The sequence below is a fragment of the Gossypium raimondii genome, chromosome 5, assembly GCF_025698545.1.
Source record: "Gossypium raimondii isolate GPD5lz chromosome 5, ASM2569854v1, whole genome shotgun sequence".
Lineage (NCBI taxonomy): Eukaryota > Viridiplantae > Streptophyta > Magnoliopsida > Malvales > Malvaceae > Gossypium > Gossypium raimondii.
In genome coordinates this window covers 14568973-14795905 of record NC_068569.1, presented here as the reverse complement: position 1 = coordinate 14795905, position 226933 = coordinate 14568973, and the positions used below count along the sequence as shown (strand labels likewise).

General features: G+C 33.9%; 19 protein-coding genes, 3 long non-coding RNA genes and 1 other non-coding gene across 42 annotated transcripts; 8 read left to right on the top strand and 15 right to left on the bottom strand.

Annotated features, from left to right (window-relative positions):
• The first annotated feature begins 11184 nt into the window (after positions 1 to 11184).
• LOC128041077 (uncharacterized) lies at positions 11185 to 13613 on the top strand. The gene is made up of 3 exons (XR_008195806.1): positions 11185 to 11320; positions 11758 to 11832; positions 13404 to 13613. It is a non-coding gene; the product is annotated as an uncharacterized LOC128041077 (long non-coding RNA).
• A 7376-nt stretch (positions 13614 to 20989) lies between these two features.
• LOC128041385 (uncharacterized) lies at positions 20990 to 23880 on the bottom strand. Its single transcript, XR_008196393.1, has 3 exons — positions 23428 to 23880; positions 21994 to 22202; positions 20990 to 21884 (listed from the first exon to the last, which is right to left on the bottom strand). It is a non-coding gene; the product is annotated as an uncharacterized LOC128041385 (long non-coding RNA).
• A 7372-nt stretch (positions 23881 to 31252) lies between these two features.
• On the top strand, positions 31253 to 38187 carry LOC105770224 (serine/threonine-protein kinase STY46). Of its 7 annotated transcripts, none has more exons than XR_001126178.2 (16): positions 31254 to 31813; positions 32232 to 32346; positions 32541 to 32638; positions 32775 to 32888; positions 33417 to 33471; positions 33592 to 33702; positions 33992 to 34042; positions 34707 to 34882; positions 34956 to 35063; positions 35240 to 35313; positions 35428 to 35603; positions 36359 to 36454; positions 36660 to 36758; positions 37226 to 37352; positions 37505 to 37558; positions 37800 to 37815. XR_001126178.2 is itself a non-coding variant. In XM_052631070.1 (16 exons), exons 3-16 carry the CDS (start codon positions 32275 to 32277, stop codon positions 37935 to 37937), a joined length of 1404 nt encoding a protein of 467 aa, XP_052487030.1. In that variant the 5' UTR covers positions 31665 to 31813; positions 31921 to 31982; positions 32232 to 32274; the 3' UTR covers positions 37938 to 38187. The 7 variants fall into 7 exon arrangements, 2 of the variants coding, with proteins under 2 accessions (XP_012446775.1, XP_052487030.1); XR_001126177.2 differs by having other exon boundaries at positions 36660 to 36768; XR_008196070.1 differs by having other exon boundaries at positions 36660 to 36768; positions 37272 to 37352; positions 37800 to 37814.
• A 2334-nt stretch (positions 38188 to 40521) lies between these two features.
• On the top strand, positions 40522 to 43613 carry LOC105770645 (mechanosensitive ion channel protein 8). The gene is made up of 5 exons (XM_012591930.2): positions 40522 to 42093; positions 42190 to 42313; positions 42398 to 42691; positions 42776 to 42978; positions 43059 to 43613. Exons 1-5 carry the CDS (start codon positions 40658 to 40660, stop codon positions 43345 to 43347), a joined length of 2346 nt encoding a protein of 781 aa, XP_012447384.1. The 5' UTR covers positions 40522 to 40657; the 3' UTR covers positions 43348 to 43613.
• Positions 43614 to 44973: 1360 nt separating this feature from the next.
• On the bottom strand, positions 44974 to 48539 carry LOC105771244 (high mobility group B protein 9). 3 transcript variants are annotated; one of them, XM_012592660.2, is made up of 7 exons: positions 48178 to 48539; positions 47173 to 48072; positions 46891 to 46969; positions 46620 to 46782; positions 46362 to 46460; positions 45374 to 45732; positions 44974 to 45292 (listed from the first exon to the last, which is right to left on the bottom strand). In XM_012592660.2, exons 2-7 carry the CDS (start codon positions 47346 to 47348, stop codon positions 45179 to 45181), a joined length of 990 nt encoding a protein of 329 aa, XP_012448114.1. In that variant the 5' UTR covers positions 47349 to 48072; positions 48178 to 48539; the 3' UTR covers positions 44974 to 45178. The 3 variants fall into 3 exon arrangements, with proteins under 3 accessions (XP_012448114.1, XP_012448113.1, XP_052486787.1); XM_012592659.2 differs by having other exon boundaries at positions 44974 to 45279; XM_052630827.1 differs by having other exon boundaries at positions 44974 to 45270.
• Positions 48395 to 48545, bottom strand: LOC128041516 (U4 spliceosomal RNA). Its single transcript, XR_008196526.1, has one exon. It is a non-coding gene; the product is annotated as a U4 spliceosomal RNA (small nuclear RNA).
• Positions 48546 to 79303: 30758 nt separating this feature from the next.
• On the top strand, positions 79304 to 82396 carry LOC105771228 (uncharacterized). Its single transcript, XR_001126435.2, has 2 exons — positions 79304 to 80314; positions 80453 to 82396. It is a non-coding gene; the product is annotated as an uncharacterized LOC105771228 (long non-coding RNA).
• Positions 82397 to 82574: 178 nt separating this feature from the next.
• Positions 82575 to 85947, bottom strand: LOC105770165 (rop guanine nucleotide exchange factor 1). Its single transcript, XM_012591243.2, has 6 exons — positions 85751 to 85947; positions 85316 to 85602; positions 84784 to 84900; positions 84136 to 84674; positions 83494 to 83847; positions 82575 to 83305 (listed from the first exon to the last, which is right to left on the bottom strand). Exons 2-6 carry the CDS (start codon positions 85599 to 85601, stop codon positions 82940 to 82942), a joined length of 1662 nt encoding a protein of 553 aa, XP_012446697.1. The 5' UTR covers position 85602; positions 85751 to 85947; the 3' UTR covers positions 82575 to 82939.
• Positions 85948 to 87352: 1405 nt separating this feature from the next.
• On the bottom strand, positions 87353 to 91220 carry LOC105770739 (uncharacterized). 2 transcript variants are annotated; one of them, XM_012592067.2, is made up of 15 exons: positions 90970 to 91220; positions 90517 to 90842; positions 90299 to 90419; positions 90038 to 90146; positions 89824 to 89951; positions 89620 to 89691; positions 89368 to 89436; positions 89187 to 89267; positions 88962 to 89081; positions 88802 to 88876; positions 88600 to 88680; positions 88421 to 88494; positions 88260 to 88320; positions 87803 to 87858; positions 87353 to 87606 (listed from the first exon to the last, which is right to left on the bottom strand). In XM_012592067.2, exons 1-15 carry the CDS (start codon positions 91147 to 91149, stop codon positions 87531 to 87533), a joined length of 1629 nt encoding a protein of 542 aa, XP_012447521.1. In that variant the 5' UTR covers positions 91150 to 91220; the 3' UTR covers positions 87353 to 87530. The 2 variants fall into 2 exon arrangements, with proteins under 2 accessions (XP_012447521.1, XP_052487056.1); XM_052631096.1 differs by having other exon boundaries at positions 90517 to 90831; positions 90970 to 91172.
• A 1805-nt stretch (positions 91221 to 93025) lies between these two features.
• Positions 93026 to 97396, bottom strand: LOC105768841 (T-complex protein 1 subunit beta). The gene is made up of 12 exons (XM_012589057.2): positions 97254 to 97396; positions 96894 to 96952; positions 96725 to 96781; positions 96489 to 96554; positions 96274 to 96385; positions 95995 to 96123; positions 95495 to 95566; positions 95173 to 95288; positions 94927 to 95003; positions 94169 to 94654; positions 93776 to 94091; positions 93026 to 93374 (listed from the first exon to the last, which is right to left on the bottom strand). The coding sequence occupies exons 2-12, from the start codon at positions 96897 to 96899 to the stop codon at positions 93228 to 93230; spliced, it is 1584 nt and encodes a 527-aa protein (XP_012444511.1). The 5' UTR covers positions 96900 to 96952; positions 97254 to 97396; the 3' UTR covers positions 93026 to 93227.
• A 1582-nt stretch (positions 97397 to 98978) lies between these two features.
• On the bottom strand, positions 98979 to 103528 carry LOC105768840 (L-ascorbate oxidase homolog). Its single transcript, XM_012589056.2, has 8 exons — positions 103197 to 103528; positions 102984 to 103093; positions 101660 to 101930; positions 100611 to 100713; positions 100173 to 100518; positions 99722 to 100087; positions 99552 to 99630; positions 98979 to 99467 (listed from the first exon to the last, which is right to left on the bottom strand). The coding sequence occupies exons 1-8, from the start codon at positions 103332 to 103334 to the stop codon at positions 99255 to 99257; spliced, it is 1626 nt and encodes a 541-aa protein (XP_012444510.1). The 5' UTR covers positions 103335 to 103528; the 3' UTR covers positions 98979 to 99254.
• Positions 103529 to 106243: 2715 nt separating this feature from the next.
• On the bottom strand, positions 106244 to 109096 carry LOC105768842 (cytoplasmic tRNA 2-thiolation protein 1). Its single transcript, XM_012589058.2, has 10 exons — positions 108808 to 109096; positions 108501 to 108615; positions 108245 to 108387; positions 107955 to 108074; positions 107572 to 107684; positions 107400 to 107492; positions 107251 to 107291; positions 107040 to 107106; positions 106833 to 106944; positions 106244 to 106664 (listed from the first exon to the last, which is right to left on the bottom strand). The coding sequence occupies exons 1-10, from the start codon at positions 108904 to 108906 to the stop codon at positions 106500 to 106502; spliced, it is 1068 nt and encodes a 355-aa protein (XP_012444512.1). The 5' UTR covers positions 108907 to 109096; the 3' UTR covers positions 106244 to 106499.
• Positions 109097 to 109721: 625 nt separating this feature from the next.
• LOC105768839 (ubiquitin-like domain-containing protein CIP73) lies at positions 109722 to 117034 on the bottom strand. The gene is made up of 18 exons (XM_012589055.2): positions 116688 to 117034; positions 115780 to 115931; positions 115536 to 115653; positions 114714 to 114821; positions 114496 to 114614; positions 114300 to 114380; positions 113802 to 113963; positions 113655 to 113721; positions 113421 to 113575; positions 112679 to 112843; positions 112534 to 112605; positions 112242 to 112362; positions 111870 to 112151; positions 111534 to 111634; positions 111231 to 111443; positions 110526 to 111149; positions 110254 to 110415; positions 109722 to 110049 (listed from the first exon to the last, which is right to left on the bottom strand). Exons 2-18 carry the CDS (start codon positions 115906 to 115908, stop codon positions 109978 to 109980), a joined length of 2751 nt encoding a protein of 916 aa, XP_012444509.1. The 5' UTR covers positions 115909 to 115931; positions 116688 to 117034; the 3' UTR covers positions 109722 to 109977.
• Positions 117035 to 117711: 677 nt separating this feature from the next.
• On the bottom strand, positions 117712 to 120776 carry LOC105766051 (neutral ceramidase 2). Its single transcript, XM_052630238.1, has 9 exons — positions 120466 to 120776; positions 120177 to 120385; positions 119777 to 120082; positions 119393 to 119648; positions 119053 to 119311; positions 118830 to 118955; positions 118678 to 118741; positions 118382 to 118551; positions 117712 to 118272 (listed from the first exon to the last, which is right to left on the bottom strand). Exons 1-9 carry the CDS (start codon positions 120774 to 120776, stop codon positions 117712 to 117714), a joined length of 2262 nt encoding a protein of 753 aa, XP_052486198.1.
• A 1542-nt stretch (positions 120777 to 122318) lies between these two features.
• LOC105769638 (phosphoprotein ECPP44) lies at positions 122319 to 123447 on the bottom strand. Its single transcript, XM_012590408.2, has 2 exons — positions 123054 to 123447; positions 122319 to 122963 (listed from the first exon to the last, which is right to left on the bottom strand). The coding sequence occupies exons 1-2, from the start codon at positions 123309 to 123311 to the stop codon at positions 122568 to 122570; spliced, it is 654 nt and encodes a 217-aa protein (XP_012445862.1). The 5' UTR covers positions 123312 to 123447; the 3' UTR covers positions 122319 to 122567.
• Positions 123448 to 130112: 6665 nt separating this feature from the next.
• LOC105770600 (uncharacterized) lies at positions 130113 to 132243 on the top strand. Its single transcript, XM_012591877.2, has 2 exons — positions 130113 to 130434; positions 131553 to 132243. The coding sequence occupies exons 1-2, from the start codon at positions 130190 to 130192 to the stop codon at positions 131758 to 131760; spliced, it is 453 nt and encodes a 150-aa protein (XP_012447331.1). The 5' UTR covers positions 130113 to 130189; the 3' UTR covers positions 131761 to 132243.
• Positions 132244 to 136649: 4406 nt separating this feature from the next.
• LOC105769997 (NADH dehydrogenase [ubiquinone] 1 beta subcomplex subunit 2) lies at positions 136650 to 153854 on the top strand. 6 transcript variants are annotated; one of them, XM_052631592.1, is made up of 4 exons: positions 136650 to 136913; positions 137547 to 137592; positions 137688 to 137750; positions 153718 to 153854. In XM_052631592.1, the coding sequence occupies exons 1-3, from the start codon at positions 136810 to 136812 to the stop codon at positions 137748 to 137750; spliced, it is 213 nt and encodes a 70-aa protein (XP_052487552.1). In that variant the 5' UTR covers positions 136650 to 136809; the 3' UTR covers positions 153718 to 153854. The 6 variants fall into 6 exon arrangements, with proteins under 6 accessions (XP_052487552.1, XP_052487550.1, XP_052487549.1 ...); XM_052631590.1 differs by having other exon boundaries at positions 153724 to 153853; XM_052631589.1 differs by lacking the exon at positions 153718 to 153854 and adding an exon at positions 152066 to 152318.
• An 8023-nt stretch (positions 153855 to 161877) lies between these two features.
• Positions 161878 to 165924, top strand: LOC105771037 (cytokinin riboside 5'-monophosphate phosphoribohydrolase LOG5). Of its 6 annotated transcripts, none has more exons than XM_052631512.1 (7): positions 161878 to 162222; positions 164454 to 164551; positions 164662 to 164692; positions 164787 to 164886; positions 165013 to 165083; positions 165195 to 165338; positions 165486 to 165924. In XM_052631512.1, exons 1-7 carry the CDS (start codon positions 162103 to 162105, stop codon positions 165495 to 165497), a joined length of 576 nt encoding a protein of 191 aa, XP_052487472.1. In that variant the 5' UTR covers positions 161878 to 162102; the 3' UTR covers positions 165498 to 165924. The 6 variants fall into 6 exon arrangements, with proteins under 6 accessions (XP_052487472.1, XP_052487469.1, XP_052487471.1 ...); XM_052631509.1 differs by lacking the exons at positions 164454 to 164551; positions 164662 to 164692; positions 164787 to 164886 and adding exons at positions 162316 to 162413; positions 162524 to 162554; positions 162649 to 162748 and having other exon boundaries at positions 161913 to 162222; positions 165508 to 165924; XM_052631511.1 differs by having other exon boundaries at positions 161917 to 162222; positions 165508 to 165924.
• A 13386-nt stretch (positions 165925 to 179310) lies between these two features.
• On the bottom strand, positions 179311 to 182053 carry LOC105768824 (lysine-specific histone demethylase 1 homolog 1). Its single transcript, XM_012589028.2, has one exon. The coding sequence runs from the start codon at positions 181872 to 181874 to the stop codon at positions 179538 to 179540; it is 2337 nt and encodes a 778-aa protein (XP_012444482.1). The 5' UTR covers positions 181875 to 182053; the 3' UTR covers positions 179311 to 179537.
• An 833-nt stretch (positions 182054 to 182886) lies between these two features.
• LOC105768825 (ATP-dependent zinc metalloprotease FTSH, chloroplastic-like) lies at positions 182887 to 186025 on the top strand. Its single transcript, XM_052631068.1, is given in 7 exon segments — positions 182887 to 184240; positions 184541 to 184754; positions 184757 to 184786; positions 184869 to 185052; positions 185250 to 185421; positions 185536 to 185634; positions 185636 to 186025. Coding segments are annotated over 7 exon segments (2154 nt in total). The 5' UTR covers positions 182887 to 182908; the 3' UTR covers positions 185759 to 186025.
• Positions 186026 to 186089: 64 nt separating this feature from the next.
• On the bottom strand, positions 186090 to 190409 carry LOC105768827 (serine/threonine-protein kinase BSK1). The gene is made up of 9 exons (XM_012589032.2): positions 189747 to 190409; positions 189510 to 189645; positions 189034 to 189167; positions 188825 to 188930; positions 188146 to 188231; positions 187493 to 187681; positions 187162 to 187326; positions 186966 to 187079; positions 186090 to 186612 (listed from the first exon to the last, which is right to left on the bottom strand). The coding sequence occupies exons 1-9, from the start codon at positions 190113 to 190115 to the stop codon at positions 186358 to 186360; spliced, it is 1554 nt and encodes a 517-aa protein (XP_012444486.1). The 5' UTR covers positions 190116 to 190409; the 3' UTR covers positions 186090 to 186357.
• An 892-nt stretch (positions 190410 to 191301) lies between these two features.
• On the bottom strand, positions 191302 to 195583 carry LOC105768826 (protein ALTERED PHOSPHATE STARVATION RESPONSE 1). Its single transcript, XM_012589031.2, has 5 exons — positions 194408 to 195583; positions 194153 to 194325; positions 193244 to 193467; positions 191833 to 192612; positions 191302 to 191657 (listed from the first exon to the last, which is right to left on the bottom strand). Exons 1-4 carry the CDS (start codon positions 195339 to 195341, stop codon positions 191862 to 191864), a joined length of 2082 nt encoding a protein of 693 aa, XP_012444485.1. The 5' UTR covers positions 195342 to 195583; the 3' UTR covers positions 191302 to 191657; positions 191833 to 191861.
• A 4610-nt stretch (positions 195584 to 200193) lies between these two features.
• LOC105766822 (uncharacterized) lies at positions 200194 to 201093 on the bottom strand. The gene has a single exon (XM_012586386.1). It carries the CDS (start codon positions 201091 to 201093, stop codon positions 200194 to 200196), a length of 900 nt encoding a protein of 299 aa, XP_012441840.1.
• Positions 201094 to 226933: the final 25840 nt, after the last annotated feature.

Here is a 226933-nt window from a genome sequence, read left to right as displayed (position 1 = left end):
GGACTAAATCGAAAACTCAGAGAATTTTTCTCAAAATTTCAAAAATTTTCCTAGGAGCAGGAGACACACGTCCGTGTGGCTCACATGGCCAGAAGACACGCTCGTGTCTTAGGCAGTGTGGGCATTCGATGTGAGGCACACTATACCCCCTACCCGTTTTCGTCGCCGAAATGGGGTATGAGGCATTACCAGATTTTACCGAATAAATTTTTCGCAAAATCCCAAAAATTTTTTTGAACTCAATATAACCCCTTTATAAGTATCTAATCTTCCCTGCAATTTTAAACCGAGACCAATCCAACACAACCAATCCATTTCAACATATTTTCAAGATAGATTTAACGTATTCATAAGATAACCTCATCACATACCAAAACCAAAATTTGTTAGCCATACCAATGGCTAACCATACATTCATTTCACATTAACATTTACTTTACTAGCTTATACATGCCATTGATTTTCAAGATAAAGTTTCTTTATATACCGAGATCTTGAGGTTGATAGTGTGATGCGTCTCCGACCAAATCCGACTTCCGAGCTCTTAACACTACAAAACAGAGGAAAAGGAAACAGGGTAAGAACTTTTTGCTTAGTAAGCTCATGTAACAAGAATTATACTTACCTAATATTTTCAATACAATACAATAAACATTCATACATCCATTCAATGCATTATTCCCTTAACATGCACAAACTCAACCTTTAAGTTAGTTCAATAATTTCTATGTATCAATAATATATATACCATGATAGATGAGCTCATCAATACCATGATTTCTATTTCCTTGTTATTTTTCCATATTTATCCCGTTGAATTTCTCAGAATTTCGATGGATTTTCAGGGGTACACTTTAGTGTACAAATCCGGATCCGTCAATTCATATTCATGTGCGCACATTTCCATTTCAGATAGCACACTCCCACGAACCTCATCTTTACAGCGGGATTACCTGTCCAGGCTAAATCCCCTGTAATGACAATTACTCTAATGAGCTTGGATCTGAATTACCAGCCCAGGCTAAATTCATACCCTAATTTGGATTACCCGTCCGGGCTAAATCCATTTTCCACATATTCTTTTGGAGGGCTATATCAAGATAGGATCACCCATCTGGGCTAGATCTTTTTTACCGTCAATTCCTTTTCAGAGATCCATCGAATTTTCCTTCCATTCAACCGGGATTTCTTCCCCTTTTTTATCAAATATATCAATGTTTCATCAATTTTCATACAATAAACATTCAAATCATATTCACATCAATAACAAACATTTCAGGCATTTAAGAATATAATTCAAGTTACACGAACTTACCTCGATACTTGTTCGTAAACAAAAATCTACTAATCCCGAAATTTTTCTTTTCCTCGATCTAGCTTCGTATTTGAATTTTCTGGATTTGGTGCAAAAATTATGAAAGACCAGCTTGAATAAACCCTTAGGACATTTTTGGCTAATGAGAATGCAGAAAAATAAAGAGAATTCTAGATATTCCAATTTGGTCCTATTTTTATGTTAGTAAATTTTGTTATTTTCCCATTTTACCCTTATTTCACCAATTCTCCTGATTTTTCTCAGTTTATGCCGCCCAAAATATCTCATTTTGGGCTTATTTGCAATTTATGTCCCTCCTCATTTAACAATTGAGCTATTTAATCCTTCTAGTAACTTTTACACCATTTTCAATTTAGTCATTTTCACTAAATTGACTACCCAAACATTAAAATTTTCTAACGAAATTTTAATATCATATTACTAATACTTCATAAATATTTATAAAAATATTTTTGACTCGGTTTTATGAGATCGAGGTCTCGATACCTTATTTTTATCCAATTTCTTCAATAATTTTTTCTAACTAACCACTAAATCGGTAAAATTCTTCTATCTATATTTTCATACGATTTTCCTATCATATCAATATTCATGCAAAAATATTAAAATAAATTTATCTTTAAATCAGATTTGTGGCTACAAAATCGTTGTTCCGATAACCTTGAATTTAGGCCATTACACACACAGCTGTGTCCCAACCCGTGTCTATACCCGTATAACTCTCTGACTTGGATCACACAGCCAACCATACGCTTGTGTGCTAAGCCGTGTAAAAGGTACAATGGTCACACAACCAAGCCACACGTCCGTGTGCAAAAATATGGGCATTCTATTTAAAAATTTTAAGATGCAGGGGACACACGGCCAGACCTGTGTCACTCACGGCTGAGATACACGCCAGTGTCTTTGCCATTGTGGACGAAAATAGGCCACTTTATGGCCTCTTTTCTCACCCATTCTTGTCTTCAACCTACACACTTCAAATTTCATACATATAGACCATAACAAGGTCACCAAAACAACCAATTCCTAACTTTAATATGGTCATATTATCACATATATTCTAACATTGTAATTCAAACATAAATCAATTCACACATGTAGCTATCTATATCAACATGTTTTACAAATTTATTCATTACTATGCCTAGGAACTATCCATCCATTAACCATACTAGTACTTATACCAAACATGATAAAACCATACATATATAAGTTAACTTGAAACATAAACAAAATGTAACTCTTGACATTTACACAACTATTTCAATCCCTATACATGCCATATAAACCATAATATGTATTTCAAAATCTACCAGAATAAGTTAGATAGTGTGGGTCGATGTGTTGATCTGGTCTCCCGACTTCTCAAAAATCTACAAAGAACATTAAACAACACAAGTAAGCTTAATGAAACTTAGTAAGTTCGTTGGCTTTAAACATAAATCTTACCGAACATACTATAACAAGTCATTTAAATAAATTATTCAATACACAATTCCTACCAAACACAACTTCCATCAATGAATTCACATATTTTAGATCAATATCAATTCCTGCGAAACACAAATTCAAACATTAATTCCATATTTCACTTACCAACCATTGTCAAATCGAAAAACGTCTTACGGATATGAGTACATCATATACAGAAGCCCAAAGGCTGCACGAAAGCTCATAAAAGCTTAATGGAAACCCATAAGGGTTAAACTGAAGCTCAAAAGAGCTGAATGGAAACCCAATATGTAATGGCCCAAATTCAAATTTATCAGAATAGTAGTTTCGTAACCACAAATCCAATTTAAAGAGAAATTTATTTTAATATTTTTGCATGAATATTGATATGATAGGAAAAATCGTATGAAAATATCGATAGAAAAATTTTCTTGATTAAGCGGTTAGTTAGAAAAAGAAATTATTGAAGAAATTAGGTAAAATAAGATATCGAGACTTGATCTCAGAAACCGAGTCAAAATATTTTTATAAATATTTATGAAGTGTTAGTAATATGGTATTAAAATTTCGTTAGAAAATTTTAATGTTTGGGTAGTCAATTAAGTAAAAGGACTAAATTGAAAAAGGTGTAAAAGTTCTTGAGGATTAAATAGCTCAATTGTGAAATGAGGAGGGACATAAATTGAAAATAACCCCAAAAGGAGATATTTTGGGCGGCATACGCTGAGAAAAATCGGAGAATTGAAGAAATAAGGGTAAAATTGAATATTACAAAATTTGCTTTAAAAGTTAGGACTAAAGTGGAATTATCTAGATTTCTCTTTATTTTCTGCACTCTCATCAGAAAAAACGTCCTAAGGGTTTCTTCAAGCTGGTTTTCATAATTTTGCACCAAGTGAGTTAATTCTTGCCTTTTTCTTGTAATTTTGTGTTTGTAAGACTTTTACAACTAGGTCCTATTACTAAATTCATTAGTTTTTGATTTTATGAATGAATTTGAAAGTTTCTATGAATATGTGCTGGAATTTTATGATGAAATATGATGAAATTGAAGCTTTAATTTGTTTTTGAGATGATTTTATTAGGTAATTCCAATAGAAATTGATTTGTAAGACCTAATTGTGAAAAAGTTTGGAATTAAAGTTTAGTGCTGAAATTCTGATTTCCAAAGGTTATAAGGTAGTTTAAAGTGATATAATAAAGTGTTGATTGAGAAAAATCAGCTCAATTGAGAGGTTAATTGAGCGGGGACGAAATTATCATTGTTGAAAGTTTAAGGGAAAAATGGTAATTAACACCATGCACTAAAACAGTTTTGGACAGCAGCAGTACTCTGACTTTGAAAAATCACCAAAAATTGTAGAGATCGAATTAGAGGGTGAATAAAATATGAAATTAAATCTTATTGAGTCTAGTTTCTTATAAAAGAAAAGGTGTAAGAAATGAAATTGTAAATCATGAGATATAATAGATTTTGTGAGATAAGGTCAGAATGAATTCGGGTTCCCCTGTTCTGACTTTGGAAAATCATTAAAAATTGTACAAAAATGATTATGAGTTATAATTTATATTATTAGAATCCTTAATGAGTATATTTTCTTAATAAATAAAGTTAAGCATCATCCTAATTCTGTACAGTGAGATAATTAATTTTTAGTGAAGAGGGGTCAGAACTGTCATACAGTGAAACAGGGGAAACTTTAAAGAATAAACTGTACTTATTGGCTAAACCAAAAATTCTGAAATTTTTATGGTAAAAATATATGTGAGTCTAGTTTCAGGTAAAATTAACGGATCTTAATTTGGAGTTCTGTAGCTCAAGATAAAAATAATTTAGTGACTGTGACTCAGTGAGGCAGCTTTGAATGCACTATAAATAATAATGGAATTGTAGAGAAAGTTACATATGAACATGAAATGTATTAGATTAATGATTAAATTTATTTATTTAGATCCGGAAAATTCAAATACGAAGCAAGATCAAGGAAAAGAAAAAGTTCGGGATTAGTAGATTTTTGGTTACGAACAAGTGTCGAGCTAAGTTCGTGTAACTTGAATTATATTCATAAATGCTTGAAATGTTTGTTATTGATGTGAAAATGAGTTGGATGTTTATTGTATGATAATTGATGAAGTATTGATATTCTTGATGAAAAGAGGAAATAAATCCCGGTTGAATGAAAGGAAAAATTCGATGGATCTCTGAAAAAGGAATTGACGGTAAAAAGGATCTAGCCCGGATGGGTGATCCTATCCTGATATAGCCCTCCCGAAGAATATGTGGAAAATGGATTTAGCCCGGACGGGTAATCCGAATTAGGGTCTGAATTTAGCCTGGACTAGTAATTCAGATCCAAGCTCATTAGAGTAATTGTCGCTAGGGATTTAGCCTGGTGGTAATCCCGACAATACTGTGAGTTTATATTACTGAGGATTTAGCTCGACGGTAATCCCATTGTAAGGATGAGGTTCATGGAGTGTGCTCTCTGAAATGGAAATGTGCACATGAATATGAATTGACGGACCGGATTTGTACACTTAGGTGTACCCTGAATATCCATCGAAATTCCAAGTAGTTCAACGGATAAATATGGAAAAATAACAAGGAAATGGAAATCATGGAATTGATGAGCTCATCAATCATTTATCTTTGTAATGAATTTGTATGAGGTTGAGTTTGTATGTGATAGGTATATGTTTATGTGAATTGGATGTGTGCTTGTGTTATTAAATGATGGATGTATAAGTATGGTAAGTATAATTCTGTTGCATGAACTTACTAAGCACAAAGTGCTTACCCTTTCTTTTCCCTGTTTGTAGAGTTAAGAGCTCGGAGGTCGGATTTGGTGGAGACACATCACACTATCAATCTCGAGATCTCGGTACATAAAGGAACTTTATTTTGGAAATCAATGGCATGTATAAGCTAGTAAATTAGATGTTAATGTGAAATGAATGTATGGTTAGCCATTGGTATGGCTAAAAAATTTTGGTTTTGGTATGTGATGAAATTATCTTATGAATATGATAAATCTATCTTGAAAAAAAAAATTCGGTAAAATCTGGTAATGCCTCATACTCTATTTCGGCGACGAATACGGTAGGGGGTATTACACAATAGACACATGAAAAACATTGTGAATCTTTTCTAATTCCGACGGTAAAGCTAATCGGTACGCAACAGGTCTGATTCTCTCTATAATCTCATACGGTCTGATAAATCATGGACCTAACTTTTCTTTACGACCGAACCGGAGAACTTTCTTCCAAGGTGAAACTTTCAGAAATACTTTGTCGCCAACTTGAAACTCTATTTCTATACGTTAAAGACCTGCATAAGATTTCTGACGATAAGAAGCTACTTTCAAGCTATTTTGGATAACTTTCACTTTTTCTTCAGTCTCACGGATCAAATCAACTCCATGTATCTTTTTCTTGCTAAGCTTAGTCCAATACAACGAAGTTCGACATTTACGAACATACAAAGCCTCATACGGTGCCATTTTTATGCTTGACTGAAAACTATTATTATATGCGAATTTGACTAACAGCAAATATTTCTCCCAATTGCTTTCAAATTCTAAAACACAGCATCGAAGCATATATTCAAGAATCTGAATCACACGCTCGGAATGACCATCAGTCTGAGGGTGAAAAGTGGTACTAAAATGTAATTGCATACCCAGATCTTATTGTAACTTTTTCCATAATCACGATGTAAACTGCAGATTTCTATCCGAAATAATAGAGACTGGTACTCTATGCAACTTGATAATCTCGGAAACATATAAATCTGCTAATTTTTCCAATGAGAAATCAACACGTACCAGAATAAAATGTGCAGACTTCGTCAAACGATCAACGATTACCCAAATGGCATCTTTCTTTTTCGGAGATAGGGGTAACCCCGATACAAAATCCATAGTAATTCTATCCCATTTCCATTCCGATACAAAATCCATAGTAATTCTTTCTTTTTCGGAGATAGGTACCTGATGTTCAGCTTTAACTTGCTGATATATCAAACATCTAGATACAAATTCAAAAATATCACATTTCATTCCCTGCCACTGGTATATCTATTTCAAATCATTGTACATTTTATTACTTCCAGGATGAACAGATATGGTACCATTATGAGCTTCGTGCAAAATTTTCTGTATAAGCTCTGGATTTTTCGGTACACAAACTCTACCCCTGATTAATAGGCAATCATCGGGTCCTATCTGAAATTCTGAATCAAAATTCGACTCACATTGTACTAGTTTAGCTTGCAACTCATTATCACTTTTTTGAGCTTCGCAGATCTGCTGTAGAAACGTCGATTTAGCTTTTAACTCAGTTAAGATTGAACCATCATCAGACAATATCAATCGGGTATTCATTGCTCGTAAAGCAAATAAAGACTTTCTACTCAGAGCATCTGCAACCACGTTTTCTTTTCCTGGATGATAATCAATAACCAAATCATAATCTTTCAACAGTTCAAGCCATCTACGTTGTCTCAGTGTAACACCTTTTAATCCCAAACCGCCGTCAGAACAAGGTTACGAGGCATTACCGGACCTATCAGGCAACTTACGAATAATTCATAATTAAAATACCATTCATAGTATAATTTAAAGCAAAAATAGGCTCAAAATGCAATAAGAATATACCTGTCACAACATCGTGGGCATCACCTTCTTCCCGAGTCCGAACTACATAGGCCCTGGCTGGTGCTCTTGCCTCTGGTTGTTGTGTAACTATGTCACTACTCCTACAAATACCTCCACCTCTAGATACCGAACTACCTCTACCTGACCCTCTGCCTCTAGTAGTAGGCAATGATCTCTGAGATAATATAGGTGTAGCACCTTCACTTTTTGGACAATCTCGGATGAAATGATTTGTGGACCCTCATAAAAAACACCGTTGAGTTATCTTTCAACATTCACCAAAGTGTTTCTTTCCACAGTGTTCACAGTCGGGGATATCAATATTTTGTGAAAGTCCCTTTACACTACCGGTAGAAATAGTAGTCTGTTTACCCCGATTTTTATCACCTCAATTCGATCTGAAACTTAACCTCCAACTGCCTCTAAATTCTCTGGATCTCTTTGGTAAAGAATTAGAACTAGCAGTTCCAGCTCGTTTCCCAGTCAATTTAATCATTTCAGGCTTTTTGTCTATCCCCAAAACTTATTCTACCATTTTCGCTCTTTCAACCAAATCTACAAATTCTGTAATTCGCTGTGACACCAGTTGTACTCTGATTTCATCTCTCAATCCTCGTAGAAATCTTTTACAGCTATCAGCTTCTGTTGGAATGAACTCAGTAGCATATCGGCTCAATCGAGAAAATTCTCTTTCATAATCCACTACTGATAGGTTACCTTGCTTCAACATTAGAAATTCCTGCTTTTTATCTTCAATATATAGCTCTCCAACATACTTCTTCAGAAATGCCTTCTGAAATAATTCTCATGTTACCTGTTCTGCTGGCAAATGTCGGATTACAAATTCCTACCACAAATAAGCCTCACCCTGAAGTAATGAAATGGCACAAATTAAGCATTCCCGGGGCTACATTTTAATTGCGGCAGAACTCGTTTAGTTGATTCCATCCAATTCTCTGCTATAGATGGATCAATTCCAGTCAGACCCATAAATTCTGTAGCGCCATATTTTCTTAACTCTTTTATCGGGGCCCGTCTTTGAGTTGATACAGAAGTTATAGCAGGAACAGTCCCCGCTACTCTTTGTAGGGCATCAGCAATAATTCTTAACAAGTGTGAGTTATCTCTATCTCTTTCTTCATTTAAAGGTTGATTTCTTCTAGGATTTACACTAGGTGTTATCGACTCTATTTCATCTAATTCTCTATCTCCGATATACATTTCTTCATCAGTATTATTTATTCTTTCATCAGACATATTTAATCTATAAAACAAAAAACAAACAAATAAATAGATCAACATCCAAAATTCCCGACTCACTTTTAACTCAACAATGACATGTACTACTAAACTCATTTTTAGCTCGACTTAGCCAGAGAATTGACTAAACCTGCTAGCTCTGATACCAATAATTGTAACACTCCCTAATCCCAAACTGTCATCGAAATAGGGTTATGAGGCATTACCGGACCTATCAAACAACTTAAGAATAATTTACAATTAAAATAACCTTCATAGTATAATTTAATAAAAAAATTCATATAATGGACTCTCAAAGCCGAAAACATATATTTAAAAAAATAGAACGGAACTTGTTTGAGTATTCCAATTTTTTTAAAAATTTTTGAAAAATTTTGACAGTATTTCTGCTTATTTTTACATAAAACCCCCTGCAAACTTAAAACCAAAAACAACCAATACCAATGTTTAAATCAAAGATTTTATTCCTTAGAACGCTACTAAATCGTGCAAAATAAATTGATTTACTACTTTAATTATAAATGTTTAAGTTAACATGTAAAAAAAAACTAATTCATATATTTCATTCCATTTCAAGATTTAATACGAAGTTTACTAATTTATAACTTTAAACTATATTTATCATCAAAAAGATCATAACCATTTACTTACAACCAAGATCATTTAACATATATATTTACATATATATATATATATACGACTCGTGTACAAGCACCTAGTACATGCCACTTAAACAAAAGGAAGAAATACATCACCAACATTTTCTTGTTAGAGCCGAGATCTTTCTGGATGCTGAACTGGACCTTGAACTCTAATGACCTGTGCACGGAAACAACCGTACGCTGAGTATTTCATACTCAGTGGTATTACTATAAATTAAACTATTTAATATTAATAAATTACAAACATCAACCTAAGCTTTATAAATCATTTAAACTAATTAAACATAATTTATATATCACTTCATAAATCTTAAATTCATATTTATTTATTTATTTATTTCACATACTAATTCAATTCATAATTTAACTCATACATTCTTTCTTGTACCTTTCAATAGTGCCAAATCAATCAATCAATCTCATTTTCAAATTTTCATTTCAATTATTTACCCTATTAACAAGGCTCGGACTCTGACAGATACGTGGATTCCACCCAAACACACCAGAATATCCAACCTAAACACACCCGGGATAATATAAATCCTCCTTAACACACCAATATATCATATCCTCCCAAACACACCAATAAAGCATTAGATACCTCTTCGGATAAACCGAAGCATATAATAACAGAATCATCTTCTCGGCCGAACTACAAATCTCCTCATCACATCACAAATCCTATGGCATGCCATTTGTATCCAATCTAGTCCAATAATTTAATATGGTATTATTTTACTTTTCCAATTTCGAATTCATTTCCACAACAATTTCAAATATTCAAACAATTCAAAACATCTATTATTTCAATTCACATTGTAAACACTAAATTTTGTCCGGGCTTAATTTTCAAAAAAAAAAACAAAAATAAAAATTACATTTTAACCCCTCAACTTTTTTAAAAATTATATTTTCACCCCTAAACTTTCCTAAAATTACATTTTGGCCCATCAACTTCTTGAAATTATATTTTGACCCCTAAATTTTCTCAAAATTATGCTTGGCCCCAAAAGTTTTGCTACATTTGTGATCTGGTCCCTCTGGCAGACATGCGCGATTTGCGCACCTGCCCTCCGTGATTTTCGGCTGTTGGCCCAGTGCATGGCCTCCCCTCTCCGCTGCCACCTGAAAACAAAGAAGAAAGAGACAAAGTTGAAAGATTTAAAAGAAGAAAGTGAGAGGAAAGATGTAACAACCCAATTTTCAGTAGTGTCAGAATAGTAATTTGAGATCACTAAATCCGATGAAAACGTTAGAAAAATTTATTAATTAATAATTATAAGTTCACTTGATTTTAGAAATATTTTAAATGAGTGAATTTTGTGATTTAAAAGAAATTATTAGGTAAATTGGGTAAAAACGAGGTATCGAGACCTCGATACCATAATCTGAGCCGTAAATATTTTTATAAATATTTACGGAGTGTTAATAGGGTAGTATTAAAGTTTCGTTAAGAAATTTTAACGCTTCGATGGTTAATTGATTAAAAGGATTGAATTTAAAAAAAAAAAAAAAGAATGTATTCTCGGGACTTCATCCTCAGAATTAGAATTGTAAATATTTATTATAAATATTTACGAAGCTAGTTGTGTAGTTAATCAGGTTTTGATTAAGTGAATTTGTCTAAATTGTGGTTAATTATGAAAAAGGATTAAATTGCAATAGAGATAAAAGTTTAATTATAGATTAAAGAAAAGTTAAAAGGACCAAATAGGCAATTATGCCAATTGTCAAAGTTGAGGCGGCATAAGTATAAAAATCTGAGATTTTTATGTGTTAAAAAAATATTATTATATTATTATATGTATATAACAAAGAAAGGATAGAAAAAGAGAATAGAAACAGAGAAAGAAACAGAATAGGCAAACGAAACAGAGAAGAAGCAGGGGAGAAAGAAAGAAAAAAAAGAAAAAGAGAAATTTGGGGTTTTAAGGTTCAGAGTTAATTTGGTAAGTCAATTTAATCCCTTTTCTCTTAGTTTTGAAGTTTTTGGAATCCTAGAGATAAATACTACTTGATCTATGTTGATATTTTGAAAGTTAGTAGATTATTAGATGATGTTCATGTTGAATAAATTGAAGTGTTAGGGGGTTAAATTGATTGAATTTCAAGTTAGAAGTTAGTAAAGGATTTAATTGTAAAATAAAGTGTAAGTTTTGAAAAGTAGGGATTAAATTGAAAGAATCCCGAAATTAGGGATTTATGGTGAAATTGAAGAGCTAAATTGAGTTTGTAGTAAGAATTAAGAGAGAATATGGAGTTAGAATGGGAAAATAAAATTAATATTGATAAGGGATTAAATTAGAATTTGGGTAAAGTTTAGGTACAAAAGGAAATATTTTAATAAAATTGTGTATTAATGATTTTTAATTGTTTAATTACGTAGCTAATGTCGTGCAAGAGTTATTGTCCGAGAAAGGAAAGGAGAAGGTGAACAATGAGTGACTCGAGAGAAATTTCGGTTAGTATTATCATAATTCAAATCTAATTAATATTAATTATTGTGTTTTAATTAGAATGTATGGTAAATAAATAAAGTAAGAAATTTGGTATGATAATATTTCTTTGAATGGAGTAGATTTCTAGTGAATATAATTATTGAGATTAAGTAACGATATTGAACCGAATGAAATTAGATTGAATTGTGATTATATGTGAGTAATTGAAATGAATATTGAATTAAGAAAGTGAAATTGAAATGTGATTATTGAATAGAAATTGAAATGGTTTGAATTGAATCATTGAATTGAACTGGAATATTGAAATTGGTGATTGATATGGATTTTATTGGAATTGAATTGAGAAAGTGGAGATTGATATGTGAGACTGATACTGAACTGAATTAGGGAATATTGGATATTGTTTTGAGTACTGAGTGAATTATGAAAATACTGAATATTGTTATGTATAATGCATTGAATTATAAAATTACTGAAATAATAAATTACTATAATACTGTGAAAATGATTGAAATAAGGAATTTATAATTGATACTGAACTAAGACGAAAATTGTACTGAAAAGTGAATTAAATACCCTATTAACTAGTCGGGCTAGTCGGATATAGTTGGCATGCCATAGGATATGGAAAAGTACGGGGTATTTGCCGACTATCGATCGAAGTAACGTATGTGCCGACTCATCGTTATCGTTATCATATCACATACAGATTCAAGACTTTGTGTGTTGAATATCATTATCATTATCGATTCGATACTTTGTGTGTCGAATCATCTTTATCATATCGTTATCGTTACCGATTCGGCACTTTGTGTGTCGAACATCTTTATCAATTCTCGATTAATGTTCTTGGTGTGTTTGGTTGGAATCTGTATCCGCCAAAGTCCGAGTCAAGTTAATAGGGTAAATGGATAATTTTGATAATATAAATTTTATTGAATGATCTTGAATATGAATCAAAATGAGATATTAAATTGACATATGGAAATAAAATGTATGAACTAGCGGTTCAAGAAATAGATAATGATATAGTTCATGAAATGGTTTTGATAGTATGAGATGATGTAAAATTATAAGTAAAGAAAAGCAAATTGAAATAGCTATTGTTGAGAAATGAGAAGTGAAAATAAAATGACTTGAAATAGTGAAATAATATGAAATTTTAATACAAGTTATTAAAACTTATTTATGGATTTAATGTACAAATTGAGTGTTAAAAGATCATAAGTGTAAATTGATTATAAATGAACGAATCGAATTGAAAGATAGCTATTATTATCATTGTTATTGTTGAAACAAGTTGATTTAATGTATTAAATGTTTATTGAAAGATTAATGGTATAAATTGTGTTAAGAAATAGTGTATGAGTTAATTTGAATACAATTTTATACAAGATTTGAATTATTGCTTATTGTTATTAATGATCTACTTGATTTAAAGTATGAGATAATTAATGAATAATTGTAGATACAAATTGAATGTATATAAATTATCGATTAATGTTATAAATTTGAATTATGGTAATACCACTGAGTATTCCCATGCTTAGCGTACGGTTGTTTCCGGGCGCAGGTTAGTAGAAAGCCAGTGTCGCTCCAGCATCCAAAGTAATCCCGACTTCAGAGAAACTTTAGTGATGTACCTTTCTTTTGATAACGTGGCATGTACCTAAGTAATATATATACCTAGGTAATGTATATACCTAAGTGATGTATAGGGATTAGTCATTTTGAATGTTGTATCTATGATATTGCTAAAGAAAGATGTGTGAGTATGTGATAATGTTTGGCTTTTAAAATGGTTAAGTATGAAAATCAAGAAAGGGTAGATTTTGCAAAGAAACAGAATTTAGGCAGCAACAGTGACGTAACTTTGAAAAATCACCTAGGATAGTATAAAATGAATTAGAGGGTGAATGATATATGAAATCAAAGTTTGTTGATTCTATTTTTATAGAAAAATAACGGTTTAGCAAAATGAATTTTATATTTTGAGATATGTGTATTTCAGTGAGACAGGGTCAGATCTATTTCTGGAGTCCCCTGTTCCGAGTTTAGAAAATCACTAAAAATGGTAAAAAAATAGTTATGAGTTGTAGTTTATATGTATAGAATCATTATTGAGTCTATTTTCTGTAGAAACAAGTGGTAATATCATATGAAAATCCTATAATGAGAAAATTTATTTTTAGTACCAAGGGGTCAGGACAGTCGAGTGAAGAAACATGGGAGACTTTAACTAATAAACTGTACTAATTGGCCAAACCAAAAATTCTGAAAATTTTATGGTAGAAATATATATGAGTTTAGTTTTAGGGAAAATTTACGGAATTAAATTTCAAGTCCCGTAGCTCGAGTTATAATCAATTTAGTAACTGCTGCGCAATTGGGCAAATTACTGTAAACAGTGAAATTAATTTTCAAAACAAATTTTTATGCCCCGAATTAGTAAGATAAGCTAAGTAATGCCTCGTGCTCGATTCCGGCAACGGTCTCGGGTAAGGGGTGTTACAAAAGAAGAGGGGTTCAAAAAAATTTTTGGGAACGAAAGCCAAAAAAAAACAGCAAAATTTCAAGCAAAAAAAAAAAACACTCCCATCCGCCGATCCCATACTCACCGCCATCGTTGCGCCACCACTACTGCGGCACAACCACCTCCGTCCCATCTAGGAGACAATCAAGAAACGCCCAACAAGAATTAAAAAAAAAAAAAGATCAAAATCAACAAAAAGTAGCAGCCAAGAATCAAGTTTTGAGGAGGGAAAAGCATTTACCTTTGAATCGTCGGCCACCGAGTGCAAAGAGGAGTCGATGGCGGCAGTGGACGACGGTGGAGAAGCGGTGGCTGGGATTTGAAAGACAGAAAAAAGAAAAGGGAAGAAGAAGAAGGGAAAAAGAAAAAAAAAAGAGAAAAAGAAAGAAAAAGAAAACAAAAAAGGGAATAATAAAAAATAAAAGTGGCAGCCCAATACCTTTAGCAGCCCAAGCCCAATAAATCTGTCAAAAAAAGAGAAAAATCTGTAGCAGGCCGAAGCAGTAGGCCCAATCGGAGCCCAAATCCCAGCGCCCAGCGGACCGGTGCCAGCAGCCCAGCAGATCCGACCCGGTTTCAGGCGGCCCATTAAGGCCCAATCCGCAGCAAAAAAGGGAAAAGGGCCTGTCTTTCAAACCCATAACTTTGGGCTTTTGGGTATTTTTTAATCTATTTTTTTTATTTAATATATTTAAATGGTGTTTTATTTAACTTAAATTAGTATGTTTAAAAATAGTTTTCATAAATATTATTATGTCATTTCAATTGCATTTTTTAAATAATAATAATAATAATAATAATAATAATAATAATATTTTAATGCATAAGGCAACGAATCGATTTAGCATCGAGTCATCGAATTCATCGCTATGTTGGGTGGATATCGATAGCTCGTGTTAAATTCGGGACGCCCTTTTAAAAATAAAAATATTCAACAATCCTCGTATTTTAATAAAAATTCTCGTGTTTTATTAGAGTCCCAATTAAATATTAAATTGAATTGAGTTAACACTAATTCGGTGGTTTCATTGCCATATCGGGATGAATATCATCGATTCGTGTTAAATACGATTTTCTTTTACAGAAAAATCGTATTTCAAAAATTTTTATGTCTTCAAAATTTCTCGTGTTTCAAAATAATAATAATAAAACTTCTCGTATTTCAAAAAAATATATTCGTGTTCTTTTAAAAATAATAAATTTCTCGTATTTCAAAAATAGTGAGTTTTTAAAATATATTCGTGTTTTAAAATAATAATAATAATAATTTCCGTATTTCAAATTTTCGTGTTTTCAAAAATTTCTCGTGTAAAAAATATTCGACCTTTCACTTTGTTCAAAAATTTTGTGTTTTCAAAATTTTATCGTGTTTACAAATTTCTCGACTTTTCGCGTTTTTCAAATAATTTTCGTGTTAAAAAAAACATTATTTTAGTGTTTCTAATATTCTCGTATTTCAAAAAATTCCGTAGTTTAAAAAAAAAATTTCTCGTATTCCAAAAATTGTCGTGTTTAAAAAAAATTTCGTGTTTCAAAAATTCCCGTGTTTTAAAAATTTCCGTGTTTTCAAAAAAAAAATCTTCCTATTCTCAAAAAAATTTCGTATTTCAAAAATCCTCATGTTTTCAAAAATTTCAGTGTTTCAAGGATTTTCGTGTTTTCAAAAATTCCGGTGATTTAAAAAAAAAAAGAAAAAATTCGTGTTTTCTAAAAATTTCCGTGTTTCAAATTTTGTTTTTTTTTCAAAAAAAAATTCTGTGTTTCACAAATGTTCGTGTTTTAAAATTCTTATGTTTTGAAAAAAATTCTCGTGTTTCAAAAACTGTCGTGTTAAAAACAAACCGTGTTTATAAAATTTTCGTGTTTCAAAAATTTCTTCTTTTTTTTTTAAATTCTGCTTGAAAATTCTTCGTGTTAAAAAAAATTTCTCATGTTTCAATCGGATCATGAGCCAATGTTAAATTGAACTCGTATTTTTGAAAATTAAGACAACGCGCGTTTAACGAGATACCAATTTTGGGCGTCGTGAGGGTGCTAATACCTTCCTCGCGCGTAACCGACTCCCGAACCCTAATTTTCTCTGGATTTTCACGCAGACCTAAAATTACCTCTTTTTAGAAAAGTTTAAAAATAAAGTTTTCTAAAAAAGGAGAATTTTGTAGGTGTCCGATCACACCTAGAAAAAAGATCGGTGGCGACTCCTTTTTCAAATAAAATCGAGATTCAGTTTTCAAATTTTCAATAATCGCTTCGATTAGCGCCCATACCCAATATCTTTAGGTCGCTACACACATATAATTCAATATTCACACATATTCTTACTTAATTTCAAATGTTATTACTTACCTTACTTTAATTGTCTCATGATTACAATTTCAATATAACATTTAGTAAATAGTTTAAGTTATAGTAATACAAACCCAGAATATGCGTTTACTCCTCAACGATCTTTTCTTTTCCTTTGGATGCCGATGCCTCGTTTTCCTTGTTAGCTACGAAAATAATAATTATTTTCACTATTAATTACAGCATTAAATTATAAAATAATAATAATAGTTAAATTTTATTCAATTCCTACTTATTCCCAATTTAATTCTAACTAAGCTTACTTACTTTTCTAGCTTAATTCATACTTCTTTTCTACTTAATTTCTTGCCATATTTAACTCAACTATTCAATATTCATAATTAAACCCTAATTTAAGGCTCCTTCTAACTTAATCCTAACTATGTAAAACTTATAACTTAGTTTACAATTTAATATTTTTATCTATTCTAACTAAAAATTCTATCAACTAAACCCCTAATTTAACGACTTGTTCAACATGAATCATGTTCAAAAACCCATGAACTTCCATAACCTCCACTTAATTTCAACAAAACTTTGTTTTAAAGCTTCTAAAACATCAAAATTAAGAGAAAAGGGCTAAATTTAGCTTACCAATTAAACTTGAAGCTTTAAAATCCTAATTTTCCCTTTTCTTTTCTTTCCCTTTTTCTTCCCCTATTTTCGTTTCGTTCTCTGTTTCTTTTCTGTTCTTCTTTTGTTTCTTTTTCTTTTATTTTACTTGCTTTACTTTATTTCTTTTATTTTAACTAATAATAATAATAATAATAATAATAATAATAATATATTTTATAAAAAATCTTTTACTTATTATTTAAGCATATATTTATTTTTATTACAAGTGTACCTATATAATTATTATTATTACACTTGTCTTTAATCTTTACCATACATTTGTCATCTATTTAGTTTATTTAATATATAATAATATAATATAATTAATATAATATATTATATTATATAATAAAATAATATATTTAAAACATAAAAATCTAAGATTTTTATCACTTATGCCGCCTCATTTCTTGTTAATGGCTTAATTGCCATTTTAATCCTTTTATTTTTATTAATCTATTATTCAACTTTTACCCTAATTCAATTTAGTCTTTTTCCTAATTTCCGTTAATTAAACTAAATTCACCCAATTAATACCTAATTAAGCACTCAACTAAACTCATAATTACTTCAAATAAATTTTTATGACTCAATTTACTAATACGGAGGCCCGATAATATACTTTTTCGATACTTGTAAATTTTGGGTCATTACACTCAAATTCAAATCTTTTTATGACATTAGATATTTTAAGCTCTTATCATAAGTAAATATATGACACTTTTCACCAAAAAATAGTGTCACCAAATTTTCAGTGCAAAGACAATAGCTGTCAATTCTAAATTATGTATCAGGTAATTCTTTTCATGTGATTTTAGCTGTCTGGAAGCATAGGCTATTACTTTACCTTCCTGCATCATAACATAGCCTAAACTATTCAATGACGCATCACTGAAAATCACAAATTCTTTACCCAATTCAGGCTAAACCAGAACTGGTGCTTTAGTCAACAAGGCTTTCAACTGATCAAAACTTTACTAACATTTATTAGACTTGTAATGCCCCGAAAATTACCACCGTAAGAAAGTAAGATAGTATCCTTGATATAGTAAAATAAGGAAATAAAGTGACAAAAAAAGGGAAATTTTGAGTTTTGTCAACATTGGAAAGTATATATTAATTCAAGAAAGGACTAAATTGTAAAAGTGAGAAAAGTTTTGTTGCCCAAGAGTAAATACTCAAAATTTGAAGGGTTAAAGTGCAAATATAAAAAATTTGAAGCACCAATAGTGCAAATATTTTAAGGGTGGAATGATCTAGAAACTAAGGAAAATGAATGAATTAGGACCAAATTGAATAGGTGAATAATTATGAGGGACTAAATCGTAATTTTACCAAATTAAGTGATGACTCAATGATGGAATTTTAAAAGAACATGAAGGGCAAAATGGTCAATTAGAAGGAGGGAGAAATCTAGAAGGCAATGATATGTTGATGGTATTTTAGATTAAATAAATAAATAAATATTAGTTTATAGATATTTTGATTTGACTTTTAAATGATATTTTATCATTTTATTATTATTATATTTAGTATATATATATGGAAGAAAAGATGAAAATTATCATCTTCTTCCCATGCATCCAACGTATGACAAGGTAAGAACATCAAGATTTCAATATATTTTAAGTTTGATATTATTGAAAAGCATGGAAATGATGTTATAGTAGAGTTTTCTTATATAAGGTCTTATGTTCTTGATATATTAGTGAAGGGAAATAAGTGAAAGTGATGGGAAATATTATAGAGAAATGGAATAAGGAAGTTATAAACTTAGTAATCAACATCTTGCACTAAAACAGTTTTGGATAGCAGCAGTAGATTAAATTTGAAAAATCACCATAAATCGTGGAAATCGAATTAGAGGATGAAAAAAATATGGAATTAAATCTTATTGAGTCTAGTTCTCATATAAGAAAAGGTGTAAGTAATAGAATTGTAAATCATGAGATATAATAAATTTTGTGAGACAAGGTCAGAATGAATTTGGGATCCCCTGTTCTGACTTTGGAAAATCATAAAAAATTGGAGAAAAATAATTAGGGGTTAAATTTTACAATTTTAAATTTTTAATGAGCCTACTTTCAATAGAAACAAATGGAAACATCATCCAAATTTTGTACTAAGAGATAATTAATTTTTATTGAAGAAGGGTCAAAACTGTCAGACAGCAGTACAAAGATGAATTTAAAGAATAAAATTTACTTATTGGCTAAACCAAAAATTCTGAAAATTTTATGGTAAGAAGATATGTGAGTCTAGTTTCAGGGAAAATTAACGGATCTTAATTTTGAGTTCCGTTGCTCAAGATATAAATAATTTAGTGATTGTGACTCAGTGAGACAGCTTTGAATGCACTATAAATAATAATGGAATTATAGAGAATGTTACATATGAACATGAAATGTATTAGATTAATGATTAAATTTATTTATTTAGATCCAAAAAATTCAAATACGAAGCTAGATCGAGGAAAAGAAAAAGTTCGGGATTAGTAGATTTTTGTTTACGAACAAGTGTCGAGGTAAGTTCGTGTAACTTGAATTATATTCTTAAATGCCTGAAATGTTTGTTATTGATGTGAATATCATTTGAATGTTCATTATATGAAAATTGATGAAACATTGATATATTTGATAAAAAGGGGAAGAAATCCCGGTTGAATGGAAGGAAAATTCGATGGATCTCTGAAAAGGAATTGACGGTAAAAAGGATCTAGCCCGGACGGGTGATCCTATCCTGATATAGCCCTCCCAAAGAATATGTGGAAAATGGATTTAGCCCGGACGGGTAATCCGAATTAGGGTCTGAATGTAGCCCGGACTGGTAATTCAGATCCAAGCTCATTAGAGTAATTGTCGTTGCAGGGGATTTAGCCTGGACTGGTAATCCCAACAATACTCTATGAGTTTATATTCTGTGATTTAGCTTTGGACTGGTAATCCCATGTAAGGATGAGGTTCATGCAGAGTGTGCTCTCTGAAATGGAAATGTGCGCACATGAATATGAATTGACGGACCCGGATTTGTACACTAAAGTGTACCTCTAAAAATCCATTGAAATTCCGAGAAATTCAACGAGATAAATATGGAAAAATAACAAGGAAATGGAAACCATGGAATTGATGAGCTCATCAATCATGATATATATTATTGATACATGGAAATTATTGGGCTAATTTGAATGTTGAGTTTGTGCATGATAGGGGAATAATGTATTGAACGGATGTATGAATGTTTATTGCATTGTATTGAAAATATTAGTTAAGTATAATTCTTGTTACATGAGCTTACTAAGCACAAAGTGCTTACCCCGTTTTCTTTTCCCCTGTTTTGTAGTGTTAAGAGCTCAGAGGTCGGATTTGGTCGGAGACGCATCACACTATCAACCTCAAGATCTCGGTATATAAAGAAACTTTATTTTGGAAATTAATGGCATGTATAAGCTAGTAAAACAGATGTTAATGTGAAATGAATGTATAGTTAGCCATTGGTATGGCTAACTATCTTATGAATACAATAAATCTATCTTGAAAATATATTAAAATGGATTGGTTGTGTCGGATTGGTCTCGGTTTAAAATTTGCAGGGAAGATTAGATATTTATAAAGGGGTTATATTAAATTTAAAAATATATATATATTTATTCGGTAAAATCTGGTAATGCCTCATACTCTATTTCGGCGACGAATACGGGTAGGGGGTATTACAGCTGCCTCATTATCAGTCACTATTTGGACAATGTAATTTTCTCCAATTTCTTCTACAACTGAATCTAACAAACAGTAGTAGAATTCAGCATCTCTACTACGGACACTTAAGGCATCTACCGATTTCCAAAAAATGGTTCCTTTATTGCAATAAACAAGGAAATTAATGATGTGCATTTGATTCAAACTGTTGGTCCAACCATCACACATAAAGTTACACCCAATTCTTTCCAATGAGTCTTTAGTCCATTTACCCAATCACGAACTCGTTGATACTCTGAATCCAAATACACATCTGAAACCTCATAAGATGTTGGAAGCTTTACACCTTATCCAACTTCTGGTGACACTTGAATTAAGTTATACAACCATGGAGAGATTGCTAATTGAAAAGGAAGTCTTTCATATATTAAAATTTAGATACCGCTTCACCTATCTTCCTTCGAAAAGTCTTTAAAAAAGAGTCATTGACCTTTGATTGTTTTGAACTTTTGCTTCTAACCAATTCAGGTATAGCTCTCCTTAATGTAAACTCAGACTCACTTGGGATGGATTTACTTGTTCTTTCTCTATTATGTTCTTTAGCTAATCCATGAAAAGATCTCCCTTCACAAATGTTATCCCAACCACCTGTACTTCGTCTGAATTCTTCCCTTCTATGCCACTCGTGTTGTGATTGGATACTTTCTCGAGTTGCTTACCTTATAGCATAAACCTCATCAATGAATCCCTCGTGTTCATCCTCCTCTTCTATTAATTGAGATAAGAATTCATCTTTTCTCCTTTTTTTTGTCTATTTTCTTTGTGTTGCTTTCTTTTAGTACATTCATCATACTTTCTCTAATGACACCTGTTAATAAAATAAAAATAATTCACACTTTATATTATTATCAATTATATATAATCTTTATTGAAAAATTTACAATAACATTTAAAAATAATAATAAAGTATCACATACCAGTAACATTAGGGCATGGTGTAACATTGTCGGTTTTATGAGCAATGTGCTCTTTAACTCGTGTTATTCCTCCTTTCACAACTTTACCACAAAGTTTACATACGATATTTCCTCTCGCATTTGGCATTGGAGTTCCAAAGTGCCAACCTATATCATTACTTGGTGCACCCTCCAATCCTTCAGTCGGGAACTCTTCACGTGGTGGCATGCTTTATTTTTATTTATATATAAGAAACATAAAATTATATTTAGAAATACAAGCAACTCATTACTTATATTATCAACAATATAATACCAAAAAAAGTAAACAAAATTTAAAGCTAAAGTAAAGACCTAATATTATAGAAATAAATAAATAAATATTGTGTAAAACAATTTAATAATAATAATAATAATGGTAATAATAATAATAATAATAATAATAATGATGATGATGGTATTAATAATAATAATAATAACAATAATAAAAATCTTAAAATTAAAAATTATATAAAAGGATATAGATAAATAAAATGATATAATAAAATAAATGTATTTAAAATATTTAGGTAAATAAATATGAAAAGAAATATAATTGAAATAATAATGCAAAACTAATTAAATTTTAATAATATGGTAATAATAACAAGTAAATAAATAATAAAATAAAAAAGGAAAAATAATAATAGTAATAGTACTATTAAATTAATTAATTTAATAATAAAATAGCAAAAATAACGAAAAAGGGACCAAATCGAACTAAAAAACATAAATTTGCGGCAAATCAGAAATAAATAAAAAGAAAAAGGACCAAGCTGAATGTGCAAATAACAAAAAGGGATCAAATGGGAAATAATCCCCACGCTTCAAAACGCACAGCTTCAAGGTGGACCAAATTGAAATACGAAATAAATTATAGGACAAAATTAAAAAAAGAAAGAAGCTTGATTGTAACTAATAAAAAATCGGAAGGGTTAAAATCACAATTAACCCTTCTGTTCAAAAACACGTGGATCCTAAGAAACGGGTCGGGTAAGTGCGCGGGTCAGGCCAAAACGACGTCGTTTTGGTGCCTGAGAGGCCTGCCAAAACGGCGTCGTTTTGGAGGCCTATTTAAATAAAAAAAAAATTCAAAAACTTCATTTCAGCCCTTATTTAAATTTTTTTTCCTTTTCTCTCCATTCTCCATTTTCTCTCAGGCCATTGCCCAGAATCCGGCCATCGGCCACTGTGGCAGCCGCCGGTCACCGGCGACGGTGCCGCCATGCACGGTGGTCGGAAAATTGAACCAAAATATTTTAAACCCCTTTTTTTGTGTAGAACACAGATCTAGGGATAAAAATCTCAAAAAAGCACTCCGTGCTGCTGATTCAAGACATGCAAGCAAGAAATCCAAGAATATGCCTCGGTTACTTTACTACTTTACTTACTAGTTAGCAGTAGTGTAGTACTTACTTGAAATTAGGAATAGAATTTCTATTGCTGCTGTCTGTGACTCTGTTGTTTGCCGAAATATGGAGAAAGAGAATTTCGTATTTTCGTTTGCTTGTGAGTTGTGTTGTGAGTTTTGAACTTTGTTTGGAGTTTTTTTTTTTTTTTGTTTATTTGGAGTTCTGTATAGTGTATATATGTTTTTAGTTTTTTTTGATTGAGAGCCCTCTAGTTTTGCAGGTAGGGGAATATATTCCCTTTTGTTTTATTGTAAAGTACATCACTATTCAGTATCTACATCTCTTGATTTTTTTTTAATTTACGGTAACGGAAAATAACGGGAATAGCGGCCCGTTATTGCCGCAATTGACCGTTATCCGTTAAGTTGCGGCCACTATCCACCGTTATCGGTGTGACTCCGCTTCACTCCGTTATTTTCAGCAATAGCAGTTTCGGACGGTGGTGCTACCGCTATATAACGGCCGCTATTCCGAAATCGATCCGCTATTTAAATCCTTGAACATCACAGACAATTAACCCTAACCACTTTATTTTATTTTAAATCCATCAAATAAAAAATTGGTTAACTCAACTTTGACCAGAACAGGCACCCATCAAGATTCAAGCACGTATGACGGATCGAATGAAAGAGAGCAACTCATCTTCGGATAAGGAGACAACCATCCCTGCTCCATCTGTGAGCGACTAGAGGTCCCTGAGGCCGGTTGACTTAATGGTGTGAGACAAAAGTTATTGATATGTGGATTCTTCATAAATACAGTGACAAAGTGATGCAGTGATGTGAACACCAGAGATACATGTGAATCATGATATCTGCTTTTCAGATTTTCACTTCTCCTAATCATCCTTTAAAAAAATCCTTAGTTTTTAGACACCAGTACAATAAAACCATGTTATCCATATTTAAAGATAAAATATTAATCTCCATTCTAATTCAATTTAATTTTAATTAAATTTAAGAAAAAAAACTAATAATTAAAAATTTGAAGATAAGCTTGGTTTTTGGGTTTCTTTAATCAAAAGACTATAAATTGCAAGTTACAAACTCACAAATGAATTTGATCAGTAATGCTCATCACTTGTAAATAAGTTTGGCATAATTTGGATATTTTTGGGTTCAGCGCATTTTTGTTTTGATATTCAAATTTTTAGTGGTCATCGCTAAAAAGTGAAACGCAGCATCGGAAAATCTAAGACGCTTTTAGAAAACCATGCCATAATGGTGATTTTTTGATTTATCTCCATCGTGATTAATTGTAATTTTTTGCCTTATATCTTACTCATAACTTTTGCATTTACACGTTTTAATTAGTTGTTAATCCTAGGGATTGAAATTTTTAGAATTTACTGCATTCCTTTTAGTTTAATTTTTACATCACAGATATATAACATTATCACAAGTGTGCAACGCGTATTATGCTTTGATTCAAAATTCGATACCATATCAACAAGAAACAAAATCAAATGAAGCAATAATTGAGCTTCAGAACAAACACTGATATCTGTTGCCATTTCGGCAAATGACCTACTAGAGCAGCTGAAGCACATAGGAATTGATTAGAAAAAGAAAAATCATTAAGAGATTGATGCCAAATAGAGATAAGATCACAGCATTTTTGGATCAGCAAATTTAGAATGACAATAAGGCTGCACCCTTGTGGCTTCCAGTTCCAACCGTACCCATAATCATATATGACAATGAAGATTATCATCTATCAGACTTCTTATAGTAACTTTTTTCTAAATATGAGTCCAAACAACCGCAAGACATTAGCAATGGAATTGAGTAACTGTACCTATTTTCTCTTCTTAACTTGGGATATGATCGAATCAGGTGGTTCTTAAATAACGCATTGCATATATAAAAAATTCTAGCCATCGTGCTTTACATCTTATTGAAGTGCCAGAAAAGAAGGTAAATAATAAAAAGGTATAGCCAATTTACTTAATTCCATGCACACTTTGCTTTCTGTTATGCATGAGAAAAAGTCGTAAGAGTCAGAAGCATGCATGGTCTGATCTCCAAAGCAAAGTTAAAAACGCTAGCTTGTCTTTAATTCTCCCAACCCTACAACAAGCTTTAGCTTAAAACACGAAAAATGGTTGAATATTAGATAAAACTATCAGGCTATACCCTATAGCCGATCAGATACCAAAAAAGAATCTGGTGGTTTGACACAAAAGAAACAGTGGGATCAGTGTGAGAATAACACAAAAGGGGAACACACAGAAACAAATTAGTAGCATTAATATTGTGGCATCCATGCATGCAACGCAATGAATGCATTTATAATATATATATATATACACATGAAGATTAAACTTTTGAAAGGGACGACACGGAGGAATAGTGTTGCATATACCAAGAAGAAAAAAAGAAAATTAATCCTGTTCATTCATTCATCCTTTCAAGAGGGAATATAGTGGACCAAGCACCGGGGAAAGCATGGAATTATTGTATGAATTGAGAAGAGGTAATAACAGTGTACATGGGAGTAAAACTGGTGATCCACCCATTGATCTGCACTAATAAATGGGAGAATCTTTGTCTGACTACCAAGTAAAGGTACAGCTAGGGTAGGGATACTATAACTCGGATCCATTATGTTGATGATTTATTTAAAAACCAGTATATTTTATTCATCAGTATAATGTATTGGCGAAAATGAAAGAAAAGTATATGACAAATAAATTATATAATTGGGCAGGTTTTGTGGCTGTAAATAAATATGTGTGCAGTGCAGATTCCTTCCACTTCTCGGCCCCATTTATGTAATGTTATTAAAGAGTGGCCAACGCTCCCCATTTTTCGCATTAACTATCTTCAACTACTAACTGCTTTTCTTTCTTTCGAACCCTGCTACTCTTTTGTCTTTCCCTTGATTTTTAGGAAATTAGACGGGAATAAAAACTAAAAGCCATGCTTTTATTTCATGTGTTGAATGACCCATATTTAATGCAAGGTACAGGTTCAAATTATATCCAACAAAACATAATTTGTTAATTACCCATTAATGCATTTTACGTGCTGATTTTAAAAAACTGAAAAAGCAATACGTACGGGCATTAAATGTAAAACAGATCCTGTTCACCAGTAGCAGCCCAACAAAATTAATAAATCTATTTGGACGTCATCTGCAACAATGGAATCCACAATGACAACCGAGACTTTGGTTTCATGATTTTGGATGCTAATTTCAATTTGATGAAACGAGGAAAATGGAGTCCATGACCTTTTATCAGTCTACTTTACCTACAAATGGTAAAAAGATGCTCTCATATTTTAATAAACGTTTATTAATAGGGAATGAGTCGGCTCTCTTTCTTTCTCTGGTGGGACCTTAATTAGGTGGGTCCTAGTGTTGGTCCTCCACTTATCGTATAAATTCTAATTTTGTCTCTTTTTGAAAATGAGATCATACAAAAAATATTAAAAGGTTCAGTTTAGTTTAATTTTTGCGTTTTTTTATATATTATGCAATGATTCAACTTCATTTATTTGTTGGTTTTTTATATTAATTTTCTACTTATTTTGATAAAATGTACATTATTTAATATAATTAAAAGTAATTTTCATAAATATTTTTTAAAATAATAAATCTTCAATTACATAGAAAAACTTTTATATAGTAACTTTTCAAATATAAAATATTAAATTAAAATTCAATTAAGTTAAAGTAATTGCAAAATGTGGATTTTGGATTTGTGGAATTTTTTGGTCAACCCCTAGTAAAAAATGAAAAACATGGGGTGTAAACAGGGAAAGAGTCAGGTTGACTGATGACCAAATTCTTTAACGGTCAAAAGGGGTAAAACTTTTGTTCTTTCTTCAAACAAAAGGGTAGACATATTTCCTATTTTACCTAGGGTTTGTGTATGAACTGGGATAGGGCATGAAGAAAGAGTCGTACTTAGAGGACGAATTCCGTTTATCAGCATATAGATATAATTAAGGGTATCTATAGTCTATACTATATATGAGAAAAAGAAATTTAAGAGTGACATGTTGGCTTTATGCTAAAACGGTTAGCCGATGCCGCATTCAAAAATGAAAAGAAATAAATGAATGACCTCTCTCTCATAGCTTTATGCTAAAACAGTAGCACTTTTAATGTTATAACGTTTGAAACATGAGGAGGAGGTTAATATATGCTGTGATCAGTATTAAGGAACTGGGGTGTGAGATTAATGATATTTTCTGGTTTTATAGATGAAAGAACGTAATGCAGGCCGTAGGGTGGAGGCTATTATACCTGATGATGGCGTTGCTGGCCTGGTTTGGGAGGCAACTGTACTGATGGAGACAGTGGCACTTGAATATCAGAAGAAGAGAATGAAACGGCACTAGGATATTGGCACGGCTCAATCAAAGCACAGTAAGCTACGCAGAGTTATATCTAAAGCGTAGAGCTTGATTATTGTCTGAGTGAACCGAGCCAACATCGCAGTGACTATTTCAACCATGTTAGAGAATAACATGCTAGCAGTGACTCAGAAGAAGAAGAAGGAGATGGGAAGAAGAGAAGGTGGTGAGGAGAAATGGGAATTTGTTGGATCTAATTTAAGGACATAAAACAAGGGAGTGTTGCAGTGGGTGCATTAAAAACCCTCGACTACCAAAAGCCACATCGAGGACCAGAGCATTTAATAACAACCTTCACCTTCACGACCCATCCCCCTAATATTCCCTCCCTCCCTCTCTCTTTTGAATACTAAAGTTGTCCAAAATAATGGAAAATTGAATCCTCTCTCGCTTTTCTCATGTTTTGCACTAACAAGCCAGGGGTATCAGAGGCGCAGACTGCAGACACTGAAGCGTAATTAATGATGGGGGAATCCACCCCTGCCCCATCTTCATAACTACATCTCCCTCCCAACTGCTCTGCTCCTTAATTACTATTTGTAGAATCTCATCAGATTAACGACACAAATTTTGTCCGTTGGGTGCCTACCATTTAGTTCACTGCCGTATAGTTGGTGGAACTTCAGTGAGAGATTTCTCACACCCTCCACTCCCTCCTCCTTCCTCGTTAGAATTTTATGTTCTCAAGGAATCGCTGAAAAGGACGTTCACGCTTTGGGCTCCTTTCCCGCTCATTCCACTCATAATTACTTTTTTTTTTTCTTTTTATGTACAAATTTGATATGCACCCATATTATAGTAGCAGTAGTTTATGATTTGTTGAACTTGATATTACCGCTTGATTTTTATTTTTTTACAGAAACAATCATAAAGGATTGCACCCGAATTTCGAACGCCCGACATGATGCCAATGGCCTTCAAACTTACACAAGTCATTAGCACTAATGGATAGTCTAGTTAGTTGGCTACTATGTCAATTTTCTGCTGTACCATTATTGCTTTACTTAAATCCTAGCTGCAGTAATTAGAGACCTGATTATAGTTTATTAGAGAAGTGGAACTGGCCTACTAGGCCTGGGGAATCCTGAGGGAATGGATTTTTGGACTTAAAGATCTTTGGACCAAGAGGTCGCAAGATATTGCGATGTTATATTAGGGTAAATCTCAGAGCAGATGTATGGACATACGATGGGCTGCTTTCAGAGACTGTCTGGGCCTGGACATTATGCAATTGGAGTGTTCTATAGTGGGGAAAAAGGAAATGTAGTACGACGTACATAAGTACAGAAGAGGGGTTGGTAGTTGCCAAGTGTTGCGTGTATCCTATCCTATTGTCCTCTACTGTAAGTCTGTAAGATAACACAATAACTCACGCTACATACGCATGCACCATACTCAGCCAATGCCACCACATTTCGCTGCTACTAGTTCCATACACCATATATATAGCCCCTACCCACCTACATAAGTCAGCCACCTCCAAGCTACCTTTAGAATATCGCTTTCATACTCGAATATTTCTCTTTCTCATAACTCAACTTAAGCCATTTAAAAAAAAATCTATTTAAATTTAATTCAAGCCAATCAACCTATTTAAAAACAAAAATTTAAGGTGTAAATAACAACGATTAATATTTTCATAAGTAAACGACTAATCATAAAATATGATTCATTTTCATAAACGAAAATCAAATCTTGATTACATGATTAAAGAATAAAATAAACAACTTCACATCACACATTATGATTCTTATGATTGTACTAATCATATAAATATTAATATTGTTGCATTTGTTAATATAATATTTTTATCTTTAGTTTTATTGATGACGTAACTTTTAAAATTTTTGTTTTATTCCTTAAAAGTTTTAGTGGAGTATAGTATCCACGGATTTAAAACTAGTGAATATTTAACTTGTTGGAGTAGATATGAAGATTACTAAAGTCTTGTATCTTTTTTTGTTATTTGCCTTATTCTCCTTACGCTAACATTCTTTGATAAAATATCAAAATATACGGCCAAATGGTTTATGGGCAGCATAAAAAAAAACCAAATTGTATGACATACTGCTTTAGAAAAGCCCAGCCCAGGCTCCGAGCCTTTTGCACCCTACCCTTGATTCCTATAGGTTAATGATAGGTCCAGATGTCACATTCTGCCCTCAGACTTTATTTAGATGATACCCAACAGTATTTAATATATCTATCAACGCCATTCATTGGTTATCTGGTCACCAAACTCAACTTTTTACAAATCAGTTAAGATCTTTTAACATCTTACAATAAACAAAACAACCAATAAATTTAAATAGATTCTTTATTTCAAAATACAGAATTAGGTATAGGATTTTTCTTTGTTACCCCGTCTAAGGTAATCTAGCCGACCATTTCGGTGAAATTTTTCATGTAAACTTAAATGATATTCTGATAGAAAATAGAAATGGTGAAATTAGGGTTTTAAATATTACAATGTCTTTAAATTTAAATTTTATCATGTGTGTATTTGTTATATTTAAAAAATAAAAATATTCTCATGCTTTGAAATAATAATAAATTTTAATTATTTTCATGACTTAAACTTAATAAAAGAATTAATATAAATTAGGAAATGAGCCACACATGTATATAATTATATATTATAACACACGTGTGTGAAAATTAACATACAGTAAACATTAAAAATAAATACACTTTATTGGATCTTAAATATGTGACATCTATATTATATATTAAGTGTCATCCGTTAATCGTGTTTCAACTTAGTTTAGATAATTTTATAAAATAAAAAAATATATTATGCAGGTTTTTTGTCTTTTATATATTTTATATAAAATCTAAATTTTATTCGATTTAAAATTTTATCATTTCAATTAATGTCTTATTTTTAAGTAATATTTATAAATATATGTGAATGTGTGTGATAATATAATCTTAACTATTTGAACATGAATTTAAACGCAATGCAATATAATATGAGAACATAAGAAGCAGTGAGGATATATTAATTTTTGGGATGGATAATGCATTAGATGATAGAAATTGAATAAAAAAAAAAACATGTTGATTTGACCGCCACCCCCTATAGCACGTTGCTTTCAAAAGCAAGCACAACCCTGTATTTGTTATAAAATACAAGGGTATTTTTATAATGAAATGACGTTACGATATAGTAACTCCAATGAGAATATTCATCAGAGACTTGAAAACTAGGAAAGAGATTAGAGAAAGATTCCATGGAGATGGAGCAGATTAGGTAGTGGAATGAGACTGGAAAGAAACAAGTCCCATTGGTTTAGGTCCACATCCAAGCACATTGGATTGGATTTTATTAATCCAACTATAACCAGGACCTGCACAAAATAACAAAATCAAATGACGTATAGTCGTTATTATTAGCAATTTTAATATATGTGGGGACTGGGGAGTGGTGATATAAGCAAAGCAGGGCAGCAATGGCATCGTTAGAATCCGAGTAGATTTGTGCTGGTGCGTTGCGCATTATGCCCCACTGCTTTAACCTTATTTTCTTTATTTTTTTGTTTTTCCCCCAAACACATTCCAAATTTATTTCATCAGCTTCTTGTATATTTTTATAAAAGGACGGGCGGAGGAGAAACACAGGGAGAGAGAAGGGGATGGCCGAAAAGAGAAGCCTATGGGCGCACGCTGCGCTATGCTGTTTCATCATTCGCTAAATTTAAAAATAATCGCTGTCGTTTGTTGCTAATCCAACTCTGATCCTAGAGCAAAAAATATTTTAACCACCGTTTTAGATTCTTAATCAATCTTTTTTTCTTAAAAAAAATCATTAGGACTTCTTTTTGGATTTTTTATGGTAATGGCGGATACGGAGAGTTGCAGTAGTAGAGCGGTGGATTTCGCGCCGAGTCAGAGACGAAAACAGAGAGAAAAGATTGAAGTGTATAATGAAGTTCTTTGTCGACTTAGGGACTTGAATATTGAGGAGTCAACGTTCCCTGCCTTTGAAGATGAACTTTGGGCTCATTTCTCTAGACTTCCTACTAGGTAAACAACACCGGATCCCGTCTTGTCCATATATTCGTTTCATTTCCCCTCGCTTGTTACTCGATGAATTTTGGTTTGTGAGTGAATTTCAAGTTTTGGTAGTATAGTTGTGCGTTCGCTCAAAGAAAAGGAGAAGCTGAATTCAGCAAATTAACCATATCGACTCGAGGTTAGTCGTTGCTGAGGTTTCGTTTAGAGAAGAGGCTGCAAGTTTAAACAGAGTTCGTTAACTCTTTTTTTTTTTTTTTCTCCTGGTTTTATCGTGGTTATTGGTTTCTTAGCTACCAACCTGAGCGTCAACAATACCATGCTTTTCCCTTATTTTGTCATGAAATGATAGTTAACTGGAATTACCATTCACTGGCTCTTTTGGCGTAGATTTAATTAGTTAAAGGTGTACTTCATTTGTTTGTTTTAGGTATGCACTTGATGTAAATGTGGAGAGGGCAGAAGATGTTCTTATGCACAAAAGATTACTTTCTAAGGCACGTGATCCTGCTGGCAGACCTGCGATCCAAGTTCGGCTTGTGCAAGTATTTTTGCTGGATCTTCTCATTCATCTTTCGGATTAAGCTTTGCCCCTTTGTTATTATGTACTGATATTTGATGCTTGTTGATGAAAGGGTTGTGCAATTCTTTTATGTTGGTTGTTTTATCATAACCCTTCGAACGAATTAAAGTGATTTGCTCTGCCAGCTTCATCTTTACAAATTTTTCTCTTATACAGCTTCGTTCTGCCATGGATGGAAGCCAGGTTGAGTCGGTGCAGATGAAGTTTGCAGGAAAAGCTGATGCCCAGTGTTCAGATTATCCCAATAAAAAGAGGCATGGTTATGTAAACATCTGTTTGGTCTTCTTTCTTTAAAGGAGTCAAAATAGTCAATTTAAATATCTTAAATTTCTTGTAATGTCTAATTTCCTCGATGCTTTGTTGCTCCTTTTACTTTTTCCTCTACTTTAGGGTGCATCCGCCACCTGCCTTTGGCACATCATCAGATCTTGAGTTTGTGCATAATGCTAAAAGAGTGGTCAAAGACATGGAAGTTATGTTTAGTGCTAAACCAATTCACTATCGGTAAATACTTCTAAAACATCTCTCCTCTGCATGTTGCTATTTTTGATTAATACATGTGTATGATAGAAATTCAATTTATGAACTTTGTGCGTATACAACTGCCTTGATTCTTCATTTATTACAATAAAACAATTTCTACCACAATGATAAAGGTTTTGCAGTTCCTCTTTGAAGCAAAGTAGAAGAGTTAAAAGATACAATCAGAGGAGAAATAAGGTCTTCCTAGTTAATAAATTATCCTTCTAGTGCTCATTGTATTCTGTGGCAAACTATTTTCAACATCTGGGCAAAACTGTGTTTGTACCCTGATTCTCCATTGCTTTGTATATTCAGAGTTAGATGCCTTATTGTCAAAGATATCGTTTATGTTTCCTATCTAATTTTGTTTTTCCTTAACATTTCCATTTATTTCGGATTCTTACTGGGGAATGAAAGGAATAAGACTTTGGAAGTTAGTCTTTTCTATTTATTTGTGGAAGTCTGTATTGAGTGTTTGTGAGATAATCCGTTTAATTCATAATTTGATAGGCTGATGCATGAGATCACTATTTCAACAAATGACAAACCAAAACTTCTGGCACAGGTAGTCAATGTCTCTCATTTATTCTAGTTGTATACTTATATTGATATTTTTGGATATTATATCTGGTCTGTAGTTATTTTTCATTTCATTGTTTAAAGATATTTTATGTTGAAATTTCAGTTGACTTCTTTATTGTCTGAACTTGGGTTGAACATTCGGGAAGCACATGCTTTTTCCACGACAGATGGCTATTCCTTGGATGTGTTTGTTGTTGATGGTTGGGCCCTTGAGGTACTGGACTCTTTCTTCTCTTCTGATATTATATCACACCAAGTCATTATTGCATGGGAAGAACGTCACAGAGTTTCTAATGGTAATGATAGAATGTGCGTCAGTCTTTTAAGCAGCATATTTCTAGCACAATGTTTTCTGTCTTTCTGATTTATTATAGTCTTGAAGTAGGTTTTTTTTTTATTTTTATCTTACATCTCGTCTGATTAGACATTTACTTTTCTAACTTGTGTGCTTCTCCTTCAATTTCTCATTGTGATTGACATACTTTTATGTTTGTTGTTTGTAGGATACCGAGCAGCTCAGAAATGTATTGGTAAAGGAGATATCCAAAGTTGAGGTAGGCTGAGCCGTCATCTCTCTTATAACTATATAATAATTCATTATTTTGATGTCACTTTCTTGCTAATGGTAGAATAGGACGATTTGTTAGTCACCTTTTACTTTTATATAATGGTTTATGTTGAACCCAAGACATTCAGTTGATCGGATTTTAAATCATCTAATTTTTTGTATTTTAACTGAAGTGAGTATTCTCTCCACTCCCCACTCCCCACTCCCCCACCCTCCCCGACCAAACAAAGAAAAGCACCTGAAGTGAGTATGGGAAATATATTCTTTTGTACTAACATTTATCTTACGACATTGATGATTATTTTTATGGTAAAGAGAAATTAACTGTGCTTCAGTTCCATGAAATTTGGTATACATATAGGTGCGGTACATGTTATTGGGTGCAATGAATGTTTGGCGATTTAATGTTATATTTCTGATTCAGAGGATATGACCTAATATTCTAGGAAGTTTTAACAAATTGAAATTTTTTAATTTTCTTTTATTTTTGCTCCTGCCTGTGCCCCTTTTCTTTTATCATTCCAACATATGTTGTGTATTATTTTGTTAAAAGAAAGAGGTTAATCATATCGAGGAAAATACTGAAATATCTTGTTTCTTGTGGTCTTCTATCAGTGCATTGATATCTTATAGTTTCAATTGCTTTGCAGAAGCTTTCCTCTGTAAGATCTCATGCAATAAATCATGTTAGGGAGCTAGAGAAAACTGGAAACAAACTTAACTCCAGTCATGTAAACATGCCTGGTAGTGGAAATGATGTTTGGGAAATTGATACTAGCCTGTTGAAGTATGAAAGCAAATTGGCTTCCTGCTCCTATGGTGATTTGTGAGTTCTTTATCCTTAAATGTGATGCTCTGTTTGTGCATAGTACTTGTGAACCATATTTTGACGAATGCAGGTATAAAGGTACTTTTTATGGTCAAGATGTAGCTATCAAAGTTCTTAGGATGGAGCATCTAAATGAGAACCTCCGAAGGGAATTTACTCAAGAAGTTAATATCATGAGGTCTGTTCAATCACAGTTTGTAATTACTGTAGGCTCTGCATCATCTGCTTTTCCATTTCCATAATATTACCTGTTCTTGATGAGCTAATTCAATTGCCTGTGGATTCTTTAAGAAAAGAAAAACTAACATCTATGCCATACTATCATGAAATCATCTTTTCTTCTTGAATTTACAGGAAAATTCAGCACAAGAATGTTGTTCAATTCTTCGGTGCATGTGCAACCCCTCCTAACCTGTGCATTGTGACAGGTTCATTTCATGCGACTTTCTATTTATTCCTAGTTGCCTGACTACACTTGCAATTTTCATTTTCTTTTCAAAGTTCATTTCCAATTTCAGTTTATATTCTTGGTCCTTTCTCAGAGTTTATGTCTGGTGGAAGCATTTACGACCTTCTGCATAAACAAAAATCTGGTTTTAAGCTTCCATTATTACTCAAACTAGCAATTGATGTTTCTGAGGGAATGAGCTACTTGCATCAAAATGGTATAATGCATAGAGATTTGAAAGCTGCCAATCTTTTGATGGATGAAAATGGAGTAAGAGATGCACGTGTATTTGTTATTTATTTACAAATTTGTTGCCTTTAATGCGCAAAATAACTAAAAGTTTGACGGGTATGGAGGTAACTCAAGGCTTTTAAGTCACTAGTTTAAACTACAAGTAATTCACATGTACATGATATAATAGGTCAATATTAATTATTTTAATGTATAAAATTTATGATTAGATACTTTTCATTTCAGAAAAGTTTATTTCAATAAAGGCTATGTATAAAAGAAAAAAAATTAAAATGACTGAATTTTTTAATTTAATAGAAAATCAATAATTAAAGTTAAAACTGTTAATTAATAAATTATAAGAGTAAAGAATGTCATTCACTATTTGCACCTTTGAAGTTGTTACTTTTATATATAGTATTGATAAAAATTTTGGTTTAAAAAGAGTACTACCTTGAGGATTATGATTTGAGAAGAATTTGCACTGGTTAGTAGTATGTTGGGGGAAGAGGGGGGGGGGGGAGTATGGCTGTGGTTAGATCTGAGGGTGTAGAATCTTGATCATCTTTCTCTCAATGAACAAAGCTCTGCGTATTAAACTAGGAAAAGTTTTCTAATAGAGAAATTTAATATTTTTGGAGTGAGGAAGAATTAGTTGCTTATAACATGAAGTATTGACCTGTTTTGGTTCATTTTTTTCCTTTAGTTTATGTTTATGCTTTATATATGCACATTTATTTAGCTGGGTGGTCCCTGATTTCAATCTTTCTTCTTCTGTTTTTTTTTTGTTGCAGGTGGTCAAGATAGCTGATTTTGGTGTTGCCAGGGTGCAAGCTCAGCCAGGTGTGATGACTGCTGAAACAGGAACATATCGTTGGATGGCTCCAGAGGTTGGTATTCTTGTAAAGTTCATTCATTCCTGGATATTTAACATTTTGGTTACTTTGTCAAAATTGAATGTCCGCAATATCAGTCCATAACAAATCGAGTTTTTTTAAAGCCAGTTCTAGCATGCAATACACAGGATGCTTGCCCTAAACGGGCCTTTGTAAAATCATTTAATGGCCACTAAGGGCTGTTTAAATTGCTTTTCAGTGAATGCTTGAATAGGTGAAGGATTTAAGGGATTGTTTGCTGTGGTGAAAATTGAAGGTCAGCAAGGGTTATGCTGCATTTACCGGAGCTTGAGTTGAGGTTGTAAGAGGTGACGGTCTCATTAACAAAAAATGAACACAAGTAGAGTAGAACTAGGAGAAAGGTTTTATCGAGTTAGTTTTTTGTTGGTGCATAGCTTTAATGACTTAAACCAAGTTGAGAATTGTTTTTGTTGATGACCTTCCAGATTTTCTGTTCCTTTTTCGGTTTTAAGACAATCTTATGTTTCTGTCTTCAATTTTTTTCTGGGTTAAAGTTGTGGATCTTATGTTTCTTGTTTCAGTTTCCAGCCCTTAATCCATTTGTTTGCAACTGTACTATAAGGAGATCTTGAAATTTAAATCTGATTATTGTTAATGCAGCACTACAAATACGTGTCGCAGAACCTATTCAGCTTTGTTTTAACTATTTCATTGAGCGCACACTATAATTTATGAGAGATGACTCTTTTGATGACATTCTAGACCCATGACTGTATTGATGATTAATATTATTTGCTTTAGCAGTTTCATCCAGCTCTCTGACATATTATCTGCTCTTGGTCCATGGAAGGTGATTGAACACAAACCGTATGATCACAAGGCTGATGTTTTTAGTTTTGGAGTCGTGCTATGGGAAATGCTTACTGGAAAGGTAATTCTTTGGCAATATTTTTGCTGAAAGAAAGCACCACTGAAAGTTACTTTATCTTCATGTTAAGGTTCATTTTTTGTTATTTGTTCTTCTAGTAGTTTTTGGTTGTACAGGCCAAAAAACCAACCTTTACTTTTTGTTATTGATGCCAGCTACCATACGAGAATTTAACACCCTTACAAGCAGCGGTGGGCGTAGTCCAGAAGGTATTCTTTTAAAGTATAGAACTAGCAGAACTATTCTGTTTTAGTGACATGCATATCCATTATCCTTGCATAGATATATTTATTTATTCCTTCTTTCGCATGCATGAAGTATTAGTGATATTCAGGGTGGTTATTGTCTTTTAGGATAGTTGGTAATTGTCTCACTACTAGATTTCAAGTTCATGATTACCCAGCATAAGAGGCTTGAACCAACGAAGAGCCTTCCTTGTGTGAATTTCAGGGTCTAAGGCCTGTTATTCCTCAGCATACTCGCCCAAAATTTGTAGAGCTGCTGGAGAGATGCTGGCAACAGGATCCATCTCTACGACCTGAATTTTCTGAAATTACAAATCTTTTGGAAGACTTAGCCAGTAGATAGAGGAAAGTTGCAAATAACATCATTTGCCTACCCATTTTGTTAATAAATACTAGATAACCTTGAAAAGAGTTGCAGACAAGAAAAAAGCGGATTGGCAGAATTTGAATCTCGAAGAACATATGAAACAGCTTTTAGTCCAGGAATCACGAAAGATGGAATTTGTAGCCTGTAATATACATTCTTTTTTTTTTCTTTCCACGTGGATTTAAACGATTTTTCTTAAGTGATGGACATCAAAGCTACATGACAACTTATTATTGCCATCTATGAATATATACTCTCTAGTTTTTGCACTTAAAAAGAAAAAAGTGGAGATGCAATTGCTTGATGGTCTACTCTAGTTCCATGGGCCGGGCGGCCCGGCCCGGTCCGATGGCCTGCTCGAAATATGGGAGGGTTTGGGTAAAAATATAGGCCCGAAATATGGGCTTGGGCAAAAAAACGAGGTTCGTTTAAAAAACAGGCCGGGCCTCGGGCACCACTTTTTTGGCCCGGCCCAGCTTGGTCCGAATATAATAAATATATTTTTTTATTTTTATTTTTTAATTTTTAATTTTTAATTTTTAATTTTAAAATATTTTAAAATAATTTTTTTATTTTTTTATTTTTAAAATAATTTTTTAATGTTTATTTTAAAAATGGGCCGAGCCGAGCCGGGCTTATGATATTTTTCTCTGGGCAAAATTTTAGACCTATATTTTGGGCCGGGCTCGGGCCTAGGAGGCGGGCCGAAAATTTTTTTTCTCGGCCTGGCCCATGGACAGGTCTAGACTCTACTCTAGTTTATGAATGAGATTGGTTTAAACTCAATATTTAGCAGTTTGCCCGCTTTGCCAAAGAAATTGTCCTTGTTAGGTTTAGTAAAACTTGATTCAACTCAAAAAATAAAATAAAAATTTCAAATTTCAAATTAAACAAATCAAGTTATTTGAGTCAATTTGAATTTTTTTTCGAATTTCGAGTTCGAATCGAGTTTGATTTTCGAATTTGAATAACTCAAATAATTCGAATAAACTGAATATCAAACTATAATAATTTATATTATTACCCTAAATTCTTAAACTTTTTTATTTTCTTCCCAAAACTTTTACTCCCTCTCATTTTTTTCCCATAACTTTTGTTCTCCTCTCACCCCACCCTCTTCTATCCCAAACCCATTCCCCCCTCCCCTTTTTTTTTTTTTTTTGAATATTTCCCTCCCAAAATTTTAATCCTCCCATTTATTTTCCCCCAACATTTTACTCCCTCAACCTCCAAAATTTTTTAGTTTCTCTCTAAACTTTTACTTCTCACCCTTTACCCACAAATAGAAAATTAAAATCATCCAAAAAATTTTCCTAAATCTAAATAATAATAATTTTATTTATATCTACTATTTATATTGTTAAATTAAATTTCACATTTTGTATTATTTATATTATTGAATTGTTTTATCATGTTGAATCTTAATAAATTTTCGCTAAAATTAAATTATTGATGATGCCATAAAATATTCGTGTTAAAATTTATTGGTATTAATTTCACATTTTATCTTTAAAATATTTTTATTAAAAGATCACATTTTTACATTTAGTATATTTTTAATTTCAAAATACATAGTTACAAGAATAAAAGATAATTGAAGCAACTAAGCAAACAAAAAGTTAACTCGTATATAAAAGATTAATAAATAAATTATGAGGGGATTAAAGTTAATAACAATTTGATTACGTTGAGTGACAGTGATTATAAGGACCTAAAATAATTTTTTTAATTTAACTCGAAAAAATATATTCAATTCGATTCTATTCGAATTCCATCTCACTCGACTCGGTTCGAGAAATTTTCAAATCGAGTTAAGATGATAAAATATAATTCATCACTTCGATTAACTCAAAATTTTATCATTCGATTCGATCAAGCACTCACCCCTGGCTATACATTGATATGCTGTTTCACATTATATTCTACTGCTGGACAGTGGATTCCCCAATGTGGTGGAAGTTAAATCATTTTAATTATTCTTTCGATGGTTCTTGATGGTTAACGAATAATCACTGATTAGAGAAAGGCCATAAACACGTACGTGACAGCTTATCGCTCAATACTCGAATGCATATTTGAAGAAGGCTTTTTCAAGTAGAGAGAATATATGCAATGGATATGGTACCGTCGATATAAAGATCATTCAAGATATCGGATTCGATTATGTAGGCTTTTTTATCCCTTTTTTATTTTGTCAGTCTTTATCAACACTACTCTAAGCAGGGTTCAGAAACTTGAATTTTTTTCTTGTTCATTTTTCAATTTATTTTCTACTCTCTTGGCTTGGTTTTGTTCTTATATAACTCAATGATACAATGTAACTCAAGCGTTCGACTCTTCAGTCTGGAACCAAACTAGAAGAGCACCATTTATCGTGGAATCGTAAATACTAGAGCTCCAAGAGAAAAGCATCTGCGTGAGAATTTCTCGGTCGATATGGGGATTTATGCTAGGCACAAGGGCAGAAAAAAAAGAAGAAAAAGACTCCATTACCAAAAAATATGCTCTTGGAATCTTTCTAATCACATGACTCATGACACAAGCGTGTTTTCACGAATACAATTTTGGCTTTGGCTCCATCGTCTTTCAACGGCTAACAATTCTCCATTTTTTTCCCTCGGAAAAACTCCCTATTCTCCTACCATTTATAAGGTGCATTCAATGGTCAGTAGTTCTTCTTACAAAGAAGTTGAGAAATGGAACCCTTGAGAAAGTCTTTGAAATCATACTGTTCTAGTGCAAAACAGCAACAAAACCCTGAACAGCAACCTCTCCTGCTTCACTCCGACGACAGTCATACGGCAGAGTCGTTTGATGCTCGCAAGCAGAGAGAAGAAGTGATCGTCAACATAGACAACAGTAGCGATGCTGCTGTCAAGGAAAATGGGGACAACACATCAAGGGTTCAACAACCTTCAGGTTCATCCAGGAAATCCAAAGTTTCATTTCATGAAGTGTTGACTGAAGCTGTGCGGCAAAAGAGCAAGGACGTCTCAGGCCAAGCACCCCAATGGTCTTCTGGTTTGGGTGGAGGACAGTTTTTGAGGTGTGATTCAACTGATTACCTTCGTCAAAACTCATGGAGGCAATTGGTGAATAAAACCAAGTCCAGGTTGCTTGACCCACTTGAGGACCGATATGGAAGGAGCAACAGTATGTACTCTGAAGACGAGTTCAAGGAAAATAACAATGACGAGGGAGACAATCCAGATGAATACAAGGCACTGAAGTTCAATTTACTGACGATACTTCAGTGGTTAAGTCTGGTTCTAATTATAGCAGCCTTAGTTTGTAGTGTCTCCATCCCTGGTATCAAAAGTCTAAGGCTTTGCGACCTTCAGTTATGGAAATGGGAGATAATGGTTTTGGCATTAATCTGTGGACGACTTGTTTCGGGTTGGGTAATCCGATTAGTTGTGATCCTCATCGAGCGCAATTTTCTTCTGCGAAAACGAGTTCTCTATTTCGTGTATGGATTGAGAAAGCCTGTTCAGAACAGCCTCTGGTTAGGTCTCGTATTGCTGGTGTGGCGTTTGGTAATAAATGACAAAGTCCAGGAGGAGACCAACAGCAAGGTGTTACCATACGTAACCAAGATTCTCATATGTTTCTTGGTGGCTACCTTGATATGGCTCGTCAAAACCCTCCTTGTTAAAGTCCTTGCTTCATCATTCCATGTAAAAACCTTCTTTGACAGAATCCAGGAAGCTCTTTTCAATCAATACGTCCTTGAGATACTCTATGGTCCTCCCTTGTTTGACAAAGAAGAAGAAGAGGATAATGAACCCGAGATTGAGGACTCACAAAATACCAGCACCCTTCCTCCAAGGACTGAGGCAGCACAAAAAACCAGTAAGGTGAAGAATAGTCCCAGGATTTCAAAGCTAATATCTAAGAGGAAAGCTGAGAATATCAAACTCGACCACCTTCAGAAGCTGAATCAGAAGAATATATCAGCTTGGAATATGAGGAGGATGATTAATATGGTTAGCCGCAGGAACTTGACTACCCTGGATGAGCAGATACTCAACTGTGAGGGAGATGATGAATCTTCAGTGCAGATTAGGAGTGAACACCAAGCAAACGAAGCAGCTAACAAGATTTTCCAGAATGTTACTAAGCCAGAGTCTCAGTAAAGTTCCTCTTTTCCTTGCCTCAAAACTTGTAACTGTTTAATGTCCAATGATGCTGTAATGCTGATAACTTAATGGCATAAATCTCCTATCAGATGCATTTACATTACAGACCTTATGCGCTTTATGGGTCGAGATGAAGCTATAAAGGCATTGCAAGTCTTCGGAGCAGGAAGTGAAGACGAAGAAATCAACAAGGCATCTCTCACCAATTGGCTGGTAATGGGAGTGGAATTCCCTTCTTTTTTCTTTTGTCTTAATTTGTTGAGAAACACACTAAAAGACCTTTTTTTCATCTTCAAGGTCAATGCCTTCAGAGACCGAAAAGCACTTGCATTGTCCCTAAATGACACAAAAACTGCCGTGGATGAACTCCACAACATGTTGAACATCGTAGTAGCCATTATCATTATCATAATTTGGCTCATCATACTCGGAATCCCTGTCACCCACTTCCTTGTATTCATAAGCTCACAACTTCTGTTGGTGGTGTTTATCTTCGGGAATACATGCAAGACTGTGTTTGAAGCAATAATCTTTTTATTCATAATGCATCCATTCGATGTCGGTGATCGCTGCGAGGTGGATGGAGTGCAGGTAATAAAAAAACCACTTGCCTCCTTTTCCTTTGTCTCCAGGGTCAGTGTGTTGATTACTTACGTTTGCTGATTTGGGCCTCAGATGGTAGTAGAAGAAATGAATATATTAACCACGGTGTTCTTAAGGTGTGATGGCCAAAAGCTTGTATATCCGAACAGCGTATTGTCTACCAAGCCCATTGGAAACTTCTACCGAAGTCCAGACATGGTTGAAACAATTCAATTTTGCATCCATGTTTCAACTCCACCAGAGAAGATTGCCACCATGAAAGAAAGAATTATTGGGTAAATAAAGCGTCTTGATTTAGCTAAACAAATGTGTAAGCATTTGAGGTTTACTAATACGGAAAGAGTGCAATTTCCAGGTACATAGAGAGCAGGGAGCACCACTGGCATCGTAACCCACTGCTGGTTGTGACGGATGTAGAAGAGATGAACAAGCTGAAGTTTTCGGTATCGTCGAAGCACAAAATGAACTACCAAAACATGGCGGAGAGATGGATTAGGAGAGGCCATTTACTTGAAGAAACGATTAAAATACTTAAAGAGCTTGACATTGAATATCGGTTGCTGCCTATGGATGTGAATGTGAGGAACATGCCTAATTTGGTTTCACACAGGCTGCCTTCAAATTGGAGTACTTGTCTTAGCTAAGCTAATTACTGGTGTAGAAGATTTAATAATCTTGGTGGGAGTTTGAGAGCAGTGTTGCCTCAATATCCATCTTTCTGTCTACTAGATAGTAAGTTCAAGACAAAACAAAGCACTGTCCCATCCCATGACTTGGGGGATAGCTTCTAAATATAGATGGGTACAAAGAGTTGAATAACATTTTGTGAAAACAAATGATTATGTTAGATAATATCGATGTGGCATGTATATATATAACAAGAATAATCACAGTTTTTTTTTGAAGAAAAGGATTGTGCTTTAATTATTATGCTAGACGAAAAAACCAACAGACCCAAACCGAAACAGGCCCAAAGAAAACAAAAGTCTGTTAAAACCAAAGCAGAAAATAAAATGAAACATCTCTATATAAATAAAGTATAAGTTAAATATCTCTAGATATTCTGAAATTAATGTTAAATTTCCAAATTATGCATAATTAACTTTTCTAACATGTTGCACCTTTCTTTTTTTTTTAATAATTTGACATGAAAGATCCAAATTAAATTTTATATTAGAGATAAAAAAAACACTAAACTTTAATATATTATCCAAATTAACCTTCAATAAATAGTTGAAGACAATATTTTTATAATCAATGTATCTATCACCAAAAACAATTAATGTTCTCTGAAAATATAAACAATTAACCATGTACTTTATTCTTATAAGTGGAAATTAAATGTTTAATCACATAATTAAGAAATAGGGTAAACATTACTCGCATCACTAAATTTCAAATTCAGCCTTAAACTTTCAAATATAGGTACAAGCAGGTATAATCATCTCTTTCTACCTGCTATGTAAAATAGTGTGTATAAATCTGTAATACTTTGTCCAAGACTGAATGACAAGTGCATTACTCTGATGCAAACACTTTAAAAATGCTAACATTTCACCGTAGATTTGGTAAAACCTAATATTCTCAAGATCATATCCAAGAACCCAAACATAGCCGTGGAAAAGCCCACAACATTTTCGGTGCAACTTATGAAAGATGTCCAACTCGTAAGAGTCCTGATTTTCCCCCAACATCCAATTGGTTCAAGCCTGTTTAGTAATGCCTTAAAAAAGAACAAGAAAAAGTACTTTTGGCTTTAAAAAATATATTTAGGAAAAAAATTACACTAAACAAATTATTTTTTAACTAAAATTTTTTGTTTTTCTTTCCTAAAAACACGTCCTTAATTATTTTTTTAATACTCTAATAACATAATTCTTTCTCTTTTCTTTTTATACTTAATTACAAATGTATTAAAATCATTAATTAAAAATAAAAAATATTTTTAAAATACTAATTATAAATATTTAATAATTATACTTAAATATTTAAAATATAATTTATATATTCTATTTATATTTTATAAATAATTAATATTTATTACTTAAAAATATTTAAAATTTATATTTCATATACTAAAATATAATAATATTAACTAATTTAAATATTATTTAAATATATATTTATTACTTGATAATAACATGTCTAAAATAAACATTCTCAAGTTTTAAACCATACTTATGCAGATCTTGACCATTCGGGGGTAAACAGTCCAAACATTCACAACTTATTCTACAAAAATTTAGTAGACACGTTGCCAGATGATGATGTAGCATAAATAAAATAAACCAAATCCTTAATCCCACATCGCTTCTGAACGCAGCAAATCAGAAGCGTAGAGATTAGAATGCAAGTCTTCCATATATATAAAAAAGATTATTTATAAAGCTAAAACATCTATAGGAGGCAAGCCATCCAATATATAGCAAGCAGTTGTTATAATTATTTACATAGCCCTTTTAGTAATGAGGTTTGTCAACTTCCCCACCCTCCTGCCTCAGCTTCAGTCTCTCTTTGTACTCTTTCAATTCTCTCCTGTATCTTTCCTTGTCTTTCAATCCAATGTTCTGGTACACCTACACAAAATAACTTCATATCATAGCACATTGGGGAAAAAATGTATGGATTAAGAGACTCTAAATAAGATCTCTTTCATCGTTTTGCAATTACCATCCTTTCTTCTGGGCTGAGACTGTTCCAAGACTCTCCTATCATTTTAGTGAACTCCCTCTCTCTGTTGGGGTACAGTGATTTGAGTTTATAATGCTTTTCAGCAAAGAAAAAGTTATAACCACTCCGATTCGGTTTTGGATAGCTGGGGTCCCCGGCCCTTCTGCTTCTCCTCCTCCTTGAATGGCGAGCGCTGCGAACTTGCTTGTATGGGACAATGGCATTGCTATATTCAGAAACTGGCTGTTGTGGATGGTAAAGCACTCCACTAAGAACCTCGGAACCCAACCTCACAGATATCAGATAACCACAATCGAACTTCCCTTCGATCGTTCCCGTAACTGAGAAACAGGAAGTTCCTACAAAGAGAACCATATCAGATAAGGTTATCTAATCAATTGCAAGCCTGGAGATGTTCAAAGCAGCATTCTACCATTATTGATTAAGAGCTTCAACAAAATGTAGTTAGAAATAATCCATTTAAACTAGGTTAAATGTCAATGTTACACATTGCTTCCAGAAGCAGTTGGGTGCAGATTTGAACATGAAATGCCTTGCGAAACTAAATGTTTGCTAGGTTATTATGTAACACCATGCCATTGAAAACATCGGAATGAACCATAGATAGAGACAGCAAAATATACAAATATCATAAATACCATAGCCACATATTACCATAAACTTATGGATAAACATGGCTGGACCCCATATGAAAAAATAAGATTGAGAAATCACTAAGCTATCGACATACAGATTAAATATCAAAGACCCTACCAATAAAATGGCTAGATTTCTACGGTATCATAATGACCCTTGCCTATTTGACACTCACAAATCAAACCGAATTTTGGGGCATAAAGAAATTATATTTGAACATATTTGTGTTGTGTGGATTGGGAATGAAACTAACTCTATCCTCTCGTACCTTTCCCTATTGAAAACAATAAAATGGAGAAATTAGAGGATTAATATAGGAAAAAGGAAGCACCTTCAATAAGTGGATCTGGGGATTCTCTTATCGGTTGAGGGGAATATTCCACGAGAGCCAGTTCAGGCCTGCATGAAGGGTCGTTGACAGGAGATGCAACTGCACAGACGTAGAGCATTAGAGTCGTACATGAATTACATAAAACAAGGGAACAAAGAGGGTAAGATCAAATAACAGTTTTCTGCCATAAATAAAAGAAAAAAAGGAAAAATCCATGCAATAAAAACAAACATATGCATTGAAAAAAAAAACACATACCTGTAGGAGTGTTGAGAGGACCCTTCATCTTAAAAAAATGAACCTGTTCGTAATGGTAAAGAAGGCTGAAGTAGTGTTTTCTAAGCACGAAAGATGCACTCGTCGTCGTTGGAGAGAACTTGAAAACACTGCCCACTTCCCTCCATTTCTTCTCTGAAACTACCTACTCAGCCATAGCAATCAAAGCAAAAGATTGGTGAGATGTTTTACACTTTACAAGATAGTGGCATTTAGATGAAAATCGCAAGAAAAAAATATGAAAAAGGTTAACCTTCTCATAACCACCCCTTTTGGTGGCTTCTACATACAGAACATGTAAATCTAGCTCCTTTCCTCCAATCACAGGAATCCTTTAAAATACAGAAGCCGTCAAAACAAAGATAAATGCAAAGGAGCATGAAAAGACATTACCTTTATTTAAAGGAGTAACAGTGTAAATTTGATAAGTTCAAGAAAACGCATTACATTTTCATATATCTAATACATAATCAGCACCAAAGTTACTCTCGAAAGAAAAAAAAAAAAAGAGAACCGAGAGAAGGATGAGAATTACATGAACTTGGTGCCCATGATGAAATGAAAGCGCCTGAGAGTATCCCAGAAAACGATCGGGTCCTTAACAACTTCCTCATGAGAGGTTAGAGAATCCGGGTACTCTTTCTTCTCAACAACCCCATTTCGACCCTTGGCTTTCACGGAAGACGGAGTTGTTTTGCTGCCACTGTCCATTAATGGTGGTCACCGGAGAAACCAGTCGAAAGAAACAGAAAGTGCGAGAGGGAATACTAGTTCTACTTTATGGAGGATAATGACAAAGAGAAGAATGATAAGATTACAATTAAGGAAGGGGCAGAAAAAAAAAGGTGAAATTAAAGAAACGGGGTCTTTGGACGCTTGAGCAAGTAAGGATTACACAAAATCGGCTTTTTCTGGGGATTTGGAGTGGCCAACCAATCAAGAATAAGGTCCTAATGGGGTTATTAAATTACACCGGCTATGTTCATTATTTATTTATACACTGGTTTTTCTTTTCACCCTCTATCTTTTTCTCTCGTGTCATTCGAAGCCTGACATCTCTGCAGCTGAAAGGGGGTTTTGATTTGCTCTTTCTGGTTTTGCTTTCTCCAAACGATGACATGCACTTGCGCTTCTTGTTCTGATGATTTTCTGAACATATCTTAGCGTACATCTGTTGAAAGATATCTGGCATATAGTCTTTTTTTGGGTTCCAGTTCTGTAGTGCAGCAGCGTACGCTTTTGATGGGTTGAAAAAGGCATCTCCATCGTAGATTTATAACAAATCAAATATTTTAAAAAGCTCCAAACCTTTCTCTTACTTGTCTGTTGATCTTTGGTCAAATTGCTTTCTACTTGGCTGGTAGTACTGGGTCATCTTTATATCCGTTGTATGCCGAGTTGAAATAACGTATTCAGTAAGCTTGACTTTGAAAAGCTAGAAAAAAGAATAATAAATTTTTTAAGGGTTAAGTATAATTTTCTCATTTTATCATTTTGCGATTTTTTTTCAAATTTTGAAGAGATTATATTATAAATTTACCATTTTGGGGCCTGTCTTCGCCGCCCCTGGTGACTAGAATAGCTGTCTAGTAAAATCAGAAGTATTCAACTGAGACTTCATTTATATGGGAAACAGACCATTTGGACATCCAGTGGATCATTCAATGCAGAACATTATTTGGCCCAGGAAAGTCGCGAATAATTGGAACCATTTTATTACCACTAGCGTTAGCTCAGGCTTATACTAGATATTGTAGGGCTTTACCCCGAAGGGAGCCCTTCCAGAAATTCTCCAAGGCCAGGGACAAGCCCAGGCCTAAGAGGGGGTTTGGAAATAGTTTTCAACCAGCAATAGACGCGCCTCGGTTAGAACCTCATGAGCTGCGTCATTGCCCCAAGCGCAAAGATGGTTAAGCCCAGCTCGCCGTTGTCCTTTTATAGGACTTAGGAACCATCAGCAGCATATTCTCAAGTGATGTGGGATTTGGAGCATCACTTCCCTGATCTTATTAGCCTCTCTCCCTGTGGCATTCAACCTTACTTGATTCTAGTTTTGAAGTCGCAAAATGGGAGATGAGAAAGCTTTTGCATGGGTATTCTTCAATTCAACTTCACTCTTTCATATAAATCAGACTCACTAGTATCTGTACCAATTATCATTTACACTGGGCGTCGCACTTGATTTCTACAGCTGGAACTTCCGAAGAGATTTGCTCCAAAGGAGAACCAGTTAAAGACGTGTCCTTATCAATTTACTAATAATGTAAAAAATTATATTTAAATAAGCCTTTTTAATGTCTTTTACCATTAGTCACTGATATATTAGTTGGTATTTTATGATCACATGAAATTTAAAGAGGCAAAATTATACAGATATTTTTTTGTTGATATAGGCAAGTACCTTTTTTGTTATTTTGAAACATGTCATGCAGCGGTTTGCTGTAAGAGATATATAAATTTTCAAAGAAACAACTAAATATATCTTATCAAAACTATTTTAACTTAACAAAATTCTAAGTTATTGATAAGAAAATCAAAAAATAACAAAAATAAAATATTTCTTTAAAAATGTCAGGCATAATGATTTTTCCACCCTCTAACTTTACAAAAAAATTATTTTAGCCTCCATTTAACTCCTTGTCTCTTTTAATTATTCAACTTTTTCTATTATCAAATCACTTCAAAATTATGGAAAAATTAGCATTTGTCAATTTTTCTGATGTGGCATGCACGTGAATTGCCACATAGATGATATGACATCATTTAATTAATTTTTAAATTTTTGAAACATTAAAAAATAAATTACAACTTTTATAATTTAGTTATAATTTTTAAATAATTTTAATGATTTTTTAAATAATTTTTTATTTTTAAATAATTTTAATGATTTTTAAAATATTTTTTTCTTTTTTTTTAATTTTTAAAATTTAAAAAATAATTAAATGCTGATGTGTCATCCATGTGGCCATTCACATGTATGCCGCCACGTCCACGAAGTTAAAAAATGTTAACTTTTCCATTTATTTTGGGGTGATTTGACAAAAGAACTACAAGTTTATGAGCTAAAAAAGCGAAAAATTAAATAAAATGCTAATATGACTTTTTTTTTGTAAAGTTTGAGGGCCAAATAAGTTATTATGCCAAAATATTATGACTTTAAATAATTTTTTAAAATTTTTTTGGAGAAAACGAATTCATTAATGGAAAAACCGATCAAGGTAGACAAGTGTAACACCCCCAACCTGTATCCCTCGCCAGAACCAGGTTACGGAGCATTACTGAAGTTTGCAGATTAAACAAACAGAAATTTCAAACATTTCATATCATCAAAACAAGTCATCAAAGCATCATTTTAATCCAAATTATAAACATATCAAATCCAAAACAATTTTGCCTAGTTCACGAGCACTTAAACATAGAATTAAAATTCACATGCACCTATCTAGATTTAGTTCAATTTACCATGCCATAATATAGCTTCAAAAACAAACACATATTTATATGTATAAAACCAACCAAAATTAAACTTATAACCTCATTTACAATCAAACCACAAAATAACTATTATTTAGACACCTTAGGTACATGCCGACACAAAGGATAAACATCACCACATTTGAGTTTGGGATCGTTGTTGGATGTTTAATCAGCGATCAAAAGTTAAGTACCTAACCTGCGCACGGGAAACAAAACCGTACGCTGAGTAAAACTCAGTGGTATTTCTATAATCTGAATATTTAAAGACAAAATAATATAATAGACACAATTAAATATTAAACACAATTGAATATTTAAAATTCACATTTATTTATACAATAGCATTAACCACTCAATACTCAATTCATAAATACATAATTTTATACCATACTCAATTCTCATTATTTGCCATAAAATAGCTTCTCACAATATAATACACATTTCACTTAAACAACAATAATGTTCATTCTATGTTCAATTCATGAATACACAATTCATGTGTCTCAATCCATATTTCAATTCACAGTCCCATTTTCATTTCACATATAATATTATCCAACATCGATCATGGTATCATTTCATTTAATTACCCCTATTAACATAACTCGGACTTGGACGGATACACAGATCCAACCAAAACATACCAGTTTGGCACCCAGTGCCTAATCGGATAATTCGAAGTAATAACTTGACACCCAGTTTCTCATCAGCTAAACCGAAGTAAATTGGCACTCAGTGCCTCATTGAATTAATTCGAAGTAATAATTTGACACCCAGTGTCTCATCGACTCGAAGTCGAAAAAATCCCTAAACTATTCCAATCCTATGACATGCCATCTATATCCGATCCAGCCTGATACAATTAATAGGGTTTAAATTTCACATTTCAAATACAACCAATAACCAATATCAATTTTTCATATAATCACATAAATTCAATTCAAATAAAACAATTAATACAATCATATATATATATATATATATATATATATATATATATATCAATTCAATCAATTTCCATTAACTTTAATTCAATTCAATATCAAATTATCAAATACTCACCTTAGCCACTTACCATAAGCATTAAATCAAAATACAATAATTAATAATTAGATTCGGATTATAGAAATACAAACCAGGAATTCCAAGCTATTCCACGTCGACTTTATCTTTCCCCTTTTTAATCGAGGATTTCGGTACGACGTTAGGTACAAAATTAAAACATTAAAATTCATCGATACAACACAATTCAATTTCATATTGCATATTTCAATTTTTGCTCAATATTTGCCTAATTTTCTATTTAGTCCCTAAACCGAGACTAACTTTATTTCTTTACATTTAATCTTATATTTTCATTCAATTTCCACTTTAAACTAGATTTAACTCTTTAATTTCACTTAAATCCCTAAATTTCAAAATTTTCACAATTTAGTCCTTATTACTCAAAATTTACAATTTGTTCTACAATTTAACCTTTTTTTCATTTCTAATGTAAAAATCTATCAATTTAGCCTATAATATTAAAATTATTTAACATAGGCAACACTTAAAAACTCAATAATTTCTAAAATTTTGACATGGGTCGGGTAGTATTTAACACCGGAATTCTAAAAACATAAATATTACAAGAAAAATGAACTAAATTGACTAACCAATTGAACTTTGAACAATTGAAGCCCTAACGCCGTGGCTTTCTCCTTCCTTTCTTTCCTTTTTATTTTCTTTCTTTCTTTTTCTTTCTGTTTCGTTTTTTTTTCTTTCTTTTTATTTATTCTTTATTTTATAATTATAATATAATATAATATATATACTTAATAATTAAGATATAATATTATATATTTTAAATTTAAATTTTATAAATATCTTCATCCTTATGTTGCCTCATTTAATGCCAATGGCATAATTGCTTATTTAGTCCTTTAAATTTTTAATCTATAATTCAACTTTCACCCTATATGCAATTTAGTCCTTATAACTAATTATCTTTAATTCAAGCAAATTCACTTAATCGAAACCTAATTAACTACACAAATAGCTTAGTAAATATTTATTAAAAATATTTACGAGTCCGATTTACGGGAGCAGAGTCTCGGGAATGCACTTTTTTTAATTTCACCCTTTTCTCTTAATTAACTACCGGAACGTTAAAATTTCTTAATGAAACTTTAATACCACCTTAATGACACTCCGTAAATATTTATAAAAATATTTACGGCTTAGTTTATAAAAACAAGGTCTCGATACCTCATTTTCTAAAATCACTTGAACTTAATAAATCACTTATATAACACAAATTATCAAATCAAAAACCTTTTTAAAAATCACATTTGACTCATAAATATTAAATAATAATATTTATGAACTTACTCGTCGAATTTAGTGGCCCTGAAATCACTGTTTCCAACACCGCTAAAAAACGAATTGTTACAACAAGGATATAACAAAGAGAGCACCTAACCCTAAGCCATAAAGCTTACCCAATACACCCAAATTTAGCTCCCCTTGTTGACATGCAAGCTAGACAATTTCTCAATGTTTGCAATACGGACAATAGAAGAATGACAAATAGTGCAATCCATGTAGTTTGATTTCAATTAAGCTCCTCTTGCCAAAACATAAGCAACCTTATTAGCATCCCTACGAAACCAACACAATTGAAAGGATTGAAAAGCAGAGGCAATAGTAACACAATCTTTATGAACAAAACCTATGTCCGAGACATCCTCGTAATCATGATGAAAGGCTTGCCAAAGATGCTAACTATTGATCTCAATTATAACATTGTTTGCATGCAAGGACATGAGCTAGGAGAGAGCCTCACGAAACAAAAAAGAATCAAGAGTTCTCTTCATAAAACTCAAAATGCATCGAATAAAATCACTTTTGTCATTTCGCAAAACTGCTGCCAATCCCATGCACCCATTATTCACGAAAGTGGCTTCATCAACATTACATTTTAACTTCCACAACCCTAACTTACGCCAACAAATATCCCCACCCTTAACCATGTCATGCATAACCAATTGAGAAGAATGAACAACCCGAGCCCTTTTCCAACACTGTAAAAATTCATCAACATACTGTACAAGTTTGTTTGTCATCATAACCTTTTGTTTCCACACCACCTCATTCCTACTATACCAAATACCCCCAAATCATCCCCCCACACGCCACCTTTTTTCTCTTGTTGTTTGCCAAAACTCGAATGATAATATCCTCTATTGAAATAGAAACTGGTTTAAGTCCTAGTTCATGCTACATAACAATTGTGAAAGGGCAATGAAAAATAATATGCTCTAAATCCTCATTTACTTGACAACATCTCGGGCAGAGAAGATCAATATCAGCCCCTCGAGCCAAAAAGCTTGGTATTATAAGGCACAAACCTTCGTAACAATCACCACAAGAATTATTTTATTTTTGACAGCAAAGCCTCATTCCACAAAGTTTGACAAGGGCCATTGACATGAAAATCAATAATGTTGAAAAATAAGCTAAGAGTCACTTGATAGTCAGACTTGACAGAATAGGAAATATCCTCCATAGAATATCAACTTAATGGCATACGCAAAACCCGCTCAGCATCATACGGTACAAGCAATCCTTCCACCATATCCCTATCCCATGAGCCTCTATTAGGATGAATTAAATCACATACTCACATATGGGCACACCCATCCATAGGAATAATGTCAACAAAAAAATTTACCATCATCATTAACCATGGTTGATTAAAAACACTAATCATGTTTCTTTTTCCTATTCACTATCTAGTACCTTCAAGGAACACTACTTTAGCCATATGAATACTTTTCCAAATAAAAGAGGGAGAAGCACTCTTCATTGAACTAAGAAAATCGCTAATAGAGAAGTATTTATCCTTGAAATTCTTGCACGGAGGAGATTTAGGTTGGTTGAGGAACCTCCACCCTTGTTTAACTAATAGTGTCAAATTGAAACAGTACATATTGAGAAAACCCAATCCGCCAAGCTTATTTGGAGCACACAATCTATTCCAAGTTGCCCAATGAATTCTTTTCCTATCATCCTCCAAGCTCCATCAGAATGAGTTCATTTTCTATAGATCATTATAAGTATTATGAGGGAGAAAAAAGACACTCACGCTGTTTTAATAACCACCTCCTTTCCGGCCCTTGAAAGAAATCTATTATTCTAATTAAGGATATGTTTTGTCAAATGTTCATTTATAAATGCAAAGACTTGATTTTTTTATTACGGCCAATCAAAGATAGAAGACTCAAATAATTAAGAGTTGTGGTGGTGCCAAGAATTGCAAAAATAATTTTGAATTAATAAATAGGCATTTGACTATAATTTTATTAAAATGTTCAAATTAGATATTTATGTAAAGTAAAAATAAGGTAATAATTTTTAGAGAGATGATATTTCTTTTGGAGGTTAGAGAAGACATATCTATAAAAGGAAAAAAAACTAACCAGGTGAATTATTTTCCTAATTATAAAAAAAAAAAGAGAGTGTAATTGAAAGTTGAACAGCGTGAAATAATGACATGCCGCGACATAAGGAAATTTGCAAAATTGTCCAAGTTATTTTATTTATTTAAATTCCATATCATTAAAAATATTAACTAATTAAAATTAAAATGAAAGCTAGTGTGTAATGTAGTTTACTTTACTATATAGAGCTTTGCTCTCTTCTTTAAACCCCCAAAAAATGAAAATGAAATTAAGAGTTCCTACATTAAAGGATAGAATTTATTAAAGTAAAAACCCATACATGCTTTTCTAAAACTAAAGCATACTCGTTGAAGAATAGTCTGGTTTTACAAGGACAAAAAGTTGGAACCCAAGTTTTTAAATGTTTCCAAGAAACCAAAAGGCCCAATTATTGTTAATAAAAGGCTAAAAAATGCTTTAAACATGAATTGGGTTGGGCCGCGAAAATAACACCGAAAGATGGTTCTTCGTCTCCTTATTACAGTTGGATTGTTCTCCAAGGTTTTAGAATTCCTTATTCTGCTCGGACAGGCCTTTTTATAAAATATCATAAAGCCTATTACTCCACCGTCGAATCTATTAGAAATTAATCGAGTTTGATCTTCATTCTTTAGGCAATTCACCTAGGGTTTCCTTTTCTTGGTCAAGAATCAAGTATTTGCTAAGGCAATGGAGGATTCGAAACACGCAGAAGACAAGCCGTGGCTGGCCCTTCCCCGCCATAACCGAGAGAAGGGATGTTCCATGAGATTTCAAAGCGTTACGAGCAACAATGTTTACCACTATGAACTTGCTGCATGCGCTAGTGGAAAAACCTTATGCGGATCCTCATCTGGTTTTCTCATCATGGTCGATGAAACTTCTCAGATTTCCATGATCGACCCTCTCACCAAAGCTCGTCGATTTACACTACCCACAATCCTACCTTCATTGCCGCCTAAACCTTCCACCGACATTGAACCTAGCGAGAGACGCTTGACCCACAAATACCCCGTTCATAAAGCTGTACTCTCTTCCCCTCCTGATCGCAATCCATACGATTACATCCTCATGGTTATACATGGAGAGGAACGGGAACTGGCTTACTACAGTGCATTGACCCAAACTTGGATCGAAATTCAAGAAGCTGGACGTTATTACGATGATATTATCTTTCGCTTGGGAAAGTTTTACGCTGTGGACGAGTACGGAAAGGTTATATCCTTTGTGAGCCTGGTTTGCCATGCCATGGCTTCTTCGAGGAAGCAAGGTCTATCTTGTGGTCATGGGGGATGCATTATGTGTAGCTATTAGATTTTTGATGGAAAACCCTAACGTGGGATATGAAACTTATAAGTTCGAAGTACACTTGTTGGAGTCATACGGGAAAAGGATGCGCGTGTCGGAGACATGGGGAATTGGGCAATATTCTTAGGTCAAAACGAGTCAATGGCTCTATCAATTAGAGTTGTCAAGGGAGCAAAGGGTAACTGCATCTACTTCACAGACGATAATTTCGATGCATATAAGTATGGAGTCGTTGGTGGCCACGATATAGGTATATATGACACGGGAGAAGAGAGGTCCAAGCCACTGCAATGCTGTCAGAGTGATATACAGTGTGCTTGGCACCATATAATAATGGATCGTTTTCATGAATATTTGGGACATAACAAATTTCATTTTCTTAGCAATTTATTAATGTCAGCACAATCAACAGCTACTGTTAGTTATAAATTAGATAAAGAAATCACTAATGGGGCAAGACTGCGAGCCCCATAAACTTGATTCTATATTAAACAAACAAGCTAATCTGTTTGCAATAATTGGTATATGACATCCTGGGAAAAGAACCCATTCGTAGGCAAGGCTGCGAGCCCCATAAAATCAAGTTCCTATTAACTATTTAATTTCTTTACTTCAAAAATTAACTCATAATTTAAATATAATTGTATTATTTTCAAAATCTTATACGACAATTATATTATCATATATGTAATGTCATATCAAATTATCATTTCTACATAATATTCATTAAAAAAAACTACAACAATTTAGTTAATAAATTTAATAGTTGTTGTATGTTTTGTTTAGGATTGAAATTTTAAAATTCAAAAAATGTAGAAATTAAAAATATCAAATTGAAAAACAGTGATTAAATCTATTATTTTTGCATAATACAATATTGATAATAGAATTTGACTTAACAGATTTATTTGTTATGGTTTAGAGTGGGACTAAAAATTTAAAATATATAAACTAAATCTGTGCAAAGATTAAGAGTTGTAATGTGATGTATGAACAAAAAATAAGAAATAAAGTTTCAGTTGGGTATTTAAGGCTGTGGTCTGTTTCTAATCTATCCCCAAGCCCTCTGTATTCGCTCTGAAAAAGAAAATGGAAGTACACAGTAGTCATCGATTTGCTTGTTTGAACGGCCTTAAGCTTTGGATGAAAACCATTAATTGCAAATGTAAAAGTTGGTTACTGGTCAACAGATTTCTATCTTTTCTCCTCTACAAGGAATTAGCTTTATGAACAAAAAATTGTAAACAAATTTCTTGTCTTTGACATAAAAACGGAGAATCTGGCGCTCTCTCTTTTGTTTATGTTTAAGCGGAATCGAAGTCTAATTTTCTTTTTTCAGATGCAGGGCACCGTTTTCTAGTGTCTATCCAGCGTCAAATTTGGGCCGCAACCACTTGTATTGACATGGGTAACTTGAAAAATATGCCCAATTTGCATTAAACTTGTTTGGAACAAATTCGGGTTAATTTCAAATTATGCATTTACAATGTAGTACAAGTTGTGACAGGGTATCATGTTTAGAAGTATACGTTGTTGATGCTAACCCTTGTTTAATTTAGTTATGGCCAGCTCCATTTGTTTCCTACACGTATCCACAAATACCCACAGCTTTTTTATGATTCACGAAAAACTGGTATTCTACATGACCATTTTGTAAGCCAAGAAAATATTTTATATTGAATTAATGGTTCTAAATTAGTATGCAGATTAACATGCGAAAGCGTACCTGTCAGAATTCTGGAGACAACCTCTATTCCGCAACTACTGGGGGAAGATCGGGGGCTGGTTCATGGAATCCAGCTGGCAGGGAGTGGACACTAGCCACGAGCAGACAAAGATATGCTGTATTCATATATGTATATATGGCTAAATTAATAATGCAATGATTCTTGTACCTTCTTTTTTATCTATTCTTTAATCCCATCCGACTGGGGAATGGGTGCTACCCATTGAAATCTGGCATGATGGTTAGTTCTCCAGTGTTAATAAAGCATAAATCCCATCTGTTTACATTCTGATGCTTTACCTGTTTAGAAATTATCTGCATTTACCATTGAAGGATTTATAGAGCATATCTCTACTCTTAACATTTCGTTCCTGGTGTTTACAAACATCTATGCGGTATGCCATTTAGAAGTCTCTTTCTTTGTTCCCTTTTAAATCAGGTAAAGGACCTTGTTAATTTTAAACACGTTAGCTAACCATTTCCTGAAATTATTACATGTACAATATATGCTTATGTTTTGTGGGAACTGTAACGGATTATGTTATTCAAATTTTCGACAGTCCAAAAGTAATGGAATTTAATTATAACAAGCAAGGACAAAGACGAATATTAACTGCAGACAAAAGTAACACTTAGTAATGATTATGCAGCTAACTTTGTATAGCTTTGCAGTTGAGTTGTAACTTGCAAGTGCTTTTATTAATTTTCTGAATAAGAGCTGACCCCAAGTTAAGCTGAAACTCCGAAATGAGCCTGGGACAAAGTTTTCTACTGCACAACACTGTCAAAGAATTGCTAACAAAAGAGATCACATCCAAGTAATCCATAAAGTCAAGTGAATAGTATACAAGTTTCGTCCCATCAAATGTGAGAAAGTCAGAAGTTGATGCACAAAAGCAGCAGCATATCATCAATGTACATTTTTGACTAATTGAACCAACTAAACCAAATTATCATCCATATAAATTATTAAATACAACTTCAAACTTCAGAAAAAAAGAAAGGAACCTTTGAAAATGTGGGGGGGGGGGGGGATTCCACATGGGCTGATCTGTTAAAACTTGAAAATGGGCCTCCAGCAAGTAGGGAACCTTTGAAAAATAATGGATAGAAAGGTTTGTATGGAGTGCAGTGCAGAATGACAGATTATTTGGAGTCATTTGAACATTATTAACCTAGCAGGCAGGCATAGGCAGCTTAGTAGATAGTAGTAGTAGCAAGTGAATAGTGAGAGATGTGGGGGAAGAGAGAGAGAGAGGGAGAGTCACATGGATGGAAGTAGAGCTGGAAAGAGATTGAGGTGTATGACAATGATAAGCATGGTCATCGGCACCATCATTTCATGCTTTGAAACTAAATAAAAACTCCCTTCCCCACCACACCGCATCTCCTATTCCTTATCTATCATCAGTAAACACAACCAAAACTACTTTTGCAAGTTTTTATGGGGTTTCGCCCTATACCTAACACCCAATACTACAAATCACTATGTTCTATATGGCCTCCTCTCTCTCTCTCACATGACATGCACTGCTTCAAAATCTGTCGGTTCATTCTTTTTAAAGAAGAAATAGAAAAGAATTCAATCACCTTCCACGATATTCCAATCTCAATCATCACCTTCTTTAGAATTTATCCAATGTTTTCCTTCAAACATGCGCTCTCTTATCTTTTATTTTTTCAGGACAAAGAAACGTTCTACTATTATATATAATGTCAGAAGAAGTCAGTATGAGAGTGAGATTATGTATCAGGATTCAGGAGTTGTACTAACTTTACCTGCACACTATATATAGAGATTATATACGTCAAGATCCTCGCGACTTACCATTATAAAGAATACAAGTACAGCAACATGCTAATGATTTAAGTTTCACAGACAAATTTTGTTTTCCTAAACCCATACTTGATCCACGGAACCTGTATGTATATAGAGTAATTCTGCAACTGGGTTCCACATGGTTTGCTATTAACTTTTATTTAATTTCTTAAGTTGACAAAGCTGGAGATCACTAGAGTCATTGCGTGACGCTGGCTAATTCGGGTCCAGACATTTTAATTTTTTTTATCTCATTTTTATTGACCAACTTAATTTTCTAAGAAATAAATAATAACATTTACTTAAAATAATTTATTTACATTTGTTTATAAAGTTTTGATGCAATATAAACCCTTTCAAATAGAGTATTAAAAAATGAAGTAATATGGTAATTTAATGATGAGAATGTATGACCATTGCATATGGTGGTCCGCACGCATCAAAAGTGAAGGGGAGCGAGCGTCTTTAGTTTTGTACACCCAAATATTAATATTCGTAGGTGCATGGCATGGCATTGGCCACGTAAATTCAACTCTTTCCAATTGTGTTAATTTTTTCATTATGCACATCTAATTTTTATATTTATGAAAATTTAAAATTTCAATTCATAACAATTAAATAAATTCTTTTGCATTTTTTTTGGTAGAAAAGATCACATACTAAAATAAAAATATACATTATAGATGTAAATTTGAATATTAAAATTTATATTATTAAAAAGTCGTTCCGATAAAATATACAAATTTCTACTTCAAGCATAAACATAAATAAAATTTGTTTAAATACAGGATATTACTAGAACCTTGAGAAGAAGAAAAGGTTTATTCTTTTCATGATACAATTAGGAGGCGACGAGGAAATCAAGATTTCAACTTTGACGTTACAATGTCAACTATTACTCTAAAGGAGTTTTATCATGTAATTTGGATAATTAAAATTACTTTTCAATAATGCTTCTATATTCTTTTGAAAAATATAATTTATTTTATCATGATAATTACAGAAAACATTGAGAAAAATGATTCATTTTATAATTATTTTAGTGGGAAATTAAGAAAATAAAATCCTTATTCAAAAATAGCAATAAAAAGATTGAATCCATAGAAAATTTTAAATAATTGCAAATGGATTGAGAACTCAAAAGACGAAAATGTAGTCAAAAATGAATTTATTAGTTTTGATGTAATTAGTTGTGGTGCTGGATGTCACGCTTAACCATTAATATCTGTTTACCTTTTGGATAACTATCCTATTAACAATATTTAGAATTAGATAGTCAACAAGTACACACAAGTGAGGCTTAGACTAATTACGTTTAATCATGGATTTAAAATTTCTAATTTGCAAGAGAAATATTCTAAACCTACAATATCTGAATATTTACAATTAAAATAAAACATAAGTAAATATAAATAATAGACAACTTAACTTTGAACACAATAAAATAAAATACTAAATGCGGCTACGTCTAATTCTGATTCTAAAATCCTGCATTTATGCTGTACACTTCAAGGCAATTTTTGTGTATCTTTCCAATGTTTTTATGCCTCTCCCTTGGCACGGTTAAAACTGTCAAATCAGGTCCAGTTAAGATTATTTTTGTAAAAAATAATACTCAAATTTCTTTTTCTCTAATTCTTTTGATTAATCCATACAAATAAGTTATAAATCAATATAAATTAATTATGCACTTAAATAATAAAAGCTCAAACGAAAATTTTAGAAATTAATTCAAAATTATACATCATACAGATTAGAAGTTTATAATGTTTATATTATCTAAAACAATCAATGTTTTTTAATTTGAATTAGTGGTTGAATTGGTCGAGTCATCGAGTTGTGGTTCAATCGGTCTAACTGGTATAATTAAAAAATATTAAAATATTATTAAAAGATAAAAAAGTTCAAAAGTCCCGGGTTAACCGATTTTTTTGCCGATTCAATTGATTCCTAACTTAATTGATTCAAAGCTACTTTTTGGATCAATCCCCCAAACAGTTTTTGATCTAACCAATCCAATAGATAGATTACAGTAAAAATTGAGCCAATTTTTTCAATGTAAAAATAGAATAGTTACAACCTTAAAAAGAGACATCATTTTATTAAATATTTTCAAGGTAAAAAAAGAAGAAGATGATTTGTGATTTAAAAAAAATTAGGATACATAATTATGACGTCAATACTATCGTGGTCAAAAGACTAATTGATAATTTAGTCAATTAAAAGGTTGAATTGAATCTAAAAATTTAGAAAGGATTTAATTAAATTTAAAAAAAATACTTGAAGAGCTTTTGGTACTTTTTAAGAATGAAAATAAGCACTGGAGACGGTGAGTTATTGAGAGCAGTTGCACTTGAACTCCAACACATTGCTCGCAATCAGTAAAAATGGTGGATTTCCATGCATCGAGCTGTGCGATCATAAAACAAAGTCTCTCCTCTCAACGGTGCCCAGTACACTTGCTGGTCCCTTCATTTCTTTAGTCAACCAAATCAAATCACCATTTCAACAGTAGTCAGTAGGCCCGGTCATCATCTCTTGTTCAAACCTTACCTATTAGCAATATATATATATGCCACCCTAATCTTCTCTTCCAACCTCAGCCTGAAATGGAAATTCAATGAAAATGAAACAGAAAACCACTAGCTTTGGCACCCACTAGTTCGCACAATAAGAACCAATTGTCCCCACAATCGCACCATTGCTTAAAAGCTTTCCGATTTCCATAAAGGAAAAACTAAAGTACACGAGAATAAAAGTCGATACTTGAAAGTTTTCACAGTCGCAGGGAACAAAACGCATGAACTTTTTTTTCTCTCTTTAACAAAGCTAAAACTGAGACATGGTTTTTAATTTGTAGTGGCCTTTGGGTGACAGTTCCTTGATATTACTCCTTTTTTATCTTTCACCGAAGCATCTATTGTTCTACCATAGGAAAAAAGTAGCAGAAAGATAACCCTGAACTTTTAACTTTGTAGTACTAATTGTATATTCAAAGAGTAAACGGTCAAGAATTCCAGATCTCGTCATTAAAAAGTCAAGGCCCTTCTTTAATTTCTTTCAACTTTTTGATATGACAAGGTTCCCCCTCTTCAACTACCTATATATGTCTCATATCTACTGTTCATCCTTTTTTTTACCCCATATATTGAACTGGAATATGGAGCATTTACTATAAATGTTGCTGTATCAGTTTATCTATTTACAGAACAGTTTCCTTCCAGCCACTTTTAATCATAAATAATTCAATGGGGTTAAGTACATTTTTCTTAAGATTAATTAACCTCCATTATTAACATTTGTCTCTTGAAATCTGCTAGAAGAATCAAATATATATACATATAAACAGGAAACTAATTCAGGTGAAGGACATTGATTCAATTGGAGTAATATTAATATCAGTGATTAAGACGTAATTAATCCTAAACGTATTGAATGCTCCAATGATTCAATCATGGCTGGCTCTGACAGTCGCTCAGTGTGACAACTGGTATTGTACCTGGAGAGGCTAATGGGACGTTGAAGGAACAAAGTCAAAACCAATCTGCAACTTCTCCGAGGTGATATACAGATACTGATGTCTGTTTTTGAAATTTCGAACTGTAAAAACAATTAATTGAATATGGTTGGGAAGTAGGTTTTAAAGCAATAAATGGTGGAGTGTGTGTCATTAATAATCTTTTTACATATACATGTAACAAAAAATATTTGTGGGAGTTTGTTCTCTCATTTAAATATTAACCGCTGGCTCTGGAAATTAGTAAACAAACATTGCTACTATCAGAAAAAAAGCGCGCGCACACACACACACAAAAACTAGCACATGAAAGAACAAAAAAAAAAACAAACAAGAAAAGGCAGTGATAAGACAAGGTTTAAGGAGGTAGCGGAGGACGTGCGAGTGATGAGTGCGACGTATCAGTCGACAAAAGGGAAGATTTTGATTTTGGGGGCTTTTCTTCACTTCTTTATCTGTCTAAGCCAAGCCACAAGCACCATTTCTGATTTTCTTTTCCTTTTCTTTTTCTTTTTCTTATAAGGTTCATAAGAGAGAGAACAGAAAAAAAAAAAAGAAGATTGACCTATGTAGTTTACCTTTTTAACACGTTTGATAGATAGGTCAAAAAGGAGTTTGGGGTTTTAAATTTGAAGCTTCTTCTATGGGTGGCACCTAGGATTCCACATTAGTGCTGTAATTCGTAGGACCCATGAAATTGGCTCCTTTCCACCCGAATATATTAATTAACATCGCACTGCTTTTCCAGATAAATTTTCTCCCATTGATAATGTCTTAAAATTACATTGAAATTACTAATTAAGTTGAGATTGATTGAAGTGAGAGTGATCTCATCATGTTAAGTAAAGATAATTTTGAGAAATATATTTATCAATTTTGAGGCAAAGGGTACAGTCCAAAGCAAGAAATTGAGTGAACGACGTTATGCACGTTGTGGAATTATTGGCAAAAGATATAACCAATTTTCCCTACAAGCGAATTAATAATGAGATAAGATGAAGGAGGAGGAAACAAAGTCCGTTAATAGTTGATAAAAGAAGAAAACTTGTGAGTGGAGTGATGTAACAAAGAATTAAAAGCAACTGCGCAATTTTAGCACCTATGGCTCACTCATTGGATTTCATAGGGTGTCATTTTCTCATAAACGAAAAAGGATGGATATGATGTAATTCACTTAATTCAATTTACCATTGTTGGTGGTAGATTTGCCGTTACTTTTAGGGCTGGCTATATATTTTTTAGCTGTAATTTTTAAGCTTTACTTGTATCACTTTCAATTTCATTTTCCTACCATATTGCTTCTTCAATATTTCTTTGGTCAATATTGTTTCTTTGACTAATTTATTCGCGAATGATCGAAATTAGACTCATGCAGATGTGGACTTTAACAATATTGAGTTGAGAGAAAAGGCTAATGTGAAGTTGAGCTTTGGAAAGGGTTGAAGGAGCCTTCCATCTCATTAATTAATGTTGATTTGAGGCATATTATAATGCTGAGGTTATACAAGATTTTTGGTGTTATAATGAAGACGGTTCACACTGCATAGAATATGAAGAGTCACTTGATGGAGGGTAATTTACATTGTGAATGGTTTGGAAAGCCACTTGATTGGATAGTGAAGGCATATGGGGCAATATTAGGGTAGGGATTTATTATTTTGCACTTATTTAACATTCTTCCTGGAGGAGGTATCTAATAGAAGAAAATAGATTTGGATCTCATGAAAACTTCTTTGTAACGTTCAACTCTTAACTTGACTTAGGTGTGGGTCAGATGTGACAGCTAGTTTGACAATTTCTAGTGGGATATACCCTAAGTCTCTCATATGCTTTGCCGATGTGGGATTTGCCTTGGATGTTACAGCTAGTTTGACAATTTCTAGATGTTTTGTCATACTAACAAATTCTTATTTTTACCTTGCGCATTTTACTTTCTTTCTCTTTTTCCACACATTTATGGTCATGAACAACCATTCACCTTTATCCTGAATCGTAAACCCATAATTTCAAAACTTGGCGAGTTGCTGCCCACATTGTCATCATTGAATGTAAGTCTGATTCTACGCTTTATTCTTAATAGAACTTCCATTACATCGTAACCTTTAGCTGATTCTCTTATCTCATGATAGTTTTGGCATATTAACCGACATTCAACTCCCAAGGCCACTGGTAAAAACCCACGCCACACTGGAAGAATTAACTTTATTTCATCTTTTTTACTTTTACCCTACAATCGGGTTAAAATGTTGTTTGGATTTCACCCTTGTAATTCACCCTATTTGCGATACTATGTTTTTAAAGTGTAACCCATTTTAGCCTACAGTATCCAACAGACTATTATCTGAATGACCGTTCGAGTTTACGATCTCTCTTATATAATGGTTCTCTATGGAACTAACTCTATGGTGGGTATACTCACAATAGATCCTCATCAAAGAGGAATAGTCTTAACAGACGTAACTATCACTTGGATAATTCTTATTAGTACCTCTTTCTATCAAGAGATTCCAACTAGCCCCTCTTTACAACTTAGACTATCCATAGTACATACGATTAAACATCATCGTATAAACTACGATTTGAACGAAGCCTTATACTAGGAGTGAATCTTTTGTTACTATTTCAAGACCTCCCTCTAGCATACAAAGTTTCTTTGAGCACTTTCTAGCAGTTCTTATTGGTGGATCCTTATCTACGATTCTTAAATAAATCCTCTATCGTTTGCCTATATACAATGCATTACTGTCACGTCATTCCCATATTTGATTCTTGTTGGGTTACCACCATATACCTTATCGACTTTCATGTTTACCATTTTGGCAGACTTTTTCCATTTCTATTACTTTTTTCCTTTTTCGGCGGATTCCTTAAACCCATTGGCTAGCTATCGCTTGTTAACATTTGCATTTTTTTCTAAACCTTTTTCTTCATTTGCGTTATTTTCCATTATTATCTTGTCGGACTACCCCATTTTTATTGTCCCAGTGGACTATCCCACATTTATTGTCCCAACGGACTTCATATTTTGCCATAGTCGAGCTATAGTCTTACAAATCATACCCAATGTTTAATGTTCTGGTAGACTCTCAATGTTGCCTTAGTTGAGCTGTGGTCTTACACATCATAGCCCATGTTTAATGTCTTGACAGGCTCTCTATGTTGCCATAATCGAGCTAAGGTCTTACACATTATACTCTATATTTAATGTCCTAGCGGACTCTCTATGTTGCCATAATCGAGCTCCGGACTTACATATTATACCCCAAGTTTAATGTCCTAATGGACTCTTTATGTTACCATAGTCGAGCTATGGTCTTGCACATTATACCCCATTACAGCCCATCCATTCTGCCTCACTTCTAACCTTAATGCCCGAACACCATAGTGTCCTCTCGGCAAGACATAGAGCCTCGAATATCATAGTTTGCACCCAATAATTTTGAATTGCGGTAAATGGAAACTACATCTCCTAAACTATCCGGTCAATCTTCCACATCACCAAATTCTAACATCATCTAACCCGTCAATAATTTTCCCTCTGTACCCCATCGTTATAAGCATGCAATTCATGTATTTCATAAACATATTATCATAGAGTACAATGCCTTTTAGGCATGGAATCAAAACCATTCTATGCATAACATAATACATTTGTGGATCCTCATATACCTACATAATCTTGTACATGAAAAATATTCTCAATCAGCAGAAATTATACATCATCATAGAACTTTCTCTCTGAACTTAACACAGATTCATGATAGCCATACAACATTCTAGGCATGAAGTATAGAAACTCACCTGATGCTTATTTGCCTACTCAACTTAGTTTTTTCGAACATCAAAGCTTCCATTCTCCTGGAAACTAAGCACTACAACCAAAGTCATAAGTTAAGCCCAACATTCCAGTTGAAAAACTCAGTTTCCAGAAATATGCAGAACCCTCTCAAAGGTTCTAAAAATTTTTAACTCCATTTCTCAAATTTACCGGCACCGAAATACTTCAATTTAGATATTTTACAATTTAGTCTTTAGCATTATGAAAACACCATATTTACTATAATTTCACTTTAACATCATTTTGTGTTTAATTCACTACCATATTACACTTCAATTAAGCCTCCTATCATAATACTTTATTTCACATATCAAAATTATTTTACATTTTATTTTACGAGTTTACCACAAATTGTATAAAGTTTACTCATTAGGTAACAAGAGAATTCAAGGGTACTTACCTATCTTCCACTAAAAAACACTTGTTCTTTCATCTCCATATCACTTGAATCAACTTCTCGATTTCTTTCCTCAATAACATGTCAGAAACATAAAACTTCTCACGAGAAATCTCTACTATAACATCACTTCCTTACTTTTCCAAAAAGATTAAACTTGAAAACATGATAAAACCTTAATATTTATGCTTTGTTCTCTTGATTTCAAACCCTAACTTGATTTTCTTATCCTCCAACATGAACATATATTATCTCCACATGAAACTAAGCTATTTATGTTGTTGCTCTATTGGTTTCACTAAAATCTTTAAAAAATCTTGAAGGGTTGAAGCTTGATTTGGTTAAAAATGTGGAATAGACTAAAATGAAAGAAAGTGAAAGTTTCGTTCATATATTGATGAAAGTAGTGTGAGAATGGAAGAAAATGATGGATAATTATACATTTTTCCATCATAAAATTTATTAATTAAATAATTAAAATATTAGAATATAATAAAATAATTCCAACATCATCATTTCACCCAATGGCTTAAATTTTACCACCAAATCATAAGAATTTTCTCATAAATATCTAATTATAAAATGACTATTTTTCCCTTAAACTTTCTTTACAATTTCATGTTGGAAAAATCTCGGTTTAAAAACGGTATTCTTGCATAGTGAAAAACTAAAATTTTGAAAATCGATCTAGTTTGTGATGTTTATAGCAATAAACCTTAACCAAATTCATACCTATGGTTTTAGCTTAGCGAACGTTCGCTATTCCCGACTTGAACCAATTGAATCAAAAAACAAAACTAGAAAAAGTTCTCTCATTTTGGGGTGAAAACAAATATTCTTTAATCTTAATAGAAATCGATAGACTTGTTATTCTGGAAAAACATATGTAATAGTTGAGAATAGGTTCTCTCTATTTTTCGGCAGGATAACAATATTTTAAAGTTATTCTAGTAGCTCTACCGATGCCATCTCTTTATAGGAAGATAAGGTAGAACCCTTGTTAAGTTGTAGTAGTTTATTTCAAATAGAAAAAACAACATTTTACTTAGAATAGAACTAGGGTGGACGACACGCCTTAGTATTCCTACTAGGTTTTTTGCCCCCTCATGTCCTTAAGGGGTTTTTAGACGTCTCCTTTTTGACCCAATACTCTATAATGTGATTCAACCCCATTCAGTTTTTCTATTTCTCAAAATAAACTTTAATATTTATATATAAAAAAAATTATTATCCTTATTTTACCCCTAACAAATTTTGAGGATTTTACTTCTTCTAAAATTTTGACGATTTTACCCCTAGTAAAATTTCGAGAAAATATGTTTAATATTTCACAAATCAACAACTTCACTATGATAAAATGATTTATTTTCATTTTTGGGCTTCAAAACCATCCAAAAAAATAAGCTCATTCTTTCGATCATTTTGTAAGTAATCCATATAGGACTGCAAATGGATTGTTTCCAGTTTCATTTCTATTTCCTTTTTTGGAAACCTTAATTAATTTTCAAATGATGTCATTTCTCTATGTCGAAGAAAACCATAATCATTCCTAACTGTTTCTCATTTCTCTTTTTCTATTTATTTCGTTCATTTTTATTTAAAAACATGATTCATTTCTAGTTTCAACGAGTGAGTGGAGGGATTGATTAGACATACAAAGTTGAAGCAAAAATGATTTATAATTAAATTTTGACTTTTCGTATATTAATTATTAACTTATTTAGTTACAAAGTCATTCTACTATAGTATCGTGACTGAGTTCTCCTTAACCACATACTATTACGAAAGTAACTACTTAGTGCTCATCCAATGATCTTATCATTAGTGTGTTACCCTCATAGGATATCCTTGACTCTTTGGGATAATATCCGTTCTCCAATATGATCTTATTCTATCTCATAATAACTATTACATCTTCCTTTATGAAAAGTCAATCACTATTAAATAATGATCAAGTCATCCCTCACAAAGACGAATAACCCGTGGCCACGTTTACTTTTCATCAACCATGTAATGCCAATGAGAGGATGTAACACCCCTAACCCTTGGGTTTCGGAGTATCACCAGACTTTACGAATTAAATACGATTATTTCATAACATTTAATATACATATTAGAAACCAATTATAAAACACTCATATTGCCCATTGTATGAGCCTTAGAGACTCAAAATACGCAATAAAAGTAAATCAGAACTAAACTGGAAACTCAAAAAATTTTCCTAAAATTTCAAAATTTTCCTTAGGTGTAGGGGACACACGCCCGTGTGGCCAGACCGTGTGTCTTAGGCCATGTGGGAATTCGATGTGAGGTACATGACTGTGCACTAGCCCTTGCCCATACCCGTGTAACTCTTTAAATTAGGTCACATGGCCAAGCCACACGCCCGTGTGTTAGGCCGTGTGTTATGAAAATAAGGTGCAGGGGTCACACGGTCAAGCCACATGCCCGTGTGCTAGGCCATGTACAAAAACCTGGGCATTCTGTTTCTCAATTTTAAAGATGCAGGAGATACACGACCATACCACATGCCCATGTGTTAGGCTGTGTGTCACACACGGCTGAGACACACACCCGTGTGGACAAAAATAGGCCATTTTAAGGTCACTTTTCTCACCCATTTTGATATTAACCTATACACAATATTTTAATACATCAATACACCCCAAATGAGCAATCAACACAAGCCAAAATCATGTTTTAAGCATGACATAACATCACAAATACTCAATTACTTAAACTTACCTATTTAATCTATATTATTGATTTGTCAAAATCTATACTAATTACATACATACAAACATATATCATTCACAACCTATTTTCAAATTATTTCATTTCCAAACTAACCCTATACATTGCATATAAAGCAAAACATACGTTGTAAAAGCTATCAGATTAAGTTGGATAGTGTGGCTTGATGTGTTGATCCGATCTCCCGACCTCAAGTTAATCTACAAGAACATTAAACAACATAAGTAAGCTTAATGAAGCTTAGTAAGTTCGATAGGTTAGACATAAATATTGCCGAACTTAATATAATAAATTAAATAGTAAATTAATCATGCACTCTCCCTATCAAATACAACATAAATTGATGAACTTATTTCTTTCAAATCAATATCAATAATAAACGATAATTCTTTCAATCTCAATCACATAAGTCATTTACCAAATCTTACCGGATTGGAGAACAACTTACGGATATTAGTGCATCATTTTCAGAAGCCTGAAGGCTAAACAGAAGCACGTAAGTGCTAAACAGAAACCCGTAAAGGTTGAACGGAAACTCATAAGAGCTAAATGGAAACCCATAAGGGTTAAACAGAAGCTCAAAAGAGCTGAACGGAAACTCATATGAGTTAAACAGAAGCTCGTGAGAACTAAATGGAAAATAAACACGAAAGTTAGCAACAAATGCTAAACTTCGGTTTACTTGGGTGATTTACAGTCAATTCTTCCTTTGCAGTCCTTTGCCACAGAACAATTATACTCAATCCCGCGTTCCATTCGTTTTGAGTATTGAATTCAAAATTCATAATTTTAACATTATTTTACTTTTATTAATAGATATAAATAAATATATAATATCATTCATCAATTTAATATACACATATTAAAGTTTAACCATACAAACTTACCTGGGTTAAATTGTAAAATTTGTAGTAGTTTAGGGACTATTTTACTAATTTCCATTTTTCACGATTGTCTATGGCCTCTTGATCTAAAATATAAAATTATTCATTCATTAGCATATATTTCAGTTCCAATTCACTTCACAATTAATACCCTCAATTTTAAAATTACACAATTACCCCAACTTTTACAACTTTTGCAATTTAGCCTTACTAATTGGTCTATCAAATGAGCTAATTTTTCTCAATTGATAATTTATCTAAATATTCTAGACTATTATACAGCTCTTGATATTCAAAATTTCAATACCAAACCCTAATACTTAACTTTTTCATAATTTGGTCCTAAAATCAATATTTAACAAAATCACTTTATAAAATAATCATATAACAAAATTAAAGCTCTAAATCCATGTTTATTCATCTAATTTATCCTTTATTCTTCAATGGTAACTTCCAAAATCTTCAATCAAATAAAAACTAAGGTAATATCTAGTTGGACCTAATTGTAAAAGTCTAAAAATATAAAATTACAAGAAATAAGCAAGAATTGAACTCACTTGAAATAAAAATATGAAAAACCAACTGTAGGAGCTCTCATATGGCAGTTTTTGCTGAAGATTGATGAAGAAATGTCTAGAAAATCCTTTAATTGCTATTTTATTTGTTTAATTTTACAAAATTATAATTTTGCCCTTAGTTCACATTGTTTCATTATTTATTTTCTACACTCATGCCGCCCAGCCATTTCATTAAGGCTTAATTATTCTTTAAGTCCTTCCTTATTTTCCATTTAAACCATTTAATCACTATTTCATTAATTAGCAATTTTGCATCTTTTTAATTTAGTCATTTTTATTAATTGACTATCAAAACATTAAAATTTTATAACGGAACTTTAATACTACCTTAATAATACTCGTAAATATTTATAAAAATTTACAGCTCGGTTTATAGAATCGATGTCTCGATACCTCATTTTCTAAACCACTTAACCTAATAAATCCTTATAAAACACAAATTACTAATTCAAAAATCTTCCTAAAATCTCATTTAACTCGTAAATACTAAATAATAAAATTTACGAGCTTAATCATCAGATTTGGTGATCTCGAACCACTATTTTCGACACCACTAAAAATTGGATTGTTATAGAGGATATCATTTACCCATGTTTTGGTTTATGAATTCCACTATTGTGAATGACACTACATACTACAGAAGTTGTACACTCAACGCACCAGTTTTTGGTTCCTTATCTATTTGAATTTAGGCTTTTACTTACATCACAGTGTACAAGTCACACATACATAATCCGTCATCCACTTATGATTTAGGTATGTCACACTATGGACGTTAGAAGTGAATAAATCTATAAACAGATTTAAGATCTATTCTGCTTGGGTCTTGTCCAATGTACTGTCAATCTAGTCAATCACATTTATATCTCTATCTTTTGGGAGTCATCCACGCCGATGCATAAGACAAGACATCTCCTCAATTGGACTTCATAGACGACATATTAGTATTTCAATTGATTTGCTCATTTTTTATTAGACTAATAACATGTTTAGGTTAACCTACTAATAACAACTATTTTTCGTATTACGATTTGATCAGGTAATACCGCTTAGTATTAGTTAAACATTTATACAACCAATCAGCAACATTTGCTTCCATTTTGCTTTGTGTGCAAAAATCATTTGAGGACAATAATACAAATTATATTAATTTAATTCATGAATAGTTTTATTAATCAATCTGTTCGAAAAAATTACAAGTGTATATTGACAAAAATACTACACTCAAAGCACTAGATCCAACATTCCATTCTTGTTTCATTGGTTACTTATGGTAAAATCATAGCTCTAATCCATTGTTTTTCTTATTCAGCTTCAATTTAATCATTCTTATTTTTAATTTCAAAATTTTCCTAACATTTTTCACTCTCTTAAAATTTAGTTTATACCCCAGAGTTAGTTTTCTTAACACCCGAGTTATCTTCTTTACCAACACTAATAATTCCTATTTTATTCCCTTCAAAAATTCTAACCTATGCCATCTCATATTAGTACTATTTCCATCTCAAAAGGTTTTTTAGAATGTTACATAAGGTGCATGCTAACCAGGGTAATAAAAGAGCTCGAAACTCCTAAAAGGAAGACTTCCAAAAGGCAAAATGAAAATACAAGTGCCTTCACATAACTACCTAAATAAAAGGCATCAAAGCTTATTGCCTTAAGAGTGCCTAATAAGAAAATGATGGTGAGTGTGACTCCTTCGGTGGTCACCATTGTCGATGAGGCTTGCCAAACTAAACCCACCCTTTTGGAGAGCTTTTTACTACTAATGGAGAGGATGTTATCTATTGGTTGATACGATTGGTGATGATACATGGCATAGGTGGATGAGAAATGGCTTGATCCTTGAAAAGGAAAAGGGTTAGTGATACTACTGATTATGTTTTACCCTTTCATGTTATGCCTACTAGCTCTTCTCCTCTTTTATCATCATTGCCAAAGATAATGTTGACTACAGATGTTGCGGCCTAAAAAAGCCATGGACACCACTATTGTACGAAGGGTGTCATAGAGATTATGGTGTAATTATAAAGCAAGTTGCACATATTTCTCATTTAGTATGCACCTACAAACTCTTCTCATTATTTTTAAGTGTCATTATGAAGCCAATTGCACGTGTTGTTCATGTTATGTCCTTACCTGTCGTGAATACCTTTAAGCTAGGTCATGTTGAATGTGTGGCAGAGATCATAGTTGTGTCATTATGAACCCTTTTCACGGTGGAGGTATTTACCTACTAATGGTTTTCCTCTGGATATATTGTAACACCCCTATCCCGTATCCGTCGCCAGAATAGGGTTTAGAAGCATTACCGGAGTTTTCAGATCAAACTAAGATATTTTTTATTACTTAACATTCATATCAAAAATTAATTATAAATTAATTATATTGTCCCTTATATGAGCCCTCGAGGCCCAAAACATACATTTGAAACAAGTTGGGACTAAATCGGTAAATAAGAGAATTTTTCGTGAAACCTTAAAAATTTTTCCTAAATGCAGGGGACAAACGCCCGTGTGGCTCACATGGCCAAGTGACACACCCGTGTCTTAGGCCGTATGGTATTTGAAGTAGGGCACACGGCTGTGTCCCCAGCACGAGTAACTCTCTGACTTGTAATACATTTAAGTGCAAGGGTCACACGGCCAAGCCACATGCCCGTGTGCCAGACAGTGTGAAAATTCCTATGCATTCTGTTTTGAATTTTTAAGATGCAGGGGACACACGGCCAGAACACACGCCCATGTGCTAGGGCGTGTGTCACATACAGCTGAGACATACGCCCGTGTCTCTGCTCGTGTAGACAAAATAAGGCCATTTTTGAGCCTTATTCCTTACTCAATTTCACCTTCCACCTTCATAAACACTTAAACACATTCACCAACCAATTCAAGACATTTAAACCAAGCCAAAACCAAGTCTTATGCTTGATACTTCATTACATGTATTCCTATACTCAATCTTACTTAATTGATCAAATTTACATATATGCATACTTTATCAATTATGCTATCTCCATCCACTCATCCATATGCTTACCATCATTAAACCATTTGAATTTCACACATCAAACATGGTAAGGCCATATATATAAACACTTTTCAAAATATACCAAACACAAGCCATACCAATGGCTAGTTACAACCAAAATATTTAAAATGCCAACAATGACCAAGTTAACCTATACATGCCATTATAACCAAAATTAGTTTCATAATTGTACCGAAATGGGCTGGTGGATAGTTTGAGTGATATCCGCCAAGCTTCCAAACGAACGAGCTTCCGAGTACTATAAAGCATAGGAAATACAATTGAGTAAGCATTTAATGCTTAGTAAGTTCGTATAACGAGAAATTAACTTACCATTCATTTACTTATATAATAAACATGCATAATAAATCCAAATCATTTTGGCAATTAGCCTAACACATATAACCTTAACAAACATTTTAGTCATGTATTTCATATAAATAACAAGAACAATGATAAACTCATCAGGTATAAAGTTTCCAAGTATTTCATGCATATATAGATAACAGTTTCATTTTGATTTCACATGTTCTCATGTCAAAATTTCACCAGTTGAATCGTTTGAAATCTCGATGGATACTTGGTTAGTACATCTGAAGTGTACAATACTATAAATCTGTCAATTCATATCAAGGAGTGCTTTTATGAGCACTTAAACAGAAAGCCCTCTCTCAAGCACTATAATAGGAAACTCATTGAGCCTTGTAACGGAAAGCTTATCCAGGCAATACAACGAGAAGCTCACAAAGAGCCTATAATGGGTAGCTCCGAAGAGCAATTAATGGGTAGCATCGGATAGCTATATAACGGGAAGTTCAAGTGAGCTCTAACAGGAATCTCACAAAGAGCCTTTAATCGGGAAGCTCATGAAGAGCCATATAACGGGACGCTCATAAGAGCTGTTGTGTGCCCACAACACATGTAGGGTAACAACCGATCGGGATGCTCCGAAGAGCATTTAACGGGAAGCTCGCAAGAACACTATAACGAAAAGGTTGAGAGAGCTTGTAACGGGACGCTCTTTAGAGCTAGGGTATGTCCGCAATAAATGCAAGACCACTACCTTTTCGACAAACAGAACCCTATATCCAATCGAATTTCATTCATTCAAATGGGATTTAACATTTATCGGGTATTTTCTGGATATATGATCAGATTTCATATACATGACCAATACACAATTCACATACAAATCATTCAAACCAGTTCAAAGATATAATTACACAATTAAGTTACACGAACTTACCTCGACAAAGTTCGTGAGTTGTAATCTACTAATCCGTTACTTTTTCTTTACCTCGATCTAACTCCGTATTTTGTCTTTCCGGATCTATACGAGTAAATTAACTCAATTTAATATAATTTCATACTAATTTCAATCCAATTTACATCTTAGGCAAAAGTACGATTTTGCCCCTATACTTTTAATTAATGACAATTTCGTCTCTTGGCTTGGAAAATGAAATTCATGCAATTTAATCTTTATTCCAAGCCCAAATGAATTTTACATGTATTAATAGCAGCCCATGTATTTCACAATAATTAGAATTTTCCATGAATTTTTACATTTTTACAATTTAGTCCCTAAATCATATTTTGATCAAAATTCCTTTAACAAAAGTTGTTTATCTATCAACCTTTCATTTTCTACCATAAAAATTCATAATTCAACTATATTCATCCATGGAAAAATCCTAGAACTTTGATAATTTTGCAAATTAATCCCCAAAATAGCTTAATTATGCTATTACAATCTCGGAAACATAAAAATTAGTAAAAACGGGACTAGAATTCATACCTAATTAAGCTAAGAAAGCTTGTTTGAGCTCTTTTCTCTTAGCTAGGGTTTCCATAAAAAATTTGGGAAAGATGATGATAAATGATGATATTTTCTTTATTTAATCATTTATCATCTTTTAATATATTTTATTTCCAATTTCATCATTTTCTTTAATTAAATTTCCATGGATGAATCATCATCCTTATCTACTAACTTCTCTTAATGGTCTATTTATCATATAAGGACCTAAAACTTTGAATTCCATAGCTATTTGATACTTATAGCTACTAGAACCCAACTTTTACATTTCATGCAATTTGGTCTTTTTATCAATTAGACATGTAATCGGTAAAATTTTCTTAACAAAATTTTCATACGGTTTCCCTATTATAATTTAGAGCATAAAATAATATTAAAATAATTTTCTTTACAGATTCAAATTTGTGGTCCCGAAACCACTGTTCCAATTTTACTAAAAACGGGTTGTTACATACTTCGAGCACATTACACATTTAAGAAGATCAATATGAAAGGTAATAACGCAACACCTTAATCTCTAATCAATCAAAACCTTGACTTGGGAAGGAGTCTCATTGATATTTAAGGTAGTCCTAACAAAACTGGCAGTAAACGCGAAATGCCTCAAAAGGAAGTTAAAATCAAGCTTCCAGAAGAATTGGTTGCGTCAAAGGAAGAAGATGAGCGTTTGAAAAAAAGTGTTGGCCACTGAGAAAAGGTTTGTGGTAAAACTGAAGAAAAAGGTGGCCACTTTTGAGAAAGAGGTTGAAGCTTTCCGTGAGGAAAATGAATGGTTAAATAGGTGATAACCTTGAAGGGAGAAGTTGTAATGTCTTCTCAATAAATTGATGAGTTGAAGAAAGTAGTATAGCTATCGATGAGGGAACTTGATGGTTTTGTTTAAAGTTAAGTCGCATTAAAAAAAGGTGAAAAAATAAGAGTTCGCTAAGTTAAAAGAAAACCACCGCTAGGCCAGAAACATTGTTTAGGAGGAAGCCTCTGAAAAGTGTACCAGAAATATTATCCAAGTCCAAGTTGTGACGTTGGCATGTATTCAAATACTGCATGGGCTATTTGATTTCTCTTGTGTCCTTTTGGTAGTGATTAACACTGTACTATAGTCTTTAAATATGAAAAAAATACTAGCGAGGTGCATGAGAATTGGAAGAAAGAAACTTTGTATTCTTGGATGTTTAACCTTGCTTCTCCTTCTTCGCCAACCATTGAAGACCCTCATTAAGATGGCTACATCGAATATGACGATGAAACAAATATCGTCATTATCGACACTTTAAACGTCTTGACTACTCTTCCTTCAAATCCTCCCATGCCTTAGTGTTTTTCTTTTAATTTTGTATTTCACCTTTCACCAAATGTACCTTTCCTACTAGAAACAAAGATTGTTATTATTTTCCTAGTTTCCTTTGTAGCACTTCACTTGTCTTTATTTTTTATTCTTATTTATGTGAACTTACTCGCGTCCATGAAAACAAGTTGGTTATGGCATTATTTGTAGAAGCCTTTGAAGGTTGCATTGGCAAGTTTTCTACCATTTTTAGAGAGTTGGGGCCCTAAGAGGCCTCGTTGAAAATGACATTAGGCCTCTCAAAAGCCTCGCGCAAGAAATAACACTTGCTAGGGGTGATTGGTTTTGTTCGGTCAGGTTTTAGATTTTTTGAACCGTCTATCATACTTCGGTCGGTTCAGCTCAATTCGATTATCGATTTTTTCATATTGTTTTTTGGTATGATTTTTTAGATTTATTTAGATAAAATGAGCTTTATTTTATGGCTTTTGAATATTATTTGTCAAAATTTCAAGGTCTTTTTCATAAATATTTCTAATAAACAAAAAATATTCAAAAACTTTTAAAATATTTTCATATTTTAAAAATAAAATAGTTTTTTATATCATGAAAAATAAATTTAATTATATATTAAAAAGAAATAGAATTTAGGTCAGTTCAAGTAATTGCGATTTTTGAACTTGCATCCCGTAAACCTCCAAATACTTCTTCGTGTAAACTTTCTTTATCAACCCTAACACTTGCCTTATAACCTTAGAAAGGCTTTACGAAAAATGCCATCGGGCTTTTGGAAAGGCCTTTGCCAGAAGCCACTCTAGATTTTAAAAGACCATTGTTAGAGTGTTACTACGCTAGTAGTCGATACAGTGAGTTAGGGCCCTAAGAGGCTTGTAGAACATGGCACTAGAGCTTTAAAAAGCTTTAGTCGAAAATAACATTGGGGCATTTTGAAGGCCTATGTCGTAAATGGCATTGGGGCCTTAAAAGGCTTTGACTAATACGACGCTAGAGCTTTGAGAGGCTTCACCGATAACAACATTAGAGCCCTCGAAAGGCCTACATGAAAAGTGGAATTGGGCCGTAAAAAGCCTTTGTTGGAGAATTGCTTTGTTGGTAGTTTTTTTTTTTTTTTGCAAGAAGAGGCCTCAGTTGATAAGGTACTGAAGCCTTTGAAGGCTTCATCGAAAATGAGATTAGGCGCAATTGGAGGGCAAATACTAAAAGATACACTGGGCCTTAGGAGGCTTCATCTGAAATTACATTAGATGGAGGGTGGTTTACATAGCTTGAGGTGCAGAGAGCTTCTAGGTGAAGGGCGTTTCATATAGTGAATGGTGTGAAGTGCCATTTGGTTAGAAGGTTGGAGGTGGTTGAGACAACATTCGGATATAGTTTTAGCATTTTGTGTCTGTCCATTGTTCTTCTTGAAGGAAGGTGTATTTATAAATGGAGAAAGGCTTCAAATAGAGCTTCATCTAATAATGATTTTCTTGTAAAGTTTAATCTTAGATATAATTTAGGGTGTGAGCTAGATTGATTTTTTTTTTTAGATTGGGAAGCTTATGAAATGGGTCAAATTTTACTCACGGAATTATTAAATAAATGCGATCCTATGTAATGGTCCTTAAGGACATTTCACCGATACTTCCTCGAATAAATTATATAGGTTGTATTCATAAGGCATAAGAAATGTTTTGGCATTAAGGTATAACAAGACCGTAAGTCAAATTAAAGCAAGCAAAACAAGTCATATAATTTTCTTAATGCTACTTATCACGAATGTGCAACAATTAGCTAAGGTCAAAATTGTCGAGGAGCGTAGCTCATCCTTAGTGATACACATTATATATAATCCCCAGTAAGGAGAAGACAGGTATAACAGCAGACTGTAAATGGAGGGTTTTAGTCGCTCTAAAAGTTTGGCATGTCATTAAATTCTCTAATTGTGGTTGTCCACGCCTAATCTCCCTTGGATAAAAACACTTACCTGCACAGCTCCTCCATGATCCCAGACTTATATAATGTGAAACCGATCAAAACCCTTTTTCCTTGGTTTCAGATGTATGCAAATATATAGAGAGAGAGTTGGGGTATTATGAGGGCGTGTTTCATCAGAAACGAGGGGGGTGGAAAGGGTGGGGGACTAGTGGAAGGTTAGATGAGGAAGGCCAAAAAAAGACTGAAGGGAGAGGTGGGTTTTTCACCAGTAACGAGGGAAGAGAAGGGAATAACCATGATGATGAAGATGATCCTTTGATTCTTCTAAATATGCCCTTCCCTTATAGGGGAATGAACCATCCAATCTTAATTATATTTTTTATCTGTCTTTTTTAGTCTGAAAAACACCCCTTATCTTCCTCAGTCCTTCTACCTCCCTCTTTAATTAATGACGCCATCTCACTCTCTCTCTTATTTACTATTCTTCCTTCATTGCATCTTAAATAGGAGAACCCCATCAGCATCTACTCCACTCTCCTGTTTTCATTTATACACTCTTTTCTTTTCTTCTGTTCTCTTCTCTTCCTTTCTCTTCGTGTCTCAGTGGTGAATACAAGGACAGTTAGTTTATCATTTTTAGTTTGCTTTCATGGGGGTTTAGCAAAGGGCTTCTTACAGAGTTTATTGGCATTCTGTCCACCTCCCCATCATGGAAAAAGTCCGTATTTTTCCCCTCTGGTTTTTCATGGAGGTGGGCATACTGCCAACTGTGCTCTGTTGGCTTCTCTTTGTAAAATCCTTGTGATGCATTTCTTCCAGCTTTCGTCTCACTCTGATGAACTTCCAGGTAAATAACATGCATAACATATGTACCATGATCTCCATCTATATTTTGCAGTTTTTTACTATTTTTCTTTCGGTGAACAACAATCATGTTCGTGCCAGGTTTAGTGTTGACACCTTCTGGTTATCTATGTATTGCCAGGTAACTTTACTACTTCATACGAAAAGAAATGGAATGAAGAACATTTTACCATCTATTTGGTACTTTCATCATGCTAGCTTCTGCTACTTGGAGGTTTTTGATTATCAGTAGTTAGATATGTACTGACTAGTCTACTGAGGTTTGAGGGTGCGTGCCACCAACTTGAGGCACTACCTTCTGTTTTCTTATTTCTGTAACTGGTCTTATTTTAAACCCCCTTTGAGTCTTTGACTGCTAATTAAGAACCCTAACTAGGTTTTACAGATTAATTTTTCTCTACTTTCTCCTTTCCAATCATCAATACTTGTTACAGTTGCAGAACTTCTATGTGGGGTTCCATAATCCATTTAGGGTTTTATGATTAGCTTCATGTTTATGCAGTCAAGGTCCATGAAACCATTTTTAAGTGTTGAAGGATCGATCCCTGAATTTGATATCCAATTCCAAGTAAAACCCCTTCGAAACAAAAGGGAAAGTGTGTGGAAATTGCATATTTATCCTTGAAAACAAAAAAAAACCCAAGGGCAGGAACAAGAAGATTTTGTCAGAGTTGCATGAGACCCAAATGATAATTCCATTGAAGGGTTTTGAATTAGAAACTTTTAAAACTTATTATTTTGGTTTCTTGAGAGGTTTATGAGCAAGTTAATTATCAGATATCAGATTACACACTTAAAAGCAAAAAAGGATTTTTAATGTTCATGGCCTCATGCATGATTGCGCCACCAACTTCAAAAATGTCAGTCATTTATTTACTTCGTTTAAATATTGTATATTTTTAATTAAATCATACACGGTGCACTAATGAATCTGTAGGGCAGGGTCTCTTTTATTTAGTGGCAGCTAGCCCTAGTACAGGTTGCATTTTCTACACCCTCCTGAACACCTTATACATAGCCTCATGATTGAAATACTGACAAACACCATTAAACAATTGTTAAAACGCAAACAAAAAAGGGTAGGTAAACATCTAATCACCTAATTTAACTCCGGTGACTCCACATCGATTTTTTCACTCTGGTTCTATATAATTGAGCTTGGTGAGAAGAAAAGTGACGAGGATTGGTGGTGAGGATGCAGAAGCATGAGAATGTACGTTAATACAATGCAGGATTAAAAATAAAAGAATGAGAACCCATGTGTTGGATGGATGTGAAGGGTTTGAGTTTTACTAGTTGCTAGGGAAAAAAGGAAAAGTGGGGTTTAGACGGAAAATGGGTAACATTATCTTGAATGTGATATAAGATATGTATTCATTAGGTCTATACAGAGTAGGTTATCATGAGCTTTGAACGTGTACTAATGGAGGATATTGGTGAAGTCAGAGGTAGCTACACTGCTGGGTCGGAGCAGGAATTTTGGGTTTTGGGGTAAACAGAGTGGTGCTAGTGGACCATTGTCTGCCTTGACTACTTATTATTTGGTGCATACATAGAGCGGGTTTGGGTCAATGCGTGAGAGAATTTTGGTCAAGAGTACGACTAGATAAAAGATGCTTATGACTCAATCAATGGGGACCATATATACTCTTACATTTCAACTTGTTTTCCTTTTTTTACGTTATATGTTTTGTTGGGGCAAGTTCTGGTGATGAGTCGGCCCTGCAACAAAGTTGTTTGAAGAGGTATTTTGTTTGATCGTCAGTTATGTCGCGTCTTCTTCTGTTGGTTCCTTCTGGGCCCTCTAACCAGCTGCAATATACCCTTCAGTTCACTATCGGAATTTATTTCATTTCTTTACTATCATAAAAAAGGATTGTTCACTTTAAATATTATTCTTTTCTGAATGGTAGTGTTATGTGGCAAGGCAGCCATGTGAATGGTGGTTAAGAACAAATAATTCTCTTGAGATGGTTTAGAAATTTTATATTAGTGAAAAACGTTTTAATGAAATTGGATTTAGTATTTTAATGAAAGAAATCCACTTGACGTGAGTACATGATTATGAATGGGCCTTAATGATTCGCCCCATTAACAGAGAAGTCGATTGTTTCTTTTTTTCTCTTTTCTTCAATTTTTAACATAAGAATCCATATCGATTTAAAGATTCTCGCTTATATGTAGTGCATTATCCTTCGAACCTAATTTTCATTTTTCAAATAAAATATAAGTGCAAGTTAATCTGCGTGTTAATAAGGTTCGCATAACAACCTATTAATTTATACCATCATAAAGCTTCTCTACTCTTGAAACACAAGAAAATTGCTAGCAGTTTCTGCTACAATGGTGATACTTAAGCGAGCTCCGGCTAAACCAATATCCCCTCCCTGATTGTTTGGGGAAATGAGAAGAAAAAAAGTCTCTACTTTGTATGTCTAACCATAAAGGAATATATATACAAAGATCCAATCTAATCCGTCAGAAGTAATGACAAATCAGAGCTTTGTGGTGCATGCATGTGATGGCGTAGGCTATCTCAATCTTAATCTATAAGTGCTACTACCAGTTTTTCCAGGTTGATGATGCAAGACGTTGTTCCTTACATTCTTCAAAAGGCTAGCCTTTCCAGTGAGCCAGCCAATGCGTCTCTAAGATTGCCATTAGTTATGAGTTGACAAGTCCTCCTATCTGGGCTCTCATCTATTTCATCTGAATCGTTGGATGCTCCCATACCACTTGTTGCACCCGCAAGAGAACGTTGGTATGAGAAAGGACTGGGCAATATCCGCCTTTGTATAGGCAGAGCAGCACCAATTTGCCCCGGCTCATTAACAGGCATTAACTCTGCTGTTGCACTTGCGCGTTGTTTTGTGGCATCGTCCACATATAGCAGATCATCAATCCTTGCTGTTATGTTGAAAGCTAGGCTTTCCATCACTCTCGAGTAGCTCTCAAGGATTGCTTGTCCTACATCCTAAAATAACCAACAACAATTTTACTCTATTCTCTTTGCCTTTAGCATATTTCAACAATCCCCAAAAAGAAAAAGGAAAAAAGAAGATGCAAGTTCATGCGAAATCTTAATAAACACATGTTATTGATGGAGACAGGTCCACAGGACCTATGATGCTTTAAGAACTAATTCATGGTAAGATGAAGTACCTTGTTATGCTGAATTTTGCTCACGTCTAAGGAAGTCTGAGGAAGGCCTGGAAACCGTAGCCTTAAATTCTGTAAGAGTGTCTCGGCCCGCTGAGCTAAAACCTTAGTCGTTTCTATGTCACCAACAAAACCTTTAACTTTGCCACCCCATGATGACTTTCCAACCTTTGCACGTAGTGAATGCCTTTTTGAGTATTTTTGTTTCCAAATATGCACAGAAGCCTCAACCCTGTTAGCTATTTCGAGAGTAGTGTACTCTGATGATTGGTCTAAGTAATCAAGAAGACACTCAGGGAAGAACTGGTCAGCAGTTAAGTAACGATACATGCCCTCACCCAAACAGTCCTTTCCACACTGGAAGACAAGTAAAAACGGCATAAGGAATCAATGATTATGCGCATAAAATGCTCCCAAAAAGGAAGGAAAATGGAAACAAAGATGCATGAGCAATAGTAATCAATCAAAATGCATAGTGTGTGAATACATGTCACAAATAAGCTCAGAACCAAATGACACTTTCAGGAACCTAATAATACATAAATATTCGATACAAATTAGCCTCACGGTTTCTCTTCTTGAAAATATATTTTATTTTCTCATGCCACATGAAACAATTTTGTATACTAGGAGCAGTCTCCAAACCTTGGGTAAGCTCTTGAGGTAAGCATTTGGGATTTCCATCTCAGCCAAGACATTGCTGTTTATTGCCATAGCAGCCTTAAGGATCTGGTGCGTACATTCTCTACACTGCTGCAATCTCTTTCTTGAGTCTTCAGATAAACCAGAAGGGGGAACCTTAGGAAATGGGAGCCACCACTTCTCTTCCTGCCTAATAGATGGCCACTCAGATGTCAAAGATGAAGGAAATGCCTCAATTCCATCGTTATCGGAGATGACCACCCCACGATCAGCATAACAATATTCAGAATCATGAAAGCTATCAAGAATGCTTAGCAGCATTGCATCAAGTTTCTTGAGTGCTGGGAGGTTTACATATAGATCTGAGCGTGGGCGGGCCACCATAACCTCAAAGGTTCCCCCTCCTGGAAACTCTTGCAATGACGGTTTAAGCTCCACTATGGAATCACTTACACACAGAAGCCAGTCCATCTCTCTACGCCACATCAATTTCCTTTGTGGTGATAATGGCTCTAATTTCCATAGTTCCCCAAACACAGAAGCTGCAAGAAGTTAACAAATCGATTCAGATTTGAAGTTTTTAACCTCTTGTTAATGATGAGCCAAGGAAAAAACTAGAACAGAAATGAAATGCTAGAACAAGAAACTAACCAGAAAGATTTGTAATGGCATTGGAGATGGCCAGAGCAGTACAAACTCCTTTCCCTCCACCTGACATATCTTCTCCAAGCAAAAGTTTAGCAAACCTTTCCTTCATCAATTCTATTTCTGCAAGTAACATCAATAGTAATTCAAACACAAATAAACCTAAGAAAACACAGAGGAACAGCAGAGTCAAACTAGACTTTGCAGAAAAATCTGTCCATATTATTGGGATTTGTTCGATTGAGAAGTCCGATTTGTACCGAAAACTTGGAGTCGAGTTAAAACTTAAAACGTAATAATAAATGGGAAGGTATAAAGCCAAACATAGTTTTAAGAGATCAAAGTAGATAACAGATCTAAACAACCGTCACTAACTAACTACGTTAGTATATGCATGCAGCAAAAAAGATTCAACCAGGAGTCTTCAATCTTTACCTAATTAAAATTGCCTCCAAAACCTTCAATGAAGCGACAAATTCTACTCTCAATTTAGTTAAGCGCTAAAAAGAAAATAAAAACAAAAGTGCAGTGAACGCACCGGACATTTCGGCCTCCGATACCTCCGCCTTCGTCATCGGAATGACCACGTGTCTTCCACCGACGACCGGCAACATCACGGGAAGTCGCTCTTTGAAACTAGCACCGTCGACAAACTCTGACCCCGCGGGGGGCGAAGAGGTCAAAGAACTCGAACCACCTCGGTCAAACCGACGACAGGAAAACCCACTTGAGCTCTCGGATTCACTCACGTCGGCGCTCAAATTGTAACTCTCCAACTGCTCGCTTATTTGATCGAAAGATTCCTCAGACGAAATGCTCCCCATTCTTCAAGTCAAAGATCAAATGCTCAACAAACTTGCAAATGATTTACCTATTCTTGCCGGCATTATGGGGCCGTACGGTCGAGTTGAAAAAGAAGAAGAAAGAAAGCAAAATAATGAATGAAGAAATAAAGATTCAAAGGGAAGTATACTCTGTTTCTTTATTCGGCTTTGGAGGCCATATTGCCGTTGCAATGGAAGACAATGGCGGTTTCTCCTTTTAGTTGGCGGGTGATCATGGAGCGTGAGTGGCACGCCCTGCCCGTGTAGGGTTATGAAAGAATGTTTGTTTCACGCGATTGGAAATGACGAGTGCCGCGTTTAATACACGATGGAGTTGGGTTGAGGCGTAAATGGGATAGTATGCGGTGTAGGTTAATGTGTTTATTAGTTTTTATCAATAAATTTATGGATCCCCCACCAACTTTACCATTCCTTTAAATTTGGTGGGTCTTTACTTATTTCCTTCTAAAATACTATATAAAATATATTTCTCTTTTTCATCTTTATTTGTCGATGTTCCAACTTCCTTTACCAAATTACTCTACTTAATTACGTCTCTAGCATTAATTAGGAATGGAAACCAACAATACTTCCACTGACTTCTAAGTTGTATATATTTTGACTATTAATTACTAAATTATAGATAAATTTTTGTTTCAATCATCGAATTATTCAAATGATTTTATTTAAGTTACTAAACTATTCAAATATTTTTTTTTATTTATAAGTTACTAGGCTATTAACTTTTTTCTTAAATGCTAGAGATCTCCAAGTGACAATCGGCACAATAGATCAATACCCATCAATGAACAGAACATACCTTATATCCAAGTCGATCTGACAGTCAATGTAGGAGATCGAAAAAAAAAGTTGTTTAAATTTTAATTTACAAATTCGTAATGTTTAAAGTTGTTTCATGAAAAAAGAATTTTTGATTTATACAAATAATGCGAATAAAGAAAACCATATACCATTGATTTTAACAACCAAATGACTTAAATGAAAACTTTTGAATAGTTTAATTATTAAATTATAATATTTTTAATCAAGTGAGAACTATTGATTATCAATGAAATTATGTGTTAATAATACATCTATAAAAAGTTGTATCATCGTTTTGACTATTAATGAAGTTATCTAAGAAAATACATCTATATACATATGCCTAAATGAACTGACTGCAACATGACTGAAACTTCGGGTGTAAAAACAATTTTTTAGGTGAACATTAGCTTTGTAGCTCAGAATTTTGAGGGTGAATTTGTTAAATTGAATGTTTAGCAGATACCCTTTGTACGAAATTTATAGAAAAAAATTAACAAATGTAACAAAACCTTAGAATTTGGGTTATCGAGCAATTTTAATTAATTTGCTGAATCTGCATATAATTAATAAAAATAACCATGAATTGAGTTATATTTTTAGTTATATTCTAATCAACTCACTACAGATCGCAGCATTTCCGGTTAGAAATATTAATGCTTTGTTTTTTTGGTCAGTTAATGCTTTTGTCGAATATATAATGAAAACAGCAAACGACAGGAGAAGAGATGACATTGACAGACATAGATAGCCCTCCCCTAAAAGGACAACATATTAATCACTGGAACTAAAACCTTAGGGCAGTAATCATCCTATACTAACTATGGTTGTATTACTTAACCAGACCCCCCAAACAACCCAACCCATCATCAGAACCAAAACAAGAGGTAAAAGCAACTTGAAACATTTGCCTTTGAATGCCAACCATCTATAATAACCTATGTTTCTCATTTGTTAAAATGTAAGGAATCAAATAGAAAACAAAAGGCTAACAACTAAACTTAAGAAAAGGAAAAAAGAGTAGTTACACTCACTGTCAGTTCAGAGACTACAAAAAAGAAACTTGATGTGTAGCGTAGCATCATTGGACACTAACGCCTCATTCACTCAGAAAGAATCCATTTTTACGTCTGTAACATCGAGCTGCAATATCTCTGCTCTGCATCCTAGGATTGATCCAATACTGCAGAAGAGTATATTCATCAGATTTCAATGACGCTGCAGGTATAGATACATTATAGGAAAAAATGTTTGGACCCAAAGAAAAAGAACATATATAAAGAAAATGGTAAGAATAGTCATCTAGTAATACTTGGTGCTTCTCCATTATCATCACTAACTGATAGTATAACGATATCATTTTTAGTTTAGTGTAGTACCTGGGTTGAGTGCGCCCAAAATCACCATGAACAAATTCCTTGATATAAGTTCCAGCCTGCATTCCAATTATATCAGTGTATTACATATTCCCCATCAAAAAACATCACACATTTACAGTGGAAATCCCCATCCTATGCTAGTGTCTTCCTGACCAATATGACCATCATTTATTTAGAAGTACTATTTACTATAACTCAGTAAATCATGGCTTGAAGAATACTTGTGGAGTACTCTAGCCAATATTAAATTTCATAAATGATCAATAGCAATCTACCAAGGTGCCACAGCCTATAATCCATACAACTCCACATGCGTACCGAGCACCTAGGCATGGTCCTCACAAAAACAAACCAAGAAGGGCAAAAACTATTAATTTCACCTATTTGAAGACCCTCCACAGCCCCTCTAAACAAACTGGATATATCTGACCATGTTTCAAGTAAAGAAAATCATTACCTGAGTGCAGAGATGCAAAAGAAAATATTGGGAGCTTTCAGCAATCCTCTCAATCTTCATCCTATACAGGATTTAGGTATGAAATAGAAACATGGTTAGAACTTTTGAATTTAAAAAATATATGTCTGGCAAATAAAGATGTGAAATGGACAGATGCCAACCAATGTATAATTTTCTTGCGTTCCAATGGACTCCTACGATGAAGCACCCGTATTGGGGTCTTTTGCAGAATTTGCTGCGCAAAGACAACAGAAAGTTCTCACTAAATAGAGGGTGCTATATTATTTTACCTGGTAGATATTCAATGAAAAATAAAAATAAAGCTCAAAGAACAGCTAACCATGTCATTAAGCAATGATATGGAGCACACATCTTCATCCTCAAGTGGACGAGAAATCCACACTAATGCACAATATTGCTTCTGCATGAAAGAGGATATTTTAAAGATAGAATTGCCAGGTCTAGTTTTACTGAAACTTGATATTTTAGTCCTAATGATAAAAGGATTAGCTACAATAAACAATTATGAAAGCCAAAACCACCTGCTTCTCGGCTTCTCCTTCACGCATCAGTGTCCAACCTTGACTGCCTACTACTTGAAGATTTTTAACTCCAACCTACGAGAATGCGTTATGTGCAACTAAGTCTTAAAATCTAAATCATTAGATACACAAATGTATATGACAACGTATTAGAACTCACTAGTTTATTCTCCAAGCCATTTATCTTTGATTCAATTTCCTTAACAGTCTCTTCGGATGGAACTTGGCGTGCATTTTGTATCTCAAGCAGAAAAGGCCTGCCTGAACCCAACATTCGGACCTGCAATAGGTTCCATAGATAAGCACAATACTCACTGATTTTTTGTGGGGGACAAAAATGTATCAAGTTTAAGCAAGCAATCAACAAAAACTAGAACTTCATCACATCAATATCTTCTCTTCCAGCAGCATGAAACTTGTAATTATCACCCCGATACATAGGAAGGATGTTGCTACCTATTATCTCCTAAAGAAGAAACAAACAAATTTGTTCAGTTTCAGGTATTATTACATGGATAAAGTAACCTCATTAGGACAATAAAGAGAAACAAAGCACTGTCTAATACCTCAACAGAAGCTTCTCCCATCCTTTCCTCATCAATTATCCAGCGTGTTTGGCTCACATTTCTTGAGTACTGCAATAAATGGAGAACACCATATATTGGAAATCAGAACAAAATACAAGGCTTGTTCAAGGTCTCAATAATTCCAAGGATAGTATCTTTTTTAATCTCAACAATTGCCATCGTGCAATCTCATAAGTCAAACTCATAATGCTTGAATATGGATGTAAAATATGTTCTAATGTATTAACTTACCTTCAGATATCTACCACATAGGTAAATATGCGTCCTGTAGCAAAGGTATACCAAGTGGCAAGGTTCACTAACCTGAAAAGGCAAAGACCAAACTAAGTGCTAAGAAACATCAAGATAAACAACAGTATTGAATTTCAAGACCTAGACTAGTAAAAGGTTTTGCAAGCAAGGAAATTGCAGTCAGAAAATATTACAGAACACAACCTTATCTATGGGCACTTTCAAAGAAGATCTTCCAGTGACAGCAATTGTTTCATTAGTAGGATAATCAGAACAATCTTTGTTGGCAACTACTGACTCATCATTTACATTTTGCAACCCATTCTCAGTGCCTGTATCATCAGTGAAATCAGAGTGAATGTTATTGCTTCTAGATGCAACCGAGTCCCCAGTATATGTTTCAAAGGATCTAAAATACCTATTTTTCGCCTTTTGAATCCCTGATTCCTTTCAACAGAATTTCCAAATGCCATTTTATGAGTGTAAGCCAAACGGATCCGAAAAGAGCTTGCACTAGCTTTAGTATTCTGCAAAACTTTAATTTAATTCAGTATTAACACACCATACTGAATAACGGACAGTATACAATCAACATGGCCACAAAACAAATTTTATTAAAAGGGATTCCAACCAGCAATATTTCGGAACATTGAATCAATTACAAGCAAATTATACTTACCAATAACGTTTCAAGGGGTTTTGTTATAGCAAATTTCAGAACATCCTTAACAGAGACGCATTTGGAAAGTAACCTTTCTTGAAGCCATGGCTCTGATTCATATCTCTTCTTCATACCTGACCTACAAATTTTGGGGGGAGATGCTATGTATTAATGGGCAAACGATAAACCCTAACATAAAACCCACCAAAAAGAGCAAAAGAATAAAACAGGCTTACAACAAAGAGGATTCATTTTCTAAGATAAATTGTGGTATGGAAACTTCTAGAGAAAATCCATCAATTTGATGGCCTTCTTTCTTAACCAACTCCGCAATGACTAAAGCCATATCATTTGGACTCTCCATTTTCACCAACGTTTCTTTGTCATCGCGGTAACTTAACTGTAAGACACCCAAGCAAACGCTGCAGAATTGAAAATCGCCTTCTGATTTAAAACCAGTCACTTCTTCAAGAACTGAACAGAGCATCGATTGTGAAAACGATGAATGGCAATAAATATGGTCCTCGGTACCCAATATCCGTAGAACGCATCTAGAACACACCTAAAACAAACACACGGATACATAAAAGAGGCCGTACTTGATTGATTTTGATTTAGTTTATCAAATGCAATAGTAAGAACGGTTTCGATAAAGTAATTTGACGATGAAAAATGCAAAAAGAACGCACCCCGATAGACAAAAGGTCCTTGACGACATGATAAGGCAATGACCGAACGGCGTCATTTAGAAGTCGCGACGGCATCTCCGCCTCGCAAGAACCGGCGTGGCTGTCCACTGCAGCCAAGCTACTAAGTTGCGCCACCTCCATGGCGTCGCTAACCTGCGCAGACTCGACCTCGTTGGACATTTTTCGAACAGCTGGTGCTTAGAAAAGGGAGGTTTAACTGTTGAAGTGTGTTTTACTTTAGATGGCGGGGCGGCATGACTAGCCGAGTTTTTAGTTTATACGAGTTTTATTAAAACAAGCGGCCTTTCTTTGACATTGAGGCTTGAAACAAAATCACGTAATAATAACAAGGCCGATAACCATCAAATCTATGGACCAATAGATCTCCATAGTCCAAACTCGCTCAACGACCCATTTCTAGGAAAGCTTAAGACAGAAACATAACAAGGCCCATTCCTTATGTCGGGTATAAAGTACAAACCTCTCTATTGTCTTCCATTTTTAGATTTTCGAATGATTTAAATCAATCATTGCCCTCGTTCAGCTTCTATGCAAATTGATCATCAAAATTCAATATATAACAGATTTACTTGACCCTTTATATGGGGTTCATTATTGACTGCAATCTCTTTACTGCTAATCTTTGAAAAGCTCGCATGGTTGATCCTTCTCCTTCGGCGGCTCTCAGCTTAATATATAACTGTCTTTTTAATGTAATTTGTATAGGCAACATATGTTTCTTTGTAGGCAGAGATGTAGCTGTCTATGCCTTGGGCGTCGGAGCATGTGGACGCAACGCCATTGATACCGATGAACTTTTAAATATGTTTACCGTGAAAATGGAGAGCAGTTTACCATGAAATTGTTGAGTACAGATGATGTTCACATCATGCTACTTAATTGCCAAATATGAATCAATTACAAGCAAATTTTATTTATCATGAATTTTGATACTTTGTTAATCATAAAACGTAGGGACATAAAATTTGTCTTCTACTAAAATCCAATTATATGAAAATCTCAGTATAAACCTGTTTTGTACTGTAATTAACAATTGTTGTTCTTTTTGCAGATACATGATAAAGGTTTGTACTTTGTATTCGTTATCTGAGGTGGTACCATAAAAGTAAACAGATTGATTATTGATTACTTTGCTTCCTTATTTTGTTAATCCTAAATGACGTTTTTCATTCCCTTGAAGTACTAAGTTAAAGCAGAAATTCTTGAAATTGAAATCAGAAGTTATTAGAAACAATGTGGTATGAAGTAAATAGGTGAATCCTCTTTGACATGATAATCTGATTCTAACACTGTCATGGTGGCAGTTGATAATCTAGAAATGATTATTCAGTGTCTCTTTCTGCGCGGTACGGGTGGCTTCTCAGATCCTTCTCAGCCATTTTTGAAGTCCAACTAACCTGTGGTTAGTGCTGCACTACTCAACTGCATGTCTGCATGAAGGCTAATAATCATTAATTCTTAGTTGTTCCGGCCTTCATCTTGAGGCTATCAGCTATGAAGGCCTAAGCCAAATAGTGTAATGCTTTCTTCTTGATTGTCCCATGTTGATAGATCACCGCTGCCAATTTTGCATGGATTTGCAGCTCGAGCGATTATCAAATGCATTTGCAGGGGAGATCCAAGCATGATCACAACCATGCCTGGTCTATTCCTTTTGGACGTGTGATACTAAGATGTGGCTAAGGCATAAGGTACTAATCTTTCTTCTGTGGAACACTATTTAACAGGAAGCCAATGCTACACCTTAAGTGTTACATTCATATCAACAGAGATCTGATAATTGGTACCATAATTTGCAAGGTCATATATCAAAAGGCAAAATATAGAAAATCAAGCTGTGCTTCAAGCTATAACCTCCATAGTTTAGCTGCTTGACTATAAATGAACTAAATTCAGATAAACAGATTTTGGGTTACAGTAACAAGTCCTAACTTCATGAAAAGGGATGCTAAAGACTCGGAAATCTGATAATCGGGTATCCACACAAACGGTTGTAGAACCACGAGGAAAATCGGATAATACATGCCATGGAAAATTTAGCATTGAAAAATAGCTAGTTTTAGATTTTTAATGGAGTGAAGATTGCTTCCATTTTCAGTAAAAACTGAAACAAGCCACCAAAACTTCAGTTCTAGAATCCAACCATACTGCAGTGAAAAACAATCAAAATCAACAAGCAAATGCCAAAGACAGTAATCCGTTACAACAAATGAATGTGCCGTTGACTATCGTCATTTTCACATTCTATCTTCTCTCTTCCTTGGCGCACATGTGATGATTTCATCAACTCTGAGAATCATTTCAGCAGCCTCAGTTGCAGATAGCAATACGGCTTGCTTGACTTTGAAGGCTTCAGAGATTCCTAGCTCTGCCATATCTCCTACCTGTTAAAAAGGTTGAAACATATCACCCGTCACAGCAAGGAAGGAACACTAAGTATTCCATTTTGTTTGGTTGTATTGAATCTCTATACAATCATTGCCTGTCTTGCATACCAAATAGGCCTAAACAATATCAGTGTTTCAATCTATAACATTAGGATGAATACTCCCAAGAAACTGAATCTCTTGGTAAGGTATTCATGAACAGTGAAATTAGTCTGTAATGATGTTCAGCAGCCATATCTAAGCTGGTGTACTTATCTAGGAATAATATCCTTAGAGGATTGAACATGAAATTACCGACTGGACACAAAATAATTTGCAGCTGGTTTCAAACAAATTACAAACGATAAAGAAATTTTATCCTATTCTACTTTTTAAAATAATTCAATTTCAGCACTTACAGATCCAGAGATGACATCAATCCCTGCATTGCATCCCTCCTTGTGGTGCTCTGCACGAAGCTTAGCTACTAAGTCTGCACTGTCTAGACCAGCATTGTCAGCAATAATTGTTGGGATGGCCACAAGTGCACGCGAGAAAGCTTCAATAGCATGAGACTTCTTCCCCGGAGTCTTCCGTGCCAATTCATCCACTTCCTTTGCCATTACCATCTCAGGCCATCCACCCCCAAGCAATACCCTAGTATCATTGACTGTCTGAGACAGCACACACAAGGCATCATGCAGAGACCTTTCAGCTTCATCCAGCACATGATGGCTGCCACAAATAGTTGCATGTTATGGAAAATGCAAATATATTAAAAGAGAACTAGAGGAGATACTGCAATACTATACCTTGCCCCTCTCAACACAATAGTACAAGCCTGACCCATTTCAACACCAGAAAAGTGGATCAACTTGTCCTCACCAATCATAATTTCTTCAATAAGCTTGCAATGTCCAAGCTTAACAGACTCTGGGTTGTCAAAGGTTGAAGCAATTTCACCACCTGTTACCAAAGCCAGACGTTCTATCCCATCAAAATCAGCATGCTCAATAGCAAGTATGCCTGCATCTGCAAAGAGTTCTTCGGGGAAATTGTAAATCAACTGCCTGTTAACGAAGCAGTTAATCCCATGTCCTAAGATCTTTTTCACTTTCTCTCTCATCTTTTCCTTTTCAGCCCCCTCAATCTCAGCAACCTTAGACATTGAGTCAACGCGAACACGTGCACCATATATCTTCACTTTATCTGTATCCATTGCAGTATTTGCCACCAAAATCTTTGCGTTCTCTATTCGTTTTGGTTGTCCGAGACCTATTTTCTTGTCAAGAATGAATCTGAAAGCAGAATTCATGATTAAATCAACAAAATAGAGATTCCTAAGTAAAGCTTTAAACTATTCAAAGACAGAATAAGAAACAATGTAGCAAAGCCTGCAACAAAATGAAGCTGTTGGTGTCCTTAGTCACAACATATTCTATACAATGACAAGTGTCATAAAATCGGATCAAAACTTTCGCAGAATAAAGACATAATAGGGACCCAGCACATCCCACCAAAAACTATCATAATAAATATTGAAGGGGATAGGAAATACAAAAGAACTCACCCTTCATCTAAAAAGGAATCCTTCAAAGATCCTCCAGGCTTCTTGATAATTTGGATGGCCTCTAAATTTGTGCTCCCCTGGAGTTACAAATAACATGCCATAAAAACTCAGAAAAATAAATATGGGAGAAGAAATTCGATTAAAGTAATAAACATGGGAAAGGGGAATCCCTTGCACAAACCCGCCTCTAGTTGTGCAAAAAATTCAACTGAAGTGGTAAAATGTTAAATGCAGAAAAATTGTCACCTTTAACCTCATAACAGCATCCACAGCTAGTTGTGCAAAATGCTCCTTATCCTGAGAGAGAATTTTGGAGCTCAAAGTGGTCATTGCAATTTTCATCAAGTCTGACTTGAATTTCTCTGCAATATTCAGAAATACCACATGCATGAGAAAAAAGACATTCCAGTGACAAGGACAACTCCCTTAATGATTTCGAGTCAAACACATTAAAGAACTAAGTTCAACGAGGAACAAACAAACCTAAAACATTTGACATGATACAAAGGATAGAGGTCTCATACAATAAACAAATAAAATAAATGTGATCATATCCAACAATCTTAACCTGCATTCTCTTTGTTATCCACAACCCTCTGCAACAAAGCATTACGAGCACATTCGGCTGCCATTCTATAACCTACAAAAGAAGCATATATTGTTATAAACTCTGAACCAGAACTCAGTTTGTGATTGGCACACCGACAAAATAAAAGAAAATAAAACCAAACATAGTCTAGATACAAATGCAATTGCACTGCTATTTTTCTACAAATAAGATACAAAATGTGATAATGAAAGGTTGAGTAGTATCAGAAGCAAGGACAGAGATATAAAAATTTAACAGTTCCTTTTTTTAATTTTGATCAGATCCCCCCCCCTCCGCAGCAGCTTCATACCTTTGAAATAATACAACAAACAAGCCACAAAAATACATGCAACATTTAGTGGAAAGAAAAACACGCAAGAGCGAGAGGCATCATAAAAGAATAATAATCGTTGTGTCTCAAGAGGAGTCATAAAAGAAAAACAATAGGAAGCAATGTACTAAATGAGGCCAAAAAGAACCTGATATTATTGTCATAGGGTGAATCTTGGCTGCCACTAGCTTTTCTGCCTCCCTTAAAAGCTCCCCAGCCAAAACCACAACAGAGGTTGTCCCGTCTCCAACTTCATCATCTTGAACTTTGGAGATGTCTGGATATTGTATCAATGGTCATTATCTAAAAATATAACAGCTATCTTGTGCAACAAAAAATTCAAACTTGTGCAAGATTGTTAATACGTCGACAAAAAAGCAACTATGTTAATCATGGGGTAGTAAAGAAAAAAACAATTTATAGGTACCAATCAAAACTTTTGCCGCTGGGTTGTCAATGTGCAGGGACTTTAAGATGGTAGCTCCATCATTTGTAACAGTGACTTCATGTCCCCTGCCAGTTGACTGTAAAATTTTATCCTGCCACATAATTTCACCAACAATAAAGTCACGATTTAAAGTAGAGGAGAAAAACAAATGTTAAGTATTCTTTTAATTTGTATAGACAATGTGGAAAATTTACCATTCCCTTTGGCCCAAGGGTTGTCTTAACCAAGTCAGTAATTGCAATTGCCCCAACAAATGATGCCTGAAGATAAAAAAGAACAAATATATCTTACATTACCGAAAATAACATACCCAGAATAACAACAATGCAATAAAAGTATAACCACATAATTCCAAACAATTAGGGTTTTTTTCCTTCTTTAAAACAGAATATCAGCATTTTATATTTTTATTCTAGTTATAATGACTTACCATTCTGGCACGCTCCCCCTTCTCTTCACTAGCATCATCTTTAAGAATTTTCTCAATCTATCACATTTACCAAGCAAAGCATACGCAAAATAAAACTTCAAAGACTGGGAAAAAGAAGTGCGAAAATTAAATCTAACTGAACACAAGTACTATTGGGCAAATAACGCACCGCCATGGAAAATAACTAGGACGAGAGTAGCTCTGAGTCTTAGTGCAGAGAAAAAAGACCTGAAGCAATTAAAAGGAAGTAACTTTAATCAACAACAAACATGAAATACATCTACAAGAACGAATCTAAAATGCCACGTAATGAACCCTAATTTTGTATAAAATGAACCGGTAAAGGTTGTCTTAGACATTTTCACTTCATTTCCCTCATTTCACTTAGAAACTGACCGAAAGAGCTTTTAAAAGAAAGAATCGTAACATGGCTGCAAAAATTGAAGGTGAAAGAAAAAAAAAACAAAACAGTTGTAGTCGTAGTAGTAACCAGAAACCCTAGAAATGGTTGAACTGACTAGGGTATCACCTGATCGTATGCGCGATGCTTGGGAAAATCGGAGATTCGGATCCCGCTGAGAACACAAAACAGAAGCAGGGCTAGTGTTTTCTGGCCTTGGGGCTTTGCTTTGCTTTGCTGTGCTGTGCGCTATAAGCTCGCAAGGGTTTTGGACTTTTTTGGTGAAATTCTAATATTGGTCCCTCTATTATCATACAATTGGGAATTTAACCCATGTACTTTAATTAGACATAATTTAATCCTCCTAATTTTATAAAATTATTAATTAACCCAACTTGTTAATTTTGATTATATTCCCATTAAATATCTGATATGGAATGTTTTCTAAAACATCCTTAAGCATTTGGGTTAACATATAAACTTTTTACTAGATTATAATTTTCTTAAAAACACTTTTAAGCATTTGATTAACAACTTGACATATAAATATTTTTATTTAAAATTATGTCAACATTTTAATAAAATTAATTAACAATATTAAAATTTTAAACTAACTAATGTTATAAAAATAGACGAAATAAATTATATTAAAATATAAAATTAAATTGAAATACAAAATTTATGCTCATTTTCCAGAAAAAGGAATTTTATATTCATTTATTAAATCAACGAGTTCGAATAAAAGTATGCTCAGTTTTTTCTGTTTGGAAAAATGGAGCAATAATTTACATCACACACTGGCTGGCCATCGCATCGTCATCAGCTAATAAAATATGCTCAGTTAGTTTATGTTCAAAAACACTCATTTATAATTTTGAAACCATGTTCTAAATCATTTTTTAGTCTTGTTGTCGCTTCCTTGCACTAAAAATAGAATGTATGTATTTTTGAATTCTATCTTTCCAATAAAGATAGAAAGTAACTTAGTATCATAAATAAATTTGTCATCGTAAATGTCACATATAAACCAACACTCTTCAAGTAGTTTAAGATATATCCATCAACATTCGAGAATTTTAAATTATGTTGAGCATGAACAACTCGATATTCCCATTAGTCAAAATATCACCAAAGACATCTTTAATTTTGAAAAAATATAAATTTTAAAAAGATTGAGTTGAAATTTTTATCATATTGATTTCATAGTTTGCTACATGTTCTTGAAATCTCAAAACAGGCATTTTCTCCCATAAAAGTAAAAAATAACAATTTTTTGAGTGGAGAATTTAAGAAAATTTTCAAGATATTTACAGGAGAATTCTTCGAATTAAATGAGTTGATTGGATCAATAGACAAATAAATTTTTTAATCAAACATCTCACCCTCGAAATCGACTCTCATGAGAGTTGAGATTTTGTTGACTGTACTTTATAGACACTTCCTCAATAAAAACATATGTACTTCTAACAATATATTGAATTTAACACAGTATTCCTAAAAAACATATTATGAAAAGTAATTTTACAAAACATATAGTAATAAGTAATAAAAATTAATAATGACGACATATACATATATCAATATACTTTAAGAAAAATTATATTCAATGATTTTAAAATAAAAGTTCAGCTTTCCCTGCTAATTTAAACATGTTATCTTTTTGCATGTCAAAACCATTTTATACTATCGTGTTTTCGCATTAAAAAAATCTTTAATTATAATTCATATTTGGGTTAATTTTTAAAAAAAATCCCCAAACTCAAAAGAAAATCATATATTAAAGGGTTTAATTTGATAGTAATAAATTATAAGTGCAGCAAATTTGGGTGATTTGGTGACAAAGACAAAGATAGCTGTACTAAGCTTGCAATTGCAACCATCACCTTATATCGATTCACACAAATAACAAGAAATAGATATCTATGACCTCCAACAATGCATTGGGAATACAAATGTATAGTAAGAAAGAATGCGACCTCGAGTTGAGGTCTAGTAATTTTAAACTCGTAACCAACAATCGTGTTGTTTCACTGTTCATAGGTTTATAACTAAAACTCTGCTGTCCAATCATTCATCCTTGTAAACCAGCTTTGACTATCCAACTACGGATCATTTATTGTATGGGTGGCTTTAAAGGGGACGGGTTCTTCTGCCGCTTGCTCTGCCGCAGAGTAGTGCGTTCTTGGGGATCGGGTATTCATCCCTTAGTGAAGTTGACGTTGTGAAGACACGCAAATAAAACTGTTGTCCCAGGTACTGTCTCGCCCAATACTCGGACCTTAAGTTCCACATTCCTACATTGTCAAGCGCCACATAAATGGCAGTCCATGACTTGGGGTACACCTGCATTCACGTTGCATACCCAATATTCATCAATCTTTGCTCTTCACATAAATGATGGAAAGATCAAAGATGTTAGAGCTTTACCTGAGTGGTACACCGTGAAACGGCATCACGGAGGTTGTATCCGTTCCGACTAGCAGCCGTCCATTGCCCTCCGTCCATACTACATTTCACAAAAAAAAAAAAGGTTGAGAAATCAACGAATAATCAGCACAAATTCGAAGCAGACATCTTAAAAATGATGTTTTGCTTACCCAACAACGAAGAAAGAGTAGCCGTCGAGATGCCAGCTCTGGACAATATCCTCATCATTCTGAAACACAATCTCAATGAAAGACCTATAGTCCGAATTCATAACCGAAGTGTCAAGGTATATCCCTCCACCAGTAGGGTTATCTGATATGCTTCCAATACGATAAACTCCATCGATTTTGAAAAAGTCTGCAAGTTTCAAAGGAGTGTCTGCTGGAACAAAGGAAACACTGTTAACTGCATATCTTTGCTTGCCATTGACTTGGCCGGCAGAATTGGCAAGCCTGATGGTTCTGGTCGTATTAATGAGACCATAGTGATACGACCCCTGTGGGTTAGGCCTTGGTCCACTTGCTGTAAGGTTAGTCCTGAAACAGAAACATGTCAATAATGTGACTAGAACAGATGCACACAATGACGTGCTGTCTATGTTGATTGGTAGATAAAAAGCACCTGATAGAGCGGGCTTGGTTCAAAGACCAGTCAACTTGGATGGTGGGACCACCAGGAGGAGGGCCGGAGACGGGACCGGCTGAGTTGCTATAGCGTAGAGTTGCTGTTGAGGTGAGAACCGGGTTGGTAAAGCGAGAGGAGACCACAATGTAATAGTCTTGAGCAGGCTGATCGGCTGTAAATAAAACGGACATTGATTGGCCAAGGTGAAGGTCTATTGAGGAGTAGGTAGTTTGGAGAGTGTGGGTTCCCTCCACTTCAACCAACTTCAACTTGTGGTTTTGGATGCGGAAATTGAGAGAATTTTGCAATCCAACATTTGATATCCTAAGCCTGTAGGTTTTCCCTGCATGATGGCCAGCATTGTTTATTTATGTTCAAAATACTTGAATAATGACCGAAGCAACATTGAAGGAAATTAAGACCGACGAAAATTACCTTGTTCGACGTTGAAGGAAGCACCGCCAGGTCCACGGCCGTTGATAAGGATTCCATCAGGGAAAGGTAGCTTCCTACCACTATCCAGTTGAGCTCTCAAATCCTGCACCAAACACAATTTCTAATTAGCCACAAGCCAGATTACTACTGTATCAGACATTCAGACCTCAATAAAACTAAAATCTAATGCAAATACCAGAATCATTAATTAATTAAAGCCCACCACCAACAGAGCTTAGAAATCTTTCTTGGCATGCGCTGGGCCCAGATGAAACAACATGTGGGCAGTGCAGCGGGAATGCAAATACCTAATTTGCTTTGGGCCCTAAGTTGAGCACATCCCATGAAAGTACCATATGCTAATGCTTTTCAATAATTTGAGATTCGCGAGTGATTGATGCTTAATATGAAAAGCAACAATTTCTCTGAAAATATTTAAAATTCGCTGCCTTCCGTAAAATTATGATTTCCATCCCTTTATTAATGTTTAATTTTAAATTTTAGATTAATTGATTGAGTTGATATGAATCTTGTTGTCAATGCAGAAAGACGTATGTTCAAATGTGCTAATACGTATTATTCTTTTATTTATGAGTTAGGAGAATTATGATCAATTTTAAGTATTATGTCAAAAAAACTGATATTATCTAATGAGATTTTAAACTAAATTTTTTAGGTATAGTATGATAGTGGGATAGAAATACAAAATCATAATTAAAACTCTGAAAATTAAATTCAGCAGGATATGATATGAGAGAGAAAAAGCCTGTCAACGTATCCAGCTGTGAAATGGCACAGAAACCATCACACCGAATAAAGCCCCGTATGCCATATAATATGCTTCGTTTATCCAACTCCGTTGCCAAACCCATTTAAAATCCCCAGACACGAAGTGTTCCCCAGTCCCACCACGTTAAGTTTTCGTAGACCCCGATGCCCATATCCCCGGCCAGTTATGAATATCATGCATGCATTATTCCATTTCAAAGCCTCCTAAAAGCAAGTAAATATAAATAAACCAAGGCTTTGTAAAAAGAAGAAATTATTACCGTGTGATTGGCCTTGTACCAATCTCCAATAAGGACAGTGTAATCTCCAGCAGGATCTGGGAAGGGAACCGGGATGCGTGGTCGGCTAAGGATCCTAATCCCTCCAAAACCACCAGCAGCCTTGTGGAACCCAAGAGAAGGGAAGTAATAGAAGCTTCCTATTTGATCCTTCACCTGCAGAATGTATGTGAAGTTCTTTCCTGGAGGGATAGGGCATGTTGTTCCGTATACACCATCTTCATATGAATTCCTCCTGTTTTGGACTCCATTCCTACATATTTATCATCTCCATGTAAGTTACTAAAGGTAAATAAGTCACATAGCTTGGGATAGTTTTGGATTGAATCAAAATAGTCTAACCTTTATTTCATTTTAAAATTTGAATTTATTTTAGGTTTAAATTATTTTGAATTTATTTTTTTGTTCGAGATGATAAATTTTAAGTTGATTAAATTTAAGTTATTGATTGTTATTAAAATCAATTTGTAAAATTCAAGCTAAATTGATACAACTACGTACATTACGACAATGGAGTTGCAAGTTCATAAACGAATCATCTACTAGTTTATCAGAATTTTGACAAAACAAATTAGCATCAATATTTAACAAAATATAGACGTGATAATTGATAAAGCTAACAATTAAGACCACCTTTGGTTCTGGGTCCATATATCTATCCAAAAGAATTCCTAATCCACTTGCTCTATCTGTTAGGGGTGGTAGACAGCTAATTAGAAGGTGGACCACTTGGATCACGGATGATAATTAGTGGGTAAATGTTGCCTCTCCCAATCAAGGACATGTCGCTTTCTACCTCTAATTACAGCAAAGGAAAGAACCCGCTTACTTGTAAACTGATACTAACAACGAAAAAGGTAATTATGTGCTCCACTATATACCACGATAAACGGCGGACGCTTGATTTGAGTGGCAAACTGCCAGTTCCGTGGATAATGTATTTTTGCAGAAAATAGTTAAGAAATGCAATGATATTATGCTGATTTAAACGCAGATCAGCCATGTCACCAATTGCATATATGTATGTTTTCCCTAGCGTTCACGTTTAATAAAGCAGAAAAAAGAAGCAAAATGAATGAGTCCGACCGACCAGACATTGTTCAATAGCAAGTCTAAAGTGTGAGTGACCGATTAAGGCGGATGGTTGTCGGAAGAAAGCGTATAGATTACAAATATGTGCATCGTACGTCAGTGGGATAAGTCGATAATGATGGGTTAGATTCGTCTTTTTCAAAAGAAGGGCGCGTAAAAAGCTGAGCGCAAAATGTTGGTGGTGAGAACATAGGTAGGGATGATTGGATCTTACCAGGAAAGGAGGAAAGGCTCGTTTAAGCTGTTAAAGACGTTGATAATGAGGTTGTCATTGGTAACAGAGTGGATATCAGGGCCTGGGAATTGCCCATTGATGAGAATACCCTGGAAAACAATTCGTCAGCATCGATCATTTTTCATGTATATAGAGATAGATCCAGAAACATAATCAAATCAAAACGAAAAATGTATACTATCGAAAACTCACCGTTTGACGAACGCCGAGAGGGAAAATGTCACCATAAGTGACATTCCAGTTGAAGAATCTGTAGGGATCTTCAGCTCCGGCAATGACAAAAAGAGAAACAGTGGCACAAATCAATGCCACGGCCGAATGAAGCGGCATTTTTTTTGCAAGGAAACGAGATATTCCCTTTACTGTAGAGTGAACGTGAGACTTTAACAGAAAGGGGTAGGGAGTGAATGACGATTTGGTTGAATAGGGAGGGATATGGCACAATATTTATGTGAAGAAGATGGAATGGGCTTGAACTGTAAAACTAAATAATCCCTTAAAAGGGAATGAAAGAGCGAAAATGAAGTGTCGGTGATGGGGTCCTTTCCATTAGCTGACTAATTTCTAGTGTGAGTGTACGTGCTTGTCTGCCACATGGGGTTAGGTTCGTTGTTTATGTAGCTGCAAAAAATGGGAGAATTGGAAGAATATTTTATTGGTGGTGGCCAAGACCTAGAGTGGTGCTTTTGTTTTGTTTCGAAACAGGGATTGCATGTGAAGTGTGAAGCTGTTAAACATGCAAAGGCAAAGGGCAAGGGCAAGGGCAAGGGCCCCTCCCTCTTAAGATGTCACTTTACTTTTCCACTTCTTTTAATTTACTGCTTGTTTTTGTTCCAATCCAACAACTTCGTTGCTTTGCTTCAGCTTAAATGTGCATTCGAAAAGAAACAAGACGTATTGGCAAGAGCTAGAGATGGACTGCTACAAAAGTACAAATCTTCATCTTGGCAGAGCTGCTAGTAATAGAATCCAATGTAATATTTAGAACCTTTTTTTAATCACAAATTTTTAAAATTATAAATAAATAATTATTTATCCAAAAAATATGTATATATGCAATTCGTAATAGAAAGTTGTATCTCCATCTTTGTTTTCAATTAATTTATTTCTGCTTTGCCGCCTCGACTAATATTGACTCTTGCATCCATATTCCTTGGACCATGTGCTGAGATGCCAACCAGCCAATGAGAAATGAAAATTTTGAGGTAATTAATATATTTAATACACTAGTATTTTTAAAACTTCATCAAATTAATAGTAAAATGATACTGAGATTTATAATCTTAATTTACTTACCATAAATCACCGGCTAAACGAATCTTTTGAAAATATAGATATTGAGGAATTATTTGTTTCCCATAATATCTGGCAGACACTAGCTAGCTTAACTGTGACACGGTAACTTTGATAGATTCAAATGTTTAACTATGTAAACGCAAGCAGTGCAGCACCAGTTTGAATTTAGCAGCTTTACTCGCTAATAGATTAGACTTTTGCATTTTGATTAAACAAAAATGATCGGCCGGCACCTTTCAAACAAAACTTACCTTTAAAGAGATCCCGGCAAAACTTTTTACTTTTTGTTTCCCCTTTAATTGTGGACAATGAGCTACACAATAGCGGCTTGCTTTGGTGAACTGGAAGCAGCATGGTCGAGCTTTTTAATTTGGATTTATCTCTTACCTTAATGTGAATCTCAAAGTCGTTGCATCTTCCATAGGTCGATTTCGGTGGGGGTGGGGACACTTCAATCACAACATAAGCCTAGAAAAAAAGGGCCACAAAACCATGGAATTGCAAGAAAAAAATATATACTGGTATTGCTGGCAAAACGTGCATAAATGAATAGTGGTGAAATTTCCAAGCGTCTTATCCCCACGTCCGAAAGGTCAGTCATGGTCCATGTGCCATGTGCCATCATTGCAATTTTCAAAAGCTTGCTTTGATTCCCTCAAACTCTAATTGCAAGACCTTGGTTGGATTGGATGAATGATGATAATAGCACCTATATCATCAATTAACATTAAGCAGCAGTTTACGCGTTTTTAAATGCAAAATAAGATAATTACTATTTTAATGATATATTTGTTGAGATAGAGTGGGCCCAATCAACCCGGCATTAGTGGCCATTTTATTGTCATGTTCTGGAAAGTTAATCCTTTATTGTCTTCATTTCGACCGTATGTTATGATTTGCTATTCTGCTCCACGTTTCAATCTTCTGGCCTTTACTAGTAGTACCTCAAACACTAGCAATTACGCTAGTACCTTAACACAAGCCTACTTCTCTGTGAAACTATTCTCCTTTCACCTATTTAACTGACATCAAACAACTATGTGTTTTTGCTCAGAGGATTCTAAAATTTTGAAGAATTTTTAAATGATAGGAATTTTTTAATAGCGGTACCACATGTACCAAATGAAATAAATTTAAGAAGATTTTTGGAAAACAATTCTTTTAAGTGGAATTTGAAAATTAAAAAAAAAAAAAACTATGCAAATCTCCTCTCGAAAATCCTTACCAATTTAGAAAGTCTATTAATTTTTCAGTTAAGTAAATTAATTTTAGAATTTTAAATATCTTAATTCAAATAAAATTGTCCTTAGATCTTTTGTCAAAATACATTCTAAAGGTGTTTGCTTAGTTAAATGAAAAGTACAAAAAAAAGAAGATAAATTTTGAGAGTATTTTTTTATATACGCTGCATGTCCTTTTACATCCTATATTCAAGATTCGTAATTGTTCTTTTTAACAATGTTGTCTCTAAAGTTTGAATTTGTAAACTCCCTTAAAATGTAATGTATATTACCATTGTACCTAACTATTTATTGGTAAATTTTAAGCATACTTAATAAGAAAAAAAATGAGAATAGAGAAAACAAAAGAATAACCATTTTCTATCTTAACGTATAAAAATAAATCTTCTATATGATAAAAGAAAATATGAGAAATGAACGTATGGAATTTGAGAATTATGCATTTCAAAAGTTACCTTTTGTATCTTCTTATTTTTTTTTCTTTTCCTTTCAATTTTTTATTTCTTATAATGTAGAAACCAAAAAATTGATCCTCTGGGTTGACTTGGTTTGTGCAAAACAACCGGCCCTCTTGCACTGATTCTTCCTGTATTACCATACCATTTGAGATTTTAGCTGAAAGGCATTGACAAAAGTATAATTCAAAGTTAATCCAAGAATATTGCAACTGTCCATGTTTTAGAAATTTGAAAGCAACAAAAATTAAATTAGACCCCGGTGAGATCTTAGCTTATATACTAAATATAATTATTAACCGATCCTCTGTTGCTCATCCCAAAAATGATTGAACACAATATCTCCCTATTCCATGATTAGTTCTAATAGCTCAAACAGTGCGATTAACTGCTTTTGTTTGCCTAACTATTCATTAGGAAGCTCTAAAAAGAGAAGATATGAGATCTTGGGTGGCCAATCAAACAACAATTTGATAATTCCATAAGCAATCTAAAACTCTGGATCAGAATTCCAAACTTCCACATTGCTTGCTCTCAATACTTGGTGTTCTGCTATCTCTTTTTCTATCTTTCTTACCATCACTGTTTAGGCCTTGATTACGACCAATGCCAAGCTTTGGTAAACCTCGATTCAGCCCCTCCAGCAAGACACAAGCTTTGCACCATTTCTGTATACCATGTATAAGATCAGATCAGTTTTAACTATACTGCAGACAGCTATCAGTGCTTAAACCACTCCAGTACAAGGCAGAACTTTATCATAAATAAGGCATATCAAATGCATGCTAAAGTTTAAACAATTATAAGGTGTCAGGCAAGGTAAAAGCATCTGTCACCTGGCTAGAAATATAACCACATCGTTCACAGGTTCCCTGCTCAGGCATTTTGGTTGTAGTGGAAATTCGAAAATCCTCACCTGATTTAATGATGTCAAGTATAGCCCTGGGCCTGCAATTGTAAGCCACAAATGTAATCACTACTCAACTACAAAATTTTCAAACTTAACAGATGTGAGACTAGAGCAGGAACACAAAGGTATGAACCTGATTCTCTCCAAATCTTTTATGAATTCACGAGCAAACCCACGATATGCATTTGGAGAATAAATGCCTGATATTTGAACAATACCAACCATTGGTCAGTGCAATATTATGGGATATGCAATGCCATCTAAATATAAACCTTAACAAAGAAGTTGAAAACTCAAACAATCATAATCCGAAGGCACAAAAAGAAACGGTAAAAAACAATTACATTCGGTGGAGAAGTAGTCCAGCTTCTTGAAATAAGCATACGTGGAGAACTTGTTAAGGTTTTGGCAACCAAGCATAAGCCATAATGAGAAACGAATATTAATAAATTCACTATTGAAACTACCAGAACAACAAGCATTTCAAGGATATATCACGATCTCCTTCTCATAGGTATATTTAAAAGGTTTGCATCTGGGAATCGGTCCATCTTCCCCAGTTATAATTGAAGTGCATCTACTCAGTCTACATGAGTAAAAGCAATTATCTCAGATAAACAATCGATTGAGTCAAAAGGAAACAAAAAGAACAGCCAATACATTACCTAGCAATATCACCTCGTAATATGTTCAAAAGGACAGTTTCAGCAATATCATCTGCATTATGTCCTGTAGCAACCTTGTCAACTTTCAGCAATGCAGCACCTCGATCAAGGGCCTTTAACAAAAACAAAGTCAAACAAGTCATTCCATCCTCAACCACAACAACAATGCAAAGTGCTAGAAAGACAGAAGATAAAAACCCCTAATTGGAGTTGGACTTGGTTGTATATAAATTTGCTAATAGGACCAAGTTCATGAACAAGTTATTGGGGAAGAAGGACCCATCTTAAAATTCAGATGTGAAGGTCTAATCATGTAGTTTCATTAGTACACACCTACAGCCTATCAGAATCAGCAGAAATAACGAAACTGGCAACTCATATACCTGACGGCGGAAAACACCACAAAATGTGCAGTTATTTTTTAAGCCAATCATCTTTACTATTTCATCCATTGTCCATCCATACAAATCCTTGTAGGAAACAATTTTTAAGGGCAGCCCATACTGCATAACAGACAAGAAGAAGAACCATACATCAAAAACTTCAAACCAATCAAAGCAAACAGCTTGAAACAGTTATCAGGGAAGCATCAAGAAAAAAAAAATGTATCTACTTTTGAAGCAACAAGAATGTGTTTTTTGGAATTAAACTCAACAAGATAGACAAAACTGACCTGAAGTTCATTTCTTTTGACAGTTTCAAGTGAGTCATCCCTGTACCCTGTTATGCCCTCATCAACGGATAAAAGAAAAAGATCAAGGCCATAGTTATGTCGTCGATTCAGTTCCGATAACACATAAGCAAGGACAGTGGAATCTGCGACAACCCCAGCAGTAGATATTATTAGAAGGCCAAGAAGGATAAAAAAATAAGAACTTGTTGCTATGATAGTGAATGGTGCTTATATCAGCTTATATAAAGAGATTAACCTTTCCCCCCGGAGGCACCGATAGCAATACGCTCACCAGGCTTGAACAGCTGGTTCTCCAAAATTACCTGGTGAATCTCCTCCTCAAACACCGCGTAAAAACACTCCCTGCATATCTTTAACCATTGCATAATTTCAGCATCCAAGAAAATAGAAGACAATGAAATAAACGAAAGTGATCATGTTTGAAATGAACAGTGGAATTTGAACAATGAAATAAATGAAACCCTGCATATCTTGAACAGTGGAATTTGATGCATGTTTGAAATGAATAAGTAGCATACGGATGGGGAAGTTGAAGACAATACCTGCTCTAGGGTTTTGGGTCTTTTGAGGGCAGCCCTGTTCTGGTTACAAACGCAACACAGTCGAGCTCCGGATTTCTTTGGCTTTGAATCGGCTTCCATAAATGACGGATGTTTCAAGAGAACTGCGTCTGAGGTGAAGAATTCACGAGTGTGGGGTTCAAGACAGAAATGAAACCCGGTAAAAATAAAGCATTAAAGCTGAATCTGATCCAAGAAAACAAATTTTACTTTTTTTCAATTTAAATATAATGTTAATAGGTTCCAAAGTAAGATTTGATTTTATTAATTTCTTCGTATTAAAGTTTTGATATAATTATGAAAGATTATTTGTGATATAATTATATGTTTTAGTTGAATTCTAAAACTTGTATGCTTTGACCAAAAATAGAAGAACACCATAACTGGTCATCATAATTTAATAATAAAATCAATTACCCTAGATGCCGACTTTGAAGTCATTATTATCGGTACATTTTGCTAAATAATTATTCTATTTCATACAAGTCTAATTTTCTTACATTGAGTGATTTTATTGCTATTTATTACCACCAATGCTATTTAAGTGTTTGGATATGAATGTTTATTTTGTAGTAGGTTGATGCGGGTTCATCTCCGCGAAACATTTCTATTATTTTAATACACTCAAGTTAAATACAAAACCTTAATTTATTGAGAAGCTCATTAATATTTCAAAACCCTTTTTAAAAAAATTGACCTATATTTGTATAATTATTACTATTTATTTGTACTTATTAATCTTTCCAGTTCATTTTCTATGTCTTCCAATTCAATCATTATTGAATAACTTGTAAATAGATCACTAGGGCTGTTTGGCCCCGACGTAGAAGATGAGTAGTTAATTCAAAGAACAACCCACCCTAAAAGGAAGAATAAACGACTGAAAATTATACCACTTGAAGGGAAACAGATGCTGTTATCATGACATTCAATTTGATGCGCAATTTAACAAGAAAAACATTTGAAACAAACAGATCAAATGTTAACTTAAAGAGCATACGAAACAAGCCCCTGCAAGAGAAGCCTAGGTTTGTACATGGATTCTTGACTACGAGCCATAGAAAAAATGACACCCCACCCCCACTAGTACGAGAGGAGGTAATTAGAGGCAGACCTAACAAATTATATTCGAACTTCCGTAATGAAGAAGAGCTAGCACTGATCCTCCTCACATTTATCCTGAAACCTTTGACGAATGTCCTGCCGTAGCATCTCTATGTATTCCTGGACGAGTCAGAAAACACAATGAGTTCCAAGCCAATAATCACCAAGAAACATTAGGCAGACTAAATGGACAACATTGTCTTAGTCCTTTTTCCTTCTCCCCATTATGGAAGCATTTTTTTAACCGCAAGCGCTTTTAACTGCTAGGAAACACTATTAGACGTTAAAGACTAGTATGAAAGGTCGCACAACCACAGAACCTACCTCAGCAAGACTCTCATCACCACACAACTCACTCAGAAATTCTTCAGTATTCCTCCCATTGTCAATGCCATATACCTGAAATGCAATTTCAGCAACTGCATGGAAGACATCAAAGGGCGAATTTAATTGCTCAATCCTCTGAGCTGTTTGTTGAATGTTATCCTAGAAGAAATACCAGATACAATAGCCACCATGTCAGCATCTCTTACTAATTACACACTAATTAACTGTTAGTTGCTAAAAATAAAACAGGAAATTCAATTAAGAAAAACCTGAAAATCACTATCACAAGGTTTATCAGCTGCATTAGACCTCCTTCCATCATGATGGACCTGCTGTTTAGGTTCTACAGCATGGAATGGCGGAGGTGCAGATGCCCCTTGACCAAGGGCCTGAGAAGCAATAGGCATCATTTGTTGGACCATGCTTGACAGATCAACTCCACCACCTTGTCCTCCTCCCAATCCAGAAAACATGTTTCCAATATCCTGGCTATCAACCTGCTGGGCTATTTGATTGACAGTGTTCATGATTTGTGGACTTTGAGTAAGTTGCCGCAGCATATTCCTAAAAACATCTGGTGAACCGACACCAGTCTGCTCAGAAACCCCAGCCAATAAGCCATTTATTGCAGGGCTTTGAAGAACTTGAGAGACAGCATTAGCAACATCTAATTGATCATCAGAACTTTGCACTCCTGACGATCTATTACTCTGAATGCCAGGATTACTCGACAAAGAATCATCTTCCACCCTATTCATAGAAGAGCTCTGAGATGCAAGTGACTGCAAAATCTTTTGGCCAGTCGTTCTAGCACTCAAGCTCTCATCAAGAGAAGAGCTAGTTGTTCCAGTATCTCTAGTACTGAGAGATGATTTTGCCCGGTTGACCCGTCTCTGACCACAATGATACCATGTTATCACTTTTGATGGTAGTAACATAAATAATTTAGAATGAAGTAAGAAATGACATCACACCTTACGCCCCAATCCTCCCAACCCCAATCCAAGTGGAACAGGTTTGGCATTTTCCTCGGTGGATTTCTGGACACTTGCTGAAGGGTCTTCTGACTTTACCAAGAATTCTCCACTTGAACTTGGAGGGCATCCAACTGTGCCAGTGGATACATCCTTTGAACTCTTACCACTCTCAGTAGTATTGTTACTATGTTCAGCAAGTTGAGGTTGTGACTGATCATTAATAGTAACAGAGTACTGGTTAGAGTACTAAACAGATGGCTGCAAATAAGGTCATTTTATTTTATTGTGAACAAAGCACACCTGTTCTTCAGTTGCATGAAGATCTGCTAGTAATGCAACGCTAGAATCCCCTGCTCCACTAGCAGCCATATTATCAGGCTGTCCAGTTCCAGCATCATCACCTGCACCAGATACAATATATCCACATCAGATTTTGCTTTTACCCTAAAAACGAAAAGATACCATATGAATAAGTAACATTGTCATTGTTTGCATCCTGTCATTGTTTGCATCCCAAAACCATTCAGTGCCAGCTATCAGATGCAAACCAGTTCTCTCCCTGCATGTTACTAACATACCATATGAACAAGTAACATTGTAGTTATTAGTATCTAAAAACAATTAATAGCCAGCTACCTGATGCACCCTGGTTCTGCCCCTGCATATTACTAACAAGGTCTCGAATTCTTGAAGTGACTTCGGCAAGAGCAGAGGATAGAGATGAATCTGTGGGTGCAGATTGTGCTACACCGGACATTGCACCAGTGGAATGTGCAGGGTGAGCAGCAGCAATAACATTTCGCACAGGAAGAACCCGCATTGGATCAGGACCAGCATTATTACCATGTTCCCCTTGCACCCCTCCCCCATTGCCTGTTCGATTACCAACTGCTGAAACCATAGGAGCCGGTGCGGTGCCTGATAATAATGGTAATTATTAAACAACAGAAGTCACTTTGCTTCAGTTTAAAGAACATTACAGTCTGAGTTGAAGCAGATATTACCCACCAGCATGTATATGGATATTAATGTTCCTTGGAGTGTTTCCAATCCCAGCCGGACTTATATTAAGAGAATTTGGTGGAGAATTGGAACTACTTAAGAGGGAGCTGGTTTGAAGGGGAAAAGGCTGCAAAACCACAAATCAATGCTTGCATGATTAGCAGGATCCCAAAGAGAGTTCAAACACTTAAATTAACAGGATTAAACAACATGAAAGTATCTGCAATGCTTGATTGCATTGCTCAGAGTTGCAGTTATTTGACAAAATCGACACAATGCCAATAAATTTTTAGCAAACCTGAACCATAATAGGATTTGGCCCAGAAGGAGATATATATACTGCTGGTCCAGCGTTGACTGAAGATTCCGCCTATAAATTGCATAAAACATTTTAGTGACATGTTACCATTTTAATGGAGATAATAATGCAAGTGATTACATACAGGAGAATGCCCCATACGCAGCATCAATATGGTTCGACCAAGCTCTAAAAGAAGGGCACCTAAATGCTGCATTGTAAGACCTACTTGCGCAGACTCTGTTTGAATTTGCCCCCTCAGTGCAGGATCAGTAGAATTCCTCTCTTGCTCTAAACGTCCTGCAATATGCTACAAAAGTTGTAGCAAATTAAAGATGCATATTATCAGATGTTAAACATTTCAAACTTGACAGGAAAAAGAAAAGGTATGTGAAAGATTCAGTGTAAAGAATCCTCAGTGTCAGTTATACACATTTTCCACTTCATAATTTACCTGCATCAAAGCCAAAAGACCTTATATTGCAAACTTAGTTGCAACAATCTTACATGTAATCATGAACGTTACAACATGCAAAAGTTTTCCGCAGAGAATGCCATGATTTTACATGTCTTAAAATGTTATATATCATAAATCAAGCAAATTGCTCCAGACATGAGAAAGTACATGGCAATTAAGAATTCGATAACCTCTTTCTCCCGGGTTCTTGGACCAAGTGAGGCAAATTGGGAAATCAAATGAGAACATGTGAAAGAGAATTGACATAGGTTTCAATGGAAAATGGATATAAGGATATAAAATTATATATAGAAACTAGTCTCCAAGATAACACATCAATCCCAACATCATTTTCAAAAACATTACCAATAAAAAGCTTCAAACATTCCGGAAAATAGTTAACTTAGAAACCATAAGGCGTAATACTTACAGACAACGCAGCAATAGCATGACTGCTGAGAAGCTGTTCTACATGTCGCATTACAATGCTCAATGCTTCAGGTGTCGGAAAACCCCGTGCATCCGATGGTAATGCTACCCTTGGTTGCTCTCTTCTGTTAGTCACAGAAGTGTGCGGTTGATAACCTACATAATGCAGCAGCAGTTATTTACTATAACTATTTTTCAGAAAAGATCTGTGAGTTAATGCCTTTTAAAATATCACCATTTGGAGAATGTGCTTCCATGTGGTTCATAAACTCTGAGAGCGTATTTAAAGAATCAGGAATTGGCTGGAGAAAAAGGAAATTATGGGATTAGATAACAACCAGAGTATAATCTGCTAGAAAAATGAATAGTTCATTTGTACAACCGAATTAAGTGAAGGAACGGGTATTGGTGCAGCAGTAAGAGGAACAGGAATGAATTGAGTAGCGGCTGGAAATGATTGGGGAGACTGTGTCTGAATTCCTGCTTGGTTCTCACCACCAGGCCCACCACCACGCACTCCATCTGTTGAAATTCCTTGAGGAGCCTGAAAGAGAGCTTTATTTAAGCAGTATTTACAGATTATTTAATTACTTTGAACATTCTATATAATTCTCCACTTAAGAAACCGGAAGTAATATCAATAATTGCTTAAACCCTACAAAACCATTACATTCTTTTCTAGTTTCCCTCAAGCAACATCTGAATCATTAGCATGTACTTTAGAGTTAATAGTAAAATTTTTTTTTTTTAAAATTGATATTCTTCAAGCTGAAGCAATTGTGAAAACAGGAAGGAGATGGGGAAATATGCACTGAGTGAAAGGCAATCATGCCTTTTCTAAGCCACCCAATGTCAAATGTTGAAATCAAGCATTACTCACAGAGGTTGAAGACTGCCTGGTGGTACTAGTAGCAGAAGGCTGGCTTCCAACTCCAAAAGAATTTAAAACAGCCCCAATAACCTATAAGTCAAGTAATAAAGAATATCACTGATTTCACATGTCAATTAAAGAATGAAACACACTTGACCTGAACTGAAATGCTCCACAAATAAAATAAAATAAAGAAAATACTCACCCTAGTAAGGTCTGGAATAATGCCTTCACCTTGATCTCCAACATTAAAGGTCCCAAGAACCACACTGTGCAAGATCTGCCCAACACGATTATGAGGAATGCCTGCACTGGCATCATTTCCTGCCAATTCATTTTTCAATTAAATCTTGATAGCCGCAGCTTTTAGTAAAATGCTCTGAACTTCACAGACCAGACAAGCACCAATGTAAATATCAATACCTTCATTACTGTTATTTCCATTTGTATCTCCTGAACTTGTTTCAGACAAAGGTTGTGATTGTGTTGGCTGTCTTTCAACTAAGTGCAATGTATCACCATTCTCAACATCTAAAACCAGTGAAGGATTTTAAGGCACAAAGTGAACCACAACTTAGACAGAGTTGCAAACTTGCACTTGATGTTGTGATACTCATATCTTGATTTCTCTTTTTCAATAACTATAATTACTGACCAGCTACCAAATCTCCCATTAAGTACAAGGTATTGCTTTACCACAAAGGTCACATCCAATATTTGGGTAAATGATTATTTTCAATTCTGGCATCAATAAACATGAACTGACTAGGAAATAGAATAGTTGATCGCTTGATGCTATTTACTTTGTAATCAATTTGGAATGATAATATGATGTAGAGTTGCCCAAGTTTTGCATGGTTGATAGTATAAGAACATATGGTATAACTACTAACCAAAAATATGAAAGAGATAGCAAGAGAAAACAAGGGAAAAGAAAACCGCTGCTTAGACTCGCTGCTTGTAAACGTAATGGGTCAATTTGCATAAGCAGCTACCACCAATAGCTGTCTACATATTTTGTTAGGAATAAAACCAATCTGAATATAGAACTATTCTACAATCCTAGTAATGCTATAAATACACGCACCACTCATGCTTCAAATTACAGAGTTCGGATTAAACTGTTCAATAACATGGCATCTAAGAAGGTCCAGCAGTGAACTGCAGATTGAAAACTTTTAATTTAAAATAAATCTGATTAACTTGCAACAATGAAATTCTCTAACAACATAAATAATAGGATATGATATCCAGAAAGGAGATGATCATCCTTTAAGACCTTTCCCCTAAAAATCAGCCGCTGCTGACCAACTGGAACACCAATTGCATTAGCTATTCTCTCCTTGAACAAAGAGACTGATGTCTGAATACATCCAAGTAACAAGTCATCAGCTAAAAGTTGGATGAGGCACATGTTTCTTAAAAATTAAGGCTGCACTGAATTGCAGGAAAATATTGAGAATGCGTAAGCTAGAAAGCAAGCGCTTACATTTTTTTCAACATGAAGACTACATATCTGTGAATCCAGAGTCTTGACCCTGAGCTCTATTAGTGCATTCGAAGATTCCCCAGAAACATTGCCAGTAATCAGACCCTCATTAGAGTGCTGATCTGCCATAGCACTTCAACAGCTTCTATCACCTAGAACAGCAAAAGAAAAAGTAATACTTCTATTTCCATCCTTATTTTTCCCTAATTCAAATTCCTAAGGTAACTATCATCAGCCAAAATGTACCAAGTTCCAAAAATTGTTGCTATCATAATAAATCACCGCCCAAGATCAGAAGACAGTTATTTGTCTAGTTTATTCTCTAACTATCAAATGAAAAATATTTAGTTGTCTAGCAAGACAAATAAGGAGAATGGAATAAAACAAAATTATAACATCTCTTAAAAAATAAATGCTCTAAGGACTGTATCTGCATTACACTAACAGCTTTGTTGCAACTTTGGAACTTCATCTATCAATCCATTTGAGCATTAGCAATATACTTTACCTCAAGCAAATGCATTACAACTTACAAGAAACAATTGCTTTTGCAATGGTTAGCAAAAGTCAAGGTTCCTATAATTTTAAGGTACATCTTTGTACAACCAATATAATAACCAACATTGATTTGATTGTCTTTTTAATAGAAAGGGAAAAAGAAAATTGCTCAGTGTAATGCCAAATGCAACAAATCAGAACCGATGATCCCATCAACAATCAACAATCACATAGCAATCGCCATATAGAAGAACCTAGAACTAATCAAATAAGATAAAAATAAACCAAGAGAAAGAATTATCATGAAAATGCGCATTAAATCAAATCCTTCAAAAACGACAGGGCTAAAAGGGTTAAGTCCAAATCTAAGAACCAAGAAGAAAAATAACAAGGGAATCAAAAGCACGAACCTAACTGGCGTGCGGGGGTTAAAATCGAAGAACTGAGAAATTCGGTTTGACCTATGAAAAAAAGCAATGGGATGCGTACAGAAATGGACGGGTAGGGTTCCCGAAAATCGCAACGTTTAGGAGCGGACGAGGCTGGCTACGACGATGCCAATGGTGCCTTTGTTTATCATTAGCCTATATTTGATCCCAGAAGAATTTTACTGGAGACCAGGCAGCGCCGCATTTCGTGATGCGGACGGGAACCGCCAAAATGACGTCGTTTTTCTGTTAGTCGTTACTTACCGCTCATTATTTTCAGCTTTTTACGTCCTCCATCTTCACTTCACTCCGCATTCTTGGGCTTAAAAGAATCTATCAAGTTAAAACTATTTTATGCGCCACGGGGATACTAGCACGAATTAGCCAGCCCATGTCCCTAAAACAAGTTGAACCCCTGCCCATTGTAACGTTAAAATTCAAATACTCACTACGCCATTAGATTATTATGCAGCTTCCTAGCTTGGTACATTGGTTGTTCCGAATCATCAGTTATATCGATACTGTTCCACAACGAAATAGACGCATTATATTAAATACTTTTGTATATGGCTTAAGTTAAAAAAATTCTTTTACTAAAAACTAAAATATTAATTAAGTCCTTAAAAATAAATATATTTTATTGAGTCTTTAGTGAATAAAAAAATAATCAATTAGGTTATTTTATTAACGACAATCATTAGTTGATCATTAAAGGCGCTGACACAACAGTACAGGGGATGGCACATAACAGCATATTGACATGACATACCACGTCAATAAAAATATTAAATAACTTTTTAATTTTTTTTAATAATTAATAAAAATTACATCTAAAATCAACTTGGATGTAAAATTATTAACAAAAATCATTTAATATTTTTACATCTAAAATGTTCAATTTCAATAAACCAGAGTTGTCTGGATTTCAAATCTCAGAAAACTTTATGTCAGCGGACAACTTTGCCTTATTTTGTGCTAAACATGATGCAGAGTACACTGAGGATGTTCATGACACTGTGAATGCACTGGATGCGCCTGTAAAGTACTCATTTGGAGAGTCCTTCGTTTTCTTAGACGATCCAAAGTGCCTGAGCCGATAAACACCGGAAGCAGCATCCTCTGGCACTCCCCATTCAATGGTTACTAAACCATACAAACTACCGTTATCAACTGTTACATTCCACTTAAAATACAAGCAAAAATCGTCATCGTCGTACACTGGAACCCACCTCTCCCCTTGAAGCATCTCTACTACTGCAAATGTGCCTTCTATCAGCAGGTCATATCTTGGATTAGCGCTCCAAAACGTAGCACTCGGTTTATCTCCCTTCTTGAATGATCCGCCTTTTGGTTGAGCAACATCTTGCTGCATGTCTCCAAATCTTTTGCCAGGGGGCGGTGAGTCTCCTAGAGGATCTTGTAAGAGGCTGAGTTGAACAGAGGAAAGATCCGGAGGTGACAAGCCGGTTCCACCGAGCTGTTCTCCAGTAGCCATTGCTTTTGCAAGTTTCTTAAACTCTTGGATGTAAGCTGATAATGTATGAGGACCATATAGTGTTGAAGCAGCCTACATATGTAAATTCCATATAGGACCATATGAGATATTGAAACAAAAAGCAGCAGGTAACTAGATTTGTTGTTTTGATCCGAGTTGTTGTAGTCTTCCATTTCCTTACCTCGTATCGCTGCTGCTTGTACTCCTCAAAAGTTACTATATACTGAGAATAAGTGTTTGTGAGCCCTGCCATTACAACACGTGTCTCGTTATCAAATTCTCCATTCCCGTTATTTATCAATGTCTCTTTAACTGCTTCCCTCAGCCGCCGACCAGCCATTGTCGTGAACTCTGCAGTGTAATTAGTGGAGCATTTATCTCGGGCAAATGACTAATGTAAGCACTAAAACCTTAGTCACGTAAAGATAAATATGTCAAAGACCGGAAGGTGAAGTGATCAGTTAAGAGAAGGCAAACCTCCAGGCACAGATAAGATAACAAAATTCCCCAACCTCAGAATTTGAATTGGGAGTATAGCGGGCTGCAGAAATGTGAAGTGGTGTGAGACAAAACAAAGAAAGGGTTCGTATTTGGACCACAAGCTTACGGCTCTTTAAAAATGGTCTTACCGCCCAAGCATAGGGGACAAACATTTCGCCAGTGCTAAGCAAAACGGGCTTGGGTTTTTGGCAATCTACCTGATACTGGCTAGGCTCTTTCAACAAGTCCCTTAATCGTTTCCACATCTCATTTATCTGCACACAGGGAGATACCAAAATCTTAGGTTCAAGGACGACAGACCCAAGACAGCAAGTCATGGTCCGATATGGATGCCAATTGCCAAGTGCAAACCTCGGTGTCTCCTTGTTGAAAACCGAACACTCCGGGCCCATCTGTAGTTCCAGCAGCAAAACCCGCTCCAACAGCCGCTGGACAAGTCTTTACCACGGTACTTTCATTCAATTGCACTTCAATGCTGGTGAAATTTATATACGCGTGGCGGTAATCAATTTTTCCACTCAAAGGATTAGTAGCAGAACTGAATAGCTCCATGGCCTTTTCGAATTGCCTCTCTCCTATGATCTTTGTGCTCAATATTTCATCTGGGTATCTGTTTCACACTTTTAAGTTAAAAAAAACTAGGCAAACAGTCATTTAAGTTAAAAGAATATGTGGTATAAGGTATAAATACCCAGGGCCACGCCCCACGCAAAGCTGGTCATTGCCATTACAAGACGAGTGATTGAAATCACAAGGCTTGCCAGTGTCTGTGCAAAATGCTCCTAGCACATTTGGGGTCACATCTCCAACATTTGATTGGCAGAAAGCCCCCACAAATCTGGACCCATCGTTTTTTCTCACCTTGAAGCCTTGGCTGGTTGTTTTCCCACAGGGTTTTCCTCCCGTGGCCTTGATCTTTTGAGCTTTGTTTCTTAGTGTGCTGATGTCTTTCTCACACGAAAATATTGTCAAAAGCAAGTACGATGTCTATCAAACAGTGCATGGAATGTTCTCTTTTTTTTATCATTATCTGAATTTAAACAACAATAATGAGGGCAATCCGAGATATGCTTACTTTGAATGGTAGAAAACTTGGTGTTTCGAGTAGAGAGGGAATTGTTGCTAAAAGTGAACCAGTCTTCAAAAAACCTGGCAGCGGCGCCTTTGTTGTCTCCACTGATGAGCCTGTTTTCTCGGCTCATGGACGTTCCATGCGTGGCAAACCAGGAGAATGCACCTATGCTCCTATTGCTTGCACTATCCAAAAGCTTCAACAGGGTCATTGTTGTATCAACGTTGGTGGTGTATCTAGCCCTTTCTTCTGGAGGGTTGAACAGGTACGCACTTGGGCTCCTATTTATTCCCGCATTTTCCACATCCCCTACAGAAAAACATGTCATGATGCTTGCTAGTCATGCTGCTCATATACCTTCATGGAAAAGAAAATCAACCATTTGAAGTAGAAAAACGCTTACCGGTGTTCAACAAGATTGAGCCAGGTTTTAGGTTGTTGTGAGCCTGAATAATGCTTTGCTCGATCGCCGTGACAATCGCAACGAACGTTTGGTTGATAAACCCTAGTGAAGTAACAGAGTAAACCACGTACTGCAAGTAACCAGCAGGCCCAGCATGTGTATGCGTGCCACTGATCGCCAAATTTTCTTGTGTATACAAATCTCCGAACCTTCAAAAGCAAACATTTCACATCTAAAACGGTGTGGATCGTATATGTTAATCTTATCTTGCATGGCTTTGGTTTATTACCTTGTTTTGAGTCTCTGAAGCACTTTTATAGTGACAAGCTGCGATGCCATGCCTGCATCAAGATTAACAAAAGCAAACCTTGCACCTTGAGAACTTTCAGCAACGATGAAAGTTCTCGCTCGTAGTCGGAAATGGATTCCGGCCGTATTCTGATCTATGTTAGCGTAGCCCATCATGTTAACCCCAGCGGCAGGACCCGTCATATCGTAGCTTCCGACTCCAATCAAATACTCGCCATCAACTTCATCTATCAAGGCAAAAGCTGCACAAAGAGCAACAAAAATCGGTAACAAATGCTGGTGCTTATGCATTTTGTCAGTCTAAAGAGTGTGTTCCTCACTAGATAATCCATCAAGCATGAAGCTATATATATATATATTTTTACACACATACGATAATGTTTCCTAGTATTTAGTGAAACAGATTCGGCTCATGGAATAATAAAAGGAGGGTCGTGATCATCTCGTTTTGTCTATACATTTCTAGATTAGTTTGAAAATTGAGCACAAGAAGCATCATTTATTGGGTTGTTCGGCATGAAGGAGATTGACAAAGCGTGGGCTTTGTCTATTTTCAACGTATTATATGCTGCTTCTGCGGCAGCGTTGATCTTTTTTTGGACCCCCGCAGACATATTTCTCAAAGTGCATTCAATATATATTCATTCAAAATCTTTCTCAAAGGGCTTGTTTTCAAAGTTTTATACATATACCCATTTGCATAGGCAAAAAGGGGCTAATTTTGGGACACAACAAGTGATAAATTATATAATTCAGCCTTGGGTAATCAACTTCCCTGGAAAAGTCTACAATCTCATCATAAAAAATTGAAAAGGTCTAAGATTAATCTGTTTTATCAAGGATTAGAAAGGTTCAATCTGTTTTTTTCACAAAATGAAAATTTATACTATTTTTTTTCTTAATTTGGTGACCTTGTAATTGGAGTGATGGAGAGATATAAGAAAACAATATTTTTATTGTCAAATTAGCCATTAGGCACATATAATAGAGGTCTTGAACTTCTATTAGACGTGGAAAAATATTTAAAAAAAAAAAGAGAAAATGATGATAAAAGAACAGCTCCATCTAAGATCAAAGAGCACCACCCATTGCGTAAAATTGTTTGTACATCACATGTGACTTTGACTATTCTGGCTATGCTTTTATGAGATCCATATGGTGTCTTGGTGTGTGTAGGAAGTTTTTGAATTCTGACATGAAAAGATATATATTTTCGAATGAAAACCATCCAAAGAAAATAATGACATTGTGCTCACGAAATCAACGCAGTTAAGGAAAAAGATACTACGAAATTGGTCGATGGGTCTTTATTGATACGTTTCACGCATACAAAAGATTAGTGATTGGTAAATAGCAATTCCTAGCAGCTGACATTTCAACCGAAAGGTGAGAGATAATGCAACCACTTTTCGGTGATCATGGGCCTTGCCACCTTTACTCCTTCCTCCTCGGTGGAACTTCTCTCATCATTTTTTTCCTTTAATTATTTGCACTCAAATGTAAATCACGTACCTTCAAACATTTTTAGCTACTTTGGATTTTTTTTTTCAAATTTTAATATTAAAGTGTTATTAATACTGTAATTTGAATTTTAAAATTAAATATTTCATTGATGGATTCAATACTTCTGTTTTATTAAAAATGTACTATAATAATATTATCATCAAATTAATCGGGAAGGATAAAAATGATGGAAGTAGTGACCAAAACTTGAGTAATTAAAAGTATATATTTCATATAAGGAAGATGTGATGTTGCTGAAGTTTATCCAACTTCATTACTGACCATAATTCATTTAGAATAGGTAGCAAATACAAGTGGCACTCCAAATAATAAACAACAAAGCAAGAAATTGATTCATTAAATACTGTTCGAATCACAAAAAGACAGAATGGAAACATGTCATTTCTTACATACCGAAAGCAAACTTTTTTTTTCTTATGATTTGTACTAAAAATGCTGGGAAAAGAAGAAACTTAATATGAAATATACAACAAATACAACCTCAAAACAAAAACAGATAATTTTTTAACAATTTAAGAAACACACAATCCCATCAGTATTTTTATGTGAACTTGAATCTCAAGCCTTTTCTTTTTCTTCATCTGATTTGGAGTGGTAACCAGGAAGCTTCTCCTTGATTTTCTCCAAAATTCCCTTCTTTTCCTTTGACTCCCCTTCGTGATGGGGCTCAGCTGCTGGGGCTGGGGCTGGGGCTGGGGCTGGAGCTGGGCTACTGGCCTCTTCAGCTTTCTTGTGTTGTCCAGGGAGTTTCTCCTTGATCTTCTCGAGGAAACCTTTCTTCTCTGGCGTCTCTGGCTGGACTACTGGCTCATCGCACTTCTCTACTGGAACTGAAGTGTCCTCTTCTTTCTTCTCTCCTTCTAACTTCTCTTCAATCTTTTCTTTCAGTCCCTTCTTCTCCTTCTTTTTCTTCTTCTTCTTCTCTTCTCCTTCACCTTCTTCCTCGTCGCTTGACTGCATGTTCAGGCAACAGATTTCATGTTAGGATAATTATAGTACAACCAAGTCCCATTAATTTAACGACAGGTGAATTAGTGTACTTACAGAGCTGGAGCTGCTGCTATCTGATCGGTGAAGCTTCTCCAGGAGACCATGCTTCTTCTTCTCCTCACCTTCTTCCTCTGCCTTTGTCTCTTCGATAGTAACCTTTTCAAACTCGGTTACGATCACCTCCCCTTGAGGCTTCTCCTCTTCTTTCTTCCCCATGAAATCGAACAACCCTCGGTCCTTGCTCTCCACTGCTCCTTCACCGCTAACGTTGCTCTCCAACTCAGGGGCCTTACTGGTATGCTCCTCGGCCATTTTTGACACTAAAATATGATCGAAGGTACTCAAGTGTTTTCGAACTATACGGAAATGGAATGGAACGCTTGGATGTCTATTCACTTATTCACAGTTGGCTACTGAATACCGATTGATGGATTTTGAGATGCGAGAAGCTGGGATTTTATAGCGTCCAAAAGCATCATCACCCGTAACGCGGTTCTGACACGATTAAGAAAAGGAACAATTTTAAAAATAATAACAATAACGGAAGGTAACGGGCAAGCAAAACGAGCGCCATTTCTGTAACCGAGGTCCGCAATAATAAAAGGAAAAAGAAATCTCTCCAACGAAATTGATTGTTTGTCTACTCGCTTTGTTATTGGTTTGAGCGCATGTGTCAAGCGAGTGTAGTCGTGCTTTATAAGCTAGCGCTGGTGGAAATTAACAGTCAAAAGGCCGAAAAGGAAAAAAAATGACACTCTGTACTACAAGTCGTGCGACCATGCGACCATTCGAATCAATGACACGTGGAAGGAGAACGTGGGTGTGGTGGTGTCTCGGCCTGAGAAGGTCGGTGTAGGGGCCCAGGTAAGAGAAGATGTGCTGCCACGTGTCGTGGCTTGATGAAGAAGGACACTTTGAGATCTGCGACTGTTAGGTTGTGGAGTGCCCATGGAATGAATGGTGGGGTTGGCTTCGTTGTACGTTAATCTCACTTTTTTAACTCCGTTACATTCCTGGGGGTACGTTACTTGAGGTGGAGCCTATGTGACTTTGACAGGTGGGCGGTTTGTGATACTATACCCCACTTAAACTTTTTTTTTTCTGAAAGGTACCCCAGTTAAAATATTAAATATACACAGGCTATGTATTATTTATAAATTCTTTTTTGCTACTTATCCGAATATAAAATACTTGATAGAGTTGGATTAATTTTTTTCGATTTTTTTTATAAAAGAGTGTAAAAGAGTTGTTTATTATTTAAAATAAATTTAAAATTTAAAATTAAAATATAAAATATAATTTTTATACTTTAGAATCTATATTTATCAAGGATTATATTTTGTAACTGAATAAAATCTATAAACTCGTATAATATAATTAATTAATTAATTAATTAGTAAAATTAAAGTTTTTAATTAAATAAATATAATTTGCATATATAAGTATGATTTTATTTTAAATTTTTAACAATTAATAATATTAAAAATATTTTTATAATTAATAAAAATTAAATGTGTGAAAATAATATTATATATATAAAGATAATATCAATACATTGATAATTTAAGCTACAATGTATATATTTATTTATATTGTTTTCATTATCAGTGTAATAGTTATTATCACTTAATTCAATTTTCATCCACATTAAATTATACTTATCATTTTAGATTAATTATCACTTAATTAATATTACAATTATATGTCAATTAAAATTAATATTTAGCACTATAAATATATACATTAATAAGACATTTTCATTCAAAAACTGATAACATGTTAATTTGCATGATTTTTTGTGTTTAATTCGGTTTATTTCTGAATTGATCCCTGCTAAATTAGTGCTTTTATGTTTTAATCTTATCAGAGATGCAATTGAGACACTAAGAGACAAAAACAAGTAGAAAAGGACCAAATTAAAACACAATCAATGAAATGAGGCCGAATCAAAAATGTGGAGAAAGCCAAAGACTCATCAAAATTTTTGACTTTGTAAAAGTTAAAAATAGAAAAAAAATTATTTTTATTTATTTATTTATTTTTATGTTAAATTAGTTAAGGCTAAAATTTGTAAATTCTGTGTATATAAATAGGCCTTAATGTTGTTAGGAAATACCTAATTTTAATGAAATTAAATAGCCATTATTCTTTTTCATTCAAATTGGCGTGAGCATTCTGTTTCCATTTCTTTATTCTTTCAAATTGGTCTAATTTCTTTTAAAGTACTTTTCTTTTTCATTTTTCACCACCATCATCAAATCACCTTTCAATTCTACAAAGCATGCTTCACTAAATTCCCTCTTAGTTTTAGGCCGGTGCTTTTCCGGTGGGGAATCGTGAGATACGTATTCGTGCTAAAAATCCTTCCAATCGATATTTACCTTTTTTCCCTAAGTATCGGGATAGACAACTCGTCCATTTTAAACTCAATTTCAAGTCAAAGTGCACGTTGGGTTGGAGTCGTGTTTGCTGACAGTTGGAGAAACGAGTTGATCGTGCTGTATTCGGATCTCTGAGAACAAATCAAGGAAGAAGTGATCAGGTTTAAACGACCCACGCGGTTGAGACCGTTGATTTGAGTTGGGTTCTTCAGAGCGCAAGGCTACCGGAATCTTGAATCGGGAACACGTGTATCTCGGTTAAATAATCAGTAAGGGTTGGTTTGCAAGTCGTATCGGGACCAGCTACGAAAGGAAGAATTGGTGGTTAGGACATTCTTAACTACTATAACCAACGTATTGTTTAGAGGGGAAATTTGATTTTCAAGGATCGATTCAAAAATCTCGAAATCTATCGAGTTTAGGCTAAGGCTTATTATCTTTGATTACAAAATCTGAATTTAATTTCCAATTTAATTTTTAATTTATTTAATTGTTTAATTATGTTGTTTCAACTGTTTAGTTTATAAACATTTCAAAACTCCCCTGATTTATTTGTTTATTTTTAAGCAAGTTCGTTTGAAGTCGTGGGCACGACTTTCAACACGACAAAAATTTTGATCACAAGTTAAAGATGGAAGTTGATTATAACATTCAATCTCTGTGGACTCGACTCTACTACCACTCTTTACTACTATTTAGAGTTATTTTGTAGGAGTTATTTTTTGTGGTTTTGACGCCCATCAAAACCATATAAAGATTTATTGAGAAAAAAATCACTTTTTAGCATTGTTTAATAGGTTTTGTTTCCATTGCCAAATATATATATATATATATATATATATATGTGATTTTCATTATTATTTAAGATATTTAGTTATTATTATTTGATATTTCATAGTTTTACTATTATTTTATTTTAATAATATTTACATAACTGTAAACATGAAATATCATGTCAAAGGTAATAAAATATTAAAGTAATAATTATTTGTAGATGAAATTTTAACTCATATTTGAATATCAAGTTATTTTATCTAATTACTTAGTATTTTACTATTGTTTAGTTTCCATTTTTTTTATTTTCATTATTTTTAAAAAAATATTTTATTCTCTCAATTATTTTTTCAAATTAGTAGACTTTTATTATAACTAGAGGTGTTCATGGGCCGGGCGACCCAGCCTGACCCGACGGCCCGCCCGAAATATGAGAGGGTTTGGGTAAAAAATAGGCCCGAAATATGGGCTTGGGCAAAAAAATGAGGCCCGTTTAAAAAACGGGTCGGGCCTCGGGCACCACTTTTTTGGCCCGAGCCCAGACCGAATATAATAAATATATTTTTTATTTTTAAAAATATTTTAAAATACTTTTTTATTTTAAAAATATTTTAAAAATACTTTTTTAATTTTCTATTTTTTTGTGTTTATTTAAAAAATGAGCCGGGCCGGGCCGGGCTCAGGAATTTTTCCCCGGGCCAGGCCTGGACAAAATTTCAGGCCCATATTTCGGTCTAAAATTTTTTATGGGCCCGGCCCGGCCCATGAGCACCTCTAATTATAACTTAGATCAATTCTAATTTTTTACACAGATTTAATAATCTAAAATTAAAATAATAGATAGACTTTTTTTTTAAAATGTAGAAAATAATAAGTAGTTAAGAGAAACTTATTATTTAATCGATAATATTTTAATTAATTCAATTTTAATTTATTTATTTTAGTATTAGATCATCCTATAAAGAATTTAGGTTTAAATTTTGATAAAGGTGAAAAGTTAAAAATAAGGATAAGATGTAGTATAGATTTTTTTAAAATTTATATTCTATATTTTCTAAACAATCTAATTGTCTTTCGTAATTAATTTTAAGTAATTTATCAAATAAATTTTATAACTTAAATTCAACATCTAAATTTTCAATACTTATTTTTTCAACCCTTAATTTCTCAGTTTATCAAACAACACCTTAATTAAAAATGTATTTTTAAAAATTATAAAAATATAGTACTTAATAAATTAAAAAATACATAAAATCACACGGGAATTAATATAATATAAAAGGATATAAAAAAGATAAAAAAAATTAAACACAATAATTAGCAAAAACCTACTTATCCACTCCCTGAGCCCCTGATTGTAAATTTGTTTTTGGAGCAAAATAACTAGGATGAGATAAATGATAGGCCGTGAATTAATAGGATGCGAGTAAAACCATCGTAAAAAATGAGAAAATTTAGAATACATTTCGGTAATGACATATATTTTTACTAGATATTCTATCACTATATATATATATGTAAAAATTATGTGTTTAAAAATAATACATAATAAATAATAAAATATAACATATTAAATATATATATAATATTAAAATAAAAAATTAGATTAAGTTGCGAGCACAATGAAATTTAAACACGTAAATATATGGTACTACGAATATTAAATGCATTATAATTATTTATTTTGGTGTTGCCATCAATCTTTAGTTGGTGTCGAGTTAATTTGTGCCACTACTTCAATTAACAAATTTATCAATGCTAAAAATTCTATCACAAGCATATGCGTGTGGAAACTACGTATTGAGAATACATAGGTTTGTTCAAATACAACATACAATAAATCATGAAACGTAGTGATTGAAACTAATTAATAATAACACATGCAATATGTACAATATTAAAAAAAACTAGGTTAAATTGTGAGTGAAACGAAATCTAAACATGTAAATACATCATATTCAAAACATTAAATAAATACAATTGATAAAGGTAGTAAAATTAAAATGTACAAAATATTTCAAGATAAAGTTTTAATTGAGCAGTCAAGTTAATGCTTTATTAATGAAACTGTCATGGGTTAAATGTAAATTATTTATTTCTTTATTTAGAAAAATAAAAGACTAAATTTTCATCAAATGGTATAACTTATTTTAATTGCGGAAGAATATTTTGTAATTTTCCTAATTGAATTGGTACCGATTGACTTGTAACACCAACTTAATCGGAGGACTTAAACAATAGTATAGATATATACAGTTGATGAATATACTAAAGTAGGTATAAAATAAAATAAAATGTGAAAAAATATTAAAATAAAGTTCGATTATGTAGTAAAATTAAGGCTTAATCAAATCATAAATGATATGGGTTCAAATCCTATTATATGTAAAATTTTTGTTGAATTTTTTAAAATAAAAAAACCTAAAATACTTGTAATATAATTTATTTTAAATGTAAAATGACCTTTTTATAATTTTTTAACCGATGTATAAGAGAGCTTTACAGTGAACACACTAAATACTTTTACTCAAGTATACCTAAAGGACCTTTTGGATGGATGGTTTGTTTATTTGCAGTTAGTGTAAAAACAACGGTGGCAGTAAGATTAAATATTGTAGTGATTCTGCAACATAAGATAAAAAGAAAACTAAATACACCGCACTGAAGATAAACACCCATTAAAATCATCTCTTAGTATGCTACACTCTCAAGTCACTCTTACAAATTGGGATGAGAGTGCCAATCTATTTATAGGCAACTCCATGTTGATTTATAAAAGTCCACATTCACTCAAACCAGTAGCTAAGATCATCCCAGCTCCAAAATATCATCCTAAGGTGGTGTTGACTAGTCTCAAATGGTTTAAAGGTATTCTAAATGACTCACCCATGCATCGGTCTTGTATGGCTCCTTTCAGTTCATTCTGGAAACTTTTGACCTTGTTTGGCATTGTAGTGTTGTTTGAACTAGGTTGGTTGGATAGGGAATCGGTTGGAAGATTGGTCCAAAAAGTGGCGTTGAATCAGTTAGACCGAGAATCAGTACGAAACGCTTGAACTAAATTTTTAAAATTTTTTTAATAATTTTTTAATCGAACCAATGAACCAATAACTTGACTGATTCGACCATCGATCCTTTGTAACTTTGTTCTTGCGTTCTCCAAGACAATTTGCCTGGCACAATGCGTCTAGAGTCTTTATTGACCTCTAGGAGTTACCTCATGCCCTTAAAATGTTCGAACTCTCAATTTCTTTAGAGCCCTAATAGTGTCTTAGTTGGCAGTTTTGACTCTCGGTTGTTATGAAGAATCTCAACACACGGTCCATGACACATGACAATATGAGTTTCATCCATTAAATCTTAATTACTAATATTTATATATATTTTATAATTACTACATATATATTCCATAACATAATATTTCAATTTTATTTCGATAAATCAAATAAAATTATTGGTGAGAATCCAACTTTAATATTCATCAAACCAATCCAATATAATTTAAAACAAATACTACTCTTATTAGTTCCCGAAGAATAAAATAACAGTTTTATTATTACTTTTTCCAACTTACATAGAAGTATAGCATCAAAATGTAGCTGAAACATACCAAATATAAAGCCCATTAAGCAATAGGCCGGATGGGTGGTGCTCAGATTGAAAGCTCAAAATCAAGATCCAATTGATATTATTTGTAAATTTTAAGATTTAATTTTTTTAAAATCATGATTAAATTAATATAATATGTAAAAATTGAGGGTTAAAATTATTATTATATCAAATTTTCAACTACAACGTCACCCTCCCTTGGTGCAATTAACGGAAATGGACCCAAAATAACAATCTCAATTAGTTGGATGATCATTTTAAAAAAAATCATAATTGAGTGACCAAAAAAGACAATTAACATAGTTGGGTGACCTGCGGTGAAGTTTACCCAATAAAAAAAAGAGAGCAAGAAAATTAGGGGGAGAGAGAGGGTCTACGCATAGCCAACGCAACGAACCGAGGCCTAATTGAATCGATTGAGCATTGATGCTCTCCCTTGCCCTTTTTCTAGCTCCAATTCGTATCTTGCTCTGTAAATTCTCAAAATTTAACGATTTTTTAATCTCCAAACACCAAGAAAGTACAAGGCCGAAGGGTAGGGAAAGAAGAAAGGAAACGATGATAACGCGATCCAATTTAGCAGAGCAGTTGAGAGAGTATCAGATTCGATCTAAGCACGATTGGGCTTCCGTTTCGTTTTTCTCTTCCACGTCTAATCTTACCTCTTCTAGGTAAACCTAATTCCATGATTTGCTTCTCTATTTTTTGGTATTTTATTTTTTCGTAAAATTTCTCATTCGAATATTATGTTGAAATTATGACTGTTTTACCCTGGTTTTGATTCGATGACAAGATCTTCGTGCTTTACGGTCTGCTTATGATTTTTTTTTAAACCGAGCTTCGATCGGAAAACGTTACACGCAAGCTGCTTTATAGGATAATTGGGATAAACAGTAATTGGGGGAAAAAGCAAAGATTTTTGGAGCAATTATATTATCTTTTTGAGAATGCATTGAAATTTTAGGTGGTCAAAAAGTATAGGAAAATAATGTTTGAAATTGTCGATTCATCTTAATTTTCATCAGAAATAGAAATAAGCTAGCTGAAAGAAGTCTGTGCCGTTGGGGATAAGATTAGAATTAGAAAATTCCTCCAGTGGTTCTTTCTTTAGCTGATTCGTGGGAGTTAGCTGTTGTTATGAGTATGGCTTTTGATGAAAGCTGTGACAACAGTTTTAACTTTAGTTTTGATTTTGTTATTATATTGCTAATCGTTGCTTTTCTACTTGTGTGGTTGTATATTATATTGACTGAATTAACTGTGTGATTGTAAGAGCATTCAATGCTTGCTTTTATCTTGCCATTGATTCAGCTGTTATGGTTGTTTATCATGTATATCTCCAGTCTTTCTCCTTAGATATTATGAAGCATCTACAAGAGTAGAATGCTTTCCAATCTGTTGGTACTCGGGTGCTTAAAGAATTGTTTCAGATCATGGAGGATTAGGCTAGGGGTCCTCATTATTGAGAAGTTTTGACGCCAGAAGTTGAAAATACTAAACTGTTGGCATTGTACATGTGCTTCGCAACATGTGTGCATTTGATTGTTGTGTTACTTATGCATGTGTACTAGTTCCAACAAGTTTTGAAATGTTTGTAGGGTTATGATTTGATTAAATCAGTTGTATGAGGCAGGAGATTCTGACCTTTTATCACAGAATGTGACATAGAGTGTACTTGCTTGTGTAGTTTTTTTTTTATCCATTCATTTTGCCTTTGTCCCGTTTGTTCTTCTATGTCTCTGGATTAGACCAATTCTAATCATTGTGCTTTCTTGTTTTGTGGTTACAGGGTCGATGTTGTGGTCTTTGTTATATGGGAACTGGTTATTTTAGCATTCCTGGTTTTTTCAGCTGTTTCGTTGTATTTTAGGCATATGCAACTTGCCTTTATCCTAGTTTGCATCACAATGCTATTGCTTCTCTGCATGAAAATCACAAAACAAGTTAGATTGGCTAGGAAAAAGAAGAGAAGGATGCTTCTTCCTTTATCAATGTAGAACTACTTGAAGCTTGAATTTGTTTAAAACAGACTTGTGTAAATTTAAGATCTATTGATCATTGCTTTTGGCCTGAGGCAAGCTGGCTGTGATTAAAAGTATGTAACTTGGCCTGAGGCAAGCTGACGAAGGACCATCATTTCGATATGATCACCTCAAAAGTTGGTGAACCATTGGGGAGTCTAATGAGTTGAGCTGGAAAGTTGGGATTTTCTAATTGAACTTGTAGCAGTTAACTTTAAGGTACAGTATGGTTCTCACTACTTATCTTTTCCTTGTATTCGTGGTTGCGAGAAACTAAATTTCAGATGCTAATCCCGGTGGGAATGTAGTTAAACAATATTTGCTTTATTTTGTAATGTGTTTAGACTTGGCCGTAGTCTAAAAGGCATAAGAGGATAGGAGTGGATGCTGTGAGTGATTGGAACATTTTTGCATGTAATTTGCAATAGATCAATAGTATACTTTGATTGAAGAGTTAAATACTTCGTTTATTTGGTTTTTACTACGATGGATCCGTTTAAACTTCTTGACCCTTTAAATTTGTACAACGGTAAACAAAGTAGTTTTACATCTAATTTCTTGTTGCTTGAGTTGATTAAATTTGCTCAAATATCAAATTTATTGGAGTATTATTTTTTACAATGTTTTAGTATATGAGTTAGTAATAAACTAATTCAATTGATAATATTTAGTCATTCTCATGAGATAGTATTGACAAAAGAAGGAAAAATTATTGCTTATTTTGAAGAAATTTTATTTTTATAAGAGTGGTTACTCCATTTTTATTTTCAAGTTTAAATTTAAATTAATTATTTTTATTTTATTTTATTTCTGATAATTATTGCATGAAAAGAAACAACCTAACTTCTTCTTCTGTTTTAACTACTTATTTATCTGAAAATTATATATTTGCATATGAATAAGCAAAAACAAAATAGAGTAAAATTGGAATGAAAATAAGCAAATGTATTTGATAAATAAAGTTGTGAAAATAGATGTGTACATTGATTTACCTTCTCTATTTAAAGTGTTAAATCCACATTAGTCACTTGTCACATCTTTTCATGAAATACATCATGTTCCGAAAATGAAACAAATAAACACATTTACCACTATTAACCATTACCTAAGTTAACTAAAAATGGATATACACGTCTTCCACTATTCCACCTGCATTTGAGAATTCCATTCAAGTAATCACAAAAGCTCCCTTCTATACTTTCAAACTTCTCCAATAAAATAAAGTTGATAGAAAAAAGAACGATGAACAATCGAAAAACCTAGCTCTCTATACCATAAAAGAGAGCAAAAACTGGAATGGAAATACACGCATGTATTTGATAAATAAATGGACGCATTTAAAGAGTTAAATCCATTAAGTCCTTCTTCACATATTTATCCATATTCACCACTACTGACTAAAATGAAATAAATAACTAAACTTCCTCCTAACAATAGTCATATGAGCATGCCACTAAAAGACTTAGAAGTTGCACTAAATTTGGACGTTACTCATTCACTCGATAACATATTTAAAACCTAATGAAAAACACGTACATTCACATATAATCTTCATCAAATAAATAAGAGCTTCAACCAAATTAGCAAACTGAAATCTGAAATGAAATTCCTAATTACTGAAGAAGTTCCAGTCCAGTGAGGCTTGAAAATACTTCAGTGATCAAATATGCAACTCTCAACCCTCTCCGCATGGTATCATAGATGGTTTCTTTACTCTGGAGGGAGGGCATCGTCGCCTGTTTAAAAGCCAAATTAAACTTCATTTACCAACATTTTTTCCAAGCTAGCAATTTCATAATATACTGCTGCTGGAAGCCACCAAACTCGTAGCTATATGAACAGCAGGTTAACCATTTTTACTATTTTAGTAAAATAGCAAACATTATGTATATGCGTGCAAAGTTGTATGCAGTGCTTGACATATAAGAACTGAAACCATACTAGCCAAGAATGGTGACGGCCACCGGAAGTACAAAGGCTCGAATTCCAATTCCAGGGCATAGAGTGTGAAGGCTACCATTTCTTGACTCCATGATGGGAAGCCACGCATCCTGAGGGTCTGAGCTTGGGTATCCTTCTTAATTGGATCTTGAGATGGTTTTTGGGTTCTATTTACCGGCATCTTCATGTTCCACTGATAGCAACAGTCAATTTCTTAATGCAGAAGATGAACTGTACTTCATCTGCATGGACGCCATGTGTCTGATAAGGAGGAATAGAAGAATCATCTTCAACTACTTCACCAATCTCTATCTGTTATTCTCTTCATTCACAGTTTTTAACTTATAGATCGGCCAACCGCTAATTTACATTAGTTTCATGCAAAGGTTGTAACAAGCTTGAAACAACGTAATAGAAGCAAACACAGTTTCTGATCGATTATGTTCATTTGTGGTTAACAAGGTTGAAGAAGACGACGTTCGTTGACCGGCGCTATTTAACTCCTTGTTTTTTCCAAGTTCTCTCTTTGCTCCCATTCTTTTTGTTTTTCTCATTTTAAATATATCACGAAGCCTTTCATTGCTAGCTGAAGTTCTCTTCCGCTTGATTTGGACCTAGTTTATGATGATAAAAGCACATATGTGAACAAGCTGGCATGCATGTTAGTAATAAACATTCTTATTTATCTACTTTCAAGTTATAATCAGTATCAGATCATCAGAAGTTCGTGGAGAAATATCTACATACAACTAAATTGATTTGCTGTGGGAGGACAACAGCCTTTTCTTCATTCAAAAGCCAAAATAACAAATATATATATATATATATATATATATGGTACATTAGCTCCAGTATGGTCTTCTCTATCCATCTAACCTTCCAAAAATGGAGTTCTTTTACTTATATTATTTATTTTTCGGCAGAAGACACTCATAAACCAAGGTAACTTATATTTGCGGTACAAACAAGTATATTATTTTCATTGATGGTCAACCCTGGTCTTGAGAAGCCATTGTGGAACAATACTGATTCGAGTCCAATAAAGAAAAGCAATTTCTTCTCCAGCATTTAAGAGACGTGACTTCGGAGCAAAGAAAGGACATACTCCAACACTGCTGCATCGCATGGCAAAGTTATAGGGCCATCCTTGGGCATTCCGAACTCTTCCTCCGACAATCTTAACAGCTCTTGGAAAACCTTGGTGCGGAGATATGCCAAGGGAACAACGAAACGTCTCTTGTCCGAAGAGTAGACAACAAAATGGCCTGCTCTTGCTGGCTTGCGGTTGATAGATATGGTTCTTCTTCCAAAGCCAGCCATCGTTTTCCACTTCCTTGCGAGGGCCACCTCCAGTTTCTTCGACCTTATCATGGGAATAGTAAATAAGCACACCCTACCCTGCAGTGGCTGTCAAACTCAAAACAAGAAGTGGTCAGGTTTTTTGTGGTATCAAACTTGTAAGCAGGTTTTGATACGAACGACTGTGCCTGCCACCACGTACAGAACCAGAATCTGTACGTGTGTGTACGTATATGGTTCTTTTATAGAAATCTAAGTTTTGAGTGTCGGCAAAAGCCGTGTGCTGATTGGATAGGAAAGAAGGATATGGACGCAGGTTTGATTTGAATTTTCCTCAACATGGGGTGAGGGTCCAAGCACTCCACACGGATTTTAGTCCCTACGGGCTTCTGCTTCAAGAAATTGCGATTCTAGATGAAAATGCATTGATAAAGTACAAGTGTTATATAAAGTCTTTTGTCTTAGATAAATTGTTTTAGGAAGGGATGTTTTTTCAAGTTTGATCTAGTATCTTTAGTAAAAAGCCTCTCTCCCCTTGTAGAAACAAGTGAGACCCCAAGTTCCTGGCTTTCTTGTAACAGGTGGTATCAGAAGAAATCTGATACAGAAAGGTCGGTGTGGCTGAATAAAGTATAAAACCAACATAATTTAAACCACTACTTTAACCACATCAATGGTGAACCATATCTAATAAAACAAACTAAAATCATTAATCTATAAGATATGTTACGGGGCGAAGAGAAATGGTGGATGTCCATGTGCAAACATACCTGCAGATAATGCTTAATAATTCAGTGCTTAACTCGAGTTTTTTCGAGAAGCGTGAAGCATCATATCCAACTAACTTCCAATCATGAAACCCCAACCTTTGATCCTCCGACACAAAAAATCTACACCTTAATTATAGAACTGGCCGAAACCTAGGAGCCTGCAACGGATTCCATTACTAATTGGCCAAAATCATAACAGTTCAAAACTATCCAGATTCAGGGTATTCTCCCCTTTTTGTCCCTTTGGTTTTGGTATTATAGTAGACCTAAGCAATGTCATAACGTAATTATGCTACCTTACTTTGACAAAGTATTGGCATATGGAGCTGATTAGCAAGCATTCCTTAACGAGATATAGCAATAGCACAATTAAGAACGCTTATTTCAACCAAAAAGTAGTTGAAGAAAGTGGAAGTAGATTTTTATCAGGGAATTTGTAATCAAATACATTTGAAAAAAGTATTATATGTACACCACTTTTGTCCAAATAGAACCATATTCAAAAAATAAAACCATATGTACACTTGTGGTTAAAAAGAATAAAAAACTTATTTTAAGACATACTACTTTGACTTGAGAACAACTCTGCTCAAACCATAAAATGAATATTTCAACACATAACTGTCTAAGGTAATGATTTTGCTTTGAAACATAACAAATTTGAAGGCTTTTAGCGTATCCTTTTATAGGCCGACGACATTTTGTCTTTCGGCTGAAGAAAAGTTATAATTTATTGGGCTTGGGTTTCAATAAATTTGTTTAGCATCAGTTAGAACAGGACCCAAAAGCCCAGTACCATAAACGAGCTCAGGATTCTGTCCAGCACCTATAATAATCACGCCTTCACTTGTGCATTGATGGTCCATTTTGCATCCAACGGTTGTGATCGTTCAAATCGAAGCTACTGGCAATCTAGTGATCAACTCCACCAAGTCGAGTCGCGAGCCCCATTCCTGCTTCGAACATTTGAGACCATTTCTGGTGTTTTAGGGTTTGATCACAGTGAGAAAGACCGATGGGAGGTGGCCATGGAGGGAGCACAACTTACAAAGGTGTAACTTTGCACCACCCAAAGAGATGGCACGTCGCCACCGGCAAGGGCTTGTGCGCTGTCATGTGGTAATCTCCCCCCCCCCTTTTAGTGTGATCTAATCTGAACCTTCACTTGTCTTCTTTTGCATTAATCTGCCATTTTAAATCTGCCTTATGGAATAAAGCACGCTTAACAATAATCCCATTCCACGAACTTCGCTTTATTAGATTCAGGTTATCGAATGAATCTGTTTAGCTTTAGCAATTGGAAAATTGGGTGCAATTTTAACTAGCACAGCTGAAGAAGAAGAAGCTGTGGATATGCCTTTAGAGGGAAGAGTTAATTCCTAGAGTACAGTAAAGGCTTGAATTTGGATCAAAATCAAATTATTTGGATTCTCAGAGGGCTCTAGGTCTTAGGGTTCGCTTGTTTTCCAGGTTAGGCTTCAAACTTTTTATTTGTTTGGGTCTTACTAAGCAGAATTCGTAAACTATGCAAGGGCTATTTTAATACTTTTTTAACCATTTTTAAGAATAAAATCAAAAGCAATCTTAGTTATCATGATCCATGGCTTTTGTGATTTTGCTTCGAATAATTGCTGCTCCATCATCCTTTGGATCCATAGATAATCATAAGAAAATTCATGGCAAACATTGAAAAAGATGATACTGCAATGCCGTTGGATTTTCTGATGTTTCTCAATATCTCTGGTGTTTCAGGTTTTGGGTCCTGTACAGGGCTAAGCAGGATGGTCCCGTAGTGTTGGTAAGAAGTTTCTCCTTTCAGTTGTCTTCATAATCAGCCTTATTCACGGTAAACCTTATTTCATTCTTAAGTGGACTTTGTTTCTGGACTTGTAGGGTTGGCGACACCCTTGGGAGGGCCATGATGACCATTCTCATGGCCATGGAGACAAGCATTAGGTACTGCTTTTCTTTTTATGTGATTGCCTAGCATGACTTACCTAGTTTCCCTTTTGTGTAATTTTGCATTTATGATAGCTAAGTTTAACACAAGTGGAAGGGAGGTCATTAATTTGTTGATGCTTGAAACCTTGATTTTTTAATTTTTCAGTAATTCGAGTTTATTACTGAACTTCAAGTTGTTACATAAAGGTATATGGCCATAGATGTGCTTCAAGTCTAGAACTTGAAGGTTTAATGGTCTGTTGATATTGGCCATACGATTGATGGCATTTGCATATGCATGCACAAGAATCATCATTAAAACATGAATAGAGGAGATAAATCTCGGACTCGCATCGGCATTATTATGAGATCTTAGAACCTTGTAATGGTAATTTCTTTTGCCCCTTTTTACGTGTTTGTTGCCAATAAAAGATGTGCATATAAGTGTGTTTAGCAAGAATGAAGTATGACATGAACAAAACTTGTTCTCCATTTCAATGATCAGTGACATTGTGTTTAGCTGCAGCCTGAAGAAGCTTATCTGCTTATGGGTGCGTGGCACAGATGCTGTTCTGGAATGTCTTCTGTTTATTTTCTTCGGTGTCAATAAAGTGATGGTGAAATGGGATTGTAAGCATAATGAGATGAAAACTGAAACTTCATTTATGCATTATGGTTTTCCTGTTAAAGTGTGGATTTTTATGGCCGAATGCATTTGGTTTATTGTGCACCTCTGGTTTGGCTGAATGTAGATTTTGGCCGAATTGAAGTTTTCTTGATATTTGATCTACAGAATAATAGAAATTTGCCTGTTTGATTACCCTTTAAAAAAAAACTGTTGAAATGGGATCATGAGTCATGACCGAATATTAATAATGGAATCAACCTCATTGCATAAAGAACTTGGTAAGAAAAAAACATGGCATGATATAGGTAAGGATAGCTTTGATAAACACTTCATTTCCCCTTGCAAGAGTAAACGAGAAGTCTAGTTATTTCACTGATCCCTTAATCTTTGAAAAACGGCTCGCTTATTACGACCCACCAATATTTTTCGAGGTAAATATGACCCTAGCAACCGGAGGCTCACCATGTAAAACAAGCGAGTAATACTAGGACCACGTCTGCTCACTCCAGTGCCCAGTAAAAGGCCCTCTCTTCCAGTCTATTCAGAAATAAAAGAAAAAAATAGGAGTTCAAAGATCTCATTGTCTAAGACCAATAGAACCACAACTTTTTGCCATTAAGGGCTTGTATAATAATGCTTAAAAAAAGTATTTTTGACTCAAAAAACACTTTTAGAAGAAAAGTTGTGCTAAATAAGCTGTTTTTTGCTGAAAAGAAGTTAAAATTTTTAACTTTTTTTCTTTCAAAAGCACTTTTGGTGCTTAATTACTTTTTTACCCCTCTAATAATATACTACTTTTCATTCTTTTTTTTTCTTTGTGCTTAATTACAAATGTGTTTAAATTATTAATTAAAAATAAAAATATTTTTAAAATAATACAAATGTGTTAATATCTAAAATAATTAATATTTATTACTTAAATATTTAAAATATAGTTTATATATTCTAATTAAATTTTATAAATAATTAATATTTATTACTTAAAATATTTAAAATTTATATTTCATATATTAAAATATTAACAAGTTATAATAAAATTTTTTATATTCTTACTAAATATAATAATATTAACTAATTTGAATATTATTTAAATGCATATTTCTTACTTGATAATAACATGTCTAAAATGAATATTTTATTTCTCAAAAGTATTTTTTGACAGTAATGGTAAACACTCAAATATTAAATCAAACTTTTCAAAAGTATTTCTTAAAAGTATTTTTCCATAACACTTTTCAAAAGTATCGTTAAACTATCCCTAAGAACCGTAGAATAAGAAGCGGAACATACACAACGCATAATTAGGCTCACGCACCAAATCTGATCACTACGTTTTTTATGAAATGCCTGCTCCTATGGAACTTTAAAGTGAATGACCTCCTATCTGCTATACGTCGGGCTGGAAATTTTGCGAAATTTGCAATTAGGTCTGTATTTGTTTATTAACTAATAATAGAATTATTTAGAGTTGGTTTTAGGTTTAGTTATGCATTTGAAAAGTGTCATAAAAGATACCTTAATCTAATATGTTGAATAAAATTGTTAAATAATCTGGATTTTAATATAGTTGTTTTGGCATCGAAAGTAACATTTCAATACATGAATCCGGTGATCGCAATATTACAAATTTCATTAATGGTTTAATAGAAGGTGATCAAAACAGAACTGGTCGAAAGCATTAGTGATAAATTTGAATATTTTTATAGTTTAGAGACTGAACAGAATCACACTAATAGTTAAGTAATTAATGATGTAATCTACCCTAAAAGATATTGTTTAATTTAACTATTTGAAAATTTTTAAAAATGGTGATAAATCTTAAATACATCAAAACAAATTAATACCAATCTAGAAAAATAATACCCCACTAATAACTACCTTGAATATGTGTCCTCGTACAGGTGTTTAGCACTCCACTCCTTCACTATTAATTTCTACAACAGTGTGACTCAAATTTTATTGTCGATGTTGGTTTCTAAATTAATAATTTTGTGCTTTTAGTATACCAATTTTATCACATTTGATAAATTGTTTAAAATAAAAGCTAACATATGTCTAAAATGAGTAGTTAACATATAAAAGCCAACATCCTTATGACAAAGTTAAATCTATTATGAAAACTAAAAGCATTACAGTAAGAAGAAGAAGAGTGGACAAAGTATTAAATTTACTTGAGTAAACACCAGTACCATCAAATTTGAAGAACTGGTATTCTTACATATATGGCAAAATCCATAAATTATATTGTGTATATGTACAACTCTTGGAAATCTCTGTCTCTTGTTTTCATGACACCTCAAGGTTTGAAAGAGACTAACCATTAAGCATGCATCGTCTATACTGACCAAGATAATTATATTACCATACGATATGCTGAAGATTTGTAGACCGATAGATCACCTAAAATCCATGGATCTTCTTCCAAGACTCTTCCCCCTGCATCTTCAACTGCTTCTATTATAAACTAGTCATATCATGTATGCTAAACAAAAATAATAAAAACTATTAGTTGAATGTCAATAAACTTTTCTTCTCGGCACAGCAGTTCTATAAAGCTAAGGCTAATTATTGTAATTTTATTTTGTCCATATTTTTCATGATTTTTATTTTCTTTAAAAGAAGATAAATTAAGTTTATTTTTAGTTTTTGTTTCTAGTCATGTTGTAGTGTATATATATGAGATTTATTAATATAATGGTGCTGCCAAATCTACTAGAAAGCTTTATCATGATAGATCCGATATAATGAGGGGGAAGATAGGTAATCTCAAACTAGGTCTTTTAGCATCACTAATACGGTGAGTTTCTTGGGGATTTCGGCAATTGTTGATTGGTCAATCGATATTCATCATCATGTTGATCTGATGATAGTGGGGCTAAGATGTAAATTTTAAGATGCATCTCTGAATTATTTTAAAGTTGCAGTTTTATAATAATTTATTTTATGCGCCATATCTTTGTATTATTAGTATTAGTATTATCTTAAAAACTTGGACGTAATTAAATTGGAAACTTAAGACGTAAGAAATCTCATCCCATTTGTATGATATCCCATCCCAGATTCTATTGATAGATTATTTTCAATTCCCCGGCCCGCATTCCAATATTACGTATTATTAAAATAAAATTAAATATTTATTTTAGTGTTTGATTTATAAGGTATAATAATAAATTTAATCTTTAATTTGACAATTACTTTTTAGTTGAAGCAAACTAATCCTCAATCTTTGATTGTTATTGCGATACTACTTAGTTTTATACGTCAAAAAGCTCTTCAAAAAGTATTTCAAATTTTAAATAAAAATCTTTAACTTTTTATAAAAAGAATTAGAAATGCCTAATTTAAAAAAAATCAAAATGTTCTAACCATCACATATTCGATAATATAAGTTATATCTTCAAATCACCACAAATTAAAGATATACATTAATCAACATTTGATTAAATTCTCTCATATGGATAAAGGAGATGTAAGGAAGTGATCCAGTAAAATCTAATTTTAACAATCCATTCGAAGTTACCAAAATTCAATATTTTTATAAAATAATAAATATAATTTTAAGGATATTTTATTTTTACATACAATTTAAAAAAAAAATACATGCGCACCAAGAAATTTAAACCCAAAATTTAAAAATCTTCTAATTTCTCTCGACTTTACCATAATATATATATTACTAGTTTTGTCATTTTCTTTCCATGAGCTCATCTAGAAGTGTTTAATAATGGTCGCGTCTCATTTCAATGGAAAGTGGAAATAATAATATTAGACATTTCTATAGTCATATAGGAAATTTACTAATGAAAATAAATAGGTTACTTTATTTCGCATAAAAAAGAAATAGTTTTTTAGTAAATGGTTGGCCGGCCAAGATTTCTCATCCCTCTTATCTCTAATCCCTCATCTAAGCTTTTCCTATATGATAATAAATTTAGGTATATATACATACATCATGAAGTGAACCTTGATATCAGCATAGGACTTAACATTCATAACCTTTTCATTTTTAAATGCCACAAATTTAGGTTTATTAAAGATTTAACAATTATACATTATATAGTGTGATATCTCATTAATGTACTAAATAAATGCTTTCAGTAGGACTTATATTAAACAAAGGTATGAATATCCTCACATTCTTATATTTCTAATAAATAATCTATACACTTATCATGGGTTGAACCAGTCGGTGCAAAATTTTAGGTCTGGGTTTGACTCATCTTGAATAATAGGCTTAAAATTTTGCCCAAGTCCAACCTAGATTAAAAATGTTAAACCAGAGTCTGACTCGACCCACCTGTATTAATTTTTTTATATAAAAATAAATTTTAAAAATATAATACATCAAATACATTAAAAACATAAAAACAAATGTTTCTCAACAAATTGAAAATAAATTAAAAAAGATATTTATACTTAAATAACATTAAGATAGTTGCAACTTAACAAACAAATGCATCTAAAATAGTAGTAAAAATAAAAACAAAACAAGAGTTACACAAATATTCAAACAATAACAATAAAACAATATCAATATAATAGCAAAATAGCAGCAAGCAACAGTATAAAAAAAATTTAGGCTGATTCGGGCCGAGTCCAAGCCAAAATTTTTTTTACCCAAGGCTCGACCCATTTAAAAAATAGGCCTTATTTTTGTCAAAGCTTATTTTTTGGGCCTATATTTTTGTCCAAATCCTTTTACTTTTCCGGCGAACTTCAGGCTTGGGTAGGTAACTCAACCCATGATCAGGTCTAATTATCTATGTAATATGAATAATTTATTAATTAATTTTAAAGATGGAAGTTAGAGGCGGTTCACCCAATGAGAACAAAAAGACACAAGGTGAAGATGGAGGAATTGAAAAGAAATGTTTGATTTTGACATAGGATGGAGGAGGAAGAGAGAAGATTTTGGTTGAAGGAGAGATATATGAGTTTACGTTGTAGAACATGTGTTGTTTTCTAATAGGTTGACCCATTGCTTATAGGCTCTTTTGTTGGGTCGATAATGTGACATGAGGTGATCAAGTTGCACGATATGTTAGTGACAAATTATAAATATTTTGTCAAGATAGTCAAATTGTTAGAAGTGATTGCTTGCATATTCCTTATAGCCCGGTGGAATAGTCCTCATGGTGAAAGAGAAGATCACTTGCATTCATGACCAAATGGTGGAGCTGATAGATCTAGTAGAATCTCGTAACGAGGCTATCTCTAGCGAAGGTGTCTCTAATGGTAGGCCATGTATATGTAACACCTTATTTAATCAATTACTTCAAAAAAGTTAGTGGTTAATTAAAAAGTTGTTTGTGTGTTAAGAAAAATTCTAAAAACTTTTTTCTTTTTTTCTCCAAGATATTTATTTTCTATATTTTGTTTTGCTCAACAGTGGTGCTAGCCTTCAGGCTGGTTATCACCCGCCTTTTTCTTCTCCCATCAACTTTTCTTTCTTTATTCTTCTTATTCACTACACATGTCTTCTCTCTTTTCAATTTGCAGATCTATTTTGTGGGTATCTTTGTTGTCTTCACAAGTTGTGATGGACAAGTGACGGTACCTGTCTTTCGCTAAAACTCCACCGGCCACCAGTAGTTTTTCTTGAAAAGTTGGTGACTTTTCGTCAACTTCTTAATCTGTTTTTGTTTTGAGAGTATTTTAGAACAATAAATTATTTCATGTGTCGATTTAGACCCGTGTTGTCTTAAATTTTATATGTTTTTTGTTTGTTTTTCCATTGTTTAATAAGTCTTCAATTTTAGAAATTTTTATCTGCTCTTGTAGCACGTTTTTTAGTCTTGCTTATGCACGTAATAGTAGTTTTACAAGTGATTTTAGGGATAATTTTATTGTCGTCCTCTCTAGTTTCGTGAATGCTTGATTCTTTTGTCAATTTTTGCTCAACGTTTTGGACCATCCGGGCCTGATTTCCTTATCGTATTAAGTGTTTGCAATCACTTCAGATATGTCGTGCTTGAGTTATGGCAAAGCCAATTGTCAACGTGTCATAATGTTCTATTGATGCTGAGGCTAAAATCTTTGTTATGTTGTTGGAGTTTGTCTTTACCATCTACGATAAATGTTTATTATTTTTTTCTCTGTATGTTGTGTTCATCAAACGAATTAATTTACCTTTCAAAACAAAAGCTGTTTGTGAAATCATTATTATTTTATTCAAATAAATAGTAAATATGTAATGATAATATTTGTAATTTGAGATAAGTCAAGTTGGAACCCTAAATGCTTTAATTATATAAATAATAATTTGCGAGTGATAGACTTTGACTTGCGAAGTTTATGTCACTTGTCACACGTATGAAAGGTCATCCCCAATGATAATGATCTCCTGTATGCCTGCATGTACCACCAACTCAACATGCAAAGCCAAGGGTTTTGGGGCAAAGGGCTTCCATTACCGTTGATTTATTGACTGATGTCACTGTTTTGGATTTTGAATCTCTTATTCGTTACTTTTTCAACCTTGCCATGGCTTTTCTGACTCAGAATTTCCTCGTCTTTTTCTTCTTTTTGTCTTTACCATTTTTTCCTCCTTTTCGGCAATGCCATTTTCAATCTTAACTTTTTTTCTTTTACTACCATTTATATAAGTGCGTCCCATTCCCCCTCTACTTCCTCAAAAGCAAAAGTACATTAAAAAAAATGCAGGTCCTGATTGATTTGAGGTATACATTCCCTCCACTGCTGAATCTGATATGGTTTTTTCTATTTGTAGCATCCCAAAATGAACCTTCATTTGATCTACTTGCTGGTGCCCTCATTGGCCAACAGGTTTCAACCATGATGCTTGGGTTCTTAGCCTTGTTTGTTGCCATTATATTAATGGTAATCTTCCTCTTCTTCTCTGTTGAATTCCCTCTCACTCCCCATCCTATTAGCTTGAAAGCTCGAGGTATCTCCATTGCCTTGTTCATTTCACTCCTTGCCTCCATCTTTTTTCCCCCTTCAAGCTTCTGGGTTACCTATTTATTCATCATTCTCACAGTTCCTTGGCACAACCGACTGTTCCATCAATTTATACGCTTTATTCGATACTTTTCTCTCACAATTCAATCCATTCCCACCATCGTTATCTACACTACGCAGAATAACGTCCATGAAAACCCAGCACAAGCTCCTCCTCCTCCTCCTCAGGTCCTTGAGCTCGAAGTTTGAACTGTAGCAATTGAAGGGGAATGTTAGCCCTTAAGGGGGCACGTAAAGTTCTCAACTTCACTGCATGTAGTTGATAAAAGAATGATTAAGAAATAATAAAACACTAGGCATATATATACCAAGCAAAAGGAATCACGCTATTGTTTCTTTTTTCTGTTTTGGAAGCTTTTTCATCCCTACAAACCTTTGGATGTATGTATTATAGATACTTGTGGAATCTTTGGCAGCCACCAGGAATTCTTTTTATATATTATGAATTTGTATTATATATGATGTCTAATAATAAGTAATAATAATTGTGGGTCTTGGCCGAAATAATACAATTGAGATTATGAGAGTGTAAATATAAAGAGGAATACAAATACTATGCGCGAGTTCTTTCATTGAATTATTCTAATTTAGATCTAAATATATTTCGATTATTAGTCTAATTCTAATAGTGCTGATTCATTCAAATTATAGTTATATATTCTAACATATATTATTTGTGGTCGTACATGTATCAAATATTTACCTAAATAGGCTTAAATTGAGCCTCAAACATTTTGATGAATCCAAATTTACACATTGATTTCATAATTGGAACTTATAGATTGAGTGAAGAACTAGTTGAGGTATTGGTCTAGAGAGAGAATTGAATCAATTGATCTATAAATCGATACGAAGTGGTTGAATCAACAATTGAACAAATTTATTTAAATCAAAATTTAAACCCTAATTTTTGAAACATAAATTTTAAAATTCAATTTAAAAGCCCACCGTTTTAAAAGAGTTATGGATGATTCATACATCCACTCTCGAGTTGATTGAGCATTCATATCCGATCTACTCAAAAGTATATGTATTATTTTTGTAACACCGTTAACCCGTCTCTATCGTCAGATTAGAGTCATGAAGCATTACCGTACAAATCAGCACATTTATCTTCAAAATAGAAACGATTATGCAACTTAACATAATCATAGTAAAAATACTCTTACGGGGGCCCTAAACCAAGCTTTTGGGGTCCTAAAAATAATTTGAGAATAATCAGAGATCAATTTGAAACAAAACAGAAAATTTTGGAAAAATCTTGAAAACAGGAAAATAGGGGTCACATGGCTGTGTGGCCAGGCTGTGTGACATAGCCCAGACTGTGTGTCCACCCGTGTGGGTATTCGAAATAGGGTCACACGGCCGTGTCGTAGGCTGTATGTCAGATCGTGTGTGCATTTGATGTTGAGTCACACGGCCGTGTCTCAGACCGTGTAGCATACTGACTTGAAACATACGACCATGTGTGCACACGGTCGTGTAATAGCCAGTGTCTCAGGCCGTGTGCAACATAATTTTCCCCTAAAACAAGCCAAAACATTAACCTTTTCTTGCACAACAAACCATACCATTTCCAATCACTTTCACATGACCAAAACGCTTTACAACATACCAAAAACATACCAAAATCAACCAACTTAGGTGCCTAGCTAATATACGTTCAATTGACACCACAATTTAACACATCAACTTGACTCAAATTAACATTTCAAGTTCATTCATTAAGCATAAATCATATATACCAAATAACTGTTTAAAAGCACTGTTCAACCATTTCATTCACACTTCAATGAACCAATAACCATTTAACTCTCAAAGCATTCACAAGTAACCAAAACACATACTTACATATATACGATTATAAGCCAACATCAAGGCATATAGGCATGTAAACTTAAACCACATCGTATTGGTACATAGCATAAAAACTCTTATTACATGCCATTTATAACCGTTAACCAAAACAACCAAAACTACCAATATGACGAATGAATAGTGTGATAGTGCTCCAATGAGATTCTAATCGATTGAGCTTTCGTAAGCTCATATAAAGGAAACTTAAACTTACCGAACACATTATGGTAAACCAAGCATAGTTTCATTATGTCATAAGAAAAAATTCTTTTCCTATACACACCACCTCACAAGGTTAGTAGGTGAAACATTACATGTAAATCCAACCAAATCATGACATATTTTATAATAAGCATTTCAATATGCTATTCAATAAACAATCACTTTTCATTTCAAGTACACATATCAATATAATCTTTATCATCTTTCAAAACCATGAATTATTTTACATATTCATGTTCTCTTTTAAAGCTTTAATTACCCGTTGAACCAAATGAAACAACATCGAATACTCGGAAAAACTCATATACCATTTAATCATCTAAACACACCACAAACATAACTAGATAACATATTTATAGACATATGAAACATATAATTACACCAAGGTATTAATATTCATTATCAAACTATACTAATCAAAACATTCATCTCATATTCATACTTATAATACATATCTCACTTGAAACATGTTATCTGAATAGCGAATGGTTAAAGAATGAGATATCAACTTTTCATTGCTATCTTTTTTGACATTTTCATTCGATATTGTAACACCCCAAACCTGGTCTAAACGTTATGACCGAATCTGGCGATGTCACATTGTAACACCCCTAACCCGTATTCGACGCCGGAATAGGGTACGAGGCATTACTAGAAGACATACATTTGCATACATATTAAACCGAGTTACAAAATTTCATCCGAATTAAAACTTTTAAATTATTAACGTGCTTTATTTCCATATCCTCAAAATATTATATTCATAACAAATAGGGCCTACGAGACCCGATATTTACTCATGTAATTCAAAGCTTTATTTCCATTTCATTCAATTCACAATTTCTCATGTTCACAATTCAAATCAATTTCTCAATCCAATATATATATTTCAATCATCTAATAATACAATTCAAGTTACGCGAACTTACCAGGCTAAATTGCAGAAATACCAAAATTTAGGGACATTTTTACCAATTTACCCTTAAAATATTATTTTATTCAATTTAGTCCTTGAACCTAAAACATACAAATTGGTCATTTTAATGAGAATTCATGCTAGTTGAATAATAATTTATTCTCCTCCTCCTCCTCTCCATTCCACATCCTTAATGTATAATATGCTTATATGTCACATTATCTATAATTCCACCATTTATTTATATATTAATTCAAAGCTGTCCACTTGAGTCATAGTCACTAAATTGTTTATATCTTGAGATACGGAACTCCAAATTAATATCCGCTAAATTCATATGAAACTAGACTTACATATCTTCTTACCATAAGATTTTCAGAATTTTTGGTTTAGCCAATAAGTACAGTTTATTCTTTAAAGTTTCCCATATTTCACTGTTTGACAATTCTGACCCCTCTTAACTAAAAATTAATTATCTCTTTGTAAAGAATTTGGATGATGTTTCAGTTTGTTTTTATTGAAAATAGACTGATTCAGGATTTTAAAAATATAAATTTAAGTCTCTAATTATTTTTATTCAATTTTTTATGATTTTCCAAAGTCAGAATAGGGGAACCCGAATTCATTCTGACCTTGTCTCACAAAATTTATTATATCTCATGATTTACAATTCCATTACTTACACCGTTTCTTCTATGAGAAACTAGACTTAATAAGCTTTAATTCCATATTTTTTTAATCCTCTAATTCGATTTCCACAACTTATGGTGATTTTTCAAATTTAACCTACTGTTGTTGTCCAAAACTGTTTTAGTACAAGATGTTGATTACTAAGTTTATAACTCCTGAATTCCCTTTCTCTATAATATTTCCCATCATTTTCAGTTACTTCCCTTCACTACTATATCAATAACATAAGACTTTATTTAAGAAAACTCTACTATAACATCATTTCCATGCTTTTTCAACAATAACAAACTTAAAAATATATTGAAATCTTGATGTTCTTACCTTGTGCTATTGATTTCAATCTTTAACTTGATTTTCTCTCTTCTCCAGCTTCTATTTCTTGAATCTAACTTGACATTCTAGCTCCCCATTGTCTCCTTATTATTTTTCTCTCTTGGAAGCTATAGAAATTCTTTTGATTTCTAGGTGAAAATAGTGAATTTTTGGTGAAAGGACCAAATTGTAAAGAAAGCAAAACTTTCTTTCTTCTCTTCTCTTCTAACGTTGGTTGTATGGAAAGATGATAATTTTTTCATCTCTTTCCTCCCTTTTATATTAATCATTTAATAATAAAATAATACTAAAATCTTAATAAAATATTAATTAAATAACATTTATCTAATTAAGTAATTAAAAATATCACAAACATCATCATTACCTTCTAAAATTCTCTCGTTCTCTATTTGACCATTTTACCCTTTATAATCTTTTGAAATTCCATCCTTGAGTCATCACTTAATTTGGTAAAATCGCAATTTAATCCCTCAAAATTCTTCACCTTTTCAATTTGGTCCTAATTCATCCATTTTCCTTAGTTTCTAGATTATTCCACCCTTAAAATATTTATACTATTGGCCCTTCAACTTTTTTGTATTTATACTTTAACCCCTCAAATTTTGAGTATTTACTCTTAGGCAACAAAACTTTTTTCACTTTTACAATTTAATCCTTTCTTGAATTAATATGTCATAATATACTTCTCAATGTTGACATAACTCAATATTACCCTTTTTATCACTTTATTTCCTTATTTTACTATATCAAGGATATTATCTTACTTTCTTACTGTAGTAATTTTCGGGGTATTGCAGATATCCTTTTCGAATACATCCTTTTCTGATGACTTCCCTTACAACCTTTTCATAGATTCGAACATACCAGATGTAATGCCATAGTGTCTTTCAACCATTGTCTTTTCCTTTTTGAGTATAATATCATGATGTATTTCAATCGCAGTTCTTTCTTTTTTTTTTCAAATCAAAACAATCTTATCATCAATATATAAATACTTATATAAAGATATCAATTAATTTTATAAATTCAAATGTAATGTTTTAAAATGAAATGCGAACTTACCTCGACTAAAACGGTTACAAAAATAAAGTCGATGATTAATTCGATACTTTTTATTTTTTCTCGATTGCATTTCTTGATCTAGATAGTAATATCTCATTCAATAACACTTAAATAATCTGTTTAATACAATTAAGTCATTCGATATTTTAAATAGTTTAAAAACCCAATTAAGCATTAAGCGTTTTCTCTTGGGAATAAAAATCTGCTGCCTCGTGCCTTCTTTCCCATCTCATAAGTGGGCAATATGCAAAATTATTATTGTTTGTTTCTTACTTTTAATGATGGTTATTATTGTCCACTTAAGTGATGAAATGGAAAAGGAGGCATTCATTGCTTTACAACAAGGCGGTTTTTTTATCATGCATGCGTGACGGCGAAATGCACAACATGACTGTGTTCAAAACCACGATTCCGTTTTCTTAATGGTAATTCCAAAATATTTGATTAAATACTTTCAAACCATTGAACTAATTAAATAGGTTAGTAACCAATTAAATATATTTAGGGAAACTGGGTTAAACTCTTTAATTTCCACCAATATGTTTTTCTAATTAATTAAAGAAAATGTATTTATTTCATAATTACTGAAAAATCTTACTTTTTCATTTTATATTTTGAATTAACTAATTTCATGATTTTATATTTTGGAATAAATTGCTTTCTGGGTTACCATGGAAAAGTAATATGCATTAACTTTAGTAATTAGAACATAACAACATTATCTTTATTTAATCACCTTTTTTTTAATTTCTATGTTGGGTGATGTGGAAACTGTTAACTGCCACGTTAGCGCAATAGTTAGTCACCAAGGATCAAACTTTGTCAGCTATGGTGGGTCCAAAAGCCATGAAAATAAGAATATTCATGGCAAACATTGAAAAAGATGATACTGCAATGCTGGTGGATTTTCTGATGTTTCTCAATATCTCTGGTGTTTCAGGTTTTGGGTCCTGTACAGGGCTAAGCAGGATGGTCCCGTAGTGTTGGTAAGAAGTTTCTCCTTTCAGTTGTCTTCATAATCAGCCTTATTCACAGTAACCTTATTTCATTCTTAAGTGGACTTTGTTTCTGGACTTGTAGGGTTGGCGACACCCTTGGGAGGGCCGTGATGACCATTCTCATGGCCATGGAGACAAGCATTAGGTACTGCTTTTCTTTTTATGTGATTGCCTAGCATGCCTTACTTAGTTTCCCTTTTGTGTAATTTTGCATTTATGATAGCTAAGTTTAACACAAGTGGAAGGGAGGTCATTAATTTGTTGATGCTTGAAACCTTGATTTTTTAATTTTTCAGTAATTCGAGTTTATTACTGAACTTCAAGTTGTTACATAAAGGTATATGGCCATAGATGTCTTGAAGGTTTAATGGTCTGTTGATATTGGCCATACGATTGATGACATTTGCATATGCATGCACAAGAATCATCATTAAAACATGAATAGAGAAGAGATAAATCTCGTACTCGCATCGGCATTATTATGAGATCTTAGAACCTTTTAATGGTAATTTCTTTTGCCCCTTTTTATGTGTTTGTTGCCAATAAAAGATGTACATATAAGTGTGTTTAGCAAGAATGAAGTATGACATGAACAAAACTTGTTCTCCATTTCAATGATCAGTGACATTGTGTTTAGCTGCAGCCTGAAGAAGCTTATCTGCTTATGGGTGCGTAGCACAGATGCTGTTCTGGAATGTCTTCTGTTTATTTTCTTCGGTGTCAATAAAGTGATGGTGAAATGGGATTGTAAGCATAATGAGACGAAAACTGAAACTTCATTTATGCATTATGGTTTTCCTGTTAAAGTGTGGATTTTTATGGCCGAATGCATTTGGTTTATTGTGCACCTCTGGTTTGGCTGAATGTAGATTTTGGCCGAATTGAAGTTTTCTTGATATTTGGTCTACAGAATAATAGAAATTTGCCTGTTTGATTACCCTTTAAAAAAAAAAAACTGTTGAAATGGGATCATGACCGAATATTAATAATGGAATCAACCTCATTGCATAAAGAACTTGGTAAGAAAAAAACATGGCATGGTATAGGTAAGGATAGCTTTGATAAACACTTCATTTCCGCTTGCAAGAGTAAACGAGAAGTCTAGTTATTTAACTGATCCCTTAATCTTTGAAAAACGGGACCCACCAATATTTTTCGAGGTAAATATGACCCGAGCAACCGGAGCCTCACCATATAAAACAAGCGAGTAATACTAGGATCACGTCTGCTCACTCTAGTGCCCTGTTAAAGGCCCTCTCTTTGAGTCATATTCAGAAATAAAAGAAAATAAATATGAGTTCAAAGGATCTCATTGTCTAAGATCTGGGTTACCATGGAAAAGTAATATGCATTAACTTTAGTAATTAGAACATAACAACATTATCTTTATTTAATCACCTTTTTTTAATTTCTATGTTGGGTGATGTGGAAACTGTTAACTGCCACGTTAGCGCAATAGTTAGTCACCAAGGATCAAACTTTGTCAGCTATGGTGGGTCCAAAAGCCATGAAAATAAGAATATTCATGGCAAACATTGAAAAAGATGATACTGCAATGCTGGTGGATTTTCTGATGTTTCTCAATATCTCTGGTGTTTCAGGTTTTGGGTCCTGTACAGGGCTAAGCAGGATGGTCCCGTAGTGTTGGTAAGAAGTTTCTCCTTTCAGTTGTCTTCATAATCAGCCTTATTCACAGTAACCTTATTTCATTCTTAAGTGGACTTTGTTTCTGGACTTGTAGGGTTGGCGACACCCTTGGGAGGGCCGTGATGACCATTCTCATGGCCATGGAGACAAGCATTAGGTACTGCTTTTCTTTTTATGTGATTGCCTAGCATGCCTTACTTAGTTTCCCTTTTGTGTAATTTTGCATTTATGATAGCTAAGTTTAACACAAGTGGAAGGGAGGTCATTAATTTGTTGATGCTTGAAACCTTGATTTTTTAATTTTTCAGTAATTCGAGTTTATTACTGAACTTCAAGTTGTTACATAAAGGTATATGGCCATAGATGTCTTGAAGGTTTAATGGTCTGTTGATATTGGCCATACGATTGATGACATTTGCATATGCATGCACAAGAATCATCATTAAAACATGAATAGAGAAGAGATAAATCTCGTACTCGCATCGGCATTATTATGAGATCTTAGAACCTTTTAATGGTAATTTCTTTTGCCCTTTTTATGTGTTTGTTGCCAATAAAAGATGTACATATAAGTGTGTTTAGCAAGAATGAAGTATGACATGAACAAAACTTGTTCTCCATTTCAATGATCAGTGACATTGTGTTTAGCTGCAGCCTGAAGAAGCTTATCTGCTTATGGGTGCGTAGCACAGATGCTGTTCTGGAATGTCTTCTGTTTATTTTCTTCGGTGTCAATAAAGTGATGGTGAAATGGGATTGTAAGCATAATGAGACGAAAACTGAAACTTCATTTATGCATTATGGTTTTCCTGTTAAAGTGTGGATTTTATGGCCGAATGCATTTGGTTTATTGTGCACCTCTGGTTTGGCTGAATGTAGATTTTGGCCGAATTGAAGTTTTCTTGATATTTGGTCTACAGAATAATAGAAATTTGCCTGTTTGATTACCCTTTAAAAAAAAAAAACTGTTGAAATGGGATCATGACCGAATATTAATAATGGAATCAACCTCATTGCATAAAGAACTTGGTAAGAAAAAACATGGCATGGTATAGGTAAGGATAGCTTTGATAAACACTTCATTTCCGCTTGCAAGAGTAAACGAGAAGTCTAGTTATTTAACTGATCCCTTAATCTTTGAAAAACGGGACCCACCAATATTTTTCGAGGTAAATATGACCCGAGCAACCGGAGCCTCACCATATAAAACAAGCGAGTAATACTAGGATCACGTCTGCTCACTCTAGTGCCCTGTTAAAGGCCCTCTCTTTGAGTCATATTCAGAAATAAAAGAAAATAAATATGAGTTCAAAGGATCTCATTGTCTAAGACCAATAGAACCACAACTTTTGCCATTAAGAACCGCAGAATAAGAAGCCGAACATACACAACCCATAATTAGGCTCAAGCACCAAATCTGATCACTATGTTCTTACTTTATGAAATGTCTGCTCCTATCGAACTTTAAAGTGAATGACCTATTTGCTATACGTTTATTCTTTAGAGTGCAGCACTTCATAAGCTACCCACATATCAATACAATTCCCCACAAAACCTTTAAACCCATTTACCAAGACGATTTTGTAAAAATTTAACAAAACTAACTAAAAACGCTCCATTTGCTTACTTTAAGAAGAAGAAAAAAAGGGAGTATAATAATTTTCCAACTTATCAATTAAAAATGGTACGTTTTCTATTCGATAATATGAGCTTTTCAGTATTTTCTTTGAGTGTGAGAAGATTCATTGACATTAAATTTTTCACAAACTTTGAAAAATATTTTGTAGAAAGTGTTAATATAAAATTAAATATAATGTTTTGGTTAGAAGTTGAAGTTGAATATTTAAATTTGTAACAATACGTAAGATGTTATTAATTTTATATAAAATATTAAAATGACAAAAAATATCATCATAATAATTTAACATACTTTATAAACTTAATTATTTTTTAGATAATTTCTCAACTACTTTAATGCTTGATTATGAAAATATTTTAAATAATTAAAGGATAATTGCAACCCAAGTGTATTATATGTTGTAAGCTTGTACTGCTAACCCAAAGTAAACACTACATAACTGATAACGCAGGGTAAACAATGTTTCCTCTCGTAAAATACATAAGATTTTAAATTAGGCGAGTGGTTATCAGGTTCAAAACCTTGTCTTTCACCCTTTTCTTTTGTGTTTTATGGAGATTAATATTCAATTTAACCTGATTTGTGGAATATGTGGAGAAGTTTGTATACTTTAAGTCTTGGTGATCATTGAAGCACTTGACGTGTTTTGTTTTGTTTTTTTTTGTGGCATTTTCTGTTCTTTTGTTGTTGTTTTTTTTTTTTGAGTTGCTTCACTTTAATTTTCAGTGTCTTAGAGAATTTTTACGAGAATTCTTATTTGTCGAGAGTTAAGTTGATTTAGGCGAATTTAAATAAAAGAAATCGCCTAAGAACCCATAGATTGTGAGACAAAAGTTTTAACCCCGTGACACTTGGTAATAGATTTAAAAATTAATAACTTGGCTTTTATTGACCCTTTTATTTTCTTTGCCCAAAATTCTTCTTTTTCTACAATCTTTTCTCAAGAAAATTTAAGAAGACAATGATGTCATATCCTTCAACGTCCTTAAGAACATAAAGATAAAATAAATTAATCTGATCATGAATTAACTAATTAAACAATAAATCAAATATAAAGTATTAAATAAAAAATTCTAAATTAAAAACTTTTGCATCTTACTGCCTATAATAATGAAGAATAAATTTAATACTCAATCCTCGATTGAATAAATCTACTCAAATACATGAAAAGATTTTTATAAATTTCGTGGCGAAATTCTTGCTGCGAATAATTTTAAACTTCTTTTCTTCTCTCCGGTAGTTATCACTTGTATAAACTCTTTATTTGGCTGAACAGTTGAGGTAGAGTTGAAATCTAAGGATTTGGCTATGATTCCTTTTAGTCACACAGGATTTAATGGTGTGTTTTGATTTTTATTTTCATAATTTTGTTTGAGTTACGAGAAATTATTTAAGAAAAAATTAGAAGAGAATTATACTGATAACGTATTATAAAATAAAAATAAAATAGAGTAAAGAATAAAACATTAAAAGAACAAATGAGAACATATGAATTTTATGGATCAATAGAATGTTTATAATGCTTTCCATTTTATAGACAAAAATATATTTAATAAAAACTCTACTTCTAATAAATATATAAAATGAATATAAAAATATTTTAACTTTAAAAGTCTCAATTATGAGGATAGAGCGTTGTATGTGGCAACACCAGACGTTGCCTGCACTGCCGCAATATATCAAACACAGACTTGCATTACTTATTTATCTTTCTTTGCCCATGACTTGTCATTCACTCACTTACTATAAACCATCATTTCATTACCGACCAAAAAGCTTAATTTTAACAACTTTTCTCCAAGAGTCAGTCTGAAAGGCCCCTGCAAAAGGTTCCCCCTTTACTCGCTATTTTGTTTGCTTGTAATGGGACATGGAATCCCATAAATGAAAACCCTGGAAAAGTTGTACACGTAATACCAAAAATTAAGTTTTCAGAAATTCTGAAGAAAGATCAAGAAAACTAGATGTGCACGTAAGAGGCATATATACTTGGTCATACGCAAACGACGGAGTATTATATATCACATAATTAAGTCAAAGTGATGTTGTGATTATATTTAGACGAATATCAGTGGTTACTAAAAACCAAAAAACCTCTTGTTATTGCTTTGCAACGACAAGACGTGATGAATGAAAACACTTATCTAAAATTATTGTACAATTTGGTGGAGTTAATGAATTAATATTATTCCCTTGGATCCGATAGTGTTGGTTGTTAGGGTGGAGCCCCTTGCTGCTGAAGTTTGAAGCAGAGGAGGCTTCCCTACTATTGACGGATTGGCTCAGAAAGTTTGAAAATCATCTCCAGGATAAGACTTGTCATCTCATATTAATTTCTTGAACTATAAATTCAACTTAGCAAACCCTTTTTTCTCTTTGCAGAAAATGACAAGTACATGCATGCAGATGCAATTCCTTTTTCCAATAAAATGCTTTCCTTGTACAATATTAACACGGCTTCAACACTACCGAATCTTATTCATGTTTCTCCCTAGCCGAATGCTTAAAACTCATTTATTACCTTCCAAAATTTTCAGAGTTGATTGGAAATTAGAATTAATAAATATTTTTTTGAAAACAAAGAAACCAAAGAGTATCATAACTTGTAATTGCAGTGATCATATGCTGCTAAATCTATTATTGTTACATGGTACATAGTTGCATATTCTATTTCATTATCTCTTTGCATCCGTCCCCATCACACTTCATTCTACCCTGCTCCATTTTAATTATTTTATTATTTATTATTAATATTTCTAGTTTTTAATTCAAGTAAATATTTAATAAAAATTAAACAAGAAATATATGAATTTTCTATAACATATTATTTTATTTTATTTTTTAATAATTGTATATATTTGAAACAATAAAATAATAATTTTATATACATACCTACATTCTCAAAAGGAAAAGAAAAAAATTCACCAATTCTGAATTGAAGCGTACTGGAATTTTACCTTGTAAGCCTAAGCTTGTCGGTTGTAAAGTTGGGAAAGGATAACCAAGAGAATCTTATCTTTGACACGTGTGGCAATCATATTCGATCATAGTACGGAACTAGTTGACGCTCAAAAGTTGAAAGGTGGGCCTCACGAGCATTAAAAATAGGTTGAGGTCAAATTTGAACGATAGAAACAAACGGGCCTCCTCCAATGTGCCACGTACTCTCCTCATAGCGACCTGCCCTCCTATCTTTTTCGTGGACCCTTTGAGCCTAATAGTCCAATGCATGTTCTTCGCTCCAAGAAAATCTAAGGCTTAATTTTGCTTTCTTTTTCTTTCTAAGGTTGTTTTAGGTAGTTTTTCTTGCCTAGATTTTGGTGGGATAGATCTCAATGTTTATTCTTACATTCCTAGTCGAAATTAAGGATGAAGAAAAGAAAAGGGACCAAATCTATAGGTCTATGACTTCATTATTATGGGCCGAAGAAGGAAAGACATAGGTATAGTTAAATTTGCGGGCTATAGTTTTGTGCATATGCATGCAGGCGTAGGGGCTTCATTATGCAGCTAAGAATAAGACAAAAATAATACTAGGGGATGTCGATTTGTTGCTTAAATAATGGCCATTGCGACACAAGTGATCCAATCATTGGTTTTAAATGACATGCTGTGCTGGGAACAGGGAACTCTTACCAATGAAATTTAAATTGCAGTGTAATATTGCCATTTGCCAATGACGGGTAGCCTCAAGGATATACACAAGGACAATCAACTAAGTTTCCAAGGTTTCATTCAAAAATATGTATGGAAGTGTATTTTTAGGGGATTAATCATGGAATAAATACTGTACTATAACTTGTCATACACGTGAACAAATTTCAAATTGCAGTTAGACTGTCTTTCAATTACTTTGGTTATTGAATAGGTTTACGCTGAAATTTGATTTTTTTCTCTTAAGTACGTATCTGGCATGACCCTTTTATTTTCTTTGCCCAAAATTCTTCTTTTTCTACAATCTTTTCTCAAGAAAATTTAAGAAGACAATGATGTCATATCCTTCAACGTCCTTAAGAACATAAAGATAAAATAAATTAATCTGATCATGAATTAACTAATTAAACAATAAATCAAATATAAAGTATTAAATAAAAAATTCTAAATTAAAAACTTTTGCATCTTACTGCCTATAATAATGAAGAATAAATTTAATACTCAATCCTCGATTGAATAAATCTACTCAAATACATGAAAAGATTTTTATAAATTTCGTGGCGAAATTCTTGCTGCGAATAATTTTAAACTTCTTTTCTTCTCTCCGGTAGTTATCACTTGTATAAACTCTTTATTTGGCTGAACAGTTGAGGTAGAGTTGAAATCTAAGGATTTGGCTATGATTCCTTTTAGTCACACAGGGATTTAATGGTGTGTTTTGATTTTTTATTTTCATAATTTTGTTTGAGTTACGAGAAATTATTTAAGAAAAAATTAGAAGAGAATTATACTGATAACGTATTATAAAATAAAAATAAAATAGAGTAAAGAATAAAACATTAAAAGAACAAATGAGAACATATGAATTTTATGGATCAATAGAATGTTTATAATGCTTTCCATTTTTATAGACAAAAAATATATTTAATAAAAAACTCTACTTCTAATAAATATATAAAAATGAATATAAAAATATTTTAACTTTAAAAGTCTCAATTATGAGGATAGAGCGTTGTATGTGGCAACACCAGACGTTGCCTGCACTGCCGCAATATATCAAACACAGACTTGCATTACTTATTTATCTTTCTTTGCCCATGACTTGTCATTCACTCACTTACTATAAACCATCATTTCATTACCGACCAAAAAGCTTAATTTTAACAACTTTTCTCCAAGAGTCAGTCTGAAAGGCCCCTGCAAAAGGTTCCCCCTTTACTCGCTATTTTGTTTGCTTGTAATGGGACATGGAATCCCATAAATGAAAACCCTGGAAAAGTTGTACACGTAATACCAAAAATTAAGTTTTCAGAAATTCTGAAGAAAGATCAAGAAAACTAGATGTGCACGTAAGAGGCATATATACTTGGTCATACGCAAACGACGGAGTATTATATATCACATAATTAAGTCAAAGTGATGTTGTGATTATATTTAGACGAATATCAGTGGTTACTAAAAACCAAAAAACCTCTTGTTATTGCTTTGCAACGACAAGACGTGATGAATGAAAACACTTATCTAAAATTATTGTACAATTTGGTGGAGTTAATGAATTAATATTATTCCCTTGGATCCGATAGTGTTGGTTGTTAGGGTGGAGCCCCTTGCTGCTGAAGTTTGAAGCAGAGGAGGCTTCCCTACTATTGACGGATTGGCTCAGAAAGTTTGAAAATCATCTCCAGGATAAGACTTGTCATCTCATATTAATTTCTTGAACTATAAATTCAACTTAGCAAACCCTTTTTTTTCTCTTTGCAGAAAATGACAAGTACATGCATGCAGATGCAATTCCTTTTTCCAATAAAAATGCTTTCCTTGTACAATATTAACACGGCTTCAACACTACCGAATCTTATTCATGTTTCTCCCTAGCCGAATGCTTAAAACTCATTTATTACCTTCCAAAATTTTCAGAGTTGATTGGAAATTAGAATTAATAAATATTTTTTTTGAAAACAAAGAAACCAAAGAGTATCATAACTTGTAATTGCAGTGATCATATGCTGCTAAATCTATTATTGTTACATGGTACATAGTTGCATATTCTATTTCATTATCTCTTTGCATCCGTCCCCATCACACTTCATTCTACCCTGCTCCATTTTAATTATTTTATTATTTATTATTAATATTTCTAGTTTTTAATTCAAGTAAATATTTAATAAAAAATTAAACAAGAAATATATGAATTTTCTATAACATATTATTTTATTTTATTTTTAATAATTGTATATATTTGAAACAATAAAATAATAATTTTATATACATACCTACATTCTCAAAAGGAAAAGAAAAATTCACCAATTCTGAATTGAAGCGTACTGAATTTTACCTTGTAAGCCTAAGCTTGTCGGTTGTAAAGTTGGGAAAGGATAACCAAGAGAATCTTATCTTTGACACGTGTGGCAATCATATTCGATCATAGTACGGAACTAGTTGACGCTCAAAAGTTGAAAGGTGGGCCTCACGAGCATTAAAAATAGGTTGAGGTCAAATTTGAACGATAGAAACAAACGGGCCTCCTCCAATGTGCCACGTACTCTCCTCATAGCGACCTGCCCTCCTATCTTTTTCGTGGACCCTTTGAGCCTAATAGTCCAATGCATGTTCTTCGCTCCAAGAAAATCTAAGGCTTAATTTTGCTTTTTTTCTTTCTAAGGTTGTTTTAGGTAGTTTTTCTTGCCTAGATTTTGGTGGGATAGATCTCAATGTTTATTCTTACATTCCTAGTCGAAATTAAGGATGAAGAAAAGAAAAGGGACCAAATCTATAGGTCTATGACTTCATTATTATGGGCCGAAGAAGGAAAGACATAGGTATAGTTAAATTTGCGGGCTATAGTTTTGTGCATATGCATGCAGGCGTAGGGGCTTCATTATGCAGCTAAGAATAAGACAAAAATAATACTAGGGGATGTCGATTTGTTGCTTAAATAATGGCCATTGCGCACACAAGTGATCCAATCATTGGTTTTAAATGACATGCTGTGCTGGGAACAGGGGAACTCTTACCAATGAAATTTAAATTGCAGTGTAATATTGCCATTTGCCAATGACGGGTAGCCTCAAGGATATACACAAGGACAATCAACTAAGTTTCCAAGGTTTCATTCAAAAATATGTATGGAAGTGTATTTTTAGGGGATTAATCATGGAATAAATACTGTACTATAACTTGTCATACACGTGAACAAATTTCAAATTGCAGTTAGACTGTCTTTCAATTACTTTGGTTATTGAATAGGTTTACGCTGAAATTTGATTTTTTTTTCTCTTAAGTACGTATCTGGCATCATTCCGAAGACTCCAATTATTTAACTCGTCTTGCATGGAAAGAAAAACTGGCATCATGGTTTTGCAAATTTCTAGATGATATCCTCTGGAAACGGAGAGGAAAATGTCGTGCAACGCGGAATAAAATCAATGGACGACAGTGTAAGAGCGAGAGAATAATAATAATACTAAGGAAAATCCTGTCGGCGAATTTGGTAAAGCAAAAAATTTCGGGGTTTTGAGGCACCACATGATTCCACGTGTAACGAAATTATCAGCACTGCAATAGAAATAGGGGGGGATCCTATATATAGTGTATTCCCACATTCCTCTTTGGGTATTGTGGCTCCTTCTATTGCCCAAAGAATCTGCCTGTCGTTGCTTTAGGTTAAATCAATCAAATAGAAAGAGCAGTAAAAAGAAAATAAACACACTCACCGAAAAGCAGAGAACAAAAAGAGAGATATGGATGAGAATAAAGCATTGAATTCCAGCAGGTTCAAAAGGGTTTGCGTCTTTTGCGGAAGCAGCTCCGGCAAGCGAAACTGCTACAGTGATGCTGCCCTAGAACTGGGAAAAGAGCTGGTATTCTACTCCACTCTTCTCTCATATGCCTTCCTCGCTAACAACTTTTGACTAAGTTCTCAATATTCTCGTGGTTTTGTTTTCATGTTCAAGGTGTCCCGGAAGTTGGATCTTGTTTATGGCGGAGGAAGCGTCGGGTTGATGGGTTTGGTCTCTCAGGAGGTCCACCGTGGTGGAGGACATGTTTTAGGGTACCAATACATACATATAATATATATATGTACCTGGTTGGGATTTGATTTTCTTCATCATTTACTTTCTACATATATACTGTTTGTTGATTCTCTTTCTTTTATCGCAGTATTATCCCCAAAACTCTGATGAACAAAGAGGTCTGTACAATCTGTGATACAGCCCATTTGTTTTTTCGTCTTTCTTAGTGTAAAGTCCGTTTCCAAACCATGCTATTTGTTTTTGGTTAAGCAGATAACAGGGGAAACAGTAGGAGAGGTCAAAGCTGTTGCGGATATGCACCAAAGGAAAGCTGAGATGGCACGCCATTCTGACTGTTTTATCGCCTTACCAGGTCTCTTTCAACTTTTAATTCTCTCTCTCATTAACCATTAATTATGCTAGTCAATTCACCAATTCTGAATTGAAGCGTACTGAATTTTACCTTGTAAGCCTAAGCTTGTCGGTTGTAAAGTTGGGAAAGGATAACCAAGAGAATCTTATCTTTGACACGTGTGGCAATCATATTCGATCATAGTACGGAACTAGTTGACGCTCAAAAGTTGAAAGGTGGGCCTCACGAGCATTAAAAATAGGTTGAGGTCAAATTTGAACGATAGAAACAAACGGGCCTCCTCCAATGTGCCACGTACTCTCCTCATAGCGACCTGCCCTCCTATCTTTTTCGTGGACCCTTTGAGCCTAATAGTCCAATGCATGTTCTTCGCTCCAAGAAAATCTAAGGCTTAATTTTGCTTTCTTTTTCTTTCTAAGGTTGTTTTAGGTAGTTTTTCTTGCCTAGATTTTGGTGGGATAGATCTCAATGTTTATTCTTACATTCCTAGTCGAAATTAAGGATGAAGAAAAGAAAAGGGACCAAATCTATAGGTCTATGACTTCATTATTATGGGCCGAAGAAGGAAAGACATAGGTATAGTTAAATTTGCGGGCTATAGTTTTGTGCATATGCATGCAGGCGTAGGGGCTTCATTATGCAGCTAAGAATAAGACAAAAATAATACTAGGGGATGTCGATTTGTTGCTTAAATAATGGCCATTGCGCACACAAGTGATCCAATCATTGGTTTTAAATGACATGCTGTGCTGGGAACAGGGGAACTCTTACCAATGAAATTTAAATTGCAGTGTAATATTGCCATTTGCCAATGACGGGTAGCCTCAAGGATATACACAAGGACAATCAACTAAGTTTCCAAGGTTTCATTCAAAAATATGTATGGAAGTGTATTTTTAGGGGATTAATCATGGAATAAATACTGTACTATAACTTGTCATACACGTGAACAAATTTCAAATTGCAGTTAGACTGTCTTTCAATTACTTTGGTTATTGAATAGGTTTACGCTGAAATTTGATTTTTTTTTCTCTTAAGTACGTATCTGGCATCATTCCGAAGACTCCAATTATTTAACTCGTCTTGCATGGAAAGAAAAACTGGCATCATGGTTTTGCAAATTTCTAGATGATATCCTCTGGAAACGGAGAGGAAAATGTCGTGCAACGCGGAATAAAATCAATGGACGACAGTGTAAGAGCGAGAGAATAATAATAATACTAAGGAAAATCCTGTCGGCGAATTTGGTAAAGCAAAAATTTCGGGTTTTGAGGCACCACATGATTCCACGTGTAACGAAATTATCAGCACTGCAATAGAAATAGGGGGATCCTATATATAGTGTATTCCCACATTCCTCTTTGGGTATTGTGGCTCCTTCTATTGCCCAAAGAATCTGCCTGTCGTTGCTTTAGGTTAAATCAATCAAATAGAAAGAGCAGTAAAAGAAAATAAACACACTCACCGAAAAGCAGAGAACAAAAAGAGAGATATGGATGAGAATAAAGCATTGAATTCCAGCAGGTTCAAAAGGGTTTGCGTCTTTTGCGGAAGCAGCTCCGGCAAGCGAAACTGCTACAGTGATGCTGCCCTAGAACTGGGAAAAGAGCTGGTATTCTACTCCACTCTTCTCTCATATGCCTTCCTCGCTAACAACTTTTGACTAAGTTCTCAATATTCTCGTGGTTTTGTTTTCATGTTCAAGGTGTCCCGGAAGTTGGATCTTGTTTATGGCGGAGGAAGCGTCGGGTTGATGGGTTTGGTCTCTCAGGAGGTCCACCGTGGTGGAGGACATGTTTTAGGGTACCAATACATACATATAATATATATATGTACCTGGTTGGGATTTGATTTTCTTCATCATTTACTTTCTACATATATACTGTTTGTTGATTCTCTTTCTTTTATCGCAGTATTATCCCCAAAACTCTGATGAACAAAGAGGTCTGTACAATCTGTGATACAGCCCATTTGTTTTTTCGTCTTTCTTAGTGTAAAGTCCGTTTCCAAACCATGCTATTTGTTTTTGGTTAAGCAGATAACAGGGGAAACAGTAGGAGAGGTCAAAGCTGTTGCGGATATGCACCAAAGGAAAGCTGAGATGGCACGCCATTCTGACTGTTTTATCGCCTTACCAGGTCTCTTTCAACTTTTAATTCTCTCTCTCTCATTAACCATTAATTATGCTAGTCACGGTTCATGAAGTATGCCATTGTGACTTGTAACTTAATTACTGTTTATTTCCAATTAAATTAATCAATCAGGTGGATATGGAACTCTTGAAGAGTTACTAGAAGTCATAACATGGGCCCAGCTGGGAATCCACGACAAGCCTGTAAAGCCATTTTAAGTCTCATCATCATCATGAATCAACCTAATGGTTGAAACTGGAAACTATTACCAACGTTAAAAGAAAAACTGGTTTTGTTTCATGTGGTGACAACAGGTTGGCTTGGTTAACGTGGATGGCTACTATAATTATCTGCTCAGCTTCTTAGACAAAGCCGTGGATGATGGCTTCATTAAGCCCACCCAACGTAGTATCATTGTCTCTGCTCCAACTGCAAGAGAACTTGTCCAAAAACTTGAGGTGGGTCTATTTTCAACGTTTCATATAGCGTATATATATCACAAGTCAATTATTCAATTATTGGGTCCATTTTACTAGAAAGTGATAAATACTTATTTATTTAATTATTGTGTGTGTATATATATCTGTTCCTAAAAGTTAGGATAGTGTTTTGTTTGAATATATATAGGAGTACGTGCCAATTCATGATGGAGTTGTTTCTAAGGTAAGGTGGGAGGCTGAACAATTGGAGCTCAACTCATCTTTGCAAACTGAAATTGCTCGTTAATTAAAGGACGACAAAGGTCTCTCTTTCAATTTTTTTTTTAATTATTATTTACGATTTAGTGAATCTGCAAATGTAAGTAAGCATTTAGGTAGGGTTTATATCCTTTCAAATTTTGCTTCTACTGTATTACTCTCAGGGATAGAAAGGAGAAAAATCCATGGGATGAATAATAAATTAATCAAAATTCCTTGCGCTGGTCCATGGCTATTGGTAATTTTCATTCATTGCCATTTGCTGCTTCCTTTGTAAAAGTTGCCAGGAAATGAACACCAAGGAAAAACCAAAAAATAATTGAATTATTGAAAAACAGCTTTTTTATTCTCTTTTGCATGCCTGCTGCTTCTGTTCTACTGCTGTTGCAGATAACCCATCTCGTTTGGATGTAATGATTTCATTATGGAGCCTTTTTTTCTTAATTTATTTGTTTTATTGTGCACTGCTTCAAAAAATTAATGGACCCAGAAAGAAAATTTCAGCTCGTTATAACAGTGAATAATAGAGCTAAGGGGTTGTAGATGTTCCAGTCTACCAGAAGACGGGAACTGTAGGGGGAAACAAATGAAAAGCAGCTTGGCAAAGCCACTGTTACATGCATTTATTTTTCCTTAAATTTCCTATCAGCGACAGATGGATATCTTTAATTTGATTGGAGACAGGCGGAATACTGACAGACAATGATGACTGGCCCCAAAATTATTATCTAACTAAATTAAGGCTTGGCGGCTTAACGAACCGCCAAACGGCAAGTTGAATAAACCCTATTGCGTTACGGCATCATGTGACTATATAACATTAATAAGATTTATAATACTAAGCTTGATGGTTTTAGTTGAAAATGCACAATTTTTTATCCTTAAGGAACAGTATATATTATTAGAAATGAAGGCTAGAATTTCCTGTTTCCAATATTTCTTTTCTTTTTTCTCCTTAGAATTTCTATGGCTTTCAATCCAGTCTGTTATATTGAATTTGAATTTTCTTTTGTTTTTCTCTTTACTTCGCAAACGGTGCCAAATATTAATTGGTAAAATAAAAGAAACGAAAATTTCTAAATCATTTATTATTATTTAAAATTTATAAGTGAAATTAAAATACATTTAACATATTCGATTAATCATGAAACAAAGAATTAAAATAATTACAATATGGAATCAATATTACATAGAGTGCTTTCATTTATCTCTTTTGGATGGCTAGGTGGATTGGGACACGTATCATTTGTATATGATAAATCTTAAATCTTAAAATTTATAAATCGTGAACATATATAATTTATTATTCTATTTACATGGATAGTTGAAATTAGTTACCAATTTTTCACTTGGAGTAGATATATGATTTCGTTTTAAATTTTAAAACTTAATAATTTATAATACTTTAAATCCAGTAGAAGGTTTTACAGTTCAAAAATAAATTTGGGGAAAAGAATTTTCAACTTCCTTTTGATATTTTGTTATGCTCTCTTTTTTCATTAAATATAATGTCAGAAAAGTATAACAATAAAATTAAGCCAATTAAAATATTGATAAAATAAACTTAAATCACTTGCATAGATTAAAAAAAAAACAATAAATTTGTCATCTTAGAAACAAGGGAGCTACCCTCTACCGCTACGGCTTCACCCCACGCGGCATTTAAGATAGCGAGACCTGCAATAGAATTCATTGATATTTGTTTCGATCTCGTCTCACTCACCACCAGTCCCCTTCTTTTACGCGTATACTTTTTTAATTGCATGTCAGTTATTTGTTTGCATCAGTCTTTTTCAACCTCTTCCTGCTTTCTTCTTGCACCCCCCCCCCCCCAAATTGCCTTCCATTTTTGGATTTTCCGTATGATTTAATCAATTGATGTGATTTATCTTATTTGTTGATTAACAAACAGTATTATGGCAATTTTAGCACATACAAACGAAGAAGCACTTCCTACAAAAGCGTACGACAGAGATTCATTGTTCGCATAAAGGAATGTCTAGTGGGATGTGTTTGGGGGGATCCAGCTAATGATGGGGGATCCATGTTCAATAGGCTCAATGGATCCCCACCTGATAAGCCTGACTCATCATCATCAACCTTTAAATTTAATATACGGGGACCTCTCCACCCCATACTCCAGGTCAATAAATGTATGCACTAGGGAACTCCAGATTCAATATGTCTTTTACATTGAGAAAAAGTATAAATGGGATAAATGCCAAAGGAGTCGAGACAAAGGGAATGTTGCAAGAAAAGACGTCTCCGTCAAACACCACACCATTACTTGTCCTCCACACCACCCTTCTTCCCCCGGTCCCATTGAAAATAACCCAACTCGATTTTTTTCCCCTTTGAAAGTGATATTTGCATTGCATGGTTAGGCTGTGTGGGGGCTGCTTTCGGAGTTGAGACTGGGGAGAGTTGAGCAAAGTTTTTTGGATTCTTTAATGAGGCGGTGGTCCATATGGACCCAGACCCAGTCCAGTTGCTAGTAGTAGTAGCTGCTTGAGCCCCTACCTACGTAATTAATGCCGTTTCGCTATTTATCTACACTCCGTCGTAACTCGTAAGCCGTAACGTACTGAAATGAAGGGACAAGAAAAGAAAGCCAAGGCTGGCGCCTGGTGTCCAGTACCCACCCTTCAATTCTACGCCAAGCTTTCTCACAATCGTCTCTGTCCTTGTTACTTTTTCAAGTTTGAATAAGTAATTGTTTAATCAAAGGTTTACTACATTATTTTGTATTTCGATTTGACTTTTTAAGTTTTAAAGCCCTGCTTAATTATTTCTATGTTACTTATATTAATATTAATTTAATAAAAAATTATAATTAATTAATACCCTAAAATCACAGTTGTCGTATGTGGTAACAAATTAAACACAATATTAAATATTTTTTCAATTAACATTAAATTTATTTTATTAATAAAATATAAAAATACAATTAATTTTTATTAAATCAACCTTAAAATTGAAATTAAATATTAAGAAATTAACATCATTATTAAAATGTATAAATTTTATAAAATAGTAATACTATTTTAAAAAACTAATATCATATTAAAAGGCCAAATTCAAATCCCGAACCAAAATTATATATAAAGAGTTCATTACTAAACTTTTAAACTTCAACTTAACTCTATTTTTATCAAATATTTCATTGAAGTCCAAAATATTTTAATTTTACAAGTACAGCTTGTTATTGAAAAAGTGGTACCAAATAATTAGTTTATTTTTGAATTAAATAAAAATTTGACATCATTATAACCGCACAATTACGTTTATTTAAATAAAAATTAAACTTGAAATAACATCTGTAAGTTCTAAAAGAAGTCAAAGAGAGGAACAATTATTCAAAGCAGAACTGCAGGATAAAAGTTAACCAGTGGATTTCCCTCCGTTAGGTGACGTGTCACTGTTAACAACTTTTTCAGTATTCGACCATGGATTCGAATGTCAATTAAATTAAAACAAAAGTCGTACTTTTTTAAAAAATATTTTAGCTTTTAATATTATTTTTTATATTTTATATTTTATATTTTACTTTTTTGTTAAATCACCTAAAATGAATGAAGAATTAAAATTTTTACTTTCTTGATGTTGCATATACTGAATTAACACTAGATGATACATCAATATTTAATTAATTTTTAATATTTTTAAATTTTTTAAAAATTAATTAATATGTCGACGTGCCATTTAATTCATGTGTATACCACATCAGTAGAGTTAACAAATGTTAACTTTTCCATCTATTTTGGGAGTGATTTGATAAAAGGTGTAAATTCAAGTGTTAAAATAGATGAAACATTAAATGAAGGATTAAAATGATATTTTTTTTATAAAATTAGAGGAAAAAAGAAATCATGATGTAAAAAAAAGGCCAATTATTGAGCATGCTCCATTCTTTCCTAGGAAATTTAGGGTTGGTCTCAAATCACAATCTCATTACCAACTTTGAACAAGCTTTACCTGGAGCGTCCAATAGGGCCCAAAGTTAGTTCATTAGGATTTCCACCAACCCACATGGTAATAACGACTACTGCAATTTAAGAGGTTAAGACTTTAGAGTTACAACATAACCCAAGATGCCATTCAAAACTAGACTTAATAAGAAATCACCTTTTCAGTTATTTGGCTCAAAGATACGTGAGTAACCAACTCTAGTTTCTGCCCAATAGCTAAATATGATACTGTACTTATTAGGATCGACCCGATTAAGCAACAAGTAACAAAAAATAGCAAAATAAATTGAGAAATTGAACACACAAATTTAACGTGGAAAAACTCCTCAAAAGAGGATAAAATACCACGGGCAAAGATCATTTTACTATAATGGCAAAAGAACGAAGAGTACAAAAGATAGAAATAAAAAACTAAATCCCGAAAAATCCAAAAATAAAGAAACCTCAAAACGTAAATACAAAATTCTCTAAATGTGTTATGAGTTCTAATCTCTAATGGGTGTATTTTCTAAGGTTATAAAAGAACCTATTTATAGGCTAAATTAGTAGGTAAAATAAACTATGCTAATAAATGCTAAATATATTATACTAATAAATACTAAATCTTCTAGAAAGAAAATATATTTTGTTTAACTTGACTTGCAAGCAATCTCTTAGAATTTGGGTCACACAACTCTAACAATCTCCACCTTGACACGAATTCTTACAACACCATCTCTGCCAAAGCCCGCCACGGACCTATCTTAAACTATGCAGGGAATTAACTGAGTCGAATCAGTGCTTAGAAGCTGGAAGACTTCTAGCCTTAGACTTATGCACTGCCAAATCAAAACTAATCCGAGTCTGATTTTCACGAACACAGTGCCCTAACTTTTCAAAACCTGCATCCAAAAGAGAACCTCTCTTCAACGAAACAGTCATACCTTTTTCCTTCCTATGACCAAGTTGCCTCCGCTCCAAACGAGTTGACTTAACTCCGTAAGGGACGAGGGACGTCCGATTTCACCAGTCACTGTAGAACCTTCTAGAATATAAAGACTGTCGATTCTTTTACCTTTTAACAAAACGAGAGCTCCATGAGATAGTTTAATGTCGCTCGACTCAATGTTGATTCTACATCATTTCAAGTATAAAATACTCAAGGAGATGAGATTCTCTCGTAAATCAAGTACATACCTAACATCTGAGAGTGTCATAATCATCCCATCGTGTATCCTAATTTTAACAGTACTAATACCAATTACCTTATTAGATGAATCATTTCCCATCCGCAAAAACTCTACCTTCAACCAAACTGTATGTAAAGAATCATTCTCTATTGGGACACATGTGGAAAGAACATCCCGAATCTAGGATCTACTCAGACATGAGCTTGAAGTTATCGCTCATTTGACAATAATAAGAAATCATCTCCGCTTTCATCGGCCAAATTAGCACCAGCTACATCTTCCTCGTTACTCTCAATAGCTCTTTTACTTCGCAGTTTATAACAATATGCTTTGACGTGACCTAACTTTTTACAATAGCAACACATTTTGTCTCGTTTCTTTGATGCTACCAAAACAAAAGCTTGTCTATCTGCCTTGCTATTCAAACCAAACTCATTGTCGAGTTTGTCTCTACTCAACAAATGACCCTTCACATCTTCGAACAAGAGTTTGTCTCTGCATAAATCAATGTTTCCTTGAAAGACTTGTAAGAAAGGGGGTAAAAAGCACAATAATAGCATAGCTTGATCTTCGTCGTCAATATGAACCTCAACGTTCTTTAAATCATTTAAAAGAGTAATGAATTGACTGATATAATGTCTAAGAAACTCACCTTCATTCATGCTAAACGTAAATAGACGTTGTTTCAACACTAAACGATTAGCCAGAGACTTAGTCACATAAAGAGTTTCTAACCTTTTCCACAAGGCAGATGAGGTCTTCTCCATCAATAACTCCTACAATACCGTATTCGTGAGGCATAACTAGATTACAGACAAGGCATTTTCATCAAGTTCTTCTCATTCTGTTTGATTTAGATTCTCAGGTATTTTCCCGATAACAACCTTTTTTAATCCGGTTTGAACTAAAATTGTCATCATCCGAACTTACCACAGATTGAAATTTGTTTTACCATCGAACTTCTCAATTTTAAACCTTGTTGCTGCCATCTCTGAACGGGTTGATCTATGAAAATTGAACTAGCTCTGATACCACTTGTTAGGATCGACCCGATTAAGCAACAAGTAACACAAAATAGCAGAATAAATTGAGAAATTGAACACACAAATTTAACGTGGAAAAACCCCTCCAAAGAGGATAAAAAAACCACGGGCAAAGATGATTTTACTATAATGGCAAAAGGATGAAGAGTACAAAAGATGAAGATAAAAAACTAAACCCCAAAAAACCCGAAAACAAAAAACCCTCAAAATGTAAATACAAAATTATCTAAATGTGTTATGAGTTCTAATCTCTAATGAGTGTATTTTCTAATGTTGTAAAAGAACCTATTTATAGGCTAAATTAGTAGGTAAAATAAACTATGCTAATAAATGCTGAATATATTACACTAATAAATACTAAATCTTCTAGAAAGAAAATATATTTTGTTTAACTTCACTTACAAGCAATCTCTTAGAATTTGGGTCACACAACTCTAACAGTACTTCAACTTTTTGTATGGTCGTTTTGACTTATGATAACTGAGAAGGAAAAAAATCTGAAGGAGGTATTATATAGTTTGATCAGTACATGACAAGCTCGTTATTTAATGCAAATGTTATTAGAGCTTTTATAGGTTAATGAGAGAATATATTAGATTAATTATTATTGTCGAAACCATTTTTTGTAAAAGGGATCGACTTTTATTTTGAAAACGAAAATGGGAGTCGCCACAAATCCTTTTTATTAGGTGTGATCGGATCACCTCGCGATTTGATCATTTAAATAAATAGTTTGATTTATTAAAACATTGCTTTTCAGTTTAGAAAAATCCAGAAAATGAGTTCGGAAGTCGGTTATGCACGAGGAAGGATTAGCACTCTCGATACGCCCAAAATTGGTACCTGGTTGATTACTTAATATCTTAGTGTCGAAAATTAAAAGCTCGAAAAGAATTTAAAATGCGATCCCTCTTTGTATTGTATTATTTTTAATTAAAATTAATCGAATAAATCAAAATGTGTAAAATGCCTCATTATCTCGAAGTAACAAAATGTCACATCCCGTAAGTTAGGACACGACACCTTGTATTTTTTAGAATAAGCTTGCCTTTTATTTTTTATTTAAACATCATTTATTTTAATTTTAAAAGGATATTCGGTTATTTAGGTTCAACGCGAGAAAAATGAAACCCGGTAAGTTAGGGCACGACTTCTCGAATTTTCAAATACGGAATATTGCCTTTATTTTCGAAATTTTCTTTTTTTTTTACGAATTTGGGTAAAAATTAATGTAATATTAAAACAATATGTTTAGTTTATTCGATTGTGGTATAAAGACGGTTAAAACATAAAAAAGGGTCATACCTAGTGAATAATGATAGTGCGACATGAATTTGGAGTAATAATGGCATTGGTATTAAGAAATCATAATGTTAATATGCATAAACAGTAATAATGATCATGAAAACGCTAATATAAATAACAATAATGATAGTAACAATAATAATAGTAATAATAATCTAAGTTTTGAAAGTACATACAAAGTAATAAATGAATAAGTAACAATAATAAGAATGTATAAAAATAAAACAAGCCAAAAATAATAATAAGTAAATAAATAAATAAAACTAATATAAGTTTTATTAAAAATTGAAAATAAATAAATAAATAAATGAAATATTAAATAAAACCGTTTTTTAAATAAAAAAATTGAAGTTAAACAAATTAAGGATTGAATTGAAATCGAAATGAAATTCGGGGTACAAATTAAAAATAATAAAAATGGACTAACAAGGATCAAAATAAAACGCGTTAAAAACGACAGGGACCAAACAAGAAAATATCCCTTGTCCTTATGCGCGTCGTTTCTTAAGGGACGAGAATGAAATAAATATAAAATTATTGGGCAAAATTAAAAGGAAAAAAAAAAGAACGAAGAGGACTAAATTTTAACACGTCGCAAAGGTGGAAGGGCCGCACGCATAAATATACCATTTGTTTAAAAAACACACGGATCTTTAGTGCTAACGGGTCGGGTCTAGGGTTAATGTTAAAACGACGCCGTTTTGGCGCCTAAAGCTTAGGCCCAAAACGACGTCGTATAGACCCTATTATAAATAATAAAATAAAAAAAATCATTTGAATAGCCTTTAAAAAAACCAAAATTCATCCTTTATTTTCTCTCTGAGTACCCCAGAATCCGGCCAACGGCCACCGTGGTGGCCGCCGGTCACCAGTGACGGCGCCGCCATGCACGATGGCCAAAAAATTACCCTAAAACCTTTAGAACTCCTTTTTGTGTGTGTAAAACACGGATCTGAGGATAGCAATCTCGAAAAAAAATCCATGGTTCAAAACGACGATGGAAAACCCTTCAATTTTCTGCCACTTTTCATCAGAAATGGCTACCATGGTGTTGAAAACTCGAACACCAGGTGAATTTCTTCTCCTTTTTCCCCTTTTTATTTTCTTATGTAAGAAACGGAAAAAGTATAATAAAATAAAACAAAAACTTAAAACGAAAGTAGAAGTAAAAAAATCTTCAAATTTTTTTCTCTGTTTTCGATTGATATTCGTCCGTCCAAAAATTACAAACTGGTTGTGGTGGCTTTTATAGCCAGTTTACAATATTTTTTGCTACTATTTGCTATTGTTCATGCCTTCGTTTCTGCAGGCGTTAACGAAGGGGAGCAGGTGGCTCCTTACTTATTTGGTGAAACGACAGCAGCAATGTGTCAGGCCTTGGGATGAGGTGCGGGAGGCGCAATCGAAAGTGGTAGCAGATGGGTGCGACACACATGGGGTGTTAGGGTTAGGGTTGTTTTTTTATTTTACTGAAAATGTCTTAAGTGTTTTGGGCCACTGGGCCTCTTTTCATTTGGTTTTGATGGACTTTTTTTTTCTTATTTGGTTTAATTTGTTTGCCTGGTTTGGGCCCGAGCAAAAAAGGCCTGTTACAATTATAATGTAACATCTCTAATCCCTATCTGTCACTGGAACAGGGTCACGGAGTATTACCGGAGTTTACAGATCAATTACAGAAAAATTCTTATAATTTACTATTCATATACAAAATCAATCATATTGTCCCTTAAATGGGCCCTCGAGGCCCAAAATATGCACTTAGATAAAATCGGGACTAAATTGGGTACTTAGAAAATTTTTCGAAATTTTAAAATTTTTCTTTGGTGCAAGGGACACACGCTCGTGTGACTAAGCCATGTGGCTCACACGGCCAAGTGACACGCCCCCAGACCGTGTGGGCATTCGATGTGAGGCACTAGGTCATTTTCAAAGCCACTTTCCTCAACCAAATTTTCCTTCAACCTACAACAACACTTGAATACATTCACCAACCAATTCAAGACATTAAAACCAAGCTCAAAACTAATTTTATGCATGATATATCATCACATATATTTTAAGTATTCAAACTTACCTATTTGTGTAATCATATAAGTTTATCAAAATTCAATCTACCATACCAAACACATATATATTAAACATAATATAACCTCCTACATATATATCAAACATACCATCACTAGGCATTCCAATGGCTAGTTACAACCAACTATATATATGCCATCATTGGCCAACTTAATATATACATGCTATTATACCAAAACAAGTTTGCTATTTATACCAAAACGAGCTGAAGGATAGTATGATGTTGCTCTGACCACGTCCAACGTTCACGAGCTTCTAAGTACTATAAAACAGAGAAAAGAAAACCGAGTAAGCATTTAATGCTTAGTAAGTTCGTATAACAAGAATTTAACTTACCAATCATGTTCATTTAAAATAAGCATACATAGCACACCCAAATCAATGTAATTAATAACCTAAACATACATCATCCTCAACAAGCTTGTTAGTTTTCTAATTCATATAAATACAAAAAAAAAAAATGGATGAGCTCATCAATATTCCATTTCTATATACATATATTTGTTACTTCAAATTTCCAATGAACATATACATATCATATATTTGTATATCAAGTATTTCTCACAATCATTCATCTATAATTCATATTATCTCATACCTGAAATTTTACCCATTGAATTATTTAAATTATCGATGAATACTTGGGCAATACATACAAAGTGTACAATACAGTAAATCCGTCAACTCATATCCAAGAGTGCTTATAAAAGCACATAAACGAGAAGCTTATCCAAGCTAAAATAGGAAGCTCATAAGAGCAATATTTAGGAAGCTCCGAAGAGTCATTGATCGGAGATCTCCAGATAGCCCTATATCAGGAAGTTCAAGCGAGCCATATCGGGAAGCTCTAGAGAGTCGTATCGGGAAGCTCCGGAGAGCCATTAATCAGGAAGCTCACAAAGAGCCATTAATCAGGAAGCTCACAAAAAGCTTTTAATCAGGAAGCTCAAAAGAGCTAAGGTGTGCCCACAACACATGTAGGATCACAGCCTATCGGGATGCTCCGAAGAGCTATAACAGGAAGCTTGCAATATCCATTTAACAGGAAGCTCATGAGAGCTAATAACGGGATGCTCTTTCGAGCTATGGTGTGTCCGCAATATATGCAAGACCACAACCAATACAGGAGCCCAGCCCTGTATCAAATCGATTTTCATGTATTCAAACAAGATTTAATATTTACCGGGCATTATCGAATTTTATGTTTAATTTTATAAATATACCAATATCACAATTCAAAATTCATAAATGAAACATTTATTTCAAATATGTAATATACAAAATCTAGTTACACGAACTTACCTCGACACTAGCTCGTGTACGAAAATCTACTAATCCGATACTTTTTGTTTTCCTCGATCCAATTCCATACTAGGTCTATTAGGATACATATGAGTAAATTTAACATCAATTTAATACATTTCATATTCAATTCAATTCAATTTACATCCTATAATTTTGCCCCTATATTTTTAATTAATTCCAATTTCGTCCCTAGACTTGGAAGATGAAATTCATGATATTTAATCTTCATTCCAAGCCTATAAATTTCATACATAATAATAGCAATCCCATGATTCCATAAAATTTAGAATTTTCTATGAATTCAACATCTTTTCAATTTAATCCATAAATCATGTTTTCTTCAAAACTCTTTAATAAAACACTTTTAAATAACCATTAACACTTCAAATTCATCATCTAATAACTGAAATCATATAAACTCATTAATGGTAACTCCCAAAATCTTCAATAAAATAAAAACCAAGGTAAAGGCTACTTGGACCTAATTGTAAAAATCACAAAAACATTAAATTTTTAAAGAAACGGGTGAGGATTTGACTTACATGAAGCAAAAATTAAAAAATCAGCTTAAACCCTCTTCAATTTATATTTCTAGAACTAAAAATGATGATGATTTCTCTAGAATTCTTTAATTTCTCATTTATTTCATTTAATTTGGCAAAATTTCTAATTTTGCCCTTAGTTCACACCATTTTGTCATCTTTTTGCCGCCCCAGCCATATGCTTTTGGCATATTTATGCCTTAAATCCCTCATTATTTATTGGTTAAGCTATTTAATCACCATTTCTTTTAATTAACAAGTTTTGTACTTTTTTTAATTTAGTATTTTTTAACAAATTAGACATGTAATCGATAAAATTTCTTAACGAAATTTTTATATGACATTCTTATTATACCATAGACTATAAAATAATATTAAAATAAATTTTCTTCTAACCTCAGATTTGGGGTCTCGAAACCACTATTTCAATTTCACTGAAAACGGGCTGTTACAATTACAGTTTACATTGCTTGTTGAAACTAAATTTGAGGAATGACTGTAGGTCACACAATGTCTACAATTTTGGAGAAGTGGTTTAGGTAATATGGTGATTGTTGATAGGTAGAAATATTTTGATGGAGTTTACATATAGAGAGGTTTGATGAAGTTATTTTTAGTTTTTTGGTGAGCTCTTCATTGTATAACTATCTATTTAATAGATATTTATTTTTTATGTCATAAATAAGGTTTAACATGTGTGCTTGCAATTAATTGAAGGATGTGTTGTTATACAATAAACTTCCTATATGAGTCTTAATATGATTGGTGGAGGTTTGTGTGTTGTGTATGTAAAATTTCATTTTCCAAAAGAGATTACTCATCAATGCTAGGTTTTTGTTTGATATGTTGGCTATAATTTTTTGGTAAAAAATAAATCCATTTTAAGTGAAAGCATTGAGATCATCTTTTAATTGTAATAGAAGGATAAATTTGGATCACTAAAACTCTCTTTGGATTAGTATTTTCTTTAATACGTTGAAATGTTTAGTTTAATTTGTTTTTTATTTCACTATAGTCTTGTTAGGATTTGGGAACCGTCAGCCCAAGTGACCAATAGGATCTAGATCTCTGACCCGAAAGAAGAATGTTCGTCTATAGGCATATTCAGCTGATGACCTCACGGGAATGTTAGATGTTCGCAAAGATAGCTCATGCGAGAAGCCCGCAAGGGGAGCTCGTGTAAGCCTCGTAGGAATGAGGTCACGAGAGGAGAGCTCGGGTAAGCCTCGTAGGGCAAGGTCACGAGCTATGTTCGCAGAAGGGATCGCGAGCCCTGCAAAAGATCCTTGCTCGTGACTGGCAGGTGTGAGGTCCGCCGGGGGAGTCAATCCTCTAGGATCAGAAAGGACCGTGTGCTCCGTTGGCACGCGTCCAATAAGCCAAGGGATGCCCAGAGAATGTCAACACCAGGGACAGGGAATGTTAGTACCATCAGCCCAAAGCCCGAGACAAAACAATGAGCCCTATTGTGAGCTGTAATAGCATCAGTAGGAACATGTATAAATAACCCCTATATTTCCCCTAATACAATACGAGAAAACATTACTCAACAAGCCTGGTTGGCACGCTCTCAAGTGGGAGAATGTGCCTCATCACAACTTAACTTTTTATTGGGGCTTGAGGCTTCCAGTGGTATGGTTGTTGGAATGGAATAGAATTAGTTGGACTGAGAATTAGTATACCAGTCTCGATAAAAAGTTAAATTGACTTTTAAGCCAACTATCTGGAAACTATTGAAATTGGTTAAAAAACCAATTAAACTTGTTTTTCGGGTTTTTTTAAAAATAAATTCTCTTTTTTAATTATATGTATATAATTTATATAATTTTAATGTAAATATATTATCTTTAGATCATATATATATATATATTATTTAATACATAATTTTGATACCTTCTTCATATATTTACATTTTTTTGATGTTTTATATACTCTTTTTAATATTATGTCCTTAATGATTTTTTTTTTTTAACTTTTACCTCACCATCACCACTACAATTGAATTCAAACATATATCTCATCTCACTTCTATAATATTACTAAGTAATTTCACCACTATCAAAATTCAACTCTAAAACCATGTATTAAGTGTTATCCAGGGCTTTCCTGACGTTGGGCCCAGCATTGTTTGAAAAGTCATATGTCCTTAGTGATGCTTAAATTGCCTGAAGATACATTTTAACTGGTATGTTGTTTTCTCTCCAAAATTCAGATCCTAGAGTGGCATGGCGCCACTGCCACACACAACATTTGAATGATTTCCCAACAGGGTACACAAGATTAAATGGCAATAGGGTCCCACTTTCTTCCCATAATACTGGAAACAAACAAGAATTTCATTCAATAAATAATTCAACAACAAGAATAGCTGCACATTGATGTGAGAAGGCAATTAAATGAGTCATTTCGATATTCCTATGAATGTCCACAACTATTTCAATCAATCCAAGGAAAAAACAAGACATGTCCACCACTCAACAGCATCTTCGTATTGCTTGAATTGCTGGTGAGGTAACCTAGTATTAGCCTTTGTCGCTTGCATTTAGGTTGGTTTAGCTGCTTTGATGCGTGATATCAGCAACTCCGCAACATTTGATAACCCTTTACCACCAACCAACTTCACCCCAAAGTCACGATACAACGAATTCATCCTGTTCCCATCTCCATTCATTTCACTTAACTGAATGGCTTGCTTCTTCGTTATCAAGCCATAAAGACACAAGTGACTCGAGGTTAATTTATCCCCATGAAATTTGACCCTTATTAATGCATGCGATCCAACATCATTAGAATGGGGATCAAACAAAGCTGAGAAGCTCCCGAATGTCAGGTCAGGGTTCTCAAACAACTTATCCAAAGTATCACATTTCTCCAAGTCGTTATTAACTTTGTCAGATAGAACCAATGACCTCCTCCTGGCCACTCTAAGCATGTTAGCGGCCTCTCTCATGCCACTTAAAAAGGCTCCATGCATTGTGGCAGGATACTGCTTATTAGTTGCCTCACCAGCAAAGAAGACTCTCCCATCTCCAACACTCTCAGCTAGAATATCATAATCATCCCCGGATGAACCAATAGCAACATGAGAGTAGGATCCATACGTGAAGCGATCCTTTCCCCACCGGGTACAAACAGCCTGGACAGGATCTGGAACAACAATCCCTTTTGGATGAAAAATGCCTCGCAATATGTTTAAAACCCTTTTCACAGACTCAACAGGAGACATCAGTTCAAACTTGATTGCTGCATCTCCGGCAACTAGAGCAACAAGGAGTGGACCACCTGACACAGAAGAATAGCTATAAAACAAAAAGAACTCGCCTCTCATACTTGGGTCTTCTGTCAGGTGGCCAAAAGTATCAATCTCTCCGCCCCAAAAATTGTATGGAAACAACATAGCAACCTTATTCAGCAACCCAAATCCCAGTCTCTGAATGGCATCCTTCTTTCTTTGCGGAAGCTCAGGAACAAATTCTATCAATCCCTTCTTGAGAACTCCTAATGGAACAGTGCAAAGAGCCATATCCCCACAAAACTCCTGCCCACCGGCGTAAACCCTAACACCATCAATACCATACCTGATACTCTGCACAGTCCTCCCATAGAAAATGGGAAGGTCCTCCGCAAGTGCTCGAACAAACCTCTCATTGCCACCAGGTATGAAACAATGATCGCCGCCCATCTCATATGGATCATCTTGATCCCAATAGGCCATAGACAAATTAGCCATCAAGGAAGCATTAGCATATTCAAGATTAGCAAGATGCCAATTCAACAACATGCTCTCCTGTGAATCCTCAGCAACCTTGTAAACACTCCTAAAGGCTTCTAATGCTGTCCCTAATGGAACATCAACTGATTTAACTTCCTCAATCATAGAATGCCTAAGCTTACAAACCCTATCCAATAGCTTATTAAATGAAACTTCTATCCTAGAATCAACATCAGCATCTACGGCCTTTCCATCTGGCAAATACAAAGGACAAATATCTCGCACCTTATGAAGCGGTAATCCCATTTGCCTTGCAAGAACCCCAAGTGGATTTCCATTTATTCCCGTGAGAACACTCCCACCAAGATCCGCTGCAGCCACCACCCCATCACCTTTCATCTTCCTTGTCTTCACGCGCCCTCCAGGGCGCGTCCTACCTTCCAAGATGACAACTTTAAACCCCATGGAAACTAATTGCCTCGCCGCGACCAAACCGGAAAGACCCGCACCCACAATCACCACATTGGCTCTTTCTACACCATCAAAAGACTTCAATTTCGCTTCTTTAACAGCCGGGGCTAAACCGAAATTAATGTAACCGTGTTCGAGAAGGAAATTGTATGCTGCGTTCACTAGGTTCTTGTGCTCAGCTCGGATTGATTCGAGGGCGTGCTCGCGCGTCAGCCAGACGGATACATTGGATCTCCAGCGAGCCAGAATGTGATTTCTTACAACGATGTAGTTGGCTTGCTCTTGGCCTCCGATTCTGGACACCACGTTGGCTTCGATTTCTTCTTCGGTAAGAGAATCAACAGGGAAACCAACAGAAATCGCGATTAAAGCTTCGGTGTCCATTTCTCTAGCTAGGCCCGATATTCTAGGGCGACGGTTCTTGGAGAAGGATGGATTGGCGATAAGTTCAGTAAAGAAACGCTTTCTGCGGCGGCGCTTGCGTGCAGGTGGACCAGGCTCCGCGGGGTTCGAATTAGTGTTTTGGGGTTGCTCGTCGGGGACGGGATCGGAGGATTCATCTTGGGTATCGGAAATAGGTGGGTCGAGTGTCGTACTGGGGATTTCTTGATCGTCGGGATTGGTGTTTTCCGGTGAAGAGTCATCGTCGGAAAGGACATCGTTAGGGTTCTCGGAGGTATCTTGGGGAGGCTCCATATTCGGGGTTTTTCAAGTTATTGGGTTTATCACGAGATTACGGTGAAATTGTGAAATCCAAAAATAAAGGATTTTGTTTTTAATTGTGCGTTTATTTTCTGCCCATGAAATGAGGTGACATTGGGCCAACTTAATTGATTTGTTAAGCCCAGGAACACGTAAATTTCATTACTCATTTTGGACCAGAAATGATTTATTAATTGGGCTATTTTCGTAAAGCCCATAGAATTAGAACTGTTTTGGGTGCTGGAGTACTTTAATTCAGTGGTTCTTCGTTTAGCACGAAGTCTTAATTTCTCCCTATGATTTGAATTGGTTTTATGAGCTCCAAAATGAAGCATACACATGTCATGGACTTAGAGTTTTTCCACGCGATCCGTATGATCTTAGGCAGTTTCTTTGCTTAAAAGCGTCTAAGTCAGCCTAACTTGCAATGATAAAGGATTTAACAGTAAAAACACCTAAGTCAGCCTAATCTCGCAACGATAAAGGATTCAATAGAATTCCCTCAAGGCACCCACGAAGAACAGCAGAAGAACGAAATAATAACGAACTTTGAAAGATGAACAAAAGCCACAGAAAAGAAAGAACACTTGAGAGAAAAGTTTGAGTGAATACCCTCAAAATTCTTATTTACAACTGAATAAATTACAATGAGCAGAGATGCCTCTATTTATAGTTGAGCCTCCCTAAAATCAACGGTGTAAATCAAAGTACATCAATGGCTACAATTAAAAGTTGTATACAATTAGAACTCTAAGATTACATAATCATATCTTCTTGGATCACTTTCTATATTTATTAGGCTCTTGAGATGGGCTTTTAATCTCTCTAGGTAACGGGCCAGTTTGGTTGGGTCAAATAACCTCTCTCAAATACGATGGATTGCACAAATTTGTGATTGTGTGCTCCCATGCGCAACCCATGACACACGGGGGCTAAAAGATATATTTGGTGGATAATAGGATGAACACGTGGCGCAAAGCCTGCAATATCAAAATCAAAACCCCAATGAACCAACAACCTCGGCAACTATGGTACATATAACTCACGGTTCAGACTCAGTTCTCCACCCTTGCCCAAAGGCATCAATGGCTAACTCATTGCTTTCATCGAACTTTTTCGGAACCCAACTCCCACTCTCTCCTCCAACTCCAAAAACTACAAGAAAGTTGCAAGTAACTCGGTCCATCCTCAACAACAAACCCAACTCAAACCATACCTTTAGAGCCCTCCGATCTCATGCCACTTTAGCTGCCTTATTCTTCTCTTCCGTGACCCCGCAAGCACTAGCGGTGGATAACTCTCCGCCCACTCCACCGCCTGTGATCGAAGCCCAGCCAACCAATCCAAGCCCTTCGAACCAGTCACACTTCTCTCAAGACCTGCTCTTAATTGCTCCCAAGCCTCAATCTCAATCCTCTGACCTTCCCGAAGGCAGCCAATGGAGGTACATTGAGTTCTTGAACGCAGTCAAGAAGGGGAAAGTGGAGAGAGTCAGGTTCAGCAAAGACGGTTCCGTCCTCCAACTCTCCGCCGTTGATGGTCGTCGAGCCTCTGTGATTGTCCCCAATGACCCCGATCTCATCGACATTTTAGCCATGAATGGTGTCGATATTTCGGTGTCCGAGGGTGAATCTGGTAATGGGCTTTTCAACTTTATTGGGAATTTGCTTTTCCCTTTCCTTGCATTTGCCGGATTGTTCTTTCTCTTCCGTCGGGCTCAAGGTGGGCCAGGTGGCCCCGGTGGGCTCGGCGGACCCATGGATTTTGGACGCTCCAAATCCAAGTTCCAAGAAGTGCCAGAGACTGGAGTTACCTTTGCTGACGTAGCTGGAGCTGACCAGGCAAAGTTGGAACTCCAAGAAGTTGTCGATTTCTTGAAGAACCCAGACAAGTACACGGCTTTAGGAGCTAAAATACCGAAAGGTTGTTTATTAGTTGGCCCTCCTGGTACCGGAAAAACTCCATTGGCGAGATCCGTGGCAGGGGAAGCCGGGGTGCCCTTTTTCTCATGCGCAGCTTCGGAGTTTGTGGAGTTGTTCGTTGGAGTAGGCGCGTCGAGGGTAAGGGATTTGTTCGAAAAGGCAAAATCCAAAGCGCCTTGCATTGTATTCATTGATGAGATCGATGCTGTTGGGAGACAGAGAGGAGCTGGGCTTGGAGGAGGAAATGATGAAAGAGAGCAGACAATCAATCAGTTGCTGACTGAGATGGATGGATTTTCGGGGAATTCCGGTGTCATTGTTTTGGCAGCAACTAACAGGCCCGATGTTCTTGATGCGGCTTTATTGAGGCCCGGTAGGTTTGACCGACAGGTTACAGTTGATAGGCCTGATGTTGCTGGGAGAGTGAAGATTCTTCAGGTGAGTCCTTTAGAAACTCATTTGCTTCCATATTTTCAGTGTAGATATGTAGTTGGCATAGCCAATTTGAGTGAATGAATGCGCTATTCTGTTTATCTTAATGGAGTCCCACTTCTAATTTTGCAAGAGTCTCCATGAATTGCTCATCATTCAAAACCTATGTTATCATGCATTAGAATTTTATAGTAAATATTTGTCAGTATCTTGCAAATGCATTGAATCTATCCAACATCAAGCTGTTGTCCTTGACTTCTTTGTCGAGTTGCTCACCTTAGATCCTTTTGTTGACTCTTTTTGTAGGTGCATTCTAGAGGAAAGGCACTTGCAAAGGACGTGGATTTTGAAAAGATTGCAAGGAGAACCCCGGGTTTCACTGGAGCTGATTTGCAGAACCTGATGAATGAAGCGGCCATTCTTGCAGCCAGGCGTGACCTCAAGGAAATAAGCAAAGATGGAATAACAGATGCCCTAGAGAGGATCATTGCTGGACCAGAGAAGAAAAATGTTGTGGTCTCCGTGAGAAGAAGAAATTGGTTGCCTATCATGGTATGCATTTGCTCCCTGGGTTTTGCCTTGTCTATAGTCTGATCCTAGGTATTTGACTTTTTGTATGCACTCAAATTCACAGAGGCTGGCCATGCTTTAGTTGGTGCACTCATTCCTGAATATGATCCTGTGGCAAAGATTTCTATCATTCCTCGTGGTCAAGCTGGTGGCCTTACCTTTTTTGCTCCAAGTGAGGAGAGGCTTGAATCTGGTCTCTACAGCCGAAGTTACCTAGAGAACCAGATGGCAGTTGCACTCAGTGGAAGGTTAGTTTCTCAAGTTTTATCTTAGTACTCATGAACAATTGGTGCGAGGAGTATGCCCAACCATCTTAATCCTTGTTAGCTGCTGGATTAGAAAGGATCATCAGATAAAATTCATTTGAAAATAAGGACAAGAATTTTAGTTTTAATGTCTGCCACCAAACCTTATTCAAGGAACTTTGGTCTCGTTACTTGCGCAGGATTGCGGAAGAGGTAATTTTCGGTGAGGAAAATGTGACAACAGGAGCATCAAATGACTTTATGCAAGTCTCACGAGTGGCAAGGCATATGGTTGAAAGATTTGGGTTCAGCAAAAAGATTGGACGAGTTGCCATTGGTGGACCTGGTGGAAATCCTTTCTTAGGACAACAGGTGATGCTCTTTTAGTACTAGCAATATTGTTCTGATACCTGGAACAACCTCCTGTTATCGCTGCTTCTTTTTCTTTTCTTAATACATAATCTGACTTGCAAAATCCCATTGTAGATGTCTTCTCAAAAAGACTACTCAATGGCAACTGCTGACGTGGTGGATGCTGAGGTAAGGGATCTCGTAGAGACAGCGTATTCAAGGGCAAAGCAGATAAATCACAACCCACATTGACATTCTCCACAAGCTTGCTCAACTTCTAATGGTGAAGGAAACTGTTGATGGAGAAGAGTTTATGAGCCTCTTCATTGATGGAAAAGCTGAGCTATATGTTTCTTAGATTAAAGATTGCACATTTTTGGCTTAAGTCTCTATTGAGTCTTTTGTGCTAGTACTAGTATCAATTCAAATCCCATACCTTTTTCTTCTGTAATTAAACAAAATCGATGAGGCTGGCTGCAGTAGTTACACACAATGTATCTATTATTGAATTTAGTGAACAATATGAAAGTAACAGACAATGACAGGGTTCATATTAATAACAATGACCCTTGACAGGAATCAGAATGGAATAATTGCACCCTTGAGAGGGTTAATTTGCACTTCAGTTCGCTTGTTTTTAATTTGTTTTTCTAGGCAACATTTCTATGGGATGAAAATGAGACTTCATGAGCAAGCAAAATCAATTATTTCATTAAGATAACAGCAAAGGAAAAAAAGAAGAGGTGATATCGGTGCCTAATAAAAGTTCCAGTGCCAAAAACAATTGCCTCCCCTACCTCCCTCCGTGGATAAATAGAACATGCCATATTTGGACGAAAACCACAATTCCAACTCTCCACTATACACGAATCTCACATGTTTGGTTCCAACCACCACCATAATAGTTGATCTCAGCACCCTTACAAAAGAATATTACAGAGCCACAAACTTGAACTCTCAAGATCCTTTCCCACCCCGTTGTTTTTTCTCTTCTAGAGCAGCAGCTTCATTCAACATATCAGCAGCATCCTTGTGCATGTCTAGCTTGGCAAGGGCAACAGCCTGCATATAAAATGCTGTCGACCAGTCTGGGTAGACACATTGTGCTTGCATTGCATCTCGGAGTGCAGCATCTGGTTGATCACACAGAAGATGACATAGACTTCTCCGTGCATACACAGTTGGAGAAACCATGGTTCCAACATCTATGAACTGCAAACAAAATGGGATCAAGTTAACCAGCCATTATTGCATAAAAACGCTTGTTTACTCCATCGGTTAATTATCTATATGCAGAATGCTATCCATATAGCTTATCCATGAAGCATAAGAAGCAATAAGGGTCTCAAAATTTCCAATTTGCTTACTATATTTCATTGCTTGGCTCAGTATCAAAACCCTCATTCATCTATTGAGCCAAAATATACAGGGTACAACTGATACGATACCAGAATCAATATTAAGTTAATGAATTAGATCGGTAAGGTCTAAAGTTCTTTTGGGACCATATAATTGCTGTGCATAAATTTCATCTATTCATTCCAAGCGCGAGATGGAATGTGTACCTGAGAATAACACTCTATAGCAGTTTTAAAATCTTTGTCACGAAATGCTACATCTCCACGCTTTCTTGCCTCCAACATATCTCTCATTTGTTGGGTCCACTCTTGAAAGGATAGCTGAAACCAGTCCATATCAAATGGGATTTAGCACCACATGATAGATAGGCATCCACAAATCAATATTTCACAACCCAATTACCTCATTTGTTCCTTCATCATCTTTGTAATGTGTCATTACCAAAATTTGATGGATAGCAGTCAGATCCATCCTCAAACAGGCATCACCCATTGGAGACAGAGGGTGCTGAGGAGTAGGAGGCCCTTCCTCATGTTTGGGAATTCCCAACATCACATAAGATGGAACCTGCAAATGAAGACTCAAGATCTTCAGAGTCTGGCAAAATCCAAATTCTCTCTTTCATAAGAACATAACTGCAAATGCAAACAAGATTTCCTTGCATGGGCACATCCCAAAAAGGAAAATGAGGCACTTTAGAGAAAGGGTGAAAAGAGTATGAAAGACAGCTCACATCAGATTTATTTTGCAGTGGGGCAAGTGTAGCCACAAGATCTTTCGTATTTGGCCGCTCCCTTGGTTCATATTGCAAACATCGTGAGGCAAGATCAAAGACCACTGTTGCCTCTTCAGTTGAAAAGTTTCCCTCTAGATGAGAATCCATCAAAAGAAGAATGTTTTTTCCCCGAATCATATCAAGGGCCTGCATGCATACAAACAAAATATGAAAAATTAAAATTTAATAAAGTATACTCCTAAAATTACAACTTTGGATCAATAAGGAGGTACAAGTAACGACGGGAAAAAATCAAGAGGCAACAGAACTGATATTTTCACCCTTATTTTTCCTGAAGAATCTTCATATACAAATCAGGTGAAAGACATTAGATCCAAGAGTTGAATGATGTATTATCTCAAAACAAAGCCAAATGTGCCTATAGCTTTAATCTTACCATCCATGAGAACCAAAATTCGTTCGGACCCAAACATCCAACACTTTCAAATAAGAACCATGTTCTAGATGACTATTCAATTTTTCTCTTGGCTATTCCGCCCTAGGTTTAGCCACCACAACAGTATGCAGCTGTGATGATGGAATCACTTCATTATGCATGTCCATTGTATCTCTCCAAGCTAAGAAGGAATACTAAAAGGACAATTACTTACATGACTTGGGGGAATGTGCTTTCCACTGAGAAGATCCAAAAGGACGGTTCCAAAGCTGAATATTACACTTTCAGGAGTGACCCTTCCTACAACACAAACATTCGTTAGTCGATCAAATCAGAATCAATCATTCGAACCAGGAATGACTCCCAGACAACTAATCATGGTGAAATTATCAGTACTAGAAACTTCAGACTTTAAATATTCAATTTTTATGAGAGACTTGGTTCACTTTCTCTTTCAAAAATTCTACTAATTTCACAGCTAAGAATTACAGATGCTCAATGCAATATGATTATCTATATATATTGGAGATGGAGAGAACTTTTACTGTCCTTCAAGCTTGCTATTAACCAGTAGTGTCAAAGCTAGCTTAGTAAAGTAAAAGAAGAGGAGGTCCATTAGTGGTCTAACAACTCCAGCATCACACACTCCCCACCAATCCCCCATATTTGCTAAAAAGGAAGTGATAGCAAGAATTATGACAGAGATCACTCAATTACAACAGGTATTTGCAGAAAGTCTATTTCTGTAATGAATGATAACACAAATCTAAACATTTTAAAACATTGACTAAACGACTAAAGTTTAGACTTATACAATGCAATGGAAGAATGTTTTCATTTTTTACAGTGAGAGCAGAGAAAATAAATAATAACAAAAGAGTTAAAGCAGTTACCATTTCTTAGATACTCAGGAGGCGTATATGCAAGATTGGTACTATAGCTTTTTCCATCCCTACTGTTCTTCATCAAGCCAAAACACGAAAGTCGAGGATCACCATTCTGCCAAAACCAATATCAAGATTACTGATTCACTCTATTAAAGATCATAAAAATACGCATACCTAAAAAAAGAAGAAAAAAACAAAGATATTTGTTGCAACACCTCATCAAAGAGAACCCTATATGCATTCAAATCATGGTACAATGGACGACCTTCACTGCTACAATAATCTAATGCTTCAGCTATAAATAAAGCAACTCGCAACCGCATGGCCCACTCGATAGTCTGGTTCTCCCCTGTCAAACAATTAAATAACTGAAATTATCCCCAAGCCAAAAAATGAAAGCATCAAAAAGAGGAAAGAGTACACCAAGAATTATGTCTACATTGGACAATAATATATGGCCAAAAATATGACGTCGTTTGCTTTACTTGAAAAAAAAAAAGGAGTTACGATAATATTATGCAGGATCTAACTGATTGAGATTTAATTAGGTGGAAACAAATTTAATGAAAACAATCAATAAACACCCAACACAACAGATCAGAAGAGGAATGATGGGCACTTAAATTGAATAAACTTTAATTTGTTCTCTTCTTTTTCAGGAAAAAAAATGGTAACTACAGTTGGAACATACAGTGAAATAAATGCTTTGCGAGGGTATCATTTGGCATGTATTCAGCAACAAGCAATCTCTCGTCACCGTCACAGCAATAGCCAATCAAATTCGCCAATCTCTTATGTCTCAGCTTTCCAACACCCCAAGCTTCATCCTTTAAGGAAAGACCCAGAAAAAAAAAATGAAGAAATGAATCCCTACAATTAGAAATAATTCAATGAGTTGGTGAAAAAGAAGGGGGCAGGGGGAACGTACGGCGAATTGTTTGGGATTGGGCCAGGCTAATTTGGCGAACTTTTTTATGGCGATCCAACGGCGATTAGTATCGTTTTGGAGGCGGCCTTTGTAGACCACATTGGGAGCCTTTTCGCCACTTTCGGAAACGATGAAATCGGAGCTAAAGTTGTTGGTGGCAGCCTTAAGCTCAGCTAGAGAGAACTCCGAGAAATAAGGGACGCCACCGGCGGCAGCGCCAAGTGAATCTGTTCCGTAGGAGGGTTGAGCAGGACCGTTACTTGCCTGAGGTAGACGGCTGCTGCTGTTGTTGTTGTTGTTGTTGCCGTTGTGATTGATTTTGTGGTCTGAGTCGTGTCCTCTAAGAAAGGAAGACTCGCAGCAGCCCATAACTCGGGGTGGGTGAGAGCGGAGTTGACTCGAACGATTAATAAAGAACCATAAGGATTCCTCTTCTTCTCCTTCTTCTTCTTTGTTCTTTAAGAAATATAATGAAGAGGGGGGAGAGAAGAAGTGGAAGCTCAGGGTTTTTGGGAGATATGAAGGAAAAGGAGGGTGTGAGCTGAGTTAAAACAGAGATCTAAATACAGAGAAGCTGCCGCAGCTTTCTTATTTCCTTTCTTTCTTAGTTGCTACTGCCCCTTTCTGCACTGAAAAATAAAACACCTTTGTCCCTCTCTCCGTGTTTTGTTTTTTCTACTACTACTATTCGAATGGTCCTTTTTACGTGCTTGAAGGGGTGGGGAGGTGTCTTTTTGTCCTTAACGTCTCTTTTTTAAAATTCTAATTATATATTTCTTTTAATCCTAAATCTATCGACAATGCTAAATCATCCCACATCTCCCTTTACGTTGTTCCATCAAAAATCCATGTTTAAACTTAATGGCTACTTTCACTTTCACTAACCACGACTTTCGATTATGTCACGTTTATAATAAAAAAATACTTTCCAAATATTTTTAAAACTATTTTATGCTAAATTACCGATTTTTTATTTAGTTTTTAGGATTTTTTTAAATTTAAAAAAATAGGCCATTTTTAAAGAGTGAATGTGAAAGTAAATTCAGCTAGACACATATAAAGACTAAAATCGCCTATTTGAAAATCACAGCCTATTTCTTAAGTTTAAAAAAAATAAACAAGGTCGAATAAAAAAAAACCATAGAAGACTAATTTAACACTAATTTTAATTTGAATTAGGATTTTTCCGATTCCAATTAGTAGATGCATAATCACAAACCGCGTGCGTGGATTCGAAACGCCTGCCCCCCAATTCTCAAGCTTTTTCCTTTCCCTCTCAAAGCTCTCCAATTATAGCCAGGGCTACCCAACTGAGGAATTATTTATATAATAAATTGTTATATAATATATAATTCAATTCAGTGGTCTGAAAACTTGTTGAAACCTTACGAGTTCCGGACATAATGGAAATTTTTTCGGTGCTATGAGTGGAATTTTGACTCCGATTAACTGTACCAACTACCAACAACCACACGACAGTCCATCATCTACTCATCTAAATACTGAACAGGCTTCGGCTTATTTAAACAAATATTTATATGTGAGGCCTCAAATCCAGTAAAGATCAACAAATCAATAAAATACTGAGAAAAAATAATTAGGTAAAAAATCACTACAAAAGACAATTAAGAAGAATACAAGGAAGTAACACCCTAATATATACCTACATACACACTTAAAAGCTTTTTTCAGCAGCTTTCATTTAACGGATAAACTTGAAGCTTGTAACGATAAGGATGCCCCTTTTTTTTTCCTATCAAATCTTGCACGCTCAACCCAAAATTTCAGTACCTTAACCAAAACGACAAAGACAAAATGAGGGGAGGATGCCTACTGACCATGACTTTACAATCCAGTTTGTTGACTTTCAGCAATGGGAAGGCAATCAATCAGCCAACAATCAGAACTCAACTGTGCAAAACAGGTTTCAAACAAACCATTCTTAATTAGACATATGAGATGTTATCATATGGGGGTTTATTGGATAAATATCCCCCCTAGCAAAACCACAAATGAAATGAATACTTCTTTCAACTAATAATAATTAAAGCTGTAGAGCTAAGTAAAATAGAAGCCGTCCCTGTACCTAACCATGGAATTGGATTGATAAGGACATTAGGGGTTATCTTGAGTGGCCTTGCACTTTTCAGTGCATTGGTGGAGCTCCCCATAAGCTTGCCTGAAATGGATAGCAAGCTTTTCCATTGCCATGAAAATCTGCTTTAACCCATGCTGTAAACTAGCAGCCTCCCTAATGTTACTGCCATCCGTGGTACTGGTATCTCTTGGTTCAAGAACGGCACTTTCTTCCCTTGCCCACTCCGTCATCTTTTTCACTCGAGCTTGCACCATTTTCTGCATCTTTTGCTCCTCTTTTTCCAAGAGTTTTACTTTCCTTTCCATGTCCTTATCAGCAATAATCCTTTGCCGCAGAGTTGAATTATGCTGCTGTTCCAGAACTTGGTTGATGCTAATGAAAAACGTATTCACTGCTTCAACTACTTCTTTCTCCAAAAGTCTATCCATGACTTCAGACCACTGGTTAAGAATCACAAACACTGGGGGTACTCCGGATCCACCGGAAGAGAGAGATGAAACACCATCTGCTGCTATGTCCTCGGGTTCATATAGGAGACATCTATGTAACCAACCATTCAAAGCTTTGACATAGCCTCTCTGGGCTTCAATCCAACTAGATAAGCTAAGAACGAAGTTTTGAAGTTCAAGCTTTAGTTTCATTGCCACTTCAAGATGAGCGTCATTAAGGTTTTCATTCAGCGTAATGACATCCAAACATTTGGCTTCCATAACCTTTTGGCACTGACAGCTATGGCAATCTAGCATTACCTTCCACATTCCAAACAATCTAAAAACAAGTAAATTGCAATCAGCCACATTTTATCAACCAACTTCAGAAAATCGTGCAAATCATTGTCACTTTAGAAATGAAAAAGGAAAAGAAAATGAATGAAATAGCGAGAATCGTCTAATCACCATAATGTGCTTGATTTTCACCCATCCCAGTTTAGTTCCCTCAGAGATTGAATTCCCTAATCCTGACTATCAACAGTAACTGAGGACCATGTGAAACTCCAGATAATCTAAGGCTTCTCTTCAAACTCTACAGTCTATTTTCTTTTGGTTACAATTGATTGCACGGTTATTCCTGAGATACTAACCAGAATCTGCAGTCTCTACAGAGAATATCTAAATCTAGCACGTACTTAGGAACTACCGAGAGCTCAAATCATTTTATTAGTTTAGAATACAATTATTATGATAAATGAATCAGTTAAAAGTATAACTGGAGAAAATATGGCTAGTTGCAAAAGTCTCCTAGTAAATTCAACTCAATCCAAACCTAGTTATTTTCTCTTTCCTATATAAATTTAGTGTATTGACAAGTTGAGTACTGATGTACTCTTTAAGTCTTCTTGTTATGTTCTTGAGAGTTGCACAATGTGACACAGATTAATTTCACTAGAGCTACAATTTACCTGTGAATTAGTTCATTGATCTGTGGCCACAACTCTTCATCCATCACCTTATTTATAGTAATTGCTATGTTGTCAATAACTTGAACTGCAACTCTCATTTTAGTAGATAAGGCCCTAATTGAAGTTTGTGTAGAGTCAACTCGGTGAGCATCAGCACCCCTCTGATCCAAAATCCTCATCTGGCTACGCTTCTTTGAATGAATCATGCGCAGCTTTTCCTCAGCCTTCAAAAAATAAGTACACAAGGCTCACCATCTTTAAATTCATAACATGGTCAAGAAAATTTAAATATATTGAACAATAATCCTACATGCACATCGCAATATCATGTTTCTATCCAGCCTAAATTTTAGTGAAGAATTCCAAAACTGGGTTGAAAAGAACTGCATGACAAAAAGATAATGCTTTAAATTTATATTCTTGACCATCCTACAGGCGCTGCTTAAATCATTGTGAAACATTGTACTTCGAGGAACCATATCTATTAAATCAAAGTAAGTGATGTTCGTACCCTTGAGTTCTAAAATTTCCACAATCCCCTTACTGAGTTGATCTCAAACAATTCAAACATATGGCTATGGTTTTTTTCCAATAGACATGTTCTTGTCCAAATATATAACACCTGATTTGGTTGAAAACATATCAATTTCATAGATTACATGACAAGAGAGCGGTTTAGATATCACTCTCATCTAACCATGCTTGTAATCATTTGAGAAATATATAAGCCATAAAACATTTTAATGCTGCCTAAAAAACTACGGTTAAAGTTTTCAAAGAAACTAAACTCTGATAAAGTATTTCAAAATTTACAGAGTCATTCATCTCTTCGACACAAAAACATGAACTAAAAGAAAAAGGTGAAAAAGTAAAGTAAAATCTAAAAGCATATTGATTCTTGAACCATACCTTGACTTCATCATAGAGCTTCTTTTCCCACATACACAGTTTCCTCAGAGTAGAAGACAGGTTCTGTGAACTCACAATCTCATCATTATCCATAGAACTAAACTTACCTTCTGACAGTAAGGGCTCTGTTTCCCATGAATTTGTAGTAATCATATGAAATACCTTCGTAGTGCCTGAAAGAATTGCGGAAACCATAAAAAAATGTAATCGAAATTTCAAACCTATGGTCAGCTAAGGGAATGTTTAAAACTATACCTTGATAAACAGATTTTTTGTGATGATAGCGAAATTTTCCAGTGTCAAGCATATTTAAAACTCCATTTCCGGACTCCGAAACTTTCTCAAATAGGACCTGCAATTCTTTGATTACCTCAGAAGCACTTTGTTTACCGCTTCGATTTTTGGGTTCATTTATGTCAGCCTTCTTTTGAATCTTGTCAATATGCGATGAATCTGCTTTCTTCCCATTCTCTGCATCACCGTTCTTAACTGGAACAGCTATTCCCCTCGGATTTTCTCTTTTTTCTTTAGTAAAATTTGCACTAGATTTCTCATCACCATGAACTTGCTTTACTGCTTGTGCTTCAAGATGTTCATGAACTCCTCCTTTGTCCTTCACTTCTTTGCTCGAAAAACAAGGCAACTCGTATCTCTCGTAAATTTCATCAAAAAAGTTCAAGTAATCCCAAGCCACACTCCTCGGAGCCGGAGGTGGAGGTGTTTTCCAGCCTGAGCCACTGATTTCTCTGCTTTGATTCGTATTAGAATGGTAATCATGATTAGGCAAAGGATACGATGTTAGGATCCCCTGATTAAGATAATTTAGATGGATTTCGTTAATATATTTACTAAAATCTTCGCCCGTCTCTTCGTCTTCCAAATCAGTATCGAATTGAATGTGCGAATCTGAGTTTGAACTCGAAAAAGAATGACCGGGCGAGGACAGCGGCGAACGTCGCTTCGGCGGTTTCTCGTCAGATACGACTGGTTCATCGCCGGACGAAGATTTAAGACATTGATCGAAGAAACGGTGGAGAGCGGGCCCGAGAGTCGTGAGCGACTGCATGTACGCCACGTGTGCATCGGCGAAGGCGTAGCTTTGCAGGAGAGCGTCCTGGAGGAAATTGCAGCGGTCGCCGCACAAAGTGACCGCCGGCAGCTGGTCGAGTTTTGAAGTTACGCAGCCCATGAAAAAAAACGCAAAAGAACGCTGAAAATCATCAACTAAGGCAATATTTTGAAGGGTTCTGAATTTTATTTTCCCTAATAAAGACTATGTTTTAAGTAACGGCAACGGCTCTTGGAAAACAGAATTGAAAAGGAGGATTAATGGAGGGTGAGGGTGCCGTTACCAAATTAGCTTTAATTTTGTGGCGCATTTAATAGGAAGCAAAAGAAGGGGTGAAATTCGAAAGAAGAAAACAAAATAGAGTAAAGAGTGGTAAGTAGTGGAGTGGCATTTATACAAATGGGAAAGAGTGGCGGGATACGCATAACGTCTCTTTGATATTTTCCTATTCTTGCCCTGGTGGTCCTCCTCCTTTTAATTTTTGCATTTTTACACTTCTCTTCTCTTTTCTTCTTCTTATCATATACTACTACTATAGCAGTATATATATATTTTAAAACTTTGCCTATATATAGATAAAAGAATTGCCTATATAATATATTCTTATTTTTATGGAATAAGAAAAATGCATTTCTGGGCTTAATGTTAAAAACGAATAAATATTAGATGCAATGGTGACATACATTATATTTTTTAAAAAATAATGCAAGTTCATACTTTAGAAACGACTTTACGAAGATCAATTGCAAACTTCAAACATAGACCATAAATCAAACATGGATCAAGCGATAATTTTGATACCATTTTTCCTTAAATAATATGACATTTCGTGATAAATTTGATACCGTTTTTCTTAAGATAACATGGCATTCCACACTCTATGCTACTTTTATAGCAGCTTTACTCTTTTAATTCCTACCCCAAAGTTAGGTGCCATTTTTAGACAAAATTTTGGGGAAAATCTTGCTTGCTAAGGCCTAAGTTCATCTACTCTAAAAGCCAGGGATGAATAATGTTTAATTTTAATGAAAAGTTTATGGGCAATTATGAGGCTGTGATAGGTAATATTGTTTGGATTGTTATTGATCATCTTTGGGTTAATACAACTACTACCGATTCTTTTGTTGTTTCATGTGCTCAAAATCTCCTCCTTTTGCTAATTATGTTTGGGAAATTTCTTCAATCCTAAACCCATGCTACTTGTTTGAATTAGCAGGGCGAATCTTGGCGTCACCTTAACTTTTTCTTGTTTTTCATTGCTACGCATCAAATCTTGCCAAACTTATTTTGCTTTACTTACTAAACACAATTTTGCTATATCTACTTTTATCATTGGTTGAACCAAAAGTGAATATACCTCTGCACATTGCACAATTACAAGATCTTATAAAGCAAAAGTCATTGTCAGCAACCTTTTGCTAAGGAATGCCTGTTTTCAAACTTGTAAAACAAACAATATCTTTCCATGGACTTAATCCAATAATCCTTACATCAATATGGAACTTACATCTTTGAACTCCAATGGATAGTGTGGAGGAATTCCAACTCAACAAAATCTTTGTCTTATTATCTGGTCTTTCTTTTGTTCTTAAGGTGGGGAAATGTGTGGATGAGGAGAAGGCATGGCCCTCATTTTCATCCCAAGCTTTTTACATGATCCCAATTCCTATGAAAGCCTACCTTTTATTAGTGCCCTTATAAAATATATATTTGATGTGTCATTGCATGCCATCACATGTCTGTAGCTGTAGGGCTACTTCTACCTCTACCCAAATCCTTGCGCTACTTTGAATATTATTTACTCAGCAACAATTGCAGGTGCCACTCATTTTCGAAACCTAAGTGCACGAATCAGGGGAAGGGAAAGTGCTTTTGTCCCTCATAATATATAACAAAGATGTTTTAGCCTTTTCATGCTTTCTGTTTTTTGAGTTTACTTTAATGGAAGATTTAAAATAAAATATTAACTAATCAACAAGACATCTTTTTAACACACCCCTAACTTGAACCACCATGTTAATTTCTTGTACTGCTGTAAGGGGTCATTGGCCACCATTCCCGTTGGTATCATAGTTCGTCTCGTTTGGGAAATTATTTACAAAAGTAGACATTGTAATCATGGCAACAAATGAAATGCTCAAGTGGAAATATGCCAATCCATGAAGTTTTTTAAGCTTGGAAAATGGAAATAAGGGCAATGTCACTGTGCATGGGAGCTGCCTGTCCTACTCTGTACGATGGTAGGTGCATTATGTAGCGGTCCTTTCCACCCCACCCCCAATTTTTAATCCATTTTCCGTCTTTATACCCTATATGGTCTAAAAAGAATTAAAGCGCTTCAATTATTTTCACTTTATTTCGATTCAACTTAGAAATCATTTATGCCACAAAAGGGCTTTAAATCCCATTAAAGGAAATTGGGTGTTGTGAGAGTGAAAAGCTTTTGAAAAAAGATGCTTAAAATAAGTTAAGAGGCCTACCTGCTCGGCAAAAGGATAGATATGTAGCCCAAAGCTTGGTTTATTTGGGTGGGAAAGGTCCACCGTTGATCACCAAGTGAAGTTTATATAGGTTCAACTACGGTCCTTCCTTGTCACTATTGCCTATTTCTAGTCTAATAGGGCCAATCCCTGATCCTAGCCTTGGGACTAGATTCAATTGCATTTAAAATATATTTTATTCTACTTTAATATCTAACAATTGCATTTAAAAAAAAATCAAAACAAGGATCTAGATTCAATTACTGATTTTTATTTAATATATATTTTATTTTATTTTTATGATATAAAATAAACATTTTATATCTAAAATTATGAAAATAATTAAATTTTTTATTTAGATTTTTTAAAATAGCTTAAAATTTTAGTCAAATGATATTGAAAACCATTAAATAAAATTTATTTTTTAAAATAAATCTAAAAATCCAAAAATCGACGGAACCAATATCACCTTTACTGATTTAATAAACCTTAAATAAGGCTTTATTTTAAATCTTATGGATGCAAAGGATAATGTGAGAAAAGTTTATGAGAATCAACTTTTAATTTAGTTTGAGAACATTAAAAGATTTTAAACCAAAAGAAAAATTCAAAGGACTTCATAGGAAATTACTGTATTTTTCAACCCTTGAATGATAAATATTACAACTTTATTCCTGGAAAACATGAAATGATGGGTTCCCTTAAAACATCATTTAATTATGGCCATAGAACACAAGACAAATCAAAATTCCCAATTATTCAAAAGGATAGAATAGATGAATGAGATAACATTTTCTTTTTTTGATCAAATAATTTCACATTTTCTTGCATTATCTACGAGATCAACATATATATATATATAATTGAGACCAACTAACTAAAGGGACCACCCGATTAGGTCTTGGCTATCTTGATGCTTCCCTTTTACCGGGAATGCTAACCTCTCTCCACAAACAATCATCTGTCATTGCCGGTGCAGAATCCATAATTTCTGATCGCAAGTTGAAGGGAATTGAAGCAGTCCCAACTATTTGCACTACTCATCACTTATAATTTCCTTTACGATGTAACATTTTCTTCAGCAAGACTAACGATGAAGGAATGATTGGCACGACAACTCTTTTCTTTCGTTTTCCTTGAAATAAAACCACCTGATCAAATTCAACATTATCTGACAAAACCATGTGCTGTTTTCTTTAATTCCTTGCCCTACCTATTTTATTTTCATAATATTCAGCTTTTCTCTTGTCGATTGGTTGCTTTTCTTTGTATTCTTTTAATTGCCGTTAAGGCATATAAGAGCTGTAGTTGTCACGTAGTATATATGTTTCCACTGCCGGCAACGTGCAACGGAAAAAGCTTTTTGTTTCTTATTAAGCTAATGAGCAACACAAGAGGGTAATTAATATAGCTTTTGATGCTTTTGGCCATTTATTTAAATATAAAAAGGAAATTAATTTATGGGGAATTAATGCTATTCCATCCCAACAGGATGATTTATATTTAATACATTTGTTAAAAAAATTATATATTTTAAAATTTTACATAATATTAAATTTAGCTCTTAAGGCTTACATGTTTTGTTCCTTGGTTCTTTTTTTAAGTTAAATTCGACTTTAACTTTTTAAATAAAGTCTAATTTGATAATCTATTTTTTGAATAAGAGTCTAACTGGTGTTTTTTTTTACGAAATACGTCTAAAATGTTAAATTTTATACATATGCTAGTTATTTTGAACTTTTATAGTTTTAAAATTTTGAATATTTTTAAGTTTTAAATTACTTGTTAACGTGGTAATATAAAATAAATAGTGTCATCTCAATATGAAGTGCATGTGGTCTAACATATCGGTATATTTTTAAAAATTAATGTTTTGGTCAGTATTTTGTTAATGAAAAGCAAATTGACTATTTTTTAAATATTAATAATTTAATTTAATTTTAAAAAATAAAGGTTAAATTCAAAGAAAATGTAAAAGTGTTACACTTTAAAATTTAATCAGTTAATAATTATTTCAAGTTTATTGGCACGTATTTTTCTAGATCTGATCCATGAACAAAACAATTAAAGTGAAATACCCCACAGTTGCACTGCCGTCGAAATTGGTATATAGAGCAATTGTCGGGCAGATCTAAGAACCATGAATGAAGCTAACTCAGATTATAAAGATAACACCTTTGGTTTTTTTTTTTTTTTTAAATGCCTCTCAAAATTGTATATATTGTTTCCAATTGACAAATGATACTAACAAATTAATGTTTTGAAGACCAAAATGTTAAAGAATATGACGACTATACACCATTGAAAACCTCTCGACTTGCATGCACTTTCGGACACTAATTTTTCACTTCTTTCTACGAGGGAAAAGAACACAAGAATAGATAAAAATAAAGAGAGAGAGTTCACAGAAATAAAAAGGGTAAATTACGTCGCTATTTTGTTTGTGAGACGATAATTACGTGAAATAACTTTTTCAAATTTCCTTCCTACGGCTACATGGTGAGAGTATTGAGCAGCGAAACCCTAGTGTTTATCAGACTCCTAAAGGCTTTGTCGCTTCCACTTTCGATACCAGCAATGCACCTTTCCAAGTCTTGCATTCTCTCCAAAACCATCCTCACTTCCTCGTCTCCCTTCCTTCTCAGGCTCCACACGTTGGCTTCACCCATTTCTTCAAATTCTTTGATGCTTCCCTCTATCTTAACCTTGTTGGATTTCTTGGTCAACGCCAACCTAATCCATGACGATTTGCTTGAAGTAAAGGCCATGGAAATCCCGTTGAAAAGCGCCACCGATACTGAAACGGTCACTTCGATAATGTCGCTAATAACACCGGTCAGCTCCGTGTCTAAAATGGAAACGAAAGCCGATGCAGGAAATGAGTATCGCCCAATGTATCGGATAGACGATACGAGTTTTGCTATCTCTTTAGCCATCTTCTTGCGACCTTTCAGGTACACGGCAATCCTGGAGTCGTCTTTTCTCCTTAGAGCCACCCGCGCCGCGAGTTGCTCTTCTTTGAGGGAGAGAAAAGAGGTTTGGAAGATGCCGTAAACATCGACGAAACGGAGAAAATCTTCGAGGAGCTTCTCGACCCATTCACGCTTATGGCTTAACAACTGCTGGGTCTGGGGGAGCTGAAGAATGTCGTGGAGGGAATCTTGAAGGTCCTTTAGACGGCGCAAACCGTCACAAAGCCAAGCTGAGGTTGGCTTCTCGGGACTGCGGGACCAGGTTTTGAGGTCGGTGATTTCATCTTTGATTCGAGTAATCAAGGGATGTGATCTGCATGGGAGAGAGATGGACCTGATGTGGTGAGAAAATTGTGGTTTAGGTGGACGGGTAAGGGTTTTGTTTGGAAAAGAGAGGGAGCGCCTGAAAACGCCTACCATTTTTTTGGATTTGCTGTTTTAATTGGGTCCCCTCCGAGTTGTGTGCTTTTGATAAGAGAAATTGAGAAAAAAATGGAGATGGATAAGTAGTATATAAAGGGAGGACAACTAAGGCGCACGCACGAGGGGCAGGGTGAGAATCGGGGCCGAGGGCACTGGATCCGCGAATAATTATATTAGCTGTTATTGTTCGATTAGAGCCGCTAAAGTAAATAATCAGTCATATCATGTGGGTTTTGAGTTGCAAACCAGGGCGATTATAGCTGAGTTGAGACAAGATACCACGTGGTTTTGACACTCTGGCAACTCTGCTCAATACTCAATACGGTAAGTTCCTAAAATAATTTATCAAATCTAAATCATTTTATCATCCCTGTATTTAATTTAACTCAAATTTCATCTTAAAAACCTAAAATCATTTAAATTTTAATATGAAAAAAATTTGAAATTACTTAAAACCCTAATAATTTCTCTCATAAACAACAACAAAACTCAAACTTGTAATAACTTAATTTCTTTAAAATTCGGTGGTTTGACCCAAAACCAATCTCCTGTCAATCCAATGACTGATACGACAGGAGAGGCTTGTTTGTTATTCAAAGTTCCTGGTCTTCATTATATAGCTAGCCAGCTCATTGTCTCATAGTGGCTCTAAATCATGAAGCCATACATTAGTACTGTTATAAAACTTCACCTACTACCCAATTCTTCCTCCAATCAACCCAACAAGCTCATTTAGCCTGATATAATGCAAGAAGATGAAGCTTAGTTGTTTCTTCTTCAAGTGTTTTATGCAAAACAGCCATCATTAAAATGAACTTAACTCTTGAATTTTATCATAGTTACTTGGAAATTTAATTAAAGTAGGCCAGGAATTACATCACTACTAAATGAAATTAAAGCTGAATTTCTCACTGATGAAAAAAATAAAATAAAGGATTAAAAGGTACGGACAGGGCATGAGGGCTAAGCCATCCCTAGGCATATGCCAGAGCTGCTCTCAGTTCCCCTGTTCCCAACTAACTAAATTATACAAAAAAACAAAGTTAGAAGGGCTTTAGCTGTCACCATTAAATATAACAGGACCACGCCCCTCTACTTGCATCTCCAATCAGAGATGCAAATCTGCCCTTGGAAACGCGTGAGGGTTGTAATCGCTGGAAAACGAAGAAGATTATGCAGCGCTAAGCTATCAATGTTTCACGCGGTACAAGCAGATTATATGGATGATGGAGGCTTAAGAATCTTCCAATAATATTAATTATTATAAACACTAACGAACAAATCTTTTTTTTTTTTTTAGGTTCTCAACTTCTCAGCAGATTAATCGTCCGATTACCCTTTATTCACGGATGAAATGCATAATTGCATATCTTCTACCAATAATACGCTTTCTTATCAAAACCAATAATGCGGGGAAAATTATTTCTCTATTTTAATTGGCCATACCGCCATTCACGAGATTATGCCGGACATGCTCTGTGGCTGTATCTCTGTTCTACTGCCACAAGAGGTCTTGGATGTTGCAAAGTTTATTGACTATGGATGCTCTACAACATGATTGATTATCACACTACAGCGACTCTTAAATAATAATACCGTTAAACATCGGCATTCGTCTGTATATTTTCTAGCGTTTTTGAAAGCCATGTTTGCATGCTGTATTTGGATTTAGACCGGTAAAAGGTAAACCTTCATTTTTGAAGAAAAGAAAAATTAACCAATTTATTTTTATGAAACGAGGCAGATGACTGAATATTGCGTCCGTCGCAATGTCATTTCATGTCTATTTTTATCAATAAATACAGCAGAAGCTGTAAATGCCATTTCTGTTAACATTAAACTAAAATCATTTTAAAGCTGAAAGTTTTGGAGCCATATAACTGAAATTTATTCTTACAGTTATGTCATTTTAGCTGACAAAATCCTTTTGCACTCCATTTTTTCATATTTATTTTACTGTTCCTAATCAATGTGATCTTGTTAGTATCCCCTTAATTACGAAAAAACATGTCTTTCTTTTCAAGTTTTCTCATTGCGGTTTACAACTAAAAAAAATATGAAAATCTTGCCTCGCGGATTCTTGTGAAAAACCATTCCTTGGAGTAGTGAAAGTCAACGAAAGCTGTAACTTACTCTTAGTTTGACCGTCTAGAACTCCATAACATTTTCGATTTGTCACCACGTCTTTCTCCTTTGTTTTATTTATATTCAAGTTTGAAAGCTTAGACAAAACTATTTAGATTGCAAAGTAATGATTTCAAATAAATAAAATAGATTATAAACAAACTAAATTAATCTTGAATTTTTAACCCAAGTTTACAAGTAAATATTTTTAACTTTTTTTACTCTATTGAATGAAATTATCCTTTTCCTTCAATTAAATATTCTACTTCACGATATTTTATATACACAAAAACACTTTTTTACGGCAACAATAAATAGTGCCAAACTTTGGAAAACACTCTTTAAAATAAACTTTTATTACATTTTTCAACTTTAATGGTAAACTAACCATTACTTAAGAATGATAACGAGCCCACTAGAGATGTTCATAAGTAGGACCAAATTGAATTTGCGTTGGGCTTAAGCATAATATCAACACATCTCATGTCAGGATCGAGTGCTCTAAATATAGTATATTCGTCAATTTATATTTGTAATATTTCGAACAATTTGATTTAAATAAATTTTCATTATACATTAATATCATTTGTATATGTCCTCAAAGGTTTCTACATGCAAAACAAAATGTAATGAAATATTGGCCCATTGATTATCTAATGTTTAACTAATATTAAGTTGCATTATGTGATTAGACCATAATGCGAGAAGACAACTTATATTAGTAGATAATCTAAACAGTTTGTAGTCTAATCAAAATTGAGCAAATCGATTGAAAAACTATTATCTCTCTATCAAGTCCAATTAGAAAATGTTTTGTCTTAAACATCAGAACGAATGACTCCCAGAAAATAAAGACATAAATTTCAATGTCTTAACTAACAATTCATCAAACAAGACCAAAGTTGAATTTATCCTAGATCTGTTTATGGATTTAGTCACTTATCACGTTCATAGTGCGACATACCTACATTGATGATGGGTTATGTATTTGTGACTCATATATTTTAATGTAAATGGAAACCTGAGCTCAAATAGTTAATGAGTTGAAAGTTGGTGCGTTGAGTATAAGACTTCTGCATTATGTAACATCATTCCACCATAATGGAATTCATAGCCCAATAAAGGGTAAATGATGTTTTCTAATTGGCATTACATGATTCATGCCAAAGGAACGTAGTCACAGGTCATTTGTCATAAAACAAATGATTTAATCACTATGTATTAGTAATTGACTTTTTCATACTGAAAGATGTAAAATGAAAATCATGAAATAAAATAAGAGCATATCGAGAGAACGAATTTTATCTCAAAAAGATTAAGGATATCTCGTGAAGGTAACACACTTATGACAAGGTCATTGAACGAGCACTTAATAAGATAGGTTTCGTAATGATAGATAACAAGGGAGAGTTCAGTCATAGTATTGTAGAGGAATGACTCCATGATTAAATAAGTTGTAATTAATAGGTACAGAGCCGAAATTTAATTACAAATTATTTAAGTCCTAATTATATATGTCAAATCAGTCCCTCCTCTAGCTTAAGATAACCCGAAACGAATTGCATGTAGAACTGATAGATTGTGGAATGAATGAATGAAAACAATAAGTAAAAGAAATGAATCGCATGCATCACTATCCATAGTAAATGTGTTTTCTCGCTAAGTACCAAAGATGACTTAGAAATAAATTTAAATTCTTTGAAATATTATCTAATTTATTGTAATTAAATATTTGAAGTTCAAAGTGAGAATTAAACTAATTAGTTATCAAAGATTTGTTGAATAAGGAAATTAAATTAATTTACTCATGTATACTAATACGGTAAAGTTGTCATTACTTTAACAAGATTAGAATTGGGTTGAGAAAAATATTTAGTTAAGTTAAATAAATAATATTTTAAATAATAAAATAGTTATTAGGTTGGATAAATTATAATTGTTGGATAAAAGTCTAGGTAACACATATAATTGAGCTCAATACATGAAATGCCAATACGGTATGGTTACTTGATAGGGGTAGCAAACCCTAGTATTTACTAAGGATGTCAACAGGGGCAAAACCAGGAAATCTTTTTAGAGGAGCCAAAATTAAATTGTAATTTTTACGATAGAAAAAATGCAATTTCACCATTTTAATAGACTATATCTTTATAATTTTTAAATGATTAGATCAAATTTTTTTAGGGGGTTGAAAGTGCAATTTTATCTTTACTAATTTAAAATTTTAAAATTTTTAAAGGGGCCATATGAAAATAATTTCATTTGAGGGGGGCTAGGGCCCCTACCAACCCCCTAGTTTCACCATTGGATGTCAATGTCCCTTGTGTTCCAGTTCTACTAGAACATTGTATTTTTATTAAAATATTATTATTTAATTAAACTTTATTAAAATAGAACTTTTATATCGTTTCTTTATAGATAAGAACTATGAGTTAACCTATTCATATACAATATACACTTTTGACCATCATATTTTGTTGAAAAACAATGATAATTTATTTTAAGAATAAAATTTATTTTCGCATTAATACTCATAGGTTTCAGTTCATAAAGATAATTAACTTAAGAGAATTAACTTTCTTACGAAAAGTTAAACAAAGTTTTCATCTGTGCATTGATTAGATTTGTTTGAGGCTTTGAGCCGACACTCAAAGCAAATCAAGATTTGAAGATGACAAAGAAGATCGATTGGTTGAAAACCGAGATGTAACAACTCGATTTTTAGTAGTGTCAGAAACAGTGGTTCGAGGCAACCAAATTCGATGAGTAAGCTCATAAATTTTATTATTTAGTATTTACAAGTCAAATGTGGTTTTAGAAAGATTTTTGAATAGGAAATTTATGTTTTATAATGAATTATTAGGTTTAAGTGGTTTTAGAAAATGAGGTATCGAGACCTCGTTTCTATAAACCAAGCCGTAAATATTTTTATAAATATTTATGGAGTGCCATTAAGGTATTAGTAAAGTTTAGTTGAAAAATTTTAACGTTTTGATAGTTAATTAGTTAAAAAGAACTAAATTGAAAAAGGTGCAAAACTTGCTAATTATAAGAAACAAGTGATTAAATGGCTTATTTAGTAAAAAAGGGAGGACTTAAAGAATAAATAGACCTAAATAGGATAGCTGAGGCTAGGGGTGAGCATTCGATCGAATCGAATCGAATCGAATCGAATCAAAAATTTTCGAGTTAATCGAGTTTTCGAATCTCATTTTATCATCCTAACTTTATTTGAAGTTTTCTCGAATCGAGTCGAGTGAGATGGAATTCGAATCGAATCGAATCGAATATATTTGTTCGAGTTAAATTTTAAAAAATAATTTTGGGTCCTTGTAACCATTGTCACCCATCGTAATAAAATTTGTCCACCTTAATCAAATTTTTATTAACTTTCATCACATCATAATTTATTTATTAATTTTTATATCTTGGTTAGCTTATTTGTTTGCTTAGTTGTTTCAATTATCTTGGATTCTTGTCACTATGTATTTTGGAATTAAAATATATTAAATATAAAAATATGATTTTTAATAAAATTTATTTTAAAAATAAAATATGAAATTGATACCAATATAAAATTTTAACACGAATATTTTATGGCATAATTAAGAATTCAATTTTAATATAAATATTCAATATGACTAAACAATTCAATAATATAAATAATATAAAATGTGAAATTTAATTTAATAATATAAATAGTATATATAAATAAAATTATTACTATTTATGTTTAGTGATTTTTTGGATAATTTTGATTTTTATTTGAGAGTAAAGGGTGAGAAGTAAAAGTTTAGGGGAAAATAAAAGTTTTGGGGAATAAAAGTTTGAGGGAAAGTAAATAGGGGAGTAAAATTTTGGAGGAAAATATTAAAAAAATTGGAGGGGAGGGTTTGGGGTAGATGGGAGGTGGGATGGGAAGAGAATAAAAGTTTTAGGGAAAAGTGGGAGGAGTAAAAATTTTGGGGAAAATAAAAAGTTTTGAGGGTTTTTGAGAGAAATTTTGAAAAAAAATGAATGGAAGAGTAAAATTTTGGTGGGAAATGGATTTTGGGTAGATTGGGGGGTTGGGAGGGGAGGGGAGTAAAAGTTTTGGGGGAAAAGTGGGAAGGAGTAAAAGTTTTGAGGGAAAAGTAAAAAAGTTTGGGAGTTTAGGGTAAAACTGTAAAATATTATAGTTTGATATTCGAATTATTCGAATTATTCGAGTTATTCGAATTCGAAAACTCAACTCGATTCGAACTCGAAATTCGAAAAAAAAATTCGAGTTGATTCGAATAACTCGATTTGTTTAACTCGAAATTCGAATTTTTTTTTATTTTTTCGAGTCGAATCGAATTTTGCTCACCCCTAGCTGAGGCGGCATAAGAAAGAAAATAATAATAAAATAAAGTCATTAATGGCAAAATTGTAAATAAAGTGAAATTAAAATAAACAAATTAGATTTTAAAGATTTCTAGACATTTCACCTTCAATTGTCTATCCAAAAACGCCATAGGAGAGCCTTTAAGTTGGTTTTTCATATTTTTTCTTCAAGGGAGTTCAATTCTTGCCCTTTTCTTGTAATTTTTATATTTTTGAGATTATTACAATTAAGTCCAACTAAGTATTATCTTAGTTTTTGATTTTATTGAGAATTTTGGAAGTTTCCATTGAAGAATATAAGATTTTTTGATGAATAACATGGGTTTAGAGCTTTAATTTTGTTGTATGATGATTTTATAAAGTGATTTTGTTAAATATTGACTTTAGGATCAAATTGTGAAAATGTTAAAATATTAGGGTTTGGTATAAAATTTCTATTTTATTAAGGGCTGTATGATGACCTATAATATTTAGATAAATTATTAATTGAGAAAATTTAATTAATTTGATAGATTAACTAGTTAAGGGACTAAATTGCAAAAGTTGTAAAAGTTTGGGGTAATTGTGTAAATTTGAAAAATTGAAGGGGATTAATTGTGAAATGAATTGGAACTGAAATATATGGTAATGAATGAATAATTTTATATTTTAGATTAAGATCCCGTAAGTACTCGTGAAAAAGGAAAATTAGCGGAATTGTCCCTGAACTTCTACAAATATTACAATTCAATCCAGGTAAGTTCGTACAGTTAAACTTTAATTATTATATTGATTTGATGAATGGTATTATGTAATAATTCTATTGTTGAAAATGAATTATTGTTGAAGTTATAAATTGAATATTCGAATTAAATAAAACATGGGATTTGAGTACATTCGTTATGTGGCGCATGACGACATTAGAGGAAAATGAAGGAAAATTACCCAAGTAAACCAGGGTTCAGCATTTGTTGCGAACTCTCATGTTTTACTTTCTATTTAGCTCTTACGAGTTTCTGTTTAACTCATATGAGTTTCTGTTCAACTCTTTCGAGCTTCTATTCAACCCTTATGGTTTCTGTTCAGCTCTTATAGGTTTCTATTCAGCTCTTATAAGCTTCTGTTCAACCCTTATGAGTTTCTGTTTAGCTCTTATGAGTTTCTGTTTAGCTCTTATGAGCTTATGTTCAGCTTTCGGGCTTCTGAAAATGATGTACTCTTATCCGTAAGTTGTTCTTCGATCTGGGAAAGATTTGGTAAGATGATTTATATATTGAAATCGAAAGACATATTATTTATTTTTGGTATTAACTGGAAACAAGTGTATTTATCGATTTAAGTTCTGTTTGACAGGGGGTTTACATGATTGATTTTATTTAATTAAATTGTTACAGTAGGTTCGATAAGATTTATGTTAACCCGTTGAACTTACTAAGCTTCATTGAGCTTACTTGTGTTGTTTAATGTCTTTGTAGATTTTCGAGAGGTTGGAAGATCGGATCAACACTCAAGTCACACTATCCAACTTATCCCGGTAGTTTTTTTTAAATGTACAATATGGTTTGTATGGCATGTATAGGACTTGTGTGAATTTAATCAAAGATTGGCTTGTGTAAATGTTGTGAATTATATTTTGTTTATATAATTAACATATATATATTGGTTTGAAAATGAGACACATTTGTGATATTTAGTATAAGTGATAAATGTTTGTATGTATTTAATTTGTGGTGAACTTTTGTAGGATTGTTAGATGGATTAAATTGGTAAGTTTGGATATGTGGGCATATGTGATGATATGTTATGTTTAGAACATGATTTTAACTTGTTTTGATTGTTTGGTTGGGTTTTATTGTAACACTCTAACCCATATTCGTCGCCGGAATAGGGTTACGGAGCATTATCGGAGTTCATAGATTAAATACAGTTAATTCATATCATTTACTGTTCGTATTCAAATTCAAACATATTCAATCATGCTGTCCCTTAAACGGGCCCTCGAGGCCCAAAATACGCGTTAGAAACAATTTGGGAGTAAACCGGGAACTTAGAGAATTTTTAGCGAAATTTTAAAATTTTTCTTAGGTGCAAGGGACACACGCCTGTGTGACTAGGCTGTGTGGGCATTCGATGTGAGGCACACAGTCGTGTCCCAGCCCATGTTCATACTCGTGTTACTCTCAAACTTAGGTTACACGGCTAAGCCACACACCCGTGTGCTAGGCCGTGTGAACAATTTAATTTTCAAAAATTAGGTGCATGAGACACACGGCCAAGACACACACTTGTGTGTTGGGCCGTGTGTCACACACGGTTGAGACACACGCCCGTGTCTCCGCCCGTGTGGACGAAAAATAGGTCATTTTTAAGGCCACTTTTCTCACCCAATTTGCTTTCCACCTACAACATCATCCAAGCACATTCACAAGTCATTTCATAACCCTTAAATCAAACCAAAACCAAGTTTTATACATGATATATCATGACATTTATTCAAACATCCAACTTACTCAATTTATCATATACTTGCTTAAGCATGTTTATACCTAAAATACCAATCCAAGCACATTCACATACCAAATATAATACAATCTCATGCATATATATACATCAAACATATCATCACTAGCCATTCCAATGGCTAATTACATCCAAAACATTTCATCTTTTGGTCTAACTTAGCCTATACATGCCATTATACCAAAAATAATTTTACTTATTATACTAAAGTGAGCTGAAAGATAGTGTGATCTTGCTCCGACCCGCTTCCAACCTTTATGAGCTTCCGAGTACTATAAAACAGAGGAAATAAAACAGAGTAAGCATTTAATGCTTAGTAAGTTCGTACAACGGGAAATTAACTTACCATTCATGTTCATTTAAAGTAAACATACAAAGTACATCCAAATCAATTTAATCAATAACCTAACACATATACATTCTCAAGCAAGTTAGTCATGTATTTCAAGTGCATTTCAAGTAACAGAGGTGAGCTCATCGTATAAACATTTCCATGCAGTTTCAGGTAGATACAATTACTGATTCATTCAGACCTTATCTTAACTTATATCGGAACTTTGCCCATTGAACCTTATGAAATATCGATGGACATCGGGTAGTACACATGAAGGGTACGAATCTATAATTCATCAATTCATATTTAGGAGTGTTCATAAGAACATTTAAACAGGAAGCACTCTCTCGAGCCATATAAAAAGAAGCTCATGTGAGCCATGTAACGGGAAACTTATTCGGGTTTTTTGTTTAACGAGAAGCTCATGCGAGCTAATATCAGGTAGCTCTGAAAAGCCATTCATAGGAAGCTCTGGATAGCTTAATATTGGGAAGTTCAAGCGAGCCATATCGAGAAGCTTCGGAAAGCCATTAATCAGGAAGCTCACAAAGAGCCTTTAATCGGGAAGCTCACGAAGAGCCATATAATGGGACGCTCATAAGAGTTGCGGTGTGTCCACAACACATGCAGGATCACAACCGATCTGGATGCTCCGAAGAGCTATTACCGGGAAGCTCGTAAGAACCATATAACGAAACACTCTTTCGAGCTGTGGTGTGTTCGCAACATATGCAGGACTATAACCAATACGGGAAACTTGTATCCATCGATTTTCATTTGTTCAAACGGGACTTGACATTTATCGGACTTTATCGGATATTCAATCAATTTCATATACATGACAACTATGCAATTCACATATACAACATTTAATTCAAACATATAAATGTACACAATTTAGTTACATGAACTTACCTCGACACTTGTTCGTATACGAGGATCTATTAATCCGATACTTTTTATTTTCCTCGATCCAATTCTGTACTAGGTCTATCCGAATCTACTAATCCCATGAATTCCATAAAATTTAGAATTTTCCATGAATTCAACATCCTTTCAATTTAATCCCTAAATCATGTTTACTTCAAAATTCTTCAATAAAACACTTTTAAATACCCATCAACACCTCAAATTCATCATCTAATAACTAAAATCATATGAACTCATCAATGGTAACTTCCAAAATTTTCAATAAAATCTAAAACCAAGGTAAAGGTTACTTAGACCTAATTGTAACAATCATAAAAACATAAAAATTTCAAGAAACGAGTGAGGATTTGACTTAAATGAAGCAAAATTGGAAAACCAGCTTAAAACCCTCTTCAACGTCTATTTTATAGCTAAAAATGATGAAGAGATGTCTAGAATTCTTTAATTTTCATTTGTTTCTTTTTAAGCATATGTCGCCCCAGCTAGATACTTTAGGCATATTTTTGCACTATCTAATCATTGTTTCATTTAATTAACAAATTTTGCATCTTTTTCAATCTAGTCCTTTTTAACAAATTAGACATGTAATTGGTGAAAATTCTTAACGAAATTTTTCTACAACATTCTTATTATACCATAGACCACAAAATAATATTAAAATAAATTTTCTTCTGACCTCGGATTTGTGGTCCCTAAACCACTATTTTGATTTCACTGAAAACGGTTATTACATTTATTAATGTGTTAAAATGTTGTGTTTAGGTTGATACCAAAATGGGTGAGAAATGTTGCCTTGAAATGGCCTATTTGTAACAGCCCAGTTTTAGCTAAATTGGAATGGTGGTTTTGGAACTACAAATCCGAGGTCATAAAATTTATTTTATTATTATTTTAATATTTGCAACATGATATTAGAGTTGTGTGAAATTTTCGTAAAGAAATTTTATCATTTAAGTGTTTAATTCGGTAAAAAGGACTAAATCGTGTAAAGCGTAAAAGTTGTGTTCTATAAGCTAAATGTATCAAATAGCTATTGAACTTAAAAGTGAAGGTCCTTATGTAGTAAATATCCCATTTATGAGATAGTGGATGGCAGTAGAGTGGCAATTGGTGTTATTGTTAATGTTTTTAAAGGGTAAAAGGGTAAATAGGTAATTAAGTTAATAATAAATAAAACAAAGCCAAATATCATCATCTTCCATCCATTTACAACCGAAAATAGGGTTTAAAATAGCCATTGAAGAGCTTGACATTCGGCCATGGTGTTTTTGCTCAAATAGGTACGGTTTTAACTCCGTTTTTAATTATTTCTACGTTTTTGTGATCGTTGCAGTTAGAACTAGTTAGCCCATATCTTCAATTTCAAAACTGTTAAAGATTTTGATAGTTTCCATTGAGGAGTATGTGGTCTTTGATGTTTAATGATGAAATATGAATATTTGATGTTAGATTTTCATATTTTATAAAGTGATTTTTGATGAAAATCCAAATTAGGGATTTATTTGTGAAATTTGCAAATTGAGGGATTGAAATGTGAAATAAATGGAATTAATGGGCTGCTAGGGACCTATGGAAGATTCGGCCAAGCATGGGTTTAATGAAATTATGTGTATTTTGTGTTGTTTTGAAATAGGGACTAAATTAAGAAAATATGAAATTTTAGGGGCTAAAGTGAAAAATGCCCATGTATGTGTTTTTGGATGAAATTAAATGGATATTTGATTAAATAAGTTAAATTTGAATTGATTTAGATCAAGAAAGAAAGAAATCGGAGTTAGATCGGGGAAAGTTGAAAGTTGTCGAATAATCATTCCGATCCGTTCATTTCTGAATGAGGTAAGTTCATAAGTAAATAAATGTTCTGATCCGAATTGAACTGAGCATGGGATGTAACAGCCTGATTCTGGGCATAGTCGGAACAGTGATTTCTAAAGCACAAATCCGACGAGGCAAAATATTATTATTATTATATTTTTATGATCTACAATTTCACAGAAAAATTTTGTAAAAATTTCGTTCGAAAATTTCGACGTTTGGGCACTCAAGTTAGTCAAAAGGACTAAATTGTAAAAAGTGCAAAAGTTGAGTTCTACATGTTAGAAGTGTCTAATTGTTATGAAATTATAAATTGGTGGTCCTTATATGGTAATTAGACCATTAGTTAATTGATGGACAAAAATAGACTTAAGAAATGGGTGAAATAGATTTTCTTAAATGGGGGCATTTTTGTCATTTAGTAATAAAAAGAATTAAAAAGGGCAAAAGATGGCAAAATGTGCTCATCTTCTCCATGGTGAACGGAATCAGCAAGGGGGAAACCATAGTTAGGGGTTTTAAGCTTTCAAGCTCAATAGTAAGTGATTCCAAGCCCCGTTTTTAATTTTTTTTACGTTTTTGGAGTCCCGGTAGCTTAATTTAGCTTATTCTAGCAATAATTTAACTTAGGGTTTATATTTGGAAAAATACCCATAGGTGAAAAGTGTTTATTTTGCTGTTTTATGGTGGAATATGAAGCTAGAAATTATGTTAAACAACTTTTGCTAAGCGATTTTAAACGAAAACGGGTAAATTGACATAATCGGTAAAAATAGTTAATGTTTTAAAAGTATGTGTTAGAGTGAGAATTTGATGTTGCCATAGAAGGGAAAACTGTTTAGCATCTTGTAAAACATAATAATAAGAGATGAAATTTAATTTCCGAGCTTAGGGACAAAAGTGTAAATATTCAAAAGTTTGGGGGCAAAATGTAATTTTTCAAAAAGTTGGGTGGAGGACTATTTTATTAAATTTGAGCATTAAATGAGTCAAATTTGCTATTATAGATCAAGAAAGACGAGAAGACTACCTCAAACGGGGAAAAGAGAAGATAGTGGAGTAAATTGCAAAATTACGATATTTTGCACGGAGGTAAGTAAACATGTGAAATAATGCATATTTTTGATATTATTTGGTATATGTTGAATTTATTTGAACATAGAATACATATTTGGCAAAGATTCTAAAAGTGTGGTTAAGTTGGGAAATGTGGTAAAGTGTTGAAAAACACGGTTTCCGGTTGAACACTCGGAATAGGCCGGATTACATTGAATATAAAGGGGGTTGCCAAGTGCTGATTCCCCCAAGGGGTTTCTAAGTGCTGATTCCACCGTATCTTAAATGTGAAAGGGGTTGCTAAGTGTTGATTCCCCGACTCATTGGTGGTTGCTAAGTGCTGATTCTACCGTATCTTAAATGTGAAGGGGGTTGCTAAGTGCTGATTCCCCGAATCATTGGTGGTTGCTAAGTGCTGATCCCACCATATCTTAAATGTGAAAGGGGTTGCTAAGTGCTGATTCCCCGTCTCATTGGTGGTTGCTAAGTGCTGAATCCACCGATAACGGTAAACATTCCGAGTGTTCAACGAGGAAATTGGAAAGGTGAATATTTATATATGGTGGACAAGTTTATGGGAGGAATATTGGATTTGATACTTAATCAACCCATATGTAAGATGGGAGGAAATATCAAAAATACAAAAAAACAATTTAAATACAAAACTGTTTTGAATAATAACAGTTGGGCAACTTTGAAAAATCACCATAAATGGTGGAAAATGAATTAGAGATTGAATAATATATGAAATTTAAACTGGATGAGTTTATTTTCATATGAAAGAAATAGAGCAAGCAAAAGAGTTGTATATTTGGGGATATTTGAATTTTATTGAGACAGGGTTGAATTGATTTCGAAATCCCCTGTTCCAACTTTGAAAAATCACCATAAATTGTAAAAAATAATTATGGCCTAAAATTTATATGTTTGGATTTCTTAGTGAGTCTATTTTTAATATAAACAAACTAGAACATTTTTTGAATTCTTTACAGGGAGTTAAGTAAATTTTAGTAAGGAGAGGTTAGAACTGTCAAGCAGTGAAACAGGGGAATTTTTATAGAATAAACTGTACTAATTTGCCAAACAAAAAATTCTAAAAATTTTATTATGGAAAGGTATATGAATCTAGTTTTGGAGAAAATTTACGGAACTTAATTTGGAGCCCTGTAGCTCCAGATAAAAATAAATTAGTGACTGTGATGCAGAAAAACAACTTGCTGGAAATTGAACAAACAATGAAATTTATGTGTGATTAAAATTATGTTACTATCTAATCATGTGAGGAATTGATTTATTGGTCATATGTTTACTTACTAATCTATATGCTTACTCGTTTTTATTTTCCCTTGATTATAGTGACATCAATCAGCTCGGAACTTGGACGACGTCAGATAATCATCCACACTATCATCAACTTTTTGGGTATTTTGCAATTAATACTTTGGAAACATGGCATGTATAGATGACTTTATATAATGTGGTATAAATATGTATATATTCAGTATTGTTCGGTTTAATATGTTGGTGTTTATTAATGGATAAATTATGTCTGAACATATAACTGTAATTGGTTGAAAATGTTGAAGTTGTTTGAAATTGTCTTCGAAAATTTGCAGGGGGTTTTATGTAAAAATAAGCAGAAATCCTGCCGAACTTTTTATAAAAAAAATTTATAAGTGTTTGAGTTCTAATAATACCTCATACTCTGTTCCTGCAAGGAACACGGGTAAGGGGTGTTACCTGGGATGACCAGTTTCAAGCTTGAATTGATTGAATTACAACGTCTGAAAGCCCCGCATAAACCATAGGAATAGTATAGGATACATATGTAATGACCTTAGGACTTTCGAGGTGTGATTTCGTGTAAGACCATGTCTAGGACATTGGCATCGATATGAGATTACGTGTAAGACCATGTCTGGGACATTGGCACCGTATATGATTCGTGTAAGACCCTGTTTGGGATACATGCATCGATATGTGATAACATGTAAGACCATATCTGGGATATGGCATTGTATGTGATATATGTGTTTCCGAGTATCCTTAACGATTTGAGTGGTTCAACGGGCAATGTTAAAACAAGTTCGAATATGAAATTGAGCTAAATGATTTAGGTACGTATAAGGTTTATATGTTCGTTGAAAAAAAATAAGGTAAGTGAAGTTACTTAATGTGCTAATTTGGATTATATGAGAAAAAAATGACTGTATATGTGTATGAGATTAGTTAAATTTGGCCTATTCTAAATTGAATTATATATGTTCTTGTGATGAATTATTTGCTTATGAGTTACTAAGCTTTCAAAGCTTACTTTGTGCATTTTTTTCTATTTTATAAATATATAAAGCTAGCTCGAGTTCGAGGATCGTCAAGGAACATCGTCACACTATCGATCGCTATTTCGGTACTTTAAGAGTTTGTACCTTTGACGTATGGCATGTATAGGCTAATTTCGATATGGTTAATTTAGATCTGTATATATATAGCTGTAATAGCTCAATTTTTAGAAATGTTGAAAACAGTGGAACGAGACCACCAAATTCAGAAAATAAACTCGTAAATTTTATTATTTAATAATTACGAGTCAAATATAATTTTTAAGAGATTTTTGAATTAGTAATTTGTGTTTTATAAAAATTTATTAAGTCAAGAAATTGAGGAAAAGAGGTATCGAGACCTAAATGTTATATATTGAGTCATAAATATTTTTATAAATATTTACGAAGTGTCAATATGGTAGTGTTAAAGTTTCGTCAGAAAATTTTAACGTTTCGGCAGTCAATTAATTAAAAAGGACTAAATTGAAAAGATGCAAAACTTGCTAAAGTGATTAAATAGCTTAACAATTAAATAAGAAAGGACTAAAAGAGTAAATGGACCAACTTAAGTGGCAGAGACGGCATACCGTTAAAAAAAACCAAAGATTTTTATGTATTTAAGGACAAAATTGGAATTACAATAAAGTTTATGTGGCCAAAATTTATTTTAAGGATTTCAAGACCATTTCTTCTTGAAATTTCTATGGGAAACAGCCATGGAAGAGGTTTTAGAGCTGGTCTTCCTTATTTTAGCTTCAAGTAAGTGTAATTCTTACTTTTTCCTTGAAATTTTTATATTTTTAGACTTTTACAATTAGGTCCAACTTAGTATTCTACTAGTTTCTCATTTTGTTGAAAGTTTAGGAAGATACCATTGATAAGTTCGTATGATTTTTGTAATTTTATGATGAAATTGATATGTTAATGGATGTTTAAAGGTGTTTTATTAAAGAATTTTGGATGAAAACATGTTTTAGGGATTAAGTTGAAAAGTATTGAAATTGTGGAAAAATTTTGAAATTTATGGAATCCATGGGCCGTTATTGATATGTATGAGAATTATTAGGCTTGGATCAAGGATTAAATTGCAAGAATTTCATTTTCCGAGCCTAGGGACGAAATTGTCATGTGTTAAAAGTTTCGAGTGAAAATGGTAATCAATATATTGCACTAAAACAGTTTTGGGCAGCAGTAGTGTGCCAACTTTGAAACATCACCAAAAATCATGGGGGTCGAATTAGAAGATGAGTAAAATATGAAATTAAAGCTTATTGAGTCTAGTTTCTCATAAAAGAAACAGTGTAAGCAATGAAATAGTAGATCATGAGATATAATAAATTTTGTGAGACAGAGTTAGAATAATTTCGGAATCCCCTGTTCTAACTTTGGAAAATCATTAAAAATTATACAAAATTAATTATGGGTTAAACTTTATATTTTTAGAATCGTGAACAAGTCTATTTTCATGAGAAATAAACGGGAATACCATCCGAATTCTGTACAATGAGATAATCAATTTTTAGTGAAGAGAGGTTAGAACTGTTGAGCAGTGCAACAGGGGAAACTTTAAAGAATAAACTGTACTTATTGGCTAAGTAAAAAATTCTGAAATTTTTATGGTAAAAAGATATATGATAGTTTCAGGGAAAATTAACAGATTTTAATTTGGAGCCCCGTAGCTCCGGAATAAAATAATTTAGTGACTCTGACTCAAATGGGCAGCTTTAAATTTACATATAAGTGAGTAATGAAATTATGTATATTGTTATTAAGCGTGTTATATACATTAGGGATGAGAAATGGAGAGGAGGGGGAGAACAATAAAATATATGAATGAATTGTGTATAAATGGTTATATGCCCGATTATAATCAGTCAATGTTAAATTGAATGGTAAATATGTATTGGTATTGAAAGAATTATTGCGGTATTGAAAAGGAATTGATCAAATGTTTAAGAAATTTAGTCATGGTATATATATATGTGTGCGTGTGTGTGGTAATTTTGATATATGGATGTATTTTGGTTGTGGATTGATCATGATGATAAATGTTGGGTATAATTGGTCTATTAAGTGACATAACTGAGAAGTTTGATAGGTGGGTCATTCTATGTGTGAGATGATGGTATAATTTGGCTTGGTTAAGTAAGTTAAAAGGATGATTACATTATTGAGGTTGCACTGATTAATTCGGTTTATGTGATGGAAATGTCAAGTACGTTTGTCTTTGATGCGTGATGATTATTTAATGCCATGAGAATTTGTTTATCGGTGAGGTTTAAAATGTATCTATATTTTGTTATATAACTTGTTTTGTAATCTATTTGACAAATGATAAAAATTAACTCGGTTACTATGTGAGGTGAATTATGATTTGGGCAGCACATCTAAATTCTGCAATAATATATAAAATATATTTATGTCATGGGTGAATGGTTAAACGCTTGGGCTAGTATAAGGTGTATATTTGGTAAGGTTAGTTGGTAATGAAGTAACATGTTTTGGTTTAACATCGAATAGAGAAAAATTGTACTATCTTTGTGGCTAATATTGATAATTGTATGGGAGATGAATGGATAATGTATATGTGACACGTAGCTTATGAGATATTGAGTAATTGATATATTACAATAGTTAAATAGGAAAATGTGACGACATGAGAATATGTAATGATACGGATCAATTCAGGTACTCGTGATGAATTCAACAAGTAAGTGGAAATTTATAAATTCATACGACGAGGAAGTGAAAGATTGTGAGTATATTGGGCCACGTAAACCCTAATTAGCGAATCAAGAATAACAATTTGCAAGTTTTAGTTTAGAGGAAATTTTACAACTCGGTTTAATATGGTTAAAAGTGTATGTGTTCTGGTAATACCTCGTACCCTATTCCGGTATCGAATACGGGTAAGGGGTGTTACAATAGCCATGCTAAAATAGCTTGATAATGATGCTAATGTTCGTGTATATTAGGTCATGTAATTAGCTCATTTTGAAAGTATGTTATATGATATATCTTGTGTGGTGGATGGTCATATAATTTGGTTTGAGTAATGGGGTAAATGATGGATGTATATATTTTTTGACTTATTGTGTATGTTCCTATACGTTATATGATGAATATATATATTGATTGTGTATTGGTTATTTAGGTATGATTCTAAATGGTGACTAATGACTATGTTTTAGGTATGTTTCGTTGGTTATATATATAGTTATAAGTGACATGTTGATGTTGTATTAGGTTAAGAAATAGTATGTGTCAAAACCAACTTTTATTTTGGAAAAAAACAAAAATTAGTTGTCGACTTAAAAAAAATAAAAATTGGGAGTCGCCACCAATCTTTTATTGAGGTGTGATTGGATCACCTAAAAAATAGCTTTGGTCTACGAGTTTTAGAAAACTGGATCCGAGAGTTGGTTACGTACGAGGAAGGATTAGCATCCTCGTAACGCCCAAAATTGGTACCTAGTTAATTAATTGGTGTCTTAATGTCGAAAATTTAAAAATATGATCCTTAATAAAAACTTAAAAAAACATTACTTATTAAGACTCTTATCATTTCAGAGAAAGAAAATGTCACACCCAATACGTTAGGGCACGACATTCTAATTCCTCAAAAAATGAATTAGTCCAAAATACTCGTGTGATAAAATTTAAAAAAATATTCATTTGTTCAAGATTTGTAAAGAAATCGCGGCACAATACGTTAGGGCACAATTTCTCAAAATCCTAAACTTGGAATATTTCCTTTGTTATTATTTTTTAAAAATCTTTGTCTCGAGAAATCCATACGTCACATCCAATACGTTAGGATACAACCTATTAAACTCCCAACAACAAGCTTTTCATTTTCTTTTTTGATTAATGAGCAATTCTCGATTGTTAAATTTAATGAAGAAAATTGGAACCCAATACGTTAGGGCTCAATTTCCTTGAAAATCCTAAATACGAGTATTATCTCAATTTTGAAAATTTTCTATTTTTAAACTTGAGTAAAAATGATGTAATGTTATATTGAATGCATGTATAAATGTATAATAAATAACAATAATAAATACAACAATTGTATAGAAATATCATAAATAGAAAAATAAATAAATAAAAATAAATTAATGACATGCGAGGCATCAAATAAATGAGCAAAAAAAAAAACATGCTTTTAAAACATAAATGAAAACATAAAACGATAAACAAAAGAAGGAAATAAATAAAACACGTAAAGAATACAAGGTACATAATATATTCATTGAAATTATGAGGAATAAAATACATGATTTACATATAAAATTTTGAATTGTAAAATTTATATAAATATATAATGCATTCATGAAAATAAAGAAAAATATATAAATATACATATAAATTTTTAAAATATATGTGTTAAAAATATAAATATGTATTTAAGCATTTTGAAAATATAAAAAAATATATACGTATATATATGTAAATAAAAAATATGTATACATGTAAAATATATTAAAAATAATTAAATAATATGTACATTAAAAATTAAATATATGTATATACATAAATATGAGAAAAATATTAGTTGAAAAATATGTACATATAAAAAATAAATATACATATATATATAGACTTACATATGAAAATATAAAAAATAATAATTACATTATTAAAATTAATTAATTTTAAGAAAAAAATAAAAAAAAAGACTAAATTGAACTACAAATAAAAAATCTGTGGTAAATTCGTAAATAATTGAAGACTGGGGGATCCTATTGAACACGCTAATAATTCAGAGGGGCCGGAAAGGAAATTATCCCTTCTCCTCCAAAACGGCATCGTTTCAAATAGGGTTAAATTGAAATCAAAGAAAAATTGAAGGGATAAATTTTAAAAATAAGAGAAACCTAATTGTAAAAATATTAAAAGTGCGGAGGGGCTAAAAGCAAAATTTACCCCTCCGCTCAAAAACACGCGGATCCTAGGCCGGGTCGGGTCGGCATCCCCAGAACGACGCCGTTTTGGCATCTGGGGAGGCCTGGTGAAGCGACGTCGTTTCACTAGGCTATTTAAGCCAAAAATCTATTCAAAAATCTCATTTTCATTCCCCTTTTTAAAAAAACAAAGAAAAACCTCCCCAACCAGTCTCCCTTCCCCAGTCGTCTGGCCATCGGCCATCGCGCCGGCCGCCGATCTCCAGCGCCGGCACCACAGTCTGCAGTGGCCGAAAAAGAGGGAAAATCCCTAATCTGGTCCTTTCGACCTTCTAAACACAAATTCGGGTTCCAAATCCCCAAAATCGAACCAAAAATACTGAGAAAATCAAGAAACCCTTCGGTTTCCGGCCACCGATCCTCGGGGGTGGCTCCCTCGATCTTCTCACGGCGTGACAGGCCCACACGAAGGTAAACCTCTCTACCTTTTTCCTTTATTTTATCAATATGTAAAAAATAAAAGAAGATAAATAACTGAAACAGAAAAAATAAATATCGACCTTTGAGTTTTTTATTGATTCTCTGATTTAATTTCCAGTTTTTTGTGTGAAACGATGCTATCTTTTCTTATTCATCTTTTTTTTATTTACAGTATATCAATGGCTATCTTATAGCCATAATGAGAAAAGTATAAAGAAATAAATTTGTTCATATTGATTTGACTTTGCAAATCTCTGCTTTTGTTTCCTTTCTTGTGTTTGTTCCTTGCAGGTGAAGATTGCATGGAGATGGTTGCGGCGGCTGAAGATTAGAAACCCTAGGGTTTATGACAATTTTGGGCCACCGCAATTTGGGCCTTTGTTTTATTTCATTTTGGGCCACATAGGCCTGCTTGTAATTTGGGCATTTTAAACCCGGGCCAAAATCGGGTATTACAGTAGGTTTAGCTTAATATTGAATGGTGGAATTGGTATGTTTAGTATTTAGTTAAAGGCATGAAATATACTAAAGGATGTCTTAATGTATGCTCGGTTTATGAGATGAATTATGTTTGATTATGGTTTAGGTATTCGAATGCTATGTAATTGACAGTCACATGGTTTGAACTTTGTATTTATGAAGCACTGCACTATGATTTTGATGATTGTTGGTTGGTTAGTAATTTGATTAGATAAATGACATTGATATAATTGAATATTAAAGCATGATTCGTATATGTGAAATGACTAGAAAAGTATGATTGATTTTGGTTGACTATGTGATTTGAATATACGAATATGACTTGTAGAAAAAAAATTTGTAAAGGAGATTATATTACTTTGTGCTTGAATTGTATTGAATAACGGTTTTGAACTGTGTTTTGATTGGTAATGCTTCGTAACCCTAATCTGGCGACAGATTCGGGTTAAGGGTGTTACACTATTTTCGTCCACAAGGGCGGAGACACGGGCGTGTGTGTTATAGCCTGTTTTCAGTGAAATCGAAACAATGGTTTCGGAACCATAAATCTGAGTCCGAAAGAGAATTTATTTTAAAATTATTTTATGATCTAAAGTATGATAGGAATGTTGTATGAAAATTTCGTTAAGAAAATTTTACCGATTACATGTCTAATTAGATGGAAAGGACCAAATTGCATAAAATGCAAAAGTTGAGTTCTAGTAGTTCTAAGTATCAAATAGCTATGGAATTCAAAATTTGATGTCCTTATACGGCAAATAGACCATTAAGAGGAGTTAGTAGATAAATATGATGATTCATCCATGAAAAATTAAATAAAGAAAATGACTAAATTGGAAATAAAAATAATTAAATATGATAAAAATCTAATATCATCTTATTTCATCATCTTTCCCAAATTAAAAATATGGAAACCCTAGCCATGGAAATTTGGTTTTGAGCAAACTTATTTGGCTCAATTAGGTATGCTTCCTTGTTCCGTTTTTAGTAATTTTTATATTTTCAAGATCATAATAACTTAATCTAGCTATCCCAGGGATTAATTTGTAAAGTTATCAAAGTATTAAAGTTTTTCCATGGATGAGTATGCATGAATTATGAAGTTTTATGGTAGAAAATGAAAGGTTATTGATAGATAAACAATTTTTGTAACGTGAATTTTGTTGAAATTGTGATTTATGAACTAAATTGAAAAGATGTAAAATTAATGGAAAAATTTTGAATCTTGTGAAATACAAGGACGAAATATGAACATTATATAATCATCTAGCATACACATCATAATTTAATCATATTTTCCCTTTTATGAGCCCTCGAGGGTCAAAATATATGTTAGAAACAATCGGGACTAAATCGAGTACTCTAGGAATTTTTTTTCGAAAATATCAAAAAATTTCAAAGAAATAGGGGACACACGCCCATTTGTTAGCCGTGTGTCTCACACGGTCCAGTCACACGCCCATCTGTCTGGCCGTGTGGAGTCAAAATGAACTTTAAACATTAAGTTTACCTTTCCTTGCAACCTTGAACACCAAGCAACTCAAAAATCAATCGTTCAATCACTTTAAAACACAATTTAATACCTTTAAAACCTGTCAAAACAATCATCCTAGTTTCCTAACCAATGTACCCTCATAGGTACTTCACATATATAATCAAAACAATCAAATAAAACACCATTTAAGCCAATTCTAAATTCATACCAATTTCAACCCAAATTTGCCTATATCACTCTCACGTATGCATCAACTTAAACATTCTGTATTAAACCTCAACTTAACACGTATAATCATGTATATAAGTACCCAATATCATATTATAACATCATTTACATTCACTTCCCAAAATAATAAGCATAAGACATCCTAGGTACATGCCGACACAAAAAGAAATATACATCACCACGTTTTGAGTTCGGGATCGTTGATGGATGCTGAATCGGCAATCTAACTTTAACCTAACCTGCGCACGAAAAACAAACCGTACGCTGAGTATTAACTCAGTGGTATTTCTATAATCCGAATGCTTAAAAGTAAAATACTATAACATACAATAACTATAGTCATACAATTATTCAATTCATAAATAAGGTATTTATAGCACATTCAATTTTTAACATTTGCTATCCCAGATAGATTTTCACAATATGAACACAAATAATTTGAACAACAATATTGTTCATTCATATTCAATTCATAAATACACAAATCATGTGTCTCTAACCACATTTCAAATCACCACTCAATATCAATTATAACACTATTTTATTCAATAACCCCTATTAACATGACATGGACTCGGACGGATATACGGATCCATCTAAAACACACCAGTTTGGCACCCAGTGCCTCATCGGATAATTTGAATCAATAAGTTGACACCTAGTGTCTCATCAGCCATGCCGAAGTAAATTGGTACCCAATACCTCATCGAATTTATCCGAAGTAATAATTTGACACCCAGTGTCTCATCGACTCAAAGTCGAAGTATATCTGAACTCTTTCAATCTTATGGCATGCCATCTATATTCGACTCAGCCTGATACAGTTAATAGGGTTTCAATTCAATTTTCTAATGGCACAATTATCCAATACTCAATTATCACATAAATTACAATTTCACATACATTCAATTCAATATAAAAAATGCTAACACTTACCTTATTTACTTACCATAAACATTTAAATCAATATACAACAATTAATAATTAAATTCAGATTATAGAAATACAAACCAGAATTTTCGAGCTACTCCTCGTCGACTTTACCTTTTCCTTTTTTAGTCGAAGTTTCAGGTACAACGTTAGCTATGAAAATTAAAACAATTAAAATTCATCAATACAATACAATTTCACATTGAATATTTCAAATTTTATTCAACTTTTTTCTAAATTCCAATTTAGTCCCTAAATTGAGACTAACTTTATTTCTTCAAAACTAATTTCATATTTTCATTCAATTTCCACTTTAGACTAAATTCAACTCTTTAATTTCACTCAAATCCTAAATTTCAAAATTTTTACAATTTAGCCCTAATATTCAAAACCTATAATTTATTTTACAATTCAATCCTTTTCATTTCTAACTTAAAATTCTATCAATTTAATCTCAAATACTTAAATTAATCAACATGAACAACATCTAAAAATTTAATATTTTCTAAAATTTCAACATAGGTTAAGTAGAATTTAATACTAGGATTCTAAAAACATAAAAATTGCAAGAAAATAGACTAAACCGACTTACCAATTAAGCTTTGAACCCTTGAAAACCCTAATTTTTTCTCCTTTTCTTTCTATCTTTTCTTCTCTGTTATGTTCTACTTTGTTCTTCTTTTCTATTCTTTTCTTTCATTTATTTTATGTTTTAATTATTATAACAATATAATATAATAATATAATAATATTTACTTAAATAATAAGTAAGTAATAATTATTATAAATGTATGTATTTAAATGTTACACATTTCATTACCAATACCACACACTTGTTAATTTGAGGTTTAATTGCTTATTTAGTCTCTTCACTTTTCTCTAATCTATAATTTAACATTCTCCCTATATGCAATCTAGTCCTTACACCTAATTACTCTTAAATTAAGCAAATTCACCTAATCAAAATATAATTAACCACACCGAATTCGTTTTCTGAAAACGGAGACCCAAAAATACACTTTTCGATGCCTGTGACTATCGGGTCGTTACATGGGCTACTAATGCTACATGTAAAAATCGGCTAGGCTTGGGATAAGGATTAAATTGCATGAATTTCATTTTCTGAGCCTAGGGATGAAATTGTAATTAATTAAAAGTATAGGGGCAAAGCGTAAATTTTACCTAAGATGTGAATTGGACTGAATTGAGTATGAATTGTATTAAATTGATGTTAAATTCATTCGTATAGATCCGGATAACTCAAATACGAAGTTAGATCGTGGAAAAAAAAGTGTCAGATTAGTAAATTTTCGTACATGAGTACTGGTCAAGGTAAATTCGTGCAACTAAATTATGTATATTTATATGTTTGAGTTGAATGTTGTATATGGGAATTGTATAAATGTCATATGTATGAAATTGATCACATATCCGATAATACCCAATAAATAATAAGTCTCGTTCGGATAAATGTGATTTGATGGATACAGGGTTCCCGAATTAGCTGCAATGAGTATCCTGATATTTGGCCCTTTCGAGCTCCTCGTTATATGGTTCTTGCGAGCTTCTCGTTATATGGTTATTACGAGCTTCCCGTTAATAGCTCTTCGGAGTATCCCGATTGGTTGTGATTCTGCATGTGTTGTAGACACACCACCAACTCTTATGAGTGTCCCGATATATGGCTCTTCGTGAGCTTCCTGATTAATGGCTCTCCGGAGCTTCCCGATATGGCTCGCTTGAACTTCCCGATATATGGCTATCTAGAGCTTCCTGATTAATGGCTATTTGGAGCTACTCGTTATTGGCTCGCATGAGCTTCCCGATTATGGCTCTTATGAGCTTCTCGTTATACAACCTAGATAAGCTTCCCGTT

What these genes read in the sequence shown, in the direction of transcription:
- LOC105768842 (XM_012589058.2), bottom strand. Translation starts at nt 108,906, where the DNA reads ATGGAAGCCGATTCAAAGCCAAAGAAATCCGGAGCTCGACTGTGTTGC. An exon ending in GTGGTGTTTTCCGCCGTCAG is followed by an intron (nt 107,685 to 107,954) that starts GTATATGAGTTG and finishes TTTTTGTTAAAG; the next exon opens with GCCCTTGATCGAGGTGCTGC. An exon ending in TATGAGAAGGAGATCGTGAT is followed by an intron (nt 107,292 to 107,399) that starts ATATCCTTGAAA and finishes CAAGTTCTCCAC; the next exon opens with GTATGCTTATTTCAAGAAGC.
- LOC105771244 (XM_012592659.2), bottom strand. Translation starts at nt 47,348, where the DNA reads ATGGACAGTGGCAGCAAAACAACTCCGTCTTCCGTGAAAGCCAAGGGT. An exon ending in TCCTCTCAACACTCCTACAG is followed by an intron (nt 46,461 to 46,619) that starts GTATGTGTTTTT and finishes ACGTCTGTGCAG; the next exon opens with TTGCATCTCCTGTCAACGAC. An exon ending in TCAGCCCAGAAGAAAGGATG is followed by an intron (nt 45,280 to 45,373) that starts GTAATTGCAAAA and finishes TATTTTGTGTAG; the next exon opens with GTGTACCAGAACATTGGATT.
- LOC105766051 (XM_052630238.1), bottom strand. Translation starts at nt 120,776, where the DNA reads ATGCATAAGCACCAGCATTTGTTACCGATTTTTGTTGCTCTTTGTGCA. An exon ending in CTCAATCTTGTTGAACACCG is followed by an intron (nt 120,083 to 120,176) that starts GTAAGCGTTTTT and finishes GTTTTTCTGTAG; the next exon opens with GGGATGTGGAAAATGCGGGA. An exon ending in TTGTCCCCTATGCTTGGGCG is followed by an intron (nt 118,742 to 118,829) that starts GTAAGACCATTT and finishes ACATTTCTGCAG; the next exon opens with CCCGCTATACTCCCAATTCA.
- LOC105769997 (XM_052631592.1), top strand. Translation starts at nt 136,810, where the DNA reads ATGGGAGGTGGCCATGGAGGGAGCACAACTTACAAAGGTGTAACTTTG. An exon ending in GGCTTGTGCGCTGTCATGTG is followed by an intron (nt 136,914 to 137,546) that starts GTAATCTCCCCC and finishes CTGGTGTTTCAG; the next exon opens with GTTTTGGGTCCTGTACAGGG. An exon ending in AGGATGGTCCCGTAGTGTTG is followed by an intron (nt 137,593 to 137,687) that starts GTAAGAAGTTTC and finishes CTGGACTTGTAG; the next exon opens with GGTTGGCGACACCCTTGGGA.
- LOC105770600 (XM_012591877.2), top strand. Translation starts at nt 130,190, where the DNA reads ATGCTCTCCCTTGCCCTTTTTCTAGCTCCAATTCGTATCTTGCTCTGT. An exon ending in TCTAATCTTACCTCTTCTAG is followed by an intron (nt 130,435 to 131,552) that starts GTAAACCTAATT and finishes TTGTGGTTACAG; the next exon opens with GGTCGATGTTGTGGTCTTTG.
- LOC105768824 (XM_012589028.2), bottom strand. Translation starts at nt 181,874, where the DNA reads ATGGAGCCTCCCCAAGATACCTCCGAGAACCCTAACGATGTCCTTTCC.
- LOC105768826 (XM_012589031.2), bottom strand. Translation starts at nt 195,341, where the DNA reads ATGGGCTGCGTAACTTCAAAACTCGACCAGCTGCCGGCGGTCACTTTG. An exon ending in AGCTCTATGATGAAGTCAAG is followed by an intron (nt 193,468 to 194,152) that starts GTATGGTTCAAG and finishes TATTTTTTGAAG; the next exon opens with GCTGAGGAAAAGCTGCGCAT. An exon ending in ATCAATGAACTAATTCACAG is followed by an intron (nt 192,613 to 193,243) that starts GTAAATTGTAGC and finishes ACTTGTTTTTAG; the next exon opens with ATTGTTTGGAATGTGGAAGG.
- LOC105768827 (XM_012589032.2), bottom strand. Translation starts at nt 190,115, where the DNA reads ATGGGCTGCTGCGAGTCTTCCTTTCTTAGAGGACACGACTCAGACCAC. An exon ending in ATAGGGTTCTCTTTGATGAG is followed by an intron (nt 188,931 to 189,033) that starts GTGTTGCAACAA and finishes TGGTTTTGGCAG; the next exon opens with AATGGTGATCCTCGACTTTC. An exon ending in AGCACATTCCCCCAAGTCAT is followed by an intron (nt 187,682 to 188,145) that starts GTAAGTAATTGT and finishes GTATGCATGCAG; the next exon opens with GCCCTTGATATGATTCGGGG.
- LOC105768841 (XM_012589057.2), bottom strand. An exon ending in AGCGGCAAAAGTTTTGATTG is followed by an intron (nt 96,124 to 96,273) that starts GTACCTATAAAT and finishes TACAATATCCAG; the next exon opens with ACATCTCCAAAGTTCAAGAT. An exon ending in CCCTATGACAATAATATCAG is followed by an intron (nt 95,567 to 95,994) that starts GTTCTTTTTGGC and finishes CTTCTTTTGTAG; the next exon opens with GTTATAGAATGGCAGCCGAA.
- LOC105770224 (XM_012591321.2), top strand. Translation starts at nt 31,620, where the DNA reads ATGGTAATGGCGGATACGGAGAGTTGCAGTAGTAGAGCGGTGGATTTC. An exon ending in GCTAAACCAATTCACTATCG is followed by an intron (nt 32,889 to 33,416) that starts GTAAATACTTCT and finishes ATAATTTGATAG; the next exon opens with GCTGATGCATGAGATCACTA. An exon ending in ATCGTTGGATGGCTCCAGAG is followed by an intron (nt 36,455 to 37,271) that starts GTTGGTATTCTT and finishes GGTCCATGGAAG; the next exon opens with GTGATTGAACACAAACCGTA.
- LOC105768840 (XM_012589056.2), bottom strand. Translation starts at nt 103,334, where the DNA reads ATGCCGCTTCATTCGGCCGTGGCATTGATTTGTGCCACTGTTTCTCTT. An exon ending in CTCTCGGCGTTCGTCAAACG is followed by an intron (nt 103,094 to 103,196) that starts GTGAGTTTTCGA and finishes ATTGTTTTCCAG; the next exon opens with GGTATTCTCATCAATGGGCA. An exon ending in GGTACAAGGCCAATCACACG is followed by an intron (nt 100,714 to 101,659) that starts GTAATAATTTCT and finishes TGTTTGGTGCAG; the next exon opens with GATTTGAGAGCTCAACTGGA.
- LOC105770165 (XM_012591243.2), bottom strand. Translation starts at nt 85,601, where the DNA reads ATGGGGAGCATTTCGTCTGAGGAATCTTTCGATCAAATAAGCGAGCAG. An exon ending in TGCCATTACAAATCTTTCTG is followed by an intron (nt 84,675 to 84,783) that starts GTTAGTTTCTTG and finishes AACTTCTTGCAG; the next exon opens with CTTCTGTGTTTGGGGAACTA. An exon ending in GCAAAATTCAGCATAACAAG is followed by an intron (nt 83,306 to 83,493) that starts GTACTTCATCTT and finishes TGGTTATTTTAG; the next exon opens with GATGTAGGACAAGCAATCCT.
- LOC105769638 (XM_012590408.2), bottom strand. Translation starts at nt 123,311, where the DNA reads ATGGCCGAGGAGCATACCAGTAAGGCCCCTGAGTTGGAGAGCAACGTT. An exon ending in ATAGCAGCAGCTCCAGCTCT is followed by an intron (nt 122,964 to 123,053) that starts GTAAGTACACTA and finishes CTGAACATGCAG; the next exon opens with TCAAGCGACGAGGAAGAAGG.
- LOC105771037 (XM_052631509.1), top strand. Translation starts at nt 162,103, where the DNA reads ATGGATGAGAATAAAGCATTGAATTCCAGCAGGTTCAAAAGGGTTTGC. An exon ending in GGTGGAGGACATGTTTTAGG is followed by an intron (nt 162,414 to 162,523) that starts GTACCAATACAT and finishes CTTTTATCGCAG; the next exon opens with TATTATCCCCAAAACTCTGA. An exon ending in AACTTGTCCAAAAACTTGAG is followed by an intron (nt 165,339 to 165,507) that starts GTGGGTCTATTT and finishes GAATATATATAG; the next exon opens with GAGTACGTGCCAATTCATGA.
- LOC105770645 (XM_012591930.2), top strand. Translation starts at nt 40,658, where the DNA reads ATGGAACCCTTGAGAAAGTCTTTGAAATCATACTGTTCTAGTGCAAAA. An exon ending in GCGAGGTGGATGGAGTGCAG is followed by an intron (nt 42,692 to 42,775) that starts GTAATAAAAAAA and finishes TTTGGGCCTCAG; the next exon opens with ATGGTAGTAGAAGAAATGAA. An exon ending in ATGAAAGAAAGAATTATTGG is followed by an intron (nt 42,979 to 43,058) that starts GTAAATAAAGCG and finishes TGCAATTTCCAG; the next exon opens with GTACATAGAGAGCAGGGAGC.
- LOC105766822 (XM_012586386.1), bottom strand. Translation starts at nt 201,093, where the DNA reads ATGGTAGGCGTTTTCAGGCGCTCCCTCTCTTTTCCAAACAAAACCCTT.
- LOC105768839 (XM_012589055.2), bottom strand. Translation starts at nt 115,908, where the DNA reads ATGGCAGATCAGCACTCTAATGAGGGTCTGATTACTGGCAATGTTTCT. An exon ending in TCATCTCCTTTCTGGATATC is followed by an intron (nt 114,822 to 115,535) that starts ATATCCTATTAT and finishes CACTGGTTTTAG; the next exon opens with ATGTTGAGAATGGTGATACA. An exon ending in ATGCTATTGCTGCGTTGTCT is followed by an intron (nt 112,844 to 113,420) that starts GTAAGTATTACG and finishes CAACTTTTGTAG; the next exon opens with CATATTGCAGGACGTTTAGA.
- LOC105770739 (XM_012592067.2), bottom strand. Translation starts at nt 91,149, where the DNA reads ATGTCCAACGAGGTCGAGTCTGCGCAGGTTAGCGACGCCATGGAGGTG. An exon ending in TGGGAGAAGCTTCTGTTGAG is followed by an intron (nt 89,268 to 89,367) that starts GTATTAGACAGT and finishes TTTCTTCTTTAG; the next exon opens with GAGATAATAGGTAGCAACAT. An exon ending in TTTTGCATCTCTGCACTCAG is followed by an intron (nt 87,859 to 88,259) that starts GTAATGATTTTC and finishes ATTGGAATGCAG; the next exon opens with GCTGGAACTTATATCAAGGA.